General features: G+C 29.0%; 1 protein-coding gene across 1 annotated transcript; it reads right to left on the bottom strand.

Annotated features, from left to right (window-relative positions):
- Positions 1 to 27,895: 27,895 nt before the first annotated feature.
- Positions 27,896 to 207,379, bottom strand: TfAP-2 (transcription factor AP-2). Its single transcript, XM_075354579.1, has 10 exons — positions 206,796 to 207,379; positions 160,515 to 160,946; positions 151,821 to 151,967; positions 127,584 to 127,638; positions 98,336 to 98,540; positions 86,166 to 86,284; positions 42,271 to 42,415; positions 33,544 to 33,715; positions 29,265 to 29,501; positions 27,896 to 27,984 (listed from the first exon to the last, which is right to left on the bottom strand). The coding sequence occupies exons 1-9, from the start codon at positions 207,093 to 207,095 to the stop codon at positions 29,352 to 29,354; spliced, it is 1,725 nt and encodes a 574-aa protein (XP_075210694.1). The 5' UTR covers positions 207,096 to 207,379; the 3' UTR covers positions 27,896 to 27,984; positions 29,265 to 29,351.
- Between the last annotated feature and the right edge of the window lie 23,714 nt (positions 207,380 to 231,093).

The following is a 231,093-nucleotide window of genomic DNA, read 5'->3' as shown; positions in this document are numbered from 1 at the left end:
GAAAAATAAATTGATGGAGTAAGGGAAAATGAACTGAAATAAGGCATTTGTCCAGATGAACATTTTGTTTGATTTGATGTGATGAATCATTTGCTTAAGTTTGACCAATATTGTCTGAAATACTCTCTCTCTCTAAATCTGTATCTCTCTGTGTATGTGCGCGCGTGCAGGCACGTGCGAGTATGTGTGAACTTTTTCTTCTAATTTTAGAAGTATTTTTATAGAAATCTATTTATATTTTATCTTTTTTTAACTTTTCTCAGTAAGATCACATTTTTGGAGTTTATTGACTTGCAGCTCCTTTTTTGTAAAGAATCCTAATTTAGATTGTAAAATAATTAAAATCATTCATATATGTCAGTATACACTTTGTCAGTGAATATGTAAATCTTGTAGGTGTATCAATGATAATTTATTACCACAAATAGTTTCACCAGCATAATTTTTTTGTATTATTTCTTCTTGTTAATTTACATAAAGTATCTCCTTTGCCATTTGTACTTCATCATAATGTACTTGTCTTTATTAAATGTAGAATCTTTTTAAGTTGTTTCATTGTCTTATAATTTATTTTTATATTTTCACATTATTCTCCAGTCTAGCTACTGAATGTTTTACCTTTTTATTAAATTTAATGATTGACAACTACATGATTTATGCTTTACTGTTGAATCCCTTTTATGTTATGCATAATTATCTTGTTTTACATAACCGATTTGTTAATTTTTCGTAAACAGTTATTACATTGGTCAGACTTTATTCTGCATATGTATTTATTACATTTCTTCTTTTTTGTTTTTAATGTGTAAATGATTATTAGGCTTACATGCCATACTATTCTTATCTCTTTTTTTTTGTCTTCAGTCATTTGACTGGTTTGATGCAGCTCTCCAAGATATCTAGTGCTAGTCGCTTCATTTCAGTATACCCTCTACATCCTACATCCCTAACAATTTGTTTTACATATTCCAAAAGTGACCTGCCTACACAATTTTTCCCTTCTACCTGTCCTTCCAATATTAAAGCGACTATTCCAGGATTCCTTAGTATGTGGCCTATAAGTCTGTCTCTTCTTTTAACTATATTTTTCCAAATGCTTCTTTCTTCATCTATTTGCCGCAGTACCTCTTCATTTGTCACTTTATCCACCCATCTGATTTTTAACATTCTCCTATAGCACCGCATTTCAAAAGCTTCTAATCTTTTCTTCTCAGATACTCCGATTGTCCAAGCTTCACTTCCATATAAAGCGACACTCCAAACATACACTTTCAAAAATCTTTTCCTGACATTTAAATTAATTTTTGATGTAAACAAATTATATTTCTTACTGAAGACTCGTTTAGCTTGTGCTATTCGGCATTTTATATCGCTCCTGCTTCGTCCATCTTTAGTAATTCTACTTCCCAAATAACAAAATTCTTCTACCACCATAATCTTTTCTCCTCCTATTTTTACATTCAGTGGTCCATCTTTGTTATTTCTACTACATTTCATTACTTTTGTTTTGTTCTTGTTTGTTTTCATCCGATAGTTCTTGCGTAGGACTTCATCTATGCCGTTCATTGTGTCTTCTAAATCCTTTTTACTCTCGGCTAGAATTACTTACTATATCATCAGCAAATCGTAGCATCTTTATCTTTTCACCTTGTACTGTTATTCCGAATCTAAATTGTTCTTTAACATCATTAACTGCTAGTTCCATTCTTATCTCTATCACATATTATTTTATTTTGTTATTTTATTGCAATTTTCTTTTAAATTTCTTTGGTGGTTGTTTTGTTATGTTTCATATATTGAACAGATATAATATTGTATGTGTGTTTGTGTGTATTAAAATAATAATTATTATAATTCACAATACACACAATCACTTCATGTAGAACAAATATGCAATATTTTCACACATGTTATACTTTCTTTTGCACCTACCCTTGTCAGCTGAATTATATCTACAAGCTAATGTTTGAATTCCTATGGTTAAAGATAAGATATTACAAAAAAAAAAAAATAAGGAACAGAATCATAAACATTTTGTATGTTACAAAATATAGACCACTACTGTATATTAGCAAACATTTATGCAAATTTGCAAATATTTTCAGGAAAAATGATGTGATAAAGTACACACTGATGAATTCAACCATTACAAACACCCTTTACACATTACATCATAGAAACTCCAGAAAATCTGGGGTGACCTGAAAGTAACAAAAAAATGTTCACTGTGTCAGCTAATCTTGGTCTGGAACCACAGGAGTTGTAGCAGCTCATATCATTTTGAACAGGATGGTAGATCACAATTTCAAACCCATGGTAAGATAATTGAGATTCAACCTGACTTTGTTTACAATGGTGGCCTCTGTTTTACACCTTCAAAAATCAAATCTGGGTTGCCACACTTTGTGGCGGTGGCCTCAGGCTGGATTAGGTATATGTTGCTCATCAGTGAAGCTGTACCACCTTGCATGGCAAATCAGATAGAGTTGAATGTTGCACTCCAGTGCTGTTCTTCTGTACCAATAGCCTCTGGTTAGTCAAGTACAACTATCCTGACAAAACTCCATTGCTCTCTGTATTGAAACCAGGTAGTACTTTATTTAAAATCCAGTCAACAAAAACAAATATAAAATTACGTAATATTATTTCTTAAACCATTTGAAATAAATAATTAAATATATTAAATAAATTTTCAAGGGTTGAACATTTTTTTTTTTAAATGAGACATTAGAGCTTGTGACACCTCATTGGAAGGTCCTTTGAATGACAAGTAATTTTGTACAAATAAAATAAAAATTGGTTCACTGTATTGAAGTTATGATTAAAAATGTATTTTATTTTTAGCTTATGTTAGGGTTTTTTTAAATTCTGTTGGGATACAGTGTTACTGACCCAAAGCATTAGGTCTGAAATCGTCAGTTCTTCTTAAAAAAATATGGGTTTTAGGTTTCTCCAGCATTGGAAAAATGTAACAATAAACAAAGCATTATAACATCAGTTATAAAAAAAAACCAATAAAAAGGTACCTTCTTCTTTGCTGGTAATATGTTGAATAACTGATTACCAGATAAACATAATAATTAAATAAAAACCAATTCATAGATGAATAATTTTTAACCAAAAAATAATTAATGCTTAAATTCTAATGACTTTTAATATCATCATTAATGAAACAAATTTTCCATTATTACAAAGCAAACAATTAAATTTAATTCAATTAACACTTGGATAATTTAAGTTCAAAAGTTGGTAATTGCACTCTACAATTTTAAAAAGCTGAAGAACCCATTGTTGGCGTTTCCTTGTTATAACAGGTTATAATTTTCTACCAATTATCAAAATTTTATTTTCTATGGTAAATTTTCACAAACTGTTTTGTTTCATATTGTATGTAATTAGTAGCAAAAAGTATTTATTGTATTTAATTCATTGTCATAATTTAAAGTGTTGTGTTTTTTAGTTAAAAATTGGCATTTGGTTTGTGTAATTGTCTTACTATTTGGTCTTTCATTTTTTGTATTTTGTAAATTTGTCTCGCTAAAATGATTTACTATCTGAAAGAAAGGACTGAACTAATTTTTACAAATAGAAATCAAAAAAATGTGTTAGACGAGTTGTCCAAGCGTTTAATGAACAGCATCAAAATAAAAATGTTTCACACTCTTAATTGTAAAACTTGTAAAATAATTCTAAGAAACGGGATCTGTCCTGAATAAGAAACGTGCAGAGTAAAAGGTTTTGGACAAATTAACTATGATTGAAATTTTGGGAAATGTAGTAGCAAATTCTCAGAGCTCAATTCAAAAAATATCCCATAAAACTGGGGTTTTTTGTGGTTCTGTTTTCACTACATTAAAATACAGTAACACTGTATACCAACATAACCAAAAAAAAAATTAACATAATTTAAAAATCCTTTTATTTGCACCAAATTACTTATCATTCAAAGGGCCTTCCAATGAGATGTCACAAGCTATATAGTCTCATTTAAAAAAAAAAGTTTTTAACCCTTGAAAATTTAGAAAATATTTAAGGGTGAAATTTTGTGTTGGTAATTTTAAAAAAAAATTTTCAGATTTAATCCACAGATTATATTTATTTCAAATGGTTTGAGAAGTAATATCACATAATTTTATAGTTATTTTTGGTGGAATGAAATTAAAAAAAAACTATTACCCCAAATGGTTTTTCGCTCCTACCAAGTGAGGGGTGGGTAGATTTTATTTTATTTTTTTTCACCAAAAGATAAATCAAAATGAATTAATTAAAATAAAAATTTTATTTTTTCTTCAGATTTTCAAGTAATGTAACAAATGTGACCACTGCCATTAAAGATTTTACAATACAACTTTGACGTTATAATGATACTGTCTACAGGACCATCAGTTTCAAACGGTAGACTTCTCTCACAAGAACGAAAGCGAGGTTATGAATAATGTAATTTAATTGAGACGAAAAAACGATGGATGACCAAATGCAAATTCGACGTAGGTGATCGAGTCAGGACAAGTAAGTAGCGTAGAAAGTTTACATTTTGCCTCACTTTGACCTTTCACCCCTGACAACCAAATTGAAGCAGAACCTCAACGTATGTTTTCCACGATTATCGCCTATTTTTTGTTAAATTTTCACGCTGAAAGAGTGGATTTACTGCAAAATAGATAGAAAAACACGGGTTTGAGATGCCTCCTCAAAACTACAAACAACAACAACAACAAGGAAATTGAGGTACAACCTGCACATTTCTTTTCGCGGGTTTATTCCATACATTAAAGAATACCTTACCTACTTTTAATGAGGAATGTTGATGAATGTGTGTTAACGTTAAATTTACATGTTGAAATAGTTGATTAACTGAAAAAGTCATAGTAAAATATATGTTTTTACTGCAAACACCATGATTAATTTTAAATTTATGATGATTATGTAGGTTATCATTACTTTCAGCCATATGGATGTTATATCATTGATTATTTAATGTATACAATGATCAATATTTACGGTTCAAACTTCAAAATCATTGATGGTTTTTATCAAGTTTTCTCATCACATCATAAATATAAAAAAAAGGACGTATCTAAAAAACGGTGCGTTCTAGGCCATTTTAAACGCGATTTTGAAAGTCTACTAAAAGGGTACTTTGCGATCTTTATGTTTAACGCATAGGCGTTAAGTGTGTACATGAAACACATTTTCACCAAGAAGGAGATTTTAAATAAAGAAATATATTTAAAGAAGATATTATCTAAAGCAGATTGAACGAGCTTCACTATTGACACAAAATTCTCTAAAAAATGGATACATTGAAAATGATATCGACGCAATAATTGATGTTATATTTGACTCGGTACAAAGATATATTCCCAAAACATTCGGGAAACTCAGTAAACCATCAGTTCCGTGGTAGAATAATGATATTAGTGAACGATAAAAAGGAAGAAAAAAAGGATATAACGCTTTTAAAAAAAGTTCAAGATTAGAAAATCTAATTATCTTTAAAATCACAGGGCGTATGTTAAAAGACACAAGATACTAAAAATAAAACCTGGCAAGAATCGGGATATCCATTAACAAAAATACGATTGCAGCAGACTTGGAAGATAGTAAAGAGCATCTATGGTCGTACAAACTATATCCCCTTATCTTGTTTTCGGTTGGAAGGTGGTCTAATAAATTTACAAACGAAGTTTCTGAATTATGCGTATTATGCAATCAGTTCGTAGAAGTCAGTAAAAAGATTGATTTAATGACTGTTTCAAGAATTGAATAACAGAACTTGCGGATCTGTTAAATTTTAGAGCAGAAATGAACATTTCGTACAATGTACTTTTTAAAATATACGAGCATGAGAAAGCGTTGGAGAAAACGGGCAGTAAACATTTAATAAATACAGCTTCAAAACTTGGGCTATTAGAATTTTACAATCAGATCTGGCGGGATGGAACGTTTCTACTATAGTGAAAGAAAACGTACATTTTGCAATCCCAAAAAAGGGTAAAAATCCGACTGATCCCAATAGTTACCGTCCTATTTAATTGACGTGTACTATTGGAAAAATCCTCCAGAAAATGTAAAATCTAATCGTTTGGATCTTATAAAGAAAAGCTCTTTTATCCTCCCATCAAGCAGGATTTCGATAGTACAATTCGACGACTGATCAAATGATCAATTTATACATAACATTTTTATCACAAACACTTCCAGACAGCTTCAATCTTCAGAAGGTTTTTGAAATGACTTGGTGTCATGGAATAATGCTTCAACTACATGACTGGAGTATTCATGAAACTTTACTAGTATCACTTAGCAACTATACGACCGTGCTTTTCAAGTAACTATTTATAATGAGTACTGGTTAGAAAAAAAAAAAAGGTTAAAAAATGTCTTATTTCAAGGCTCGCCATTGAACAATACCTTGTTCGCGATCACTATTAATTAACTTATTCTACCCATTTCTGTTGAATCCAAATGAGTTTACGTCGATGTTCTGGCAGTCGTATAAGCCAGTAACAATATAAATATGTTGAAGTTTAAATTGCAACGAGCGATAAATGTCCTCAATGAAGTTGAAAAGAATAAGGGATTGAAATTTTTAGTCCGCTGAGCACATACAATGCCACTCCTAATGGCTATAAGATATCCACCACCCCATTCACAATCTGAAACAGCGTAATCTCTATCCAACTGGTAGACCTTAGGTGATTCGAGGAAAAAATCCACAATCCAGTGAAAATCATCGAGCTATATCTCAGTAAGAGCAACCACATTGAATTCAGAACTCATCAGAGATGCATAAAGTACTATTATTATTACTATTATTAAATAATAACACTAATAATCGTAACAGTTGTGCTTCTCGATTTCACTGCTTGCAGCAGAGTAGGCATGACTGTGATCTGACTTTTGCCGATGTTTGGTGGATTGCAGATGGGGATATGCTCATTGCTCCTCCCAGTAGTGGGAAGCAATGTGAGGGTGAGGTGATCTGAGCTTCTTCTGCCGAAGTCTTGCGCCAATCAACGTGAGTCATTTATTTTGTCTCTTGGAGGGGATTGTCTCATGGGTAAGAGTATCGAAACCTTTACTGCTATATGTGAGACCTGGAAATGCCGGTATAACGGGTCAGGCGGTACCTGATTCCCTGGTCCAGGTTAAATTTGTGAGAGGTAACTGACTGGGAAAACCCAGGCAGGATCATTGATCTGGGACATGGCTACCACTTGGCTACCAAGTGGGTAAGTAAGTCTTGGGACTTGGCTACCACTCTGGGACATGGCACTTGTGTGAAAATTTCTACTTCCAAACATTCTATGGTAGAAGGTCCACATATAATAAGAATCTACTGTCTCTTTATAAATGAAAATCTATTTTTATTTATATAGAGACAGTAGATTTTTGTTATATGTGGACCGTCTTGTGACAATGTTTTTGTCACAAATCACATGTTTTACAGCTGATTTTCGAAGTTGAAGATTCTGAGGTTCAGATCCTAGTAAACGTTTGTTACTTTTATACAGATTGGAATACTAGACAGTGCATATTGGAAGACTATATTTTAGTATTTTGGTGGTTGGGGTTTCAATTAACCATAAATCTCAGGAATGGTGGGCCTGAGTCTCTTATATGCTAAAATGATAATTTTGTTTTTTATGTCAATACTAATGCTGTAATTTTTTTGGCTGAAAAATTACTTTTAATGTTATCATTTACTAGTGAGTAATGATATGTAATATGTTATAATACGAGGGTTATTTTTTTTCAAGGTCCGATCAGTCCCGAAATTAAAACCACAATGAAAATAAAAAAAAATTTATTTGTTACGTACATAGTTACGCTATTTCTCTATATAGTCGCCACTCCGATTTAGATATTTGTCGTAGCGTGACTTTATTAGTATTAATAAACTTTAATCGTAACATAACTTTAATTAATAAACGTATTAGTCGTAACTTTCTAATACCCTCGTCATAGAACGGAGCCGCCTATGTTTTCAGCCATGTTTCTACGCTGGTCTGCAGCTCGATGTCTGTCCCAAAATGTTGTCCTCCTAGTCAGCGTTTCATATGAGCAAAGAGGTGATAATCGGATGGAGCCAAGTCCGGGCTGTATGGTGGGTGATCAAACACTACCCGACGAAAACGCTGCAGGAACTTCTTTGTTACAGCTGCAGTGTGCGGCCGAGCATTGTCATGGAGAAAGACAATATTACCTGATGACAACATTCCTCTCCGCTTATTCTGAATTGCTCTTCGTAGACGTTGAAGAGTCACGCAGTATGAGGTTGCAGTGATTGTCGTGCCACGTTCCATGAATTCCACCAAGAGAACTCCATTCCGGTCACAGAACACAGTAGCTATACACTTTCTGTTGGAGAAGGTTCGCTTGAACTTCTTTAGTTTACTGGGAGAATGAGAATGCATCCACTGTTTGGATTGTTCTTGATTTGGTAGCGCTGGAGAAACGTTAGGGAGGCGTCCATTCTCATTGTTTTGAGATGGTCGGACAGCATCTTGGGAACCCATCTCGCACACAGTTTGCGGTACTAAGTCTCTCAATCACAATGGTGTAGAGAGCTGACCTTGAAATTTCAGGAAGCGAATCACTCAATACAGAAATTGTGAACCGACGATTTTCTCGAATTGTCTCATCCACTCGCTCAACGAGATTATCGGTTGACACTCGCTTCCTTCCCTGACCGCCTACATCATGAACATCTGTACGTCCTGCTTTAAAATTCCAGCACCATTGTCGCACTTTGCTGTCATTCATTAAAAAAATTTCACCGTACACATTACTTATTCGTCGATGAATTTCAGCTGCATTACACCCCTCAGCCTGAAGAAATCGAATTACCGCTCGCAATTCACACTTGGCGGGAGATGCTATTGTTGTAGACATGTTTGCGTGCTATCTGCGTGTTCAGAACTAAACGAAGTGACGCGGCGTGATTGAAGGCCATACTAGAGACGCTGGGCAACACATATGTGCAAAGGTTGATCCGATTTTTGCGCGTTTTTATTTCGCGACCGATCGGACTTTGAAAAAAAACCCTTGTATTTTAAAAATATCCATAATTTAATCTTTACTCAAAATACGAGTATAATGGCATTATACTCGTAAAATGCCACACGGTTGCGCACAGGATTTTTGTTTGCAGGTATTAATTTCTTATATATATGTTATAATTTTACTCTATTGTAATTTATAAATAAGGAGATAAATTTAATCTAAAAAAACCCTCATCCAGGAGAGCCTTTGTCTTGCAAGTGAAGCAAAGGAAGAGTGTAGAGATTACAAATGTAGAAAAGACGGATGAACCAAGTTTTGACTGAAAGACAGTATAGGCGATACCAAAAATATTTGATTATCAAAAGAAAAGAAGATTTTGGCAAGATTAGTCCAGTTATGATAGCTTGAGGCATCACAGAAACTGCTGAAGGACTGGTAAGGGAAGTTAGAAAGATGGCTATTCGACTGTTTGTTGAAACTGTCAACAATTTACAATCATTACGGTTACTCAAGGCAAAGAAAACTGGAGTGTTGGACATTGAGGTTATGCTGCATGGTTGCTAAATATTTCAAAAGGTGTTTTTGTGTGCAGGGACTTGGGGAACTACACCGAAGAAGAAATTGTCGAAGAGCTACATGAACAAGGAGTTTTTACATGTCGATGATTAAATACATGGTGAAATGGAGAAGTTGTATCCTTCATGTTGCATATCCATATATCCATATTCATGTTGAATATATTGAAGGTCAGGTCTTCAATAATCCAAAGTGTCTGAAGAAAATAAAATCTGGATTCCATAGATAAGATGTACATCCATTTATTATGATTCCATTGCGGTGCTTAGGATGTCAAAATTTGGACATACAGCAGTATGTTTTACAAGAAAACAAACCTGTGCTTGTGGTGACCCCCTGCAATCAGAGGATTTATGTAGGGGGAATCCACCTATTTGTGTAAATTGTTATGGCCATCACCTAACAAGATCACAGTAATGTCTAACATATAAGGAAGAAATAGTAACTGAAGAGGTAAAGACCATCCAAAATGTCAACTATTTTGTGTCCAAGAAAACTGTTCAAAGTAGATCACCAAAGGTAATATGATCTACGCAATGTATCTTACGTACAGTTTGCTGTGGCTACTGCAACATCTTTCAAGTTGAAATATGTGGTTTCTGAATTAGCACCAGCTTTAGCCATAATGGTTGTGTATTATTAATGAGAAATTTAATAAACGACCAACCAGAGAACAAGGCTGAAACTGATAAAGAAGACAACATACATGAACAAACAGAAGAGTTTTTCTCCACTGAGGACTAAAATAAAATAAAGTAAAAAACAAAAAAAGTTAAATTACAAATTGAAAAAAAATCCTCATTCAGGGACCTGAAAAGTAAGAAATAAAGATACTAGAAAAAGAGGATTTTGAACTACCAATAATGGAGCCCCTAAAAGCATGGAGAGATTTAAGTGAGAGGATAAGCACTTCATCTACTCCAAATGTTTAGTGGGAGAGCATTAAACCTTGACTCTGATGCATTGCTCACCATACCATGGGAATCAGTATCATCTGATGCCGGCAGCAAAATATCCTCTGTAATTTACTGCTGAGGATTGAAAGCTTCTATCTCCAAGGCCTCAGACAACTTGGATTTTGACATGGAGGCAGTCAGGAAGATGGAAAAAATAAGAAACAAGTGATGGCTTGTAAACCTAGGCAATAGAAAATAAGAATATAAATAGTTTTTTTTAATTTTTTGACAAATTTAATGAAAGGATGAGATTTTTAATAATTGTTTGACTGCAGCATTTTGATAGATTTGACATTTATTTTGAAATAGATTGTGTGTTTTTAAGTGGCAAGGGTCGTATACACTTTCATCATCTTGTGTTCTTTTGGGGTTTTTAATGTTCTATGACAAGTCTATTTCTGGATGATCTATCTGACTAGGTTTGCTAATAATTTTATCAGAGGGAAAAATATTTTTCCTTTTTTGTTTTTTGTTTGGAAATATGTGCATAGTAGTCCAATTCCTGTATACTTACAAAAAAAAGGAATAATTAAGTATTGTGATTTTAAAGACCCAGTTAAATATGGTTATTCTGTGAGATAGTCAAAATGTATATAACATAGGCTTGGGATTGATAGCAGACATATTTAGGTATTCTAAACACTGAATATCATAGCTCTTAATAAGACTTTACCCTTTCATTTATTAATTGTTTAATTGTCTTTTAAATTTTGTTTCATTAGTTATGCATTTGGATTTCTTTAGGTCTGTAATTATGATTTATTTACTGTTTTTAATTACAGCTTTAGTAGGTTCATGATTTTGCTTTTAAACTTTATTTATCTTTGCTATCGAGTCTGTTGTTTAATAATATTTTAAAAGAACTGTAAATTTTTGCAGAGACTAAACATTCTACTAAATTTCAAGATTTCTTTTTTACTTAAACATTAATAAAAGTTGAGTATAATTACTTAAAACATTACAAAAACAGCAATATTGTTTGTGAAATAATGTTAAAAATTTCAGTTTCAAACATTCTTTATTTCTATATTTAGATAAATAATTATGAGTTACATGAAAGTTAGTTGAGTTCATTGAGTCTACTAAATTACATACACACTTTTTCTGTCATGAGTAAACCCTATTATTAGCATTATCTGTTATAAGAGCTATCTATCTCCAAATAAATGCTATCTTTCTCCAAAGTAAATGAAATGATACATTATCTGTAACATAAGATAGGTAGAAATTAAAGTGTCTATACACATTAAAAGTACATAAACTAATTGGAGTTTAATGGTAAAATTGCTCTCACTGCCCCCCCTTACTGGATCCAGTTCTTTTTTTATAAGTTTTTTTTAATAAATGACTAATGCATAGGTCACTTAATATTTGCAGTATAAACAGCTAACCACAAGATATTTAAATGTTAATTTAAAATTGTAATTCTTTAATGAAGTTTGCATTAAACAAATCTCTGAAAACTAGACAAGTTAAAAAAAAATATCAGAATTTTCAGCACAATTAATTAATAAGTGTATTAAAAGTTAATATATGATTAAATATTAAAGGGATCTTCTGAGAAAGAATTAAAATATTGAATGAAGAATTGAATTAAAGAATCTTCTTTTTGTAGTATTACTGGTGGATCAAGCATACATTTTTACTCATATCCCATAGTTACTTGTAGTATAGTAGTATAGAGAATAAATAACATAACATTAATATTTAATTAAAGAAAATTTTATTCAAACTACAACTAGATTAATGCATATAAAATGCCTTATTATCACTGCTACTCCATTTGAAACAGCAACACTCACTCCTTGATATCATAACATCTGTGAACTTTAGCTTTAAACTATAAAATGAAATTTATTGATGATGTACCCATCCTATTACAGGAGACTACATAATATTTCTACCACTGCCAGGAAAACACATTTTCTGCATCTTTGATTACAGTCCTATGACTCTTAAAAGTATTTTATGGATAATATATTTATCAAAAAATCCTAAGAATTAGGATTTTTTAGGCATGAGTAAGAAGTAGAAATGTATTAAACACTTCAAAAATTATAAGTATTACTTAATTATAAGTATTTTACTTAGAAAATTATTTTTATATCAAGATAATATAAGTATGCTGAAGTGTGCTATGGGTTCTTGTGGGATTATTTCTTGACTTAATTATCATCTTGAACCAATAGTTTCAAAATCATTTATATTATTTTCTACAATTAATCATTATTTCTGTATCTATTTTCAAGTTTCATGTAGTACAATTGTATATATTTTTCCCACAACTATGTAATTAAATTTTATGTTTAAAAAACAATTATTTTGTTTTTTATATGTTGTTTTGATGTGTATACATTTTTTTTTTGGAAAACTGCAACTGGAATTGTGAACAAAAATAAAAGTTGAGTTGTTGCCTATAGATTATGTGTCAATATGTGGCACCTGATCTTCATAGTTTTAAAATTAATTAAATTTTGCTGTACTTTTACTGAATACACCACTCATTTTATGACTAATGGAGATATTTTTTATTTTATTTTTTTTTTATCTTCAGTCATATGACTGGTTTGATTCAGCTCTCCAAGATTCCCTATCCAGTGCTAGTCATTTCATTTCGGTATACCCCCTACATCCCACATCCCTAACAATTTGTTTTACATATTCCAAACGTGGCCTGCCTACATAATTTTTTCCTTCTATCTGCCCTTCCAATATTAAAGCGACTATTCCAGGATGCCTTAATATGTGGCCTATAAGTGTCTCTTCTTTTAACTATATTTTTCAAAATGCTTCTTTCTTCATCGATTTGCTGCAACTACTCTTCATTTGTCACTTTATCCAACCACATGATTTTTAACATCCTCCTACACACCACATTTCAAAAGCTTCTAATCTTTTCTTCTCAGATACTTCGATTGTCCAAGTTTCACTTCCATATAAAGCGACGCTCCAAACATATACTTTCAAAATTCTTTTCCTGACATTTAAATTAATTTTTGATGTAAACAATTTATATTTCTGACTGAAAGCTCATTTCGCCTGTGCTATTTGGCATTTTATGTTACTCCTGCTTCATCCATCTTTAGTAATTCTACTTTCCAAATAACAAAATTCATCTACCTCCACAATCTTATCTCTTTCTATTTTCACATTCAGTGGTCCATCTTCATTATTTCTACCACATTTCATTACTTTTGTTTTGTTCTTGTTTATTTTCATGCGGTATTTCTTGCGTAGGACTTCATCCATGCTGTTCATTGATTCTTCTAAATCATTTATACTCTCAGCTAGAATTATTATATCAGTAAATCATAGCAACTTTACCTCTTCACCTTGTATTGTAACTCCGGATCTAAATTGTTCTTTAACATCATTAACTGCTAGTTCTATGTAAAGATTAAAAAGTAACGGGGATAGGGAACATCCTTGTTGGACTCCCTTTCTTATTACGGCTTCTTTCTTATGTTCTTCAATTATTACTGTTGCTGTTTGGTTCCTGTAATCATTCTTCTATTTCTGTATTTGAACCCTAATTTTTTTAAAATGCTGAACATTTTATTCCAGTTTATGTTATTGAATGCCTTTTCTAGGTCTATAAATGCCAAGTATGTTGGTTTGTTTTTCTTCTAATATTAATCTGAGGTCTAAAATTGCTTCCCTTGTCCCTACACTTTTTCTGAAACCAATTTGGTTTTCTCCTAACATTTCTTCCACTCTCCTCTCAATTCTTCTGTACAGAATTCTAGTTATGATTTTTTATGCATGGCTAGTTAAACTAATTGTTCTATATTCTTCACATTTATCTTCTCCTGCTTTCTTTGGTACCATGACTATAAGTACTATAAGTACTATAAGTACTCTTTTTGAAGTATGATGGAACTTCCCCTTTTTCATAAATATTACACACCAGTTTGAATAATCGATCAATCGCTTCCTCACCTGCACTGCACAATAATTCTACATGTATTCAGTCTTTTCCAGGAGCTTTTCTGCCAATTAAATCTTTTAATGCTCTCTTAAATTCACATCTTAGTATTGTTTCTTCCCTTTCATCCTCTTCGACTTCCTGTTCTTCCTCTATAACACCACTTTCTAATTCATTTCCTCCGTATAACACTTCAATATATTCCACAAACCTGTCAACTTTTCCTTTCGTATTATATATCGGTGTACCATCTTTGTTTAACATATTATTAGATTTTAATTTATGTACCACAGAAGTTTCCTTAACTTTCCTGTATGCTCCGTCTATTTTACCAATATTCGTGTCTCTTTCCACTTCTGAACACTTTTCTTTAATCCATTATTCTTTTGCTAGTTTGCACTTCCTGTTTATAGTATTTCTTAATTGTCTATAGTATCTTTGACTTTCTTCATCACTAGCATTCTTATATTTTCTATGTTCATCCATCATCTACAATATATCGTCTGAAATCCAAGGTTTTCTACCAGTTCTCTTTGTTCCACCTAAGTTCGCTTCTGCTGATTTAAGAATTTTCTTTTTAACATTCTCCCATTCTTCTCCTACATTTTCTACTTTATCTTTTTTACTCAGACCTCTTGCGATGTCCTCAAAAATCTTCTTTACCTCCTCTTCATCAAGCTTCTCTAAATTCCACCGATTTATCTGACACCTTTTCTTCAGGTTTTTAAACCCCAATCTACATTTCATTATCACTAAATTATGGTCGTTATCAATACCTGCTCCAGGGTAAGTTTTGCAGTGGACAAGTTGATTTCTAAATCTTTGCTTAACTATGATATTATCTATCTGATACATTGCAGTATCGCCTGGCTTTTTCCATGTGTAAATTCTTCTATTATGATTCTTAAACTGGGTGTTGGCAATTACTAAATTGTACTTCGTGCAAAACTCTAAAAGTCGGTCCCCTCTTTCATTCCTTTTGCCCAGCCCGTATTCACCCACTATATTTCCTTCTTTGCCTTTTCCAGTACTTGCATTCCAATCTCCAACTATTATTAAATTTTCATCTCATTTTATGTGTTTAATTACTTTGTCAATTTCTTCGTATACACACTCTACCTCATTATTATCATGGTGCTTGTAGGCATACAGATGTTAACAATCGTTGTCGGTTTAGGTTTCGATTTTATCTTACTACAATGATTCTATCGCAATGCACTTTGAAATATTCTACTCTCTTTCCTATCTTCTTGTTCATTATGAAACCTACTTCTGCCTGCCCATTATTTGAAGCTGAGTTAATTATTCTAATATCACCTGACCAAAAGTAATTTTCCTTTTCCTACCAAACCTCGCTAATTTTATTAGATTTGGTAAAAACAACTTCAATATTACATAGAAAAACATAGTAATATTCATAATATTTCCTTAATCATAATGAACTTCTTTGAAGTGGAATCATAATAAATAAAACATAATCATATATATGCTTAAGAGCTGTACAAAAATTAAAATCAATAAAGATTCTATTTTTATTATATATCTGTCTTGTTGGTTATCATCATAATGCAACATATCCACAGGCTCAGATAAAGGATAAGGATTTACTTTCAATTTATTTTCAAGAAAAATTTCTACTTATGAATGAGAATAACTTGACTATAATGAAAATTAGAAAGACTAAAATTGTCACACATTCCCTGATGATTAATAATAGCTCCCACCATTAAGTGAATGTTTATTATTGTAATCAATATGTGTGAGTGCTGTACAGTATCTCTCCTGCTATTAAACTAACTGTTTTCTCCTTGATTTCCCTTTTTGGAAATGGGAGATGCCTGGTGACACAGATTTCAATAAACATGAAAATAACTATTCTATAGTTTTTTTTAAATTCATACTGGGTCTTGCATTATCACAGAAGAGTAGTCATATGACTAGATGAGTGATGATGCAACTGTTTGGGATTGTAGCAGGTATTTATAGGTTTACTTTACTGTCTAAATTTTAAATGGTGATCATTTATTATAAGTATGATGTTAAAATCAAAAAAACTAAAATAATAAGTTTTTTAAAACTTTATATTGAACACTTATTCACAGTAAAAAGATTCCAAGAAAAAATGTTTATTTGGTATCTTAAAACTAAATAGTACATTTTACTTATATTTTAATATAATTTACTTATTTTTCTGAATAATTTATTTTCCTACAGATTATGTAAACATATCCATTAAAAAATGCATTTAAAGAAGGATATTACTTGTCAGATTGTCTGGGTCTGTTATCAGTTTTTATGACTTTTCAGTTGAGTTTGTATAATAATTGAGTAAATTAAAAAATAAACATGCATTTCTATTTTTGTTGTAATTTTCTTAATTAGATGACAAAATAATTTTAACTGGTCTTTTAAATTTTGAATACTGGAACCCTGAAAAGTATATATATTTTTAAATTCTATTTTCAGTTTGTTTTTGTGTGGTATATTCTGCTGACCAAATTTCAAATAGTTTTTTTTTTATATGGAAAGAAGGATGTTTAATGAAAGCCTGTAGAGTTGTTCTGAAGTTAGAGGTGCAAAAAGGTATTTTTTCATTCTGGTATAGTTGGTCACATTTTGAGGGATGGAAAATGACTTTCCCAACATTAGCTTTTGTCTTAAGTATAAAGGTGGATTGTTAGTTTTTACTGTTTATAGAGGCGCTTAGCAAATGGTTTAAACCTAATGTGTTTAAAAAGTTTATTGTGATTCTATGATCAAAGATCCACAGTTATCTCATTAATGATCATTTTTTATCTACAGTTAATTTAAAATTTATGAAACTTGAATGTTTAAATAGCGTATAAAGTATATATTTCCAAGTATTCCTACTCACTGGAGGCCAGATACTTTTACTGTTGGATAGAAATTGGATTTAATTTTTAAGGGCCCCTAATCTGCGGAACATTATATCAAACAAATAATTTCTGATAGATTATTTTTTAATTTGAAAATCTCCTTTTTCTAATGATTAAGGTCAATGGTATGTAATGATATTTAACATATCATTTGTACATGAAGACATTTTACCTATAAATAGAAAAAGATATATTAATTTGTTGCTTATACTTATACCCCAGTTTTTCTTATTGTTGTGATGCATGTAAATTAAATGATGCCTGAGATACAAACAGTTCTCGTCATAGTTGATGTTTAATCAACTGTAATTAGATTAATGGTATACAATATATGACCAGTTCCTGAGGTGATCAAATCTTCAATCTGATCACCTCTGGACCAGCCTTTTGTCTTTAGGGCTGAATATAACATGAAGTTTAGAAGCTTAGCATGGTGAATTATGTCGGTGTGTCCAGCTTGGTAAAGAAGCCAGTGGGAGACTACTTATCTATTAAACTTGTGTGAAATGGTTGTTACTTCTGAGGGTGGCCACTTTCAGAGGGACTGATGACTAGTGTTTGGTTGCCTATGACTGTTAGGGTTACGTCATTTAACATGAATGAAAGTTTTCATTCTCATGCAAAAATTTTCATAGTGCAAATAAAATATTTGGAAAATTTGTAGTTAATAAATGTTTGATTTGTCTTTTGAAAAGGTTTGTAGTTTTAAATAGTACAAAAATGTTAAATACACTTTTATACAGATGTGGATCACAGGTAAGTAGTAGTCTGGCAGATTTTCAAAGTACAGTAGTCTCTCTCATTGGACCTAATTTAATTTGGTATTAACACTGTGAGTGAATCGGGTAGAATGTCTGGTAGACAAATTGAATAAGAAGGATAATAAATAACTTTATATTAAACATTTATTTACACAATAGAAAAAGATTTCAAGAAAGAATTGTTTATTTAGTATCTTAATAAAACTAAATAATACATTTACTTATTTTTTTAAAATCTTGACCAGAAATAAATCCATAATAATAATAATCACAATATTATCTTTATCGATTTAAATACTTAAAAATTTATTTTTATATTTATGTATGTACAGTAATGGCACAATGTAATTTTTTTTAATTACAACTAGAATGCAATTATAATTAATTGATAACATTGTAATTTATTGTATAATAATTAACAACCAGATTACTGAAAGAACATTATTCACTTTTGATTTTTCAAACTGTGAATTTATATAAACAAAACATAGTGTGCAATGTTTAACAACAACAAATACTGCTAAAAAAATTATGATAAATATAATAAATTTATAGTATTTCAAATACAGGTAATTGTAAGTTATCATTAATGAAAATAATACTATTAAGATAGAATAAAAAAGAACGTTGAATAATTTTTACATTCATACACATTTAAGAAAACAGATGTTACTTTTGCTAAGAAGTAAATCAAATTTAACAGTACACAGATAAACCTGTTAAAAATAAAATTGAAAGATTACGGTATATTTTTTATTAAATGAACTGGAAATTATTAACACCATATACATTAATTCTGTAATTGAAATTTGAAAAACACACATTAAAAAAAATCACATCTATATTAAATATAATAGAATATTTTCTATGCTAAAATTAAATATTGATCAGTTACTAATTAATTGATAAATGACAGTATGAATGATGTAAATTGATATTTAGTGTATTATAACATATCCTTTTGTGATATGAATGAATTAGTTGTTTTTCTTTGAAAAAGTGCAATTACAGCAATAGTTTACTGATTAATCAAAAAGTAACCTGATTGTGATTTGATTATTCTATTTTATCTTCCCTGAATTACTTAAATGAAACTACAATTTTGTTTAATAGAAATATATTTATCCTTACTGTCTGTTCACAGTATATATATATATATATACATTGTTATAATATATTCTTATATTGTTTACAATATGGGTTCTTAATGTGATCATTTTAGCATCTGGCTAATAAGTTTTTGATAAAAAAAACAGTAAGAATGTAATTCTAAAAATTATATCCAAAATAAAGTATTGATTGATAGATGAGTAATGTTATTGGTGTATGAAAGGAAAATATTATAAATGAGTGAGATTTATTTTTTTAAATTTTGAAGTAGAAATCAATAAAAATTTGTATGCTAGTCCTTAATGCCCACTGTGCTTCCTAGTTGACTGAGCCAAAAACAAATGCCTTAAGTTTACCATTACTTCATAACTAAGCACAATGTGATCTGTCAACAAGGAATACAATGTGAAAATGTGATTAGGACAAGAAATTTACATAAAATGCAAGATCATGGTAATAAAATAAAGGCGATCACAGTAATAAAATAAATACATACATTCAGTTTGTTCTCATAGCCTTGTTCTGCCAGATCTTTTGTGATCCAGCACTCTTGCTATATCTATGAATAAATTGTCATCCATCTGCAGTGGTTCTTCTTACAGGCAGTTATCTTCCATTCTTATTTTCAAAGTCATATAATGTAATCAACATTTGAATTTTTTTTTTATGAAATATTTTTGACTGGACAGAAGAGGTGTATAAAGTAACTTTGATCTCTGAAAAATCAAAAACTTCATTACAAAATAAAACAGCAATAAAATTTTTTCAGATACTAATCACTTCACTAATTATCTTGATCAGTGATTTTTTTCTGATGTACAAGGTTGTGTTGACAAATCGTTACATTGTTGTGGTTTAGATATATACATATCTAAACTGTGAATTAATCTCTTAACTATGTATTCAAAGAGTTAATGTTAAAGTACAATAATTCAAAAGTTGAGGATAATTGTGAAAGAGTTTAAAATAATGGTGAAAGTGGAAATTAAATTAAGCTACTTAGCAAATTATTTATTAGATGACAGTTTTTAAACCCTACTTGTTATTACGCTAAGTTCATCAGATCAAAATAGTTTAGTTCAGATTTTAACCTATATCATTAATATATATTAGTCTTTACTAGAAAAAAATGGTAATTTCCGCTCTAGCCGAAATAGGCATGGTGTACTTAAGAATTTTCCTAATTATAATTAAAAACCTAATTATAGAATTTATCAGAAAACAGTTAACAAAGACATGAAGAGTTATGAAAAAATAAAAATTGGATTAAATATTGGTTTTACATTTCATGATATAGAGATGTCAGATAAAATAGAAAGATCTGATTAAGTGGATGACAATTTCTGATTTTTGTATTTATCTACTAAGGAAATTAAAATACAGTGATGGTATCAAATATTTCTAAACTTCTATGGGATTTACAACTGTGAATGTTTATAATGTATAGGGATGTTTATCTTTGTGTTTATTTAACTTCTTTTATCTATACAAAAATTGACATTACAAAAACACTTTTTAACGAAGCCATATTTTGCATAAAATTATACAAATTTTTTATCTTTGTTTAGAACTAAAAACTAAAAGTACATGAGTTTAGAAATAAATGGTATTTTCATTTTGAAAATATTCATAGAAATCTCAAAAATGTTTTCTGCTTTTCTTGAAAATTTTAAATAACACTGTTCATACTAGCACCAGATATTCTACATTTTAATTGATAAATATCTTGTTAGATTATTATTTTATGAGATTTATCTACTTTTTGTGAAAACTAAAAAATCATTCTTTACTTATAATATATTGAGAACATATAACTTGTGATACTGGAATGTGTCAAGTATTTTTTTCAAATATATAAGCAATTTTTATTTAATGCCAATTTAAAGGACCAAAATAGCGTAATAATTGAATGTGTAATAATTGAATTACAGAATTCCCTTTAACCTGAATTAATATACAACAGTACTGCTTTGGTTTGATAAAACAACCAAGTATATTTTGTTTCATTTTATTTTGTCTCTTTGGTTTTTTTCTTATAAAGTAGTTTCCAACTTTTGAATGAAAATACATCTTGTATTGCCTATGAAATTGATATGTAAAATACTAGTTTTAAGTATTAATATTACACTTTGTTTATTCACAATTTTTTTTTCTTTTTTAAAATATATATATATATTTTTTAAATTCTGTCTCATTATAATCTGTAATATGTTAAATGAATATTGTAGTTAATCACTTGGTGCATTCTTCATAAAAAATATTACAAATTGAAATATTTCTTATTATATTTTGTGTTATGACATAAAGCATTGTCAAATAACATTGGCACATAAATGACTTAATTTTATTGTTTTACCTGAATATTCTTTTATTTATGGGCATAAAATATATTATTTAATAAATTAGGTTTTGTTAAATAAATATTTATTATCAAAGAGGAATAAAATAACCTCCATTTTTAAATAAATAGTTTTTAGAATTTTATTTTTTAATGACTTAAAAAGTGAAATGTACATTATTATTTATTTACAATCAAGTTTATAAGAATTAAATAAAATTTACCACGTTTCGGCACAAGTTTTTAAGTACTTAAAATAATAAATTCACATTGTCATACTTAAATGCTTAAACTTATTTTCTATCATACAGTGAGATCATTTTATTGTGCACATCATTTGCTTTAAGTAAACTGACATTGAGAAACCGAGAGTAAGAGTAAGAGTAAGAGATGAATTCCATTAGCCCTGACGTCCTATGAAGGGTGTCAAAATATATGGTGCAAAGGGTTTGGACCTGTCTTCAGGAAATTGGTGGACTTTTCCAATACCTGATGTAAGATATTACCAGTTGTGCATAACTACATTCCATGAATCAAATGAAATATCTCTGTATCTCTGTATCTCTGTATTGTAGGCCATAGTGGAATTATAATGTATAGTATCATGATGTGCACGATAAAAAGATTGTACTGTAGAACACAATTAATGTCATGGGTTGTTTTATTATTATTTTTTAATTTTGTAAAGTAAATTTAAAATTATGAGTATTATTTACTTTTGTAGTACTTAATTTACTATGTTTTTAATTATTAATTTAATAAACTTATAAATTATATTACAGCAAGATACTAAAAAGAGAATAAAGAAAAACACCATAACATAGAATTCTTCTTACTTTCTAAACACAACCATATTTTTATTTTATTTTTAAATATAATTAAAAAATAAACAAGTATAATAAATTTATTTTATTTTTAAATAAAAATAAATTACACTAAAATAGAATATGACACATTTAAAATATAGTATAATAAAATTTAAATCTATATATATTATAATAATTATTTTGAAAAATAATTATTGTGAATATTTGTACATTTATGGGCACCAATAAACATGCATTTTGCACAAGAATAATTTTTTTTTTAATTTGTAGCGAATATATATATATATTTATTGGATTATATAATTTTTTTGATTAATTTCTAAATACTGCCCAAAATAGACATTTGCAGTGACCAGCGAGTGATCTTAACATTATTATATATACTTTTATTACCTTTTTGTAATATACAGTCAACATACCATTTTTTTGGAGTGGTTTAATTATTTAGAATTTGTAAATGGAATTAAATATTTTATTATTAAAATAACTGTTAATAATGAAATGATATCTGATTTATCCAAAGAAATAAAAGTAAACTAACTGAATTTGAGTATTATCTTAAATGTAGTCAATCAGATTACTTGCAATCAAATTGAAATTTGCATTAGGGAAATCAAATTGTCTAATTGCTGATTGAGTAAAAAAATTAATCCATTTTTCAAGGAGCTATAAATGGTAAATGTGTTTAATTTTATGATATTAACTCTAAACTTGTATAACTATTTTGTAATGTTTGAATGATTTCTTGTACCTAAGTTAATACTTTACAAAGCTGTTTTAAAAAACTACAGTAAGCATTATCTAAACACAAATGTAAGTTTACTATAACATTTTAAAATCTTATTAATTTATTCCGATATTGGTTAGTTAACCTGCTTATTATAAAGTGTCATATACTAACGGTAACATTAATTTTGAAATTAAAATGGTAGCAAAGGAAATTTCTTGTATCAGTTGTTTTTATTTACTTTATAAAATTTGCAAATTATTAATAATAACTTTTTCCTATGAGTTATCAGGTGGCTGGCTACAAATGTGATATCTTAAACTGAATAACTTTTACTTTACTAGTATTATAGAAATATTTTGAAATAAAAATCAACTGCTTTAAAAAATAATTGTGCAAATTTTAAGTTACATGGAATCTTACATTACATGGAATAAAACCAGTATTATATCCATTAATGTAGTAAACTAGCTCCAGTCAAGTCAATCAAAAATCAGAACCATGGATTTGTTTCTTTGATAGCAATGGAATTGTCCATAAGGAGTTTTTGCCTACAGGACAGACTGTAAATCAATATGTATACCGAGAAATTCTTGAAAGACTGAGGAAAAACATTGCCCATATGAGACCAGCCATCAAAGACCATTGGATGCTGCATCATAACAATGCACCTTGTCACACGGCACTCTCAATTAATGAGTTTTTGGCAAAGAAAAACATTCCTGTAGTTCCTCAACCACCTTATTCACTGACTTGAGTCCCTGCAAATTTTTCCTGTGTCCGACTAAAAAAAAAACATTTCAAAGAACACCATTTTGAAACAGTAGAAACCATAAAAAAAAATGTGACTGACCATCTGAAGGATATTTCGGTTTCTGAGTTCCAGCACTGCTATGAAGAGTGGGAAAACCGTTTGAAATATTGTGTGGCTTCCCAAGGGTACACTATTTTGAAGGTAAATAAAAAGTTTTTCTGAGCCAGTCTCATTACTTTATTAACAGACCTCATATACCTACATGAAAAGTTTTTCTTAATATGCCAAGTTTTTATTATTATAACACAGACACTGATTTTTTTTATTGATTCTGACTCTTGTAACAGAAATAAATATAAGACTTCAAATTTGGAGTTTAAAAATTCACTCAAATTATTATGGGATAATAAATAAAATAGAGAAAAAATAACAAATAATTAACAAATTGTTATGATTTTGTTATATATCAGAAATCCTTAATATTCTTAGGTGTACCAAAGAAACCATTCAGTCATTTCATTGGTGATTTTGGAAATAAAAAAAATAAAAAAATAAATTTGGTTACGTTTTAAAATAAATTATTATATTAAATGATAAAAACAGAGTTAAAAATTGGAAAAAAAATTGTTGGTAGAATAAAAATAGTTACTGAAAAAAGTTACTGAATTATAAAAGATATACAACACTTAAAAATTATATTAACAACATAATTTACAATAATAACAATATTAATAATAATACATATTGCATCCTAAGTATTTAATATGGAACAATGTAAAATAAAATAAATTATATACAATTTTCTATCAGTTTGTTACCTAATAGATATATCTTACTCAGTGTATGCTTAATAAATTAACATTTGTCATGGCAAGAATATAATCTAGTTACTAAGGTAAAACATACAGTGTACATCACTGTTAATTAACTTAAATTATACTTTATAACTTTACTAATGATAATATTTAATAAATGTGGCACATTAAAATAATGGCAAGATCTCACAACCAACTGTGTAATAATTCATTGCTTGATTTATTTTTACCCACTATTATTAAGCTGCTTTGTTACATAACATAAAAAAAAAGTGTACTTACAAGACTAATTATTTATATTAATTTGAAGTAAATTTGATTGTAGTACTCCTAATTTTATTTTTAGAGAATATAAATTTTATTTTATTAACATAAAAGTAATAAAAGATTTTTCCAGAACTTTATAAAATTCTTTTATTAAAATTCATTGCAAAATATGTTTGAAGTAAATCTTTACCTGAAGTACTCCATTCAGGAGAAAATTCATAAATGCAGGTAAAACATTAAAATTCTAGAATTTTGTTTTAATTTATGAAGTAATGCTTAGAGTAGTAGTTTTTATTTGAGTAGTTCCACTCCTCATGCTCTTGCATGCTTTCCTTTTGATATTTCATACTTTGTAAATATGACTATAATCTATAATTTAAGACTATCAAAATAACTAAAAAAATATCTGAGAAATGTATTTCTCTGAAACTATAATGTTTGTATTCTCAGAATTAGAAAACTGTAACGCAACTGCAAACAACCTCCATTAAGTAATCTAAAAAAAACTGTTTCACCTTTGTAAAAAGTGCATTCTTAATTTATATTCACCTTTCAAGTTTTACAGATTACATTGTGATTCAAGAAATTTCAAAAAGTTAGTACTATTTTGGTTTTTTACAGGAAGGGAGAAAATGTTATTCATACACATAGGAATTGTGAAATTTATGCATGAATGTAAGCTCTAACGCATACTGTAGATGTGAATATAAACTAAGAACATATGAAAACACATAAAAGTCATCTGCATCATAAATATGTAGGGAACCTGATAAAAATAGCCTTTTTTTGGAAGAATTACCAATTAATTAATTGAAAAACTGATTTAGTCATTTCCCAGATATCTGTAGTTACTTGGTAACATTCTTGATTTTTATCAGTAGGTTCTGAAATTAAACTGCAGTAAGGCTTGAAATTTTTCTCACTATAAAAATTTAAAACTATAATATCTTCTCATACAAGATTTAAATTACAAAATGGATTACATTATCTGATTAAAAATAAAAAATTATACTATAAATCTGAATATCTGATACAGTAATTTCAAATTTTTTAAAATTAAATTTGAATAATTTATATTAATTTTGAAAAAAGTATCAAAATACAGTTTATGTAGGTACAATTAGATCATGATTTTTATTTCAATATCAAATAAATTCAGGTTAAACTTTACAAAAATTTAATCTTAGTTTTTGAAAAAAAATTGGAGGAGACAGTTTTTAGCTTTTGAGCTAAGATTTTGTTCCCTAGATAATCTAAAAATATTCCATCTGGGGAAAAAATAATGTTTCAAAACAAAATAAATTTCAAGATTAATCAATAGTTACTGATAGTTTGTTGATTAAGAAACTACAAACATAAATGGACAATAATTATAACATTATATATGTAACAGTATAAAATGAAAAAAAAAAATAATATTAATAATATGCTTATTATTTACAAAGGAAAATTATTTTTGACTTTAAAAGTTTAGAAATATTTGTGAAAGATATTTGTGAAATAGGTCACAGTTTAAATAATCACAAAAATAAGTTGTGAATAATAATAGAATATAAATACAATTTTGTTTAAAAAATAAACACTGAATAACAACTTATTCATTTAGCTTTATGATACACAATAGAAAATGAATGTATTTTGTGAATGATCAGTGAAACAACTTTTTGTGTTGATCAAAATTAAGTTCAGCAATCAGTATTAGTTTCACTATAGTAATTTTTGTATAGAGTAATTATTTCAAATTCACTATGTTTATAACAGTTCTATGTAGTGAATAATAATTACTAAACATATTATTGTATCCAATAAAACAGAACATAAGAACAAGAGCATAATGTTCTAATGTTTCATACTATTTATTTACATTATTATTTTACAAACAAAAAATCTGTTTAATAATAAAAAATTATGATATAAAAAAAATTATCAAATATAGGAGTTTGATTAACCATAAATAAAATTGACTTCAAAATTGTGTTAGAGACTTTTACTGAATTATAAATAGTTTTGAAAATCCCAGAAAATGAAATAATCATACAATTTAGCATTACAATGAAGTTTTAATTTTATTAACTTCAATTTGAATTGATAAAATAAATTAATTCTGAAACTGTCGACTTATCTCAGGGAAAGAGTATCTCAAGAAAGATTTTACATTAATCACATTTTAGAAACGTAAACGTTTGATGCAATATTGTAAATTAATTCTACAAAGGAAATGTCATTTAATAGGCAGCTTTGTAAATTAATTGTGCCTAAATATAACATAAGTTATGTTTCTATTAAATTTTTGAGTCATCAAACAGTTAAATAGTTATTAAAAACCATAAATACCTCCTTTAATAAAATAATAATAGTAATAATTATAACTTTGTAAGAATGATAAATAATTCTTACAATATTTTTACTGGCATGTAATAAAACTTTCTATAATTTAAATTTCAAAAGAAGTAACAAAGTTTTAATTAACAGAAGTGTCTTGATAAAAATATTTTTTAACTGAATTTTTATCATAGTTTTCAATTTTTACTTTATTATTTAGAAAAGAAATTAATTGTATTTTATTCAGTATTATATTTAAGCTATTAAAATAAAAAAAAATTATTCTATATAATATATATTATTTATATTTAGAATAAAATATCTTAATGAAAGGAACTTAAATGTCGAAGAACTGTACAAAATAATACTATAAATACAATTGTAATTAAATATGAACCAATATTTTTTCTAATAATTAAATAATATTAATTAACAAAAATAAAATACATATTTAAAATTAGCTACATAAATTTTGTAACATAAGTATTAAATGTAAAATAATAGAATAATATATATATATATACTAAATTTATTTAATTATAATAAATTGAAAGTTTAATTATTACTATATAATATTAATATAATACAATAATATTAACAAAGTCCAAATTGCAGTACAGTATCCACAATTTAATGTGAAAATCAAATCTAAAATGTACATCTTCTTCATATAACAGAGAAGTATAATAGAATCAGGTAGCTGAAAAAAAGAAACATGATATTTTAAATTAATTATTTAATTTTTTTTAGAATTTTTAGTTTTCTTAATTTATATTAAATTCTAATTTAGAATTACGAGTACAAAACATTCTTACAATACTCCGTTTATTGAATAGATTTAATAAACGATCATAGATAACTGAACTAGTACAACGATAAAATACATACAGAAAAAGTGCACTCTAATAAATATTTTACACCATATAGATACAATACTAAAAGTTTTAAATCCAAAATAAGTTTAAACTTCCTTTCATCATTAACAGGAATCCTGAGAGCACTCCGTAAGTATCAACAAAGTCATATTTAATTAATTTTATGACAGTTTTGAATATTAACACTAATTATTAAACCAACTATTCAGTTTATTATTGAGTTGATAATTTTATGAGTTTGCTTATTTCTAGACACAAAGTCAGTCTTTCAATTACATAACCATTGGCAAATAAAATCTGAACATTCTTTTCTTTTTCATGTTAATTCTTATGGGTTAGAAGTAATAAATTTTGGAAAGTTTATTTTTATTTAACATGTGGGTAGTTTTGTCATAGTATTAGCTTTTCATTTCAAACTGATATTGATTACAGTGTCATTGATTTAATAATAATGGTTAGTATTATAGTAAACTATCATGTTATGGTAACAACATTACGAATCATATACTGAAAACAATCTACAAAGTGAATCACCATCTTGTGCTAAATTATGGGAGAAGTAACTTAATCAGAATAAGTGAATAATTTATTTTACTGATAGGTATCGCTCACTATTTACTGTGATTAATGCAGATAGGAGACTGTCCTAAGAATAAGATCTTGTTTAAATTTTTCTCTTACCTGGCCTCTTCTTAGTGTATGATTCTTATTATCATATTGCAATCGTGAATTATTCTAAATTTATACTTATTTCTACTGAAATAATAAGAAATTAGATATTTGTATTGAAGAAATACACTGATCATGATTGCTATTTTAAGTAAATAATGAAAGGTATATTTTTATTGATAACATTATTCATTATACATCGACATATTAAAATAAAGCAAATTTTGTGTAATAACTCCTACAACAATCACATGCACCCACTGTAACACTACCATAAATAAATTAAAAAATTTATCTTATAATTTCTGTCAGTAGGGCGCTGAGTATAAAGTAGATCATAATAATTTAGTGATTAATTTTTTTGAGAAGTTATTAAGGAAATAAAAAAATAAAAAATAATAATTTTTGTAGAAAATTAAACTAAATTATTGCTGACCTGTCAGTTGTACGGCCAAGAATGTCTTATGGCTGTTATAGGTGTTGTATCGTGGCCATGATGAGATTGGCCACGTTTGAGCCATCCTCACTTTTTTAGTTCACTTCCAAGGTCCTTGGGCTTAGAGTCTTGTAATCCAGGAGCTGAACCTCCACCACCTTGGGAAGAACTAACTGATAGATTGTTTCCTGAGGGATACATTTTGTCAAGGTGTTTAAGAGATTCCGAAAGGAAATTCTGTAAAAAAAAAAAATGTTAACTTTTTAACTGAAATAATAACAAATATTGACAGTACATATTTCTTTGAGTTTGTATTCTGGGAAATATAAAATGCTCAAAATATAAAAAAATGACTAAATATTAACAATAATAACTTAGATATGACATGTGGAAATAGCTTCAAAATTAATATTTTAGTTTACATAGAAAAACAGTGTATGTATAAAATAGTTCCACGCATAATCTTGTACAAACAAATTCAAATTCATTTTGATGATTCAAATCTGCCATATGCAAATAGTAGTTTTGAATCAAACAATAATTTATTTTCTTAAAATACAGAAATGGAAAGATGACCTTCCTGACATTTTGTGCAGTATGAAAGCTTTAGTAACAATGTATCTCTAATGAAAAAAAATATAAGTTTTTAATAAATAATACTTTCATTTTTTCTAAATTAATATATGTTATTGTGAAATCATGTACTTTTGATAAGTATATTACTAATTTAGTTTTAACCTCGTATCTTAATCTGATCAAAATTTAACAAATACATCCTTCTACTCAATTAATTAATTTGATGTTCTTGATAAAGTTTGTAATTACAATCATTTCATCAGTGTAACTGTAAAATCTAAATATGTGAATTCCTACTTTCAATTCAAAATGAAAGGAAGTAATGGAATAGAATGGATATGCAAAGATCCTAAAGAGAGTCTTAAAAAAGACATAATTTAGTTTGTTTCTGATAAGCTGAAAAAACTTTTAAATAATGAATCTATTATTCTCTTATTTATGTTTTACCATTATTTAAAATTAGAGCCTTCAATTTTTATTAAGCTTTTTTATCTCTTTACTAACTTCAATACAATAATTATACAGCCTTTCCAAAGTCCAACTTTTCCCTGATTAACATATATTCTTAATATTTTAATAGTCGTAAAAATTACTACATTCATCTAGATAATGTTAAATGGTAAAAATATTTTTAAACAAAGGAAGTTTAAAAACAGTTAACTATAAAATAAAAGCTATGAATGTAATGTGCTTGGACTAAGCAAAATTTACAAACGCACTAAATTTCACCAAAAATACTGTATTAAACAAATAAGCAGATCACTGATCAAAATATACCATTCAATTTCATTCTAAACAAGCCTTCCTAATCATTTCAAGAGAGGTGCTACTAAGAGCAGTACTGCTTGATTTGCTTTAATGAAGAAATTAAATAATAAAAAGATTTATGAAAAGCTTATTTCCATTATTTAGATAACAAGTCGTTATTAAAACATTTTAATATCAATATTTATTGTAAGTACCAATAATTACTATGATTATTCCATTCCAAACAGTATACAGTAAAATATGAATCGGAAAACAGATTTGGAAATGTTAATTTAAAACTGCATTCAGTTTTTAATTCAGTAAAATGTTATTTGATTTACCTATAAAAAAAACTGATTTCCCACTTTTTAAAAATGATGCATAAATTTGTAAATAGGTTAACTGGCTTACAGGAGAACATTTTACAATAAAAGGTGTTACCCTAGCTGTTATATTAAGCTTATCCTGTAGAAGTATGGTGTAGTAGGACTGCGGGTAAGATGATCAATTCCTTTTCATTTCAAAAGTATATACAATCACTGTTAAAAAGCTGCCTTTAATGTTTCGATCTGGGGCATACTCCCTTACAATACATGGATCTCTTATGTCATCTAGTGAAGCTTCAATATATCCTGAGGGTTGCTAACATGCAACTGATTATCACGTCATTTACATGATTATCATTTTACATGGTTATATAAGTTATGAAACCCTGTTTCTTATGTTTAAACTAGTATACAAACTTGGAGTTGTTTTGTGTGATATCATTTAGTGGAAATTGGAAAACTTTTTAAATTCTTGAATCACAGACTTTTCTCTGAGTTTTAATGTATTTGCTGTTCCTTTTCATTTTTTTATGAACTCTTTACATTCTCTCCATATATATTGTCAATGTTATTTTGCTTTTATTTTTTGGTTAATGATTAATTGACCACATAGCCTGAAAGCTTTTGTATGAGGTTATTTGTAAATTTTGTAGCATATGAAAAATATTATGACTTATTGAGTATTTGAACCAACACCTTCAAAAATATGAATGACTAAAAAGTAGTATCCTGCTGGGCACCAGGAGGTCAGCAGAATGGAAAATTTAATATTATTAAAAACATGAATTTTATAATAATTTTATTTTTATTTATGACTATGTATATCGTATGTAATATGTTTTTTCAGAGGAATGAAATTTTACATCAATTTAGCATTAAAAGTTTTTTTGGTTACGCGTGTGTTCTTTTACAATTCCCATGTTCTTTACTTCAGTACAGTGATTGCAATATACTGAGCATTTCTTCTTCATTACTTATAACGCATTTGAAGATCGTATTATTTTTATGTATTATGTTTTGAAAATCTGTTTTGTTATTTATGTTCTTTGAAGTGTTTTTCAGAATTTTATTAAAGGTTTTTATAGTTTGAATCAGTGTGGCATTCTACTACTTGTGTCTCTCAGGTGATAAACCTGTCTGGTTGTTCAACAAAAAAAGATTGGAGTTGGTAGGATGAAATAAACACATAAAAATCAATAGAATTTAATTAATGCTAAATTTAACATGGAAATGTAAATATCAGAACAAAATGAAATAAGAAACCACCATTTATTGCAGAAAACATGTGATATCAATATGTATGTATAGGGTATGCACCCAATAAAGTGAGAATAAACATTTATTGTATAATAAATATAATTTTCTTTCTACAAGTTTCTGGGCAAACTTATAGAATTGTTTGTAAATATATCTTTATTACAACAAAGTGTTTTCAGGAAAGAAAACTGTAGCTGGCCTCTGTGGCGTGAGAGGTAGCATGTTGGCCTTTCACACGAAGGTCCTGGGTTCGAATCCCGGACAGGCATGGCATTTTTTATACACGCTACAAAACATTCATCTCATCCTCTGTGGAATGAATTGATTGACTCTGGACACGGAGGTAAAAAACAAACCAAAAACAAAAAAAAGAAAAGAAAACTGTATAATATTGCACTAACCTCATGGCAGTGTTAGGATTTCTACCATTCATCTGTAAGGTTTAAAGTTTGATAAAATTCCAAAAGGCATAATATGTTTTTTACACGCAACAATACTTTCAAATTGAACTCCATTTCACAAACTTATAGTTTGAAGTTATGATAAATGGATCTTTCAAAAATTGTTTTTCTTAAAAAAGAAGTCTACAGCAATGAAGTCTAACCAGTCTCTGTATCAATTAAATTTACTAGTATTTATACAAGACTTCCTCCATGTTCATTTCTAAATTGATGACAACAGTCTTAAAAATAACCTTAAATTAATATCATAAATGCTCAGCCCTTTTAATCCCAAGAATTAGAATTGGATTCTAGATAAAGGTAACAGTTTTTTAATATATATATAGAAACAAATCAAATCACCTACATATATAGTACTCAAAGAATATAAATATAGAATACATTTAAACTAAAATAATCTATAAATGAAGCCATTAATTGATGATAATCCATCATATTAAAAAGAAATTGAAAACAAAATATGTTTTTTGAATTTCATAAAATTTATTTAAAAAAGACAGCTGTTTTGGCACATTTACTCAGACGTTAAGATTTATTAAATCATAAATTTAACTGATTTATTAAATGACAATCAAATTTACATTTTTTCATATTTTTACAGTCATTTTGGGTAATTATACAACATTTTAAACTTATGAGTAATATACTTCATTTGACATGCTCCAACAATCATTGTTATTTTTTTTTTTTGCTTTAGAGAAAATGAATTGTTATCCATCATTATTTATTCTTTAAATTGAATTTAAAAATCATCAGAGTTGTATCTTATTACCTGCTTCACAAAAACTGGCATAGTTTTTCTGAAGTTATGAATGTACATGAATCTTCACCTGTAATTGGTAAATAAAATACACCGCACTTACATAAAATCTAAAAAAAAAACTTTACTTCTATTATATGAAATATATTAACCTGTATTGCTGTAAGTGCTGCCACAATAGCAGGACTACCAAACCCGTGCGATATCAGTGAGAAATGGGTCAAATGTCTCTGAATACTGGGATCCAATATATGTTGGGGCCTTGTATTGCACAATGGAGATCTGTCTTGATTAAGTAAATCCATTAATTCTTTTGTCACTTGCCTAAAATAAAAATGAAAAAAAAAAATTATTATCAGTCTAGTAAAAATCTGGTGTACACAGACAAAATTTGAATTAATTATTTATAGTTTGCCAAGTTTTTTGTACAAATATAATAATTAAGATTATTATATTATTTACCTTGAATCGATAAAACTAAAAACAGATATCTTGAAAGAAAAAATATTAACTAAAAACAAGAAATTTTTCTATTTAATAATTTTAATTTCTTGATAACTTTAACATAAAATCATTCCAAAACATTATTTTAGGAATATAATTTGACATCGGTTATTGTAAATCATCATTGTTTTTTTTCGATCTAACGAAGTTTAAGAGTGAGCGATTAAGGTAAAAAAGAAAAAAAGGCTTTGTTAAATTTAACCTGAATATTCGTATGGATATTACATACACTCGTATATATATATATATATATCACACGATTATTTTGAGAAAACACTCGACGAATCTTTACCAAGTTTTCATCAAACTAATTTATACACATTTAATAACATAATTTAGTAGTAACAAATTTCACAATTAAAGGAAAACTAATGAACTAAAATAAATATAAAAAAGCATTTTTTCAGCTAAAACTGCTAAACTACTTTACATCTAAAATATTATTTGCTTACTGATCTATTGATTGGAGGTGATGATTGCCGTTGATGATTACAAAGTAGTAGAAATCGTTTTGTAGCTGGTAACTTTTGAGTAATTTTCACCGCTGATTATGAGGGAAAAAATGATCGTTATTAGCAAATTTTTTTCTTTGAATGGTGTTACCTAGAACTAATGGTAGTTGGCAATCGAGTTGTAACATTTTACTTACGATTTAAATATACTGAACTGAAATTATTTATTTAAAAAAAAAATTGCTCTTTTCTTTTAAATTCATCAGTTGAAGTATGATTTTTACTTTAACCGATGAAAATTTTTTTTTTCATGTAGAAAAAAAATTCACTTCATTTTTTTTACAAGAAAAGACTCAAAGAAGCAATTAATTTTTAGTGTTACACGCAATTATAGAGCCGAAGGTGAACATCAAAAGAATCTACGTAATTGTTAGAAGTCAAGTAGCACCTTTGGCTCACATCTACCGTTATCACGATCAATCGTAAACTTAGGTGAGTAAAAATATTATTTTATAGCAGTAATACATATTGTATATGTATATATGTATGTGTGTGTGGGTATTATTGGTTTTTCATTGTATTTCCCGATCTTTTCGAAAGAAAATTTAAAATAATCTATTTAACTTTTTTTCAGAAATGTCGAACACTTTACATGTAATTTTTTTAAAAATTTCATTGAATCCTTTTTTTTACTGCCATATGGGTATGTTACCGAACATTGATTTTTTGTACATGTTACTGTACTGTTTCATATGAATTCATGACACCGGATATATGTTGTTCTTTACTACTTCTTGCATTCGGTTTGTGCTACATCAATATTTTCCTTTTCCCATTACTATAAACAATAATAATTATCTATACCAGCACGTTAAACTACAGTAGGTGTTCTTACCATAAATTTTACCTCACGGGTGGAGTGTTTATAATCTATCATGTGATCGTGAGCCAGTTAACCTATAAAACACAGCTTCGGATGGGTTGAACGGATAGTAGTGAAGCCGGTGTTAACTGTACGTAGTGCAGTCGGAACGTCGTTAATACAGGAGGCAGAGGTAGAGGGCTACTGGTTATCACGATTTTAATTCTAGCTGGACCGCCAGCTCGTCCACCCTGCAATTATACCAATCTAGAAGGCAGTGGCAGCAACCTGCCTCTGCCCCAGTAGCCGCCACTACCGACCTCTTCAGTTCTTTGCCTTTTTCTTTTTGCTTGCCCATCGCCTTCGTTAAGGGCAAGAGTCTATCATCGTGTCACGTTCTTCACTTATTATGAATTCCTTTATTTTGGAAGTAAAAATAAGAGAGGTAAAACTAATCTTTTCAATGAGATTAGTTTTTGTGTAATTTTAATTTTCTATTTTCTTTTTTTCGTAAATGTAAATGTTTAATACTGCCGCACACTTTATATCTATTACTACAAAAAAAAATAAAAACAAATACATTTGAAATATAATTTATGTTTAACTTATAACTTTCATTTTCCTGTTCGTAACCGAGAATCAAACCCGGAACTGCCTGTACCAACGAGAGACGGTCAATTATAATGTTAAAAATATGTAACTAACTCCAAAATATATTTTTCTTAAATTTTATTTATTACTAATATGTATAAACAAAATATAACATATGAATACTGAATTGTAAATAGTTTATATATGCTATATTATTGCTATATAAATATTGCTATATTACTATAAATATTGCTATATAAATATATAAATATTGCTATATTACTTTTAATTTATTAATTAACTAGCCGGACAACCCCGGCTAATCAAGACTCCTGTTGTGTTCGTTAATCCCATGGTTATTAGAATAATTCTTTTATATAACAATTAAAGCCTGATAAATTCTCTTTCCTCCAACGTTTCCTACGTTCATGATGTAGAAATTTCGATACGCTCCTGCTGTAGACAAAGCTACAGTTCGAGTCTAGGCGTAGCGCTCCCGCTCAGACTCTAACCAGAACCACACGCACTTCAGCTGTTTCAGATTTCTCATTCTTTTAGCAGTCTTTGAATAATAAGAAACTTATTTCTCTTTCTTGAAGGCATACTTTTTTTAACTTTTGGCAAATCCAAAATTGAAAACCAAAATAAGTATAAAACCCATAAATCTCGCTAAATGTGCTAATTTAAGGTAATTACAATAATAATAAAATATTAAAATATTTTACATATATTCATTAGAGAAAATATAGTAATCATTTTACATAATTTCTATTACCGCAGAAATACAATGAAGTAAAAGGATTAATTGTTTTATGTAATCTTTAATATTTTAACTTCCATTAGAAATTTGGTGATAATTCTAATTGTAGATAATGACCAAGCCTCTAAGGCATAAATCTGCAAAATTTTATTAAAATCTGTCCAGTAATTTTTGAATGATGCGCGAACAGGGACGAAAATACATAGTGATCATTTTATTTTATGTGTAGTTAGATAATAATTATATTAATATTCGTACATAATGTTTTTAACGTTTCATAAATAAACAAATAAATAATAAATTGAAGTTAAGTAAAATTTAATTAATTATGCATTAATAAAAAAAAAAAAACAAATAAAGTATTCTTTGAATAAGAATTAGTATTAAAAGTTATATAATTGGTTATCCAGTAACCCTGTAAATTGCTATTTAGCTTCTTTTTTTTTTTTTTACATTTAGTTAACAAGTTGACTGTCACAAGACAATGAATGATGTCTCACTTAGTTTTATCCAATATTACTATAAGACGTCATTAGATATCTCAATTTCACAATCCAACAGTGCTGTGAGACATCAGTTCATGTCTCAGTGTAGTGTTATTGTTAAGTTGCAAATTTTTTCTTCTTTATATATTTTTTATACGTATTGCTATATATTGTTTTAAGGATAAAAGAATCATAGTTTTTGGTTGTGTACTTAGCGCAGCAGTATAATTTTTTTAGTTATTATGCAAAGCAATTTTTTTACATTATTAACCCTTACGGCCTCAAGCCTATTTTGTAAGTACTAGTTAAAATCCTCAAGCACGTTTTTCAGAAAAAGTAGATGTTTGGTAGAAATGCCACAGAAATAACAATATACACGATAAAATTTAGAAAAAAATTGTAATTACTCAGTAAACTATGTGGATTGTGGCGCTGCGATCCAAAATGCTGTGACATCCTTGATTAATTATTTAAAACATAAAATTCAACTTTTTTTCATTTAAAAAAATACTGAATTCTTCTTTATTTGAAAAAAAATCCTTGCTATTTATATCTAATCTATCACTTTTTCTAAAAACTAAAATTATTTGTGAACAAAATAAAAAAGATTTCACTTAAAAATTCATATTATTTAGAGTTATTGAAATTTTTGTTACCATTTTTTTGTAACATTTTTGCTTTGAAATTTCAAAATAATTCTAAAATGGTGCGCTGAAAACATTTTACCAAACCAAGGGGTTGCCTGTGATGATACTGTACTCCATTAACTCTTAAGAGTAGGTTTTCAAACTATCCTCATATTCAGTATGCAAGCTGTAAAACCTTTCATTTCAGAAATGGTAATATTTTTCCATGTTCGGTATGGTTCAAACAGCCTATCTCTATTTGCATTTAAATATTGATCGGCTGATATATTGGTTTCTTTCACCATCAGTTCAAATAAATTAAGTGTAAATAATAAATAAAAATAAATTATAGGTGTGGAAACTGGATTAGGCATATGTTTTGGGCCGGGGAGTTCCAAAAATTGATGTGGAAGAGGACATTATCTTCCGGTTCAATGATGTTTCTGTATGTCTCATCTTCTTCTGAATCCCCATCACTATCGCTTGTGATTAATTCATCATCTTCTTCAGCCCCACTGTCACTAGATAATTCGAAATCGCTATCAGTATCATCAACAAAAAAGTTATTAATTTCTGCATCAGTAAGACGTCTACTAGGCCCGGACATTGTAGAAAAAAAAACACCGAACTAACGAATAAATCTGATCACGGTAACTAAAACTACAACTAACACTATAATTTAAATTCTAATTTCATAAAATAATAATATAATACCTATAAAAAATCCCTTATAAACGCACGGAGTAACCAAAACATAACCATGAATGCACGGAACAAACTTCTGTTTACATTAGAGATTATCGGAATTTTGAAATCGATTATTCTCTAAAATACGTATCGTTAAATAAAAACAACCTACATTATCGATATCTACGAATTGCAAGCTTTAAGAAAAGATACTAAATGAGCGATCTAACAGTAACGTAAAGAAATATATGAACATAAAAACTACATACCGATATATCGTACGGGTGAGACTTTTAGCACAAGCACTCATGTACGATATATCGTTACTTTGAGGCATTAAGGGTTACGAAACAAATTGCAACTGTTTCCTCTTTATTTTTTTAGTGTTTATTTTTTACGGCTGTTTTGTAAAGTTAAGTTGGCACCAGAGAAAAAAAATAAATGTTTGTGTTTATTTCTTTACAGTTGTGTTATTTATGGTTATGTTCATTATATAAAAAGTATATTTTACTGTAAAAGTTCAAAATTTTCCTAAAAAAAAAAAGAAAAGGTAAAAAACAGGGTTTATTAGAAGGAAATATAAATTTAATACTTTTTGGTAATTCTCGTTATAATGATCATACCGTTTTGATAAAAATGTGAATATGTATTTTAACAAGGGCAACAGTGTTTGTCTCATCTTTAGTTGGTGGGAGACATAAATTGATGTCTAAACACTTATTTTTTTTATAAAATTTTAATTTATGCAAACTAATCAAAACTTTTATCAATAATTTTTTCTTTCAAATCAAAGTAAATAAAAACAGAATAAAAAAATTGTAGCAATTGTCTATTAACTTTATCAGTGTAGCGGTTCTGACAGTGTTTAGTATATTGATATGGCAGTCAACCCGTCAAAATTACTCAAATTATTTAGCTATTAATAATAAGATTGTGATTTTTTCGTGTATTACAAATTTGTAGCCAACGTATTTAAAGGTATTTTTAACGAGTAATATTAAAAAATAAATTTCATTTACTTCAAATAATCATCAAGAAAATGTATTTGAAAATTTAAGTTAGAGAACATAGTTAATCTTTTTTTTTTCTTTGTTTAATACTTCTGAGAATAATCAGTTATGAAAATTTACTGTAGAGTATGACATACTCGTATATACCGTACTATCAGATGGATTCATTAAACTTAAATATTTACAATTGTTTTGTTATGATGAAGACTATCTTAATTTTTTTTTTTTTTAAATTAGACAATGTAGTTAACAATTGCCTAACAAAACAAGTAAATGTTTTCTTGGAATAGTTATCCTTACTCTTCTCTCACCATGGTGACAATTTGTAAGAAATAAAGTGACCAACACAACGAAATCTAATTAGGCCTGATAACAGACATTGTTTTGATGTTCATCTCTATACGAAGTAAATGTGCATCTACATTTGCATCTTTATCATACGATATATGTTCTTCTACTTGATAAACCGTTCATTTATCGGTAAAAACAGATAAGAATGTACGAGTATACACCACAAGATAGATAGTATAATCACAAGATGGTACGGTTACTTGATTCCGGTACAAATATCTTAACTTGTGTTAGAGCATTTAACTCGCAAAACAAGGTACTTATTTCTACAAAACAAAATTCTCATTGTACATTAATATGGTAGAATTAATAGTAGAAGGAAGATTAAAGAAAAACAAACCAACATACTTGGCGTTTATAGACCTAGAAAAGGCATTCGATAACGTAGACTGGAATAAAATGTTCAGAATTTAAAAAAAAATAGGGTTCAAATACAGAGATAGAAGAACAATTGCTAACATGTACAGGAACCAAACAGCAACAGTAACAATTGAAGAACATAAGAAATAAGCCGTAATAAGAAAGGGAGTCAGACAAGGATGTTCCCTATCTCTGTTACTTTTTAATCTTTACATGGAACTGGCGGTTGATGATGTTAAGGAACAATTTAGATTTGGCGTAACGGTACAAGGTGAAAAGATAAAGATGCTACGATTTGCTGATGATATAGTAATTCTAGCCGAGAGTAAAAAGGATTTAGAAGAAACAATGAACGGCATAGATGAAGTCCTACGCAAGAACTATCGCATGAAAATAAACAAGAACAAAACAAAAGTAATGAAATGTAGTAGAAATAACAAAAGATGGACCACTGAATGTGAAAATAGGAGGAGAAAAGATTATGGAGGTAGAAGAATTTTGTTATTTGGGAAGTAGAATTACAAAAGATGGACGAAGCAGGAGCGATATAAAATGCCGAATAGCACAAGGTAAACGAGCCTTCAGTAAGAAATATAATTTTTTTACATCAAAAATTAATTTAAATGTCAGAAAAAGATTTTTGAAAGTGTATGTTTGGAGTGTCGCTTTATATGAAAGTGAAATTTGGACAATCGAAGTATCTGAGAAGAAAAGATTAGAAGCTTTTGAAATGCGGTGCTATAGGAGAATGCTAAAAATCAGATGGGTGGATAAAGTGACAAATGAAGAGGTATTGCGGCAAATAGATGAAGAAAGAAACATTTGGAATATATATTTAAAAGAAGAGACAGACTTATAGGCCACATACTAAGGCATCCTGGAATAGTCGCTTTAATATTGGAAGGACAGCTAGAAGGGAAAAATTGTGTAGGCAGGCCACGTTTGGAATATGTAAAACAAATTGTTAGGGATGTGGGATGTAGAGGGTATACTGAAATGAAACGACTAGCACTAGATAGGGAATCTTGGAGAGCTGCATCAAACCAGTCAAATGACTGAAGACAGAAAAAAAAAATTAATATGGTGTCAAAAATCGTTAATCTATATTTATATCATTAATAATTACAATAATAATTATGATTCTTTTTGTATAAAAAAGAAAAACTTTATACAATTACTAATTTTACTTTCTCAACGAATATAGCTAGAACAGCTACATTAAAGAGGAAACTAGGGTGAACATGTCAAAAATGGAGTATCGGATTTTTTTGGAAATCTTTACAAAAAATTTATGGTCCAACTAATTCATCTAGCCAAAAAAAAACCAAAAATAAACATATGCACGTATGTGCGTAATTATGCACGTATAAGTAGGGTAGGTATGTGTGTCACACTGTTTTTGACCATATCTCAGGATTGACCAAACCAATTTTCTTCAAATTTGGCTCAAATATTTCTACATATGAAGCATTAATCATATTAATTTTTTTTCAAAATTCCTTTAGTTGAAAGGGGGATATTAAGAAAAAAAAACAATACGATCTTCTTCAGAGCTATTTTAGAAGAAACTTTTTTAAAACAAATTTTTTCCTAAAATGCTTATACAAATAAACAAAAAAAAAACGTGTTTAAAAAAATCGACACCGAACTCTTGAAACTGAAATATATGTTTTTTGTTCTGTTTTTATCTTCCTTCGGTTTAAATATGCTTCAAACGTTTTTATTTAAAGTTTATACTTCACACATAAAGCTCTCAAAAAATGCCTAGAATTTTTTTTTAATTAAGGATGAAATGCAGAAAAGTTTCTTGAAAATTTTATTTTAGTCTTTACTGAAGGGGAGTTAGATTTAGAGCAAACTTTACTTACGCAAATTTCTTAATCTTAACCTACATGAGTATTTTTCGAAAAATGTTTCTTAAAATTTATTCCCGACCTCAAAAAAATATGTATTTTTAATTTTTATTACTTATGCCGTGAAAGTCATGCAATACTTTGCCAACGTCTTATTTTTATTCGAATAGTAGAATAATGAAAATATTGTTAATAATACAGCACAAATATAAACGATTAAAAATGGAACTAATTTATTGTTTTACTAAACATACTTCTAATATACATCCTACATGTATTAAATAAATAATAATATTTTTATTGAGTAAAAAATTAATGTATTTTTAACTGAAACTTACTTTGTAGCATGAATTAATTCCTTTCTTCTATATGATTCTGTTGGATCGGATGTGTGTTGCCGACTAAGGTATTCTGCTACTTGTCTTGCTGGAAATTCAGTTTCGCAGACATATCCGAAATCTCTCGCCAGGTGTATTGCTTCACCTAAAACACATTCCAGAATAATTAGAATAAAACACCAACCTTTTGTGTAGCATAACTGCAATAATTAAAGGAAATGTACTCTTAAAAGGTCTAGGTGTATTAGAATAATTAGTTTTTAGGAATTCTTTTTTTTTGAGAAAAAAACCCTTAAAATAAATTATTTTATATAAACTGCAAATAACCTCTTTTTGAGATGTTTCTGCATTATATCTCGTGTATCCGTGTATGGGTATCATAAATAATATGTATATAAATCGTTTTAAATTCATTAAAATCTGTTCCATCTTTATTTGAAATTAATAAAATATAAATATGTTGTTATATTTCATTACCTTTTTTTATCAACCTTCTTACATTTCAAACACTAGGTATTTCTTAAATTATTTAATTTTATAAAATAAAAAATCAGATGTGGACACTACATGACTACCTTGTATGCCTATTACATATACACTTTTTTCTGCACTTCATTTAAACTTATTTCATTTGAAAGTGAGATGCGATCCTCCAATTCTTTAATAAAGTCGACAGTTACACAATTGCTGAAATATTAGTTTTATTAACATCAAATATTTATAAAATTATTAAATCAGTATTATTACTGATTTTCTGATTGACAAAAGATTCAGATTTCTGGTGTGTCGTATAAATAAGAGTTAATAATAAACTATTCCGTTTAGTGAACTCCTGAACACTGGTACAAATGTTAATTTCGACCTTACGGTGCAAATATTAAGTTTTTATTATTTGATAATTTGTGAATAATCAAACATGAAAAGAAACAATCATACGTGAAAAAGAAATATAACATGAAGAAATATATCTCGAAAAAATGACAAGAAGATGAATATGAAGAGGAAGAAAATGTTAAGAACAGGGGAAGAACAAAAAAAAATTAAGATAGCATGTTAAATATAAGGAGGAAGAAAAATATTAAAACCAAAGAAAGAAGATAATGTTGCAAACAAAGAAAGAATAAAAACATTAAGAGAGGATGATAAATATGAAGAGGAACAAAATGTTAAAACCAAAGAAAGAACAAAAAGATTAAGTGAAGATGATAAATACAAAGAGGAAGAAAACGATAAGACCGAAGAAAGAATAAAAAGATTACGACAGGATGATGAATATAAAGAGAGAGAAAATTTGAAAACTAGAGAACGTGTACATAAATTAAGATCAGAAAAATTATATCAAACCAAAGAGCGATTAAATAATTGGCAACAAAAAAGAAATAAACGAAATCATGATCAACTCCGACTTGGGAGAATACTGTCCGAAAATATCAGAAGAGTAATGAACTAAAAGTTAAGAATTATTTGCAATTTATTAAAGATTGGGAATGTATGCCTCAGTGTATATGTACTTCTCCTGAGGGCTATTTTTTCAGTCACTCTGTAGTTAACTTTAATGTAGATAAAATTAAACAGAAATTCCAGAATAACTAAATAAAATTAAACTAGAAAATCAAAAAATAATACGAGTCTAAATTATAATTTTCAACTAATATTAAATAATCAGATGTTTCACCAAATCCTAACCTAATACCAAACCAAATCCAAACCTATTAAATTACATACACACATTTTTACAAGTACACAGAATTTTATTTCACTAATAACTTCTGATTTTTTTCTTATATTTTTTTTGTTGTTGTTATTACTGAATTACTTATTGTAAAACGTTTTTACTATCACGGGTTAATAATTATTCATAAATCAATATATTTAAATTAAATAAAAGTTAAAAAAAACGGAGATGAAGTATAATTCAAACCGATGTGCCTTCCCCTTACAAGATCCAATATTTCATTAATTAAAAATTGATTTGGCTGGAACAAATGAAAATAAGTACTACCTATGATATATCGTTGAAATCTCTCAATGATTACTGTAGTTAAGAAAAAGTCCAAAATAAAAAAAAAAATTGGATTTTTGCCTTTTTTGGACACTTTTGGTTCATTCGAGTTCAATCAAAAAGGGAGGTGCACATCTAGATGTTACTACAGTCCTAAATCCAAAATTTCAACATCCTACAGCTAATCATTTCTGAGTTATGCGAGATACATACGTAATACGTATGTATCATATACATATGTACGTACAGAAGTCACGCCGAAACTTGACTAGTTTCGGCGTGATCTTGAATGGTTTCAGGGATAGTCAAAATGGATATTTCCGTTGAAATCTGAAAACCGTATTTTTTCGCGATTACACTTCCTTTACTTCGTACAAGGAAGTAAAAACTCGTGCATTTAAATACATTTGTCAACTAATTAATGGTCCAAAATTTAAATCATTTTATAATAATTATGTCAGTAGTTAGGAAATTTTGATTAGGCCAAATGTAACCGATTTTTTACCTTGTTTAATAAAATTTTCAATTTTTCACGTTTGATTTTTAAATAGAAATTTTTCCACTTATCATTACGTTTATTACTTTTGTACAGTATTTAAGTAAATTGAATAAGCTATTTTTCATCCTAATCTCTTAAAACATAAAATATTTGAAATTCACTTCTGTTTGAACCTATTTTAAACGTTTAAACTATTTGGAAAATGAATTAAAGTAACGATGTACCAAACACAAAAAAAACCACTTTGTTCAATTAAAGTAGATTTCTTAATTCTTAAATGCGACTAAACTATTAAACTGATGTTTCTAGTTTCAAACTTTGCGTGTTTTTTAAAATTAACTTTTAATTAACGTTTCACAGTTAATTTTCACTTCCTTGGAAAAAGTGGAAGTTCAGAGTCTTTACAACCTCATTAAATATTTTGCACTCTTTGATGTCGAGGAATACTGTAAAACTGAGACTTCCGATTAGAAGTCTCAGTTTTTATTTTTTTTACCGAATAAAAAAAAACAGTTTTCACAGTCAGTTCACCCACATACAGTACTCCATAACGCGACATCAACTCGCCAAATTATCCAGAAAATTATGTGTACGTCCACTGTTTGAACATAGTATTTTGTTGAAATTAGCAAACGTATTGGATGCCTCGCCCACAGTCACAGAACTGTTGAAATATTCTCATTTTCTTGCAGCGTTTACTGGTTTGTTAAAGTCATTATTTGACTTTTGTGTTCATCATTCACTTGTTTTTATACTCCCTTACACAAAACATTTAAAAAACATTATTTTTTAAGATGACCGTATAAATAGGTTCTATCAAATTTTTTTCAGAAATTCAGTTGATATTTTGGTAGTTTGTTACACAAAATTTTCTCAACTTTCCGAACAGGTTCATCAGCCGTGGATTAAGTAATATACATTTCCCTTTTTAAAGAAATTTTTTTCTGAATTTTCAACATTCATCTCTCACGGTTTTATCACTTATAACATTATTATAAATATGACACAATTTTAGATAAGCAATTTTGCAGCAGTGTAAGTCATGCCAGTCACTTTATAATTGGCGGTATTTACAGTGACAGATTTTATGCTTTCAAGGGCGGTGTTTTACCAGCACTGAAAATAATGAACAACGATGGACGTGTATCGAATCTGAATATTGGGGGTTGTTACTATACATTTGATGATTTGTTATTGCTACCGGTTTATTTCAACGGGCGATGGGAAGAAAATTTTGGATTAGCTCTCGGATATGCACTCTTTTAAATTACTCTTTCTTATGTTTGAATTAGTAAAACATTATGTGTATTAAGTACGATAACACGTAATGTTTGCAGGTGATCTGAAAAATCACAATTTAATCCTAAAAATATCATAGTCACCCTCAAGAATAATAAGCATTCCATTCGTTGCTTATTAGGGAAAATGAGATGTGAAGTGATTTTCCTTTGCCTTCTTCACTGAGACAACATCGCTTATCGCTTATTTTGAACCGGATGTTTATGTTTCTGCGTAGTACTAGGTTATTGCAAAAAATTTAATATTATCATATATATTTTTATACTAGAAGAGTTTTTGATAATTTTTTTTCCTTTATTTACAATTTTGATTTTTTTGGTTCTATGTCTTTTAATTTTATTATCCGAGAAGGGAGCCTTTTGCACAACCTATCGGAATTAGGTAAGTTTTATATAGTTTCTTTTTTCTATTATTTTAACTTTTATATTTTAAAGACTGTGATATTAGTTTTGTGTTTTTGTCACTTTTTTGACTTTTGTTTTAATAAATTTTTATTATATGATTTATATTAATTTTAGACCTTATAAGTTTTATTACTTTAGAGTTATTTTACCTTTTTATAAAAGAAAATTCTGGGGATGAAACGCACAGGCGTTTTTCGCCTCCCCCCCCAAAAAAAACCTCTAATCAGCAGTGATAAGCGATTTTTTTTTTAGATTTATATATTAAGATTTATATTTATAGATTTAGATTTAGATTTATATCTAAATGAAATGAAATGAAGGTGATATTCGGTCTTACAATTATTAGCTTCACTCTGTTCAGCAAAGAGACATGTTGTTTAGTGAACATACCTACTCTTCTAGAAGGTAAGTCTGATCGGTGCTCCTTGTATTTCAGGAGCTTTACGTGCAACACAGGCATATAAAAGATTCGGAAAAATAGCAAATTTTAACAAATTAATGTACTTTTTTGTAATGCACTACTTTTTGTCCCTCACTTCTACACAGGGGAAAAAAAGAATATTTATTTAATGTTTAAAATACAAATACTTATCTAAAAAAAGAATATTAATTTTTTGTATTTTATTTAATTATTTTTATTTCTGTTTTTGAAATTACATTTAATAATGGTGTTAATATAATAAATTATTTTTATATACTAACAATAATACATAATTTTATTATTATAATGGTAATTTATAATTTCGGTGGAATAATATTATATTCTTAATTCAACATTTACGTAAGTTAAAAATTAATTAATATAATTCAGATAAGGAAAAGGCTGTAGAGTAAAACTTTTATCTGAGAAACTGAAATTATTTCATAAAGTGTTAAGAGATATTTTATATTACGTACGTCGGTTTCAGGTGACAAACTATATTAAAGCACCAAAATTCCATATTCGTTTCGAAGAAAACAAACATATCACACCAAATAAAATCATTAATATCTAAATAGAATATTAAATAGGTATTAAAAAATTCAGAATTACCGTCAATTTTTAACAAATGATGTTAAAGCATAAATAAATTATGTTTATTAACGTAGCAGATGAAAAAAATCTATTTGATTTATGACGTTGAAATACGTTAGCCTAAAACAGCTATAGACTTTACAAAACATTTTCTTGGTATTTTAAGATTAAAAAAATATTTTTTTCGACCTATATTTCTCTTAGATAGAGTTAACAGTATAAGGGTTACTGTTTTAAATAAAACCTTTGTTAAACTTTGTAAAATCCAAATTACATATTGATTTATTTAGAATACGACTTATTTTCAATAGAATCGTTTTCGAAATATTACTGTGAAGAATTTCAATCGGTTCAATTCCCCTTTCAATTTTTCAGTTATTCACTCATTCAGACTTTTTTTTATTATTAATTTTATAAATATTTTCATAATTATTTTGTAATATATTTTAACTTTATTTTATCAATACTCTTCATAAATTATATTATTACAGAACTCTACAAATAGATAATTTTTTTAACTGCCTTTTCAAAATTTTATTTGATACTTCATGTGGTTAGTTTCTAACACGTTTTCTTTTAGGTTTGAAAATATATTAAATTCGCCTTTTTTTTTATCAAATCGTCATACATAATGTATCATTCATGCAACGAAGATAAATCATTCTATACCTTTTTTTGTAAATATTGATGCGGTCGATATGACTTAAGGAGGGTATATACATACCACTCAAATATTATCCATTTCTGAAGTGTAGTAGAGTAAAATTAGAAAAAAAAACGTATTTCAAAGTAGAACAAGAGATTCATAACAAAAAGAAAATAAAAATACCGTAATGGTTATAAAATATGGTAAACTATCAACGGTTTATTTATGCTGGTATCAAAAATCAAGTTTGATTTAAATTAAACTTTATTTACGGTTCGGCCAATGAACCGGAAATTCATGTACGAACCGTATCAATAAAGGATTTAGCTATATATAATACGAAAATAATTTCTAAACAGGAGTAATTATCCGATTACCATTACCGGCTACATCGACCGCCTGCATTTCCGTCAGTATTCTAACGAGTAGGTGGTACAATAGACATACGTATTTGTTCGCGGCCCTCGAGAGTAACTCGGTTCAGATCGATATTCATTGTTAATCTGCGTAAGAATGGATCGAGGTATAAATATACTTTAGGGCAGGGAATTTGATTAATCAAGAAGCAGAGCGGAGTGTCAAGTGTGAATGACCACAGTACAGCAACGTTCTAATTACAAACGAAAAACAAAACAATATCATCTATTCTACAATGCAGCCCAATCAAAATGCCTCCTCCGCAACCAATATCTACTTAAATTAAACAATTCTTTCATTCTCGTCTTGACTCCCTTTTCCCCTTTCCCCTTTCATTTAATAATAAGGTGGTCCATTTTCAATGCACAATAATATAATAGCTTCTGTAATATAGGCTGCACACAACAGAAACCTTTTGTCCACGATAAACAATGGAGCTTATCAAGAAGAAAAAATAATGAGATACAAGATGTGGCGCTACTCTAGTTTGTAATCGTATATTCAGCGTAGAAAAGGAACATGTTATATCACATTTATAGATAAGTAATGTTATTTAGCACCTACGACTGAAAGATTCGGTATAGAAAGTAGAATGAATACTTTCTATATAATTTTTTGCTTATAAAATTACGCGAAAATAATCATTTTATATGATGACCGATAATTAAATAAAAACAATACATTTATCTGTCGTAATTATTCTATATAAAATCTCTTGCTTATCAACCGGGTAAATTTTATTATGAAAATTTTCTCAGAAACCTATTTTAAAAAGACAAAAAAATATAAAAACATTAAACGCACGAAAACTAACTACGGTAAATTCATTCGATACCTTACCGTAAAATTAGATTGACATATTTTTTCAAATTTAAAAGCGAAATTTATAAATAAGTATTTTCATAACCAAACCGTATGTTACTTTTAAAATTATTTATGTAATAAATATATGTTTACGTGTGTATAGCGGAACTGTCTTCATTTTATGTTCCTTATCTCAGAAAAAAATTATTTAAAAATAAAAGAGAAATAAATTTCATACTTGTTCACAGTATTACAATATGCCAACTCTAGAAATAAGTTACTGAACGCAAAGGAAATTTAAATAAGAAAAGTTAATTATATTGAATTTCTTATTCGTCATATTACTGGCTCTTTATGAATAAAAAAAAAAAATTATCGATAGGTTTAATAAGTTTTATATAAGGCAAAGTAATAAATCAACTAATTAAATTTATCTAAGCAAACGCATAATAGATATTAATTAGGCATTAAGGCCTGAGCTGCGTAATAGACATCAACTGTAACTTATTAATTACGTGTTATAATTTTATAAAAACAATACTTTTTTAAAAACTGCTGCAATTTAGCGGTTAATAATCTAGAAACATAACCCAAAACTCTGAAAATACGTATTTACTTTTAGTTATGACAAATAATTACTTTTTGTATGTGTTTTTAACCCCTCGCAATTTAAACAAAATTATAAAAAAATAATAAGCATTTATTTCAAGTTTAAGGTGCATTAAATTGTTGGCTGACATTTTATAAACGTTGGATGAAGGATATTGATGCAATGCCAATATTCACTAAATCATTTCATAAACATACAGTAAGAGCCTGGGGAAATTCTGTATTTCCTGAGTATCTTTTCAAAAATAGTCATGCCTTAATATTTCTGAAAGCTCAGACTTTTTTAAAAAAAAAAACTAAAAGTAGTCTTAAAGACCTATCAATAGTCTTAGCTGATGATAAATGATATGTTCACCTACAATTTAATTCATTTCACTTCTTTTTGTTGTTATTCATAAATAACATTTGTGTTCAAATTATATATATATAAGAGGAGAGAGAGGGGGGGAGAGAAATAGGTAATTCATATGAAGGGTTTATTTACTGGTGGCTTTTATTTTTATACACTTTTTTAAAATACCTATTATTTATACAGTGCTTCAACTTTTTATTCTAACTCAATTATAAGATTTGAAACTATAATTTCTAGTACAAAATTAATCATTCGTAAGAAATATCTACTAACATCCAAGGAGATTAAGAAGAACAAATAGTTTTTTAACTTTTAATTTTATAGTAAGCTTATTTATGATTTCTCCTACTAAATAGTTGTATTATAAAATCCTAGTTGTTAAATTTTTCTTAGATACCAATTAGAGATTATAGAAGGATAAATGATTTGTTATGTTGCATTCTCAAATTGTCATACGTTAAAATTTATATTCTAAAAGTTTTAATTCATATCTTTTTATCACCTAAAGCAAATTAAAATCGAAGATTTGACTTCAAAATTTTCACAAGTAAAAAAAAAAATTTATAACGGAAGAAATTATAAAAGTTCAATGTAATTAATTAACATATACTTATGAAGTTACGATTCCTTGAAAAACTATCTTTTGAAAATTTTTAATGGAATATTGCAAGTGAAAATCACTAAGCATTTATACAACGTTGATAAAATGTAATTTTAATGAATGCGGATTAAATAAATAATAAAACAAGGAAGTTTTTAATTTCTTAGAAAGAGAAAAATTCCTAATATAAAATATAAGAAAATTGCACAGAACTATGCACTATATTAATCCATGAATATTAAATTTATATCCTCACAAGTACATGGAAAACTTTAAATAGAATCATTGAAGAATATAAATACATAATGACATTAACGTTACGGTAACTGAATAAAATACTGAGTTACCAGATATACCCGTTTTTATGAGCGTATTAAATAAACCATTTTATAAATAAAAGGTTCAGTCAGCTTTTATTTATATTTCTTTAGGTAAGTTAATATGAGTTGCGGTAAAGTCACTACAATTCGATAAATTTTTCTATCTATTTAAAGAAAGTAGGATTTTCCAAGACACAGAAAATGTTAACAAAAACTGATGCTATAAAAATAAATAATGCTCGTAAAAACATCGGCTTTTTATTTTTATTAAGTCGTATAACATTTCAAATTCAATTCCCTATTTATATTCTAAAAATGTAAATAAAAGTAATAGAACCCGACAAGTGAATGTCATATAACTAATTATTAAACCTTTTCACCATAAAAATGTATTAAGAAATGATTCAAATTTTATGAAAAAAATTTGTTTAAAAGATCCTTAGAAAATTTTCTATTTTGTGAAACTTACAGTTATTTTGCTGAAGTTTTTAATTTTTTTAAATTATTATTAATTTATTTACACGGTTTTGTAATTTAGCAATAAAATTAACATTTTAGTAAATAAACCTTCAACAAGTGTTTTTTTTTACACCAATTATATTAAAAAAGGGTCCTTCTACAAAAAATGCGTTAGACGATGATTTACAAAATATCCTTTTTGAATCGCTGCAATTAGAATATCAATGATGTAACAGTCAAATTGTTATCAGTAGCAAGCCAATATGCTTCCTAAACACTGATTGCTAAAAAATCGTGCCCGATTTGTTAACACCGATATTTATTATTCATTATTATTTTAAATACTTGAACTGTTAGTATTTTAAGAACTAGTGCGTAAAAAAATTGAAAAATAAGCATTTTTTTGGCCTTTTCCGTTTCTCACACACAATGGTTATTTTTAAGGATAACTATTTAACTTCATTGTGGAAATAATAATTGTTATTTTTTAATAACTTGCCTACACGTTGACCTACACATTCAATTTTTTTAAAGTACGTTTAGATAATTTTCATTTTTTAAGATTTTTAAAAATTTTACCACTTGCAGAGAAATTATAACTGTAATCTAACCAAAATTAACCTACAATCGCTATGCAAGGTTAGCGAGCAAACCGAGCGTAGGTTAAGTTTGGTTACATTCCCGGTGGCGTTCCGGGAGGCTCGCCGATTGCGACCACCCTGGTTATTAAACAACAGGGTTTGTCTTATGCGGATTTACTACGTAAGGTAAAGTGTTCCGTTGGAACGGAACATGCGAAGACATCCTATCTGTCCGTAAGGGCAAGGGGGATGTGATGGTGGTCCACCTGAGAATCAAAAACAAGGCAACTCTGGAGCTGAGAGAAAGACTTGTAACTTAGCATTCAGGAAGTTGCGTTTGTAGAGAAGGGTTCTCGGAAACAGGTTGCAATTTACGTCAGTGACCTTGATACTGAGAGCACAGAGTGTGATGTCTTGGAGGCTATTAGAGGTGCTCTTGGCGGCGACTCGACTGCAGGGTCACCTCTCTCAGGCCAGCAGTTGGTTTGGCGCAGAACGCGACTGTGATACTTCCTTTGGAGGAGGCTAACAGTTGCTAAGGCTGGTTGCGGCAGGGAAGATCAAGGTCTGCTGGAAGGCGTGTCGGGTCGAGATTAAGAGGCCCAGCATGAGTTGCTATCGTTGCTGAGATGGCGGCTATGTGGCCGCTCAGTGCACGAGTCCTAAACGTCGTGGTTTTTGCTACACCTGCGACAAGTCGGGACACTTAAGAACGGAACGCAAAGGGGTCCGCAAAGGAGAAACAAAGCCCGGAAGACAAGGGATATGCGGAACGATGCAGGTGGAACTGAGGAAGCAGGAATACTAGCAGGGGATGTAAAGCTCGAATGGCAGTGGATATACGGAAGGAGTCAGCTGAGAGTGTTGGATTCAGCTGAGCTAGAGAAGGTTGAGAGCGTGACTGAAAATGAGTAACAAATGAAGTACGATATTTTTGGTAAATTTGATTGCTTATCCAAAATGTGTGAAATAAAGTTGATTAAGGCCTGTAAATGGGCTTCAGAAAATGTGAAATACCGCAGAAACTTTGTAAAACGGAATATACAGAAATTAAATGAAGCTGCTCTTTCGGACGAAGGGTCTGGTGTCCCCGATACTATTTAGAAGATAGCTATGGAGATAAGACGAGTAGTAAATTGTGTCTGTTGCATTACATTTATTTGAAGGTAATCTTCTTATGGGTAGCCAGATTGCTGCAAAAAAGCCCTCTGATGAGGTGAAGATCAGAACCAAGAGTAAGGGGGGAAGGAAAGCCTCCTGCGGAGTCGTCGTTTGTCCGTGCTTGCGCGGATGGGCGGCGGTGATGATGCACAGGGACTCGAAGGCTCCTCCCGTGGCTGCGTGATGCTCAATTGCCAGTCCTGTCCCAGGAGGGGAGGAATGGTTAGACAGGAGTCGTTTAGTCGGTAGGGTGCGAGTACACATAGGCTTTTAACACCATCTAGTCGAACTCGTATGAGTCCGACACTGCCTCGGCTTGCCCAGGCGTGCGTAAATAGCATAGTTTGGTTAGATTATATTTATAAATATAAGCAAAAACGCTTATGTTGGATCATCGTAAAAAATCCATTGTGGGGGAAAATAGAAAACGTCCCAGTTTTTTTTTTTGTTTTTTCTATTTTAGCTAAAATTGTTTTGTTTAAAATAGTGGTTAGTAATAAAAAAAAGTTACTAGAAATAAAACAATAAAATAACAATAAAAACGCAAAATAGAATTCTTGTAAAAATTATATTTTTATTATTTGTTTATTTTTTGTAATGACTATTTTAAAATGTAAATTTTCAAAAATACACAAAAGATCACAGAATAAATGTCTACAACAGTTCCTGGGGAAAAATATATAAAATAAAGTTATAAAAGGGACATTCACTACTCTTAAGTAGGTATCAAGTTACTTATTAGATGACATATTGTTTACAAAATTAATTGCTATTTTAAACATCAGTAGTAATGTTTAATTTATTGTAAAGACTGAAGTAATTATTATTGATAGTAGTATTTCGTTAATATAGATCACTGTTAGGTAGTCTAAAGTCTAAAAGCGAATTCTTGAAAACTACATTCTTTATAAATATTTGCACGTAAATATTTAGTATAAATCGCAACATTTTACACCCTCAACCCTTCTGGAAAAAAAAACAAACAATGTTTCTTTCTTTTTTTAATTAAAATTTTCACATTTCATTTGGGGTTGACAAAAAATTTAGTCTTCTAGGAATTTTGTCTATCGAAGAATAATTTCAAAAGATGAAAGTAAATTAAATAAAGCACTTAGTATTTTCACAAAACGATCCTATCGCGACGATCAGAACACAGTAGTCTTAAGAAAATCGATGCCATTCTGCTGAGTTTTGGATCACGCAGTTTCCTGCGCGAAATGAAATGATTATAATAAGAAATAATCTATTAATTTTCTATTAATTTTTTCTCGTATTAATTTTTATTATAAAATGTTTCAAGATTTTTTTAATAACAATTACACTTTTACAAAGAGGAAGTTTCTATTTGTATTTAATGTTAATTTCGGAACATTGTTTTTAAAACTTAAATAACTTTCCATTTTAAATTATATTACTAATGGTTACCTTATAGTGTTTATGTTTCCCTCGCAGTTATATAATTATTTGATTATATTGAAGGTAATAACCGAAAAAGAATGTAGTGAAAAAATTTAAAAAGATTAATATCTGATGAGTTGTTGGCCGGTAAACTGAACGACGCCACCTAGCTGACTCGATCATTACTATAACATCATAACGATTTTGATTTGATTAATGTGCTGCCACAAGACCAATTTTAAATTCTAATTAAAATTATATGAAAAATCGCCGAAAATTATCCGAAAGGAAATGAAACTTAAGATACTGTCTGATTGATTATTTTATTTTATTATAAATTATTACTGAAGACAATTCAATTGAGAAGAGATTTATAATATAATGGTAAGATTTCTACGTTGTAATGATAGTAAGCTATATTCGCTAAAGAAAAAAATCGAATTAAAAAAGCGAATTTTCGTTCTGTTACTTGGGATGGTTGATTAAAAAAAATAAGAATTAAAATCTAAAATAAATAAATTAAATAAACTAATGTATTGTAGGCGTAGACTCAACACAAGACAAGTGAACTACTTAAAAATTAAGAGAAAAATTATTAATTTTTTTTTATAAATGTTTTTTTATATTGCAGTTTAAGACGAAATAAAACAAAATACACAAATTAATTGAAATTTTTTTTTCAAAAAAATTTAATTATTCATATCATTTCAAGAAAATAAATTATACTGATTAATTTTCTTTAACATTGAGTAAAGTAATGGAAAGCTTTTTCCAAATATTAAACCAAAATATTTCGTTTATTTTCATTGTGATTTTACTTTTCAAATTAGAATTATTAAATTATAAATGATTTTTGATCAGTTATTATAAGAGTTGTAATCTGTATAAATAAAACAATCTTCGTTTTGTGTGTGCCTAATAACTCAAAAACTACTTAACCGAGTTGTATTAAAATTTCATAATTTATTATTATTTGTTCCGGGAGTGTTTACGTTATTACTTCCATAATCTATATAAATAAAAATATAGATGTTCGTTTATTCAAAATCTTAAATCTCCTATGTTCTTTACCGATTGCTTTGAAATTTTGATACAACGTTGCATTCGAATACGTGCGTGGTTTTATATACCTAAGATGTCTACCTGTGATAGATAAAAACATGCTTTTTTGAAAAACAGCGGTATCTGTTGGATATAAAAGCAACACACGCTATACTAAATATTTTACGATTCTATTTCAAAGGCTCCGATATGTGTGTCTGCTATAGACTAAAAAAATACTCGACCGATTTACGCGCGGGGAAAAAGGGAGAAAGGGAAAAATCAGAAAAGGGGAAAAGGGGAAAAGGGAGGAAGGGGAAAATGGAAAAAAGAAAAAGGAGGAAAGGGAAAATGGAAAAAAGAAAAAGGAGGAAGGGGAAAATGGAAAAAAGAAAAAGGAGGAAGGGGAAAATGGAAAAAAGAAAAAGGAGAAAGGAAAACTGGAAAAGTAAATGGAAATGAAAAGGGGAAAAAGAAAAAAGGAAAGGGGCAAGAGGAAGGGAAAAGGGGAAGTAAGAGAAAGAGAAATGGGGGAAGGAAAGGTAAAGGGGAAAAGGTTTAAGTTTGAATAATTAAGTGGAAAATAGGGGAAAGGGAATATGGTAAATTGAAAATAAACAGGAAAACGGGGAAAAGGGGGGAAAAGGAGAAAAGGTAAAAGGGAAAGGCAAAATTTTGTGAAGTTCCTTAATGTTCATTTTGTTAATGTTTTATCAAATTTTCAATTGCGTTCATTTAATCTATACGAGTAGTATTTTGTTGGCCCGAATTCGGGCCGACTAATTTTTGTGAATAATAAGCAATAAATTCTTTAGTTTGTTTATTTTCAAACCATTTTTTAAATCGTTTCCCGCCATCATTACATAATTTTATAACATTAAAAAAAGCCGTATTTGTGTCGATAATTAACTTAAAATCTCCAAATATAGCATATGAAAAATTTTCTTTTATTTGTTCGTAACAAACATCTATTAAACTAGTCATTTTGTTTCTATATAAAAATAAAATTTTTCCATCAACAATAAAATATTACTTTTAAATATTATCGACTTTTTACAAAATTGCAAAAACGTCTAATATTTGCAATAAATTGAAAAGTTTAAATTATTCATCAACAAGCCAGAAATTAGTAAATATAATGGATTTTTCTCCCTTTGAATCGACTTTATATGCATTATTTTAGTAGCGCAAATTTGACCCACCAAAAATCAGCAAGTCTAATAGATTTGTACCCTTTGGATATAGGATATTTTGTCAGCTCGAATTTGAGCCGACTAATTTTTGAAAATAATAATTCTTGTATTGGTAATAATTTTAGTTATTTCAACTTTAACATTATAAAAAGCCGAGTTTTGAATATGAGCATCGGCTTTATTATTGTAAAATTCAATTAATTTTTTAACACTTACTTTAAAAACTGATTAAAAATTGCCGCGTAAAAGATTTTGAAGACGGTCCAAGATGTACCCCCAATTTTAAATATTTCAAAATAAATTTTTAAAAAGGGCGTAACTCGAAAACGGTGCGTCCTAGGAGGTACCGGCAATCGTTCTCAGAAGTTGGAAAATAACCTTTTGGTTAAGCCTTTCAAAATCGCGTTAAAAATCGTCTAGGACGCACTGTTTTCGAGTAACGCCCTTTTTTAAAAATTTATTTTAAAATTGGTTATTTAAAAGGTTATTTTCCAACTTCTGGGAACAATTGGCGTTTCCTCCTAGGACGCACCGTTTTCGAGATACGCCCTTTTCTCATCATTTTTTGAAATTGAAGATGAAATAAAATGAAAATGGTGGGCGGGTAAAAAATGGTGGGCAAGTAAAACAAAATAATCGATTCAATACAGAGGTGTGCTTTATATGACAACGAATTGAAAGAGTATGCAAAACGATTGAAAATTTCACATTTCAGAGGTGTTTTTATGTTGGACGCTTTACCAAAAAAGGTTGGAAAAGATGAAAGTGCTATAGTCAATTTGGACATTTCAAAAGGACGTGGTACACATTGGGTTTGCTTTAGAAAAGTCGATAAAAATGAAGACTATTTTGATAGTATAGGAAACGTACACCCATCTCCAGAATTGATGAATTATTTTGGAAAATCCAATGTAACGCACAATTACAACACATATCAAGCCGAAGATGATGTAATTTGCGGTAGATTGTGTTTAGTTTTTATCCGAATAAATTGTACATTTTAATTTTAATTATTCTCATTTTAGACATGTCGTGTTTGTTGTCGATTGATGGAAACGATTCGTTGATTAAAAAAAACATTTTTTCCTCCAATAGACCATTCAAAAGGCCAATATGAATTGGGCTTAAAATAGTTGATGACGGCCAACACGATTCCAAATATTGAAGAAAACAAAAATAATAAATTGTGTTTTGCGATCGATAAGGACGTTAAAAAAGATGAAAATAACAATTATGAATTTACAAAGAAAAATTACATAACAATACCGACGGGTAGTTATACAATTGAAGATGTTGGTGAATATATACAAAATGAAATGAAGAAAATTAAAAAATCAATCACATTAAAGGCGAATACCAATACGTTACAATGTGAAATTAAAAACACCGTGTAGATAGATTTTTCAGATGCAGATTCAAGTATTGGCAATCTTTTAGGTTATGGGGCGAGAATTCTCAAACCAAATCAAACACATCATTCAGATCGAATAATAAATATCGCTCCTGTAAATGTAATACGTGTAAAATGTGATATTATTTCTGGCGGATATAAAAACTAAAAACAAGATTGCAATTTGTATGATTTCCAACTGAGTGTCGATCCTGGTGAAATGATTGAAGAATGTTCATTTTATATTACATTCGTACCGGTAAATGAAAACGAAATTACTAACTTGATAATAAAATTGACCGATGAAAACAATCAGTTGTTAAATTTCCAAATGTCGTTGGTACTGAGAGTTTACCAATGACATAATCTTTCAGCCGTTTAAAATATTTAAACGTTTAAATATTTTTAATCGAGTTATACGACGCGTATGTCGTTGGTATTGAGAGAATGTAAAAAAAACATATAACTAACAGAGGAAAGCATTAAGAAATTAAAATCTCTAGGATTTGAAATTGTTGGTGGAAAATTAAAAAGCACCAATAAGTTGTTGAAATGAAAAATAATTTTTTCTTATATAGAGATGAATTATATAAATGTTAAAAAAGTCTCGTCTACTGACGAATCATTAACACATAAACAAATACATAAACATACCCCATTTGAAAACAACTTTAAAACGGCTGAAGATTATAATAAGAATAAATCAACCGGACGAGTATACTGTACCGGGCGACAGTTGTCTACGTATTCGTGGGAAACTTGTTGGTGAAAACAATAAAAAATCAACAACATCAGAATTGGTTAATTTTGCCGTGCTGGCGCCTTTCTATTCGATGAGAATGTTTACAAAATAAACGGGCAAGAGGTGGCCAGCATGAAGAACGTTATTATGAAAAATGTGATTTCAATAACAAACTATTGTTGGAAAAAGCCGGCTGGGTTTATGGTACAAACAAAATTAATATAAACGAAGATGGGGCGTTTACTTTATACATTGCCCTTTCAATGTTGTTGGGTTTTGCTGAAGATTAGAAGAAAATAATTATAAACAACAGGCAATAATTGTTATTGAAACGTACTACTTTGAATTGATGATGTAAACGCTATACTTGCCACGGTTTCAGATCATAAATCTAGACTAGAAATAACAGATGTTTCATGGCTTGTAACATATTTAAAGGTATCGAGTCAATATCAGTTGGAATTGACCAAATTGAGAGAAAAAAGGACGAATTGCGTATACCGTTTAGAAGTTGGGAAATTCATCAGAATCCAATAGTGCCACAGACAAAATCTATGGTTTGGAATGTAAAAACATCATCACAATTGGACAAACCTAGATACGTTATTGTAGGGTTTCAAACCGATAGATTAAATAAAGCTACTAAGAATGCATCAAAATTTGTTTCGTGCAACGTTAAAAATATTCAAGTATTTATAAATTTAAATTGTTATCCATACGAGGATTTAGAGGGGATCGAATGTTGATGTACAAAATGTTTGTCGATTTTAAACAATCTTATTATAAATTGACCGATTCGCCATATCCGTTTTCAGATTATAAAAGCAAATATCCCTTGATTGATTGTTCACGACAGGATGAATCGATAAAAATGGGAGTTACTGATTTGAAAATTAATATTGAAGTTGAAGAAAATTTTAAACCAAATACAATCGCGTATTGTTTATTAATATATTAAAATGTAGTGGCTTATTTACCGTTAACTGGCAAAGTAATTAAAAAATCTTCATAAGTAGAAATTTTAATTATTTTTTTATTTTTTACTTTTAATATATTGTATAAGTTACTCGTATACTGGCACAATCTTCTTTAATGTATTGAATAATTTACTCGGGTTCAAGCACAGTTATTAATGCGTTGATCCCGCTTTCGCTGAAAGTAATGATGCTCGATTTTAAAATTAATTTAAAAGTGATTAAACGAGTGGTAAAAACACATTTTTATCTTATTTCATCATCAAATACAAAAATATTGTGAGAAAAAGGCGTATCTCGAGAACGGGTGGATGTAGGCGGATAAACTAGTGGCTATCGATTCAAAAAATTGGAAACTATCTATTGAAATAAGCCTTTCAAAATCCCGTTAAAAATAGTCTAGGACGCACCGTTTTCGAGATACGCCCTTTTTTTAAAATTTTATTTAAAATGGAGACTTTTTGGATTTAAAATTTACGGGAAACTGGAAAGTGGCGACCTGAGGTTATCGACCAATCAGCGCTCGTGAAAAAAATGTTTACATACGGCTGTAAAGTGGTGGGGGAATCTTTTTTAATGTATTTGAATAACCTGCTTACATTCGCCGAATGTAAACATTGTATACTACTGGTGAGGTTTGAACTGTAGTAAACATTCTGTCAATAGCGAAGCATTGCCGAGTCCACTAGTAATAACAATAAAAAGAATTTGTACCTTGATTAAAGTATTATTACTAAAGCTGTATAAAGTTAATCCTGTTATACAATAAAGTAGCAAAATAATTTATAAAATTTAAAGAAACATGAAATCTTTATTTACAGAAAAACAAAAATATTAGTTATATATATTACTCTATGTAATTACTAGTATGATACAATTAAATTTAGAGACAAAATGATTAACCCATTGATGAATTTTTTAATGGACCTTTTACTAGTCAAAGATACATGAAATAGTTCTAAGAAAATTTATCTTCATAAACAAATTAAATTTAATATTTTAGTAATTAAATAATAAAAACGATAAAATTGCACTTTTTCTGAAATATATATTTTGCTAGATACAGATAGTATGCCATCAGAAAAAGAAACAAGTTTTCGATTATACTAGTGCAACGAGATGATTTTTTTTTAAATTTATTATAAATTAACTTTTTTACTTTGTATTAACATACTTAACGTTAAACGAAAAAAATATAGATTAGTTACGGAAATGTAGATTGAATGACAATCTTCACAGAAATAAAGTCTTTAATAAATAGTATTTCTTCAAGAAAATATATGAATTTGTGCCGTACTTGTAAAAATGGTAGTCAATTTACCCAGAGACGCAAGTAACACCGGAAAATGCTCAAGAACAAGCAAATTTCATTCGGGAATACAATTATTTAATACTTTTACATTATTATTGTTTCTAGTAATCTACAATAGTACTTTTTTTTTAGCCTCAGGGACTGTTACTTCAGAGAATGAGATGAAATGAAAATTTATGTTGTAGCGTGTGAAAATGTCATCCCAAACGAGATTCAAACCCGTACCTCCGGATGAAAGGCCGAGACGCTACCACTCTAACGTAATACCTAGAATATTAGAAAAATACGAGGATTAAATAGATTATATTAACAGGGATCGATCCCTGTTATTTTAGTAGGTTTGGCGATAGCGCCAAACCTACTAAAACAACGAGAAATCTTAATCATGTTTTGTATACTGCCTATTCTACAGAATAAGATTATGCAGAGACCGACTGATATCTTAGCTAAAGCTATATCTAATAACCTTAGTTATTAGAAGACTGTCACATAACGCAAAGTAACAAAGTAATGAAGCCCTTTTGTTTAAATTCAAAGCCCAGTAAGGAAAAACAAGGTGTAGAAATGTGTATAAAAGTAATCTGGAAGATTACTTTTTTTTACATTTTTTTTCATCGGTATAACTTCAATTTCACAATTTTATTGCGAATGTATGACTCTGAAATAAACAGAAATGTATGAATATCAAATCATTAGTAACTTTTAATGTTATACTACAGGAAGTATTGATGAAGGTGAACTAATTCGTATTTCATACGAATCATCGTATGAAACACATCGTATTTCAAGAGAATTTTCTGTTATTTACAAGCGGATACAGGAGAATGCTTTTTATATATAAAAAAATATATATAATGCACTTTTTGGCTCTTAATAAAAGTATAATAAATTTTTTATCATTATATGTGAAATATTTTCAGGATATTGTTTAAAATAAGATCGAAAAACCGTCTACCATTACTCAGTGAGAAATTCAAAACGCCAAATATCAGAGTTGTAATAACAAAAAAATATTTTGATTTTTTTTTTTATCAAAATCATTTTAATAGTTATTGAAAAACAACCATGACAGGTGATAAGGGATATTTTCACTAATCTATAAATTTACTAAAAGTGGGAGAAAACAAAATTCATCTTGAAAAAATATTGTACGGAATTATTTTGGAAGCGTTGCATAAGGGCGCAGCAAGTCTGATCGTTTATACGATACTTAAGTTGCGTAAAGAATTCTGATCCTCAATTTTGAGAATTCAAAGGGTTCCTTACTGTATGGAAGTATTAAAATAAAAATTCAAAATTTACGTATTTGAGACGTTTTAAGTGGTTTCAAACGTTATTCATTTTTAAGTTGATATAAAAAATAAAAATGTGTCTTTGATTCTGTTACCCGAGTAGGGAGCCTTTTACATTCCCTATCAAACTTTGTTAAATTTTATGTAGTTTTTTTATTATTTATACTTTTATGTTTTTTTTTTAATGTATTGTATTTTTAAGACTGTCTGTGAAATTAGTTGTAAGGTTTTAGTGATATTAGATGCAAGCCTTTAATGATATTTTAGTTTTATTTCATTTTTGTTATTTTAGTTTTAAGTTTTATGTTAGAGTTTTTATAAAAAACATAAGCAAAATTACAAGCATCGTAAAACATTAAACAAAAAAAAAAATGTTATCAATCAAAGTAGATTATTTTAATTGAATATTTTAGAAAACGTTTCGTTTTTAACAGATTTCTCATGTTCGTACCTAAAAGTTAAAGTTTACTATCTATAATAAAACTACGCAAATCAAACAATTCACTTTTTATAGGATAACCTGTGGACAATAAGTTTATAAATTGGATTTTCTGCTATACTACCGATAAATTAGTTTCCTTTCTTAAACTTGTTACTGAAAGGTAAACAACCATCTACTTGAATGTAAAGATTCCTCAATCTTACAAACACGCTTCAACAAAAAAATCTAGTGAAAGTGAATAATATCTAGCGTTATTGTACTTTTTTTGTAATATGAACGTTTATAATTCAAATTATATAACATTCGATACTAGAAAAATTCAGGCATAAAATTAATAAAAATTTGAAATTTTTTAGGTTAATATATTTTCGTATGAATTTCTCGATCCGACTTATTCTAAATGACTAAGAATATTCTTAAGCAAATATGTGATTTCAATTTTATCGCTTTGTAAATTCCAATTTTATATTGATTGATATATTTCTAAATAATTTTATTTCACGATTTATCTTTTAATAGTGATTTTTGAAACTGTGCGAAACTTTATACAGCGGAAGGATTGAAATTAATTACCTGTTGAAATTAATCGTTTAAATAACAATACAATATTTGATTTGGCATAAATATAAATTCATATATATGTATGGATTATAACAGTTCATAATTCAAATATCAATTAAAAAACATGTCAATCTATAAAAATAATTCTACTTTCGTACCGAACGTTGTTAATTTGAGAAATAAAATAGAATTTAAATCGTTTTTATTGTCGTTTATTATACCTAATAAATAATCCTAAATTTTTAATAGTATCATAAAAATAAGTTTAGAAAATTGGATCTGCCCATTACATTAATTTTATATGTATGTCTGCATATAAACAGACATATACACGAGTAATTTAGCACGTGGTGTTCTCACCTATAAATCGTATTGGGTGTTTCTGTTACGAATATGCAATGTAATATGTATGTTTGAAACTAATTTGCCGGTCTAGATTTGACGATTGATAATTTGAGAGTTATGGAAACGTAGAAAGTCACTGTGTTAGAAGTTGAACTTTATTTATACCGGGCTAAATAACTGTTCTACACATTCTTACAACATATATTTTATACACACACACACACACACACACACACACACACATATATATATATATATAATCACAAGGTGTATATTTGCTACAATATATAAATTGTATACAGACTAAACACTGACCCACACTAAAATGCTAATAATTATAATGTATAATTAGATACGCGAGTGTATATTATTGATATAATTACAGAGAATGTCCTAATTTTTTTTACTACATTTAATATTGTAAGTAAATCGTAAATCGATAGCATTTTATTAATACTGCAGTATGTTTTTAGTTTTTTTTTTTTTTTTTTCTAATATTTGATCTGTTAAAGATATTATATAACTTATTTATATTAAGTTTCTTAATGTTAAAGACGATTTATTTTATGTTTTTTTTTTTTTCATTATAATAATATATGTTCGGAAACTAACATTATTACTAGTAGTTTAATGTATTAAAACTATGTTAAAACAGGCATTTTCGGAGACGTTTAACCCTTGTTATGTAAATTATCTTTAATATTATACCTGTAATTATTCAGAGTTTCTGGACATAATTCATTTAACTTGTATTATTTTTTACTTCTACATATTTATTACAAACTACATCCTCAATTACCTACTTCATGTATTGCAGTCTTACCTTTTAATGTAATTTTACCCTCTATTTTGTTGTTGCCGAAATCTTCTATTATAACTATCATATTTAAGAATAATAAACTTGGGTGACTAACAATATACCATTTTTATTATTCTTTCAAAAAATCTATTAGCTATAGCTGTAGAAGGGAAAGTATTGTAATCGGTCCAATTTGGGAAAATGTGGTTTTCATCGGATCTTGATGTTTCGAACCCAAAGAACCGGATGGAAATTTTCCGGACGTTAATGTTCGTATGTATGTGTGTTCGGTGTTGGACTCTAAATCACCTTACATTTCCAGATCTACTCGACCGATTTTGACCAAACTTGGTCAGATTACTTCTGTGTATGAGGCATTGATTGATGTCATTCAATTTTCAACTTAAAAGATCAAGTTTGGGTGAGGCGGTAGAGCAAGGTCACCCTCAGTATCTCGAGATTTCGCCTAATTAATGTTTTATTTTTTTAAACACATTCGTTAACATTAAAAAAATAATATTTCAAACTTTTTTTTCAAAATCGCACCCCCACCACAAAAAATTCTCTAAACTAGTGGCTAAGTGGGTATTCTGCATCAATAGTACCCCGTCATCACAAGGAGCACTACTGTAGCACTGAAGTTCAGCTGTTGTAGAAAAATATTATTTTTAAATAAAATGATAAATATTTTAATTTAAGTTGTGTGTGTAAGCCGTGCATCAATAAAAGGTCGCGTGACGGGAAAGTCCTACAACTGTGTTGTCAGCTTTTTTTTTTTTATTCTTCATTTTGTACTTTGTCAACGCTCGCAATTTTCACCATCATCCCCTTAGTTATTACTTTAAATTTTTCATTTCTGAAATAACTATCGCCCTATTTTTAAAGAACTATCCTCCATAAATATATTGTAAAGAATTTGATAAAAGCTGAATTCTTTAGAGTATTAAAGTTCAATTTCTTCTGAAAATCTTTTTATATCTTCCTTAATGTCACCTATCGTTCTTAATTTGACTTCCAAAATGACAAAATTAATTTAATTTTCATTTATTATACTTTTTTTTCTTAATATTATTTAACTTAATAAGATTTCATTATTTTTAAAAAAAAATTCGTTAACTTTTTAATTCTTTTTTTACTGAAAACTTGAACCAAATACGCAGGGAGGAATCTTCTAACAATATATGAATAATACCGTACTGTTTTATTTTTAATTAATTTTAGTCTTCGCTTAAGAGCAATATCATTACGAAGCGGTAAAATCTTAATTTTCTCTCTTATGATAATTACTTAAACAATTTTATAGTTTGATAACATTTAGTATTTCAAATAAAAGTACATTAATAGGTAAGGTAAAAATGATTCTTATTTTTTTTTTTGTCTTCAGTCATTTGACTGGTTTGATGCAGCTCTCCAAGATTCCCTATCTAGTGCTAGTCGTTTCATTTCAGTATACCCTCTACATCGTACATCCCTAACAATTTGTTTTACATATTCCAAACGTGGCCTGCCTACACAATTTTTCCCTTCTACCTGTCCTTCCAATATTAAAGCGACTATTCCAGGATGCCTTAGTACGTGGCCTATAAGTCTGTCTCTTCTTTTAACTATATTTTTCCAAATGCTTCTTTCTTCATCTATTTGTCGCAATACCTCTTCATTTGTCACTTTATCTACCCATCTGATTTTTAACATTCTCCTATAGCACCGCATTTCAAAAGGTTCTAATCTTTTCTTCTCAGATACTCCGATCGTCCAAGTTTCATTTCCATATAAAGCGACACTCCAAACATATACTTTCAAAAATCTTTTCCTGACATTTAAATTAATTTTTGATGTAAACAAATTATATTCCTTACTGAAGGCTCGTTTCGCTTGTGCTATTCGGCATTTTATATCGCTCCTGCTTCGTCCATCTTTAGTAATTCTACTTCCCAATATTCTTATTTAAAATATTAAAAATATTTGAAATAAATAAAATCGCCGACATGTCTGTGTTGATTCAGTCTTCGGGTATACATTGTTGTTGAGACTAGATTCTACGAGTAATATCTTCAGATGAAAAGATCTGACAACAAAATTGTAACACTTTCCTAGCATTGGCTATTTATTATTATATAATGGAAAGATAATGATGTATTATAAAGTTGCCTAAGATTCATTTTTTTGGGGTAGAAGTAATTCATGATGAAGTTTTATTATAAAATCATAGTTATATATTTAAATAAAGAAAAAAGTTTACAAGTTTAAAATAATAGCTATTTATTTATTTTTTTCTGCTCTCCACCTAAACAATTACTTTCCAAGAGACTTTAATTTTTTTTTTTGTGTACTTTATTAAATGGAAGAGACTAAAAAGAATTCCACTGAAAAATGTACAAAAAATAAAAAGTTACTATAGATTTCTTTTTTGGGGATGGGGTGAATTATGATGAAATTTTATTGTATTATTATTATAATTTTTTTTTGTTTTTTTTGTTGAGGTTTTTAGAGGCCTCGACTACTTTAGTCATTAGCCCCATCCCACTTCAAAAAAAAATTAAAAAAAAAGGTTCAGTAATTCATTTTCATGAATCGAAAATGTTCAAAATTTCCATTCTTCTATAACTTATATCCAAAAAATTACTTCCTAGGCTTTCCTTTCGGCCATCTTTTCTTGCACCGTTTTTCCATCCTGCAAACGGCCTCAACCTCTGATGAGAGAGTGTCTGAGGCCTCGGACATTGCATCATCCTCTCTATCTGATGTCAATGACGTTCCCCGACTCACATCAGTTGATGAAAGTTTCGTCGGTGCTGTTAGCATCGTTGCTAAGGAATCTAAACTAGCAAGCGATGCACTCTCCGCGGCTGATGAGCTGGACTCTATCTCTACTGCAGTACTGGGTCGAGCTGAAATAGATGCTCTCGCCGAAGCTGATCTTTGCGCTTTTGGAGGCTCTATTGGTACAGGTTTTATATTCTCTACGTCTGGTGGTTTCTTAATAATAACTTGCACCTCCATTTCCGTAGATTCAGATTTTCTTGTCACCATTTCTTTAAGCTTGTGACTAGACGACGGAGTGATCCGTTTCTCTTTGGGAGATAAGTCAAGATTTTTTATTCTTACTTCAGTTGGTGGCTTAACAATCGCAGGTTTAGCTGGTGTTTTAAACTGCGCTGGTGCGTCTCTCATGTCAACGGCGTCAGATGGAGAGTGAGCCTTCTCATGTTTAGTTTGTTCCATCCGATGAGTCGACTCAATCTTTGAATCAATGATTCTTTCAATCATCGTCGCAAGACTTGGAGCCATCTTGTTAAGCAACTGCTCCACGTTAATTTTAGATGTGTACGCTGACCAACATAATTATTATTATTGTTGTTGTTGTTTAAAGATTTGTCATTTAGACTTTTAATAATTCTAAATAAACCGAAAAAAATTTAAAGAAATTCAAAGAAATCAATATTTTTAAACTTTGATCGGCTCCCCTATCACCAATATTGCTCCCAAAGTATTATTTTTTTTTGCCGCTTGCACTACTACTTGCCTAAGAAGATATAAAAAAGGTATAATGTAAAAATAATGTAGATGTAAGTAATAAATCTAAATAATGTAATGTAATAAGAAGAAAATCATGTAATATTTATCTAATTAGACTCTGGAATTAGGGTAATAGATTAGATGGAAATTGATAAATGTTTTAAGAAAATTATTGTTTGGTCAGCACCGGTTACTAAATCAAAATACGAATCTGCCTTTGAAAACTATTTGAATTGTCATATAATTAGCTTTCTGAATTATTTTGCAATAAACATAAAATACTTAACAGGTCAAAAGGTATGACGTACGTTAATTCAATAATAAGGTCATTGAATCTTAAAATGAATTTACAATATTAAAAAACAAATTTTATTAAACTACTTATTCATAAGAATATCTAATTAATGCATTGATTGATAAATTGAATAACTAAAAATTGCTGCAATGAAAATTTCATGGAAACAGGGTAAAATGTAACGAAAAAATAAATTAGAGAATTTCAAATATTAAATAGGTTAGATTCTCATCTGAATAATTACTTCATTACTAGCTGAAACTTGGTAGTTCTGAAAGAGGAAATTAAAAAATATATAAATTTCAATAAACAGAACGACTTAATTATAATAAGAATGAAAAAAATGATAGACGAAATCACTTCCAAGAGAAACACTATTTCAATATTTTAAGGTTTTAGTAAAATCTTTTTATGTCGATAAACAAATTTTGAATTTCTTCACCAAAACTTATAGAAAAACAGTTGAAGACAGTAAATGATTTAAATCATATTTTGTAATTAAACAGTATTAACAGATAAGCAAGAGACAAGAGTAATAAAAATATTTTTAAATCCTAATTGTCAAAGTACATATTGACTAGAATAAAGACCAGCAATAGGTTCAATACCATTTTTAGTGTTCATCATTGACTAACTTTTAATGTAGATTTTACTGTAGATTTTGCAACAGTATTACGAGTTATAGTATATAAAATAATTAGTGATAAATACGTTTATAGGTATTCAAGAAACTTCAATATTTTATTCGGAAAAAAATAGTAGTAACTAAAACTAAATTTTGACGATATTAAAAATCATTAAAGTAAATTTGTACTATTGGAACTTATTCCGAAAGATCTGTAGGAGGACCTTCTTATTGTAGTTTCAAGTAGTACAATATTAAATACTTCCTACTTCAGGTAGGATTAGTATTAAATAAACTTCCGTTTTAAAAAAGTTAGGTACATCTTTTGTAATCGAATTAAAATAAATTTAGTCTTTTTTTTCTCAAATATTATATTGTAAATTTCATATTGTTCAAGTGTTCTGAAATTTTGGTTTTACTTTCCTGGCGAATATAGCTAGAATAATTATATCAAAGGAGAAAGTATGTTTAATGTGTAACATTTTTCATGTAACAATTAATATCTCTGTATTCATTTCCTGATTGCATGAGGTCATTTTCAAAAGTTGGTGTTATGTGCAGTTAGTTCTAGTGCGTGTTTCTTGTAAATGTAAGAGAATTACGGTATGTGTCCAGTCTGTCGAGTGAAATATTCAGTGCAAATCGTTGCAGTTTAATTTGAACACTCCTTGGTTTTTTTTTCTTTTGCTTTGATACATGATCGTTCGCATTTTGTTTATTGTTTTGAAAGCGACATAATTTCTCCAAAAAACCATTTTTAAATTTCAATAATTTGAAACCGAATTGTTGAAATTGTTCAACGATCTTAAATTTTTATGTTTCAAAATGATTTCATGATAATTAAGAGTTATTATAGATCTTTTGATGATATTAGTTGAATTTTCTCGTGATTTCCTGTTCTGAAATTATATTTATGTGCTTACATTTCTTTGCTTTGAAGTTAACGTATATGCTTCGTAATGATAAATGAATAAGAGCAGCAAATCATTAATTTCAAGAGAAAGAATAAAGCCGATAATACAAAATATGAATAAGGAATTATGAGATTTTTACGCGGGCTTTAGAAATATAAATTTCATGACGGCTCCTTCATTATTTACTTATTAAGCAAAACTGCATCATCGTCAACGGTGAATCTGTCCGAAGACCGACATCAAGTTTTTATCTATTTTTCTCTTTCCCGGTTCTTTCTTTTCATATCACTAATTAATTGATACACTGAAAGAATTTAAAATAAATTTGTATGATTCTAATTATAAGACAAGAAATGGTATAAGTAGAAGTAAACGGAATCATCGAATAAAATTATATGAAAACTGCTCTATTTTATTTTATGTCAGGCATAATATTCATGGAAAAGTTAGTGAATGGCATACGTACGAGTATCTATAATAATATAAAGATTCATCTAAGTTAAATTTGAATTTAATTTAAGGAACGATTTTTACAAGATGATTTATGATTTCATGATTTCTTCAAAGATTTAGGAATGATTTCTATATCAAAAGCCATTAAACCTTTGAACAATTATTTACTACAGCTAATTTGTAATTGCGATTGGTTGTGGGGTTGAACTATAAAGCTTATTCAAAACTAATTATTATTCTACTGCATAGCTCGGGTTTTTGTTTATTGTCCTTTTTTTTTAATAATAATCCGTGTTAGTAATATTTATACATTAAATTGGTAACTTGTTTCTTCAATTTCTGCTAAAATGAGAGGCTTGATCAATATGTTACTTAGCATTAATTTTCAGTTTAAATACTGAGGCATAGCGAAGATGATCTATCGCAGCTTAGAACGACGGCAAAGCGGCGGCTATGTTTGTCTCCCCCGGTTAGGAAGGAGGAGAAAAGTCTAAGGCTCATAGTGAAGACTCCTTCGCCTCCTTGGAGGAGACGGAAGATTGGACACAGGTCTGGAAGCTAGTTGGGCTTCATGAAGGGGGTCCTACCGCAAATGTGGAGGGCGTGGAACACCTTCCGGATAGTAGTGGCGAGTTCAACTTAGTGGTGCAGGAGTTGGGCGACCAAATTAAATTACTGAGTCGCCTAGTCGCCGCGAACATTACTACAAAAGTTGAAATCAAACAATGTGCAACGAAGCTGAGTGCTTCTATGAAGCAGTTTGTCGGCCTTGCAAAGTCTTCTGACCGTATGCCCAAAAGCAAGGAATTTAGGTGGCTGAGATAGCCACACAGGCGCACGTTACCTATAGTAGCCAGGAGATCCAGATAACTTTGAAAAACGGAATGGAGGAGTTGGTATTGATGGAGTTGGCCGAAAGAATTGTTCACGTACAGTGAGCTGGGGGAGGACCCCGATCTTGGAGGATACGTCGGTGGCGTAGGACTTTGATCTGGCGGTTGATTTTGGGCAAGGACTACAACGGAAAGTGGTGAAAAAAATACCCTATATAAAAAAATTAGCTTTGAAGAAGAAACTACAGGCGGGCCAGGTTATAGTGGAAAGGTCGAGTGCCAGCATAAGGGCGGGAGACACCTTGGACTGTGGGATCTAAGCGAGCTACATAATAGCAATTAACTCGGCGGAGGGTGAAGAGGGTATCGTGAGCGATCTAGAGCAGGCCAGCCATCCTCAAGATACTGGAGAGTGATCCAAGGGCCTGTTTCAGTGGGCCTGCCGGCAATATCCTGACAGTTACCGAGACGGATCATAGAGTACCATGGATGGAGATGTAAGGAGAAATTGCTGGTCCTGGATAAGTAGTCTTCGGGGGGGGGGCAGTCAAAAAAAGCGCCAAAGAGACAAGACCGGGAGGAGCGCCTACTGCTATGGTGGTTGTTAAGGTGAAGGGGAGAACCTATGCCGACCTTCTCAAGTTAGTAAAGTCAGTCTGTTATCTGACGTCGGAGGGATACTCTCGGGCAGGAAAGGCGACGGTGAGGATCTTCAGCTAAGAGTTAATGCTACGGTAGGGATATCAGAGAGGCTTAAGAGCGAAATTGAGCAAAAACTGCAAGAGTGACGATGTCAGCGAGAGGCAGAGCGGGTCAGCGAGTCCACGTTGTGGTCAAAGATATAGATGATCTGACCACCAAACAAGAATTACTGGAGGCTCTCCGGCAGGTTGTCGGGGAGACGGATTCAATCAAGGTGGTGTCTGTAAGGCCACCTTTTGGAGCAACAAAAGTAGCGACGGTGGTGATACCGGCATTTTATACAGGGGCACTGCTATCAAAGGGTCGGCTGAACGTAGGATGGATGACCTGCAGGGTTTCCCCCCGATCATCCGAAGAAATCATCAGGACACCGGGCCGCATCATGTAGGGACCCGGGTAAGTTGAAGCTATGCTTCAACTTTGGTGATCCCCGCATGTGGTAAGGAGAGTCATGCTTTCAAAGGATAGAGCTTCAGAGTATCCTCCTACTCACGAATGTTATTCAGATAAATGCCGTATGGAAACCCGCCATACATGACGAAATCATGACCCTCGTCATAGAACGGGAGGAGCTGAGCTGTGATAGAGTGCATGATCACGGGCATCATCAAGGGTAAGCTGGCGGATGGGTAGTTGGTGACGGCTAGTCTCCGAGAGTGGGTAGCGGGAAACCAACTGGGTCATCGCCTGCCGATAACTCCCAGTGAACGTCAGATCCTGCTGCTAAGAAGCCGGAAGTACGTGTATCCCGCACCCGTCACATAGAAACCGTGTTCATGCCTCGCGGCCCGGTCCAGTTCCTATAGGAAGAAGGGGAGGTTTTTTAGCGGGTGTAAGCTCTGCACTGCTGTCAGAGCGGACATGACGGCTGCTGGTAGAAATTTTCCTTCCCCTACGAAAAAAAATCCTTTTATTTATTGTTTTTATATCTGGTTTAAGAGGAGTAGATTAAATGTGTTTAGAATAATGTAATATTAATAAGAATCATTAACTTTTTTTTTGATTTTCAGGTTAAGTTAAAAATTACAATTTAATTTTTTGATCAATCACCAAGTATTAGTCTTTATATTACGATTATTACATTTTTAAAAAGTAATAACAAAATATTATAAGACAGTGCTTGTAAAAAGGTAGATTTTTACATTACTTTGTTAAAATGTTACGTTCAATTAAGTCATAATGCAATTATTATGTATATTTAAATAATGAAGCTGTGTTACTAATTTTATTCTTCAAAATATCTCATAATTTATCAGCTTAGTAAAAAATCTCGGTTGGCAATTTTAAGGATTTATTTGCAATTTGGGTATAGTCTTCATGTTCAGATATACAGCATATATATATATTTTATATATTCCTTGCCAAAGCTCTACTTCTAACGCTTTGCAGCTGGTGACAGTCATTTGAATGATATTTAAAATTACAAGTAAGGTATGTCTAACTTTACTTCACATTAAAGGTATGTAGTTATACGAGATTCTTAAAAAATATTGGTTATAGCTGATTACCCGATCTTCGTACGGGTAAATAAGTATTTTGCACTATCTTAACGTTATCCGAAATACACCACGAGGAGGTAACAATATTTTCCATACTGTTTCTTTTAATTTTTTTTGTTGAACTGCTTGTGAAAAGAATAATCTAAAAATGGACTTTTATACAATATTTATAGCTTTTCTCTGTTAGGTAAATTTGATTAATCCGGTGATTACGCATAATTATCGATTAATATGGATAATCGCCTCCAGTGTTGGAGAATTTGATAAATATATAGCAATTTATTAATGTATCGGTCATTCTACATATTCTCCATATTAAAATAACTCGACTATAAGCAGTAATTACTGAATTTATTACTTAATCAAAATATTACTGTTAATTAGTGGGGGTTAGCGAGCGAAGCGAGCGTAGCTTATGTTTAGTTAGATTATGTTGATTCCATGTACTGACGAATCGTACGTATGTCAAGATAACCTTTTCTTTTTTCCTGTTTAGCCTCCGGTAATTACCTTTCAGATAATACTTCAGAGGATGAATCAGGATGATATGTTTGAGTGTAAATGGAAGTGTAGTTTGTACAGTCTCAGGTCGACCATTCCTTAGACGTGTGGTTAATTGAAATCCATCCACCAAAGAACATTGGTATCAACGAGCTAATATTCAAATCCGTGTAAAAATAACAGACTTTACTTGGACTTAAACGCTGGAACTCTCGACTTACAAATCAGCTGATTTGGGAAGACGCGTTCACTACTAGACCAACCCGGTGGGCTGATGTCAACATAACCTAATCAAACCTATCCTCCGATCGTTAATTTCGTCTCCTCTAATTAGCGTTAAATATACAAATTACATATGTTATTCTACAACATCGGAGACGTTTATACATACATATTAATCGGTAATTATGCATAATCAAAGATTGATCAAATTTGACGATCATATATACAGATTGTTCCCGAAGGAAACTGTGAAGCAAGCCGCTAACAGCTGCTTATGCAAAATGGATTGACTCTTCAATTGGAAACCAGACACTTGAAGCGTCTGCCCTTGCGATTTATTTATTGTCATCAAAAAGCAACTTTAATTGGAAAATGGAAGCGATTGAATGATGGGAAAGGCTACAGGATGTACCCCGTACACCTTTAAAGCTACTTTTCTCGGTAACAGAAAGAGATATGGAAAAGACAAGCAAACGTTTTAAGTAGAAAATTTAATTTCAAATATTGCAAGTGGTTTCTGAATTGGATATGATCAACGGTTTGGCCGTTCAATATCCGTAAGAAACATAATCCGGTTGTTACCGCAAACCACATGATGGGCAAATCGCCCATCATCTTGAAGCGGTGAAACATTTCGTAACGGCAGTAATCCTATGTTCTTTCCAGGTATAAAAATATTCATCAAAACTTCACCTCAATCGGTGTAGTAGGATTTGCATGAAAGAGTAACGATGTTAGGCATACATTAACGAACGAGTGTGTGTAATATATATATATATATATATATATATATATATATATATATATATATATATGTGTATCTTATATTTGTCTGATGATGAAAACTGTATAGTACCTTTCGAGGAATATTACGAAAAATAGATTTGTAGCTGGAAATATTTTCTTAGGATGTGACAAATCGTAATATTGTCTACGCGTCTCTATCACTTAGGATTTTTTAAGGCTTTATCGTTTAATCGTATTAAAAATTATTAATAATATTTGAAAGATTACTTGCTCCTCTACAGATTGATGGAAAAAATGTTTCATTCTATGTGGTTTAAATTTATAATAAGTTTATGTTTTTACCGCTTTTGCAAGATACTTCGTTCAAAAAATGATGCAATATTATTGAATACTGGCAATACAAGATTTTATACTTTAGGCTGCTCGTAAAAAATATGTAGAAAATTCAAATAAAGTATATTTTTAAATTAATATAATTTTTCGTCTAATCCATTCTAAACAATCTTTTTATTCCTTAGCTTCTTATAGTCTGTTATTTAAGCTTAGTCAAGGATAAAAGATTACTACTATTGTTCACCGCATAAAAACAAAATGTCTGTTACTAAATTCAAATCTTAAACTTCTTTAACTTACAAAGTCAAGGATTAGGTTGTGTGTGGAAAAAAAGAAATTTACTTCTACAAAATTCAAGCCTTCAGATCAAATGTTTTCTGGTTGTTTACTGCTGCTTTGAGATACTTATTAATATGACACTCAAAAAGGGCTTTTACATACATTCACCGACGACTACGTAAATATGATTTATACAAAATTCTTCTCAAAATTAATAAAATAACTTACCTTTTCATTTAACCGCATATCTGTACGGTTAATAATATAACGATGTTGGAGTCCAAACCTTCCATGGTGAATTTCGAGCTACTTAATCTTCATTTAATTATCTTTCTTTCACTGTTTTATTTTTTCATCGTAGTTATCAATATTTTTATTTAATTTTTTTCCTCAATTCTGACGGACTTATCGATGGGGAATTTCTTCATGAACATTTTTATACGTAATGATTGTTTTATCCGCAATACAGGCAAAAATAATTTTAAAAGTTGAAAAGATTTCGACCGGATTATACTGCAATAAATATTAAGACGTTTACTTTATAACTATAAAATAATATAAGTTACAAAAAGAATCTATTTTAAATTAAATTACGACTAAAATTAAATTGCGTATTAAGGTTCTCATTTTAGGACCGTTGGAGCAGTATTCTTATTTAGCCAGGTGCAGTTACGTTGTAAGAAGCCTATCTTAAAAACAATGAAACTGAAGTAACAATTTTCAGTAATATGGAACCATCAACACTATTTATTGCGATAATTATAATTTCTGTTCGTGCCGTGTTGGGTAATACAGTTCTCTTATTATATATTATGATTAAAGAAAGATTGTACAAAAGAAGGTGATTGCAATACGGCACGTACCCTATTTAATATGAAGCGAACAGGTGGGCCCCCCAAGTGGGACCGAACTCTATTACGATATTACGACTTCAATTATCCGGGAAGTCAGTCAGTCAGGCAGGCAGGTAGGCGATTCCAATTATTCGTTGAAGAAGGAGGTACCTGACCTTAGACAAGACATCGGCCACTTAATGACAGCCCTCTCTCTTTAGTAATACCGTAGTTCATTATCCATTACTCATTTCTAAGATTTGAAAACAATCCCGACTATATTAAATTATTACATCTTTCTCCATTTGAATCATCAAGAATAACTGAATTTAGTTCATAGAAATTAATATTATACTACTATCTTTTAATTTGCTGTATTGATTAGCAAACAATTTAAGGCCTCTTGCATGCGATACACGCACTCACATATAAACAGTCATACATTGGCAAACGCATTTTAAATATATACCAGCACCCCCGTCGTGGCTTTGCCCACGCTATATAGTTACTTGCCTTTCAAACAAGTCGCGATCAGGGAATGTAAGCTGGTTATGGCTCGCTTCGCTCGTCCTTCCCGTCTAGCCAGCGGACTCTGCCAGTTGGATCCCCTGTGTTCATTAAACTCATGCTTGTAAGGATAATAATGATAAATAAATATCAAAGCCTTCTCAATTTATAAAAACTATCAGTGTGTTGTGATTTCTTCAGAGCAACAGTTTGGTCACTACAGGACCCGATACTGCTTGAGTGATCTGAATGCTGCGAGTTTCAAAGTAGTCCTGCCTCTATCCTAAAAATAGTAATTATCCAGCTGATTACCCGTTCTTGGTACGGGCAAAAATGTATTTTACCCGGTTCTTAGCGTTACCCGATAAACACCGCTAGAAGGTGACTGTACTTCGTTTCTCATTTTTTTTAAATTTTATATTTCCAAAAAATAGGTGTAGCCAGCCAGTCGCGTTGCACATAATACAGTAACAGTGATGTGTTAGTTGAGCCGCCACGCCGTACACGGTTGCACCTCTTAAAAAATTGAAATTAAAAAACCCGAGAATGATTTTTTAGATATTTATCTGAAGAGTATTTTAAAGCGCACATCTAGTGAATACTTCTTTTAGTATAGTCGAAAATAGGGAAAATTTTCAGTCATTGTTCAAAATTTGTAATCTTTCTTCACCCCTTTTATGGTCAAATTTCTAAAGCCTAGAAATCGGTTTTTAGATATTCACATGAAGATTACATCCACCAAAAATCACGGAGATAACTTCATTCGTTACTAAGAAATTAAAAAAAAATTTCATGGTTATTCCATTTTAAACTTTTAACCTCGGAATTTCAAAAAATCTTTTCTAGTGTCCACTTACACCGTAAGAAGAACGTGTATGCAAGTTTTCATCAATTTATCTTCAGTACATTTTTCTGGGTTGATTATGAACCCAGAAGGCACCCTGGGCACCCGCCTCCCCGGCAGCGGGACTAACACAGATTTTCCTCGGGACAGATGCAACCCCCTTTCAGTCATCCATCTTCTGATCTTAGCTATAGCAGTGTTAGCCATCCCCTCCGCAGTCTTCACTACCACCACAAGGGACAAATCATCAGCGTAGGGAAAGGAAGTTACCCCTCCAGGGTAACGCAGCCAAAGTACCTCATCATAAACCACGTTCCACAGAAGAGGTTCCAATACAGAGCCCTGGATCACCTCATGCGTAGATCTGAACCACAGCTCGTTATCCCCCAGCCTATATACAAGTCGCCGATCGTCGAGGTAATCCTGTACTATCCTCCTCAGGTAGCCACTAACGCCCAACCCCCTCAGCGCTCGGAAGATAGATTCCCAGCTGAATGCGTTCCGCACATCGAGAAATATTACGATTGATATAAACCTGGTCCTCCAGGTACCGGCCACCGCCTTGTCAACTATCTACATTACTGCGTTGACTGCATCAACTGCAGACTTTCAGGCCGAAAGCCAAACTGTCGATCGTGGAGACCTTAGAGTAGACAGACATTACATTAGAACATGTTTACTTCCGCTAAACCATATTGTAAAAAAGGTAATGTTATATAACTTAAATAATATTTTAATGTGAGTGCTGAGAATGGTGGGTAGTAACAGAACACTATATTAATGTTGTATAAAAATAGATTTAAAAAATCAACCGAATGTAATTATAAGTTTACTTACAATGATGTATTAAAGAATTCAGAGAAATAAAAACATTTATTATTTAAAATTTTGCTTTATGATTAACATTATGAGGTCGTATGAAATATATTTTCCAAATCAATAGAGAGACGGTACGCTAAATTACGCAGTTATTTTATAAATGCTTTCTGCACCATCCTTTCATCACTTATTGTATTTAAACCACGTAAATTTAAATAACCATTTATTGAGATTAATAATGTTTACTGTAATGTATTCAGTGATTTTTCCGCTCGTCACGGAAGTTGTGGCTGTACAATAGCAGGTGGGAACGGAGAAAAACCTCACTAGTAATTATTATTACTTATGTGTAGAAATATATTTTTGAGTAAGCACAGAAGATCTAAGCAAAGGACTAAGGAAAAGAAGATCATCTAGGGAAAACTACTTTATTTCTCACTTTCTCTAGAATTCCTAGCATGGGATGCTTGCTTATTTTTAGTTACATAAGGGAAGCTATTTTCGGACATAATTTCTACTTCGTTCAGGTATCTAAAAATACTGACATTGTTACTGAAATAAATGTGGAATGTGTGGATTTTTTTTTTTGTTCAGATCTTTAATATTTACGCATTTTATAATTCTTATAAAGTTACGAGTATTTTAACAAATTAGCTTTACTTAAAAGTTTTTAATTACCTATTAATTCATCAAATAGTGTATGTTGTTAGAACTAAAGGAAAAATTAAACATTTTTTTCTTTATTGAACAGATCTAAAAAACAAGTATTCTAATTCATTAGAAATCCAATCTACGCTAATAAAAGCTACTTTTATTTTTGTATAAGTAAAAAAAATTCAACAACCTAAGAAATAAAGAGCAAACATAGCTGTATTTTTTAAAGGTGTAGCTTATTATCTGTAATAATTTATAGGGTAAAAAGTGATTCTATATTTCATATGACCGGACGAACGTCTAGGTTAGGGTGGACATAGCAATACCTTCTCAATTACAGGTTGAGAGTCACGTGATAACGGAATGAACGATCGTGCGATAATGCTTGTACCCCACACCGAATGGATCCATTTGTACCCACAATAGTCTTTTAGGTTTGAATAAAGCAGTTGCGCTTATTCATATATCATCAGTTCATTATTAATCTTATTTTAAATATTATTGCTTGAATCCACTATTTTGGTTATGTACCCTAATGGACAATTTCATCCTTAATTTAAAACTATAAAAATAATTGTACTGTGTAATTATTCAAGTTATATATGTATTATTCAAAAATACTAGCCTTCACATCGTGATATCTAAATGTAATTTACGATCATATTTTTAAAGAACTACTTTCTAAAATAATTACAAGTGAATATTTTCATTAATTTTTTGATTTAATATATTTGTTGTGAATACACTGTTTAAAGAAAACAAAAAAACATTTCAATACAATAAACTAAGACAATGATATCCCATCAATTTGTATGAAATGGGTAGCAACAAATCGCCAAAACTACTTTAATGTAAAAGTGAATAAAATTTTAAAAGCTGTTACTGATTGAGAAAATTTAATTTAATTTTATGCGATTGCTTACGTGGTTGATTTTATTCCCTAGAGGTATTTGGATCGATTTAGCCGGAAATCGGCTGGTGTCTAATTCTCAGGTTATATACCTAGCTAGAAGGATTTCAGCTCTCGTGGATCAATCCTATTAATGTGTAAGAGATTTTCAATTCCGATAAGGAAATTTCAGGAATGAAAAACTCGTCGCATCGGAATAAATGCTCATGGTTTTGCCGACTAGAACATAATTTTCCCACGAAAATTTATGTTTGTTACGCGACCATTCCGTATGACAATCAATTTTACTTAAATCTGATTAACCACTCTTCTCAGTCTGCAAGACTGAATTTCTATGATCTATTTTTTTTAAGATCTTATTATTTCATGAATAAAAACGTAACTATAATCTATATCGGAAACATAATAGTACAATAAAAATGTAGTTATGTACATTTAGAAAGCTTACAGATCATTAAACATCACAAATAGAAGTTGGTGCTTAAAATATGGAAATTCCGAGTCTAAATTTTTTTAAATTCAGATTAAATTACAGAATCTTTAAATCATGTCCAAAAAAAAGTCATTAACAATTGAGATTAACAAAAAACAAAAATCTTGTACACATTCAAGACGGGTTTCAGTTCGTGTTTGTTTTTGATTTTTCAAAAGATGTCAAATATTTATAAATATTTTGGATGAAACTGCTGAATACCTGACGGAGTGTTATCGTCTTTGCCTTTCAGCAATTAGGTTCTAGTTTGAATCCCACTCAGATTTAGAATTTCAGAATTTTTTTTTTTAAAAAACCTAGAATGACTGTAATTAACCCACCGGGTTGGTCTAGTGGTGAACGCGTCTTCCCAAATCAACTGATTTGGAAGTCGAGAGTCCCAGCGTTCAAGTCCTAGTAAAGCCAGTTATTTTTACACGGATTTGAATACTAGATCGTGGATACCGGTGTTCTTTGGTGGTTGGGTTTCAATTAACCACACATCTCAGGAATGATCGAACTGAGACTGTACAAGACTACACTTCATTTACACTCATACATATTATCCTCATTCATCCTCTGAAGAATTATCTAAACGGTATTTACCGGAGGCTAAACAGGAAAAAGAAAAGAAAGAATGTAATTGGAGGGTATTTTGTTTCTAAAACGAAAAATAGATTAGTAATTAAATCTGTATAAAACGTTTTTCCAACAAATTTTTTTTCATAGATTTAATGATACAAATAAAAAAAATAGACTTTAATATTTTTTATGTTTCCCATTTAAATTTTTCATATTGAAACTGCTGCATTATTTCATATATCTCTTCTTTACTCTAATAGTACATATACCAGTAAGAAAGAGATTAGAGATTTAGTTGCACGATGGAGGATTGATCTTAATCAAAGTTTATTTAATCTAAAATAATTTTACCTCCAAAAACATAGGATTTACATAATATAAAGTAGCTCTTTCCTACTTTTGTTTATCCATGATGATTTTATTTTAAGAAATGGTAACAATAATGATTTTCTTTTTACATTGTTAATTTGTAGATTTAAAAAAATACGTTTAATAAGAGTAACCTAACATTAGTGTTAAAGAGATATTTTCTAACATAATTATTGATTTGACGAGGAAGAAAAATAATTTCAAAATTCTTCCAAACTTATTAATTTTATCAGCCTTACATCTATCAGCCAAATTTCTGTTAATATAGCGTGTAATAATTTTAAGTAAAAATAATTGAAACCTGCATACATTGCCAACCGACGTATAATCCGAAGCTTTACTACTGAAAAGTAATTAACATTACGTTTAAAAACGAGGATTGTAAGAAATATGATTGGAAAACAAGTGTTCAAAACGATTATATAAAAATGTCAATAATAAGTAAAATCAATAATTTTTGCATTTTCGATTTTAATTTAAAATTGTATGACCGTTTCGGTTGTTAAACAATCATCATCGGTAGACATTGAGTAAGATGTTCCTAAAAGAAAATAAATAAATAGAATAAATTAATAAAAAAATGAGAAATAATAATCATAATAAATTGACAACTACACAATACTACGCAACACATAATATTTAATTTTAAAAATCTGGATAAAATACTCATTTGCAACGTTTCGTAAGCACTGTTTAGTTGTCAATTAAATATAATATTTATTATTAATACCGGTTATCTTTTCATTTATTTGATATAATTTCTTCATTTATTTATAAATTACCACTTTTTCTTCAGAGTCTACTGATGTGATGGTCTAACAGTCAAAATGGTCATAGTTTTAGAAATTAAGCAAAATAAACTGTTTACTAAAACTTTTACCTGCTCAATAGGTGTGTAATGAAGAAACATAAAGCTTAAGCTACACTTTAACAAATTTAAATACATTACTCGTTAAAAAAAAAGTTAGCTATTTAATAATCATAAATTAATTATTATTTAAAAAAAAATTTAAAACGAGAAAATAAAAACTTCAACTTCCAGAAATGGTGATATAAAATTAAACCAGTTGGTCTACTATTTTAAAATAACGTATCGTGTACTATGATTTATTTTTTTTAGTCAGTTATTAAATAGGTCGAATATTCTTTCAATGCTGAGTCGGAAGTCAAAATTTTGACAAATGTGTATGTTGTTTTAACGTATTAAATAGAATAAATTTATGATCGTTTTAATATTTTCTTGCATGTGGCTTTTAAACGTAACCTTATTAATGGCTACACGCTTCATCGAACAGTTTGAGTGGTGCAGTTTTTTTTTAATACAGTTTTTTTTTTTTCAATAACAATAATATAAGATTTACATTCTACGATAGTAATATGTTTACATTATATATATATTTGCTTTGATCATTTATTTATTTTTTAATCCTTATAACTGGTCATTTATTTAATTGTGTCCGGTTGATCGAGTTTTTACTGTTACAGATAAATATTTTCTTTATCAATCTAGTTTTATTAAGCTTGTAATGTTAACGATCAACTGTTGTAATTTGAAAACTGTAATTACAAAATGTTAATGAAAAAATAAATGATCAAGCTATTTAATTTTATGTTATGTGTTAAAAAAAACAACAAAGCACACACACACACACACACACACACACACACACACACACACACACACACACACACACACACACACACACACACACACACACACACACACACACACACATACATGTGTGTATGTATGTACATATATATATATAAAAAAACAAGAACTTATAAATATCGGACGTTTTTGTTATTTACTGAGTATAATGAATTCTCAGTGTTGTGCGATGGTCAGGTGAAATGACCTAACACTGGTTTAAGATTTATATAAGCTTGGTCCCAATCGTTTAAAACAGTTTAACGGACCAAGGAGGAAGACGAGATATCACAGCAGGTGTGTGTGTGTGTGTGTGTGTGTGTGTGTGAGTATGCGCGTGCGCGTGAACGTGCATACGCATAATACATACATAAGAACACTTAATACATTTATAAAAGTAGCTTATACACGTGCTTGCGTGCGTGTGTATGTGGTGGCTTTTAATGTGAACTGGTTTTTGTTTTATTGGATTTCAAGTTAAGGATGAAGAGTTTGGGAGGAGTCCATAACCCGATTTAGTTCTACTGACCACTGTACGTTGTATAGAATTAACCGGCATATGAGATACAAACAACAGTATGAATACTTGCAAATATTATAATAATTATAATAAAACTTTCCCGTCCGATATAAACAATTTTAAAGGCGTATTATTATTACCTTATAATATCCTCACACTTGCTAACCGATCAAACATCGAACTGACAAGTTCAAGCTTAACTACTAAGCAAACTTAACCGTAAACAACTAAATAAGTATCAGTTATAAGTAATATATTACTCTACAATAATCATGTATTTATACAACCCTATTCCCTATATAAGTAATCGTGCAGTGCAATCGATAACAGAATTTAAAAAATATATGTTTACCTACTCGTCGAAATGATTTATTAAAAAACTTGAACTCCTTTTAATTCCACACACTTAACAAAATTATGACTTTATACTATCGTAAAGATTTTTAAGAATTTTATTCACGTGATTTAACTAACTGTATATTGATATTTAATACTTTATGATTGTACTTAATAGTACGATCATCTCTTAAAATTTTCTGTAACCAAAAAAACAAATTATGTTGAGACACAAATGATCTCATTGTAATTAAATACATCTATATCTGAGAAGAAAAGATAAGAAGCTTTTGAAATGCGGTGGTATAGGAGAATGTTAAAAATCATATGGGTGGATAAAGTGACAAATGAAGAGGTATTGCGACAAATAGATTAAGAAGAAACATTTGGAAAAATATAGTTAAAAGAAGAGACAGACTTATAGGCCACATACTAAGGCATCCTGGAATAGTCGCTTTAATATTGGAAGGACAGGTAGAAGGAAAAAATTGTGTAGGCAGGCCACGTTTGGAATATGTAAAACAAATTGTTAGGGATGTAGGATGTAGGGGGTATACTGAAATGAAACGACTAGGACTAAATAGGGAATCTTGGAGAGCTACATCAAACCAGTCAAATGACTGAAGACAAAAAAGTAATTAAATACATAGTGCTTGCATAAATAGAATATCTGATAGAAGGAATTTAAAAAACAAAACAAAAATCGTTTCTGTTAAAGCGGAAACCATTGGGTTTTTCTATGGTATTAACAAGTTGGTACAAAAACCTTTTGTAATCACTTCTTGATCAATATTTTTGCCTTTATTCTACGTTTAAACATTCGGCTTTCTTGCTTTGTAGAAATAAAACACGTTTACTTATAATTTGGCGAGAAAAACTGACAAAAATATTTGACAATAAGTAGTTCACAATCAGTTCAAATTCTCTTTCTTTTTTACATTATTTTACTTGTATTTTTTTGTTAAAATTAAGTATTTGTAATCAATTAACAATGAATAGGTGTGTTGAATATTTGTACTTGTCTTGAAGGAGAGAAAGTCCAACAGCAATTAACTCATCTATATTCCATTTTATTCTGACTGAGACCCTACAGGGTCAGTCAGCTTGATTGATGATAATGAAATGTTTTTCTAGCTAGTGAAAAAATGCCATGCCTGACTGGGATTCGCATCCAGAATTTGCGGTGCAAAGCACTAAGGATTCTACCACTCCGCCATCGAGATCGGCTTTTTATAATTACTGTAAGAATTTTAATTTCTATTTTAAAAAGTTGATTGTGTACATTTACCTATGGAAATTTAAAAAAATTGCAATTTAATTTTTAACTGTAATTAAAAAAAGAATTAAAGTAAAAGTATTCTATTTGGAATCTAACATTATTTATCTACTTTGATAAATAACATGTGTTTTAAAGTATCGAATTAGAATTCATGAAAATAAATTTTCTTAATCTTTTCATTTTATTTGCATTATTTTTTGTTTTGTTTTTTGTTTCTGAAACTTCATACAAATTCATTAATAAAATTTAAAACATTACAAAATTAACTTAATTTATTAAAATGTATTCAAAAGTTATCTATCTAAGAACCGCAAACAATGTATTTTTTATTAGTTCTTTCTGAGTGAGAAAAATGTGAAGTCTAGAATTTAATGTCAAAGATGCTAGATTTAATGTTAAGATACTAGTATAATGCAATCGAGTAAGATAATAACTGTATTATAAAGAAACATAATTTGTATTAAAAATTTACGTAGACGAAGGAATACGTTTACGTCAACAAGAGTCGTATAATAAAATTGTTTACGAATTTTATTACTTACCTTCAACTAATGAAGTAAGAAGTGTAACATTTGCCGCTTTTCTTCTACCCGCTGGCAAATTCAAACCTATTTTTTCCAGTTTTTCTCTCAGTAATCGACCACCATTTTTTGACTTCGCCCTGAAAAAAATTGCATGTCAAATTATTACAAAAATTACTGAGTTAGAACTCAATAATGACTGAGTATTTAATAATCTTTTACATTGCAAAATTTGATGTAAGATATGGGTGCAAGTAACAAAAAATTAAAAATATAGAACAATCTTATTTACTATGGTTAAATATTTTTATAATAAGTTATTATTTGTAATTGAAAAAATATGGATTAATTAATTGGAATTAAATACTATATTTAACCGTGAGAAATCTGGAAAACTATGAAAAATTCTTTAAATATGTTCAAATATAAATAGTAGTAACTAATTAAAATACGAGTAGCATTAACAGATCTACACCTGATATTTACCTTAGAAGTTACTGATGTAAACTGATTCCTGATGTAAAGGTTTTACTAAACCTTTAAATAGATGCTTTACTTTTATGGACAATGGAAGACTGTGTTTCCTTTTTTCCAATTTTATTTTTTTATATTATTATTATTATTAAACTCAACTCCACTCACGGGTTCGAACGGAACAGGTTCTGCGTCGCCGCATAACGACGACGCTTATCGGAGCCCCGAGAACCCGGAACAGAACGCCGAAAATTACGACGAGGCCGAACATCAGGATGAGCCGCAAGAAAACGAGAAATCAATTCCTCCGTAAGCCAGCCCACAAACCCATCAATCCAGTCAGGAGGGGGAACCGCCACAGCACCTCACATGACCTCAAGGTCAACCGCCAAGGGGTGAACGTGCTCAAGAGACAACCAGGAGTCACGCGGACAACTGGACCAATCCGGAGGGGAGGCAACCCCCACCGCACCCGGAGAAGACGAAAGGGGAGAACCCAACACAGGGAACACAGGGGAGCCCAACGGTGACGCAGAAGGAGGACGTAAAGGGGGAAGAAACCACTCCTACGCAGAAGGGCAACCTTATCCCTAACCTGCTTAGGGGACTTGCCAGGAAGACCGGGCAAAACGTCAGAAGTATACAAACGACCAACCGCAGCGTCACGAAAAAATCGAGCAACACAGACGTCTCATCGTCACTCCAGACCCCACGACCAGCACGCCCACCCGAAGACGAAACAGAACGTCGCTCAGCCAACCGAACGGAAGGGTGGCAATGACGTACATGCTGCGTGAGACCCCGAGAACTCCCAAAAGCCCGCAAACAATGAGCACACTGGTGAAGCAGCTCAACCGAAGAGGGCCCAGGGCACTTGCTATGATGGCAAGAGGCGGCATGGGGACGAGAAAAGCCCTTACCACATCGCCGACAAGAAAACTCCACCTTCAGCAACTTAAAACCCGACACAAACTCCTGGCGAGAAGGCCGACCGGACTCATTCTGGGAAAAGATGCAGTCCAGAACATCACTCCGAGAAAGATCCGAAAGAACATCACAGATCATCACCTTGGGTTTCAAAGGGCGAGGACGCGACCCTCGTCCTGCAAGGCCGCACAACCAATAATAATCTTGTCAACATCTGCGGCCTCAACCAAAACATCGCCCCGAGGAAGCTGACGCGCAAACTACGTACCCCAATGGAACCCTCACGCGGCTCGACAACCTTCTTCAAGGAGGCAACAGTCGCGCGAGAGGCAACCTGAGGATCGTCCGACGAAGGCTGGGCCGGGCGAACAAAAACGACGTTACCAGAAACGGTCGAAGGACGCAACACAGTAGAGGATGGAATGTTCAAAGGGGGTGGACTCGAGGGACAACAAACGGCCGAAGCGAAATCGGCAGGACGAGAGAGAACGCGAGAAACAGCCCCGTCAACAACAGCGGAAAGCCGGTCCTGCTCCATCAAACGGCCCTCCAAAAAAGCTTTGCCAGAAGCACATTCGAGGATGGCATCACCAAAATCGCGCAGGAGATCCTCTAAATCCTGCACAGAACCACCACGGTCGCGAGCCCCCCGACGCCGAACTAGTCATCCATAGCCGCATGACAACTACGCAACAGGGACAGACCACGATCCAACGACCCAGGAGAGCACTGCTCAGGCCCAACAGGCCCCGGAACAGGAGGAACTACGGCGGGGACAGCAGGGGGGACAACAGAAGAACCAGCAGAAGGAGGAGGAACCACCAAAGGAGGAAAATCCGCCACACCAGGACGCGAGCGTAAGTTAGAGCGAAGACACACCAAATGAAGACACACCAACACACAAAACAAAAGAAAACAAAACAAAGACAGAAAAACAAAACAAAGGCAACAGCCTACCAAAACGTAAACAACTAAAATGTAAACAGAGTAACCAAGAAAAACAGAAAATATAATAATTTACAACGAAATAAAAAAATAAACGAAACAAAACAGAAACACCCCCAACCAAACAAAGGGAAAGAAAACACACAAACAAACCAAGAGAGTGGTAAAAAAAAAGGGAGCTAACCCCAAAAGGTTAGGCCAAAGCCAAACAAACAAAACAGAAAATAAATCAAACAAAAACAAGACGACAAAACACAAAACGAAACACCAAAAACACAAAAACCTGCACAAACGAACCTGCGAAAAACACAAAATCAGCAATTAAACACGCACTAACAAAAGTACAACCTAGCGCGACCACCATTAAGAGAGTCATATATAGATGTATTATAAATGTATTATAGATAAGAAGAAGAATAGAGCACCTAAATTTAGTTCAAAGAATAAGCTCAAAACTTATCAGTACATCAGGCTAATTAACAAATGGTATGAATAAAAAATAAAACCTTAATGTAAATTTAGATTAAAAAACAATTAATCCTGTTTTTGTTATCACGAAAGGACCCCTTAATAGATTGTCACACAAGATGTAAAAACTGCTATATATTTTTTAAGTTAATAAGTTATTTTATATTCTACAAGTTAGAGGTAAAGAAATTTAATGAATAGAATTTATATTTAATGAAAACATTTTTTTTATTTAAATTAGTTTAAATATCCATAATATTTTCTTAGAACTTTCTGCTACTTACATTACCGTACATGGTAACTTGAAAAACCACCTAGAGGGAAATGAATGCGTACGTATACACAAGTTAAAGTAAGAATTGAAATATCATCTTAATTCATATATTACTGTTAAAATATTATATCACGTACTTAATAGTAAATACCAAACCATAAATATAATTTATATATATTTTCTGTTATTAAGTTAAAATATGCCTCGATTCAGACATATATTTAATGTTTACATACATTCGCATAATAAGCATATAATGTAGGCTAAGTGAGAGTTTGTGTGTGGCTTGCAACGGTAAACAAGTTATTTCTCAAGATTTAAAATACTGATAATAATAGTTCAAATAGTGTGCGTTCTAAATACGTTATCACTTAAATTATGCTATAACTCTGTTAGCGCAAATAGTTACGAATCTCAAATAAAGTTCAGTGCAAATGTCAAACGTACGTAAATATATGTAAACTCAATAAAATATAAATGACACACACACACACTTAGGTAAATTGAATAAAACAAAGAAAAATTCGGATTTTTTTTTGTAGAAACCGTACATTATTACTTTTGTCAGAAAATAATTTAATATAAACAAAAACCAAATTATTTTTTTATGATGTGAAAAATTTCCGTTAAATTAAAAAAAAAATAGAAATTACACAATAATTTCTCATAAATTACAGCGTTGTGTTGGGCAGACCGTTCATAGCTGGTTCGAATACTAGGTAGTGAACCTATTTCTCGAAGATTGTGAAAAGATTAGCTAAATGTTTTGGGCTCTGGAATCCTGTGTTTCGGAAAGCGTATTTCATATTCTACCGTAGCAGCTGTAGCTTTACCATTACATACATACAAACCGATCGCGTTCAAACTAAAATTCACAGAAATCTTTTGCTAACGATAGCACAATTCACAGTACCCGATATACTTAATGTACCTTACAGAATGATTTGAATACGTTAATGTGCATTGTTGATCAGCTGTTATTTTATGGTCAACTTTGAAATAATTTTTCAAATAATTTATTTCTGTCACTATTAAAAAAACTATTATCTAAGTAATCTTTATTTACTTAATTCTATTTTACAATTGTTGTGTAATTTTATTTTATTTTTTTACATTTTTAACATTAAATATGTACTTTTCTGACAAAAATAGTAATGTACTGTTTCTAAATAAAATTCGAATTTTTCTAACTTTTTTTTTGTTTTATTCAACTTACCATTTTGTTCAGAATTAAATTTTCTAAAAGTATTGTTTATGGTTTTTTTTTTGTTTATTATCCATTTAACAAGTTGTGTCAAATCTAAAAAAAAACAGGGGTTTCTATGTAAAATCTAAAAAAAAACAGGGGGTTTCTTACTCCAATTTATTGATTTTCATCCCAGATTACTCAAAAAATACTGCAGATATGTCTCTGGGACCTATTTTATTCAATTTTTCAGGTAAAGTCTCATAAGAAATTACTAATTTTGCCCCTTAATTAAAGCCCTAAAAATATACGTACGATCTCATTTGATCGGGGTAGCTGAAATTGGTGCGAAATTTTTCACTAACCCTAAGTTACAAAGTAGTTTAGGATAAATCTTTACATGAATTTTTTCCATTACTTTCAGCATTAAAATAGGTTATTAAAATTTCGAGAAAATTCGTGATATGAATATATATATATATATATATATATATATATATAATTATATAAATCCGATCAACGTAAGTGCGGAATAATAAAATAAAATAAAATAAAAATAAAAAATAGAATGACACCTACCTTAATCCATAATTCAAGCAAGAGCACTTTCGCGAGTCCCTCGCATAATCAGTTCCTCTATATAACTTTTCACATCATTCGTACTAAATTACACATTAAAATTAAAATCAAAAATCCTATACTATACATAAGATTTAAAATTTAAAATTGTTGAAACATCCTTTACCAAATTAAAATCAAAACAGTAATTAAAACTAAAAATTTTTAATTTCAAATTTTTTAAAATTAAAATTAAACATTGCATATATATAAAAACATATGAATTCATTTAATAAAATTAAATTTAAAAGTCAAAATTAAAATCAATAATAAAGATATTGGGTCACGTAACTTTGGCTGCTAGTCCACCTGTATTTCTATTTTTTTTTTTATTATAGATTTTAATTTTGACTTTTTAATTTAATTTTATTAAATTGTTTCAAATCATATAAATGGATCATATCATATCATTCATACCATGTAAAGGATCGTTTTACAATTTTAAATCTTATGTATAGTTTAAGATTTTTAATTTCAATATTGTGTAATTTAGTACGAATGATCTGAAAAATTATATAGCGCAACTGATGATGAGAGGGACTCGCGAAAGCGCTTTTGCTTGAACTGTGGAAAAAGGAGGGATCATCCTTTTTTATTTTATTTTATTATTCTGTACTTATACTTAGGTTGATCGGATTAATATAATATGTGTAGTGTAGAAGAATATGATTCTCAAAAGGATCGGTTGTAGAAAAATATGTTTATATTTATAAATATAATATAGTCGTACAAACAAATATAAACCATTAGGTATTGTTGATTTTGAATAAAAATTTTGAAAAATTAAGTTAGTTATCCTGACGTTTTAAGAAAAATTGAGGTGTTTCAGAATAGAGATCTAATCTAGAAAGTAAAAAAATAAATCGCAAATAATAATATGTGTACATTAATAAAATAATATACTTTGTTCTCGGGAACTTGATTGTAAATAAATTTAGCTACAATTTTATCTACTGGAATTCTGATTAAAGTGTTTTAAATTTCTTATAAATTCACACAGAACTTGGTTGTTTAAACTTAATAACAAGCTCATCCAATTTGTTTAATAAAGTGAATAGAATATGAGCCTAGCAAAAATAAATTCTTGATTAGAATGAAACAAACAATAATACCAGAATTTTATTAAATGTACTATTTGAACGTTTACTGCTGGGTTATGTTTGGCGTGGTACACCAGTGAAACCAATGAATTTCCAAAATAAGATTTCTGAGTAATATATAAAAAAAGGATGAATAATATTTAATTATTGAAAATAATTACCCAGTCGCACTTTCTTTTTAATGAATATACTTTTTTTTTTCTGATATTGAACATCATGTGACGAGTTATTACGGAACTAAAAGAAATAAATTATTTTTAATTGGTCTTGCCTACATACAAGGTAATTATACTTAATAATCATTCTCTATCTCAACTATTCTCTTTTTGTATAAAAAACACTATGAAAGACGACCTTATAAAAGCACCGTCATAACCGCTTCTTTTTGATTCATAAAAATCGCGATTTGGCAATTTCCTCAGGATGCAAAATTTTATTGTAATTTCATCTATTCCGTTTATTTATATCAAATAATAACTAAAGTTTTAAAGTGAATCGATCGTTTGGAAAATGCATATCAATGTATGTATTATTTTCCTGGAATCTTAGCTCTAGAGTTATGCTCTAAGAAGGAAAGTCAAAAAATTGATTATATTTTTTTATCATTTCTTAACGTTTCATGACGCAGGGAGAACAAAAAAACAAAAAAACTGGGATGGTGTAAATTGGCGTGTTTGAGAAGCTTAACTTTTAGCTAGATTAACTGATTTTTATGAAATTTGACATAGAGACTTGTGTATTCGTATATGAGGAAAATTGTTGATAATAGTTTGAGGTCAATATCTCCAGGGGATACGGTTGATAGTTTCTTTTGCGGGTAAATTTTCTTTAAATTTAGCAAATATAACTGATTTTATATTAACCTAGTAAATGCGTACATGCTTATCTTACCATTAAAAAAAAAAAATTGCCTCCAAATTCTCCCTACTCTCAAAAAATAAAAAAAGGGTATTTTTTATTTATTGTATATCTTTTAACAGATTGTTTTTTATATCTTTCCAAGCATAGTAGTAGTGCAAGTGGCCCTCCAAAAAAATACTTTGGCGCAATATTAGGGGTGACGGAAACGATAAAATTTTAAAAATCTTTTTTATTTGTTATATTTTAAATAATAATATTACAATAAACTCGCATCATAATTCACCACGCCACCAGAAAAAAAAGAAATCTTAGTTAAATTGTAATCGGTTGTTCATTTTTCAGTGGAATTTTTTTAGTTTCTTGCATTTAACACAGTAAAGATATACCAATCATAAAATTTTCTTGAGTGCTGATTTTGGTGTGGAGAGCAGAAACAAATAAAAATATCGATATTAAAATTTTTTTCATGTATCATTATTTTTTCGTTATATAAGAATAAATAACCAATGCCAGGAAAGTACAACAACTTTATATATAAATAAAATTTGCAAACTACAGTAAATTTATATTTAGTGACGTTAATAGATAATATCTATTAATTAATAGATAATTACAAAATATTTATAATTTTATGAAACTGTTATGTTACTTAAAACTATTCCGTAATATATTTATCAACTGAAAATAAAATTATGCAAAATTTATTGTTAAACTATCAAGTATTACACGAATTTAAGTAAAAATATATATAAAATAACTATTCTATTCTAAAATTAGATTCACAATGGTTTAAATATTATTCAAGCAAAATTTAAACTATATTTTTGGGGATAATTTAACATAATACCATTAGATTTGCCTTTATGGTAATTAAAATAAGTAATTTTTTTATCTAATGAGTAGTTTAAGTAAGATTTTTTGAAATAATGTTTTATTTTTACACAGGTTATATTTAAAAAAAACGTAATCTGTTTGTTTTATGTAGTAAGTTATTATTAAAATCAAGCAACGTAATTTAAAGAATTATTATTAAAAGACAGGAATATTGTAATAAATGCAGTAATTATTATACTTCTAATTGAATAAATAATCTGTAAATTATAAAAATAAAAATCATAAAAAGATAAAAAATTTACTTTTTCATAACATAGTACAAGAGCATGTATGTAAGCGCGTGTGTCTGTCCAGCTGTACGATTGAGTTACGAGTGTTTTCATCAACAGTAAAAATTATTAGCGAAAAAAGTTTTTAAATTACTAAGTAAAATGTAGATAGTGATCCTTTGTTTAAATGTCGAATTTTTGTAACATTAACCGACAACATTTAATTATACTAGAACTACTAACTACTAATAAACGATATTAATTAGCTTTACTAATTGGCTTTTAAATAAACAAGACCAAAACAAAAGTAATGAAATGTAGTAGAAATAACAAAGATGGACACCACTGAATGTGAAAATAGGAGGAGAAAAGATTATGGAGGTAGAAGAATTTTGTTATTTGGGAAGTAGAATTACTAAAGATGGACGAAGCAGGAGCGATATAAAATGCCGAATAGCACAAGCTAAACGAGCCTTCAGTAAGAAATATAATCTGTTTACATCAAAAATTAATCTAAATGTCAGGAAAAGATTTTTTAAAGTGTATGTTTGGAGTGTCGCTTTATATGGAAGTGAAACTTGGACGATCGGAGTATCTGAGAAGAAAAGATTAGAAGCTTTTGAAATGCGGTGCTATAGGAGAATGTTAAAAATCAGATGGGTGGATAAAGTGACAAATGAAGAGGTATTGCGGCAAATAGATGAAGAAAGAAGCATTTGGAAAAATATAGTTAAAAGAAGAGACAGACTTATAGGCCACATACTAAGGCATCCTGGAATAGTCGCTTTAATATTGGAAGGACAGGTAGAAGGAAAAAATTGTGTAGGCAGGCCACGTTTGGAATATGTAAAACAAATTGTTAGGGATGTAGGATGTAGAGGGTATACTGAAATGAAACGACTAGCACTAGATTGGGAATCTTGGAGAGCTGCATCAAACCAGTCAAATGACTGAAGACAAAAAAAAGCAGCAAAAAAAAAAAATTGGCTTTTATGAAATGCTTAGTTTTTTCATACAGTCGTGCAAGCAAATATATAAAGCCAGGTCCACACTTATGATGTAAGAATATATGATTGATTGATTATCTTTAAATATCCATGTACGTGATTCAATACGTGGCGCAGTTATAAGTATTCATGATTTTACAAATTGAAACGAATCATTCGCTAATTTTATATCATTGATTGGTTTTGTATTCTGATTGTGTATCGCAGTTTTGTGTTTTTTAATAGCAATTTATAATTTTTATTTTATTATAAATGAAAACTACATTTAAGCAATATCTTATATTATTTCACAATTTACTTATAAAAATTATTTTCAAATAAATTATCCAAATTTACGTGTAAATTTACGTGTTTTGTCTTGTCCGGCTAACTAGCCAGCCAACAAGACAAAAAAAATTAAAAATACACATAAGTTGTGTTATTATTTTTTGTTAATAGGGATGTTGCGTTTTTACTTAATGTTTTTAAATCAAAGAGCGTCTGATAAGTTGATGGTTTAATAAATAACAATATCTGTATTGTATTGATAATTGAAATTTAATTTGATTAATGGACTGCAGAATAAACACTGAATTGAACATAACTTTATTAACAAGAAATGATACTAACACTTTTAACAAAAGAATATCGATACATAATATTTGGCGACTTGGCCACGTTGTATAATTGGTCTCTTAGTGCACTAACAATGAATGAATAAAATTATTAAGAAAAACATTATGTAAAAAAAGAAGTAAAACTAATAATATAACATATGTAAAAAATAAGAAAAACTAATATTTTGTATCACATGGTGTACGAGACAGTAGCGCTACTGAGTGGCATAACTTGAATAGTTCGATCTTATGCAAGCGACGCAACAATATCTTTCATGGCCTTTTATATAAATTATTAGAATTACATGCACTATTTATTAATTTAACATTTATTAACATTAAAATAAAACGTTTGTTTGAATCGCAAAGTCAACAACAGAATTTTCAATTTTTAAATATTATTTAAACGTATTTAAAGGCACAAATTTCATCATATATAAAAAATATTCGTATCAATTTATGTGTAATATATTTATGACCATTTACTCACATAAAAATTAAGGTAAGCATTTTAAGTTAAAATTTTGACTCTTAAACTTATCTTTCAGACATTTGTTTTTTTTTTTTTTGGCTAACAATTTGTGCGTTTTTTTTAACGAAATCTCTATGTTCATTCTATCTTGATTTAATGTATAGATTTATATTTTTTTTTTAGAAGGAACTGAGGGTGATTCGTGGTATAAAGAAGAAGGGAGAATTATGATAAAGACGGGGAATGATCTCTCCCTGAAATCACCCTTTGTAAGAAGAAATTCTAGCTCGCCGCGGCACATCGGTGGCGGCAACAAGATTGTAGTTAAGAACACAGCTTTCGCGCCATATGCAAACGAAGCTTCTTAACACAGAAACCAAAGGAGTAAGACTTGTGAGGTAGAGAGAGATAGCGGCGGAGTGAGAACGGCAGTAAGAGGGAAAGAGAAAGAGTATCGAAGAAAGAGAGCGCAAAGATACAGATTGTGACTTCATTACTACATCCGTATACCGCCGTTAAACTGCAGGAAGAACAAACGTTAACTTACTATATTGATCAAACAGCGAATGCGAATTCAGTATCGGTACATAAATTCCAATGAAATGTAATAAAATACAAGTTTATCGTATCGCTTATTCAAAAGTCGTCGAATTTCTAGAATAAATTATTCTAAAACAATTCTGTTTGTCATAATCATTAAATAAATATACTGGAAAAGTTAATCAAATCAATACGTGTTCTTGACATAATGTGTGTGCGTGCGCACGCGCATCTGCAAAATAAATAAATTAGAGAAAAAATACATATAAATAATCTGAAATACAATAATAATCATAAAAACATTTTATAAAATTGAATTAATATTGAAGAAAACAGTAAAACTATAACCTATTAGAATAGCAGTGAATAGTATAGTGTATTGTATAATCGTTTAGAGTGTTTTTTTGTTGTAAATTTGAGTAATTAATGTAACGAAAGACTTTTAATAAATAATAAAAATTTATTTTTAATACTAAATTTAATACCAATTGTATAATAGTTTATCAATCTATAGATTTATGAAAATAAGAAGATTGTTTATTGAGGAGAGGTATTTTATTTAGATTCAAATTATTGAAAAGTCATTGGTTATTTCCGAAACACTGTTTAGACATTGAAGTAGTTCTATGACAATTATAAATGACAATTATAATTTTAGTAACAATTTGACAAACTAACAGTTTTAGAGTATTTAGACCACCTTTCGATAAGAGATTTTAGTAATTTCGTGGTTATGTTAACAAAATTTAAACGTTAAAGTCTAAAAGGAATTTTAAAGTGTAAATAATAAACTAAATATAAAAATATAAAAATTGAGTAAATATAAAGTCTAAAAAGAGGATAAACTCTAAGGGGAGAAAATTAAATTGATGTCTATAAATACACATGGATAGACCGAAGACAGATTAGAACATCATCAGGCTTTCTGTTAAGTTTACATGTTTCTGAAATCTAAAACTGCGAGGTACGAACAATCCATTTCACTCTGAGGCCATGCACTAATAAAAAGTGATAAATGTGGTAAAAATATTATGAGACAATTTAATCTCTACCATATTTTCAATTGAACCATTACCCTACTGAACAGCTAAATGCATAATATCAAGGATTATTTATATTTCCTTATTCCGTAACAACCGATTCCCAATTCGTATTATCTAATATATAATACCGATATTAGATAATATACTAAAGCCAAATTCCGTCACGATCGGGGAGTGTAATAAGGAAACAATTTAATTTAAAAAAATTATATGGATGAATCGATTACTTTAAAGTATAATGAGAAGTAAACATCATCTCAAATCAATTTAAACTACTTGACTGAAAAACGTAAAGTTAGTGAAGACGAACAAAGTATTGATAGATACTAAGCAACATTTCGAGTTCAACTGTTCGTAGAAAAAATTAGAAATGGAAATCTTAAAAAGATGAAATCAAACCTACTTAGAATAAACGGATTTCAAAATAATCTTGTACAAAATGTTATAAAAAATAAAATTTTAGAAATTCTCGAATAAAGTCTGATTTTTATCCATATAAATTTAAACATCATTCACGTTATTTTTTACTTCAGACCAGGTTAATTATAATAACATAAAAACGATCGTTTCAGCTTACCTTCTTAATACACCACCTAATAAAGAGGCGTTGAGGCACTCGGGTGGTGATAGCCTTCGTTGAACTTCACCAACTGTCACTTTGTATTTGGACGTGGAAGATAACAGCGATAGTCTACCCGGTACACTACAGAATACATCTGACGATGCCGAAACTCCTGATAATAGAACGTCTTTTCCACCATCGGAGCCACGTGGTTTCATATCTGAAAAGTAATTTACAATATCATATTAATTAATTTACGTACAAAGTATAAAAGTTATTTACTTTACTTTGTAAAGTAACTTGTAATTGTATATGAAATTAAATCATTACATAAAATTTACCATAAGTTTAAGTTATAGATAATAAAGAAATTATTACACAAAAACATTTTTATTTGACTAAATTCACACAATGCTTTACTAATCACAAACATTTGTGCTTCGTCAAACAAGTAATCACAAGTTTAGGAAAACTATTCATATAGTCTTAAAATAGACCTCTCAATCAGTTACGTTTCTTTAACCGGAAGATGAATGAATGACAAAATGGTACGTAATTTAAACAAAATAGTTCTGTAACTTTTATTTCATTGTTAATATTAATTTTATTTCACTCTATATAACAAATGGAAAAGGACAAATTCGTTTAATATAAGAATTAATGATAACAGAATTAGACGTCACTTACAAAATAATATTGGATTGGTAAGGATGAAATACCTTTTATTGTATGATTAAATTTTTTTTCAAATTTAATTTGTATCTGTTTTCAAAAATGGGGAACAACTTAGAAACTTTTTTGAACTTTGAAAGAGATAAAAAAGTTTTCGATTGGTCATTTATCATTAATATAATGTGAACAGCATTTTTTAATATTTGAAAACGTTCATAATAGATAAAAGAAAAAGCCAAATGTAATCGTGCAGTTTGGGTCAGTAGTAATAAAATAAATCAATATCTTATCAACTCACCACGGGTACTCTCTTTAGTTAAAGTAATTGAAATAGTTCATCCGTTAATGAATGAACTTCACAATAAATCTGCGTAGGAAAAACAAATTTACAGATCCAGCAGTCAGTCATCTTGATGAAGGACTAGAATTTATATGCAATTAAAATTAGTAAAAGATAATCTAAGTAAGACTTCTTTTTTTACCTCTTTAGCCACTGGGAATTACCGTCCAGGTATTACTTCAGAGGATGAATGAGGATGATACATATGAGTAGTCTCTTGTACAGTCTCAGTTTTACCATTCCTGAGATGTATGGTTAATTGAAACCAAACCACGAAAGAACACCGGTACCCACGATCTAGTATTCAAATCCGTATAAAAAAAAAACTGCCTTTACTAATACTTGAACGCTGGAACTCTCGACTTCCAAATTAGATGATGTGGGAAGACGCGTTCACCACTAGACCAACCCGGTGGATTTAAGTAAGACTTCTAAACTATAATTCCTAGCACGTATTACATGGCAGTGTAGGAATTATTGTAATTCATATCAGAATTAATAAGCGAGACATATTTTATTGATCGATTAGAATACATTAATTACTTTTTATTTATTTTTGTTATTTTTTCGGATTTTAAAAATCCGATAAGCGATTAGGTGTTCGAAATTTTTTATAATAACGTTTTTCTTTTTTATATAGAGTATAATGATTATTTTTCTACTTACTGAGTAGAGGCAGTGTGTGTGTATTGTAACGCATTGTTTCTGGTATAAAGGCTTAGACTGATTTATTTATTTTCGCTATCTGTTCCAGTTCTTATTATCGTTGTAATACATGTAAAGCCTGAGGTAAAATTACGAGTCATAGTTGTTTTCTTTGATAGTAATTGTTTTTTGTATAAAACCAGTTCCTGTTATAAACAGTGTTAAAATATAACTTGTAGGCTTGAATATCATCTATATTTCAGTGAATTTGACTTCTGATGTACGAGAATATATTTGACATATTTTATACGCCCGACAATGAATGTTTGATTGTAAGAATAGCTATGTAATTTAGTATCTTTATGAGTTAGTATCTTATTTCTTGAAGTTTACAAGGGTTTGGTTATTGCATCTAACAGAAATGAATATTAAAATATTAATAATTTTTCAAGTATTTAATATCATTTTAAAATATTAATTCTTCATTTTTTAAATATTAAATCGTTGCTATAATAGAATAAAAAATTGTTTTTTATTCTTAGGATCCTGTATTTATTATATACAGATTGATTTAGGAGAATGGGAAATAATTTGGGAACTGATTCTAAAGCTTGAGATAAGGATAAAAAACTCATACAAACATAGAAAACGCTTTGTTATCGAGTTACGATTAGCGAAAAATATCGATTTCAGTTCCCCCGGTGAAATGAGGTTAAACTGAGAATTTTGAGGAATCACATAAAGAATAAACTTGATGGTTTCTTATGTCTTTTCCCTGTAAAATCGAATAATACAAATTTCAAAACTTTATCTCCCGTAGTTTTCATTATAACCAACATAAAACAAAAAAAATTCGGTAACGAAAAACTTATTTCAGGTTTAAAGTATAATATGTTTGGTTAAATGACTAACAAAATGGATAAATTTTATTATCGAAACTTGTAGAGAATTTAATTTTGAGAAGATTAACGTAATAAAGTCTATGAAAAACAGAACACAATCAACTTTTATTGTTATTAAAAATAAAAAAGAACAAAACTTAACAGGAAAATGTTATGAATTTGTAAAAATTAAAAACACTGTTTTTAGTACAATAAATATGTACTAAATATATAATACAATATTATGTAAATGTGCTATAGCCTATAAAAAGGTATAAATGAAAGAAACTAATTTGCTACTGGGAATCTAATTCCAAACTTAAATCCTAAAAATAGCAAATTAAAAATAATAGAATATAGATCAACAGTTTTATACTGATATGTTATTTAATTGATTGCTTGTAAAATCATTAATTTTTTTAATCGTTTTCATAACTAGAAGACGCGCCAGAAATTAGAAAAATGAATATATGTAAAAATATTTGCTGATAAAATCAGCTGATAAATCAAAAAAATAATTAAATTCAAAATGAAATTACATGATTGCTAAAATTTTGAATCGAATTTAATTTAAAATATATGTAACTGTAAAATAACTACATAAATATAAATGTGAAAAACGCAAATATTACGAACTATCTCTGAATTAAATTAAGCACAAATAACTAATTGCAATAGGTAGAACGATTTAAAATTTTAGAGGTGAATCCTTCAATTTTTCCAGGGTATATTATTTATGTTATAATAGCGGATATGTAGAATTCTTTTATTTTAAGGAAATAGAGGAAATTTATAATAATGAACCCGATATTTATTATTTTGAAAATTACACAAGAAATAGTGTTAAAAAAAAGTTAACAATATAATTCTTCCCTACTTATAAAATATTTTAAAGAGGGGAGTTTACAAATATATTATCATAAATAAGGGCTGTCGTACCCTGAGTTTCCTGCTGTGTAGGGGGCTTATTAGTTCAGTCACACGTTGTTTTAAGGGGCGTTGCTCTCACACCGGGTGGGACCTCACAGATTTTGTATCCCCTTATATTATTTGATATAAAATACAATGCAACCACAGCTACATTCATCAGTAGTACAGTTACACTTCATTACACAGCACAGCTGTCTTCAAGTTATTCACTTTTTCGTACTACAAAGAAAAATGATAAAAGGATTAACTAAATAAGCTAACAATGTTCATTATTTACCGAGTAATTTTTTTTTTGTCTTTTTTCTTCTGCACTGTAAAATAAAATGAAAACTACCTTACTTACAAATAACTAGTATGGATTTCGTGTCTGTAAAGTATGTACTACAGTAGTTAAGGTGCATAATCAAGGCTAATTATTACTAGTAACGTATTACTAAAAGTTGTCTTATTTACATAAATAATAACACACATTACCATGAATAATATACATTACACCCATTATTAACTTATTTAAACGACTTCTTTTTTTAGATACTTCATCTTATTTCATTTTAATTACATGAAAATATTTCTAGAATGGAAACTTCTGAGCATTTATTGTTTCAAGATTTTATTAAATACCAAACAACAAAAAAATTATGCACAATTGGAAAAGTGTAACCAACCTTTTAACCACCGGGTTTTATTGGTAAATTTTAAAATGAAAAATTACATCTGCTATTGATATATTTTCTTGATACAAATCTATAAACAGTAAAATAAATTTTTCGCTAGAAAAATTGTTTTGCTATATAATATTTGTTAATATACAATAATAAACCCAAAAATTACGTAAATAAATGCGATATCAATTTTTTCCGCTTATACGAGTGTTATATTCAATATTTGAACTAAAAACAGAAAACTATTTATTGCGCAATTATCTACAAACGTTAAAAACTCTGTACGTTTGTTAATATGTTAGTTTGTGATCTATCCGAGCAACCTGCACAATTATTAGGTTGATAAAAAATATCTAGAGTAAATCTTTTAGTATGGAAATTTATCTCTGATAACGTTTACGAAATGTTTCCGACTATAATATTTGATATCCCAATGGGATAAAACAAACGATCTTGTTTTTTATCTTAATAATTGTATAATAGCTGACTGCTGTCAGTCAACAATCTTTTTCATTATAACGTTAGCCATTTTATAACTCGAGTCCTTTATCCAGTTTTTCTATTGTGATTGCAATCGGGGTAATGTCTTCCTGTCTAGAATTCTATGTTAATCTGTATAATAATCTAGATATTTAAATAAGATTTAGTCTTTTTAATTTATTCCCTATGATATTCACTTCTCATCTAAATCCTGGTCACATGTTAATTGATCGTAGCCGACAGCTCAATGAGGACTAAAGAAGGTTGAAAAAAGTTAGGCATTTATGGCATATAAGGTGATGAAAATATGTATAAATTAATAATAAAAAAAGTTAGGTAGTAATAAAAGTTAGGAATATTAAAATGCATAGCAAAATCATAGACCCAACAGTTTGATAAAGGAGATCAGAACAAATATGCGGTAAAATGTTTTTACATTAAAATATAAAACTTTATTACAATACAAAGATTTCTTAATCCACCAATTCACAACAATTATATTTTTAGGTAGATTTACTCTATTTCAAATTGGATACTGGCCTAACTGTCATAATCAGAATTTTATTGATAATAATAAGAGATGAGACAATAAGCGGCAGAATAAATTTATTATATCTTGAGGAATTTTCCGTTTAAATTGATGTCAGTGAATGAATTATTGAAATTATTTGAAAAAATCTGATGTGGACATCACTTGACTTCCTTATACAGCTATTGAATTACATTTTTTTACCATCAGAGGTCAATTATTAATAAATCAATATATTTAAATTAAAAAAAAAAAGTTAAACAAAAAAAGGAAATTAAATCGGATTCGAAGGGATGTGTCCCATCCAAATATTTCATTAATTAAAATTTTATTTGGCTGTAACTTTGAAACCAATGAAAGCTTTTTTTTTGTCTTCATTAATTTGACTGGTTTGGTGCAGCTCTCCAATATTTCCTATGTAGTGCTTGTTGTTTCTTTTCAGTATAACCCCTATAATACATCCCTAACAATTTGTTTTACATATTCCAAACGTTGCCTGCCTGCACAATTTATTCCTTCTACCTGTCCCTCCAATATTAAAGCAACTATTCCAGGATGCCTTAATATGTGGCCTACACGTATATATCGTTGAAAAGCTCTCAATGAGGGCTGATTATGCAGTTAAGAAAAAGTCCTAAATCCAGATTGTTTTGGATTTTGGGCTTTCTTGGACACTCATGGTCCAGTCGATTGCAATCAGAGGAGGTGCACAACTAGATGTTACACCAGTCCTAAATTCAACATTTCAACATTCTACGGCTAATCGTTTTAGATAGATTTCATAAGAAAGCTACCTATTGTAATGGGTACCATTATTTGACATCCGGAAAATTTCGACATTTCTTCGCGTTTCATATCCCCTAGACCCCAAAACCAACATCAAACAAAAGTATATGTATACACTTATATATATATTTCACTTTCTTGTGGACACGATAACTGCCGTAATTTTGCGCCAATCACTTTTAAATATCACACAAAATATAACGACCGGAAATCTCGCTCGAGTTCGTTAATGGGCAAAGGCGGACCCTAGGGTTGGAAATGTAGGGGGCTTTTTCGAAAAAAAAAACTATTACTATAACTTTCTTAAGTAAAATATCGAATTCGTTTAAAATTCCTACTACTTTTTTTTTTTTTTGATAAGGGCCTAAAACTTATATAAGTGAATTTTTTTTATATCACCAACCATTAGGCAAGAGGGTGGAAAAAATGGCGTTTCTATGACAAAAAATATCATATCTCTCTTAATAGACAAGTATCGAATCGGTTTAAAGTAGTTGTTAGTCCTCTAAACATTACCTAAAACTTTTGTCTGAACAATTTTTTATATGACCAACACTTACGGCAAGGGATAACCAAAATATTGCTGGAATTGTAAGAAGATGGAGCTTGTCGTATGCTAAATATGTGAAACTTTTTTTCATGTGCAACCATTGTCGTATTGAGTAAATTTGAAGTTTTTCTAACTTTAAGGTGGAAATCTGTTTTATCCCGTACTTAACACCGATGAAATGTACCACTGCATTCCAGCGTGCCGAAAGGGACTTCCTGAATTATGCGAGATACATACATACGTACATACAGACATCACACCGAAACTGGTCAAAATGGATTCAGGGATCGTCAAAATGGACATTTCCGTGAAATCTGAGGACCGACATTTTTCGCGATCACAATACTTCGTTTATTTTGTACAAGGAAGTAAAAAAAAACATTACATCCGTACGAATTCTGAAAGATGAAATGAAAGAACGATTTTGTAACCTACTTTTTGTTTAATAATGAATGTGAAATAGATTTTTTAACAGTGTTGTTAATTTTTAGTATCGTAATACTAAAAAATTGGATAAACAAATTAATAGCACTAGGAAAAATATAGATAATTTCTCTTTTCGAACTCTCTTCACAGTAATATAATATGTAGTGCAGGTCAACGGCGAGACACCACGTATGGCTTCTTATTATGTACATAAATTTCCTACTAATCTGTAAGAAAATAATATCACAGATTTCTACGTATTTATCATATTCTACAAATTTATTATTTTCGATTTTTTTTTAACGCAATCCACTTTCAGTCCAACCAGTTACTGCTACGGTAGCAGATAGGTTTACTGTTACACGGCTCTCAATTTTATTTCATTTTTTCATTCTCCTTTACCTTCAAATCTCATCTAAATGAAATCGAAATAAATAATTGCGTATATGTTATATTTCATCTTTCTACTTCTATTTTCAGAAGGAAAAAATGTATTGGGTTTGACTAAACGACTAAAAATGTCCTATTCCTATTTAACTTTATAAATATTGTTAATATTATTATTACTGTTACTGCTACAAATAGACAAAGGAATTCCGGAAATTTTACTTACAAATACATCGTACACAGTGATTGGTTTTTAAATAATATTTAATTAAAAGTTTTGTTAGAAAAAAAGTATTACAATAATGTTAAAATTCTTTAAAACGATAAAAATTTTCCTACATACCTCACCCTATTTTTGAATAAATAGCGCGGAGATAGATTGAGATATTAAGTACGGTACAATGTTGGAGGGTTGAAAAGACGGAAGAAGACTGGAAGGTTCAGAGGGTTATATTTTGTTATTGGTAGTTGAAAGGGGAGTCGGGATGAAATTCCAGTACTACCACTTTGACAAGTGCTTTCTATAAAACTCGATAAAATAATATTAAATCATGCATTTCATTGAATGTTCTATTACTTAGTGGTAAAATTTCAAATTAAACGTCAGTTTAATGGAGCGTAATAAATGGCCACTAATTTACAGAAATATTTTTTAATTTTTAATAATTATTGATAAAATACTTCGTACTAAAATATTATATGATATTTTAATGAAACGATATTTCTTTAAAATTACCTATTAGATCTAAATATTAGTAATTCCAAACATTATACATTTTAATCAAACATCAAACATTCAAAAATTTTATTCCAAACATTAATCAGGTTGACATCAGAAGTCAAGAATTTTATATTTTTATTATACTCGAATGGCTTCAAATTTACTTAACACAATTAAAAACATAAAGAGAAAACGTGAAAATTATTGTATTAAGTTTATCAGTTAATAGTTCAAATATATTATAAATAATGCATATTATTTTCCACCATCAGACAAAATATATTATAACTAGCATCCCCGTGACGGCTTTTTGCGGGTTAAATGATTACTTGCGTTTCCCGTCGTGGTCAGGGAAGTTTTAGCTGGTCATGGATTGCCTCGCTCACTCTACCCGTCTAGCAGTTTATTCCAACAGCCAGAATTTCCAAAATTCCACAGTTTCGATTAATGCATAATTAAAAATGACTAATATCTAGTTTTATTTAACATTTGAAGTATTAAAAAAATTCTTCACGTTGAAAATCTTAAGTTAGTTCCGTTTCTCCATTTTTAGATGCATAATTTAAAAAGGACTTTCACTGAATTCCCACAGAATGGGTTAGAGAAAACAACGTTGATTGATACTGCCTGTAGCTGAGATGCTATACGTGTGAAAAAGCCATAAAAAAAAAATTGGGGCAGATAGTCTAAAACAACAAATTAATTTACTCCTTTTTATTGGAGCAATGCATTGTTTTCAAACATTTAGAAAAATATGTTTCTTTTTTTTATTAATATTATTATATATTTTTTTAATTTAATTTACTTGCATAATTTGAAAGGTTTTCTTTAATTTTTTGTTATTATTGAAATATTTTTACTGTGAATGAAAATCTTGAAATTTATCAACCTCTATGGTTTTATCTTTTGTGGTAATAAGGGCGTACATAAAAAAATACAGCTTACGCAGTTGTCGGCCTCCATGGTGCGAGTGATAGCACCCGGAGTTCCCGGGTTCGAATCCCGGTCAGGCACGGACTTTTCACACGCTACAAAGATTCTATTCATCTCATTTTCTTAAGTAATACCTAACGGTGGTCCCGGAGGTAAAAAACAAAGGCTCCGCAGTTGCCCACGGCTGTTTCAGTGTATACGACTATACCCGACTATATCTTGTGTTAGATATAGTGTATCTCTAAACTGTATGTTGTATATAGTGAATTGTTTAATAATGAATTTGGCTTGTTTCACGGTGAATTAATCTCATCGTTGTATGAGAATAATAATAGAATACAGTATGTTATTGTCATTATTTCATATTTGCAATGTTTTTTTAATAAATTTTAAAATACAGTAAATTTTCCTTCATTAATTATTCTATAAATCATCCTATTTATTTGTAAATTATATCGCAAATTCGTAGGTTTCTGAGAGCTTTAATAAAATTTCTGATTCAAAATATTTCAATGGATTTTTCAACATGCTTTGAGAATGATATTGGTTAACTACAATCGTTTTTCTGCGACATATTAAATTAGAAAATGACTACCATGAAAAATCTTTAAATTATCTTTTAATCCTTCACTGACGTATTACTGCGTTCTACTCTATTTTTTTTTTTTTTTTTTTTTTTTTTTTTTTGTTGTACTTAACATTCTTAAAAATTTCGGTTACTCCTTAATCATATGAACGAATATGTTTTATACATATATTATACATATTTTTAATATATTTCAGTTACTTATGTCCCAATTGAAGATTCATTTTTTTAAAAATATTATATCGTAATATTATATTTTAGATAGTACTACCCTCATGATTTTTGAAAAAAATAACTGACATCACGGCCATTTTTTTAGAAGGAGCTAAATAACTTTTTTTAATGTGAGTTACGTTCTGAATTCTGTTGTTTTATGTTAAAAACTATGGTCTTGTGATCATTGCAATGAATTCATAATCAGAATTATATCATAATGAGAAAATAAATCTTGAAAATTTCAATAACATTAAATTTAGTGGTTTCGACAATTTAAATAAAATTATTTTTTAAAATAAGTGAATACTGAAAATTCTATTTGTAAATTTAATAAATTTTTATTGATATTCAGTTAGTTTTATGAATTTAAAATAAATATTTTACGAGTAATTAACAATGTATTATATTTTATTCTTATATTCTTCGTACTATATTTTTTTATTTAAAGATTTATAAAATTACTTCATAATGGATGAATCTTACATAAATATTTAAAATACTTTTCATTGTTTAAGTAGGCACAAGTAAAAATTTAAGTAAGGATTATCCATTAAAACAAATTTTTGTTTTAATATTATAGCAATTAAATTTAATTATATACCCGTACATTAAAATTGGAGTCATTGTTAACAAACAGATGCAAAATAAATATATTAACCGATAATTATGTCAGATAATGATGTAAAGTTTTAAACCTTTCCTTTATTAAAAATGTATTATATTTTATAAAGCAAAAATTTTGTAATAGAGGATTTAATTCTCTCTATATCAAAAATATAAATATTTTTTCCTTTTAAGGGGATATTTAATTAATTTCATTTAAGGTGTAAAATTGGAAGTATATTTTAGAAAGTTACCTGTAAGTTTTTTCATTATTTCAAACTTGCTACCAATGGTAAGATTCGAATATTTTATGAAACACTTGATTTCTTAGTAAAACAATTGAGTTTTAATAAAAAAAAAAACAAAAAAAACAGTCAATTTTCCAGTATAATCAGTTTTATCAATCTCTTTCTCTATCTTTTCCTTCGCTCTTCTTAAACGTAAACATGCGATAGAAGCAAACATATATAAATACATAGATGTATGCATAAATATTAGGTCTATATTTTTACCTTTTCTGTCGCCAAGATTCAATTTACACCTTGTTTTTCTAAAATAAAAAAAATTGTTACACGGAAGGAAACACACGCATTTACAAACGATTTTTTACACGACGGGAAGTAGGTATATCAGTAAATATACTTTTAATTAAAAATAAATTCCTCATAAATATTCATTATCTTATAAAGAACATACACAGATCGACGCGAATTACATGACTAAATTTTTTCTTTTATTAATGAGATAATTTTTATTTGTCTTCTTTTTTAAATTTCCAGTTTTTAGCACCATCACAAAATTTTTTGTATTACATTTTTAATTTTAGTAAAATAATTAAACAAACAAAAAATTAAAGGTGAACTCGTTTCAACTTTTTTGACATTTTTATTTATTAAATATATTAATGAAATAAAATTAGCATTATAATATTGAAGAACGTTAAATTCGTACTACGTGGTAGTTATAATACTGTGACATAGAATGATGGGGAGCAAGAAAACTTAAAAAAGGTGAAACCCACTGGTGAATGCAACGTTATAATAAGAGTGGCAACCGGCAATTATGAGCAGCTCTCATTACCACATTCCAGAGGATGGACCGCTTCTTCGACCGCCGACCGCTTCTACCTATACTGCGACAACTCAGGAGTGCATTATTAACTAACAAAATTAGTTTTAGTTAATAAATTCACTAAACATTAATAATTAGAACATTAATTTAACAATACCTCAGTTGAAACAGAAATTATTTTTTCTTTAGTAATCAGTTTCTTGTTATTCCCGGATTATGTTATTTTTCAAAAAAGATTTGAAGTTGTTTTAATTCTGATACATCAATGAAAATATAAGAACTTTTCTGCTGAAAATGTGAGGCATTTATAATGTTTAAGTATTTCAAATTTAGAATAATTGTTTAAACAACTGTTGAAATATTTTTCAAACTTTGTCTTATTTTGTGAGATTTGTATGTTTTGTTGGATATGTATAGTAATTTTGATATTTAAATCTAATTCAGTTTTAAAATGAAATAATTTTATATTAAAACAATTAATTTATTTGCTGATGCTATTTCAATTCTTTCGTTACAAATTATATCAATTGAGTTTTTTTATGTTTATGAGTCCACAAAAGTACCCAGCTGTAAACACAAAAATGTTAAACCTTTCTAAAAGTCATAAAGAAATAATTTTTCTTAAGTTGTCAGTAAGAGGTCTACACATTTGTATATCTGATTTGTTGTAGTAATAAAATTTTACCGGATAGAATTATGCAAATCGCTTTCAACCAACATTTCCCCACTGAAACTGTGAATTCACATTTCCGTTTATAAGGGGATGATTCTACATTCATCTTCATTCGAATAAATCAAAATTGAGATAATTTAAAAAAAAATATCATCGAATTGTATCAGAGTATATGTGCACGAAACTATTTTGTATATAGTTCAAAACAGGGCATTATTTATAAATCTTATTTTGTTAATATTTTGATCTACTGTCAACTAATATTTACGAAAATGTTCCCAGAAAACACCAGCGATTAGTTAGTAGAACTACGGTTAATTATTATTCTGTTATTTCCTACGTGAATTTTTTTATTAATTTTTATTATGAAGTAACTATAACAGAAAAAAAATTGATTACTTTTAGGGAATTATGAAAAAAAAAAAATTAAGAATATATTATTTAATTACAAACGCAACAAATTATAAATATGTGGTGCCTATTACATAGTTTCAGTTAAAATATGGGTAAATTATTTTAGTACATTTTATTGCATATTAAATACTTATATTATTTATAACCTATATTTATTTATGTTATAGAAATTCAACTTAGCGTAAAAAATTAGCGGTAGCCTTGATTAGGTCCAAGCCATACCTAATAAACGGTATTTTAGCGTTATATGATAACTCGATACTATCACTCGGCCTCTATTCTCTCTTTGTATTTATACTAAAATCAATCCAAACACGTCGTTGCAAGCTTATAAAAACCTACGACGTAAACTCAGTTACGAAAAAATGCACCTGTCGATTCAACATAGCAAGAAGAACCGGATTGTCATACCTATCAATCAATCAGTCACAATACGTTTGTAGACTACTTCTTATTCAGTTTGTTAAGGTTATTGATTTAATTTGAAATCAGTTGATCAGCGTATATAAATTATCTATACCCGGCCAAATTTCATTTGAAAAGCGTCTTGACGTCAACGTTATGATTTTTCTTTTACGCAAACAGAACATACATTCTTTTGTGCATAACACTACATACATAACATTAATTCTACTAATACTGCTCTATTATACAAAGTAAAAGCTCTATTTTAAACACAAGCCAAACATAAATAATATTAACTATAATTTTTTTTCGCGTAATTCACATGCAGAATTTACAAAAACATTAATTTATGAACATCAAAACTCATGTGCATAAAGATCATTAAAACTTGTATTTTTAAATGATATTTTAAGAATTTTGAACTAAGAAATATATATTTTTACTATATTGTTGTTTTTAATTGTTAATTTTATCATAATTTTCTAATTAATTTTTTAAAGATTTTTCTTATCGGTGAATCGTGAGGACTGAAAATTCCCAACGGTCTTGGGAAAGATGACTTTCAATATCTAATACAGAAATTAACTAGCTCTGTCGCTCATTGATTTATCATGAAAAAATAAAGTACACGATCTAATTATAACTTCGTTGTATGCAAAGGATTTTTCTTTCGTTTAGAAAATTGTAACAACTTCCATAATTTTGTAACATAGTAAATCAGCGTTGTCGTTAGAAAGAATTACTCTGATTTTTCTTATTTTATTTATTCGGCATAATTAAATGTTTATCAAGTAGTCGTGATCTTTAATTCTCGATTTTATCGGATTAAATCCTCGGTATTTGGATTTTTACAGTAGTTTTGAATTTAAAATTTCATCCGGTTAATGATAGAATTTAAACTAGTTATGGGGTTACTTCACATAAACCAAATTAGATGTCACTGAAACCATAGAATACGTAAAAATTAATGATTTTTGGAAAATAAAAGTAACTTTAATAAACGAATCATTTTTTAAATATTTTGAAATCTCTTTCCAAGAAAAATTTGTCTGAGTTTTGTACTGTTTTTTACTTAGTAGTGTTGTAACCAAAAATTAATACTTCTCAATTATTTTTACTAATAAAACTATTTTATACCATATTTTATTTTATTATTCTATCTCTATTTTATACTATTTTATTACTGTATTAACATCAATAATTCGTTTTGTGTGTGTATATACGAGGTGCGACAATAAAGTAATGAGACTGATGTGAAAAAAAATGTTGTTTACTGTTTTAGTCATATTTAGTGTTGTCTCCTTCAAAGTAGTTCCCCTCTGATTGCACACTCTTATTCCAGCGCTTCTGCCATTGATGGTAACATTTCTGGAACTCATCTTCTGTAATATCCTCCAAGACCCTCGTCACAGCTTTTTGGACATCTTGTGTTGTTTGAAAATGGTGTCCCTTGACCGCCATTTTGACTCTTGGAAACAGAAAAAAGTCGCACGGAGCGATATCTGGTGGCTGTGATAGTACTGAAATTTGTTTTGAGGTTAAAAATTGCTGTACTGACAGAGCAGTATGGGATGGCGCATTATCGTGATGCAGAATCCAATTATCAACAATGTTGGCACGGACACGAAGAACTCGTTTACGAAGTCTTTCTAAAATTTCTTTGTAGAAATATTGGTTAACTGTTTGTCCAGGAGGCACCCACTCTTTATGAACAATTCCCTTGGAATCGAAGAAGCACACAAGCATGCATTTCACTTTCGACTTTGACATGCGAGCTTTTTTTGGTCTGGGAGATCCCTTTGAGCACCATTGCGAACTTTGGCGTTTTGTCTCTGGATCGTGTTGAAAAAACCAACCATCATCACCAGTGATAACACGGCTCAACAAATCTGGATTGATTTCCGTTTGCTCTAACAGATCGGCTGCCACATTTTCCAGTGTTTCTCACTGTTGTTGTGTGAGATTTTTGAGACCATTTTTGCACAAATCTTTCTCATACCAAGATCTTCAGTTAATATTAGACGAACCGTTTCTCGATCGATGTTGAGTTCTTCTGCAATCATTTTCACGTATAATCTTCGATCAGATCGTACGAATTCACGCACCCTGGTCAAGTTGACATCTGTCCGTGAGGTTGATGGTCGTCCACTGCGGTCTTCATCTTCAACATTCGTTCTGCCTTCACTAAAACTTTTATGCCACCGAAAAACTTGAGCTCTTGACATAACCTCCTCTCCTAAAGCCTTCTGAAGCTTACCGTAAGTTATCGTTGCGTTTTCACCCGATTTAACGCAAAAAGAAATGGCATACCGTTGCGCAATATTTTGCGGTTTCATTTCTGTGACGAGAGACACAAACACGTGTTCACTTATTACAGCACAACTCACGACTGAGCAGTTGCATCAATGTGCCGCTTGGACTAGAAGTAGCTTATAGACCAAGGTCAAAGATGGTGTGCCTACGCAAGCTGCAGGTCTGCCACATCTTGCAAAGAAAAATCAGTCTCATTACTTTATTGTCGCACCTCGTATATATGTGTGTGTGTGTGTGTGTGTGTGTGAAAGAGATTCAAATTCGGAATCAATTTTTATTTATATCAACACAAGCATCTTTAAGTAAATTTAGGATTTCTGATTCTGTAATGTAATAAATTAAATGAAGTTTACTGTTTACTTTTTTAATACCTTTTGTCATTTAAATTTCTAGCTTACTTGTACGGTTTAATAGTTGGTTCTTGATAACAATAAATTTGCATTATTAACTGAATGCAGATTAAAGCGATAATATTTCTAAGTTCAAAGAAAGCTTTTTTTTTAGTGAAATTCTGAAGTTGTCTGTGCATATGTACAAAATTTATTTTGAAATTTTGAGACTGATGAGTTTACCTTCAACGCTATAGATCTACGCACATAGTTGAGCATCCCGCATATGTAGATAAGTGTGAACCTAGATTTTTAATTGTGGGCTTTGTAAAAAAAATTTGCTCATATGAATCTATGTAGAATGTGATTATTTAAGTAATTACCCAAAAAATATTGAAAAAAAATGTTTAATTCCTTAAAATTTAAAAATATCACGCAACGAAACATTTTTCCTATATAACTACTTGCAAAACAAAGAATTTCCACTAATTGTCTTTGCTAGTCAGGGAATGTTTTTGCACTATTACTATTGGGAGAAAAACAGAACAGGGTAATTTTTTTTAAATTATTAGGACTAAAGCTGTTAAACAAAGGATGATCTTTTGAAATATTTTCAGCTGTTGCAGATTATAATTTGTAGTTAATTACATAACTTGAGGTACATTATCTGTTACATATTCGTACCATTTTATTTAGCGCACTAGGAAATCTTACATAAGACAAAAGTCACACCCGAAAATTGCATAGACACGTTCATCAACTCTCTCTTACAAAGTAAACTTGGGAAAGAAATGTTGAAGAGGTTTTTAGTTGTCTTTTTTCTGAGCGGAATGCTCTGTTGCATGTAAGTCAACCAGACACAAAAATGGAAATTAAAATTTACTCCTGAAAATTATACCTCCATCAGAAAGGGCTACCTGTTAATAAAAATCATTAAAAACAAGGAACAGGACCACTAAACCAAGGAACGAATAATTATTCATTCCTTTTAACATACTTGATGTTCCAATAAATATATGCTGCTAATTAAATGCAAATTTAAACCAGTAATGCGCTGCGTAATTAAAATCCATCCTCATTTCACGTTTTTACATAAAATCAATTTTACCCTAAATGTTATACACCAAGTAAAATCCTTTAGAGAACACGATAAGGTTGAAATCAGAGTAATTTGTAATAGTTATAAAGGCAAATATCATCATGCTAAATTTTTAAATTTTGTGCTGATCGGTTCAGCACATTTCTGTCGTACGGAATGGCACGAACCGTTGACTTGAATTTAAACGAAACTAAAAGTATTGAATTTTCTTTAACCACCAAATTGAAGCATGATAACTGAAATTGACAGTTCACGTATTTTTTGTACTTAATGCCTTATACCTTGTATTTCTTTAGAAATGATAAAGATTATTATAGAGTGATCATTTGAAAAGTTACCACATTTATTATTCAATAGCTATCAGTCCCACCATATTTTTGTTTGAAGGTATGTACACCATTCTCGGTAGAAATATTTCAAAAATTCTAAATTTTAAAAATATGGGTAACCCACCTACTGATGGGTTCGAGTAGGTGTAGCGGAACCCACCCTTTCCTTAAATGGCAATGGTAAAATTGCTAGTTAATTGTTAGTTAATGTAATTAAACTAACAAACCGAAAAAAATAATGAATTTTGGGAAACAGAAAATTAAAATCCGCTCACCCCTTCGCTCGGTATGCGCGAGAAACCACTTTGGGTAGTATTTTTTTAAAATTCCATTCCAAAAAAAAATAGTCATAAAATTACGCGATATTACTAAACCATTTGAAATAATCATAATCTGTTGATTAAAACTGTGAAAATTATTTTTTTAAATTACTGACACAAAATTTCGCCCTTAAATGTTTTCTTAATTTTCAAGGGTTGAAAACTTATTTTTTTAAACCAAACAATGCAGCTTGTGACACTTAATTGGAAGGCCCTTTGAATGACAAGTAATTTGTTTTTTTTTTTTAAATACTTATTGTCAAATATTTTTGTCAATTTTTGCTCGCCAAATTATAAGTAAACGTGTTTTATTTCTACAAAGCAAGAAAGCCGAATGTTTAAACGTAGAATAAAAGCAAAAATATTGATCAAGAAGTGATTACAAAAGGTTTTTGTACCAACTTGTTAATACCATAAGGTAGAAAAACCCAATGATTTCCGCTTAACAGAAACAATTTTTGTTTTGTTTTTTAAATTCCTTCTATCAGGTATTCTATTTATGCAAGCACTATGTATTTAATTACTTTTTTTTTGTCTTCAGTCACTTGACTGGTTTTATCCAGCTCTCCAAGATTCCCTATCTAGTGCTAGTTGTTTCATTTCAAAATATCCCCTACATCCTACATCCCTAACAATTTGTTTTACATATTCCAAACGTTGCCTGTCTGCACAATTTTTTCCTTCTACCTATAACTCCAATATTAAAGCGACTATTCCAGGATGCGTTAATATGTGGCCTATAAGTCTGTCTGTTCTTTAAACTATATTTTTCTTAATGCTTTTTTTTTATTTTCCCAAAATGTAACTGGAGTAGGGAACATCTTTGTCGGATTCCCTTTCTTATTACGGCTTCTTTCTTACGTTCTTCAATTATTACTGTTGCTCTTTGATTCCTGTAAATGTTAGCAATTGTTCTTCTATCTCTATATTTGAACTCTAATCTTTTTAAAATGCTGAACATTTTATTCCAGTCTACGTTATCGAATGCCTTTCCTAAGTCTACAAATGCCAAGTATGTTGGTTTGTTTTTCTTTAATCTTCCATCTACTATTAATCTGAGTCCTAAAATTGGTTCCCTTGTTCCTATACGTTTCTTGAAACCAAACTGGTCTTCTCCTGACACTTCTTCTACTATCCTCTCAATTCTTCTGTACAGAATTCTAGTTAAGATTTTTGATGCACGGCTAGTTAAGCTAATTGTTATGTATTCTTCACATTTTTCTGCTCCTGATTTCTTTGGTATCATGACTGTAACACTCTTTTTGAAGTCTGACGGAACATTCCCTTTTTCATAAAGTAATTTGGTACAAATAAAATAAAACTGGTTCACTGGTATTAAAGTTACGATTAAAAATGTGGTTCTTTTAGGTTATGTTGGGATTCAGAGTTAGTGACCCAATGCAATAGGTCTGAAATCATCCGTTTTTGTTAAAAATATGGGTTTTAGGTTCCTCCAGCATTGAAAAACGCACCAGTAAACACAGCATTATAACTTCAGTTAAACATATGAAAAACCAACAATAACTAATTCATAAATTAATAATTGTTAAGCAAAAAATAAAGCTAAAATCATTCATTAGTTAATTTTGTTACGAAGGTTTTTAACAAGAAGAGTCGTTATGAAATAATAAACGAAACACTTTTTTTTTACTTCAACAAAATAAAAGTATCAATATTTAAACCATGTGTTCAAAATAATTCCCATTTTCCTGTTAACAATAATAAAGTCTTTGTTGAAATTCACATCTTACTCCTATTAAAGTTTCTTTAGTTACATCTCTACATGGTCTTACAATTTAATTTTCAACTCTTACATATTAGTAGGAATTTCTTTATAAATTACTGATTTCAAATGACCCTACAAAAAAAAGTCCAGTGGTGTAAGATCAGCAGATCTTGCCGGCCACACAACTCTTTCCCTTCTACCTATCCAATGCCCAGGAAACATTTGATCCAACCATTGTCGAACTGGAAGTGAATAGTGGTGGACGCACCATCTTGCTAAAAGTGAAGCATATCTTCGTTAAATACATGTTTCCATTGTCATATAACTGATTGATCTAAGGAGTGGACTACTAGTGGGTGAATAACTTCATCCAGCAACTGCAAATACTTTTCACCTCTCAAATTCCCATCGATAAATACTGGACCGATTATGTTATCACCGTAAATCCCGGCCCAAACATTTATTTTTATAGGATTCTGCATGATCCTAAGATTGAAAACATGAATTTTTACATCGCTCCAGTATCGGCAATTATGTTTATTAACAAAGCCATTTAGAAAGAAAGTGAATTCGTCAGTAAAACAAATGTTTTTCGTAAACATTGAATTGGCATCTATTAATTGAATCATTTCTTCACTCTTCTGTTAGCATCATCCTCTTTCAGTTCTTGATGCAGTTGAATTTCATACGGGAAAGATTTATTCAATTTTAATGTAGTGAAAACAAAACCATAAGAAACCCTCCAGTTTCACGGGATATTTTATGAATTGAGCTCTGATGATTTGCTACTTCATTTCCCAAGATTTCAACCAAAGTTAATTCTTCTAAAACCTTTTGTCCTGCACCTTCTTATTCATGACAGATCCCGTTTCTTGGGATTTTTTACAAGTTTTACAATGTAAGAGTGTGAAACATTTTTATTTGTATGCCGTTTATTATACGATTGGGCAGTTCTTCTAGCACATTTACTTTGTTCTCCGTATGCAAAAATTAGATCAGTCCTTTTTCTCGGATTGTAAGTCATTTTAGCGAGATAAATTTATAAAGACAAAAAAATGAAAGCCTAAATGTTAAAATAATAACATAAACCAAATGCCAATTTTAACTAAAGAACACAACAATTTAAATAAAACACGATGATGAAATAAATTCAATAAATACTTTTTGCCACTAATTACATACAATATGAAAAAAAATAATTTGCAAAAAATTTACCATGGAAAATAAGATCTGAATAATTGGCAGAAAATTATAAGGTGTTATAACAAGGTAATCAATTTTTCAACATGTGCAAGCAAAGAAGTAGGTACCTTATCATTGGTTTTTCGTATATTTTACTAATGTTATAATGCTGTGTTTACTGATACGTTTTTCAATACTGGAGAACCTAAAATCCATATTTTTAACTAGAACGGACATCAGACCTAATGCTTTGAGTCTTTGATACTGTATCCCAACATAACCTAAAAAAAAAACACATTTTTAATCGTAACTTCAATACCAGCGAACCAAGTTTTATTTTATTTGCAACAAATTACTTGTCATTCAAAGAGTCTTCCAATGAAGTGTCACAAGCTATATCGTCTCATTTAATAAAAATAAGTTTTCAACCCTTGAAAATTAAGAAAACATTCAAGGGCGAAGTTTGTATTTTTAATTTAAAAAATAATTTTTTAAATCCACAGATTATGATTATTTCAAACGGTTTAAGAATTAATATTACGTAATTTTATAGCTATTTTTGTTGAACTGAAATTTAAAAAAAATACTACCCAAATGGTTTTTCGCACATACCGAGCGAAGGGCTGAGCGGATTTTTATTTTCTGTTCACCAAAATTCATTATTTTTTTCGAGTTGTTAGTGTAATTGAATGTTACCATTTCCGTTTAAGAATATGAGTTGGGGTAAGTGTAGCGGAGAGGGTGGGTTTCACATCTTTGAAAATAATTTTAAAAAGATTCCCCCCGTGAATGGTACACATGCCTACAAACAGAAATATGATGGGACTGTTAGCTGTTGAGTAATAAATGTGGTAACTTTTCAAATGATAATCCAGTATTCGTATTTTTTTAGGAATTTATGGATCTCAATTGCCTTAAACGATATTGTAATACCCAAAGAAAAGTTTCACCGTTTGAGTATATTATGAATAGCCCTATTATAAAAAGTATACCTAACTGTATAGATTTTGCGATGGTATCAAGAACATTGTTGTTTCACACCTAACATGTACTGAATAAAAAAATCTCGCGAACATACGTGCATTTTGATAAAATGGCTGGAGGCTATCGACACAGTAACACAGCGGGTTACAACTTTTGAGAATGGAAGCCGGGTTACTACATAGCCCTCTTTTCCATCCATCCTGCTTTCTGCCATCTCCTCGTCTTACAGTCGATAAACCCATTCACTATCGAGGAGGAAATGAAATCAGGCGAGTTAAATAATCTTTTCTGATTGGCTGCGCGGGGCCAATAGCAAATGAACTACTGGGGTCCATGCCACGTATTAATCATATAATGATAATTTAACAATACACTTTTTTTTTTCGATAGAATAACTACTGAATTGATTTTATAACAACGTGAATACGAATATTATGAATGGCGTGTGCAGGTTACTGCGCGAATGCGCAGCGTAGAACACATTACTTTTATAATTATTTTTTTAGTCAGACCAACGTAGAGAAATTTAATTAACCGAGAACAGCGATTTATACAAATTTATTTTATCTACAGTATTAAACAAAGGAACAAAAAATACAGTGTAGAAGTAACAAAATGGAGAATAGATCGGTTTTATACCATTGATTTATTTATGGTATAAAATAAATCATTATGTAACAAAGTACGAGTACTCAACTATTGACTATCTCGGGTTTAAATGATAAAAAATGAGTTTGGATTTTTCCAATAATTTTTTCTAATTCATATAATTTATTTTTATAGTTTGTATTTTTCCCATATTATTCGCCACAAAAAGCCGTAATAAACCGAAGTAATATGTTTGCAATTTTAAAATTTTTATATGAAAATAAATAATTACCAACTAAGTTAAGTTTTTTAAAGCCTTTTGTTGTTATTACTATTATTTTAGCTTATCTGAATTCCATCGTCGGTTAAATGTCTTATACTTTGAATAATTACCATGATTATTGTATGACTAGTTGACAAAAAGTAATCATGGTTGTAGTAATCGTTGTGTTGGCAAGTTGTATTAACTATTAATAAACAAACTACATATATTCAGTTTATGTACAAAATATAAATTCAAAGATAAAAATTTGTTGCAAATGTATTTTGCAAACTACCATAAATAACCATATCAAAGAGATGTTGGTGGAGGAATCATTAATCGTACTTAACTAACGTAACTCTAAATAGACAGTAGAATTCATTATTTATTAATTTTACTCAAAATCATACCTAAATTATAGCATTAACACAGAAAGTAATGTAACAATTTGTTTATAATAATCATTCCTTCAATAGCGAGATATTGAACATATTTCTTTATTTTAACCGTTTGACGATGTAAAAAAAAAAAAACACTTACTACAGTAATAACTTTTGGCCTGTAAATTTATGCGTACAAAAGTTAAAACTTAAACGTTGATACAGGGAAAGTACCCGTAAAAAACATATAATGTAGTTTTATCACGGTTACAAAAGAATAAAAATCTGCAGAAAAATAGCCATTCTTTAACAGAATTAAAATCCATTTATTATCGATTTTATCCCATTCACATAATTTTTTTTTTTAACTTTTCTGTTCCAGTATATATAACAAATTAAAGTAATTTCATGCAGGTTGATATAATTGTATATAATTTATAAACATTTATAGAGTAAAAAAATACATGTGCATAACACTTGTAAAAAAATAAATTCTACTTTAAAATTGAACCTTATCTATTTTATCGAATTTTATTTTAAAATGTTAAACTAAACTTTATCTACATATTTAGGTTAAATTATCTTTGCAGTTCTTCTTTATCATAAAAGCAAAAAAGTTTTTCCATAAAAACTTTTTTATATAAAGATAATAATTTTTTCTTTCATCCTACTTTTTAATAATATTTGGACATTCTGATTCTAAAACTATACTCAATAGCTTACTTAATTAAGGAATGTAGGTTGATTGTTTTTTTTCCTTATTTAGAAGCATAACTCCTAAAACAGGAACGAGGATAATTTAGATATAGATTGTCTAATTAGTAATTCGTATAAATAAAAGCTGTTTTGACAAAAATACCTATAAGGCTTCACTTATTTTATAATAATAAGCAGGCATATGAGACGGCACTGAACATAATTATTGTATTATTTTCCCTTTAATGAATGTTATACAATTAGAACAATAGGAAATTAAATTATCGTGTATTTAGCACCCAATTTCTACTTTTTAATAGAATTACGGGATCAAAATTGCTGCCAGATTCAATAATTTTGTTGGTGGTAAATATTATTTGTATTTAAAAAAAATATAGACAAATTGTTATCCATAAAATAGTCCTTTGCAGTCTCATAAGCCTGCTTATTATTATAAAATAAAGTAAGTTGTATCGACATATTTTTGAAACAGTTTTACCATTACAAAGTCACATAAATTATTCAGCACATTTTAAAGGTTAATAAAGAACGAAAAATTGATGTAGCGCACCTTGATATTTTTCAAAAATAAATGTAGCTACTAGAGTACCTACACTACCTTGAATGAAAACGCTGGTGCGATTTAACGTCAGGAAGAATTCGGTAGCAATGGCCACCGTGCAGGAGAAAAAAACGTGGTTACTATGGTTTTATGAAACCAGATCTGTGATTACTGTTCGTAAACGTTTTCGTTTAGAGTACGGCCATGATTCTCCTTATAAAGATCCTATTAAACGTCGGTATCAGAAAATTTAGGATACAGGAAGTGTAGTACACAAAAAAGGTACGGGCAGTCCTCCCGTTTGCGAGAAACTTGTAGATGAAGTAAGAGAAACCTTTCAGAGAAGCCTTGGTATGTAGACTCGTACGGGCTTAGAACTGGGAATACCGCAATCGACTATCGTGAAGGTTCTGCAAAAGCTCCTAAAACTTCATGAATACACGATTTAGTCAGTGCATGTGTAATGTAAGACGACTATAAACCACGCCGTTACAATTTTGTCGTAGGTATTTTTGATAAAGTGAACGAAGATAATACTCTTTTAGAAAAACTAATCTTCTTTGATGAAGCTATCTTCCATGTTTCTGGTCACGTTAACTGTCATAAGTGTCGGATTTAGGAAAGCGAAAGCCCTCATACCGTTCGTCCAACACAACGTGGAAGCCCGAAAATTAATGTTTGATATGCATTGACCGCTTGTGAAGTGATCCGGCCATACTTCTTCGCCGAACCAACGGTTACTAGCGCTAATTATCTACACAAGTTACAGGAGTATGCAGTACCACAAATTGGACATCGGCAACCAATCGTTTACTTCCAACAAGATTACTCCCACCACAGTGGGGTTTACATATTAGGGACTAAGCGAAAATTTTCCTCAAGGACCAATTCCTTGCCAACATCGATTCTCTGAAGTTACGCTACACGATTTCTTTCTTTGGGGTTTTGTACAGGTGAATGAAACGAAATTATCAACATCAATGAACTAAAAAGAAGAATCGAAGGTATAATTAATGGAATAATTCCAGATATTCTTCGAAATGTGTGGTGTGAAATTGAATACAGTCAAGTTGCTCATGTGGAACTTGTTTGAAGTTAATAACTATTGTAAACAAAACTGTTTGAAATGCCTTGTTCAACAATACAACATGCATATATGTATATTATTATTGCTTTGTTACTTTGTATTAATACCTAAAATGCACTGAATAATTTGTATGACCACTGTGTATATCAGTAAGAGAATCTATATTTAAATTCTCCCAGTTTCAATTTTACAAGTTATATTTCTAAATAAAAAAAAATATCTTTTTAAGATAAAATAATGTCTTACTTAAACCGTTGCTAAGTGATAAAACTTATGATCTGCGGTCATAAGTTAGAATACAAGTTTTGTTTTTTGGGGGCTTTTATATTAATGAAAGAGAAAGTATGTATAAGTTAAATTTAAAACGTCGTAGTTTACATAACCGTCATATTCCATCAAACGTAATTTTACCCCCGATAACACATGTTTCTTATTTCAATAAGAAACATCAAATATTTTAAGCTATATTGGCATTATTATGATAATGCGTAGCAAATTATGGGAGTTTAAATGTTTTGTAAAATATAATTTTGTGTTAATTTGAATTTGTGAAATGTATTTCTGAATACATTTCATAAATTCAAATCAGGCTTCCTTAAGCCTTTGGACCTTAACTCCAAATTTTTAAACAACAAATAAAACAAATTACATTCAAAAAAGGATCTCCTCCCTTGAGCAAACATAACTTCAAGCTACCCCTAACTGAAGTTAAATAAAATTATAGCTTAAACCAGTCAATAAAATCAAAAGCTAATAATTTAAGAAAAAGAAATATTAAATAAAGTTACCCCTAACATTATCTAATTCAAATAAAAAACAGTAGTTAAAATATATAAAAGTAAACTTAAAAGTTGATATCTAAAAGCCACACAAATATAAGATAAAGCTACCCCTAACATTATCATAATTTTTTATAAAAAAAAGCAATGGTTCAAAATATATAAAAGTAAACTTAAACAACAAATAATCTTAATATCATAAAATAACAATAGTATAATAATAAATTTGTTTTTAAAGAACCAAATAAAATACTTAAATAAAACATATGTAATTATTTTACTAAACTAAACCTCAAGATAAGAATTAAACCATGAGGTTTTTTTTTTTTTTAATAATTATATATTTTTAAATACACTTATTATAATATAATTATATTCCTTAGGTTTTTTAAACTTTAAAATTTATTTGAATGAATAAAATTATTTTTAATAAAATCCTATTTAATTTGATTAAGAGTTAATTTAAATTAAATTCTTATGAAATAGGTATTTAATTAAAATTAAAATTAATTTTAATTAAATATCTTATTGATGCATTTAATTAAAAATTTTATTTTAGATGATTATCTTTACAAAAACTATTTTACATTAAATTAAAAATCTATATTATATTAAAATCTTTATCTAAATATAAGAGGTTATCTATTATATAATACATTTTTTAATTTATATAACACTTATGAATTAAAATATTATATTTAATAAGATTAAATATTAAAGGGAGAAATAGATATATTTAAATAAATATATTACTATATATAATATATATATTATAATATAACTATCTTTTTTCTTTTTTGTAATATAATAATTAATCAATTGAATGATATAATATAAATATCTTATTATACTAAATTTAAGAGTTAAGGTCTAAAGGCTTATTATAACTAAATTTTGTTTTAATTTCTTCTTAAGTAATTATAAGAATTGTAGGGACCAATATTTTTCCACAAATTTTTTGTAAAAGAAATGTGTTTTGACCTGATGAGAAGAATTTGATTTTAAAATATCTTTCCTCTGATGGTTTTGGTAAACAAAACATAGTATTATTTTTTAATATTTTAAATCATATTAACGCGATAAAATAAATTAAAATAATAAGAAATAAGATAAATTACGGTTCAAAATAATAAAAGTTACGTGTAAAATAAAAGTTTAAAAATTAAATATCATTTATTTTGCTTCGAATTAAATACACAATGATTGCGTGTAAAACTTACTACAAAAAATTTTTTTTCATATTCATTTAATAAGAAAAAATATTACTTATACATTTTTAGTATAGTACCATTGCACCATAGCACCGTTGAGTAGTGGTTGAAGGGGCTACGTTTCGTTTCGTTTATCGGAATCAGTATTTATGAGAAACGTAACGGTTCTTTCGGTAGAGGAACGCATTTTTCCCGTTGAAACGTCTTTCATGAAGGTGAAAAGTAACTGATTTAGTGAAGCAGAAGTTTTTTGAAATGTTTTCATGAAGCACTAGTTTTCTGAAAGGTTTCCAGATACTCCTGTTCCTCACCGCAATGCAGTTCGAACTCTTATCGCAAAAATTTCGGGCAATAGGCTTTGTTGAAGACGCTGATCGAAGTTGAAGACCACCTAAACTAAACAAACAGAAGCTCCTTTGTATTTCGGATGCCGTGGCCGAAAGTCCATCAAGGTTAATGCGTAAGTTAACACAGCAACAAGATATCGGATTTGCTACCGATAAAGCTGTAAGAAAAGAACTGAAACTTTTCTCCTACAAAGTAATATGTGTTAAAGAACTGAAATCTACATATCATACCAAAAGACTAGATTATTTTCAACGGTTTAAACGTTTTATTGGCCAAAATTCCGTAGGTATCCTCGACATTACGTTTTTTACAGATGAAGCATGGCTTCATCTGGGAGGGTATATTAATTCACAAAATGCACGCCTGTGGTCGACAACTACCATGAATTACACGAACTGACTTTACACGAAGCGAAAATTGGAGTTTGGCTCAACTTGAATAGAACGCTCATTGTGGGTCCAATATTTTTTTTTTGAAAATACAGTTTATTTTAAATGTATTTATTGCGCTATTTTAAAAAACTTCATTGTCAGTTAGCAGAAATGGAAATCGATCACGGTTGATTCCAACAAGATGGTACCCCAGCGCACACAGCTAACAGCTCAATGACGTTTTTACGAAATATCTTTGATTAACGAATCGTTTTGTGGGGTTTGTTGCCTTCACGATCTGCCGATCTGACTCCCCCCGATTAATTTCTATGAGGGGCAGCGTAACATGCAGTGTATCACAACAGACCACGCACGATTGACGAACTAAAAACCGCAATAACGGTATACGTACAAGACATTCCAGTACATCAGCTGGTTAAAGTATTTGAAAACAAATTGTAATGTGTGCAGTGTTGTATTGATTTTGGAGGAGGTCATTTTCATTCCCTTTTATAAACTTCTCTTTATAAAATGCTTGTTCAGCATTTTAAAAAAATTAGGGTTCAAATACAGAGATATAAGAACAATTGCTAACATGTCCAGGAACCAAACAGCAACAATAATAATTGAAGAACATAGGAAAGAAGGCGTAATAAGAAAGGGAGTCCGACATGGATGTTCCCTATCTCCGTTACGTTTTAATCTTTACATGGAACTAGCAGTTAATGATGTTAAAGAACAATTTAGATTCGGAGTAACAGTACAAGGTGAAAAAATAAAGATGCTACGATTTGCTGATGATTTAGTAATTCTAGCCGAGAGTAAAAAGGATTTAGAAGAAACAATGAACGGCATAGATGAAGTCCTACGCAAGAACTATCGCATGAAAATAAACAAGTAAAAAACAAAAGTAATGCAATGTATTAGATATAACAAAGATGGACCAATGAATGTGAAAATATGAGAAAAGATTATGGAGGTATAAGAATTTTGTTATTTGGGAAGTAGAATTACTAAAGATGGACGAAGGAGGAGCGATATAAAATGTCGAATAGCACAAGCGAAACGACCCTTCAGTCAGAAATATAATTTTTTTACATCAAAAATTAATTTAAATGTCAGGAAAAGATTTTTGAAAGTGTATGTTTGGAGTGTCGCTTTATATGGAAGTGAAGCTTGGACAATCGGAGTATCTGAGAAGAAAAGATTAGAAGCTTTTGAAATGTAGTGCTACAGGAGAATGTTAAAAATCAGATGGGTGGATAAAGTGACAAATGAAGAGGTATTGCAACAAATAGATGAAGAAAGAAGCATTTGGAAAAATATAGTTAAAAGAAGAAGATACAGATTTATAGGCCACATACTAAGGCATCCTGGAATAGTCGCTTTAATATTGGAAGGACAGGTAGTAGGGAAAAATTGTGTAGGTAGGCCACGTTTGGAATATGTAAAACAAATTGTTAGGGATGTAGGATGTATGTGGTATACTGAAATGAAACGACTAGCACTAGATAGGGAATCTTGGAGAGCTGCATCAAACCAGTCAAATGACTGAAGACAAAAAAAAAAACTTCAGTTATTGTATGGTAATATCCGTTTCTATAAAGTAGTGAAATAAATATACAAAGTAATAATTAAGAAAGTTTCGTCATTAAACTTCCATAACTTCAGCGCGCTGCAATTTTCCGACATTAACAAATTATTATTTTATAATAATTTTCATTGTGGAGCAAAAGAAAAAATAATAATTATTATTATTATTGCTATTATAGGAAAGTACTACTCACTTTTAAGTAGAGGTAAATCGCTTATGAATCCCGTACTATCATCCACATTTGTATTCTGAAAAAAATAAATAAAAAAAGATTATACGTATGAATTAATAATATTAATAATGCCGATCTCCATGGGAAGTGGTAGTTTCTCTGACTTTCATCCGGAGTTTTCGGATTCGAATTACGGTCAGACACGGTACATTTCAGACGCTGCAAAAATTCATTATCATCCGTCATACGTGAATATTATTGGACTTCAGCCTTTTCTTCCTTCAGCCTTATTTTATTGATTAAATAAAAGTAAATTATTAAAATTTTATAATGTAAGCACTGGAAAACTTCTTAAGATAAAAAAGAATAACCGAAGTAGTATTACATTATTGAGCTATTATTTATCGTATTTCAAATAATTCTTATTAAATTATTAAAAACAATTAAAAGATAAATAAAATTAAGTGGTGATTGTTTTTGTTTGATTCATTATGGCTGAAATGATAAACTGAACATTAAGTCTTTGAAGGTATGTGAGTTAAAAAAATAAGAATAAAGAAAGGTTCGTTACTATTTCATAATTAAAATTTTCCTCATAGTTTAAAAATTTAACCTCATCAAGCAAAAATCGAAGGCAATTTTACAATTTCAATAAATTTAATTCATAACGCTTTCATAAATATTTACGACTGTCAATGTGAAGATGGCCGTAAATATTATTGAGAACGTTTAGATTGGTTTTTTTTTATTTTTTTTTTTATTTAGATTTGGTTCATTTTGTTCTTGCAAAAGTTTGTAGCTTGAAATTAATGGTCGATTATCATGAACAAAATAAGTTTTTCTTTCTTGGGTGAAGAATGAATTTTGTTCACTTATTTTTATTTTATTTTATTTTACTTTTTTGTATTACATGCAGTGTATATTAAATGTACTATTTAACTAACAACATAAAAAATAGCTGTAAAAATAAATCTATACAAAGTGCGCTTTCAGTAAGAAACGGTATGATTTAAAAATAAAATTTCAAAGCAATATTTTCGTAATTAGCTGTGTCTACAGTCGCTTAAATCACTGTTTGACTAATTAATCTGGAACTCTATTAAATTGATTTATCATTGTATTCAGTTTATAAATAGGAAACGTGTTAACAAACCGTGAAAACATAATACAAATGTTAATCAAAGGGTTGTTGTTATCAAGTGTATTTAATCTGACAGGTGTTAATACAAGGTGAGTTGCGACCCTAACTCACTCTACCGTGCAACAGTTTTAACACAATTTTACAGACGGCAAGTCGGTTACACGGTGAATGAGTGTGCCTGGCTTGGCACGCTTATATTATCACAGTAATAAATGCGTGACACGCAGTCCCAATTACGGTGTGTTATCTCAATGGGTATCGCTATTATTACACGTTACATGAATTTCAATCCTATAAATTTTCTTTCTTCTTTAAACAATTGAAAATCATACTAGATTACCTATTTTTAAATATTTTTATAGAAAAAGATATATTACTCTATATTTAAAAACATTAAGCTATGAACATTTTTTTATTTTGTTGTTTCCGATGAGTCTGAGGAACTCCTCCATTTACGGCCGGAGTGTCCGATTCGCTAACAGGTTCCGCTAGACGTTATTAAAAGAGTGTACGTGTGTCTGCGCCCAACCAATTAAACCTCATATCTCACCAATCCTCTACAGAAAGCTGTCTTTCAGCGGAGCCTCCTCATGTCATGTTCTTCCGCCGCAGTCTGAAGACCTTGTATTGTGGTACAATTGAAGCATCCATCTCTTCCTCTCTTCCCGGACTTTGGTTTGCAGGACTCCTGTCACAATTCCTGCGACTGCTTCAAAGTGGTGCTGGCTTTTCAACTTGTCTATTATCAGAAGGCCGATAGCAGTTGCTGAAGCCTGATCGACTAGCCATCCATCGTGGTTCCCTGATCGCTGCCAGATTGAGTTCCGAGACTTGGATAACATCCATCGCCTCTCTCTGGTTCGTCCCCAACAGATGTCTATGACGTCCCTGGACCTGTTAGCATTAAACAGGAGGTATTTCATTTTATGGTCAGACAACTCCTGGCTCGGTGGCCCTCCACACCACATAACGCCCAGTGTGCTACTTCAACACATTGCTCTCTCCTGTGTTCAGGCCTCCCAAACGAAAAGCACAAATTTGACTTGTCGGAGCCGGTGCAAGTCGAAGCCCGGTGTCCCGCAACCCATCACCGAAAACACCTGGGGTCTCCCTCTCTTAGTAGCAACGACAAGACTGCCATCCAATGCGGATTCTTCCTCCGACCACCAAGTAGTAAGCTGCTCTCCTAAGTAGGGTGACAGTCGCATTTGTGACTGTCCGAAGGCCGATCTAAGGGAGGTAACCGTACCCTCTGCCTGTTCTTCCGGTAGGAGGGCTTCCCTGATTGCTATCAGCTATATCAGTTATATCAGCTTTATCTTTACTGGCTTCGTAGTCCAGATTTCTTATATGCACTGCAGACTATTTATCTAGCTTACCACCGGAGGTTATTTTTGCCTCTGGAAAGTCTTCTGTATGTGATCTGATAAGGCCTTAGCCTCACCAGTCACATGTTTTATTCTAAGTTTGAGGTCCTCTCCATGCCTCGTCTCCCTAAGATAACGGCTTCTGAAATTATCTCTCCAGCTCCGGCCTTAACTTCTCTTAAAAGCTGAGCATAAGATAATCTTTTGTTTATAATTATCTTTCTTGTAGTCACTTCAGCTTTATCTGGTATCTGTGCGATCCTCTCCTCCTTAAGTATATAGAGCGATTTTCTCTTACCATCTCTCCTGGCCAAGTATTCTAATAGCCGCTTAACTTTTTGCCCTCTCCTGTCCAATATTATTCCCACAGGGACTGGGTTTTTGACTAAACCTTCAAAACTCCATCCAGATTATGCTTATTAACTTGGGCATCTTCCATATCCGAATTTATGATGTTCATAAAAATTTAACCCACACTGGCACCTTCCTTTGCTCTTCCAAGTAGAATCTCGGTTTCCGAAGCATCTCCAGAACTCTGCTTGGGACCAAATTTCCCTCATTAAGCATATTACCTAAACGTGGAACACCATCACCATCTGTGTCCACGACACGAAAAGTCTGGCAAGCAGCCTTTTCGTATCCTGTTTAAAATCTAGGATCATTTTCGCCTTGTGATACGATCTTAGGTCCTGGATACCCGTTTTAATATCAACACTACAGACTTATATCCACACTTCGCCTGTGGAAGAGGCTGTAGAGCCTTGCCATGGATATATGGCAGCTGGAATGGCACACCACGACTACGGGAAGATCCTTGTATAAATTTATACAGGATATGGGGGATGGTATGCCAAGCTCGTTTTTAAGGGCAACGGGTGCCCAGGTGCTCACCAACTATGTTAATTCAAACCAATATCCGTTTCGGTTCCGTCTGGCTGCTGATGAGCTGTGCGTCTGCGGGGAGGTCCAGTCAAATGAACACCTGATGTTTCACTGGCTCTAGGGGGGAGGGTGGCCAGAGACCGGGCCGCCTTGGAACTTTACAGGTCAAGGGGAAAATTGCCCACTCACAAGCGGCGAGTCAATGTGGCGAGAGCCGCATTATCAGATCATATGGGAGTTCCTTGATGCGGTTGCTTTGTTCATTCGACATATCAGTAGTTTACCTAAGGGAAAATACTCCTACCTCACTGCTGTAGGAAGCTAACCTAGAGATATATATGGCTGACCACCAGCCAATTAAGGCTCCAAGCGCTTTAATATGGTTCTTGCTGGTATTTAGCGACCTAAGCATGGCAGCGAATTCTGTCTCGACGAAATGCATTTTAACTTATGGATGTTATATATATTTTTAGTAGTTGACGGGGTGCGTCTACCCATTTTAGTAAATATATGATAAGTGAGCAGTTCGGACCTAAACCGGTGATGTATGGCACCGCGCTTAGTCCTCTCACGCTGTTAGGTAAGGTCTAGGAGCTATTTAGGGTATTGGTCGCTAAACTGTTCGAGGTTCAGTAGCTATTTGTGGCACAGACAATTGGTAGTATGCTTTAGGGCGACCGAATGGTATGGTGGCTGGAGAAATTCCAAGCAAACCAAAAAATCCACACTACAGCAAAGATCATCTGCCCACTGCGGAGATCAGGCCCGAGATTTCATCACTTCCTCTAACTTTTTCAATATTTCTTGTTTTTCAACCTCCGTTCTGCTGAGCTTATCCGTGTGTGTTCCGGCTTCAGCTGTCTCTCGAGGGGCCATAGGGGTCCCGGTTAGTGAGAACATCTCACGTAATTCTTTAAACTCGCCGGTCAGGAAGGTAAGTTCTTTATCAACTATTTCTAACTTCTTGTTAGGATTATGAGATGTTAGTGACTTGAAAGTCCTAAAATCATTAATTACATCCTCCACTATAGCCGAAAAGTGTGGTCCTCATTCTAAGTGTGTCAGGTGATGGCACAACTGAACATTGATTGCTCAATAAGCTATGTACTTAAAATCTAAACACATAACTCTGGAAAGATAGTCTGATGAGATAATTTTTTTATGAGTCTTATCGAGTATTACGACTGAACAATTTGGGCAAGAGCTGAATTAAAATTCTTAAAAGCACTTAGAACATCCTAGGTGGTATCCTGTAAAAATTAGTCAGACCCGTTTAGGATTATCTATATTTGTTTTCTTTACGTGGAATTTCCACTTAGAAAGTCGAATCCTGAACCCTGTAGCGAACCATTTATGCAACCTATGGATGATGATTTCAGTTGTATACAAACTAAAGAAATCTTAATCTTCTTATAAACATCTCAAACTCAGGGATAAATATAAATTTAAAGTTTTCCTTCAATGTTGTTTTGTTTTTTACAAACCACCACTAAATTCAACAAAGAAAGTTTTGATTAGTAAAACTTTATCCTGATTTTCATATGATCTGTGTGTGCTTTTTTTTTATTTTCACTCTCAATACAGTCACAAAGCAAACCAAAATATACGTAGCTTTGTTGATTTTTACTATAGCCCCTTCTCATAACTAGACCTTATTTCTAAATCTGAACTATTACTAGATAAAAAAAAATCCACCACTTTATTTTTTTCCTATTTTTTAAAAATACTTTATTAAAAGGAATTGATTCTTAGCAACAATCATATAAAATGAAAAGATTTGATATGACAATAACCCTAGAGGTTTTTAAAAAATGACAAAATCAACCCCCGTTTGCTGGCAATCAACTACTGTCCATGAAATTTAGCCCAGGTAAATCTAAATGGAAAAGTAATTTTTGTAATTTTAGATGAGGTAATGAATTTAATTATACTCTATCGCCAGGGATTAAAGGTGTCGGATGCTGTGATTATAGCATTTCTATTACTTAGATAAAGAAGAAAAAATAATATATTTATTTGCTATCTATTGTAGGTTTTGGTCTGAAAATTCACTATCAGTGAGGTTTGTTCTGGTGAAAATGCATTGACATCGATCATAATAAAAGAATATTCTGTAAATGGAAATAAAGCTATTAAAAGTAGAGTTATTTACTAATGATTTTGAGGTTGTATTAACTGGCAAAAAGAAACCGTATTTGCCACAGCCAATTTATAGGTTTTTCGTAATCGTTTTTAAGATAAAAGAAACAAAATTAATTTTTTGTTCAACATTTGATGGATATGCAAACGTACTGCAGATTCTATGAGCTTTTTTCCTTTACTGATTTTTGCCTCTCTCTTCTTTTTCCTGGCATGAATTCATTTAATAATAATTATTTTTTAATTTTTCTTAAATTCTTCCAAAATTATCAATCAGCAATTTTTAATATTTTTTGATACATTCTTTTTTTTTATAACGTGAAACCAGTAATTTTTTATTTAATATTTTAAATCCCCTAGTTATTTATGTTCTTCATAAGGATAAAAAGTTTATAGTTAATTCTAAGTAAACTTCTGTCAGCGCTTGTAGAAATTATGTTTTTTGTGTTTGACATTTTAACCAGTGTTTTATTTATACGGTTAGATTAACACTGTAATTAAATCTCCACAGACTACAATTTTAATCAATTAACTTGTTTTATTTAATTAAAAAGCCGATACAACAAGTAGTGGTATTACTTATGATTGCACCAGGTTCAATATCATTATATTTTACTTTAATATGGACAACGGTCTGCAAACATACACTGGGAATTTAATGCGTTGTCGGTGAAAGTGAAATTATATTTTAAGTCGTTTTGTGTTGTGCACTATGGATTGGTTATTGTTGCCTTATGCTTTAAGCCGCTCCCCTTTAATGTAGTTAACGCGTTTTACAATTAAACAAGAACTGCTTAAAGTATTTTACTCTTTTATTATACATACGTAACGTTTTATATCGCTTTCCTTCTCTTTGGTGTTTATTGAACTTTTGCCAAGTAATAGAAGGAAAAAATAGGCTTTGTTGGAAAGTAATAATTACCAATAAAGAAATACTAGTGTTTAAATTATTCTATGACACTGAATATAAATGTATATATTTAATCATAATTTCTAACCAGGAGTTATATCATCTCAATATTTTATCCATAAAGTCCTAAGGTTCTGTCTACTGGTCAGGTTTGGTATTTCTTAAATGTTATAACATTTTTATACTACATTCTTACGTACAAGCTTCAAGATTACAAAATAAATAATATATATATATATATATATTTCTAATTATGAAATAATGAAATTTAGGTAGTCAGCATATTGGTTAAAAGTAAGATTGGATTCATTTTTTAATGATTTTAATTCTAAATAAAATTATCTTTTTAGAACTCCATGAATTGATATCAGCTAAATTTATTATTTTCTTGATTGAACCTGAGTAAAGTTTGCTTTACTTATACACCTTATAGAACTTATGTAATTCTGTTTAAGTTTTAACAGACGTAAGATTTTTCCATTTTTTATTGCAGATCCAACTGGTAAGTTAAAAAAAAGTTTACCAGCGACGTTTTTTCCTTCCTTGTACGAAGTAAAGGAAGTATTGTGATCGCGAATAATTTCGATTTTCAAATTTAAACGGAAATATCCATTTTTACCATCCCTGAATTCGCTTTTACTAATTTAGGCGTGACGTCTGTACGTACGTGTGTGCGAATCTATCTTGCATAACTCAAAAACGATTACCCGTAGGATGTTGAAATTTTGGATTTATGACTGTTGTAACATCTAGTTGTACACCTGCCCTTTTGATTGCAATCGATTGGACCAAAAGTGTCCATAAAAGCCCAAAATCAAAAAAAATCTGGAATTTTTACTTTTTCTTAATTAATAGTAGTAATAAACCTTCATTGAGAGATTTTCAACCATATATCATACGTGGTTCTTATTTTCATTGGTTTCAGAGTTATAGCCAAATAAAATTTTATTTTAAATAAAATTGTTATAGTTAAATAAAATGAAATATTTAGATCTTACAAGGGAAGGGCACATCTCTTTAAATCAGACTTCATCTACGTTTTTTTCTTAACTTTTTTAAATTTAATTGTTAACCTCTGATTGTAAAAAAAAGTTTTCCGATAAATAATAATTCAATAATAACAATAAAAGAAAAAAATATGAAAAAATATTAGAAGTTTTTAATTAAATAAAATTTTATGTAATTTTCATTTAAAAACAAAATGTGTATATGTAATTTAATAGGCGTACAAGGAAGTCATGTGTTGTCCACATCAGATTTTTTCCTTTAAGATAAATTATGATTTTTTTTAAACGATAATTTTACACAATGTAAGTAAATTCTGACTTTATCTAACTTCTGTATCTACTTACAGATTTTTTTTTATAAACTCATGGAAACTATTTACTAAGCATATCTTTTTAATTAAAAATTAATTTTTTATCTCTTAGCTGTTACGATACATCTTTCAAAAAAATGTCTCATTCTTCTAATGACAAGTCTTTTACTTACTCCCATTTCGGCATAATTAGATACAATTTTTTAACAATACAAACTTAATTTTTTTCTTTTTTTAATTACAATACTCTTATCAACTACAAATTTTATTATTGTTTTGATTAGAAATATCAAATATTGAACATTATTTTGAACAAATATCATTTGTCCAAAAATGCCGAATGTCTGCATTTTTCAAAACATAGAGTCACCGAAAGCAGGAAACTCAACTAAATCATTTTTGATACTTTTTCACCAAGCATTGTCTTAAATAGTAGAGAGCTAATGAAGAAATTAGTTTGGGTAGGGCAGTACTTTATTTCTATTTCTAAAAACATTTTTCTTACTAAAAAAAAAAAATTAGCTTGGTAAAATATGAATTTTTACTTTTAACGTAATTGAAAAATAATCTGAATATATGTTACAGACATTATAAAAACTCATCAATAATTTTCAAATAATTCAAACAGAAATCAACTAATTTTTTGGACTGATTTCTATTAGAACAGACAATTATCAATTTACAAAACTTGACAGCTAAAAGTAATTCTTTCAATGTTTATTTTATATTAAATAGATCTAATTGTAAAACCGAATTCCATGTTTGGTAGAAGCATAGAAATAATAGAATATGAGATCATTTACTCTACGCTAGTTTTTAAATTAATACACAAAAGATTAATGGAAAATGCTTCTTTAATATTATTCATAATTACAAAACCATATTATATAAAATTAGGGAATGATTGATATACCAACACTACAGTGTCAAAAACTTATTCGTTACTTAAAAAAAAAAAATAATAAATAAAAAATAAATGGTATTTTAGATTAAAGAAGTTAAAGTTCATGATATCAAGTAATTTTAATGAACTTTCCAAAACGCTAAAATTAAACTTTTCGTCAAATTGAAACGATTAATTTAAATAACCGTAAGATAATCAGTAACAAAATTTAATTAATTATTTGGTTGCTTTCTGAAATTATGAAGTTAAATTCAATCATTTTTATTAACTATAATATCTAATCTGACTCAGTTAAAATTAATGTAAGATAACCACAAGTACATAATGATCATCTGTGATGAGTTCTTTCACTCGAACGTTAACTTGATCATTTCGTCGTCCGCACCGAACATACACAATATCATACGTACATATACACACAAACTTTGCGCGCGCACGTTCGTAATTGTTATGGCTTAATTATAAAATACAGATGGACAGGGTATAATGTATAAAGGAAGGACGATGAGATGGAAGCGAAAAAGTAGCAGTATACAATCTAGAAAGGTAACTAATGAAAATTGATAAAGATGTCGAGAAGCAGAACGAAGGAATGAACAGCTTGTGCGTTTGTATGTGCGTATAGGGGTGCAGTATTTATAAGTGTGTGTGTGTGTGTGTGTGTGTGTGTGTGTGTGTGTGTGTGTGTGTGTGTGTGTGTACGCGCGCCCGCGCGCTCGTGTGTTTGGAACTTGATTGATTAAAGTTCATTCGAAGGAAGGCAGCACTTGTATAATTATGTTCATCAAAGATGTACCTTAACTCAAAATAACTTTGTGAAGATTATAAAAATAGTGAGTAATGTTATAGGAACTGTGTTGTATTAATAAAGTAAAAAAAAATTTTACAGTATTTTTTTTAGATTAGTAACAAATTTATATATTGGTACTGAAATAAGACTGATAACATATATAGCGTTTAGTATATATATACATATATACTAAACGCTGCAAAAAAAAACAAAAAAACAGTTGATTAATTGATAAATACATTGTTCAAAAACTATTTAAAATTAAAAAAAACATCTCTCTTTCTTTTAAAAAACTGGGGTTAAATACTGTAAAATGAATGTTATGCATCATTATAATAGAGAAATTTTCATTGTTATGCTAGTAATGAGAAGGGTGAATAAAAATGAGAATATAAAAATCTAACCCTTTTTGATGGTTTAATAAATTAAATATCTCCAGAATAGTTGTAAACAAACAAAACCGTACACCCTCTGACGTCAGAAATTCTGCGGTGCACTTTTGAGATTCACCACTAAAACATCACCAGTTATATAAAATCCGCTTGTAAAATGTCTTTACGCTGACCACATACTAGCAGCTCTGTTTGAAGTACGTTTTTATTTTATTTTTTTAATAATTTGTGACCAAAAAAAAAAATTAACATCGTACGAAATGAAATAATTAAAACAACCCTTCATCCTAAATCAAATACTTTTTTTTTAATAATCGATTACTTTGTACCTCATGTGGTTCACTGGGTATCCTATAAAAATAATTATTAAATAATACGAGCAAACAGTTTAAAAACATTACGGGTAAAGGGGAGATTCAAAAAGTTCCTTCAGTACGGTTTGACTAATTTAAATAACAATCCATTATTCTTTCAAACAAAAAAAAAAGAAAGTAATATTATTTTTTTGCAATACTTCAATCAACCTTAATACTTAAGTTAAGCAAATCGGATGAATTTAAGTTCAAACAATGAATTGTACTTAGGATAAGTAAATTCTAAGAAACTTCTTTAAAATTGCAATTTTTTTATTTCAGTGCAGGGGGATGAACATATATATATATATATATATATATATATATATATATATTTCTATGTATAACACGTCTATATATAGAATGTATAAATAATAATAATGTAATGATATTGTGTATTTATCTAATAATTTATTAATATAAATACGAATAATAATAAAACATACTACAAAGTAGTGTAGTATGAATATGTAGTAGTACTGAACGTATATATATATATATATATATATATATATAATTGTAATGTATATGTCTATGTACACAGTACAATTCAAAATCATGGTTAAAAAATTGGGAAAATAATGAAAGAACATTCCCAAGGAAGAATGTTTTATCAATTATAAATTTGTATAAGAATTTTGTATACAAAATTCTTATACGAATTTGGTAATAGCATATGCTGTGTTTTTAGTACCACAAGTGATTTTGTTATAGAAAGTAACTTCTTTTATGCCGTACAAACTTAAATAATTATTCATAATATAATAATAAATATAAAATGTAGCGTCTCAGTCTTTCATAAAGAGGTATCGGGTTTGATCCCCGGTCAGGCATGGCATTTTGATACTCAAAAAAAATTAAATTTTATATTCTCATGCACAAGCTTCATTAAAAAAAAAATAATAAATAAAAAATAAACAGTTTTTCAGTGAAAAATTTAATAAATACAAAAAAATATAATAAAAAAGCTGTCGAAGTATTGCAGGACATTCCTGGCTATTAGTAATAAAAATAAAAAGAGTTAGAGACAAAAATATAAAATAACAAATATAGATTTTTCAAAAAAATTTTTTGGACTTTAGACCCGAGGTATAAATTTAAAAAAAATGCAGGCATTTCTTGATACCTCTAAATACTCGTATGAAAAAGTATAAACTTTCAAAAAGTATTTGAAAAATGTCTAAAACGAAGGAAGCAGAGAAAAAGATCAAGAGGTAGGTGATGATTTTTTAAAAAAACTTTTTTTTTTTATTATATTGTGTTGTAGGATATAACAAGTTGGACCATGAAACGTAAAAATTTTCAAAAAACCAGATTCCCAATTTTCCACTTTAATAAAGTTATTTAGCTTTATTTGTTGGGAAAGTAATATGCTAGGATAATATTATTGAAAAAAAAGTTAATTATAAAATTCGTAAATGGTAACCACAATATTTTACACAAAAGACACGAAATTTTAACACTTTACTTTGATCCGTAGATTTGCAGTTGATAATGCTAATTTAAAGGTTTTTTTTTTTTTAATTAAAAATTCTAAACTCATAATGGATTATTCTGTTTTATTAAAAACTGTTGAATTATATTACAGATAAATAACAAATACACATTTGATAAAAAAGCTGGTTTTCCTAGTTGCCTTATATGTTTGCCTGTGAGTTTGGCGCTTATTAAATCGATTCACAATAAAATAGAAGGTAGTATTATTTTATCCCCCGTTCTTTTCTTCTCTTGAAATTTCATTGATAAAGAATATTAGGTTGAGCAAACAATCTATTTTAAGAAAATAAAGAACGTAATTACTATATTTTTATTGTATTTTATTTAACTCAATGTAAATTACATAAAAAATCTTTAAAATACATCTTATTAACTACATAATAATTTGTCATTTCTCATTATAAGCTACCAATTTGGGTGATTTTGGACTAACAATTTTTATTTATTTTATTGTTGATAGGTCAATTTTCAAACACCGTCTCATTCAGGCAGGAATTTTAATTTTTAAGAACTATAAAACATTATTATATTTATATTTGATTATTAAATAAATAAATTAATAAAAAAACGACCGTAATTGTAGGTAAAAAGATATTTATAAACAAAAAGTCACTAAATACTGCAGCAGCGTGATCGATATACAGTAGTAACTTTCTCAAGAAAATAATCAGCATGTATCTAGGCCTTAAGGACAATAGTCCGCCCTAGAAGTTATCCTGTCTATTACGTGTTCGTTACGATACCTTTTTCTCCTCAATATTTATTTGCTGGCCCACCGGGATGGTTTATGTTTTACTAAACCGTCGTCAAAAATCAGTTGTTTATCAGCTGATTTTCAAAGTCAAAGCTTTCCCTCGTAAAAGTTGGACGATTTTATAACGATTTAAATACTAGACAGAAGATACAGTGTACTTTGGTGGTCGGGTTCAATTAACCACGTGTCTCAGGAATCGTAGACCTGAGTCTGATAAGGCTACCCTCATTTGTACGTCATAGATATAATTCTCACCTCACTGGGTCATGGGGATGGTTGCTTATTTTTCAATAGTTGAACAGATTGCAAGATACACGTTAGGAGAAGTAGTAATAAAATTTATTTTTTTAATACAACTTAGAGTTCATAGAAATGATGGTTACTTTTCATTACTATCCCCTTATATTAAATTTAGTTAGGAAGCTTATAAAAAGAATCATAATTTATATATTAAATTATTAAAAATAATAATTCTTGTAAGGTGGTTGTTAGTTGGAAAATCGACAATAATAAAAATTCCTTTAGTTCTAAAACGTCGAAATTGAGGGAAAACAATGAAGAGTTCATTATTTTTATAATTATTAAATTCTAAAAGTAGTGAACTTTCTTAGGATTATGAAGAAAACTTTTATTAATGAAATGAAATAATACCAAAAATAAATAAGACCGCTTTCAATTTTTACAGTAAATATAAAGGTACTTAACCGGTTTCAAAATCATCAACTAAGATATATTGTAGTTAGTTTTCATTTATCTGCGTTTAAAAAATTTTACTTGTTTTAGTACGTAACTAAAATAACATTATCTAATAATTAACTAATAATTTTTTTGTGGGGTTGCATTGTGCCATAAGACATATATTTTACTAATAGTTTTAGTACAATAGTTTTACTTAGAATAGTTTTAGTACTAATAGTTTTACGTTATTATTGGCAAAGGATTGTTATTTAACTAATTATTGAATCATTCACAAAGTTAACAGTTATAATACATAATTCATTATAATACTCAACTGCGAACAAAAGTACCCAATGCTTATAAACATATATTCATCCTTACACTGTTTAAAACGTGAAAATAAGTGAAACTTATTTACAATTAGCCTTGAGTAGCCTAAATTATTGAATAAAATAAATTTTATAATTATATATTCTTATTCTATTTCATTATTATAAAATATAATGACTCCCAAGAAGGCGTAACCTATGACACAAAGCAACCCTTATCCCAACCTGTGATGTATGAATAATCCAAACACAGAATAAACAACCCCCCGCAGATTGAGTGAACAGACCAGAAGGGCGTTCCACCCCTTGTTCGAGAAAAATGTAAGTGTTAACTAATTATAAGATGGGGATCGAAAAGAGGGGATCGACGGGTAGAAAATTTTATTGCGTTATAAAGTCAGCTGCTCAAAGGACTGAAGAAAAAAAGCCCCTGCAGTGATTTACAAGAAAATAAAGAGAAATGAAATAATGTTAGGATTATAACTTGTATAAATGCTAATACTTGTTTAACTGTTTAACAGTTAGAACATTGTTTTTTTTTTTATTTTTTTTTTTGGTTTCATAATATAAAGTTGTACTAATCTACTTCTTGTGAAAAGGTAAATAATTTGGTTCTACTGGTTTATTAAGACTTCGGCTAACAGAATTATTGAACTAGTAATATTTGTAAAATAAATTAAAGAGAATTGTGATGTTAACAGTAGATAAAACTTTTGCAGTCATAAAACTAGGTAAAAGTAAATTTTACTATTACCATTATTTACATAATCTTGGTCTAGTGATTAAACTCATCGTAAATCAGCTAATTTCGAAGCGAAGAATTCTCAGGTTCGAATCCTAATAAAGACAGTTGCTTTTATTGGATTTGAATACTAGATCGTGGATACCGGTTTTCTTTGGTAGTCGGGTTTCAATTAAGCACACGCCTCAGTTACGGTAGACCTGAGTATCTACAAAACAATATCTCACACGCACATCACGAACAAGCGACGCGGCTGCCTACGAGCCCCGAATCCAGAAAGCTGCATGGGATAGTTGGAGACTTTTGTAATATTCATAAGAAATAAATAATTTTTTTATGCAATTTGAAGCCTTAAGCGCATCTTAGGTAGAATTAAATATCATAAAGCCATTTAATAGTATTTATAGATTTTGAGAAGGCAATTGATATAATATAATTGAATCGAATACTTCTATATATCACAGAGTTTTTCAGACTTGTTACATAGAATAAATTCTAGCATTAATATTGTTTACATAAATTTTACGTTAGGATTTTGTGTTAGGCATCATAATTTATCATAATAATAATGTTATTAATGGAATTTATGCTTTGGTCATTCTGCTCATTTGACTGTCCATATTTGTTGACATACAGAGCTAAATTTCTTACAAATATCTGTTACCCGTAGAAATAAATCAATTATTTGTTTTTAAAATTAAGGAAAAAGTCAGGTGCAGCAGACTGCATTTGTTAGAATATTTATTGTTATTATTATTATTATTATTATTAGGATGACAATGTATGCAGATTTTTATTACCTGGTAATAAAATTTTAAAAAATAAACGAAACGAAATAAGGATCATAGTCAATGCAAAGAAGTCTGCTGGACTTAATTGAGTCTTACCTTAAATTTAAAAAAAAATGTACTTTTTACGATTACTTTTAAAGATATTTATGAAAAATTTTGTTTTTTATGAAAGGTATGGATAGTCGATTGAGCAGAAAGACCAAAGCGTGCAATCTCTTAAAATGATGCGTGTTTAAAATTAGGTAGATTTATTACAAAATGAAGATATATGAAGACGAAAAAATATGAAGTGAAATTTTTGACTGAATCTTATAAAAAAATTCTAGATTTGTAAACATTCTTGGTTAAATGTGTAAACGGGGAAACTGTAGAGGGCAACAATAATTAGAAATATATTATAAAACAAACAAATATATACATATCAGACAACATATGTATATTTGTCCTGGACATTCTGACTCAGAACTTACAGTGCAATAGTTACGTTGTATTTTAAAAAGTACCACAGAATAGAAAGCAGCAGCAAAAACTGTAAATGAATGAGGATTCAAAAAAGAAATAATCGCCTTAAAGCAAAGCAGAATGATTGGAACTTGAGTAAAAGTACGAATTAAAGATTGAGAACTTGACTTCTTGTCCGCATATTCATGCCGTGCTCGGAAGGGATGATTAAAAAATCATGCAAGAATGAGATGGACTGAGACCCGACAAAACCATGGAATCTGCTTAAAACATTTAAAAAACGTTTGAATTAATGGCTGGCGAATATTTTGTTATCTGGGAGTGGCAGTTCAGTCAATTCGGCATACAATTATCATTTTCTCGGACATCTATAGACATTGGACATCTCTTTAGAACTTCGTGGTTAGAGGAAAAACTGGCCATTGATAAACGACGAGGTATTGAAGTAAGAGCCGCGTTATGAGATGGTGAGGTTCAGTCACAATCGACAGTTTCTTAATAAAATAACTCTGCTTTCTAAAGGAATGTCCGGTCACGAATCAATAAATAACGATTTAAAGAGTTATCGGTGACTAAGAGGCTCGATTTATTTCTTCAATACTTTTATTTCGACAAAACTCTGTCCTACACCTACCGAGAGGAATTTATTCCCGATTTATTTTATAAGTAATTTCACAAGTTCCCTTATTTGCTGGGTAGATTACAAAAAAGCAACATCCACACTTTAACGACTTTAACGCTTAAAGTTTTTAGAAAAAATTTACACTAATAAATACACGGGTGATATAGAAGGAAGGCATATAAGAAAATGAAAAAACCCTTTTCAAAATGTTTTCAACCGCAAACGTTTTACATAATTTTAATTCATTTCATAAATTTCGTAAATAAATATTAAAGTTGATATTTTTTTGTTTTAAGGATATCAACAAAATACAAAATAGGAAGTTTCGAATAAAAAATATCAGTTAACAGTGGAAATCTGTATTTAAAACAATGTTTAGCGTATTTTTCCTAAAACTGATTCGATTCATATAATTTCTATAAGAGGATGTTTTAAGCACTCTCCTTTGGGTTGCAGTTTACGTTTCATAATTTCACAACTATTGTAACAGATGAAGCATTTTCGCTTGATATGCAAACAACATTATTGAGCTTATTAAAATGAAATTTATATTTGTATTGTACAGGAGGAATATTTTTCTAAAAAAAAATTTATCTTATGTATTTTCATGGGGGGGATTAGCCCCAGAATCCCTTTGGATACATCCTTGACAAAAATATTTGACCCTTTCAATATTTTTAGGCCAGTTATTATTATTTTTTTTCTATTGCTTTTAACATATGTATCTGATATATCTTTTTCGTAGTAATATTTTGCCCTTTGACCTTTCATGATTCTATTAAATTAAAATCGTTTCGACTATTTAAGATTATAAATAAACTTTGCTTTTAAACTTGCTTTATCAAGGTCCATAGTGAAAGCGTTAGTCGTTAAAGAGTCGATATTGCTTTTCTGTAACCTACCCGGCAAATAAGTTCTCTGCCCTCAATTTTATTTTTTCGTTGAAATATTAAATATTAATTTTACATTAATGATCTTAATTAAGCTCTTTTCTGATTTTATCTGGGAGGTCAATTGTTTATTACGATAATAAAATTGGTACGAATAGTAGTTCTTTCATTGTTTAGTTTACTCTGTTGTAATTTATATATAATACAGAAGTTTTACCAGTGATGCCAACATACTAAAAGGTTTAAATACTTAATCGCAGACTAGACAAAATATTATTCGTATTATTTACATGTCCTTATCCCTTAGTAACAAATAAATAAATACAATTCGACCTTTTGTTTTTATTTAATAGCAGATATAATTTTAAAAAAAATTAATTCAGTAACATTGTGATGGAATGGGTCAGTTAGTTTTGAAGGAGTTCGATAAAACAAAAGTACTTCTCAAAATATGTCGTTTTGAGTCACACTCATGAATTTGACCCTCCAACCAGATACTTTTTTTGTAAGGATAGGGTTGGGTTATTTCTCTTTCTGGAATTATGTAAGAACGTAATTATGGGTTATGACTAGAAGTCAAATTCTTCTAAAAGATATATATATATATATATTACATATCCTGAAATCTACAGAGAGAATTTTATTAACCTAATTTTTATTAAATCAACTGAATTTTTCGCCCTAAGAAGTGATACAGTGAAATTACAAATAATTTAATTTTCTGTATAAAATAACTAGTAGTGTTTAATTTTATAAATTTATTTCCCTTTTTTTTCTAGTAGCAATTTATTTTTATAAATATGATTAATTTTCTGTAAGTAATCAAAAAATTTTATAATTTACTTTTAAAAATTCTTGAATTAATGTAACAGGCCAAATAGTAATTTTCTTTTACTTTTTCTTTTAAGTTTAAACTATTTTTTTGTTACTAAAGGGCAGAGCATCAAACAGCTACGGTCATTAGCCCGGTGGAAATTGGTAGCTTATAAAAACATACCATGTCTGACTTGGATACGAACCCGGGATCTCCGTACGAAAGACAGAGAGACGCTACCTACTCAGTCACTTACAATTGTTTAACACTAAAAAAGTGTTGCTAAATTAATCGTAAATATAAGCAGTCTTAAACTGTTATAGTAGAATGTCTTAGTTAATAAACCGCAAGGGATTTTATTTTTTTATTGTAAAAGTAAATAACGATAGCTATCTTTTAAATTTATTATGTTATAAATTTTTAATATTATTTTTCTCCAAGAATAAATTTCAGTATTAAAATAGAGAAACAAATAAAACTTCCAGGTTTTCGTAATTTTTCTCTTTTAAATATATTATATATATAATTAATTTCATAATTTTTAATTAAAAGAGATAACCTTTCGAGAAATAATATTACATTTTTAATTCACTAATTTAAATTTTATAATTTAATTATGCATTTTGAATGATTATAATAAAACAATGAAGACCGTGTATCCCCATCCTCTTGCTCTTTCTTCCAATACTTCGTTAAATTGTAATAATTTTAATATTGATTTCTTTATTCCATTAAATAAAATTCATTTTATGCCTCCAATAAATTGTAATTTTAATAATAATAGTAATAATATTATAATAAAAGCTGATCTGTTCATTTGACCGGGTAATTTTTAACATTTCAGCTCTACTCTTTTTTAGCAACCTAATAATCTAAATCTGCAAAGGTGAATGAATTTGGATTTCCGCCGTAATATAATAATATACAGTAAATATATTCCGATAAACGAAATATACCAATAAATGGAAACATATCTGTGCAATTTTATTGTTGAAAAATAATAACCACCTTAATCACTCTAATTATTAAACCCTTTAAGTTTGATGTAGGTGATTTCATCTTTTATTTTTGAAATAATAATGAGTTGTCATTAGCCAAGTTTAATATTTATTCTTTTAATCTTTGGACAAGGAATAGTTTTTTTAATTTTTTCAATTAATTTTTTCATACTGTTCTGAATTTAGGATGAAACATTGCTTGTTTAAAAATATTGGTTGCATAAAGTAGAGGAAAACTCTACTTTATGCAACCATAAAGTTGCATAAAGTAGAGTTAATTAAAAACACTCAAATTTATTAAGATATTTTTGGAGAATTAATAAAAGGTATAATAATCCAAAATAAAGAAATTAATGATTGTTTTATGGAACAACGCATCAAACGAAAAAGATAAAATTACACTTAAATATTTATTGAAGAGTAAAATGGTATTATCGAAAGCGAATAATTATTAAGATGGAAAAACTGTTTTTATATTTTATTTATGACTTAAACTATAATAAAATTAAATTTGCAGACAAAAGCAGTAGAATTATTATTATTAGCCATTATACAACACCGACGTTGACTGTATGAAAGAGACGACAGTCAATTCTTTTTAATAGTAAAGCGTAGAACAACTTAATATAGAATACTGTGTATTATTTATTTGTTGAAATAAATGCACAGTTCTGTTATATATTTAGCATATGTACATCGATAATGTTATTACTGATGGTGCTTTTACGTCTACGGTTTATCATGGCCGTAATAATAAAATTGATATCTTAACCGCGGTAATTAGTCGTAAAATTGTAAATTCAATGAAACAGGAAGGTTATAAATAAGTACATAAAAGAGATGGTACGATAATGTTATAAGTTGAAGTATGGTAACGTTAAGGCCTAGTATTTATTTTTAACAATAATCCTTAAGATACAGATTGCACTCCAAACGCGCATTTTTTCGACCTTAAAAAGATTAAAAATAATGATTTATACGCGCTTAGAAATAAATAAAAGAGTTAGAATAAAGAAAATGTACTACTGATTTGCGCTCTTAGTGCATTACATTCGACATACTAGTTTAAAAGAAACGGATTGATAAAATAAAAACAAAGATGGGTGAGGAAGAGATATGACTAAAGAAAGAAATAAGCGATATCACTGACAGGATCGAATCGTAAATGTTGAATAATTAATGACAAGGAATGAATGTTTCAGTTTATGGTCGGGCACACCTTGGTATAAATTGGAGAGAGAAAGAAGTCGCAGTTAAGGCAAAAGATGTTTAATCCAATGTTGAAAGTTCAACTATAGAATTTCTTGGCGATGAATGAATGGATGAGATTAATAAAAAAAAAGTTACAGTTTAAAATATCTTATTTTTTAACAATTTAATTTTTAATACATTCAATTAATACGCTACTTTTATATCTATCGAAACGATTTGTTGATTTAAAAACCACAAAGTTATTTTTAAAGCTCGTTTGGAAGACCAACTTTTATACTGGATACTCGATTTGGTTTCACTCAATTTTTCCTCCAGAGTTTTGGTTTGGTATTTTTCCCATTCAATATTTACGTAATTGAAACATATCAACGTATCAACTATTAGAAAAAAATATTTTTTTTTAGTGAAAAGTAGATTATCAAAACAGAAATTTTGTAGCAGTAATTTTCTATCAATTTACATTAAGTGATTTTATTGTAGATGTAGATGTAGTTAAAATGACCTTCATAAATTATGGTACACACATTTATGTGAAAGAAACATAAGAGAAATATTATTGTAATTCTTATGGAAGGTATAATAAATGAAATATCCGGTAAAATTACCTAATTCTTTGAACGTCTTTAAAGTTTGAACTACTCTAGTCACAAATATTCAGAAAGGGAAATTTTGTTAACCGTGTAATTTTTTAAATGAATTATAATCTTGAGTTTAAAATTTTTTCATGTGTTTTTCAATTTATGTTCACATTTAATAATTTTCGAATATCTGGAGATTGGTAGTTACACCAACAAAACAGTCACGACTGAAATAACATAATATTCTGTAAAACTATGTTTTAGTAACCAATAATTTCTGCGTAATGAAAAGAGTAATTCGTTTGATATAAAAGGGAACTGATTATAAAAGGATATTAGAAATGGAACTAGAAGAATACAGATTAGAATACAGAATCGTTGACCCACCGGGTTGGTCTAGTGGTTAACGCGTCTTCCCAAATCAGCTGATTTGGAAGTCGAGAGTTACAGTGTTCAAGTCCTAGTAAAGCCAGTTATTTTTACACGGATTTGAATACTAGATCGTGGATACCGGTGTTCTTTGGTAGTTGGGTTTCAATTAACCACACATCTCAGGAATGGTCGAACTGAGAATGTACAAGACTACACTCACATATATCATCTTCATTCTTCTTCTGAAGAATTATCTAAACGGTAGTTACCGGAGGCTAAACAGGAAAAAAAAAGAAAAGATGAATCGTTGTCTACTGTAAAAGAAAACATCTTTTGTCGACGTAAATAATGGAAAATTAAATCCGTTATTAAATAATAGTTTACTAGACTAATTCGTTTTTACAATTAATTTTGACTATCTCCGGAAACTTTATCATTCATTTTTTAAACCTTCCTATAGTAATAAGTAAATAAGTAAGTTTTCCAATAAATATTGCTAACCACTTTGAACATATTTGAAAAAAAATTCTAATTCATTTAGTTATCTTTTACTAGTAAAAATGTTTTTGACTTAATATCATTAATGAATACTTAACGGTGTGACGAACTGAGAGACTTATTTTCAGCGCATAATTATTTTTTTGATCATGAAAACAAAAAGTAAAGTATAAACAGGTGTTTGGATATTTCGCGATTAATATAGACCTCAATGAATATACAAGAATTTATAATTATTTTTTCTTAAGATTTTCCTTTTAAATACTTCATGTCCATCCATTAGGAAAGAGCTCGAAGCCTTTACAAATAATTTTTTTGACTCCCATTTCTGCCGAAAAGAGATTCTTAACATTAAATTTTTTATGAGAGTGGGGGGTGTATGATAATGAGATTAGACATATTTAACCACTCTGAAGTTGTAGTTGTACTCTCCTGCACGACTTCAGAGTGGTTAGTTTTGTTCTGATTTTTTGTTCAAAATTTTTTTTTTCCTAAAAATGCCTTAAAAGGAAGAGATTAAGATTTTTAAATAAAGGGGAGATAATTTAGTGGATTGATTGATAATTTATTTTTTAGTCGAGTGGTATCATCTCAGGTTTTCATCTGGGAGACCTAGGATTCAATTCCTTATCAGGTTTCGCATGTGACCACATTCCTGGATTAAAATCAAAGCTTACGTGGTAATTAATAATTAATTATCTTTGAAAATATAAGCTGAATAATTATAGGGATTTGAATGAGGCATCTCATTATCATAGTTTACTACAGTGAAAAAGCGTATGTTTTTTGTTCTATATTATTTGAAATTATTAAAATTTTAAAACATTAACGGTGATAAAGTTAAAATGATTATAGAAAATTTATTTTGTTTTAAGTAACTAATTATTAAAACTTCATGATCTGTAGTGTAGATGCGAATTGGAGAAATCTATTCATCATTAGATCAGCTGCAGAAAAAATCAATTTAACATTATTTACTTATCGTAACTCTTTATTTGCATGCAAGAAAAAAAAAGTAATATAATTTTCTGAAATACATGATATTTCATCTTTTAAACGATATATTTTAACTTACAAAAATATAAATATATGAAAATTTGATAAAATTTATCAAAAAATTTATCACTAAAGTGATAAATGGTTTAGTAAGAAGTTGGTAATTTTATGAAGGGCAATTTTATAGGCATTACACATTTTATCTTATTACACTTTAAAGTGTAACAAGATAAAAATTTCTACAAAATTAGAATTCTGTAATTACTCTATCAGCAGTTTCTCGGCTGATGTGCAACACGTTGGGCCTTAAGGAGCGAAAGAGGAAGGCAATTGCAGCAACGGTAACGGTGCTATTGTATGGTGCACCGGTGTGGAAAAGAGGACTGGATATCCAAAAGCACAACAGTAAGATGGCATCGTTACATAGCCTGCTCCTGCGTGTATCATGCGCATATAGGACAGTCTCCTATGATGCTGTGTGTGTCATAGCCGGCTCACCGCCTATCGATCTGTTGGCGGAAGAAAAGGTATTGAGATTCAAGGGGACACCTAAAAAAGAGGCGAGGGGGAAAATAATGAACGACTGGCAGGAAAGGTGGGCAGCGTCTTAAAAAGGCGGTTGGACCAGGAGACTTATCCCAGATATAGGATGCTGGGTGGGACGGCGCCATGGCGAGATTAGTTATAGTCTCACTCAGTTCTTATCAGGACATGGTGATTTCGGTGAGTACTTACATCGGTTTAAGCTCCGAAGATCTGCTGTTTGCAGAGATTGCCAAGAGATCGATAGTGTTGAACACACTGTGTTTAGATGCCATAAGTGGGATGACATAGACAGGTATACAGCAACAACACCAGAGACTGTAATAGTATGTTGACGAATGAAGATATGTGGATGGAAGTGGCAAATATGGTTTGGGAGATTTTGAACGAAAAATTTTGCAAGAGATAAAAAAGGGGTTACGAATTATGGCGGCGTCTAGGGACAGGGAGGCAGCTCCCCCCATGACTAGGATGTCTGGGCATGCTCACCCACAAGAATGGGCATGTCTGTGTACTTACTTAGATGTCTGTACTTATGTCAAGAGAGACCCTCAAGGTATGAGCAGGAGGGCGCGCTGTGAAGGCCATATGGAATATATGTCTGGAACATCAGGATAGGGCCGGGAAGGGCAGCTCCTACATTGAGGGGTATCTGGACTTTCCCGAATGGGAGGTTCGGTTATCTCGGAGATATGTAGGAGACCCCGATGGGTTAGTCCCATAGTGGACGATGACATTAATCATCCGCCATTACATGCGGAGCCGACTAACAAGATGCCTAACGGCGATTCCTGGTTGCCCCTGTATGTTAAAAGATGGAAAAAACAAAGGTTTTGTAAGTTGCCGGGCTCCTTGGCGCGAGTGGTAGCGTCTCGGCCTTTCATCCAGAGGTCCCAGGTTCGAATCGCGGTCAGCCATGTCATTTTCATATACGATACAAATCGTTCAATCTCATCCTCTGAAGTAATAAATACCTATCGGTGATCCCGGAGATTAAACTAGAAAAAAATGTTTTTTTAAGTTACGCAGATATGTTTCTTATCATGGAGCACAAAAGTTTTAGGGGCAAGATATCCAACCAGTAGAAATGTAGAAACCTTTAACTACTCTAATGTTAAAATTAGGTATATATTTTATTAACATCTTAATAAAAATTAGTAATTTGAGTTCACTTAAAATTATCAACATATTCTCTGTGAAAACAAGTTATAAAATCACATTCATAATTTTTATTTTTCTATAAAATATTTAAAGTAGAATGTGTAAGTTAATAAATAATTTTCTACCTGAGGGTCATCGACAGCAGCTGATAACGCAGAATGAAGAGTGAGCTGGTCGTCTAAACCAGGGTGTTGTGAAAGACTATCGCTTCGTCTACCGTATTCGCTTCTAGATCCTCGACCTTCGTACGGAAACGACGTGTGCATATTGCTCTGAAAAAAAATTTAATTATTATTTCAACTTATGAGAATTAAAATTATGGTGATTATTACGTATACATTGCATAATTTTTTACAATAAGAAGCTAATTTTTGTTAAAATTAATTAACATTATTAGTCAATTTAATAAAAAAAATATTCTTAAATATTTCATCTGTACTATTGAAAATAACACAGGAAAATATACTTATTATTAAAACAAATCTTACAATATCACTTCATTAATAAATTATATTGTGATCAACCATTTCTGATTTGAAATAATATAATTAAATCCAGTAATAACTGGGTTAGGACATCGTATAACTTAGAAATGCTAAACCATAGGTATTCCTGACTAAATACGTAGATTAATTTATGATTTAAGAAGAAAATTAGTTCGGTTTTCATTTTTTTGATTATAATTTCATTCACTATCAGATTTAAATTATTCATCTTCTTTGTTTAACTAACTAATCCAAAATTTCGAAACAATAAATCATTTAATTTTTGTGTATACTTAACGCAATATCACAATACCACTATTAGCAGTTCTGCGTATCGTAGACCACTCTAATTTATTTTTTGAATTTAACAAATTGAGCTCTACTGTGAAATTCAATTATCGAAGTGAAAATAAAAGGAGAATAAAAATTGTAACTGCTTATGGAAGGTTTAACCAGGGTAAATAATCTTACTGTATTAGGGTTAACATTCCGTTCTGTGTTCAGTCAGTCAGAGCTAACAGTCGATGCTCTTTCCAACAGTTGCATTCAGTTTTGAAAAGGAAATTTTTATGAAAAATCATTAAACATAAATTGTTTTACCTGGCATCAAGAAATCTTATTGTAATATAAAAAAATTCGGAATACTCGTTTTACAAAAATTGCGATACGTAAGCAAACAGAATTAATAAGGCTGATAGGAGTAGTAGGAGTTAAAATGACACCTCGCTTCGCTCGGTCTAAAAATAATTATATAATTTGTGGATTTAATTTCTATAATCTCAAGTAATTTGGAAACGTAAAAAATTACGCAGATAAATAGAACTTACGAAATGTTTAGCCTATATATTAATAAAATTAATTATTTTTAAATTAGGAACTGTGTTTAACAAATTTTGGCAGTTACAAAATAAAATTATTAAGAAAGATGCAAATACATAATCGATACGTGTGTATCTTCTAATTGAAGTATCAACAATTATAGAATACCAAAAATTATCTTTCTATAAAGATAATTTTTGGTATTCTGTTTTGTTTCTTTCGATGAGTTTGGAAACTATCATAGAATCGGTTTCAAAATTTTTTGACGTATGTATTATTGTGAAAAGTCTGAAAAAATGAGATAGAAAGATTCACAGGCTCTATGTAATTTTAAGGAATATATTATTTTTATTACTTTTTAAAATACTATTTTCCAAAATAAAGACATCACTCTCCCTTCATTAATTCTTTTATTTAAATAATTGGAAATAATTTTAAAATAATTTTAACTTTGCAAATTATAATACTCTGCCTTGATTTGTAGGCGATAAATGCTGAAATCTTTAATTTCAAAAATTCTTTACTATGAAAACAAATTTTCTATTAAAACGGAATACATTGAACTGGTAAAACAAAATACAGTTGTTCTTACAAGTTTAGAAAACTGCATTATAGTTCAAAGCTTACAACAAAAAATATTACCGAAGTTTCTCGGAATTTCGAAGAGTTTAGAGTTTAACCGCTTCCAAATCGATAAAATTTTAAAAATATTTTTACATATTTTTAATATATTTTAAAATGATTCATATTTTTAAAAATGATTCTGATATTTTTTAAATATCAGAATCATTTTTTTTTCTAGACTTTATTACCTAATAAAATAATAAAAATCTCAAGTTTAATCTCGTACTCTGAATCAAAATTAAAATCGTTCACCAATCTGATAATCCGTAATTTATAAATAACTTTCAGGTTGTCAAAATTTCAGTTTAAATATTCAAGAGTTATAAAAATTATTAAGATTAAATCTCTACGGGACGGCAATACTTTCTGTAAAACGTTTTCAGCCATATTATTTTTTATTTTTTTTCATAAATAATATAAGAAAGAGAAATCAAATTTTCAGGGTTCATATATCTGAGATAAATCATCTTTGTAACGTCATCCTCAACCGACATTTTCAAAAATTTAATAGAACAATTCACTCTGATAAAAAAATTATCTGACGGTCATGTACCTGTTATATCTTCTTATTTTCTAAGTACGCCTGCATCTAAATGTGTTGTTTTATGTTAAATGCTGTTTTATTATAAGGTATCGTGATGAAGGAATATATCCGTCAGTGTTCTTTCTTGCACCTCTATTTTATTATTTTAATCGTATTTTCTCATAACTCTAAATGTTTTGTTTTGAAGATAAAAGGATATATAGATTTTTTTTTATATTAAAATAAATTAGATAATGGATATCGGCACCTGAGAGACGAAAAAGTAAATCACAGTTTTTGAGACGTTTAATGTATCGTAATTTAGCGTATCTTTTCCTTGAACAAATATGGTATATCAAATGTAAATATATAAAAAATTACACTATTTTACCGAATTGCTCATATAAACTTCTTTACAAATGCGTACTTAGGGTCTTAAAAGTAAGCAACATAAAGTGTTTGTTGTCACATTACAGTTAATAACTTTAAGGAATTTAATTATTGTTCTGTAATCAATTTCTTTTAATGTAATTAGTTCGTTATAAATACTGGAAATAAATTTTGTTTTTAAATAACTTTCTAAATAAATAAGAGAAATTTATTTTCAAAAATAATTGGTAAAAATATTTTAAACTGCATCGAAGTTTAAATTTTATAAAATATTGTTTCATTATTAGTTTTATAAATTGGAGAAGTGTTTTTTTCATTTCGTTAATATTTATGAATTTTTGTATTATTATATTATTATCAACAGTTTATTGCAAATCGCTTGATTACTTGTTGAATGCATTAACAGAATGATTAAGTAAGTAATAGTTTAAAATTGTTAACTAAAAGGGTATGATAGAAGATATTATGAAGTTGAGATGAATGTGCCGAAAGACTTCGAGTTATTTATTTTTGTTGTAGCTATATAAAAGAAGAAAACGTTGAAAAATAACTGTATTATATAATATTGTTTGAAAGTTTAGAGTTTTGGATGAAATATTATTATTAACTTTTTCCATAAGTTTTAAATTTAGTGCTTTTATTGCTCGGTAGTGGAAAAAGTTAAGAAGCCAAGAAAGTTCATTTAAGAATCACGGATAACGCGATGCTATATGATAAAGATCGTCTGGTATTTCAGGAATTCAGTCTTGTAAAATATCAACTTCACCACGACAGCAATATTTTGCATTGTTTCTTTGCAAACCCTCCTTCTCTTATCCCTGTCCTATATAGGGGTAGTTTTCATTGCTCATACCCTTTTCCAACATTTTGTCCTATATAGGGTAGCAGCGTTCTTAGAATAACACGCGTTTCGATCCATAAAATTACTAAAAGTGGATGGATTCTTCATAACTCGATTGTTTTAATATTTGCTAATGATTTTGGCAAAATTCCTCATAATAAATTTATTTACAATTTAAATTATAAACATTCCTCTATTTCCAGTTTAATCAAATTTTGACTTTAATATAAATAATTTAAATAAAATATATGTCGGGGATTGTTTTATTAAACAATAAATTTACACTCATATTATCTAAAACATTTTAAACGAAGCGAGCAAGAAAATCTCATTTGTGTAAGTCTTTTACCAAGCCGAAGGCTATTTAATACACCCAATCATCTATTACAAAAAAACAAAAACGTAAGCGAACATGTAATCCTCGGCGTCGCTTGTAAGGCGTATTAAAAAAAGAGTTCAGTAGTGGAAATTTTCCAAAAACCCAGAAATATAATTTACCGGGATATGTTTTGTCTTTTCACATTATGATCTCTATGAACTTGCATTTATATATGTATTTTAAGAACTAGATATGAGATGGTTGAACAAAAAAGGAAATATAAGTGAAAAAAGTCATATTCTTTTTGTGAATGAATCTGGCAGAAGCTAATATTAACCAATAAAACAGGACGGTCAATTCAAAAAACATGTAAATGACAAATTTAGCTTATTATAACCAGTTACAAATAACATTTGCTAATTAGCAGTAAAACAACCCGAATATCTACTAATCTTAATTTTTAATATCTTATAGGAATCTGCCCTAAATTTTATTAATGCCCTCAAACCGGAAGGTTTAATAGATGCAACTAAATTATCTAATTACGATATTTGTATCTCTGAATGCTTAATTAATGCTTATCAAATGTCTATTCGATAAGTTTCCTTCAGAAACGTGACAGTGAATTAATTTTCCGCAAAATTAAATCTAGTTGGTTCTTTTAAGTACAGCAAACTGTTTCAAAACAAATTAATTTAAAAAAAAGTTAAACATCTATAGAAACAAATAATCTTCAATAACTTCAACTGATCATTTTCTCCTTAAAATTTTAGTTTCAACTATTTTCAACAGGAAATGAATCATGTTTTAGTTATTTACATATTAAGAGAAATGAATTTTAGATTTACTGTAAAATTTGTTTTCCAAAATCAATTGCATATAAATAGTATCTTTAGTTGTATATTTCAATTAGTATACAAGTATATAAGTTGGAATTAAATTCATAAATTTAATTACTCATAGATTTCAATAAGTAACATATGTTATACATCAAAACAAACATACGCGTATGATACATATTTTCATAGTTTGTATTGAATGTTGTTAAACAATTTTAATTTATTATTTTTATTATTACGTTAATAATATTAAAATAATCAATTAATTTGGTTTGGTTCCAATCTAAATTCTTCTGTTAATATATAAACTGACATACAAATTGGATTATGTTTATCCCAACATGAAATTTGATCTTTATTGAAGTTTTGTTTTTTGCTGAAATTCTGTAATTAAAGAATCTATTTTTTTTTTTTTAAAATACTTAATTTTTATCATTGATTTTTTTTTAAAACCAGTTTATAAGTAGATAAAGTGGTATGAAATAGGGCTAAGATAATTTTTAATTTCTTTTTCAAAGTTTATTATTTGTTAAAATTATTGATGATATAATTATTTGAATTTTCAATTGAAAAAAGTTTGTCATTGAAATTGGTAGTTTACAACATAACGTCATCCACTTATAATAAGAATTTAAAAATAGAACAAAAAATGTATTAATTTTGAAAAAAGTTATCATTAGAAATAATATGTCAAAATTTCGTTTCTAGTAAGAGGAGAAAGTACTATCTATAAAGTTTTAAAATAAGAAGCATGAAATTATTTAGTAATTTGTAATCCAATATTTTTAATAGATATATAGGATGGTAGAAGGTAATCATCTATACCTAATTCTCTTAAATTAGCTTCCAGGTTTTTTGTGCGGTTTTTTTTTGAAATACAGCCGTAAATATATCTGTATTAATTGATATTGTTGCAATACCAATGCTAACGTAAAAAAATTATTTCGTTTAATTTCTATTTTTTTTATTCAATTAAAAAAATTGTTCGAAATGATACTGAATTCTAAGTATCCGTATGAAAGGGATGAATATCTTTATTTAGGAAAAAACAAGTATAAAATAATATACCACCACATAAACGTTTAGAGTATTTTATCTTATTGTTTACGTGTTAAACGTTTATCCGATTTAATTGAAAAACCTCATTCGATCTAAATTAAATTTTCCATATAACATTAAATCATAACTATGTCAAGTTCAAAGATGACTATGTTCAAACATGCTACTTCATAAATAAAAGATAATTAAATCATAAACGTAAAAATACACAAAGTAAAGAATAAAATGTAGGATATGTATTAGATATAAGGAAAGTCTGAACAGAAAAAATATACATAAAACCAGTCAAGTCACTGAAAACAAATAATTTCAGTATCAGCTATACATAAAAATAAATATGTTATTCGTGTTGCATTATACAACATACAATAAAAAAATTGCTTAAAAATTTCTATGCGATCCACTGAACTTTGAGACTATTACTCCGATAAACAAAATGGACGTGGGAAATGCTAAAATCTAGATAGGTATAATATTCCGATTATGATTATTAGAGTTAGATAAAGGATTTGATTATTAGTTGATTAACTGATTATTATTAATCGGCACAATAATTTAATGTATTACTGTTTTTAAGGTAATTCAAAGGTATTGTATTAACCTAGATTAAAAGCAAATTTTTAGTCCGCTGAAGGCCAGCTCGTATAGGCCTAATTAGAACTTGATAAATGTATGGTTAACTGATCTTTTCGGTTGTTGATATGAGTAAATAATTTTACATCATTTCCTTGGCGATTTAGTTATAATACTTTACAAGGAAAATGACAAACTTCTATGTTTTAACTAAATACTTACCGGTTAAAAAAGTTTTTTATATCATTTTTGAATCAGCCTGAATTTAATTTGTATTATTTACACAGATTTAAAAAGAATCTATTGTTAAATATTACTAATCTACATTTACTCGATGAATGAAGTTATTCAAGAGTATTAATTTAATTCCACATCTAGTCGTAAATATAAAAAAAGAAATTTCAACTATTTAAACTACTGCATGATTTATAATTTAACAAACTTATCCTTAAAGAAATTACTTATACTTTCTTTATCATGTAAACAGTAAATTAATCCCGACATTTATCTATAAACTAAAAAATTTAGAAATAATTTGCGATAGATTACAAGTATGTAAACATACTAAAATTACTTAACTTTAAGTAATTAAATATTGCTATTTTATCTAAAAAATAATTTTGAACCGTTTCATTAATTGTAGCGTTTAGTAATTTGATACTTGAAAAAAGATACTGACCTCTGTTAGAATAGATTCATTATGATCTTATTATCATCGAAGTAAACTTTGAGCAACAAAATAAGATTAGGGTTCCACAAAATGGACAAATACCAGGTACATGATGATCATAAATTTCGTTATAATTGTTTTACTCGATAAAAAGTAAAGAAAAAATGTTAATATTAACTCTAGCATCCAGTCTAGTTAGGAATATTACAGCTTAACAACTACCTACCATATAATAAAATCCCTATTTAAGAGCTACTGAAAACGAGAACTAAACGTTTTGCTGCTATGAAGACATGTTAATCGCAACGGGTGACTTGTTTAAAAGGAATTTTTAGATCAGTTTCAGAATATTATGGTTCGTATAATATAGAGTTCCGGTTACAACTCTCAGCTGTTTAGACCGGAATGCCTGGATCGTTTTACAGATTACTGTTTTATGTTATCCTAAATAACTGCAATCCTCAAGTTCACTAAAAAAGATTTTTATCTGTTTATATGTATATGCTACGTAATTTATTTTGCACCGAGAAAATGTTTAGAGACTGTATTCTAGAACTACTGTAACTAATTAAAGAAAGACGATTGTTATAATGTTAATTATAGATAAATAATTTTTTTTTTTAATTTTAGATACTTTATGGTTAAGTTTGATTTTTCTAATTTTGTAAGCCTGATGTTCGCTAAAGCTTAAACTGCATCTCTGCAGTGTATGAACGTTTTTGTACATAAGTGGAAGTATAATATTTTCATAACTAAAGCAGTATAATTGTTTCATTCGCTAGGTTTTTTCACGGTTGCACGAAAAATTACAATTGGGAACAGATGTACACAAAATCTGGAAAATAAGATTTAGAAACGAATCTTGAATTTTATAAATTAATTTCAGTGATGGCCGAGTAGAATCTTAGTTTGATAGAAACTAAATTCAATTTATGATTTATAAAACATAAAAGTTGGCATTTATGAAAAGTTTGAAAAAGAGCATTTACAGGATTCATAAAAAATGTTTTTGTACTTAAGTGTGATTTGTAAATTTAAATATTAGAAAATAATGTGAACACCTTTTTATTAACAATTTTTTATAAAAGCTTATAATAAGACTGCTCCAAACGAAGCTCATTTAATATGTGGGATTTTTCATAAAGAAGATCACTAGGCACCAGCAGAAACTAAAAGGTATCCCCATACAACTTCGTCGAGGGATTTGTTCTTGAAAAAACACTAAATGATTATTGGTTATTGTCAACTATCATTAATAAACGATTTAATCGGCAAGAATGTTGCATTTATGGATAAAAATTACCGTAGTTGCATTTTCTTTGAATGTATTTGTGAGAAATTTATTACATTTTGTTAGTTTTAGGAAAATACGCCAATTAGCTAATCGAAGAAACTATAGAGTACAAGAAGTTATTTTATAACTGATGTTGACTGAGGGGAAAAGGGCATATAAATATTGAATTGATGTGGTTTAGTTAAGTTATCGTTATTCTGATTCAACTTATTTTCTCCCATTTAATGGTGCTTTTGTTTTAGTAATACTTGTATTTATTAAAATTTTATATTATGATTATGTCGGTTTGAAAGAGGACTGTTGAAATCCGTAAAATTTATTTTTTATAATAAAAGAGGTTTTGATATTTAAAAAAATGTTAATAAATTCAATTGTTTACTAACCACGTGTAATGAATCCGAATCGGCCCGTCGCAGGGCATCGTGTCTTTGTCCTGCGGACACGGCAGCGGCTGTAAGTTGATTATAATGATGGGCAGCGGCCTGAGCGGTCTGGTGAAGGCTATTAAGTGTCGCCTGACTGTACGGATCGGCAAGGTAATCCATAGCGGCTGGACTTGGCGCTGCAGAATGTCCACCCTGGTGTTGATGGTGGTGTGTCGGTGGGAAAGGTGGCGGGAAATACGGTGGTTGAAAGTCGGTGGTGTGCCCCATGGTAGCCGTCGCTCCAGGTCCAGCAGTGTTTCTATGGTGGTGATGGTGATGGTGGTGTGATGGAGAAAACGGAGAGCCGCCGCCTCCGCCTCCGCCTCCGCTTCCCGCACCCGAACCCCCTGAGCCCATAGACGTAATCGCACCATGGCCAGTCAACCGGTCCTGTAACAAAAAATAGATTTATTCTAAGCGATAAAAACAAACGATTATCTATTCGTAAAAATCTAGAAAAATCAGCTGTAATAAAATAAACATTAATTTTCTAATACTAAACGGGTTTCCTAACCGATCGAAGTCATGCAGTCATAGCGCTGATTATAAACAGTTATATTTTGCTACACCACAAGACAAGGGGCTGAATTGTAATTCTAAAAAAGGTTTGTAGAAGAGTATTTCCGGGTATTTATAAAATTTCTACTACTTGTTTTATTATTTAATAAAAAATTATTAATATATTACCGGTTAAATTGAACGGGATACTTACAAAAATAAAGTAGTATTAAAAAAATTGCTACTATTTTCACATCCATTAAAACGATATGTAGTCGCCGATGCTTATTAATCGTCTCTCAGTTTCCTAAAATAATATTGTTATATCGACACATCTTATAACCTTTTAATGTAAAAAAAAAATATGTTTTTATCAGCAGATTTATATCAGTTTTACAAACATTAAGCTAAAACATAAATAAAAAATATAGCATCTTTAAAACTCACAGAAATAATACAATTGAAAGATATGGTTGGTTATACAGCTACTCGTATTTGTTTGAAGTAATATGATAAAAAATTAAGGTGGCTTATATGCGTAGGATGAAATGAAATCGCCATTTAATTTGACAGGTAGCAAAATTATGTTTCTAATCTATCGATTATTCAGTCGATTTACATAACTAATAGGTCTACAATAACATAGGTTTGTTATTAATTGTTAAATATATGTATGCTAATTGTTCTGAAATAAAAACTATTTATTGAAATTAATTTGAATTTTATTTGCCTGCATATTCCATCGTGTTTTGCATAAAAACAAAAAGGAAATAGAATTGTCTGGAATTATTTAATTAAAATATCGGTTAAAAAATAAATATTGAATAGAAATTTAAAATATTTGTCTGGACAAGTTAACAATTAAGGATATTTATAGTATAAGTAAAAAACAATATGGTAAAATTTCAGCTTCAAAATGACCGTAAAATTCGAACCTTAATGTATGGACTGGAATTTTTATTATCGTCGTTTAACAATTCAGATTCACTATATGTTGGAGAGTTTATTCCCTTTGTAGTTTTAACTGATTAATATTAATACATAAGAAATTATGCGAAATATTTACTATTTTAGGATAGAGGTGTAATTTCGATGATATAATTCTACTCAGTAGAATAGAATTATACCACCACATACACTCCTCTTCAGTATCGTTTGAACTTTCTGTAAGAACTAGTGATACAGCTGGTAAAAAGTACATGGCTTCCGGCCGATAATTGCTTATAAATGTATTAAATGGGTCAATAAAGTTTTACTTATCAGTAAAGAAATTAATACGCGTAAATTTTGTACCAACTTTTAAAAGAAATGGCTTTTGAATACTAATTCAAAAACAAACCTTATGTTTAACAGTTAAAATTTTTCTTTCCCACAGTTTATCTTCCTTTTTGTTGGACGAACTGGAAATGTTAATGTTGTTATAGTACTAGGAATTGAACTGGCACACCTGCGGCAAAATTTACCAACAAATAAAATATATCTTTTCCTTATCAAGATGAAATTGAAGTTGTGGTAAATAGGAAGTCGATAATCGTAGCAAATAATGACTATAGAGGTGTAGGTTTTGGGATACTACAATAAGCTGACATCTTTGAACGGTAATAGATTGACAGAACGAAAAAATATACAGATGTGAACCTTTTTTAACATGTTTTTTTTTAGAATGCAACACAGTAATATTTATACAGTTTAATTCCGAACCTTTAATATCATTTACAGAGCTTATCAAGACTTAAATTAACAAAAAATGAGTCTTACGCTCCGTTTTTAACTAAAGCACTCACATATTTAATCTAAAGTTTTTTAATTAATTTAAAATTATTTGTAGTTAATTTATTTAAACGTTAACTTATTCTGTAATTTTCTTAATCTGGATTATTCGGCAGTAGAAACTAATTTCGTAAAAAATAGTTTGATATGGCTATGTATAAAGGTTAAAAAAAAATTTCCTACTGTATAATCTGATATAAACCATTACATTTTTTTTTTTTTTTAATTAAGCTTTAAAATTATTGTATTACTTAAAAGTATCAGATGTTATCCATAACGGTAACGATAACTTGTAACAAATTAGTAATTTAATTCATCACTTTACTAATTTCAAAAAAAATTTTTTTATTAAATAAATTATAAAAATTTGGTGCGGACATCACATTACTTCCTTGTACGCCTGTTAAATTATATATAAACATTTTTTATTGGACTTCACTTAAACTTATTTCATTTGAAAGTGAGATGATCCTCAATTTCTTTAGTAAAGTTAAAAGTTACGCAATTAGATTGTGGTGGACAACACACTGGATCACATTTTTTTATGGTGTCCGTATCAGCATTTTATATTAGTTTACAAATTAAATTTGTTTCATGACGCTAACTATTTATGTGGTGTAAGTACGAACGGATCCGTAACCATGGACACATCGGTTTGAATCTGACTTCATATACTTATATTTTTTTATTTTAATTTAAATAAATTTATTTATTAATCCCTCTGTAAAAATTTTTGTATTAAAATGAAAAGTACGTGAAATTTTATTTTACTAATAACTTCTGATCTTTTTTCATATTGCTTTTCAATCAGAGGTTAATAATTATTAATAAATCAATATATTTAAATTAAAAATAACGGAAATGAAGTCGGATTCGAACCGATTTGACTTCCCCTTGTAAAATCCAAATATTTCATTAATTAAAATTTTATTATATCTAGCTCTGAAACCGATGAAAATAAGTACTACTTATGATATATCGTTGAAAACCTCTCGATGAGGACTTATTACTCCAGATTTTTTTGATTTCCTTGGACAGTCCTAAATCCAAAATTTCAATATTCTACGGCTAATCGTTTTTGAGTTATATGTGCACACTTACGTACGTACAGACGTCACGCAGAAACTATTCAAATTGGATTCAGGGATGGTCAAAATGGATATTTCCGTTGAAATCTGAAAACCGAAATTTTTCGCAATTACAGTACTACCTTTACTTCGGAAGTAAAAATTACATTATGTAGATAAAAAATTACTCGGTTAGTATTTCTCAAAATTATCAGTCGAATTGAGATTTTACTTCCAGTAGAATGAATTTACTTTTGACAATTAACACTTTTCCTCTAATGAGTGAATTACTGGAAACTATAAACAGCAAAAAAAGCTGACAATGAAGTCGCATGACTTTCCCGGAACGCGGCTTTAGCCGCGTGACAAAGTGTAGGACGTGGAAGTCCTACCACTGTGGGTTGTTTCTCATGCAAGGCTTACACACACACAACTTAAGTTAAAATATTTATCATTTTATTTAAATAGAATACGAGTTTTTTTCCGTTTATTTAATTCAATGATTCTAACTAAAGCTCGCACGCATAACGTATGTATTGTATTGATAATTGAAATCTAATTTGATTAATGGACTGTAGAATAAACACTGAATTGAACATAACTTTATTAACAAGAAATGATACTAACACTTTTAACAAAAGAATATTGATACATAATAGTTGGCGACTTGGCCAAGTTGTGTAATTTCTCTCTTAGTGCACTAACAAAGAAAGAATAAAATTAGGAAGAAAAACATTATGTAAAAAAAAAGAAGTAAAACTAATATTTTATATCACATGGTGTACAAGACAGTAGCGCGCTACTGAGTGGCGTTACTTGAATAGTTCGATCTTATGCAAGCGACGCAACATACCGCCCACCAGAAATTGATATGATTTCTCACTTAAATAAAGTTACTGTTTAACATAATATTAGTCACTGGTGGGTAACGGGCATAATTTTGTCACTGGCCTTTTAAACACTCCTAAGGAGTTTCGAACTGTTACCACACGAACTAGATTGTCTGGACCGGGATAAACATTCTCAACTATTCCCAGCTTCCATTGAATAGGAGGAATGTTGTCTTCTTTTATTAGCACCAGATTTCCAGGTTTCAGAGATGGTGATTCGGATTTCCATTTAGAGCGTTGCTGAAGCTGAGATAAGTAATCAGCGGACCATCAATGCCAAACATGTTGAGCACATCGCTGAACTAACTGCCACCTGTTAAGCCTGTTTATAGGGATGTCAGTTAGGTTATGATCTGGCAAGGAAGTAAGTGGGCCGCCTACAAGAAAATGTCCAGGTGTCAAAAGGTTTTGGGTCGGATGGGATGCAAGATAAGGCACATAAAGGTCGAGAATTAATACATGCTTTAATCTGAGTCAGAATAGTATTGAGCTCTTCAAACGTAAAGGCTACATTTCCTACCACACGTCGGAGGTAAAATTTTACTGACTTTACAGCTGCCTCCCAAAGGCCTCCAAAGTGAGGGGAATTGGGAGGTATAAAGTGCCACTGGATGCCAATTTCAGATGCAGAGTTTACTATTTTTTGTCTCACGTGGCTAGTATTTAAAAATGAGTACATCGAGCGAAGCAAATTATTTGTGCCCACGAAGTTCGTTCCATTATCGCTATAAATGTTTGAACATAGACCTCTTCTTGAAGTACATCTCAGTGCTGCTAAGAACGCATGAGTTGATAAATCGCTGACTAATTCCAAATGTATCCCCTTTGTAGAAAGACAAATAAATAGAGCGACATAACATTTTGTTTTTATCTTTGAATTCCGCCCACCATGCCGAATTGTCAGAGGTCTGGCGTAATCTATACCAGAGTTCATAAATGGTTTGTATGTTACCTGAGTGCGATGACTCGGCAATTGACCCGTTAATTGTTGTGACTGTTTTGCCTTAAACCGGAAGCATAATAGGCACTTGTGCAAAATTGATCTGATGACAAGTTTACCATTTATTATCCAGTACCTCTCACGTAATTGAGAATGAACCAATTGAGGTCCTGCATGTAACATTCTCAAATGCTCGTTTATGACTATTAATTTAGTTAGATTGGATTTGGGTGGAAGAATATTCAGATGCTTGCCATCAAAATTCAATTGAGATAGTTGCAATCTTCCTCCTACTCTTAGGCAGCTCGTGCTGACTAGGAATGGATATAACGAATACAATTTACTATCTTAGGAGATTCTGGAATTGGTGGTCAATTTCTTGATTTCAGTTTGAAAATTAATGTTTTGGGTATGTATGAAACAACGTAACAAAGTAGATCACTTTTCCTTAACTGATAAGTCATCTCTATTGATACTATTATCTTTTCAAAATTTTAAAAAATCTTATACAATAAGAAAGCGTATTTATCATTTTTTTGTAAAGACGAAAATGAGTGATAAATCTGACAAATTTGTGGTTACCGCAAATGAAGTAGATACATTGCGAAGTTCACTTGAACAATCAGCTTCTAAGTTAGTTTCATCAAAAGGTTTATGATTCCAGTATTCTGACGTTTTGTTAAGCCAAAAAGGCCCATACCACCATAATTGATTGATCTGTAATTCAAATGCGTCGTTTCCACGAGAAAGTACATCAGCTGGATTTTCATCTGTAGAAACATGTCCCCAAACACAGCCATCAGTTAAATCTTGGATTTCTGAAACTCGATTTGCTACGAAGGTCTTCCATTTTGTTGGTAATGCTGATATCCAAGAAAGTATAACTGTAGAATCAGTCCATAAAGAAATTTTATTTATAGTTAATTTAAGTGCAGGGTTTACAATGTTAAGCAACCTTGACATCAAGAGTGCTCCACATAATTCCAATCTTGGAATAGATATTTGTTTTACTGGAGCCACCCGTGATTTAGAGCAAAGAAGTTTAACTGATATATTTCGAAAGGTGTTAACTGAGCGTAAGTATATACAGGCTCCATAACCATCTTTTGAAGCGTCAGAAAATCCATGTAATTGTATATCAAATATTTTTCCAGTACACTTGACTAATCTAGGGATTTTAATTTGCTCGATGAATGGAAGATTTTTACAAATGTTAGACCATTTATTAAGAAGATTTTCTGGAAGTTTATCGTCCCATTCTAGATTTTGGAGCCATAATTGTTGCATGAATACCTTACACTGCATAATAATTGGACCTAACAGACCAAGGGGGTCGAATATTGAAGATATTGTGGCCAATACTGATCTTTTAGTAAAAAAGTTATCGGTTTTTACATTAGTTGAAAAACATAACGTAATCTTGAATGTGGTTCCAAATTAAACCTAATGTGTTGATTCCCTCGCTAGAAAAGTTAAATGTATGGTTGGAATCATCGGTTTCGGATACGGATTCCAGGAGAGTTGATCTGTTAGAGCACCATTTACGTAGGTCGAATCCCGTTTGCTTTAGAATCGCTGTTATTTCACCTTGCAGTTGCATTGCCACAGTTAAATCATCAGCACCAGTTTGTAAGTCATCTACGTAGAAATCATGACGTATCTCTTCAGAAGCCTTAGATAATTGTTTTGAGTTTTCGTTGGCCAGTTGTATAATGCGTCTTGTGGCGAGAAATGGCGAGGTTGCTGTTCCATATGTTATTGTTTTTAGTTGGTAATGGCCAATTTCTTCTTCACTAGAATTTCGCCATATAATCCTTTGAAGATCATAATCCCTTGGATAAACCAGTACTTGTCTATACATTTTCGCAATGTCGGCGGTCATAGCGTATACATGTGTTCTAAAGCGTAATACTATCGATATTAAGTCTTGCTGCACAGTCGGACCTACCATGAGCGTGTCGTTAAGGGATATTCCATTGTCAGCCTTTGCTGAGGCATCGAATACGACTCGTAGTTTGGTGGTACTTGGGACTCTGAAACAGAACTTTCTAAGATTTGTCTGCGCCTTTCTAGGAAACTGATAAACAACTGATCGATATCCGGGAAGGTATCAGTCGATATGGTGGATTCCCAGGTCCGTATAGTTGCTTGGTCTAAGCGCTGGACAAATAATTGGGTTAAAAACAATTTTGCATAATTAGTCTCGAGTTTTAATGCCTTCAACGCATTTATATTACTCGATATTGTATCAATAAAATTAGATATGCCAGATGCAGATTCCTTTGGAATACTCTGAACATTAAGTATTTCACGAGCATGTTTTGAAGCTATGAGTCGCTTGTTGGCAAACCTAGTTTCGAGTAATTTCCAGGCGACTGTATAATTATCAGCTGTGACCGATAAGTTTTTGATTATTTGTAGAGCGGAATCAGTTAACGATGATGTTAAGTAATGAAATTATTGAATTACCGTTAAATTTTCATTGTCATGAACTACTGCACGGAAAAATTCACTAAACGTTAACCAGTCTTCATAAGAACCACTAAATTTCGGCAAATCCATTTTTGTAGATTAATAGATTTATCTTTTTTACGATGGCTGCAGTTAGAATTTAAGATTTTTTGTAACTTTGATTTAAGAATAAGAAATATTTCTTCCACTTCTTCCCTATCCGCATTTTCGTGGTTAAGTTCTAAAACGGTTTGCACCTCATCATATTTTTGCCAAGTTGTTTCTGAATGATCCAGTTTGACCTTTACTAAACAAAGATCTGGTTTTTCAGACTGCAAAGACTCTACAAATGTTTTTATGCGTGTAATAGTGCGTTTAAATGTACCTCGTTTACGCCGGTTTTGATTCATTTGAGTTTCTAAATCTGTCGTAGACATATTATTACGTAGATTTGGTAGTTAGGTAATTTGTAATTTGATAATTAACGTAGTATAAACAGGCTTAACAAATTAACAATATTGTAATAAAATTGACAGTCAGCTTACCAGTAACACCTCATAATATTCGTATATTTCTATAAAAATACAGCATTCAGATCGTTGATTTATAAGTCCTAATTCATAGCCATTGTTCCATCATTGTTGAATCGTATTTTCACTGATAAATATCCGGGTCGGCGGACCAGTATGTAATGTATTGGTAATTGAAATTTAATTTGATTGATGGACTGTAGAATAAACACTGAATTGAACATAACTTTATTAACAAGAAATGATACTAACACTTTTAACAAAAGAATATTGATACATAATAGTCGGCGACTTGGCCAAGTTGTGTAATTGCTCTCTTAGTGCACTAACAAAGAAAGAATAAAATTAGGAAGAAAAACATTATGTAAAAAAATGAAGTAAAACTATTAATGTAACATATGTAAAAAAGAAGTAAAACTAATATTTTGTATCACATAGTGTACAAGACAGTAGCGCTACTGAGTGGCGTTACTTGAATAGTTCGATCTTATGCAAGCGACGCAACACCGTATTTAATTCGCGCGGGTGTTACATTACTAGCGGCGACGGCCAGCACTAATTAACCTAGTGTAATTTCACAACTTACATAGAACAAATGTTGCTTTTACGGTCGGCAGTTGGTGGCTTAAGCAGGCGCGAGGCTTAACGCACCAGGTACTGAATCAACCGGGCGATCGAGTACAAAATCCATTCAGACCGGAGTTACTTTTTTACACTTTAAATATTATTCATTTATTTAATTCTACCGTTCACCTGTGACGTCACAATATAGCAGACGACCACATCGTCATTTTTTTGGGATAGTGGTGCGATTTTCCAAAAATATTTTTTAAGTCAAGAACCTGTGAAAACTGCATATGCTCAAATTGGACCGATTATTATACTTTCCCTTTTAAAGCTATAGCTCTGTTACAGTGCTATCTAGACGAGAAAGCCTTACTTATGCGTAAAATTAATAAACAAAATTAATTTTCTTAAAAACACTTAATATACATTAACAATAAAGTAAATAAATATCAGTTGTATATAAGAATTGTTTTTCTAAAGTAAGAACCATGTACCGTTCTAATATTATATTAATAGTTGCCATTTTACAATCCAGAGGTACAAGAATATTAAACAGTATTCCTGTTTTTTTTTTCACTAAGCGGGTAACATATGTTTTATGAATGATGTCTGAAAATACATAAATAAGTTGTCTTATGCTTGAAAAATGACTGAAATAATTATTAATTTTAAGTATTAGCGTTTTTAATCTGTTATTAATTACATATAAGCCTATTATTTATTGCATAATTTTATCTTTAGCAATTTGTATTTAATATTAATAATTCTACCTGTAATAATGATAAAAATGTCGGATATAATATTACTTTTATTACTTAATTAGACCGATGTTAATATACGCAACTTCATTTATTTTTTTAAATTAGTTAAGAGAATTAAATTATATTAAACAAACGTATCATTTCTAATCTGTAATTTTAAGGAAAATTTCAATAATCAAGTTAAATTAAAAAAAAAGTATTTCATATTAAGAACTTATTATTTTTAATAAAAAAATAATTATTTCAGTTCATTTGAAATAATTTAAAAAATTGAATAATCGTTCAATTAAATGTATTTTTAATTAATAATAAGAACTTTAGCTACTTATATATATATATATATATATTTTTATAATTATTCAATATCATGCGAGCTGTTCTGATCAAGGCTTACTACGGTTTCCCTTGATCCGTTTGATCAATCCAGGCAAATATTGTGTCAGTCTTTTTTTATCCTGGGGTAGTATTTCTACCCGTTCCTGATGTGATCTGTATCCTGTATTATTATGGACCGAACAGAAGAAAAAAATTGATTTATTTATGTGTAAAGTAGATAGGTAAATCGAACGATATTTGCAAAAGAAAATCGATGAAAACAATAAGTACGACTAGTAGCAGAAATAAAGCAAATTACACTAACGGGTTTCATACATAGACTTACAATTATTTATAGTAACTTGAATTAAGCGAGGTTTATTTAAAAAAAAAAAAAAATTATCATTATTTTAGAGATAAAAATATATATAGTGATTCAGGAGGAAAGGGAAATAATTTGGGAACTGATTCTAGAGCTTGAAATAAGGAAAAAATCATAAAAATATACGTCCGAGAACTCTTTGTTATTTAGTTACGTCTAGTGAAAATTTTCGCCCACAATTCATTCCCTCTATGAAATAAGATCAAACTGAAATTTTTAAGACGTTATACTCGTATAGGGCATAAACGTAATGGATTCTTACGTTCTTTGACTTAAAAAAAGTCGAATAAAATAGGTCCCAGAGCTGTATCTTTCATAGTTTCATGACATCCAACGTAAAATAGAAAAATTGGGTGAAGTCGTTTTTTTAGGTTTGAAGTATAATAACTTTATTAAATGGCTCATAAATGCACGTACATTCTATTATCGCAATTGTAGAAAATCTAATTTTGAGAGATCTTATATAGTTATAGATCTTATAGTTTATGAAAACAAAAAAAAATTATCAACTTTTATTAGTAAAAACAAAACAAAGCAAAACTTAAGAGGAAACTTAATAGGAAAATGTGAATTTGTAAAAATTAAAATCAGTTGTTATTAGCACAATAAATTTGTAAATGGTACACTTTCTACCGCTCATGTTTCATCTGAACGTCAACAGCAAATGGTGTTAAACGTGAAAATATTTTCTTCGCGTATTTGACTCAACATTCTACAACATGGGAAACATTATATGCTCACGGACTGCTTCCTTATCAAGTTCAAAAAGTTCAACACATCCAGCTTGATGATCATGCCAGACGATTGTAGTTTTGTCAACGGATTAATATTAATTTCCAGTTAATTCTGTTCATACTATTTTCGGACGAAGCTACTTTTACCCGTTATGGCATAAAAAACACACAAAGTTAACATCGGTGATCTGAAATAACCCACATGCTGCAGTTTCAAATTTCCTGCAACGATTTTCGGTTAACATTTGGTATGAAATGATCGACAACTAATCAATGAGCCTTTTCATACTAGATTAACGTGTGGCGGGGAGGAATTATCTGGAACTTTTAAACAATGAAATTGTTACAGTGCTAGAAAATTGTTTATTGACGAAACGCGTTAAAATGTACTACCAGCTTAATGGAGCAGCAAAACATTTCACGAATGAATTTAAGGAATTTAAGACATTCCTTAAATGAAAAATTTACTGGTAAATGGACTGGACTGAAGGCCGTAAATTGACAACTTAGATCAACGGACTTACTACCTTAGATTACTGTATATGGAGAAGGATGAAATGCAATGTATAAAAAAATAATAATAATAATAATAATAGACGTGTTGAACTGATCGCTCACATTCTCATTTATTTAACTGAAATTGTAAGGAAACGAGTTGAAAGTGCATCGATATCAATGGTGAAATGTTTAAACATTTATAGTAAATTAATAAATATAAGCCGTAACGAGTTTTTTTTTTTAAGTAAATTAAACGTATTTTAATTTTTTAAAGGTCTAACTTTATTGTACAAATACAGCTGTTTGTAGTTTTTACAAATTCATAATATTTTTCAGTTAATTTTCGTTCTGTTTTGTTTTTAATAATACATTTTTTTATTTATATAAAATCATTTATGTTTTCAAAATTAAATTCTCTACAAGTTTTAATAATTAAATTTACGCATTTATTAGTTATTTAATAAAGTTATTGTACTTCAAACCTAAAAAAAGTATTATTCGTCAACGAAGTTTTGCTATTTTACGTTGAATATCTTGAAAAGTACGGGCGATACAGTTTTGGTTTCTATTTTATTCGATTTTTCAAGTTAATAAACTTAAGAATTCATCAAGTTTACCCCTTATGTAACGTCTTAAAAATTTCAGTATAACTTCATTTCACCGGGGAAAGTGAAATTCGTGTGAAATTTTTCGCTAGCCGTAACTACAGAACAAAGCGTTCCCGGACATATATGTTTATGATTTCTTAATGATTTCATAAAAATTTTCAGTTTATTTTCGATTTAATGAAAAATAATTTAAAAAAAGAAATCCTTAAGTATGAATATAACAAAAAAAAGATAATTTTTTTAATTAAGAAAAGCGGAATATTTTGTTCTTAATCTAATGTTTAATAAAAATAAAATTTTACTTTAAATAATAGAGATTTAATAAAATTGATGTATTTAATAATATAAACTAGTCCATTTCCACAAATTTATAAACTAAAAAACCGGTAATATTTTAAAAGAGTAATGAAAAGCTAAAATAAATTTCAGTATTTGATCTTTTACTTCACATCTTTTATAAACTCCACTATGGGGTTTATATAAAAAATTATTTTTTTTCATTTCCACAAAAATATGAATTAACATGGCCTTAAATATAATTTAAATATAAGTAAAGTATCATTCATAAACTTTAATTTTCAACTTATTTTCGTCCTGGTAATAAAAAAAATTAAGTTATAAATCCAGAAAAAAGTAAGCGTCTACCTTTGAAACTAAAGAAGTAAGATTTAAATAGTCATTAATAAATAGTAACTTATGCAAAATATACCATCATTCGAAATGTTTAATATATTTTCATTTTTTAAAGATATTTAAATATTATGACTTTCAGTGATAACAGTCGTATTTCAATCGCAATAAAAAAATTAACAACCTAATATGTGATGCAGTTTTTATATATTATATTCTATGCGTCGGCATTTCTCAAACCAAGATTTGCATCTAAGCAGTGGAATTATGTTCGACGGTGGGTCAAAGATTTGTTCATTTTATTGTGACTTCATAGTAACGGAGTCTAGATAATAAAGCCTTTAATCCGCAGTTTTAAAGGGAATGCTTTTAAATAAGATATAAATAAATGCATTATAAGATATTTTAATATTATCATAGAAGTCTATAAGCTATAAAACGTTATTTATAACTATTTCAAGTTATCTTTACATAGTATTGTTATATATTGTGTATCTAATGCGGGCACAAACACTGACAAACAATATCTCTCTGTTGTAAATAGATAAGATTTATATATATATATATATAAATTATGTAACATATATGTTACATATATGGATTTCTGATTAATGCATAACGTATAGGCTGTACTTTACCACTATCTTCTAAAATTCTAAACCATTGAGTATACTGTTTTGGTATGTACAAAGTACGCAAGTATAAAAAGCATTGTTTCACAATTAAAGGGTACTTGCTTTACGGTATTTTTCCATTCCTTTCTTATAGTTTGAACTCATCTAAAGCATCTGAGAATTTAAACCGTAAGAGGATGCAAAGCAAAAGAGTTTTTTCTCTGAAAATTATGATTTTAATTTTACTGCAAATCCCTGAGGGGGAACAGAATAAATACTCGTGTATAATTTTTGGATTTTTGTGTACTTAACATGTCGGTACTGAAACTTATATTTGGTTCGGTAAAAAAACCACGGGAAACCAGTTCATTCCTGTTTTTCCTTAATAAGCCTCATCTTGAATTATTATTATTTTTATTAATGGCTATGATTTTCGGCACTGATTTGTGGTACAATCGTTACAGTAATAACGCTAGATACATATATGTATTGGTTTATGAATTTGCATTTATCACTTAGTTCATTACTAGTTACTTTCTTACTAGTTCATTAGTTGGTTCGTAGTTCATTTTTGTACAGTTACTGAAATGGTTATTATACTATCTAAAAGTATAATAATTATAGCTTAAATAAATTTTTTTCTAAAATGCACCAATGCTCTATTGATCTTTCTTGATTCGGTAATATAGTAAACAGAACAGCTGGAATACCATCGTTTTGTTTGGATAAATGGATAAAATAAAATAAAATCATTGTAAAAAAATTAAAATAACTAAAAAAACGTAAAACAACAAAAAAACGTAAAAAAACTAAAAAAACGTTTATTTTCTGATTGAATATGAAAATAATTAGATATCAAATCGATATGAATCATTCCAAAAAATAAAGGTTTGTCCTTTTATTTATCTCTGTAAATTTTATTTTATTTATTTAACTATAATTTGCCTGGGAGTAGAAGCATACGATGATAAAGTAACATTAAATTAATTTAGTTTTGTGAAAATTGGTTTTGTATACCTTAAATAAGGTCACTAAAATTTTAACATAATTCGGTAAAAATTATATTTTGAAATTTAAAAAAAAATGGACTGTCTTAAGAAAATGTACTGATTTTTCATTTTATCTTATCCTAATGCATACTTATATTTAGAAATTCTGTAAACAAAGTAATCATAAATAAAATGCTTAGTTCCAACAAAATCGTAGTTTTTTCTTTTACCTTCTTGCAACATCATAAATATTAAATCAAGATTTTATGGCTGGTTTTGTGATAACTACGGATAGAATTAAAAATAATTTTATTTTTAAATATGTTTTTGGAAAAATACATTTACGTTGAAATGTACGAGATACGAAATTCATAACTATCTGGAGTTGCCTTATATCCACGAGAAATCAACTTAGGTTCACATTACAAACAACGGCTAGGTAATCAAGGGAACTATCAAGCGCTGAATTTCCTAGACAACAGGGAGGATATCTGGAGACTCAAACGCCTTCACGTGCTGGATCTGGGGGAATCTGAGTGACTCTTAGATGCTGGGACGACATCCCTTAAGTGATGAGCATTTCCTCTATGCGTTGATGAAGAGCCTAAATTCCTTTCATAAGGTTACGACGATTTTGTTTTTATTTTCCTTTGTCATATAATACTATTTGATTTTTTGGTTTTTGTTAGGGTTTTACGGCCTTTTATACTTTTAATGAGTGAATTTGTAGAACTGCATTTATGCAATAAACTAAATTCTTATGTATGAATATTTTATTGAGGGGATATATTGGAAAACCCCTCATCAAGTGTTTATTGTAATTATATTGATGGTTTCTTCATGGAACTGACTGTAAATAAATGAATTGTAATATAAAAAACAATCTACCAACTTTAAAAAAAACTTTGATTTTTTTCTAATTTATTGTTAATTACTGCCTTTAAGTTAGTTGCTTTTAGGTTACACAAAAACAATTCTTTCTATAAAACAAAAATTCATATAGACTTTTAATTAACTATATGGAATAGTTTTAATTAAATGGTTCTTAGTTTTAAAAATCTTTAAAACTTCTTAATTCTTTATTTATAATATTCTTTATATTTATAATGTAGCCTACTAATACATTTTTTTTTTATTGTTTATTTTTCATTATTTTAATTTATTTTTGTAAACTTTGGACGAAGTTATTATAATTTTTTTATTTAATGTTTTACGAACGTTATTTTTATTAATTTAGAGTATTTGGTTATAATAGCTCAGATAAGAAAAAATTGTTTTTTATTCGTATCTTCTTTATTCATAATTTTTTTTATTTTAAAACTCTATGAATCATGAGACCTTGCCGTTGGCGAGGACGCTTGAGTGCTCAGTAATACAGAATAGATGGAGGTGCAACCATATCGGAGAGATATCTGTTGAGAGCCAGACTAAGGAATGATTCCTGAAAGAGGGCAGCAGCTCTTTCAGTGGTTGTTAAGGGCATAGGTCAGGACGACTTAAACGGCCATATCAACATAACTCAGTCCTCTTGAGTACTGCGCAGCTGAAAACAATGGAAAACTACACCTGCTTTTTCTCCAAGAGAATGTAGCTCTCACTGCATTTCCATACAAAAATGATGGAGGCGCCTTCCTTGGTAAAATATTCCGGAGGTAAACTAGTCCCCCGTTCGGATCTCCGGGTGGGGACTACTAAGGAAGGGGTCACCAGAAAATTAAAAAATAACATTCTACGAGTCGGAGCGTGGAATGTTAGAAGTCTGAAAAAGGTTGATAGGTTAGAAAATTTAAAGAGGGAAATGGAGAGGATAAATGTAGATGTAGTAGGAATTAGCAAGGTTCGGTGGGAAGAGGAAAACGACTTTTGGTCAGGTGATTTTAGAATAATTAACTCAGCTTCAAATAATGGGCAGGCAGGAGTAGGTTTCATAATGTACAAGAAGGTAGGAAAGAGAGTAGAGCATTTCAAAATGGATAGCGATAGAATCATTGTAACAAGGATAAACTCAAAACCTAAACCGATAACGATTTTTAACATCTATATGCCTACAAGCGCCCATGATGACGATGAGGTAGAGTGTGTATACGAAGAAACTGACGAAGTAATTAAACACATAAAAGGAGATGAAAATTTAATAATAGTTGGAGATTAAATGCAAGTATTGGAAAAGGCAAAGAATGAAATATAGTGGGTGAATACGGGCTGGGCAAAAGGAATGAAAGAGGGGACCGAATTATATCGAGTTTTGCACGAAGTACAATTTAGTAATTGTCAACACCCAGTTTAAGAATCATAATAGAAGAATTTACACATGGAAAAAACCAGGTGATACTGCAAAGTATCAGATAGATATCATTTTTAAGCAAAGATTTAGAAATCAACTCGTCGACTGCAGAACTTACCCTGGAACAGACATTCATAGCAACCATAATTTAGTGTTAATGAAATGTAGATTGGTATTTAAAAACCTGAAGCAAAGGTGTCAGATGAATTGGTGAAATTTAGAGAAGCTTGATGAAGAGGAGGTAAAGAAGATTTTTGAATCTCTTACTCGGATCGTAAGAGGTCTGAGTAAACAAGATAAGGTAAACAAGAAAATGTAGAACAAGAATGGGAGAATGTTAAAAAGGAAATTCCTAAATCAGCAGAAGCGAACTTAGGCGGAACAAAGAGAACTGGTAGAAAACCTTGGATTTCAGACAATATATTGCAGCTGATGGATGAACGTAGAAAATATAAGAATTTTAGTGATAAAGAAAGTAAAAGGAACTACCGACAATTAACAAATACTATAAACAGGAAGTGCAAACTAGCGAAAGAAGAGTGGATTAAAGAAAAGTGTTCAGAAGTGGAAAGAGAAATGAACATTTTGTTAAATAAACGGAGTATACAGGAAAGTTAAGGAAAATTTTGGGGTCATAAATTACAATCTAATAATATGTTAAATAAAGATGGTACACCGATATATAATACGAAAGGCAAAGTCGATAGTGGGTGAAATATATTGAAGGGTTATACGGAGGAAATCAATTAGAAAATGGAGTTACAGAGGAAGAAGAGGAATTCGAAGAGGATGAAAGAGGAGAAATAATACTGAGATCTGATTTTAAGAGAGCACTAAAATATTTGAGCGGCAGAAAGGCTCCTGAAATGGACGGAATACCTGTAGAATTACTGCGCAATGCAGATGAGGAAGTGATTGATAAGATTATACAATATTTATGCTGTGTAATATTTATGAAAAAGGAGAAGTTCCATCAGACTTCAAAAACAGTGTTATAGTCATGATACCAAAGAAAGCAGGAGCAGATAATTGTGAAGAATACAGAACAATTAGCTTAAGTATCCATTCACTAAAAATCTTAACTAGTATTCTCTACAGAAGAATTGAGAGGAGAGTGGAAGAAGTGTTAGAAGACCAGTTTGGTTTCAGGAAAAGTATAGGGACAAGGGAAGCAATTTTAGCGCTAGATTAATAGTAGAAGGAAGATTAAAAAAAAAAAACAAACCAACATACTTGGCATTTAAATAGACCTAGAAAAGGCATTCGATAACGTAGACGGAAATAAAATGTTTAGCATTTTAAAAAAAATAGGGTTCAAATACAGAGATAGAAGAACAATTGCTAACATTTACAGGAACCAAAGAGCAACAGTAGTAATTGAAGAACATAAGAAAGAAGCCGTAATAAGAAAGGGAGTCCGACAAGGATATTCCCTATCACCGTTACTTTTTAATCTTTACATAGAACTAGCAGTTGATGATTTTAAAGAACAATTTAGATTCGCAGTAACAGTGCAAAGTGAAAAGATAAAGATGCTACTATTTGCTGATGATATGGTAATTCTAGCTGAGAGTAAAATGGATTTAGAAGGAACAACTAACGGCATGGATGAAGGCATACGCAAGAAATACCGCATGAAAATAAACAAGAACAAAACGAAAGTAATGAAATGTAGTTGAACTAACGAAGATTAAACGAAGATTACTGAATGTAAAAACAGGAATAGAAAAGATTATGGCGGTAGAAGAATTTTGTTATTTGGGAAGTAGAATTACTAAAGATGGACGAAGGAGGAGGGATATAAAATCCTCAGTAGCACAGGCGAAACGAGCCTTTGGTTAGAAATATAATTTGTTTACATCAAAAATTAATTTAAACGTCAGGAAAAGATTTTTGAAAGTATATGTTTGGAACGCAGCTTTATGTGGAAGTGAAACTTGAACGATCGGAGTACCTGAGAAGAAAAGATTAGAAGCTTTTGAAATGTGGTGCTATAGGAGATTGTTAAAAATCTGATGGTAGATAGTGACAAATGAAGAGGTGTTGCGGAAAATCGATGAAGAAAGAAGCGTTTGGAAAAATATAGTTAAAAGAAGAAACAGACTTATAGGCTACATATTAAGACATCCTGTAATAGTCGCTTTAATATTGGAGGGACAGGTAGAAGGAAAAAATTGTGCAGGCAGGCAACGTTTGAAGTATGTAAAACAAATGGTTAGGGATGTAGGATGTAGGGGGTATACTGAAATGAAAAATTAGTACTGGATACGGAATCTTGTAGAGTTGCATCAAATCAATCAAATGACTGAACAAAAAAAAAATTTTAGACATTTCTCTTCTTATTTTTTGCTGAGATAAATTATGTAGCACACCGCCTTTCACATTTTTATACGTTCCCGGACTCTTCCTACGTATTTTTTAGAAGGGTTTTTAAACAATTTTCTACAATTATTATTGTTTTTGTTGGAAATTTAAACCAAACTAACTTTTTTTTCTACAACATACAGTGGTAGTCAAGACATTTAAATGAGAATTATATTAAAATGAAATATTTTTACTTCCTTATACGAAATAAAGGAAGTATTGTGATCGTGAAATATTTTGGTTTTCAGATTTCAACGGAAATACTCATTTTGACCATCCCTAAATCCATTTTGACTTGTTCCGGCGTAACGTCTGTACTTACGTACGTATGTATCTCCCATAATTCAAAAACGATTACCCGTAGGATGTTGAAATTTTGAATTTAGGACTGTTGTAACATGTAGTTGTGTACCTCCCCTTTTGATTGGAATCGACTTGACCAAAAGTGGTCAAAAAAGCCCGAAATCCAAACAAAAAATGGATTTTGGACTTTTTTCTTAACTGCAATAATAAGCCCTCATTGAGAGCTTTTCAACAATATATCATACGTGGTACTTATTTTCATTGGATCCAGAGTTATAGTGAAATAGAGTTTTAATTAACGAAATATTTGGATCTTACTGGGGAAGGCCCATAATTTCAAATCAGACTTCATCTCCTTTTTTTAACTTTTTTTTTTGAATTTAAATATATTGTTGATTTATTAATAATTATTAACCTGACTAAATAAAAAAAAAAAATTACGATAAATAATTATTCATTAACAATAAAAATAAAAAATATGAAAAAATATCAGAAATTAATGATGTAAAACTTTATTACTTTTCATTTAAAAAAATGTGTATATGTAATTTAATTGGCATACAAGGAAGTCATGTGATGTCCACATCAGATTTTTCATTATATTAACAAATTTTAATTTAAATAATTGTGTTTCATTATATGAAACTAAATAAGTTCTGAAGAAATCATTCATTTGTTAATACCGTATATATAAATGAACTACGTTATGTTATTAAGTTCGATCATTGTTAAGAGGTAAGACAACTTGTCCCTAGCGTTCTCATGTGTGTTCACACATAGAAAAAATGTTCATACAAAGTCTAATAATAAAAATATTGCAGCTCGAAGTATGATTACTAAATTAATCAATAGAAAACTTTGATAACTGATTAATTATGAGTCATATTTTAATTGAAAAAGTAAAAATAATAGACATGCACTAAGTTACAATACTTATTACATCAAGTAAATATTATTTTATATAAACTAGTTAGCATGTTTGTTAATTTAATGTTAAGAACCTAAAACTTTGGAAAAAATTAAGTACTTATAAATTTTTACGTATTCTTTTTTTAAATCTTTTAAGAACGACATATTTTTATGAATTTAGAGTATTCGGTTAACATATCAGTTCAGATAAGAAAACATTTTTTTTTTTTTTATAACTTCTTGCAAATAATATAAGTAAGAATTTTACCAAATCGTTAGTGATTTACGATTTTTTTTCCTTCTGAAAATGTTGTAATTCTTTATTTAATAATATTTTTTTTATTTACAATCATAATTTTTACTCTTATATCTACTTAGGAAAAGTTACAAAACTACGGAAGTTTTATAATTCTATATTAGTTTTTTTGCTTTTTTACCTTTTCGATAAGTAGATGTTTTTATTCATCTTATTACAGTGTAAGCTTCTATGATATTTAAAAATACTTTGCAAGAAAAGAACAAAATTTATGTTCTACATATTACATATCTTCAAAGAAAGGTAAGGACTGTCATTATTTCCTACTGAAAACTATGTACTTAACGTGGAAGTTATACGTAATACTTTGATAAAGATATTAGAAATAATACTTTTTATTTAATTGTATTCTTTACCATGAAAACGTAGTAGTTAAAGCTACGTGTTTTATATGTTAACAATTCTTTTCGTTAACCTTTTTCACTCTTTGATTTTCATAAAATTAATCTGTTTTATATGAATTATAATTTAATAATAAATGTTATTTATTCGTGTACTATTTAGAATTGAAAATTAATACTTTACTTCTTACAAAATATAAAACAGATCATTCGTTTAGACTGATTTTTATCGATTTTTTTTGGAAGGAATTCTTCTATTATTAAAACTAAAACAACTATTTAATTTGAATAATATTTACAATTTTAGGAAATTTATTTCTGCAATAAAAGGATATTTTAAATAACTTACTATAAATAACCTATTAACTTTGGCATAGAATCAGATATATTTATCATTAATTAAAATATATTTAGTAAATAAAATTACTATTATTGTTAGAGTTGTAAAACTAATCACTTAGCTAGTATTTTTTATCTCACCAGTAGAATTAATTTACTACGAATATCCGCAGAATTCCCTCCTGGTATAAACTTCAAAAACACTGTTATAAACACAGGGAGTTACGGACAATTGTGGATTATTAAGCCTATAATTTCTAAGTAAAGTAGTAATGCAGTAAAATAGGAAAAAATGTAAAGTAGAAATATACAAAATTAAATAAGAGAGAAAATAGCTATGATTAACATATTTATGTAGTTAAACTTTATAAATATTTTAATTTTTAACGGCAAACCGAACCAAAATTATTTTAAACTTATTTCTTTCGTGTAATCTACAATGACGCTTTAAATTTGTATTGAGGGCAACTTTAATGACTTTTGACCAGAACGAGTAAAAATTCTTTATCATAAATTAATTAAAATAACTAGTTTGAAATAAATTTAGTAACTACTGCGACTAAAAATAAAAAAAATTGAACAATTTTCACTATCAATCAGCTTAAATAAAATAACAAGATTTAATAAAGAATTACGAAATACATGTTTATTTCATAATTATGTGAGATACAATTGCTAAAGTTAATTTTTTAGAAATACTGAGATTATGTACAAAAGACTTTAAAACTATTTCATACTTCCATTTCAATTAAGAAAAAATATATATTGAATTCTACAGTTTCTACTTCAATATTCGTATTCTCTATTTCGGATAACTTCAGTTTATACTAGATGCTAGAAGACAACTTACCAGTGAAGTGCACAATCTTCAGTTACATGAATTTTTGTTATCCCGAAATTTCTGTTCACCTACTCTTTCATTCTTACTAACTTCTGATTTTGTTGTTAAGTTACCAAAATACTTTAAAAATAATATCTCGTAATATGAAATAATTTCTAGGTCTACGTTTGGATTTCCATTCGAAATAAAATATTCACCATATTTATTTAACTTTAATAAAGTGAAAATGAATATAATCAATATATTTTTCCTCGTGTAATTCATTTTATATTTATGATTAATCAAAAAAAATGTTTTTTTTTCATGAATTATCAAAATACGTATTTTTTGGTCATCTTTAATCACCAGTGGTGGTTTTTATTAATAGATTTATTACATATATTCATTTTTCTACAAAATCGGAAGAATATTTTTAGTAAACATATTTTATCGTAAATTATAACACTATATTATCGTTTGATTTTATAAATTTTCTTAACTATTTAACATCTATCTATTTTAACTATTTATCAACAAATATTTAGCAACTAATCTTGATCTTTACCGAAAAAATATATAATTTACAAAAGAGAGGAAAATTAAAATATATTTTTAAGTTGTACAGTATCTAATACAACCAAATTATGAGCAAAATACAATGAATGAAACAAATAAAATAAAAAGGTAATAATAATAATAATAATAATAATAAATAGATCATCGGCAGGTGGATTATAGAAATTTTTAATAGTCTACAAAATGTAGACCTGTTTGAATAAATCTTAAATTGAAGCGAGTAGGCAATTAATAATTTTTTACTATCATTGAATTTAATTACAGAAATCTTCTGTTGTAGACTTGACCGGGCATCCATCTGAGTGATGTTTCATTAGCATGAATCATGTGGACTGTACAGCGAGTCGGTACAGTCTCTTTTAGAATATAAGTTCGCTTCTGAATAACACCTTAATATCATAACAGGAAAATTAAATGCAGAAGCAAGTGATTTGATATTTTTTCATTAATAACGATCTATGTAGAAAAAACAATTTATTGAACAAAAATGTAATCGCAAAACCACGGACTACGTTCAACAGGCTTTACAGTAGTTCAAAATGAAATTAAACCGTTTAATCTTATTTTTTTTTACTTAAATATAAGTTATCATATCAATCTCAGCGTTTTATTTTAATTAAACTGTCATTAACACATCGTATAAATGTTTTCGTAAAAAAAAGTTCTTTTTGTAAAACAAACTAAATTGCTTTCTATAGCCTTCAAAAATCACTTACACTGATATACGTAGGTATTTCTATTAAATTTTTTTCTGTTAAAATTTAGTGGAAAAAAGTATTTGAGATTAACATTATTACAAGTCTTTCAGAATTCAAGGTAATTAAAAAAAAAAAAAAAGAAATACAATTACAAATTATATCGATAAAAATTAATGGAAGAAATATTTTGATCATACTTACAAATGTAAAATACTTACAAAGATATTGATTTCCATTGAACTAAGGTTCGTATAAATTAAAAATATTAGCTTACAAAAAAAAATTCTATGTAAAAAAACAATTTTTTTATCAATTAATAAACAAAATATGTTTTATTCCCACATAAGTGTCATGCTACGCTTTAATCTTCTCTATACGTTATAACAAATGTATATTATTCGGTTTCTACATACATGATTATTTTTGTAGTCTATTTTAATTCAAGTGCTAACTCCCTTTCATCCGATGATGAATTTTTTTTTGATAAAATATTAATTTTGTTAATTTTCCACATCGATATCTTCTAGTCAGATTAAGGAGCTCATAATATCTTTATATATACGCTATTAAGAAAAAAATAATAGAATTATTTTAAAAATGGCAGATCTATTCGATTATGATTATTATATTCGTTAAGCTAATTTAAAAAGAGTATATATAAGTCATCGTTTCAGTTTGAGATTAGCTTTTAAATATTATATATTTTAAAACAGCTTGATAAATTAAACATTCTATAAAATTTTATGTTCGAATACGTAACACAAATTCTACATAGTTATGTAACCTAAAAGTATAATTTTATTCTCCAGTTTATAAATTTATTTTTATTTAGAATGATATAAAAAAATTGGTTAAATTCTTAAAATTTTAACTTCTACATCTAGCTAAATTAATGTATAAATTTATTATTAATGTTTCATCATACTCTGATAAAAATAATGTTATTTGCGTTTTGTTTGTGTCCTTGGCTACAATTATATATATATATGCGTAAAATTTAGTAGATAGACATGCATAATTTCTATAAGACGATAAATTCCATAACCGTGTAATAATATATTATCTAAATCTCCATTTAAAAATAAACTTTCCAGACCAAATCTCAATCGATTTTTATTTTTTATTTTTATTTTTGTTTTTTAATCAGCGATATTAATAAAATTTAACGGGAATATTAATTAATTTCAAAATAAAATTAAAATCTTATGCTATGAAATAACCGATGCAATTAATTTGGAATTTAGCTACTTTTGGGAAGTATAAAATTACATTTTCAATGGTTTATATATATAGTAGGCTATTCGATGAAATGTTAATCAGAAATTCTTTTTTTTAAAGATATTTTAAAGGTTTTCTGTGTTTCTTATCTACACTATCACCTACGGATGGATAACTATTAACTATGACCATACCAAATAAGTCAAACATGATCAATATAATATATGTAAAAGGATTATTTTATATCTGATATTTAATTGATCTTGCAAGAAATAAGATATGAATTAAATTTAAAAAAAAGGTAAACATTGCTGAGACAGAAATTTTTTGCTGATAATATAAAATGCCCAAATTTAGTAATGCTACTTATCGGTACTCAAGTTCCTTTAAAAACCAAATGATTTTGTTAATGGAATAATAAGAGGTTTATATTTTGGCTTCAAAATGGGCTTAGATACGTTGGCTCTTTTGATCCGCTACTAAACAAGATTCATTTAGTATTTCAATAATATTGTTTGAAATATGTATTCTGTGGGAACTTCTTTTAAACCTTACTGATTAAAATCTATAAGTGATTGATCTTTAAATACGGTTGATATATGATCATAAATAAAAAGCATATAGTGGAGGTAAAATAACTTTGGTATAAACTTAAACATTATTGTAAAATACACGTTTAGCATCATCATATCTTGATGATGCTAAAATCATTAAACATTAATATTACTTCTTTTTGGTATAATTGATTTTGAGAATATTTATTTTTATTGTATAATTAAAATTTTTTTTTTAGTAAACTTCTTTTACATTAAGCCAAATAAAATCGTTGATCACAAAACAATAATTGTGAAAGATATATCATTTTAAAACATGTTCATAGAGTTCTTCAAAACGTTTTGTTTTAATTTACATTAAAATAAAACTATTCTGTCACCTTTAAAGGATAATTTTTTTAATCGAGAAATGTTAATTTTCCTTTTTATAAATTTATTACGAGTTTGAAGTAAAACAGTTTACAGAATAAAATGATTAAGGGAAAAGATGCCATGATATTGCGGAAAAGCACTAGTAAAGTATTAAATTAAAATAAAAATTCTATATTCATACGTTCGAACAAATTCTTCTTTTTTTTTTTTTGAGTGACGATGGACAAAATATTTATTCCAAATTTTCGTTTGTTTTAATTAAATTAGAACGTCAAAATTTTCAATCCATAATTAATTATTTATTTCAAGTATCAAGTAGAGTTATATTTAAGTCTTTCATTTAAATAAGTAGTTAATTTTTGCAATTTTGCAATTTAAAATTTGTTTCATTTATTCTACAAAATTATTTTTTGATATTTAAACATTACTACTTAGTTGGAGAAATTAATATAGAGACATATATATATATATATATATATATATATATATATAAATCGTTTAATTTTTAACACAAATTGGGCATTTATTTAAGGACATTTTTTAAATTAAAACTTGTAATTTTTATTGATAAATTATTAAACGTTGCTTATGGGTACCTTACCCAGATTTTCCTCTGAGTTAGAAAAAAGAACCATTATAATATAATATCTTTGTCAACTTCGACACACGTTTGAAAAATATGAATCAATAGTTTTGTTTTCAGACTAAAAAGTAGGTTACTTTAAACGCTTAAAAACTGATTACAAGCCTATATTCATAGAAGTTTTTTCTTCGATTTTTAATAATATACTTGCCGGTCAGGACTCAATTCCCTTGCCCTTCCCCCGCTATGTTCCTTATCCACATGATTGTGAGAATAATACTGATAAATAACAATTAAATCCTGAAAAGCTCTCTTTTCTCCAATGTTTTCCTCGTTTTTGACGTAGAAAGTTAACCTCGTTCTGATACGCTCCTGCTGTAGACAAAAATATCAATTTTGGTTTCCCTTTGCATTACCCTAAAGGACCCTATATCTTGGGAAGGGATCAAGGTAGAAAGATGAAAGACGAATATGATATAAAACGCATAATCTGTTATTTTTAAGCCGAGAAATGAAATCAAAAATATATTAGGTTGTCGCCCAGGAGAAAAAATTCACAACTTTGCCCCCAACGACCTGTGACTTAAAAATCTTTCTCGGGATAACAGAAATGTGTTCTGAAATTTTGTGCATGATGTTGTTGCAAGCAGGCAGAACCACCACAATTGTTTGCATTTATATATTACGTATGAAATATTTAAACAATTTCAGTACATACAATACATTTCATTATACAATTCTTTTGCCTTGTATAATATAAAGATTTATTTGTTAACCTCTGTTTGTTTGTTGGGTAACCGTAACGGTTTTAGAAAACTTGAATGAGACTCCATCCTTTCCTGAAATTAACCATTTTCATGAATACCAAGCTTCCCATGCCGTAACCTTATGCTAACCACATGTATTTATTATTAAAACACGACGTCAAATGTTATCGAGTCGTATTTTTCATTTTATTGTATTTAAATTATTAAATTCATATTTCATTGTTTTTATACAATAATTTTTTATTACGTGTAATTATTAATACTATGAGTTCTCTTTATTTATTTGTTACTATCATTATTTACTGTTACTCATTCATTTATTATCATAAGTTTATAAATTAATTTTATTTGTTGGAAGCAAAATAAAATTATTTATTTTCTATCCTAATGTTTACATCGAAATTTGTATTAAGTTTGCTTGTAAAATAAAATTAATTAGAATTAAATTAATTCATATTTTAACATTTTAATTCACTTAAAATCGCCTTCAAAAATTATTTTCTTTAATGAACACTTAATGAAATTTTTAAAATTTTTAAAATTAAACTAAGAATTTTTAAAACTGAATATCCATAATATTTAATTTATAATGATTACTACAGAATTAAATTTTTTTTTTTTTTAAATGGTTATGAAAAGCTCAAAGTTTTTGAAAAGCTCGTTTCAAAAATTTTATTCTACATTATAAATTTATTGATGTATTATAATTATGTTAAGAGTTATTTACTTTGTATTTTTTTACATTATTATTTTTTTTTAATATAAACAAATAATAATAAAATAAGATTTCAGTTTATTTATTTGTGTATTTATTCAGATTCGAACTCGGCAATACCGCGTGAAACAATTTCATAATACGTGATGTGAATCTTATTACATCAAAAATATCTTTTGTAGAAATATAACATGGAATCTTACCTTAGACTGATTGTTTCAACTTTAATGTTGCTGCCAAATATTACGTAGGTAGGTTATAGTAACCGTTCATTCGAAGTCTATATAATTAAATAATTTATTTTCAAACAAAATATTTTGACAGTTAAATTTGCATACTATAATGGTCACCCCTTGCAGAGCGGTAATGTGAAATAAGCTATAAGAAAATATAGCTTACAACATCGGTTAATTTAGTATCGGTATTGGAATTGAATTCTTTTGAATTTCTTAATTTCAAATTCTATTATCTGAAATACCAAAATATTTTTTTTAAATATAATAAACATCGTCTATAATTTGCGGTCAATTCTAACTCATATTCGCCTATTTCAGAAGAAATTTATGGTATGTTCCATTCTTAAAAATATATATTTGTTAATAAATTGAAAAAACCTTTTTTTGCTTACACAGTAACTGTTTATTTTTATAAAATCGTTACAACCTACCTCCATAAAGTTGGACATATCATAGTGGCAAACTGTTAGATCCGTACAGTTCTCCAGTGCGATTTCCGGTTCGTAAATGTTTATGTGTAATTATTACCAATAATATTATTAAAATTACCACTGTATAAAAAACACTTTTTTGTAAATGTGTCGCTCATATCTAGATAACATCACTAAATACAAATATTTTATTATTAAATATTAAAAAAATATATTTTAATAGTTAACTTATACAGTACGATTATAACTGTACAGTACGAAGTGAAAACTGTTATAAAATGAAAAATAAAATCACAATACAACTGTTATCTTTTACTTATCGGTTTGTTTAAACGCTGACGATTTTTTATTTTTCAAAATAGCTTGTTTATGTGTTACTATTTTTTTAAATTTAATATAGATTTTTCTTTACAGGAAGTAAAACATAAAAACGAATGCAAACGACATATTAACGTATAATCACTAAACGGGGAAAAAAAGATTAAAGTTTAATTATTCTATCGCGATTGTTACATAATTCAAAAATGTTTGGAATTTATCACCTGAAATATCCACACAAAAAAATTAATTGAAAATAATTTATTCGATACTTAAGCGATTGTTGATGAAAAAAAACGACGCTATTATTAAAGCAACGGTCAAATGGATATTATTTAAGTCTAATAATAAAATAATTTCAACAAATTACTTATAATTACTTATATTTGTTTAATAAATGGAATTTTATCGTGAACTTATAGTCCAGTGCTTTTAATAATAAAATGAATTTTATTACATTGCAAAATAACTTAGATGTTGCGGTTATATTTAAGAGTAAATTTTATTTTTTTAATGTGTTAATTAATTATCGATTTTTTTTATGTATATTTATTATTTAAGAGTTTTGTTGCTTTTTCAATGTACTAACAAACCAAATAACCCGCTTTATGGCTAATCATATTTATTCTGGTTCTTTTCTATTAATTTGAATTCTTTCTGTTTCTATCTTTAATAAACGCGTTTATCTTCGTGCAATTTATTTACTGCAAATAACAATTAACAATAATTAAAATTAAAAAAATAAATAAAATAATTAATTTTTATTGAATTTTTGTTTTAATATCTAAAAATATATTGGTAAGATAATTTTGCACATATAAATTTACAATTTTCAATAGATAAAGTAAAACATAGGCTAGCATACAAACGCAAATTTTAAGTTAGATTTAAAAAAAAAAAACTTGTATTCCTAAGTGGAAAGTTTTAAGAAATTATGAATGTTTTTTTTAAATCTTAGACAAAAGATTACATCTGATTTTGATTAAATTTTTTTGTATAAACATCAAGTGTAATATAATTTAGAAAATGTTTTATCTCTAAATAACATGATTAATTAATTTAAGATGTCCAGTTCTTAATCTTCTACTCTAACCATAATTTTAAAATATCTCTAAAGTATGAGGTATATTTCTTTACTTAATTCAGTTTAGTTATCAAAGAATTATTTTAAAAACTTAAGAAACAATAGATATAAGACCGTAATTAATTGTAGGCTGATTTTTAAAGTAATATTTTTTTAAAATTATTATTCTATATTATGTTATTATGTATATATATATGTAGGCAATATTCTAATTGGAAGAAAATAAATAAATAAAATATATCAGTTAACACGTATAGAAAATATTTTTACATTAGCTGTTAACTTACTCGTAAAAATTAATTCACTACTGGCAATACACAATTTTTTTTACATTAAAAATAATCTTTTAATTTCATTTCAATAAAATATATCGAAAAAATTAATTATGAATAAATATGTTGTTATATTTTCCTTCTAATCAAAATACGAAACGGAGAAATAAAAAAATAAAAAAAATAATACGTTAGAATATATTTATAAAGTTTTGTTATTATATTAACAAAGAAAATTTTATTAATGAAAATTACTTTTCGTCTAAGCATTTTTATTACCACTTTCTGATTTACCAGTTAACAAACCTTTGTAATTTATCAGTATAATTAAAGCGAGAAAAAAAGATAAATTTTTTCTCGTATTTTAATAAAATATTTATAAAATAACTTTAAATATTCATTGATAAAAGGACTACTGAAAATTGTAGTGGGTTCATTTCTAATGCTTATTATGACAAATTGTTTGTAAAGTCACTGAAATCTAATAACTAACTGAATCCTGCTTATTCTGCGGGCTTCTATTTATCCATACCCATTTATTTTATGGGTTAAAAAGTAACTATTGTATATATTCAGCAACAGTACCCATTATATTTTAAAAAGTAATTAATTAGGTGACTAATATAACGGTAACATCACTATGATGTAAATCTATAAGTATAAATCCGGTGACAGTTAACGCACATTCATGAAATCTTTTATCATATTTTTGCAAATTTTTAACAACTATTTAAAGTGTTTCACTGGGATCTGCGATAAAATAAATAAACTACATACACTGAGTTATATTTTAAATATGTTATTAGATAATACGGCTAACCTACGACAGAATTTTACGGTATTTCTTAAACAATTTTAACGAGTTGTATTGTGATGTTAGAACACACAAGTTATATTTTAATAAGAAAAACCGTAGAACTAGAACACTTTTCAAAAAATCGCACAATAATATAGTGTTTACGATACACAAGCACGTGGCCGGTTTTATGATCAGCAAGAGTGACTATCACCGTCGCGATGAACGTTGCTTAGCAACACAGTGTCAACTGACTGACGATGCGGTGGCATCAGCTGGCACGGTTTCATTAAACACGCCCACTGGATGCGCGCGCAGTTTTCTTCCACGTGCTTAACAACATAACCTATAAACTACTATGCACGATGATTACACCAGTAATAATAATATTCTCTTTCGCCTCGTACATTCGATTAAAGAGATTAATATAACTGTAATAATATATTGTATCAGAATTCATTAAAATTAGTTCTTAATTTAGATTATTTTTGTACAATGAAATTTCAGTTATTAATTTTACACAAATTAATTATTAAATTTAATCAGGTTATAATAGAACAAAATTACGTCTGCAATTATGAGTAATGAAACGTTTTTTCTATTAAACGGTGGTTTTCAAATTAAAATGAAAAAAAACACCTTTTTAAAAATTTTCTTTATCAATCTTATTTGAAAAAAATATATATATATATATAATGCTAACCTTTCTTGAAACACGGAATGAAATGGGAGTTTTAATCACTAAAATTAACTGAACAGTAGTTTTTTCCTTTAAAGATAAACTCATTGATAAAGTACTTAAAACTTATTTTATGGTAATACGAAAATTAAATTAGTTTACTTCATTAATATTTGAACAAACTGAAACGTACATATTAGGAAAAATAATTAAAAATTATTTTATTATTTGTTTAAGCTTGGTTAATTAATAAAGTTACTCATTATTTATAAAAAAAATACTGTAAAAATCTAAAGTTTAATCGATAATTAAAAAAACAGGCCAATATATCTACATTATTACTTATAGCTAACACTTTATTATTATTATAATTTTATTATTTATAGAAGTTTAAACATTTATTTTTTAGATGTAATAAATATATTATTTCTAATCGATTCTTATTTATTACCATATTTTATTTCACACAATTTCCTACTGAAGATGCAGCCAAACGCTGCAAAAACCCTGCAATTTTTTCCATTATTTTTCAACCGAACAAAAAATTATCAGAATTGATCTGGTTACAAGTTCTACTTCAACCGATAAATCATCTTTGCTCTTTGGATCAGAATTTCTTGACATATCTTCCTTGTTGGCATTAACCAAGATACTTCTGTCACAATTGTTAATATCTCTTTTGCGAAGATGCAAAAATAATTATTATTTTATTTGGTTTTGTAATAGTATATAATTAATTATATGTTCGTTATTGGATGTAGTAACAATTCTAACAAATCTTACTTTCGTCATCCCAGAATGTTTTTAATAACAAGTTTATCACATTATACCACCAAGCTGTATCTTTCAGATATTCCCTACTCTTTTGAGTTACACGGTTGTAGCAAATTAAACCAATCATAAATTTTAGTTCGTTTAATAGTAGCAAATTTAGAATCAGCTGAGAACGACCTAGACTAATTTAATCAACTTATCAGCAACTTGTTAACAATAAAAATTTATATTTATTCTTATTTATTGCAAGAGATAATCTCTTTGTTACTTATAAAACTTATTTTTAGGTTCAAATCTATATTCTGCTTTATTCTTTCCACAATCAGTAACCTTATCTAAATATGAAAATATATCTAAGATTTGATATTCTATCGTTCTTTAGACGATTATTGTGATATCCTATTGACTTCTCCCAATTGATATAATACTGAATTAATAACGCTTTCCATTTTCTTCAAACAGTAAAATGTTTTATCTATGTTTTCCGGGCCACTGAATATACCATAACAAGCCAGTTTTAGATTATTGGTACTGAAAAATTTATTTTATGTAACTTTGTCAGATGATAAAATCTGGACAACGAAAAGCATAAAATTTAATCAGTAGACTGATAGATTTTTAGTATTTTCTTTCGCAAAGTTCTGTAAACTTTTTTTAATAAAAATAAAAGCAAATATTATCTATTAAGAAAATCGTGATAAACAACTTCCTTAAAAAAGATAGGTTTAAAAGAAGTGTTTAAGTAATACATATTAACATCGTTAGTAATAATTATTGGAGCAGTGTAATTAAAAGATTTTTTGTTACACAAAGATATATAAGTAAACTAAGGAAACATATCAATGAAGATAGGGCCTCATCAAACGAAAGTTAATTCCTTAAACGATTGTAAGGAAAATATTTTTTCAGATACCTCCTCTGATATTTTGATACGAAAAAGAATAAAAAATGTAAATAAAATATGTGTGTAGTTATGACGTTTCTTCAGTTCATGAATTTTATATAGTACGCTAGTTTTCAGTTCCAATTTTGGGATTTAGTAAAGAATTTGTAGAAAATGTTCAATAGGGTGGGAAGTATCAGAATGTTTCTCAAAACTATTATTTTTTTATGCATTATAATAATCTTTTTATCCTTTAATGACCCTCGAATTTCAATAAAATTAATTATACAATTATTAAAGTGCAACGCAAAACGTTTCTCTTCTTATATTTGATAGCTTTAGTATAAATTTCGTATGATTTAATCATTATAAATAGAAGAAAGAATCATAAAACAATACAATATTTGTAAAAGAGTAAACAATAATTTTGAAAAGCATAGAATGTAAAATAAATTTATTAAATTTTCCAGAAAATTAAGATATATTTACGTATAATAATTTAGACATAAAATTAGTTTTTTTTTAATTTTCTTAAATTACACGTAGGATTATTAAATAACATTGGAAGTCTCTAATAATTGCAACGAATATTTTAGTAATTAAACGTAGATAGACTATAAGGTGTTCGCAAACAAGGTTAAGTTATAATAATGGACCTTTTTATTAATGTTCATACACTATTTGTACAAAAGAACTTTTTTTATAAATGCTATTGTTCAAAAGTTAACATTTTAAATTAGATAATATAGAATTATTTTTAAGAAGCGTATACAAATTAAATTCATACACTTACTTAGTAAAAAAGGTTGATTATTTTTTCCAATTTTTCTTGGTTTGTTACAGTGAAATAAGTCTTTGAAGGTAACAGAAAATAAAATGAATATTTAGTTCTATTTATATAATAATAAAGTTAAATATAAATAAAAAAAGGTATTTACAAAAAAAGAAACTATAAAAAAATTCTGTTACATCAAAAGTTAATCTTCCTGTATTATTTAGTATTTAAAAATAAATAAAACTGCCGATATTGAGAAACGTAAACAATTATAAAGAAAAATGAAATGTCCATTACTTTTGATATTTTATATTTAAACAGATTTTATCAATATAAATTATACTTATGTTAGTATGTAAACTAGCCAGTAATAACGTGATACGATTCATCCGATAATAATTAGTGTCGAGTTCAAACTTAATCTGATTTAAAAATTAAATTTTTATTTTTGGGATAATAAAAATTTTACCGGTTACTAAAACAGAATTATTCAGTTAATTCTTATTTATAAAGAGAATAATTAGGTTTTATTTGCCATTGGTAAGCCAAATACAAGTTATACACCACAATAAAATTTATCTCTTAATACAGTTAATTAAGAAAACCTCTCATAAAATTCATTTGCGAAAGACGATTACATATATTAGACCTTTACCTATATATGTATCAATATAAGTACAAATTTTTAGCTGTTGACTTTTTATGGTGAAGATAAAACTATTTTCGTCGTTCCATGAATCTAAAAAATATCATAAAATATTGTTTTATACAGAAATGTTTAATTTCTATATTCTGTTTTCCTACATTATTTTACTATATTTTTAGTGCTCCTAGTTATGAATAAAAAACGATACATTATTTTCTATATGAACATAACAACATTTGAATTAAATCTCGATGAACAAAACGTTAATTTACCTTAATCATAAAAAAGAGACTTAAATAAGTGTGTAGAAACGATTGCTGTAATTTTGTCCAGATGTAAAAATAGAAAATTAAAATGCAATAACGATAAACGTAAAACGGTGGTAATTTACACATTTAAGTACATAAAATATTTTTATAAAAAAATATTTTATTTAGTTTTTATTTACTACTAGTTTTACTCTTCAGCGGCAGGCCTATCCATTCATGATGTCTACTGACTTTACAGGTTCTATCTTAAAAATTTACCGGCCTTAACAGAACAAAAGCAAAGCAATCATTAAACCCCTATTAACTGTTTTTAATTCAAAAGAATATTATAAAAGATGCCTACGTGATAAGAAAAATAATTTTAAAATTATACAAGAACTAGTAAGTTCAGAGCTAGATAGATTTGTTTTTTGTTTTTTTTTTGGAAAAATAAATTGTTTTAAACAGTATTTTTATTAACTAATTTTGATCGGTTATAATGCTTGGCCTATTCCACTGGAATTAATTTTATAAGCTGGCATACATAAATTTTAAAATTTAATTTAAGCATCTTATATAATAATAATAATAATATCAGGCAATTTTCTATAGAATTTTTTCCCAAAATTTAATAACTTTTAAACAAAACAATATTGTTTATTTATAATTAAAATGATTTCTTTATACTTTTTTAATTATTATGACAAGAAATTCAATCGTAAAACGTTTAAAAAAAATCCTTTCTAAACGATAATAGGCTACATTTTTCTTTATATTGTTACATAACAAATGTTAGCTCTGCTTGTTACTTTACAGAAAATATCTTGTTGCTTTTTGTTTTTTTTTTAGTAAGTGTTAGTATTTCAAAACTCTTTTGAAATAAGAGCAATAAGTTTTAGAACTTAGCTTCTCTGGGGTAAAATAATTGCAATAATAATTATCTTTATGTCAAACTGTCATTCACACGCGGAAAGTTGGTAACTAAGCCTGGTCGAACTACTGGTGTAATATTTTAACCCTACCAGCTCCTTATTATTGCCCTGGCCACCATTGTTGTCGGGTTATAATTAACAGAACATCCTTCCCTACGATCAACAGATCACCAAATATGCTCACCAAATATGTATATAAGGTACATACATTGTATAGACAAGGATCGCAGCTGCCTTCAGGTTCCGAATCAGAAAAGCTACAATAGATATTTTAAAACTTTTGGAGTTTTGAAACAGTAAAAAATTCCTTTTTGTCACACATAAACTTCCTAATTTTCCATCATTTTAAAATTTAAACTATTCTAATGAATTTTATAGGTGTAACATGAGGGACATTTTTTCGTATACATTTTTTTAATTTTATTTCCCATGTTTAAATACTTAGGTAATGTTCGAAATAATATTTTATTTATTCCATTTTCAAGCATCAACAACCAGCCCAGCTACAGTCACTTATGTGAAATGAATTTTTACATTTCTTGAAAAATTTCAATCTGTGATTTAACCTCAGGACCTACCGGATGAAAGACAGAGACGCTATCACTTGATCTATTTCCGTAGTGGAGTATGATGATGATATTGATGATGATTATGATTAATAATAATAATAATAATAATAATAATAATAATAATAATAATAATAATAATAATAATAAAATAATATAATAATAACATACTGTTATTAGATCAGGAAAAATATATTTAGTATGTAAAGTAATAAATAAGTTACTTTGAAAAAATGTCTACACTACAAATATCAAAATTTTAACTAAACTTTTTCTATACCATCACCTGTATTATTAACCAATTTTTTGACATAGAATTAGACATTATTAAAAAATCTGATCGACTAAGTGGCTCCCTTCATGTAAATTAAAATAAAATATAATTTTCTTTAAAAGAAATAGTAAATTATGTTAACTTGGTATTTTTTTTTTAGGCTAAAAGATTTTCATTTCATATTCTCATATATACACACAAAGAACAATCTTTAAGACTTACATTGTGAATTTATAATAAAAAGAAAATTAAAATCATTTATATTTTATTAAATACACTTTACTGCTATACAAGCAGGTGGGAACAATAGGAAATGAACAAATAAGATTGAAACTATGATAGAATTGTAGAAAAGCCCTGTTATAAATAATCTAGAGTTAAACAACGTTAAGAAGTCATTAAGTATTAAAAACGATGGTACAAGGAAAAATATTTACTAGTTCGTACAATAGTTTAGATTGAATTATACAGCATTTTAATTATACATTTGTATTTTATTTTACATTTTTATATACTGTATGTAATATAACGCGTTAATTCATTGAATAGTACTGTTCTGAAGATTCTTATAAGATTTCAAATCAAATTTTTTTATAAAAACTATTAACCCTCTTTATTTTAGTGCTGGTAGCTGTGACAAATTTTTATATTGAATTTTTCCTAGCTTCAAGACAAATTTTTTTAACAAGCTACGTACAGTTAATGATGATTATTGTTATAGTTTTGAGTTACCGAAGCTTTCCAAATTTTAGATGTTAAGGTAGATCTATATTCACTGATTGATACTAATTCTAACGTTTGTTCTCAAATAAATTTACATTTCACTAAAATTGAATTGCAAGTTAAAAAAAAAAGTACTATATTCGGCACCTGTTCAAAACTAATTTTGTGGAGTACATCAGTTATATATTTCTAAATAGATAATGTGTGTATGTCAATAGGGGTGGTGGCGGAAGAATGCCGCTAAACCAGTTATCATTTAAGTCCAACATAGGTTATACTTCATTTATAAGATAACCTAACTTTTAGAAATAGAAGTAGTTTACACGACAGGCCCTAAAACTTTCCTAAATATTCTGTATTTATCATTATTTTTAATGAAATATTGGCTTTTTATTTTATCTTGTGCCATACATAACAGACATTCAAGAAAAACAATGTAGTAATATATAACATCGTCCACTGCGGTCGTTTTAGTACCGTAGAAACTGAAATTATACCCATTATCTTTAACCTATTCTAAGAAAAACGTATAAGTTAATCTAATCTCATCTATTTTTACAAAAATTTCAAATCCATTTCCTAACCGAAAATTTAGAAGTGTCAAATGTAATTTTACGCAATTTGTTTTTAACGTCTGCTACAACACAAAATCAGATACAGGATCAAATTATTTTTTCTTATTTTACAGTAAATAAATATAAACATAGTCTTTGCTGACCGGGATGTAAGATTTGTTGAGTTTAGAAAAATATGAAGTAATCATTTTCTAGACGTGACGGAAACCGAAATTAAAATTAATTTAGCCTTCAAATTTTAAAACATAAAAAAATAGTCTTTAAATTCTCGACTTGAAAACACTACCTTATTAAAACAACTTTCCAACAAACAACATATCTAGTCGCGCTTTCTGACATCTAACAAATTGCCACCTCCTACATAAACACCCCAAATACACACACATACATATACAAGCAATTATGACTGGTAAATGAAAACAGAAAAAAATTACATTTCTTAACTATTTACATGCTCATAATAAATATGTAGGCCCTTCATTTGGGATGGGCAAAAGGTTATGAATTCTTTCTTCTTGGCTGATAGGTTAGATAACTGTTCAGCTATAAATGTAGTAATTGAAAGTATTCTAAATTATTCATGAAAGACTAATAAGAAAATTTTTACGCACTCTCACGACCGCTTCATTGCATGCTCCAAAGTTGTATGTTAAAGTAGTTAATGAATGCAAAATTGATATTAACGTTTTTATTTTTTTAAATAAAATAGTAATTTAATTTTAACTGTAACTCAATTTTGTAACAAAGAAATATATTATAATTGAAGGAAATAGATTATTGTTAAACAACTTTATAATTTCACAAGCACAGAAACTTGTATTTTTCTCTGGTCATATATTTCGGAAACCGGAAACAACATTTCATGAAAGATAAACTACTTCTTGAAATTAGTTTGCATAACTTAGAATTCGTCTCTGCTATTTTTTTTTTTTTTTTTTAGGTCACTTTAATAGGCGTTCATGGATTAAGCTTATAATATAATTAATACCTACATGGGTATATTCAGTTTTATATATATTATTATGATTGTGAAACGTTTTTTCGATAAATTGTAATTAGTTATTTTTTATGATTTATTTTTTAATTTCTTGATACGTAAAAAAAATGGTGTTGGCCTAGAGAAATAAGATTTTCCTTAGATATTGTAATAAATCTGTGTTTGTGTGTTTGTGTGTGCGGTAAAATTTGATTATCACGTCAATAATTACAAAAAAATTAACGATTTAAGTAATAAAAACCTTTTACTTTTTAATCGATAATTATAAAGAATATTATTTGCATTGACTGTTTTATTTAAATGTAAAATATCAACAGAAAATAAATACAACATAAATACTTCAAATACCTCTGCCTTTTAAAGCAGCTATCATAATAAACTGCAACAGGTATTTGAGTGATGCACTTTTATACTTATACATGATTAGTCCAATTCCCCTCCCTTCGCACGTACCACAATAACTCGCTTATAAGAATGTGTATGTGTGTATGTGTGCGCTTGCGTGAGCGGGCGCGCGCTCTCCGATGGACCACGGGTTTATAACTGGAAGACTTAGCCTTAGGACAGCATTCCTCAAACAGCTACTACCAGAACTAAAAACATTTCAATTCTTAACCAGATAACCACCTACACGGAGCCGCTATCCCCACTTACGTACCCGTTTTTCTCTCTTCATTCTTTCCTTCTCTACACCGATCGTCGTTCTATCTTTATTGTTCATACTTTTTCGCTCTCTTCTCTTTAGAGTAATCTTTTGCTTTACACATCTGTTGTAATATATACCGGACAGAATTCTGATTGTCTCTGAATCACACTTCTCTACGTATTACTTCTTTGCGATGTTGCGATCTTCAAGTTCTAAACCGAATTTTATTTATTTAAATAAATTCTGTGTCATTTGAATTTTATTTTAGCCGATAACAGTAGCCGGTGGTAGCATTGTGAAGGTAAAAGCAACATCCGGGCCGTTGACCACACTGACTGAATACACGTACAGCTTGAGACAATCGAAAATATTTTGCATTAAAACAATTAATTTAGTGTTTAATTAATTGTATAAAATAATTCTTAATTTTATAGGTCAAGTATAGCCTAGTTACACGTTTAAATCAAACATACGGTGTTGTAATTTTCAAATAACCTTTGAGGAATCACCACAGTATAGAGAATACAGAATACCGAATAAGTACATTCAGTAAATAATTTATTAAATCATTTTCGTAACTTTTTGATTTCCAATTAGATTCTGAAAATTATTTTTTATTTATTTCATACGTAAAATGAAGGAGAAAACAGTTTTATATCTTATTATAAAAATCTTCTGTCTTTAGTCCCTAATATCTAAACTAATCAACGGAAATATAGAACAGAAAAGTTTAACTTTTATAAAATATATCTGAAATATTGCTAAAAGCAATTTAGTTTAGGGTAATTTTATTTTCTGTAAGTTATTAAAATCGATAAATATTTAAATTTTCCCCGAAAACTCAGATATGTAAATAATTATAATAAGTAGGATGTGGATAGTGGATTTCACGTAAGATCTTAAACCTGAAATTTTATTTTTTTCAAAACCTAAAATAGTCATGTCTTGTTTATCCACAGCATACCAAAAAAAAACCATAATAATAATAAAAAAGAAAAAAATACGGTAACTGCAATTAGTATTCAACCCAATTAAGAATGTGGAAAAACTTACCTAAGTCAGATCTACTTAGATCTGAGACAGACTTAGTTTAGATCTTTTTTTACTAATTACTTTTTAAAAAAAAAATCAAAGAATTTTCATTGTGATTTAATGATGATTTTCGTTCTAATAATTAACATTAGTGGAAACTTAAATTACTCGAATAAAATATTATTTTAAAATTTGGAGCTCCAATCCTTGTAATTATGATCTAATTTACTGTTTTTTAACAGGCTACACGATTTCATTTAAAACATTTTTTAATAAAGATTAATGTTTCTTAAAATGGTAAACGAAAGAATAATGTTAAAACGTTTTATTGTATTAAATTAAATACTACATAACCTACGTACATTTTACATTTTAATTGTAGTTTAAGAAAGAAAATTTCTTCTCTAATAACTTTTAAAATTTAATATTTTAAGCCTGTTTAGAGAAAAGTTTTCAGCAGTATTTATTCAAATTTCAGATAGAAGAAAAATTATAAACATCTTTTAAATTGAGAAGGAAGAATCTATTAGAAAATTATTAAAATTAAAAATGATTTTCCCATCGTTTGTTCGAAGTCACGTCCCAACGACAATAGTCATTAGTGATTTAACTGCATTCGAATAACCCTGTTGGTATTTGCTATTACCCCTATACCAACTTTACTGACGGAATCCGATGAACTCCCATTATATTACAGGTGGATACCAGGTTATCAAATACGCGATCATCCCAACTCCCGTAGGAGAAGACCGCCTTTTGACGATTCCGGTCGCCACACCACCCCTCCGTTCCTAGCCCTCATGGGCTTTAATGGTAATCGTCTTTTGCCCTCTAACTTCTTACATCTCACAGTAATAAGCCAGGCCTCGTGGGATGGCACCGATATAAATGCCTCGGTAGACACTTGCATCAATGAATTAATGACTCAGCCTTTGCCTTCGCTGTAGGCTTCTTTCAGACACCTTGACCGCCCTACTTCGTTACCCTCTGAACTAACTAACCGACTTCGGTGAAGCATGAACCCCGCGCCTAGTTCTACACTTAATAGAGCCAATTTGTGAGTAAATGTCTCATAATTAATCGAGGTAATTTAATAAATAACATACCGCCAGAAATGTTGTTCGCAACAACGAAATTTATTCTTAGTTTCCTTAGTGAACTCAACTTTATAGTTCATACACCTTACTTGGTAAATACGCGATCATCCCAACCCCGTAGGGGAAGACACACGCCTAGTGACGTTCCGGTCACCACACCACCCCCTCCCCCCTTAAATACGCGATCAGCAGGTCCCGTTTCTACAACAGCTTAAGGCAGGCCACCAGACCCGCTCGCATTCAACAACCCGAGGGTAATAAGTCCTTACCCTAGCTCAGACTGCGCGCATCTCTAAAGATTGAATTAAAATTTAATACGTCTAATATTCAACTTTTAATAAATAGTTTGTTGAGATAACGTATTACTCCAGTAACGGAAAGGAGAAATATTTTATTTGATAGTCTACATATCCACATGCTACTGTCGTATTAAATTCGTTCTGATAAATACTAGTACTTAAAATACTGAAAATACGGAGGTTTAATTTTCATTCTGATTCTTCATACTGTGTTTAATTGAGGAGAATATTAGCATAAATTCTTATTTCAATTAAAAATAATTTAAAAATTCATAAAGAAATGAATTCCTAAAAAAGTAATTAATAAAAATAAAATGTGTAAGATAGATTTACTACGACTCAAGAAAACTGAATTTACACTCGATAGAATAACTAAACAATAATAATAATAATTATTATAATTTTTCTAAGTTTATTCTATTTTGTCCTTATCTTATTTATTCTAAGAACAGGTTACGTCAGTAGATAAGTTTGTTTTTATTGGAGATAAAAAAAAAATAGAAATCTTACTGTTTATCACTTGAAGAAAAATAATTAATTTTCTTGTTAATAGAAGAAATCTACGTTTATTAAACATGCTGTTTGTATTTGACATTAAACTATAGAAACTAGAAGAGTTTATTTATGTGTCTCACAAAGTCAAATAGCTTAACCCAAAAATTTAATGTATAAAAAACAAAAGTGAGTTTAAATTATCAGTTTCATGTAGGTACATATATTAGTCACATCTAAAAATCAAGTAAAGTAAACTTTTATTTTCTTTTAATTTGTTTTTTTAATAAATTTCTTTTCTTTTGTGGTTAGATTTATATATCTAGCTACTTAATTTTTGCGTATCCGTACGCTGAATTCTCAGTCAATATGTTCAATAGCATTTAGACTAGCAGCAGTCTTTTATTAATTCAACCGATTAACAATAAAATTAATAAAATAAGTCGGTTAGAATGTAACAATTAATTATGAGTAACATCATTTGTTTCTCCAAATTTAGATATTTTAAGATGCTACTAAAAAATTGAATCGTTAATTTTTGTAGATAATATAAAAGAGATGAAACTTGTTGAGAATTGAATATAATATAAACTGTATTGACGGCTACTAATGTAATCTAATTTATATTAATTAAGTAAAATAAATTTCATAATAAAAAACAAACTAAATTTCTTGGGATTGAATAGTTTGATTTGTTTTAATTAATTAGAAAGATGCTTTTCAATTTAATTATTATAATAAATTCTATTTACTTATTGTTTCACCTCTACCTAAAATAAATTGATTGACAATTACAGAAAGCTTGACAACGATATTAATGACAGAAAAGGAAGAATATATAATAGAAAGCATAAATTCTGTAGCTTATTAGTAGATAGATAGCGGAACAGAAGTTAATAAGGTTAAAAGGTAATATCTTAAATAATTTCGCCAGTAGGACTAGAATTTTGAAGTAAAAGGGATTAATTAAGGATTGTTTTTTGTAATGAGTGGGTAATATTTTTCCAGGAAGTAACCGGTTTGACTAACACATTGCACTGCACGGAAATGTCAAAGATTCAAAATGTCAGACAAAAAAAAGATCGCTTGCCTTATTTAGAATTTAAAATAAGAAAATAAAAACTTTAATTTACTGTATTATAAGATATTCTTCCTTATATTTTACGTTTTTTTATATAAAGTATCTGCTTCCTATTAACAGCTATATTAAAAGAGAATAATATAAAAATAATATTATTTACTTTTTATTTATATTTTAGAAGTAAATAATTACTTCCATTCTTTAACGATATCGTTTAAAAATAAAAAAAAACAATCATGTAAACTTTATTTGCTCAACATCGCGTGACTAAATAAAAAAGATAATAAACTTTCTTAAAAATTACTATGGAATCTTGGACACAGAAATCTTTCAATAATAATTCGTAGGATGAACTTCTTCGTGTGGTCAGTTAAAATGAAATAATTCAAATAGGTTTACTTTAGATCATTATTATAATACAATATAAAAAAATTTACAGTAAATATTTAATAATTAACACAAGTACGTCAGAGAAAATGTCATTTATTAACGAGAACAAAAAGCTAATCCAATTTAAATAACATTATCTGTATGTATGTGTATGTATTTTTCAGGTGTATTTATATTTACTTATCCTGTATTTATGTCAATAATTCATTAAAGAGTAGGGGAAAGTATATTTCCTCTACCTTCAATTATAAATTTTTAATTTTTGGGAATCAAAATCTCCTCAAATAAAAAAAATTCGAAAATTTCTCAAATTAGGTGTTGTGATGACATTAACAATTTTGTTAAGAAAAAAATGTTTATTTTATTAACAAACTGTAAAATATTTGAAAGAAGATTAGATTTTCTTTTTTTTTTGAAAAACTTAAAATGAAATAACCAATAAATAACTTATTTATGTAATTAAAAAATTATTTTATTAAGCATTCTTTTGAGTTGAGTGATCCCATCTAATTTAAAAAGGAAAATTACAAGAAAATTATAATAAATATATTAAAATTAATGAAATCTTTCAAAAATAATTTAATATAAGTTCTTTGCCTTGAAGGAAATTATATTTTATCAATAGTCGCTTAGTCGCAGAGATATTATAAATATTAAATTTCCAGATAAAACCCAAACTGTTCATTTATTACTTAAAAAAAAAAGTATAAATTTTCAGTGAGATCATATCAAAGATTTTTAAAATCAATTTTGAATAATTAAAACTGGCTAAAATTAAATAATTAAAATTACACAAAAATAAAATAAAAAAGAAATTATTGACTTCATGTTTTTAAAGTTGTCATTACAGAGTATAGAAGTATAAGAGAATCTCTGGATAATTCACAAATCACTATAGGTAAATGTTACGTGCAAACTTTTGATGCAAAGAAAAACATCTTCTGCAATAAGGCTTTGCCCAACAATAACGATTGGAAAATATTAGTTTAGGTCAGTTAGTGTAGGTAATTTTATGTTACAATTTATAAATCACTGGAAGTTTAAATCACTGAAGAAACTGACGAAAGTTTGTAAGGACGGGAAACCCAGTACTTAATATTATAGAACAAAAATCAAACTTTTGCTGTATATTATTAAATTCTTCATCATTAAAGATTAAAAATAATTTTTTTTTAAAATAATTACTAAGGTAGTAATTTACTACAGTCTGGAAAATTTAAAAATATATACTAATATTAAAAAAATATCACATTTAAAATCATCAAAAGATAGTAATAATATTATTGATTTTATTTCATTTAAAACGTTCATAAAACAATAATATAAAATTTTCATTTAATGCTCCCATTTCAGAAATACAGAAAAATTTCCAATAGGTTTTACGATTAACATTAAATCCAAGTTTAAATGCCAAAACAAAAGACAAAAACTACTTCGGTTGGTGAAGCAACCTAACGGCCCCTACTACAGGATTTGCAAAATGTAGAAGTGTTGCATGACCTCTTTGTTATCAACGAGACTTATCATTGCACAAATAAGGGTTAAAGAACCCTTATTATTTTCAGTTAGGTAAGAGTTTAGAAATCGTTAAAACTGTAAAGCTATGTTTTTGAAATTTTTAATCAAAATTACTGAAATGATAAGTCCGATTTTTCACCAGAAGAACACTAAAATAAAATTTAGACCAATAAAAAAAAACCGGAGAAATTTTAACATTTCTATTACGAAATTGTTTTAAATATTTGATAGGGTTTATCAGAAAAATATAACAATTAATTCAGTTTAGAAACAAAGACAAAATGAACGGCAGATTTTAATAAACAATAAAAAAATATTACATAAAGATTAAAGCAATTATTCTAATTTAATTTATTCACGCGAGGACTGGATAAATAAAGTAATGAATTATGAATCTATTTTTGAAAAGTACCTGTAGGCTATATGTTAATAAATAACTACTACTGTACATCTGTTTCCTACAAGAAAAATCATCACTTTTAAATACCTCACGAGCTGATTCTTAAAATTTAAGCGCATTAAATACGAATAAAATTTGTTATAATAAATAATATTATTACAATTAAATAAGAATTTACTGATTATTTTTAAACAAATTATATTTATACAAATAGTTTTACATATATATATATATATATAAATAATTATGTACTAACCGATAGAAAATTCCTCTAATTACTTTCTAATAATATTGTAAGCTATAGAACATAGATTCTTACAAAAATGATAGTGTATATTACATCTACAATTTCGGCTTTGATATCAAATATTTTAAAAGATAGATCTTATTATATGATTTAAGAAAGTACGAGAGGGTTTATTTTTGCCTGTGTTAAAAAAATATTGTTAAAGTTTATGAAAAGACTTATCGCTTTTAAACACATTTAAATAATAAATTTCTAAAGAATAAAAGTAAACTAAAATTTTAGGTCTCCCGTAATTATTATATGGAAAACGCCCGGTTAGTTGTATTATTTATTTACAAAATTTAAAAAAATGGTTTCGTGCGTGCATTAATATACTAAGATTTTATTAAAGTAAATAGATATTTGTAGTGTGATATTTGTGTTACCTCTTCGTCTCCTGAGGCTAAATCTTCTGGTCCGGTTCCAGCAGTGTTTTCATCTTCAATTAGAACGAATGATACGTCATTATTATTATTGTTATTATGGTGATTCAAATGTAATTGCTTTCTCGGGGACAACGTATTACCATCGGCATCGTCATTCGATAAAGTAGGAGAATCACTGAGTTTCCTTTTAGAAGTACCATTATTCGTAGTATTAGATTCAACACTATTGTTATTAGATATAACGTCATTCATTGCTATTACATCACTGGAACTATTTAGTTCCTCTTTATACGAACTCATACTAAAAACATATTTTTATTTTGTATCCGTCGAGTATAATGTTTAAGTCTATCGTCTTTATTTTATTGCATTTGAAAATATGGTTTTCTCGATTTGTTAATACTAAAATCTAACACTCTTAAGATTAGTAAAAATTGTTGTTTTTTTTTATTCTAAGAATTACTAGAACAATTTCAGAATGAATTTTCAGCCGTAGAACCGTTTTATCTTAAAATCAGTTTAATTACAAACAAATTGTTTAAGAAAGGCTTTTGTAACAGTTAAAAAAGTAATATTGCTATTTTTCTGAAAAATTTCTTTTAAAAAGAATCTTCTCTATTCAAAATATCACTTTGCATGATTAACCTCTATCTCAACTTGTATAATGTTCAGTTATATTATACAATTATAAGGTTTTATAAAATGTTTTACAAAGTTTCTTTTGTGCTGTAGAAAATAATATATATAAATAATTACATAAATCTTTATCTTCTATTAAAAATCTGTATTTTTGATTCCTTGCGGTAATAAATTCACAGTATGGCAGCTTTAATACTTGGTAATAATAATAATAATAATAATAATAATAAGTTTATATTAAAAGTTTTCACAGCCGTAAGTTTAATGAGTATAAATGTACGTCTGAAATAAATGAACGAAATCTTTATCGATTCTCTTTTTTTCATAAAATAGTTCTTAAATCACTTATTAAAATAAAAATATATAAGCTATTTTCTAATAACATATTTTTTTCTTTTAATTCATAAAACATAAATTATAGAATCAGAATGCTTCCTTTAAGCAATATTAGTTTATTGGAAATAACAACTTTTACTCATTGTGTAATTTTTCATTGCGTATATAACATACGTTTTCACACACTCTGTCTAAAAAATTAACATATTAAATATGAGTGATCACTTAAACAACAGTAAACTTAAGTAGTAAAGTTACATTTAATTTGAGTTAAAATAAATAAACAAAGCTAATTAGTTTTTAAGCTGTATAAATAAAGAAAAATGTGCCCTCCATATTCGTGATTAGAAAATATTAATTATGTTAATACATTACGAATAATAAAAAAAAAAAAAAATTATAAAGCATTTTGTGTTTGTCTTTTGATGTAAATATGCTAAGTTGAGACATTTTTTGATTATCTATGCCAAAATAGTTTGTAGGTTATCAAATATTATTAATGTTGTTATAATAGTTAATAGATTAACCACTTAAAAAAGAAAAAATTATGTTTGCTTTCCTTGTTTTATTTTATTAGCAATTGCTTGTAATAATTTTATTATATCTGAACTGTAAAAACATTGTCAGTTTCAGAAATTTCTTTTTACTTTTATCCGCCTATCCTTTGGTAATGTGTAACGCATTTTGATTATTCTATAACAATTCTTTCGCGTTTTTAAATAGAATTAACAAAAAAATATATATTATTTGTTAAGACTTAAAATTCAGGATTTATACATTATGTTGACAAGTAACATGACTTATTTATTAAAATTTTTGTAAAATATTATTCCTAGTTATCTACTGAAGACAATATTTTAGAGTATTTTAATTTTTTTTTTTTTGACTGGAATATTACAAATTAAAAAGAAATTGTCTACTATTTCTTTTAAAGTTATTAAATTATTCTACTATAAAACGTCATTAGAAGTATTAAACAGTGTAATTTATGTTACGTAATTACTAATTTCATTACAGTCGTGTTATATTAGTGACCTTAATTTATTTCAATAGCATTATGTCTTGCCTTAATAGAGTTAGTTACATTGAATATAATGTAGAAAAGATTCCAAACTTACATGTAATTCTTACTGAAAAGACAGATTATTAAAATTTAACCATTTTTAAAGTCTAATATTACTACAGAGAATTAAAATAATTTTTTATTCGTTACCAAACAAAGTAATGAATTATATTAAAAGATTTTGTAATTAATTTTTGGGAAAAAATTTAATAATAAATTATCATAATACTTTTCTACATCTAAAAAATTAAAAATATTTATAATTTATTATTATTTATAATTATACGTGTAAAAAGTTATAATATTGAAATTATATAATATATATTTACTTCCTTTAATGTTATACAATATTTATTTTGTTTGTGAAATATTATTGAAATAATGATAAATCCTAAAATAAGGACTGAATTTATGTCTGTATAATAAAATTGTAACGATATATGAATTTCCTGGTCGATTTATCGAAATTTAATTTAAAGAATAAAATGGAACAAAGAGTGTTTTGGAAGAAAAGAATCTGCGTTTGAGAAACGCATTCATTATTATCAAAGTATTGTCGATTCGTTAAAAAATATTCGTAGTAGAATGCATAGTGTGAAAGTGAGGTTATGTTTGACCGCGATAACAGAATGAAAGAAAGAGAAGCTTGAACGTTTGGCACGAGTGAGAGAGAACGATCGAGATAGTTAAACAGATATTGTTAAGTGATCACTCATACGTACGCAGACATTCTTTAGCATAAATATACGCACTGTCACCCACATTAAACACTAATGTCACACACTAAATCGTTAATAAATGTACATCACACATATGTTGCGAGTGGCCGGCGACATTACAGCTCCATAGCTGGAGGCGGTTTTCCTCGGGAGACGTCGGCCGTCTCGGCTTGCAGCATAAGGTGAGTCCAGGTGAAAGAGTAAACGGGTGGGGGGAAATCATAATATATCTATTGCACTCGCACTCTTCTAGTGTCCAGGTAACGAACCGTCTCTATCTCTTTCACACTCATCGGAGACAAATACAGGATTGCCAACCTTCTCGTTAATACACTACCGGCCGTACAGTTTAATGTCATCGGGTCACCTGTCAATCGCTATCTTCTGACTTACTTCACCTCTGGCGAGTAAGACTCAAGACAGTTCCTTGTTTACTAGTACTAGTAGCTGAATCGACTGCAACGCCGGTAATAGAAGTACCATTACAAGAGAGAGAAGGAAAAAGATATAGAAGATCGAGTAAGTTATTAAACAACGTAGTTAGCAGTAATCGAATAACCTTGTCACACGTTACTGCTGAATGAAAAATATAATCGGCAAAAAGTTACCTTCAAAACACATTATTTCAACGTTTTAATAGCACTTCTTAACTTACTTGTAGCGTAAGTAAGTCAATTTATTCATTTTACTCATGAGATTTTGTAAAAATTATCATTTAATCGGAGAATTGATATTTTTATATTATATTATTACAACTTTCTTTCAGAAAAAAGTAAGAAGCTTTCCTTCTGCTGCAAAAAAAACGGTAATTTTAAGTATGCTATTGCTTGGATAAGTAGAAGCAAAGCCGCACTATCAACCTAGTACAAATTCTCAAAAAAAATAAAAATAAATAGATCTAGCAAAGAAGTAAACTAAATGCTATTATATATATTTAATATTATAAATACGAAGCATACTTAAGTGATAGTTGGTTTTTCCATTACAGAATGAGAGAGACAATATACACACTGCAAGATATTGCTTCTCAACAGAAGGGAATACATTAATGTTCTGTCTTACATTATCTTTACCAGTCTTTCTTTTTTCTATTATGCGTGAAAATAACCGAGATAGATAGATAAATAGTGTTGTTCACTATAGTCAGTCCTTGTTATCCCTTCCCAAATCAGCTGATTTGGAAGTCGAGAGTTTCAGCGTTCAAGTCCTAGTAAAGCCAGTTATTTTTACACGGATTTGAATACTAGATCGTGGATACCGGTGTTCTTTGGTGGTTGGGTTTCAATTAACCACACATCTCAGGAACGGTCGATCTGATGCTGTACAAGACTACACTTCATTTACACTCATACATATCATCCTCATTCATCCTCTGAAGAATTATCTAAACGATAATTACCGGAGGCTAAACAGGAAAAAGAAAGAAGTCCTTGTTATCAACAGATGGAGATTGCTGTTACTTGTGGGCTCAATATTACCTACATCTGTGCTGATGTGAAATAGTTTATTAACGCTCTGAAGAAGGTAATAGAAAACAACTTATTTCCCCATTTTTCATTGTAAGACTGCCGTTGAATTGTTATTATGGTGAATCGCATAATTACGCCATTCATTCCGTGAGTAACTAGCATTTCAAGTAGCGAACGTTACTTGACATATACATAACATTATACATGAAGATAAGTTTTAAAATATATATATATATATTTAGTAAAAATACATTTTTTAAAACTAATTGTAGTAGATTTTATGGTTAAGTCGGATAAGCTGTAAGTAAGTAGTATTAACTCCTGAAATTCCAAACAGACAATTTTAATCTAAAAATGCTCAATAAAACCATTTTGGTTTTCTTATTTATAGAATATTCTATTTAATTTTTTAATAGATATATTTACATAATTGTGTAACGTATAAAGTTCATCGGCTTTATTTTTAATTTAATGTAAATAAATTCAAAGTTGTTAATTTTTTTAATATTAGCGTGGAAGGCTTGATTTAATCTTTCCCCGGACACGCTACGAGGTGGGATCTTCTCCCCTCTGGGGGGGGGGGGGGGGGGAATCGAGATGTTTGAATTTACTACATTAACATACTGTTCGGATCAGTATGACGCGTGAAATATTTTTTTAATGAAATTATTTGTATTGAATTTAAAAGTAACAACTTTCTGTTTAAAATTATTTATTATTAATATTATACAGTTCAGTAAATAAAATGTATTTATGAAACATAATATCAATAAATTGAATTATAAAGTCAATGACAACAAATACATATACATTTACTTGAATAGTCTACTGTTCTAGATTCTACAAATTAAATGTTGAAGCACATTGTTTTATAGACTTATAGGCATTAAATAAATTTTAAAAAATAAAACATTAAATGTAATGAATGAAAACTTTAATTAAGAGAAAAATAGGCTTTAATATGAAAATTTTACTTGAAATTTCTTTAATATACGAATAAAAAGCATAATTATAAAAAGTATTTCTGTCTACAGTTAAGACAATATTAACTCACAAGTTGCTTTCATAAATAATTGCAAAATTTAGAAGAAATATTGTTTGTTTTATTGTAATTTTTTGAATGGCAAAATTTGAACGGTGCGCTTTCCTGTAACTTCCCCGTCAGAAGTTCCTGGGAGAGTCAAATTATATCTTCTTCTTGCGCTATTTCCAAAATTTTTAGCGAATTCAATATTTCAGGCATGTATTGTTTTGATTTTATATATGATGTACTAAACGATTTTCCCAATTCTTGTAAATAAGATCTTCTTTTAGTTCGTGAATTCTAATTCGATTTTAGATCCACTGATATCCAAAGAATATATGAATTGTATGCAGATATATCATGAATTTTGTAAAAAAATATTACTGGCCTTCATTTAGTTTTGCGTTTGCAAATGTATGTGGCTACGAGCTGGTCAAGCGTATCTGCTGCACCTTTAGTAGCGGATAATCTAAAATGAGTTGTGGTTTTTCATCAGCTCTCGCGTTTATTACAGTATGTAAAGTAGTAATCATTACAATAACACATTTTTCATTTTTGGAACACAGTTCACTACTATAATATTAATACCAAAAAACAAAGATGAGCTGTGAACGTCCTGATTTGTCACTAGCAACGGCAATTCTTTCCTATCTTTTCTTTCGGTACCAAGCATAATTATTTTACGTCTTAGAACAAGCTGCAATAAACTGTAAGATGTAAAAATGTTATCTATTGTAATATTGTGTGCTCTCACTAGTGAAGTCCCACAGAACTCTTGTTTCCTTATTCTTTTCTAGTTGGCCACCTGGTTCTTTTCCGGTAGAAACCTGCAATTTCAGTGAGTAAGAAGTACTACTGTCATATAAGTCCATAGCTTTATACCATACTATGCAGGTTTACTATATTGATTGAAAGGAAACGGCCACAAAAACCATCTAATTGTTTATCAATTTTTAATTTTTCATCAGGATAATATAACTCCAATAGAACTTCTACCCTTTCTTTTTTCTGTTTAGCCTCCGGGAATTAATGTTCAGGTATTACTTCAGGGGATGAATGAGAATGATATGTATGAGTGTAAATGAAGTGTAGTCTTTTACAGTCTCAGCTCGAACATTCCTGAGATGTGTGGTTAATTGAAACCCACGATCTAGTATTCAAATCCATATAAAAATAACTGACTTTACTAGGATTTGAACGCTGGAACTCTCGACTTCCAAATCAGCTCAATTGAGAAGAGGCGTTCACTACTAGACAAACCCGGTGGGTTGATAAAACTTCTACCCACATTTCCCAAACTTCACATATAGTAGCTAATTTATCTGTACTCCTTCGTTCTTGACGTGTCGATCTACTATCAAAAAGTAAAACTCGAGATATCAATCAAAAGATTTCAAGGGACACTAGCTCGGAATATGGGACGACCAGTTTCTGGCTACCGTAAGCTTTTTGTTGATTGCCTGCGAGAATTATCAACTCCCCGCCAGTAACAATAATCAACAATATGCCTGAAATGAGATGTTTTCCGTTTTTTTCCATAACTCGAAATACCTCAATGTTAGTCATTTTTACTTCTTCATTTTCGATAAAATTGAAAATGAAATGACACCAGGTGCATTTTTGATAATGTTTTAGGAAGCTTGTCGTTCGCGTTTTTGTGGATGATCCACCTTCCACTGAATCTCTTCATTCTTAGAAAGTATACTTACGTTGGCTGCAGTATTTTTCTGCTTTGCCTGATTATCTTCATCAGAGTCGTCACTATCATTCACGGCACTTTGCGTATGCTTTTAAGTCTCTGGCACTTCGTCTTCACTGTCAGAAACTACTATTTTTTCTTGAACTTCGCTTTTTCCTTTTTGATTTTCAGTACTCGTATAGTACTACATAAAACAATGAAATCAGACTAAAAAGACGGAATTGTTTGCAGCTATATTCATAGCACCGTGCCTGTTGTGTGCGCAAATGACTCGTTTAAAAATTTATGTTGAGACTTCCATAACTACAACATGTCACGTAAAATTTGTAAACATATTCAATTACATACAGACTGTTTTCTTTTTTTATGAATCATTTGTTTTATTTTAATAGTGTTTCGTAATGATGATGATGATGAAGTAAATGTGAGTTCAGCAATGTTAAACTTCCAAACAACTTTTCTTTTATTTCCTGTTTAGCCTCCGGTAACTACCGTTTAGATAATACTTCATAGGATGAATGAGGATGATATGTATGAGTGTGAATGAAGTATAGTCTTGTACATTCTCAGTTCGACCATACCTGAGATGTGTGGTTAATTGAAACCCAACCACCAAAGAACACCGGTATCCACGATCTAGTATTCAAGTCCGTGTAAAAATAACTGGCTTTACTAGGACTTGAACGCTGGAACTCTTGACTTCCAAATCAGCTGATTTGGGAAGACGCGTTCACCACTAGACCAACTCCGGTGGGTCAACTTCCAAACAACTATGTACATTTTACTGTACATACAATCACATATTCCCAAATCATCTTATCCACAGTGGGTGAAATTACGTATTATATTATAAAATACAGTACATTAGTACAAAACTAAAACAATAGGGAAATAATAAAAAAAATAATATTAAAAACGATCATTGGCTGAATTCTTCAAAATAAAAGTAATAAAGTCCTAAAAACCTAAAGTAAAATTTTCAGCGGTAAAGAAATGACGGAAGAACAAAAACTTTTTCGGGTTTTTTTCTTTTTTATTATGGTTTTTCCAAATGTGAGCGATTTCTTAAGTTGTGAAAACTTGAAAATAGAATAAAATATATTTCAATATCTCGTTTAAAAATTTCCTATCTTTTTGCACCATTTTTTCATCGTATCATAAATATCTTGTACATCCAACCAAAACCGTTTTTACATTCTGCAATAAAGTTTATGCTTTACATCTTATAATTTGTAACATTTTAAGTTCGTTAAAATTTTATTGCTATGAAGAACTGTACTACAGCTTAAATAAAATTCCTTATTTCTTTTATCCTAAAACTTCTGTCTTTTACCAGCACTAATGTTATCTATTTTTTCATTCATACCTAAAACATGAATTTAATGATGAAAACATTTTTAAAAGAATCTAAATTTACGAATATAAGTAGTTGAAAATATAGTTCGTTAAAAGGTAAATTCTTCATTATATTTTCTTATTTATTATTCAAGGTGATGATGTTAATTTAATATATTAAGTATGCTATATAGAATATTATAATTAAACTGTATTTAATTCCAACTACATGGCAACAAGCTATATCGGTAAGCTATTAACTGATACTTCTTTAAAGGTTACATTATTCAACATGGAAAAACATATTTTCCTATTAACTTTTAAATACCGAATGTTATCTTTAAAAAAATATACAATAAATACTATATAATAATAAATAAATATTATGCTTCAGCATAAATCATAGAAAAAAAACAAATACCAATTATATGTTGTTCTGAATGGAAATCCTAAAACATAATATTTCCCTAAAATATGTAATATAAATACTAAATATAATTATTTAAGTCTAATATAAAATATAGATTATATTATTTAGGTCTAATAATTTCTGTATGATAATGGTTACTTTGACCCGTTTATCTCTCTCGCTTTCTCTCTCTCTCTCTCTCTGTGTGTGTGTGTTTGTGTGTATGCGCGCGCGAGTGTTTTAATTAAATATTTCCTTTTGCTTTTTTGTTAATATATTTTTTGAAGATCAAAGTCACTTGAATTGATAGTTTTGAAAAAAGTAGAAACAGATGAAACAATGACACAAATCAAGATTAACATAAGAAAATAATCTGTGAGTAGAGCGATAAGAATAAATTCGGAATATCAATAATATCCATTAGATTTACATCTGCATGTGTGCAAGTAAGGATTTTATTTATTTGTAAAAGCAAGTTTTCCAGTTATATAAAAGCATAAGATAACGTGTTTCTTGATTACCTTCATTTATTACAAAAAATTAAAATTTTGTCATGATTTTCCAAGCTTTTCTGTGTTCTTTGTTGCTTTATGTAGTAGTAAAAGTTTATCCCTTCAAGTTTTGGAAACGCCTACAGGTATTTCAAGTAGTTTCATGCCGTTACTCATTTAATATTACTAAGACCTTTAAACTGTAAATTACCCAGTATCCATCGGGTAGAAATATTTGTACTACATGAAAAATTTAGATATAGATTATTCCCAAAATTATTAAACTATAGATCAACCAATTTTCCTGTCGGTGAACTGACCACTAGATAAACTAGACTTTTGTAAGTCGATATTATATTGCTGTTGATAAAAAAGTATAAACATTTTTTTCCTTCTGAATATCAGAGGGTAAGCAATAAATTTTTCCCCTCAGAAAAAGGTAGTGTTCTGTTGTTTTGTAACATCCCGTCTTCTCTGTTACGGGTGTAATACAGGTAAAATATTTGAAGTAAATATAGCCATTTAAGTAGGCATACAACATAATAAATTCATATTCTATAAATAGAAATAGAATTATTTGTACATATAGCGTGTGTACACAACAACAAGTCAAAGAGTTAATTTCTCTCTGAATGAAAATTAAACCAATAATACAGCTAGTTTCTGTGGTAAAGTCGCTTATACATTTTAATAACATCTACTTTTCAGTAGGTTTGAAATTTAGTTACATCACCTGATATTCGGTTCAGTAAAAAGGCAAAGGATAATCTTTTAATTTCTCATCCTTCTTGGGAGCCTGGGATAGGATGCTATTATTTTTGGGTATAGGTGCCTATTTTTGTCGTGATTAGAATCTCATGTCAATTTCCGCTTAACGTTTTGATTATGCATAAATAGTAATCTATTTTTTTTGTATTTTTAATGGTGATTAGGGGGATATTCTATCTGAGCTAGTTTAATACATGAAATTTCAGATATTTAGAATATTTTACATACTTAACACCTTCCTCAGATGGTTATATAAAATTACATAATTCTAAATAGGTTTTGAATGAATGGTTTGATGAGAAATACACTCTATTTATTTTTTTAAATTTATTATTTTTTTTATTCATTTTAACTAAGAAAAATAATTCACCATTTTTATGCTGCATCTCATTCGTCAAAAAAAATCTAGTAATGAATTTTAATCCAATATCAATAATATTAGCCTAAACAAAAATCATCGATAATATTTTTTTTAGATAAATGTTTAGAGGGTTTTTCAAAATGATAAAATAATCATATTCTTAGAATAACAGAAAATTTTTAAAAATTTGATTTAGAATATTTTTTTTAAACTTATGTAATTAATATAACTTTCAAGTAAAATTAGTGAAATTATTGATTATTTCTAGGATTATAAAATCAATGTATTTAAAAAAAAATTGTTAAATGATTAGTATGACTTTAAAATTTTAGTTAAACAGAATTGTTCTGACTTATGTAATGAGGATTTGGGTTATATCCCAAATCCGCATTATTTTCATGAGATTATATAAGCCTGTATACAGGCTTATACAATCTCATGAAAAATTTTAACGGAGAAAAATATGACACGTTTACAAATACTTTTTTTAAAGAAAACCGCAAATAAAATTAATTAACTATTATTATTTGAAAAATTTATTTATTATCTTTTAATGAATCGTTTGATAAAAGGTAGTAGTTTTTTCAATTATATACATTTTATACTTTTGTTCTCTACTCTGTAATTTCTGTTGACAAGTTTCATAATAAAATTTGGGTGGTGCCAGATCTTAGGGAATTGTGATACGCATCCGAAAAGTAGATATCAGTGTATTGAAAGTAATAATGATCCTGATAGGGAAATAAACTGATCTTATGACGATCCCGGACGCCACACCAACCCCTCCGTTCTTAACCTTAATGAGATTCACCGGAGCTCGTCTTTTAGACCCTGTAAACTTGACAACACAACACAGTCATCAGTTTGGCTTCTGTCAGGATTCTACCTGATGCCGTGTCCTTTTAGATGCTATAATTGTACCAAGATATGCGTCCGTACGAATACAGAAAATCCTTTATACTAATTATCCATTATATAGACGTGCAAGGCTATTTTTTTTTTTTTTTTAATGGTGATATTAATAAATCACTTTAAATCTGTATTTAATATATATATATTTTATCTGATAATGCATGCTAATCAATTTCTGATTTCTTTTCTTTTCCGTTTGGTCAATCAATTTATATTTCATTTACTACATATTATCAAAATGAAGGTAGTAAAATTAGTAAGCACATGATTATATTTGATACTTATAATCCCTGCCAGAAAAAATGTTATATTTTACTCTTTCTTTTGACTGCTCCTAATTTTTTTTCCCCTTGAAGTTTCCTTACAAAAAATTACTGGCAAGATATTTAAATTTGTGATCTGTTTCTTGATTTTTTACTGAGTCAAGAGGACTTGAGTAAATTGAATTGTAGGACAAAATTGCGGTTGTTGCGATCAATATTTGTTTTGTCGGAAGGAAGATAATATTTTTGGGGGTTAAAAATGCTTAGTCAAGTAGTGATCTGAGTGCGTGGTCTAACTGAAGTAAAATATAAAAACGCTTTTTGCGTGAAACCTTCCGTGTTAGTGGAAGGATCGCGCTTCCGTAAATCGCTTAATTTTATAGTTCAGGGTTGCAGGTTATGGCTGATGGTGGTGGTTGACCATACGAAAGCGATAGTAGGTTGTGTAAATACACTGATGGGAATGTCTGCATTGGTGGAATCCTGACAGATGTCAAACTGAGGACTGTGTTGTGTTATCAGGTTTAGAGGGTGTAAAAGACGACTCCCGGTAAAGCCCATCAGATCTTGGAACGGAAGATCTTGTGTGGTGACCGGAATCATCACAAGGCGGGTATCTTCCCCTACGGGGTCAGGATGGTAAGAGATTGTTTAGCAAGCTTTTTCCAAAGAGAACAAAGTAATAACCCAAGTCACGAAAAAATAGCTCTATGTTCAACTAACATTTTTTAAAGATGAATAACTTAAAAAATCTTGATTTGATTACAATAATATTCGGAAAATACCTTAAATAATATTTTAACCTTTCTTTCATTGAACAGCAGTTAAAACGTTCATTGCCTCAAAATAACCATGACACGTTCATAAGTTCAGCTAAAATGTTAACAAAACTTATTTTGTCAACATTTTAGCTGAACTTATGAACGGTTGAATTTTATAATTTTGTTAGCAGCGCTTGTAAATTTAATTTTAATTCACTTAAATTTTGAAGCAACATCAGTTAAATTTAAAACTGATCAGAAAGTTATTTTTTTTATTAGGCATTGTAGCAGTAATTTAGACATATATTTTTCAATACACAAAGACCAATTTCATATTGACTAATATTAACAATGGTTTTATCGGAAACGTGAGATCTTAAAAAAGATTCCCAATTCTGTAGTACAATTTACATATAAAAAAATTATCCAGTATTCTAAATTACGGTCTTTTCTGCTATACGAAAAAAAATGAGTTCTCCAAATTCACAATATATGTTACTTAGTGGTCAATTGTTACATTTTAAACTTTTTGCCAAGATTACAGATGGCTGTAGATCATCGCTCATTTTATTCGTTCCGTTAAATCAATTTAAAAACTGTTTTGCCCGACTTCTAATTTAAAAATACAATAATCCAAATTTTACCATATATCATAGTATATTTTACGATCTGGAGTAATAAGCTTCATTTGGTTAGTCTGCAGAAACAAGAGTCACTTTTAAAAAAAGTTGTAAATGTAAATTTTAAATTTCTATTTTCAACGTAACTTGTTGCAACTAAACCCGGACTAATAGTCGTAATTATTTTAACAACAAATTATTTGGGAAAAGGTTCAAAATTATTACAATTTTTTAATAATTACGATTAATAAAAGTTTTTTCTGTTAAGTAAAACTACCGTCACAGAATTCAGTTGTTCATAAATCATTAAAATAAAAGTTAAAATGCATACTTTTTTTATTAATATACATTCATTTCATACTGTTAATACAGCCAAAAATATTTAAAAAAATAAAACAATAAATAATAAATACATTTGGATACATATAAATTTTTCCATAAAATTATCACATCTTTTATAATAACATACTGGCTGGTCAGGGCTCGCTTTGCTTCCCTTTCCCGTCTAGCCAGGAGACAGAGCCCTCTGGAATTCCGCTTTGTTGTTTATCCTCATGGTTGTGAGAATAATATTGATAAATGATAAATAAAAATTATAGCCTGAAAAGCTCTTGCCTTCAAAGTTTCCCTCGTTCTTCACGTAGAAGCCTTGATAACCCCTCATACCTCCCATGGGGGCTAAGATCTCGATCTATCATTTAAAGCTTTCCCTGGGTTACCGTGAATGTATCCTGAAAATTTGAAAACAATTGGTCGATTGGTTCTCGCTTGTGCTCTGTACCCCTATCATACACCCTAAATTATTAAAAAAATTATTAAGTTTGGTGCGGTGCCAATACGTGTCATCAGATCACTTTTGGTTCTCTATTAGAATACATTTGCTCAACTCGATTTCTTATTAACGCGAGCGAACACTCATACATACTCAATTTTTTTAATATTATAAATTTTTATAGCATTATTTTTAAACGGAAAAAATTAATACTGAATAACTTAAAGGAGACTGTGTTTAATTAACAATTAAATTTTAAATGAAATTAAATGTAAAATCAATGGTAGAATTTACTTGCAATAATGAATTATATTTACAAAATGTAAATAGCTGTTTACTATTATTTATTTCTTCAATTACATATGTTATTACATTGTTCTGATCAGTTCTCCTTCGGCAAGGCTTTGAAAATGTTAATCCGTGTTAGCAGAAAGCAAAAATATTATTAATGGAAGTAGATCAAATAACGTTATTTGTTTACGAACATTATTATACAAAACTACATATTTTACAAATATATTTGTAATATACAGAATTAAAAAAAATATATATGTATATAAGTCATACATTAAATATCTTTTTCTTCATATATATATATATATATATATATATATATATATATATATATATATATATATATATATTAGATTACTTTATATTTCATTGATACTTACATGGCTTATTTCATTGTTTAGTTTAAATTAATAATTATTACTTACATAAAGTATACTTTCTTTCTTTTTCCTGTTTAGCCTCCGGTAACTACCGTTTAGATAATACTTTAGAGGATGATATGTATGAGTGTAAATGAAGTGTAGTCTTGTACATTCTCAGTTCGACCATTCCTGAGATGTGTGGTTAATTGAAACCCAACCACCAAAGAACACCGGTATACACGATTTAGTATTCAAATCCATGTAAAAATATCTGGCTTTACTAGGACTTAAACGCTGCAACTCGTAGCAGCGTTATGTATGTCGTACTATACATAAAGTATACTACGACATACAAACTTTACCTACTACAAACATATTAGTAAATCCTGTTAAACTACAAATCAAATATGTTTACTCAAATAACATCTAATTATGATCTAAATTAATCCAAAAACATGAAAATTAAAAGTTTTGATTTACCGAGAAATCAGTTGTAGAAGATTTATGTTATTTATATTTTTTAATCGTTTTAAAATTTAAGATTTATTTACTTAATTAAGAATAGAATTTTGTTTTGATTGTTGATTGAATTTACAGTTCCACTATTAGAGGTATACCCACAAAGCAACTGGATTATCAAATGTGATAAATGTTAGTGGTAGATATTACGTGATTTTATTAAAGTATTAAATGGTAATGTATAAATTTATGATTGTCAAATGAATTCAATCTTTGGCAATGAGGTATAATTCATATGTACTTAGAGTGCCTTATATTATTACAATTTTGTTTATTTGTGTGGCTTTGCTGTTAAAAAAAATTATCTCTATCTTCAAAACAAAAAAAAATAAAATGAAAACTTTGCAAAGGGTAAAATAAAAACAATTTCAGTTGTTTTACTGTGTAAAAAGTAACGGATAACCGTCACTGGAAAATATGAAAAAAGAATGATTAAACTAAAAAATTAAGTTTTCTGGTTAAAGAAATGATAGTGCAAGTTGTATTTATAATGTAATGCGAAATTATAAAATTTTGTGAAAAAAAATCTCACCAATTTTTCGCGCTAGATATTTGATTATTCTTGGCCAATTCGGATGCTACTTCATTTGTTTGGCTTGAGGTGTTATGTGGGCAGGAGTAGAGCTACGGTAGTGATGTTTGGAAAGGGAAGATTCCGTAACTTAAATCACCATCTTCTATTAGTTTATTAAGTAAGTAATTTTTGTATAGTAATGTTGAAAATGATTAGTTTTATTCTTGGAAACTGTTTATTTTATACAATTTTTATCAGGTTTTTATGATATTATAATATATAGTGTACATCGTAGATCTAATATAGATATTTAATATATGTTATTTATTATAAAGTGGAATGTTTATATTTAGATCATTTACGTATCTGCATAGTTTAAAAAAAATTTGCTACCTAGACGAACATTTACTGAACAAAATTTATTTTTATTTTTTAAATACAATTGAAAAAAGTAATAATTATTAATTTTTCTTGGTAATATTTTTATTGTTTGAGAAATTAAGTAGAATAAGGTTCTTTTTTTTTGCTCAATAACAATTATAATTACAATCGGCTCTCCTGCGGAGCCATAAGTAAGTTTCCTGACAAAAGCACGTAATAAGAAGGTCCTTAAGGAAACCCCAAACTAAATAAAACACAATAAACAAGCAAAATTAAAGTAAAATATGAAATTTCCAACTCAGTCATAAATCACAAACCAACAATTTCAGCAAACATCACAAAACAAACATTAATAACATATATAAAGAATAAGAAAGAGAAATAACAAGAAATTAGATACGGGACCACTAAATTTGACAGTGTTAGATTCCAAACTGTTACGCAGACCCTAAGTCGAGTACATGGGCTCGTTTCAACCGTCGTACGTCTCTGCTGTTATCGAGTAGATTAATTGCAAAGCGGTATACATGATTCTCAAGCCTCTGCAGGTATTTGACATTGCGCTGTTGCGCAATCTCACGAACCCAAGGGAGCTCCAGATAATCCTGAATCTCATCATTCCGCGTGAACCACGGGGCTTCGGCAATTACCCTCGCTACTTTATTCTGAAATCGTTGTATAATTTCCACATTATTATTACTAGCCGTTCCCCACAATTCCACAAGATAAGGTAATTGTTCCCCACAATTCCAGAATAAGGTAATCTGTGTGCGAATTATCTTCTTAACTAAAGAATTTTGTTTTATACAACACGAAAATTTTTTTTCTCATCGATTAGCTATGTAAAATGTAAAAAAGTAAGTTTGTAAGAAATTAAACTTCTTGTTTTATTTTGTAAAAGGTATCTATTGAATATTTCTTTGCAATAGAATATTTAGTCTAAGAATCTGTTCTGGAGCTGCAGTATCAATTAGAAATAAATCAGAATATACAAACAGTTTAAAACATTATTTTTAATATATACGAGTATATTTTTTTTTAATTATTAAGGAACACAAATTGGTTGTACATACATCTGTACTTGAAATTGTTATAACATCTTTTATAAAATAATTGTTTATTGATAATAATGGATTAAACTCTGAAGCTTATGGTAAACTCTGAAGCTTAGGGTTATACGCTCCAAAAAAAGTTCAATAAAAGCTTCAATTAAAAAATGATGGCTTAGGAAATTCAGCTTAATGATCATTTAAAAGAATACTATAATGTAACCTTTCTTCCATATCCTAAATTAATAACACAAAAAACAAGGAATATTTTACTGTCATGTCAATTTCACTAAATTCAGAAAATATAAGAAATATATCTATTACTGAGGAAACTAAAGACATTCTAAATCCAGTAACTAAAGACGGTATTGTTCTTAACATTAAATTAAAATTTTGATTGTACGATTTGTATAGAATATGAGCAATTTACAATAAAATAATAATTCTGTTATTGATACTTTATTTTTCAGTCAATATTTATTAAATATGTTTACAAGAAAAGTTTCAACTCGATTCTAATAATAGCAAACAAAGAATATGAAATTAGAATAAACTTTCCAAGGTTAACGTATGTAGTAATTACAAGCTATTTCTTTATGCTGACTAAGTGTCCTTTAAATAATATTACACTACGCTTAAAATATCTTTTGTGACATTCAATGTCGCTTCCATTACAAAAATAATTTACTTATTAATTTTAATTAGGATTATATATGTCGTGAGTAGACGAAGGTAAGGAAAGAGGAATGAAGTAGATTGTTCTACCTATCCTGTTATAAACTTCATTTCAACTAAGAGAATTATACGAAAAATAATGACAATGATCAGAGATGGTCATAGACGCTCAAAGATGATATGTTTATCCATAGGTAAATGATACATACATCCATAGGATGTAGGTATACCCGTAGGATCTGCTAAATAAAAAGATCGAATAAGAGAGACGACGTTAAAATTGAAATACCAATGAAATTAAAAGATAAACCAAGAATCTTCTTGTGTTAAACGTCGAAATTTAGTTTAATACTGATTTAATAATCTTCAGCCAAAAGAAATCACTCCCTTCAAATATTGTCTTTTGCTAATTTCATATGATAAACCGTCTTGACATCCCAACCCCGTAGGGGAAGACACACCCGCCTAGTGACGTTCTGGTCGCCCCCCCCCCCCCACCGTTCTATGCCCTGTTCGGCTTTAACGGGAAAACTGTCTTGACAACTGGAATATGTAATTTAATAATTCTATATATCTAAATCTAATAATTTAAATTTAAAAATGTCGTATTAAATTTATTGTCGTTTTTTTTTCGCCGGGATAGCACTTTCAGAAGTTTCTAATTATTAAATATAATTTTTCCTTATACTGTTTCAGTTTCCTTTAATATTTGTTTTTTTTTAATATTCATCGTCTGTTTGGTTTTATTCTTTCATTCAAAGGATTTTCAACTTTTTTTACTGAAAATTATACCTTATTACTGGATTAATGCATTTCATAATTTGTCTTAGTTTTTTATTGAAAATCCAAATCTATAAAGATCTTTTATTTAGCACTACATTTTCCCTGATTTCAGACTTGAGTTTCATTTTCCAGAAATAAATAAATTGAATTTCCAACTGAAAACTCAAAATTAAGAAAGTTCGTAGTTTGCTTTATTTAAATCGCTTTACTTTTCTACAGGTAGTCTTTACGACATTATATCTTTTTTGATTAACCTTTTAACTATCTTTTTTTACGCCTTTGTTAAATTTCATTATTTATGATCACGATTAATTATTTCTGTCAAATTGTATATAATAATACACAATGGAATTTTTAAACAAAGCTGCATCGAAAAGTAGGATATGAAAAATAATTAATAAATGGATTGAGCGTGTAGTAAACTTAAAAGAAAAACACCATCACTATACTGTCAGTCACTACATCTGACTGATTCGAGAGGTGGTCATTGCTGTGTTAACAGCTGTTATGTTGGCACAACTGAATGGTCACAAACCAGTCTAACTCGTACCCCGCCCAGTACAGGCAACATAACGGACCACAACTCGCACGCACTCTCACAAACTCTCATAAATACATATATATATAAACTTATATTTTATACATATACTATACACTATTCTATATGTGTATACATGTACTCGCGCACGCCTGCACATTAGTGTCGAAGCTGCGATGTCAGGGCATACATGTGTCCACATAGTAAATATAAAATATTTTTACCCCTCTTACTGTATTAACATGTAAGAAACTTGCCTTTCGATCATCACTACACTGTTTACATCATTTACACACGTTAACTTTTAGTATATTAATTATTTAAAGATATATGAGTCGAGATAATTTTTTTATTTAATACGTGAAATATATAATCGATTTTCTTTTCAGATATAATAAATTAATATTATTAACGATTGTAATTAATGAAGGAAAGATAATATTTTTATTATCTTTTTTAATATTTTTTTTAATGATTTTTTAGTATTTTTTTTTTCGATTTTTTTTGTGTGTAGTGATAAATATAAGTAAATAAAGATCTAAATTTCTTATTTCTTAATTGCTGTGAAAAGCAAAATAATGAAATTTTAAACATTAATTACTAATATGTTCACCATCTGCAAGCTTACTTTACAACTACTTAGCTCCGGGTTTTTAATAAAAACTGTGAAATTGATTACTATCAAAAAGTACTTACTGTCTGTATTTTGATCTAAAACTGGGTGAAACATAACAGTTAAATACTACGCTAAAGTTTAAAGGTCATCATGATTAATCATTTTAAGAAATTATATATGTTAATTAGTGATTTAAAATTTAACAGAGTATAAATAACTAAATACAAGTTTTAAATTAAAATTCAAGTTTTTTAAACGTTTAGCTATTTATATGTAAAATTCACATTGTTGATCCAGATATAAATTATCATGGAGAGACAAAAATCTAAGAATATTTAATTGATTTGCGAGTTTATTCAAAATTGAATATTTAAACATTTTTAATTTGTTTAAAAAGTAATAAATATTTCCAGTAACATCCAATTTTAACTCATTTAAAATCAAAATCAGTTGTTTTAAATAGCTATTACCAATAAACAGCAAGATAATTAAATAAAAGTTAAGCTGTTTCTGATACGTTAAAAAAATTTAGATACAATTTCAATTCAATTTTTAGAACATTATTTATTAATATAATATCTTATACACCAAGCCTTTTTTTGTTTTAAGACTTTCTTTTAGGATGTTCTTTACAATCGTACATAGTACTCCTAGCAGGTTTTTACCTCCTTCTCCTTTACCGTAATTTTTTCTGCTTACTGAAAATTTGTTTTGGGTACGAAATAAATACTAACCAACAGTAAGTAAAACAATATTGAATAATAGTAAAAATATTAAATATAAGTTAACCGATATAAAATTTGTTAAACATCTTGACATTTTTTTCTTTTTAACCTCCGGGTCCGCAGTCAAGCAATTCTTTCCGCGGAGGATGAGATGATTGTTTTGTAGCGTGTGTTAAAAATGCCATGCCTGACCTGGATTCAAACCCAGGACCTCCGGGTGAAAGGCCGAGACGCTACCACTTACGCCATGGAGGCCGGCATCTTAAATTTGATTTGCCAATTATTACAACAAAGCAAAATCGCTTTTATAAATTTTCCAGAAATTGTCACTTTATTTTATATAAAACTATGTGCCATTTCAATTCCAGTGGAATCATCTTCAGTAATAACAGTCAGTATTATTAAAATACAGAAAGGAGAACATATAGCTTCTACGACGTCTACACGTTACTTTGTAGTCTACGAGTAACATATAGATCGTCGCAGAACCTACTCCTTTCTGTATTTCAATAATACTGACTGTTATACTGAAGTTGCTTCCATTGGAAGTAAAATAGCTATATAGTTTTATATAAAATAAACTGCCAATTTTTGGAAAATTCATAAAATTGTTTTTATTTGTTAGTATAAAATTGTCTGGCATTTGTAAATATAAATTATAAGCAAAAATTTATAAAAAATTAACATTTCCATGCGTTTATATATATCTACAAATGTTTTTCCTCTCTAAAAATGACGATTTTCATGGTAGTGTTTCAGCTTTTCATTCGGTGATCCCGGGTTCGAATACTGGACAGAAATAGAATTTTTCATGCGGTATGAAATTCCATTTACATATTTCTACGTACAAGCTCTTTTTTGTAGTGAATTAATTCATCAAGCAAAAAAAAAAAATCAATCTATAAAAAAATTTGTTTGCGTTGCACAGCATAAAAGGAAATGCTTTACTTTAATTCGGTTGCCATTTTTAGTAAATTACAAACTTATCTAAAACATTTCCAATTTATTTTAAACTAAATTAAAAGAATATATTATATTAAAAAAATATATTATTCTGTTCGTTGATTTTAAATAGTAGTAATCAAAAACTTTAGAATTTTCTGAATTCTTGTTTAACATTATGCTTAAATATACAACCTGAAATTTTTTCAGTTCGTGTTTAAAATAATTATTTTATTTATTTACTTCTTATTTTCACATAGCTAAAACTGTGTGAAATAAGATAAGTAAAACAAACAGTAAAATACGACTGTGTAAAAACTGATACGTAAGTATCTGTTATTTATTCTTTCATTAACAAGTACTCCAAATAAAACGTTTATAAGAATGTATATAAAAAGAGAAACCAAATTATTTATGGGTAAGAGATTGGAAAATTTGACCGTCACACTTTTATATTCTATTATTTGTATAACTAGAAAATATTTTGTATTTGCTATTCATTTTATTTACTTTAATGTTCTATGTGTTGTAATTTTAATTATATTCCTTATTTCCATCAAAGTTTTAGATTTATTATTTTCAATTAATTGAATCTATTGCCTGTTAAAATAAGAATTAAAAATAAAGTAAATTTACGTGTTATCTCTTTATAAAATTGTTTTCTCCAACCAGTTTTCCAACTACTGCCGGCTCTGGGTGTGTGTGTGTGTGTATGTATAAGCAATTACAATTACGAGTACCGGCTTGCCAGGCCTGACGTGCTGCACTATAAGTGAAAATGTACCGGTAAACATGTAGTCTGGAACAGACTTTGGTCGACCTCTTCTGAAACTTGTGGTTAATTTAAACTCAACCGCCAAAAACCACCTGTATCCACAGTCTAGCATTTTAAATCCATAATAAAAGAATTGCCTTTAAAAGGACTCGAAGCTTAGAACTCTCTTCGAAAATCAACCCTCCGGGTTGATTTATTTATAAAATATCGTGAAAAAAAATTAAGCTAGTGTTATGTTTCATGAACTATTGATCCGCTAATGCTGGATTCAAGACGACATAGTTTTATGTTATTTAGACGTGGCTTTTACGTTTAATAATCGACTTCAATAAGAGTTTATCGGAAGAATATGGTTAGTCGGTAGCGTTTAAAACTGTATATATGTATAAACAAGTATTTTTTTTTATATTCTTCCTTGTTACTGTTTTGTGTTAAAACGCGCGTTAGCATATTAAGGTTATAATTTTATATAATTGATTGTCGAAAATTGGCTCGTTCCATAGGTAAAGCCATTTAAATAACAGTCATTCTAGAATAATGACTCCTGTAATTCATCGCAAATTTTGGACCATTATATCTAGATTTGAATAAGAATAGGTTTTGTATTTAATGATAAAAATTGGAATATAAAATAATGATAATAAGTTTTCAGGTTTGCAGAAATAAGTCCACGGAGGCGATGAAGTCGGAAAGGCGTTTAACGCTGGGTCAACTCATTTGGTTCGGTCGGTCGTTTAATATTTCAATAATAATCGATTGATAATTTGCCGGTTCGGTTCGATTAATCTCGAACGAGGTGGTGGTCGACTAACGGGGCTTTCCGGTTCCCATTTCTCCATGTAGGGTGCCTAGCACGGCCGACAACAAGCTGTGCGTAGTAGCAGCAGAAGCAGTATTAACCGGCCAAGAACTATGCAACGGGAGTTGGAGGGAGTAAAATATAAACGAAGAGGAAGTGATATGCACGTGTGATTAATTAAAAAAAGGGAGAAGAAAGATGGAGAATTAAAGGTTTATTTAAATTTTGGTGTTTCACTTAAGAATGACGAAAGAAAAAAAAAAGTAGTGTTTAACTGTAAATTTATTTGCACATCATTTCTATAACAGCTTAGAATTGTACGTTTAAATACATTATAGATACAGTATTCTCTAAATTACAGTTACTTGTAAAAGTAAATACTAAATTTATTGTCCACTTTTTACGATATATCTATTTACAAAATTTAGAAATACGGAACAATATAAACAATAATATAGTTTACGTTACCTTTGAATTAAGTACTATATCTATGAAAATATCACGTGATTCGTCGGATATTTCCATTTACAGATAGTGGAAATACTAATTAATTTTCAATGTAGTAATACATAATTAATTTTATTCCTTGAACTTAAGTTTACTGCATAAATCGATCGTTATCGATTAAATGTCTGTAATGCATTATGTATTTAAAACCTTCAACGGATTTACTAATTTCCCAACAACGCTAGTAAAAATTTTTTCATAAATACGATCTACAAAGGTTCGGAACGCAATATCAGACTCCGTTCATCTTTAAAAAAAACCTAAAAATAGGTGTACAACTGCCATTAAAAATTAAAATTCACCAGATTAAAAAAATTAAAATTCACCAGATGAATAGAAAGACCCAGCCGTAAGGTATATCCAGGATCTGCAATAAATAAGGGGATAAACATCCCCGATATCTTGCATTCCGTTCTATGCGTTCCAAGAAAATCTATGTACCGTAACTTTAAGTTTAGTAAACTTATATTTCACTAGTGCAGCCTAAGTTTTTTAATATTTGTAGTTAGTTCTCCTAATCGGTGATGATTTTAATTTAAATAAGCCGAGTAAAATTTTATAACTCTGTATTTACTGCACTGTTTGAAAGGGTTTTGTTTAATCTCTTAAATTATTTAATAACTTAAACAAATATAAAATATTATTATTGGAAAAAAATGTAGTTTATTTTTTAACTAATTTTAAAAATCGTTATTTGACTGTATTCCCGTTTAAGCTGCACTTATTCCAGAGCAAACTGAGCGTATTTTAGCTTAACTAAAATGACAACCAAAACAATATACATTTTCTTTTACTATTTATATATACGTATGTGTGTGGGTGCGCGCGGGCTTAGATACACACACACGCACATAAAAATACAATTAATTAATTAAAAATAGTATTTTCTAAATTAATTACATTCTGATTTTTCGAAGTCGGTTCCAAATCCAAAAACTTACAAAAATTTTATTAATCGTTAATTTAATAAAATTTAAAAATCTAAAATTTGAAAAAGAAGAAAAAATATTATTTTCCACTTAATATAGATTTTTAAAATTGAAAACAAATATTTATTTGTTGGAAAACTAGCTTTGTTTAAAGTATAAATAAGTTTACAGAAAAAGAAGCCTATACAAAAAAAAATATTCGACAAGACAGAAAACGAAAAGACAGAATACCTCTCGATAAAAACAATA

The sequence above is a fragment of the Lycorma delicatula genome, chromosome 1, assembly GCF_047948215.1.
Source record: "Lycorma delicatula isolate Av1 chromosome 1, ASM4794821v1, whole genome shotgun sequence".
Lineage (NCBI taxonomy): Eukaryota > Metazoa > Arthropoda > Insecta > Hemiptera > Fulgoridae > Lycorma > Lycorma delicatula.
Note: the sequence above shows the minus strand (reverse complement) of the source record. Positions and strands in the feature narration are given on the sequence as shown.

Excerpts from the sequence above, each read along its gene's own strand:
- TfAP-2 (XM_075354579.1), bottom strand. The coding sequence starts at position 207,095 with ATGAGTTCGTATAAAGAGGAACTAAATAGTTCCAGTGATGTAATAGCA. Across the intron at positions 127,639-151,820 it reads CTGCTGTCGATGACCCTCAG|AATACAAATGTGGATGATAG; the intron begins GTAGAAAATTAT and ends TATTTTTTTCAG. Across the intron at positions 42,416-86,165 it reads TCTTACTTCATTAGTTGAAG|GTGAAGCAATACACCTGGCG; the intron begins GTAAGTAATAAA and ends AATGTGTTTTAG.